Source organism: Penicillium manginii (assembly GCF_028828005.1).
Source record: "Penicillium manginii strain IBT 31320 chromosome Unknown utg000002l:1.0-5564898.0:1.0-5567710.0, whole genome shotgun sequence".
NCBI classification, from domain to species: domain Eukaryota; kingdom Fungi; phylum Ascomycota; class Eurotiomycetes; order Eurotiales; family Aspergillaceae; genus Penicillium; species Penicillium manginii.
In genome coordinates, this window is record NW_026643103.1 from 9,968 (window position 1) to 253,760 (window position 243,793).

At 47.1% G+C, this 243,793-nt stretch overlaps 94 protein-coding genes across 94 annotated transcripts; 46 read left to right on the forward strand and 48 right to left on the reverse strand.

The window, feature by feature from the left end:
* Window positions 1-6,744: 6,744 nt before the first annotated feature.
* N7533_001287 (uncharacterized protein) lies at window positions 6,745-7,250 on the forward strand (the record flags this gene model as incomplete). The annotated part of the gene is made up of 2 exons (XM_057097937.1): window positions 6,745-6,942; window positions 6,996-7,250. 2 exons carry the CDS (start codon window positions 6,745-6,747, stop codon window positions 7,248-7,250), a joined length of 453 nt encoding a protein of 150 aa, XP_056963073.1.
* Window positions 7,251-17,110: 9,860 nt separating this feature from the next.
* Window positions 17,111-19,153, forward strand: N7533_001288 (ankyrin repeat domain-containing protein; the record flags this gene model as incomplete). Its single annotated transcript, XM_057097938.1, has 1 exon — window positions 17,111-19,153. One exon carries the CDS (start codon window positions 17,111-17,113, stop codon window positions 19,151-19,153), a length of 2,043 nt encoding a protein of 680 aa, XP_056963074.1.
* A 3,784-nt stretch (window positions 19,154-22,937) lies between these two features.
* N7533_001289 (uncharacterized protein) lies at window positions 22,938-23,636 on the reverse strand (the record flags this gene model as incomplete). The annotated part of the gene is made up of 2 exons (XM_057097939.1): window positions 22,938-23,039; window positions 23,124-23,636. The coding sequence occupies 2 exons, from the start codon at window positions 23,634-23,636 to the stop codon at window positions 22,938-22,940; spliced, it is 615 nt and encodes a 204-aa protein (XP_056963075.1).
* A 1,480-nt stretch (window positions 23,637-25,116) lies between these two features.
* Window positions 25,117-25,877, forward strand: N7533_001290 (uncharacterized protein; the record flags this gene model as incomplete). The annotated part of the gene is made up of 2 exons (XM_057097940.1): window positions 25,117-25,412; window positions 25,463-25,877. 2 exons carry the CDS (start codon window positions 25,117-25,119, stop codon window positions 25,875-25,877), a joined length of 711 nt encoding a protein of 236 aa, XP_056963076.1.
* A 447-nt stretch (window positions 25,878-26,324) lies between these two features.
* On the reverse strand, window positions 26,325-26,968 carry N7533_001291 (uncharacterized protein; the record flags this gene model as incomplete). The annotated part of the gene is made up of 2 exons (XM_057097941.1): window positions 26,325-26,633; window positions 26,711-26,968. 2 exons carry the CDS (start codon window positions 26,966-26,968, stop codon window positions 26,325-26,327), a joined length of 567 nt encoding a protein of 188 aa, XP_056963077.1.
* Window positions 26,969-27,860: 892 nt separating this feature from the next.
* Window positions 27,861-29,234, reverse strand: N7533_001292 (tyrosinase family protein; the record flags this gene model as incomplete). The annotated part of the gene is made up of 3 exons (XM_057097942.1): window positions 27,861-28,590; window positions 28,664-28,749; window positions 28,809-29,234. 3 exons carry the CDS (start codon window positions 29,232-29,234, stop codon window positions 27,861-27,863), a joined length of 1,242 nt encoding a protein of 413 aa, XP_056963078.1.
* A 10,522-nt stretch (window positions 29,235-39,756) lies between these two features.
* N7533_001293 (uncharacterized protein) lies at window positions 39,757-40,054 on the forward strand (the record flags this gene model as incomplete). Its single annotated transcript, XM_057097943.1, has 2 exons — window positions 39,757-39,880; window positions 39,963-40,054. 2 exons carry the CDS (start codon window positions 39,757-39,759, stop codon window positions 40,052-40,054), a joined length of 216 nt encoding a protein of 71 aa, XP_056963079.1.
* Window positions 40,055-41,208: 1,154 nt separating this feature from the next.
* On the forward strand, window positions 41,209-41,475 carry N7533_001294 (Peptidase M20; the record flags this gene model as incomplete). Its single annotated transcript, XM_057097944.1, has 1 exon — window positions 41,209-41,475. The coding sequence occupies one exon, from the start codon at window positions 41,209-41,211 to the stop codon at window positions 41,473-41,475; it is 267 nt and encodes an 88-aa protein (XP_056963080.1).
* Window positions 41,476-43,543: 2,068 nt separating this feature from the next.
* N7533_001295 (uncharacterized protein) lies at window positions 43,544-45,782 on the forward strand (the record flags this gene model as incomplete). The annotated part of the gene is made up of 12 exons (XM_057097945.1): window positions 43,544-43,632; window positions 43,685-43,718; window positions 43,777-44,145; window positions 44,198-44,312; window positions 44,370-44,448; window positions 44,521-44,645; window positions 44,708-44,909; window positions 44,965-45,042; window positions 45,115-45,243; window positions 45,304-45,451; window positions 45,518-45,596; window positions 45,673-45,782. 12 exons carry the CDS (start codon window positions 43,544-43,546, stop codon window positions 45,780-45,782), a joined length of 1,557 nt encoding a protein of 518 aa, XP_056963081.1.
* A 256-nt stretch (window positions 45,783-46,038) lies between these two features.
* Window positions 46,039-46,594, forward strand: N7533_001296 (uncharacterized protein; the record flags this gene model as incomplete). The annotated part of the gene is made up of 3 exons (XM_057097946.1): window positions 46,039-46,094; window positions 46,152-46,233; window positions 46,361-46,594. 3 exons carry the CDS (start codon window positions 46,039-46,041, stop codon window positions 46,592-46,594), a joined length of 372 nt encoding a protein of 123 aa, XP_056963082.1.
* Window positions 46,595-47,173: 579 nt separating this feature from the next.
* On the forward strand, window positions 47,174-47,980 carry N7533_001297 (2-deoxyribose-5-phosphate aldolase; the record flags this gene model as incomplete). The annotated part of the gene is made up of 1 exon (XM_057097947.1): window positions 47,174-47,980. The coding sequence occupies one exon, from the start codon at window positions 47,174-47,176 to the stop codon at window positions 47,978-47,980; it is 807 nt and encodes a 268-aa protein (XP_056963083.1).
* Window positions 47,981-48,215: 235 nt separating this feature from the next.
* Window positions 48,216-49,907, reverse strand: N7533_001298 (trehalose-6-phosphate synthase; the record flags this gene model as incomplete). The annotated part of the gene is made up of 5 exons (XM_057097948.1): window positions 48,216-48,285; window positions 48,344-48,686; window positions 48,747-49,120; window positions 49,198-49,567; window positions 49,616-49,907. 5 exons carry the CDS (start codon window positions 49,905-49,907, stop codon window positions 48,216-48,218), a joined length of 1,449 nt encoding a protein of 482 aa, XP_056963084.1.
* A 1,116-nt stretch (window positions 49,908-51,023) lies between these two features.
* Window positions 51,024-52,618, forward strand: N7533_001299 (acyltransferase family protein; the record flags this gene model as incomplete). The annotated part of the gene is made up of 2 exons (XM_057097949.1): window positions 51,024-51,287; window positions 51,311-52,618. 2 exons carry the CDS (start codon window positions 51,024-51,026, stop codon window positions 52,616-52,618), a joined length of 1,572 nt encoding a protein of 523 aa, XP_056963085.1.
* A 397-nt stretch (window positions 52,619-53,015) lies between these two features.
* N7533_001300 (SDR family oxidoreductase) lies at window positions 53,016-54,107 on the reverse strand (the record flags this gene model as incomplete). Its single annotated transcript, XM_057097950.1, has 1 exon — window positions 53,016-54,107. The coding sequence occupies one exon, from the start codon at window positions 54,105-54,107 to the stop codon at window positions 53,016-53,018; it is 1,092 nt and encodes a 363-aa protein (XP_056963086.1).
* A 353-nt stretch (window positions 54,108-54,460) lies between these two features.
* On the reverse strand, window positions 54,461-56,993 carry N7533_001301 (anoctamin family protein; the record flags this gene model as incomplete). The annotated part of the gene is made up of 5 exons (XM_057097951.1): window positions 54,461-55,720; window positions 55,783-56,214; window positions 56,278-56,566; window positions 56,668-56,821; window positions 56,912-56,993. The coding sequence occupies 5 exons, from the start codon at window positions 56,991-56,993 to the stop codon at window positions 54,461-54,463; spliced, it is 2,217 nt and encodes a 738-aa protein (XP_056963087.1).
* Window positions 56,994-57,335: 342 nt separating this feature from the next.
* On the reverse strand, window positions 57,336-58,205 carry N7533_001302 (putative short-chain dehydrogenase/oxidoreductase; the record flags this gene model as incomplete). Its single annotated transcript, XM_057097952.1, has 3 exons — window positions 57,336-57,566; window positions 57,598-57,945; window positions 58,008-58,205. 3 exons carry the CDS (start codon window positions 58,203-58,205, stop codon window positions 57,336-57,338), a joined length of 777 nt encoding a protein of 258 aa, XP_056963088.1.
* A 619-nt stretch (window positions 58,206-58,824) lies between these two features.
* On the reverse strand, window positions 58,825-59,871 carry N7533_001303 (zinc-binding alcohol dehydrogenase family protein; the record flags this gene model as incomplete). Its single annotated transcript, XM_057097953.1, has 1 exon — window positions 58,825-59,871. One exon carries the CDS (start codon window positions 59,869-59,871, stop codon window positions 58,825-58,827), a length of 1,047 nt encoding a protein of 348 aa, XP_056963089.1.
* A 1,368-nt stretch (window positions 59,872-61,239) lies between these two features.
* On the forward strand, window positions 61,240-62,069 carry N7533_001304 (putative EF-hand calcium-binding domain protein; the record flags this gene model as incomplete). Its single annotated transcript, XM_057097954.1, has 2 exons — window positions 61,240-61,300; window positions 61,357-62,069. 2 exons carry the CDS (start codon window positions 61,240-61,242, stop codon window positions 62,067-62,069), a joined length of 774 nt encoding a protein of 257 aa, XP_056963090.1.
* A 544-nt stretch (window positions 62,070-62,613) lies between these two features.
* Window positions 62,614-63,501, forward strand: N7533_001305 (DUF1115 domain protein; the record flags this gene model as incomplete). The annotated part of the gene is made up of 1 exon (XM_057097955.1): window positions 62,614-63,501. The coding sequence occupies one exon, from the start codon at window positions 62,614-62,616 to the stop codon at window positions 63,499-63,501; it is 888 nt and encodes a 295-aa protein (XP_056963091.1).
* Window positions 63,502-63,739: 238 nt separating this feature from the next.
* N7533_001306 (M28 family metallopeptidase) lies at window positions 63,740-65,282 on the reverse strand (the record flags this gene model as incomplete). The annotated part of the gene is made up of 2 exons (XM_057097956.1): window positions 63,740-65,131; window positions 65,211-65,282. The coding sequence occupies 2 exons, from the start codon at window positions 65,280-65,282 to the stop codon at window positions 63,740-63,742; spliced, it is 1,464 nt and encodes a 487-aa protein (XP_056963092.1).
* A 1,984-nt stretch (window positions 65,283-67,266) lies between these two features.
* Window positions 67,267-68,690, forward strand: N7533_001307 (NAD(P)/FAD-dependent oxidoreductase; the record flags this gene model as incomplete). The annotated part of the gene is made up of 3 exons (XM_057097957.1): window positions 67,267-68,074; window positions 68,128-68,371; window positions 68,426-68,690. The coding sequence occupies 3 exons, from the start codon at window positions 67,267-67,269 to the stop codon at window positions 68,688-68,690; spliced, it is 1,317 nt and encodes a 438-aa protein (XP_056963093.1).
* A 268-nt stretch (window positions 68,691-68,958) lies between these two features.
* On the reverse strand, window positions 68,959-70,281 carry N7533_001308 (uncharacterized protein; the record flags this gene model as incomplete). Its single annotated transcript, XM_057097958.1, has 1 exon — window positions 68,959-70,281. One exon carries the CDS (start codon window positions 70,279-70,281, stop codon window positions 68,959-68,961), a length of 1,323 nt encoding a protein of 440 aa, XP_056963094.1.
* A 598-nt stretch (window positions 70,282-70,879) lies between these two features.
* N7533_001309 (uncharacterized protein) lies at window positions 70,880-71,449 on the reverse strand (the record flags this gene model as incomplete). Its single annotated transcript, XM_057097959.1, has 1 exon — window positions 70,880-71,449. The coding sequence occupies one exon, from the start codon at window positions 71,447-71,449 to the stop codon at window positions 70,880-70,882; it is 570 nt and encodes a 189-aa protein (XP_056963095.1).
* Window positions 71,450-71,919: 470 nt separating this feature from the next.
* Window positions 71,920-72,767, reverse strand: N7533_001310 (peroxiredoxin family protein; the record flags this gene model as incomplete). The annotated part of the gene is made up of 5 exons (XM_057097960.1): window positions 71,920-71,955; window positions 72,023-72,169; window positions 72,267-72,430; window positions 72,501-72,613; window positions 72,718-72,767. The coding sequence occupies 5 exons, from the start codon at window positions 72,765-72,767 to the stop codon at window positions 71,920-71,922; spliced, it is 510 nt and encodes a 169-aa protein (XP_056963096.1).
* A 456-nt stretch (window positions 72,768-73,223) lies between these two features.
* On the forward strand, window positions 73,224-75,177 carry N7533_001311 (rhomboid protease PCP1; the record flags this gene model as incomplete). Its single annotated transcript, XM_057097961.1, has 5 exons — window positions 73,224-74,049; window positions 74,109-74,212; window positions 74,274-74,607; window positions 74,659-74,833; window positions 74,889-75,177. 5 exons carry the CDS (start codon window positions 73,224-73,226, stop codon window positions 75,175-75,177), a joined length of 1,728 nt encoding a protein of 575 aa, XP_056963097.1.
* Window positions 75,178-75,682: 505 nt separating this feature from the next.
* On the reverse strand, window positions 75,683-77,017 carry N7533_001312 (putative clock controled protein (Ccg-8); the record flags this gene model as incomplete). The annotated part of the gene is made up of 1 exon (XM_057097962.1): window positions 75,683-77,017. The coding sequence occupies one exon, from the start codon at window positions 77,015-77,017 to the stop codon at window positions 75,683-75,685; it is 1,335 nt and encodes a 444-aa protein (XP_056963098.1).
* A 1,868-nt stretch (window positions 77,018-78,885) lies between these two features.
* Window positions 78,886-80,476, reverse strand: N7533_001313 (GNAT family N-acetyltransferase; the record flags this gene model as incomplete). The annotated part of the gene is made up of 2 exons (XM_057097963.1): window positions 78,886-79,645; window positions 79,872-80,476. 2 exons carry the CDS (start codon window positions 80,474-80,476, stop codon window positions 78,886-78,888), a joined length of 1,365 nt encoding a protein of 454 aa, XP_056963099.1.
* Window positions 80,477-80,877: 401 nt separating this feature from the next.
* On the reverse strand, window positions 80,878-82,096 carry N7533_001314 (S-methyl-5-thioadenosine phosphorylase; the record flags this gene model as incomplete). Its single annotated transcript, XM_057097964.1, has 3 exons — window positions 80,878-81,269; window positions 81,378-81,887; window positions 81,988-82,096. 3 exons carry the CDS (start codon window positions 82,094-82,096, stop codon window positions 80,878-80,880), a joined length of 1,011 nt encoding a protein of 336 aa, XP_056963100.1.
* A 173-nt stretch (window positions 82,097-82,269) lies between these two features.
* N7533_001315 (Nif3-like dinuclear metal center hexameric protein) lies at window positions 82,270-83,623 on the reverse strand (the record flags this gene model as incomplete). The annotated part of the gene is made up of 4 exons (XM_057097965.1): window positions 82,270-83,150; window positions 83,227-83,352; window positions 83,454-83,497; window positions 83,559-83,623. 4 exons carry the CDS (start codon window positions 83,621-83,623, stop codon window positions 82,270-82,272), a joined length of 1,116 nt encoding a protein of 371 aa, XP_056963101.1.
* A 389-nt stretch (window positions 83,624-84,012) lies between these two features.
* N7533_001316 (uncharacterized protein) lies at window positions 84,013-84,972 on the forward strand (the record flags this gene model as incomplete). The annotated part of the gene is made up of 2 exons (XM_057097966.1): window positions 84,013-84,515; window positions 84,597-84,972. The coding sequence occupies 2 exons, from the start codon at window positions 84,013-84,015 to the stop codon at window positions 84,970-84,972; spliced, it is 879 nt and encodes a 292-aa protein (XP_056963102.1).
* A 125-nt stretch (window positions 84,973-85,097) lies between these two features.
* N7533_001317 (uncharacterized protein) lies at window positions 85,098-86,303 on the reverse strand (the record flags this gene model as incomplete). The annotated part of the gene is made up of 3 exons (XM_057097967.1): window positions 85,098-85,880; window positions 85,965-86,119; window positions 86,195-86,303. The coding sequence occupies 3 exons, from the start codon at window positions 86,301-86,303 to the stop codon at window positions 85,098-85,100; spliced, it is 1,047 nt and encodes a 348-aa protein (XP_056963103.1).
* Window positions 86,304-86,961: 658 nt separating this feature from the next.
* Window positions 86,962-88,572, reverse strand: N7533_001318 (HesA/MoeB/ThiF family protein; the record flags this gene model as incomplete). The annotated part of the gene is made up of 4 exons (XM_057097968.1): window positions 86,962-87,072; window positions 87,113-87,962; window positions 88,046-88,259; window positions 88,323-88,572. The coding sequence occupies 4 exons, from the start codon at window positions 88,570-88,572 to the stop codon at window positions 86,962-86,964; spliced, it is 1,425 nt and encodes a 474-aa protein (XP_056963104.1).
* Window positions 88,573-89,571: 999 nt separating this feature from the next.
* On the forward strand, window positions 89,572-90,346 carry N7533_001319 (uncharacterized protein; the record flags this gene model as incomplete). The annotated part of the gene is made up of 2 exons (XM_057097969.1): window positions 89,572-90,222; window positions 90,293-90,346. The coding sequence occupies 2 exons, from the start codon at window positions 89,572-89,574 to the stop codon at window positions 90,344-90,346; spliced, it is 705 nt and encodes a 234-aa protein (XP_056963105.1).
* Window positions 90,347-92,494: 2,148 nt separating this feature from the next.
* Window positions 92,495-93,172, forward strand: N7533_001320 (uncharacterized protein; the record flags this gene model as incomplete). Its single annotated transcript, XM_057097970.1, has 1 exon — window positions 92,495-93,172. One exon carries the CDS (start codon window positions 92,495-92,497, stop codon window positions 93,170-93,172), a length of 678 nt encoding a protein of 225 aa, XP_056963106.1.
* Window positions 93,173-94,117: 945 nt separating this feature from the next.
* On the forward strand, window positions 94,118-96,430 carry N7533_001321 (transketolase family protein; the record flags this gene model as incomplete). The annotated part of the gene is made up of 4 exons (XM_057097971.1): window positions 94,118-94,263; window positions 94,325-94,434; window positions 94,508-95,505; window positions 95,561-96,430. 4 exons carry the CDS (start codon window positions 94,118-94,120, stop codon window positions 96,428-96,430), a joined length of 2,124 nt encoding a protein of 707 aa, XP_056963107.1.
* Window positions 96,431-96,813: 383 nt separating this feature from the next.
* N7533_001322 (Major facilitator superfamily domain general substrate transporter) lies at window positions 96,814-98,665 on the reverse strand (the record flags this gene model as incomplete). The annotated part of the gene is made up of 5 exons (XM_057097972.1): window positions 96,814-97,008; window positions 97,077-97,901; window positions 97,952-98,080; window positions 98,135-98,324; window positions 98,391-98,665. The coding sequence occupies 5 exons, from the start codon at window positions 98,663-98,665 to the stop codon at window positions 96,814-96,816; spliced, it is 1,614 nt and encodes a 537-aa protein (XP_056963108.1).
* Window positions 98,666-100,552: 1,887 nt separating this feature from the next.
* N7533_001323 (cofactor FMO1 FAD enzyme) lies at window positions 100,553-102,164 on the forward strand (the record flags this gene model as incomplete). The annotated part of the gene is made up of 4 exons (XM_057097973.1): window positions 100,553-100,586; window positions 100,646-101,008; window positions 101,105-101,510; window positions 101,573-102,164. The coding sequence occupies 4 exons, from the start codon at window positions 100,553-100,555 to the stop codon at window positions 102,162-102,164; spliced, it is 1,395 nt and encodes a 464-aa protein (XP_056963109.1).
* Window positions 102,165-102,730: 566 nt separating this feature from the next.
* N7533_001324 (MDR family MFS transporter) lies at window positions 102,731-104,987 on the forward strand (the record flags this gene model as incomplete). Its single annotated transcript, XM_057097974.1, has 10 exons — window positions 102,731-102,841; window positions 102,902-102,964; window positions 103,046-103,411; window positions 103,487-103,528; window positions 103,589-103,969; window positions 104,030-104,071; window positions 104,132-104,291; window positions 104,371-104,526; window positions 104,606-104,874; window positions 104,943-104,987. The coding sequence occupies 10 exons, from the start codon at window positions 102,731-102,733 to the stop codon at window positions 104,985-104,987; spliced, it is 1,635 nt and encodes a 544-aa protein (XP_056963110.1).
* A 565-nt stretch (window positions 104,988-105,552) lies between these two features.
* On the reverse strand, window positions 105,553-106,749 carry N7533_001325 (uncharacterized protein; the record flags this gene model as incomplete). The annotated part of the gene is made up of 2 exons (XM_057097975.1): window positions 105,553-106,432; window positions 106,493-106,749. The coding sequence occupies 2 exons, from the start codon at window positions 106,747-106,749 to the stop codon at window positions 105,553-105,555; spliced, it is 1,137 nt and encodes a 378-aa protein (XP_056963111.1).
* Window positions 106,750-107,265: 516 nt separating this feature from the next.
* Window positions 107,266-108,947, forward strand: N7533_001326 (FAD-dependent oxidoreductase; the record flags this gene model as incomplete). The annotated part of the gene is made up of 3 exons (XM_057097976.1): window positions 107,266-107,594; window positions 107,660-107,931; window positions 107,986-108,947. The coding sequence occupies 3 exons, from the start codon at window positions 107,266-107,268 to the stop codon at window positions 108,945-108,947; spliced, it is 1,563 nt and encodes a 520-aa protein (XP_056963112.1).
* A 329-nt stretch (window positions 108,948-109,276) lies between these two features.
* Window positions 109,277-111,076, reverse strand: N7533_001327 (fungal specific transcription factor domain-containing protein; the record flags this gene model as incomplete). Its single annotated transcript, XM_057097977.1, has 3 exons — window positions 109,277-109,525; window positions 109,590-110,625; window positions 110,688-111,076. The coding sequence occupies 3 exons, from the start codon at window positions 111,074-111,076 to the stop codon at window positions 109,277-109,279; spliced, it is 1,674 nt and encodes a 557-aa protein (XP_056963113.1).
* A 64-nt stretch (window positions 111,077-111,140) lies between these two features.
* On the reverse strand, window positions 111,141-111,507 carry N7533_001328 (uncharacterized protein; the record flags this gene model as incomplete). The annotated part of the gene is made up of 2 exons (XM_057097978.1): window positions 111,141-111,284; window positions 111,313-111,507. 2 exons carry the CDS (start codon window positions 111,505-111,507, stop codon window positions 111,141-111,143), a joined length of 339 nt encoding a protein of 112 aa, XP_056963114.1.
* An 8,306-nt stretch (window positions 111,508-119,813) lies between these two features.
* N7533_001329 (uncharacterized protein) lies at window positions 119,814-120,354 on the reverse strand (the record flags this gene model as incomplete). Its single annotated transcript, XM_057097979.1, has 2 exons — window positions 119,814-120,164; window positions 120,214-120,354. 2 exons carry the CDS (start codon window positions 120,352-120,354, stop codon window positions 119,814-119,816), a joined length of 492 nt encoding a protein of 163 aa, XP_056963115.1.
* Window positions 120,355-121,145: 791 nt separating this feature from the next.
* On the forward strand, window positions 121,146-121,534 carry N7533_001330 (uncharacterized protein; the record flags this gene model as incomplete). Its single annotated transcript, XM_057097980.1, has 2 exons — window positions 121,146-121,253; window positions 121,433-121,534. 2 exons carry the CDS (start codon window positions 121,146-121,148, stop codon window positions 121,532-121,534), a joined length of 210 nt encoding a protein of 69 aa, XP_056963116.1.
* A 1,930-nt stretch (window positions 121,535-123,464) lies between these two features.
* N7533_001331 (uncharacterized protein) lies at window positions 123,465-126,014 on the reverse strand (the record flags this gene model as incomplete). Its single annotated transcript, XM_057097981.1, has 7 exons — window positions 123,465-123,765; window positions 123,829-123,955; window positions 124,094-124,259; window positions 124,307-124,489; window positions 124,549-124,995; window positions 125,048-125,190; window positions 125,246-126,014. The coding sequence occupies 7 exons, from the start codon at window positions 126,012-126,014 to the stop codon at window positions 123,465-123,467; spliced, it is 2,136 nt and encodes a 711-aa protein (XP_056963117.1).
* A 1,570-nt stretch (window positions 126,015-127,584) lies between these two features.
* N7533_001332 (Male sterility NAD-binding) lies at window positions 127,585-130,618 on the forward strand (the record flags this gene model as incomplete). The annotated part of the gene is made up of 2 exons (XM_057097982.1): window positions 127,585-129,275; window positions 129,352-130,618. The coding sequence occupies 2 exons, from the start codon at window positions 127,585-127,587 to the stop codon at window positions 130,616-130,618; spliced, it is 2,958 nt and encodes a 985-aa protein (XP_056963118.1).
* Window positions 130,619-132,347: 1,729 nt separating this feature from the next.
* N7533_001333 (FAD-binding oxidoreductase) lies at window positions 132,348-133,883 on the forward strand (the record flags this gene model as incomplete). Its single annotated transcript, XM_057097983.1, has 4 exons — window positions 132,348-132,479; window positions 132,537-132,846; window positions 132,900-133,691; window positions 133,750-133,883. The coding sequence occupies 4 exons, from the start codon at window positions 132,348-132,350 to the stop codon at window positions 133,881-133,883; spliced, it is 1,368 nt and encodes a 455-aa protein (XP_056963119.1).
* A 1,576-nt stretch (window positions 133,884-135,459) lies between these two features.
* N7533_001334 (uncharacterized protein) lies at window positions 135,460-136,056 on the reverse strand (the record flags this gene model as incomplete). The annotated part of the gene is made up of 1 exon (XM_057097984.1): window positions 135,460-136,056. The coding sequence occupies one exon, from the start codon at window positions 136,054-136,056 to the stop codon at window positions 135,460-135,462; it is 597 nt and encodes a 198-aa protein (XP_056963120.1).
* A 618-nt stretch (window positions 136,057-136,674) lies between these two features.
* Window positions 136,675-137,779, forward strand: N7533_001335 (Lovastatin nonaketide synthase; the record flags this gene model as incomplete). The annotated part of the gene is made up of 4 exons (XM_057097985.1): window positions 136,675-136,917; window positions 136,981-137,225; window positions 137,293-137,640; window position 137,779. Coding segments are annotated over 4 exons (837 nt in total).
* Window positions 137,780-137,932: 153 nt separating this feature from the next.
* N7533_001336 (Lovastatin nonaketide synthase) lies at window positions 137,933-138,505 on the forward strand (the record flags this gene model as incomplete). Its single annotated transcript, XM_057097986.1, has 1 exon — window positions 137,933-138,505. The coding sequence occupies one exon, from the start codon at window positions 137,933-137,935 to the stop codon at window positions 138,503-138,505; it is 573 nt and encodes a 190-aa protein (XP_056963122.1).
* A 134-nt stretch (window positions 138,506-138,639) lies between these two features.
* N7533_001337 (uncharacterized protein) lies at window positions 138,640-139,304 on the forward strand (the record flags this gene model as incomplete). Its single annotated transcript, XM_057097987.1, has 2 exons — window positions 138,640-138,651; window positions 138,729-139,304. The coding sequence occupies 2 exons, from the start codon at window positions 138,640-138,642 to the stop codon at window positions 139,302-139,304; spliced, it is 588 nt and encodes a 195-aa protein (XP_056963123.1).
* Window positions 139,305-139,823: 519 nt separating this feature from the next.
* On the reverse strand, window positions 139,824-141,113 carry N7533_001338 (CaiB/BaiF CoA transferase family protein; the record flags this gene model as incomplete). Its single annotated transcript, XM_057097988.1, has 1 exon — window positions 139,824-141,113. The coding sequence occupies one exon, from the start codon at window positions 141,111-141,113 to the stop codon at window positions 139,824-139,826; it is 1,290 nt and encodes a 429-aa protein (XP_056963124.1).
* A 222-nt stretch (window positions 141,114-141,335) lies between these two features.
* On the forward strand, window positions 141,336-142,725 carry N7533_001339 (acyl-CoA dehydrogenase family protein; the record flags this gene model as incomplete). Its single annotated transcript, XM_057097989.1, has 2 exons — window positions 141,336-141,666; window positions 141,728-142,725. 2 exons carry the CDS (start codon window positions 141,336-141,338, stop codon window positions 142,723-142,725), a joined length of 1,329 nt encoding a protein of 442 aa, XP_056963125.1.
* A 540-nt stretch (window positions 142,726-143,265) lies between these two features.
* N7533_001340 (homoserine O-acetyltransferase family protein) lies at window positions 143,266-144,843 on the forward strand (the record flags this gene model as incomplete). Its single annotated transcript, XM_057097990.1, has 1 exon — window positions 143,266-144,843. One exon carries the CDS (start codon window positions 143,266-143,268, stop codon window positions 144,841-144,843), a length of 1,578 nt encoding a protein of 525 aa, XP_056963126.1.
* Window positions 144,844-146,521: 1,678 nt separating this feature from the next.
* N7533_001341 (uncharacterized protein) lies at window positions 146,522-146,830 on the forward strand (the record flags this gene model as incomplete). Its single annotated transcript, XM_057097991.1, has 1 exon — window positions 146,522-146,830. One exon carries the CDS (start codon window positions 146,522-146,524, stop codon window positions 146,828-146,830), a length of 309 nt encoding a protein of 102 aa, XP_056963127.1.
* A 493-nt stretch (window positions 146,831-147,323) lies between these two features.
* On the forward strand, window positions 147,324-149,118 carry N7533_001342 (xylulokinase; the record flags this gene model as incomplete). Its single annotated transcript, XM_057097992.1, has 2 exons — window positions 147,324-147,821; window positions 147,886-149,118. The coding sequence occupies 2 exons, from the start codon at window positions 147,324-147,326 to the stop codon at window positions 149,116-149,118; spliced, it is 1,731 nt and encodes a 576-aa protein (XP_056963128.1).
* A 130-nt stretch (window positions 149,119-149,248) lies between these two features.
* N7533_001343 (uncharacterized protein) lies at window positions 149,249-149,920 on the reverse strand (the record flags this gene model as incomplete). Its single annotated transcript, XM_057097993.1, has 2 exons — window positions 149,249-149,572; window positions 149,636-149,920. The coding sequence occupies 2 exons, from the start codon at window positions 149,918-149,920 to the stop codon at window positions 149,249-149,251; spliced, it is 609 nt and encodes a 202-aa protein (XP_056963129.1).
* A 1,301-nt stretch (window positions 149,921-151,221) lies between these two features.
* Window positions 151,222-152,073, forward strand: N7533_001344 (uncharacterized protein; the record flags this gene model as incomplete). Its single annotated transcript, XM_057097994.1, has 1 exon — window positions 151,222-152,073. The coding sequence occupies one exon, from the start codon at window positions 151,222-151,224 to the stop codon at window positions 152,071-152,073; it is 852 nt and encodes a 283-aa protein (XP_056963130.1).
* A 91-nt stretch (window positions 152,074-152,164) lies between these two features.
* N7533_001345 (uncharacterized protein) lies at window positions 152,165-154,483 on the forward strand (the record flags this gene model as incomplete). Its single annotated transcript, XM_057097995.1, has 1 exon — window positions 152,165-154,483. The coding sequence occupies one exon, from the start codon at window positions 152,165-152,167 to the stop codon at window positions 154,481-154,483; it is 2,319 nt and encodes a 772-aa protein (XP_056963131.1).
* A 383-nt stretch (window positions 154,484-154,866) lies between these two features.
* N7533_001346 (DNA/RNA non-specific endonuclease) lies at window positions 154,867-155,853 on the reverse strand (the record flags this gene model as incomplete). Its single annotated transcript, XM_057097996.1, has 1 exon — window positions 154,867-155,853. The coding sequence occupies one exon, from the start codon at window positions 155,851-155,853 to the stop codon at window positions 154,867-154,869; it is 987 nt and encodes a 328-aa protein (XP_056963132.1).
* A 904-nt stretch (window positions 155,854-156,757) lies between these two features.
* Window positions 156,758-157,569, reverse strand: N7533_001347 (GPI anchored serine-threonine rich family protein; the record flags this gene model as incomplete). The annotated part of the gene is made up of 4 exons (XM_057097997.1): window positions 156,758-157,145; window positions 157,201-157,332; window positions 157,383-157,461; window positions 157,521-157,569. 4 exons carry the CDS (start codon window positions 157,567-157,569, stop codon window positions 156,758-156,760), a joined length of 648 nt encoding a protein of 215 aa, XP_056963133.1.
* A 1,608-nt stretch (window positions 157,570-159,177) lies between these two features.
* N7533_001348 (alpha-amylase) lies at window positions 159,178-161,050 on the reverse strand (the record flags this gene model as incomplete). The annotated part of the gene is made up of 6 exons (XM_057097998.1): window positions 159,178-159,440; window positions 159,494-159,710; window positions 159,785-159,805; window positions 159,870-159,893; window positions 159,961-160,556; window positions 160,609-161,050. Coding segments are annotated over 6 exons (1,563 nt in total), but the record flags the coding sequence as incomplete, so codon positions are not given.
* An 889-nt stretch (window positions 161,051-161,939) lies between these two features.
* On the reverse strand, window positions 161,940-163,661 carry N7533_001349 (alpha-amylase; the record flags this gene model as incomplete). The annotated part of the gene is made up of 2 exons (XM_057097999.1): window positions 161,940-162,587; window positions 162,651-163,661. The coding sequence occupies 2 exons, from the start codon at window positions 163,659-163,661 to the stop codon at window positions 161,940-161,942; spliced, it is 1,659 nt and encodes a 552-aa protein (XP_056963135.1).
* A 2,686-nt stretch (window positions 163,662-166,347) lies between these two features.
* On the forward strand, window positions 166,348-173,748 carry N7533_001350 (uncharacterized protein; the record flags this gene model as incomplete). Its single annotated transcript, XM_057098000.1, has 3 exons — window positions 166,348-166,704; window positions 166,758-166,933; window positions 166,992-173,748. 3 exons carry the CDS (start codon window positions 166,348-166,350, stop codon window positions 173,746-173,748), a joined length of 7,290 nt encoding a protein of 2,429 aa, XP_056963136.1.
* A 576-nt stretch (window positions 173,749-174,324) lies between these two features.
* On the forward strand, window positions 174,325-174,789 carry N7533_001351 (uncharacterized protein; the record flags this gene model as incomplete). The annotated part of the gene is made up of 1 exon (XM_057098001.1): window positions 174,325-174,789. One exon carries the CDS (start codon window positions 174,325-174,327, stop codon window positions 174,787-174,789), a length of 465 nt encoding a protein of 154 aa, XP_056963137.1.
* A 54-nt stretch (window positions 174,790-174,843) lies between these two features.
* Window positions 174,844-175,092, forward strand: N7533_001352 (Bicupin oxalate decarboxylase/oxidase; the record flags this gene model as incomplete). Its single annotated transcript, XM_057098002.1, has 1 exon — window positions 174,844-175,092. One exon carries the CDS (start codon window positions 174,844-174,846, stop codon window positions 175,090-175,092), a length of 249 nt encoding a protein of 82 aa, XP_056963138.1.
* Window positions 175,093-175,741: 649 nt separating this feature from the next.
* Window positions 175,742-176,806, reverse strand: N7533_001353 (uncharacterized protein; the record flags this gene model as incomplete). The annotated part of the gene is made up of 2 exons (XM_057098003.1): window positions 175,742-176,015; window positions 176,085-176,806. 2 exons carry the CDS (start codon window positions 176,804-176,806, stop codon window positions 175,742-175,744), a joined length of 996 nt encoding a protein of 331 aa, XP_056963139.1.
* Window positions 176,807-178,078: 1,272 nt separating this feature from the next.
* Window positions 178,079-179,899, reverse strand: N7533_001354 (uncharacterized protein; the record flags this gene model as incomplete). Its single annotated transcript, XM_057098004.1, has 5 exons — window positions 178,079-178,442; window positions 178,511-179,052; window positions 179,108-179,179; window positions 179,232-179,574; window positions 179,643-179,899. 5 exons carry the CDS (start codon window positions 179,897-179,899, stop codon window positions 178,079-178,081), a joined length of 1,578 nt encoding a protein of 525 aa, XP_056963140.1.
* An 850-nt stretch (window positions 179,900-180,749) lies between these two features.
* N7533_001355 (nuclear transport factor 2 family protein) lies at window positions 180,750-181,226 on the reverse strand (the record flags this gene model as incomplete). The annotated part of the gene is made up of 1 exon (XM_057098005.1): window positions 180,750-181,226. One exon carries the CDS (start codon window positions 181,224-181,226, stop codon window positions 180,750-180,752), a length of 477 nt encoding a protein of 158 aa, XP_056963141.1.
* Window positions 181,227-181,663: 437 nt separating this feature from the next.
* Window positions 181,664-184,368, forward strand: N7533_001356 (glycoside hydrolase family 78 protein; the record flags this gene model as incomplete). Its single annotated transcript, XM_057098006.1, has 2 exons — window positions 181,664-181,926; window positions 181,977-184,368. 2 exons carry the CDS (start codon window positions 181,664-181,666, stop codon window positions 184,366-184,368), a joined length of 2,655 nt encoding a protein of 884 aa, XP_056963142.1.
* Window positions 184,369-184,908: 540 nt separating this feature from the next.
* N7533_001357 (uncharacterized protein) lies at window positions 184,909-187,364 on the forward strand (the record flags this gene model as incomplete). The annotated part of the gene is made up of 2 exons (XM_057098007.1): window positions 184,909-185,277; window positions 185,340-187,364. The coding sequence occupies 2 exons, from the start codon at window positions 184,909-184,911 to the stop codon at window positions 187,362-187,364; spliced, it is 2,394 nt and encodes a 797-aa protein (XP_056963143.1).
* Window positions 187,365-187,727: 363 nt separating this feature from the next.
* Window positions 187,728-188,435, forward strand: N7533_001358 (uncharacterized protein; the record flags this gene model as incomplete). The annotated part of the gene is made up of 1 exon (XM_057098008.1): window positions 187,728-188,435. The coding sequence occupies one exon, from the start codon at window positions 187,728-187,730 to the stop codon at window positions 188,433-188,435; it is 708 nt and encodes a 235-aa protein (XP_056963144.1).
* Window positions 188,436-188,792: 357 nt separating this feature from the next.
* Window positions 188,793-191,112, reverse strand: N7533_001359 (uncharacterized protein; the record flags this gene model as incomplete). Its single annotated transcript, XM_057098009.1, has 5 exons — window positions 188,793-189,980; window positions 190,033-190,103; window positions 190,160-190,749; window positions 190,805-190,967; window positions 191,022-191,112. 5 exons carry the CDS (start codon window positions 191,110-191,112, stop codon window positions 188,793-188,795), a joined length of 2,103 nt encoding a protein of 700 aa, XP_056963145.1.
* Window positions 191,113-191,687: 575 nt separating this feature from the next.
* Window positions 191,688-194,069, reverse strand: N7533_001360 (uncharacterized protein; the record flags this gene model as incomplete). The annotated part of the gene is made up of 3 exons (XM_057098010.1): window positions 191,688-192,972; window positions 193,025-193,127; window positions 193,184-194,069. The coding sequence occupies 3 exons, from the start codon at window positions 194,067-194,069 to the stop codon at window positions 191,688-191,690; spliced, it is 2,274 nt and encodes a 757-aa protein (XP_056963146.1).
* Window positions 194,070-194,996: 927 nt separating this feature from the next.
* N7533_001361 (GH92 family glycosyl hydrolase) lies at window positions 194,997-197,781 on the reverse strand (the record flags this gene model as incomplete). The annotated part of the gene is made up of 2 exons (XM_057098011.1): window positions 194,997-196,889; window positions 196,951-197,781. The coding sequence occupies 2 exons, from the start codon at window positions 197,779-197,781 to the stop codon at window positions 194,997-194,999; spliced, it is 2,724 nt and encodes a 907-aa protein (XP_056963147.1).
* A 1,054-nt stretch (window positions 197,782-198,835) lies between these two features.
* N7533_001362 (M50 family metallopeptidase) lies at window positions 198,836-199,946 on the forward strand (the record flags this gene model as incomplete). Its single annotated transcript, XM_057098012.1, has 4 exons — window positions 198,836-199,018; window positions 199,088-199,450; window positions 199,517-199,561; window positions 199,623-199,946. The coding sequence occupies 4 exons, from the start codon at window positions 198,836-198,838 to the stop codon at window positions 199,944-199,946; spliced, it is 915 nt and encodes a 304-aa protein (XP_056963148.1).
* A 657-nt stretch (window positions 199,947-200,603) lies between these two features.
* N7533_001363 (transcription factor domain-containing protein) lies at window positions 200,604-203,227 on the forward strand (the record flags this gene model as incomplete). Its single annotated transcript, XM_057098013.1, has 6 exons — window positions 200,604-200,997; window positions 201,140-201,363; window positions 201,429-201,863; window positions 201,920-202,155; window positions 202,214-202,600; window positions 202,921-203,227. The coding sequence occupies 6 exons, from the start codon at window positions 200,604-200,606 to the stop codon at window positions 203,225-203,227; spliced, it is 1,983 nt and encodes a 660-aa protein (XP_056963149.1).
* A 105-nt stretch (window positions 203,228-203,332) lies between these two features.
* On the reverse strand, window positions 203,333-204,499 carry N7533_001364 (DUF4419 domain-containing protein; the record flags this gene model as incomplete). Its single annotated transcript, XM_057098014.1, has 1 exon — window positions 203,333-204,499. The coding sequence occupies one exon, from the start codon at window positions 204,497-204,499 to the stop codon at window positions 203,333-203,335; it is 1,167 nt and encodes a 388-aa protein (XP_056963150.1).
* Window positions 204,500-206,311: 1,812 nt separating this feature from the next.
* N7533_001365 (putative neutral amino acid permease) lies at window positions 206,312-208,330 on the forward strand (the record flags this gene model as incomplete). Its single annotated transcript, XM_057098015.1, has 11 exons — window positions 206,312-206,478; window positions 206,552-206,565; window positions 206,655-206,727; window positions 206,787-207,133; window positions 207,198-207,216; window positions 207,275-207,399; window positions 207,454-207,668; window positions 207,723-207,920; window positions 207,990-208,017; window positions 208,080-208,195; window positions 208,247-208,330. 11 exons carry the CDS (start codon window positions 206,312-206,314, stop codon window positions 208,328-208,330), a joined length of 1,386 nt encoding a protein of 461 aa, XP_056963151.1.
* Window positions 208,331-208,816: 486 nt separating this feature from the next.
* Window positions 208,817-209,779, forward strand: N7533_001366 (glycoside hydrolase family 131 protein; the record flags this gene model as incomplete). Its single annotated transcript, XM_057098016.1, has 4 exons — window positions 208,817-208,922; window positions 208,985-209,121; window positions 209,179-209,343; window positions 209,402-209,779. The coding sequence occupies 4 exons, from the start codon at window positions 208,817-208,819 to the stop codon at window positions 209,777-209,779; spliced, it is 786 nt and encodes a 261-aa protein (XP_056963152.1).
* A 327-nt stretch (window positions 209,780-210,106) lies between these two features.
* N7533_001367 (SDR family oxidoreductase) lies at window positions 210,107-210,907 on the reverse strand (the record flags this gene model as incomplete). The annotated part of the gene is made up of 1 exon (XM_057098017.1): window positions 210,107-210,907. One exon carries the CDS (start codon window positions 210,905-210,907, stop codon window positions 210,107-210,109), a length of 801 nt encoding a protein of 266 aa, XP_056963153.1.
* A 1,197-nt stretch (window positions 210,908-212,104) lies between these two features.
* N7533_001368 (uncharacterized protein) lies at window positions 212,105-214,103 on the forward strand (the record flags this gene model as incomplete). Its single annotated transcript, XM_057098018.1, has 5 exons — window positions 212,105-212,280; window positions 212,348-212,464; window positions 212,521-212,574; window positions 212,643-213,104; window positions 213,155-214,103. 5 exons carry the CDS (start codon window positions 212,105-212,107, stop codon window positions 214,101-214,103), a joined length of 1,758 nt encoding a protein of 585 aa, XP_056963154.1.
* A 2,037-nt stretch (window positions 214,104-216,140) lies between these two features.
* Window positions 216,141-216,627, reverse strand: N7533_001369 (EthD domain-containing protein; the record flags this gene model as incomplete). The annotated part of the gene is made up of 2 exons (XM_057098019.1): window positions 216,141-216,404; window positions 216,469-216,627. 2 exons carry the CDS (start codon window positions 216,625-216,627, stop codon window positions 216,141-216,143), a joined length of 423 nt encoding a protein of 140 aa, XP_056963155.1.
* Window positions 216,628-218,333: 1,706 nt separating this feature from the next.
* Window positions 218,334-219,583, forward strand: N7533_001370 (intradiol ring-cleavage dioxygenase; the record flags this gene model as incomplete). Its single annotated transcript, XM_057098020.1, has 2 exons — window positions 218,334-218,589; window positions 218,649-219,583. The coding sequence occupies 2 exons, from the start codon at window positions 218,334-218,336 to the stop codon at window positions 219,581-219,583; spliced, it is 1,191 nt and encodes a 396-aa protein (XP_056963156.1).
* A 2,482-nt stretch (window positions 219,584-222,065) lies between these two features.
* N7533_001371 (putative integral membrane protein) lies at window positions 222,066-223,501 on the forward strand (the record flags this gene model as incomplete). The annotated part of the gene is made up of 5 exons (XM_057098021.1): window positions 222,066-222,266; window positions 222,365-222,475; window positions 222,536-222,921; window positions 222,975-223,039; window positions 223,128-223,501. The coding sequence occupies 5 exons, from the start codon at window positions 222,066-222,068 to the stop codon at window positions 223,499-223,501; spliced, it is 1,137 nt and encodes a 378-aa protein (XP_056963157.1).
* Window positions 223,502-225,520: 2,019 nt separating this feature from the next.
* N7533_001372 (uncharacterized protein) lies at window positions 225,521-227,238 on the reverse strand (the record flags this gene model as incomplete). Its single annotated transcript, XM_057098022.1, has 2 exons — window positions 225,521-226,824; window positions 226,881-227,238. The coding sequence occupies 2 exons, from the start codon at window positions 227,236-227,238 to the stop codon at window positions 225,521-225,523; spliced, it is 1,662 nt and encodes a 553-aa protein (XP_056963158.1).
* Window positions 227,239-228,454: 1,216 nt separating this feature from the next.
* On the reverse strand, window positions 228,455-229,240 carry N7533_001373 (uncharacterized protein; the record flags this gene model as incomplete). Its single annotated transcript, XM_057098023.1, has 2 exons — window positions 228,455-228,856; window positions 228,971-229,240. The coding sequence occupies 2 exons, from the start codon at window positions 229,238-229,240 to the stop codon at window positions 228,455-228,457; spliced, it is 672 nt and encodes a 223-aa protein (XP_056963159.1).
* A 766-nt stretch (window positions 229,241-230,006) lies between these two features.
* On the reverse strand, window positions 230,007-232,150 carry N7533_001374 (uncharacterized protein; the record flags this gene model as incomplete). The annotated part of the gene is given in 4 exon segments (XM_057098024.1): window positions 230,007-230,418; window positions 230,429-231,461; window positions 231,554-231,793; window positions 231,973-232,150. 4 exon segments carry the CDS (start codon window positions 232,148-232,150, stop codon window positions 230,007-230,009), a joined length of 1,863 nt encoding a protein of 620 aa, XP_056963160.1.
* An 822-nt stretch (window positions 232,151-232,972) lies between these two features.
* N7533_001375 (YbhB/YbcL family Raf kinase inhibitor-like protein) lies at window positions 232,973-233,659 on the forward strand (the record flags this gene model as incomplete). Its single annotated transcript, XM_057098025.1, has 1 exon — window positions 232,973-233,659. The coding sequence occupies one exon, from the start codon at window positions 232,973-232,975 to the stop codon at window positions 233,657-233,659; it is 687 nt and encodes a 228-aa protein (XP_056963161.1).
* A 198-nt stretch (window positions 233,660-233,857) lies between these two features.
* On the reverse strand, window positions 233,858-234,463 carry N7533_001376 (uncharacterized protein; the record flags this gene model as incomplete). The annotated part of the gene is made up of 1 exon (XM_057098026.1): window positions 233,858-234,463. The coding sequence occupies one exon, from the start codon at window positions 234,461-234,463 to the stop codon at window positions 233,858-233,860; it is 606 nt and encodes a 201-aa protein (XP_056963162.1).
* Window positions 234,464-235,067: 604 nt separating this feature from the next.
* N7533_001377 (Zn(II)2Cys6 transcription factor domain-containing protein) lies at window positions 235,068-236,635 on the reverse strand (the record flags this gene model as incomplete). The annotated part of the gene is made up of 2 exons (XM_057098027.1): window positions 235,068-236,158; window positions 236,218-236,635. 2 exons carry the CDS (start codon window positions 236,633-236,635, stop codon window positions 235,068-235,070), a joined length of 1,509 nt encoding a protein of 502 aa, XP_056963163.1.
* A 1,049-nt stretch (window positions 236,636-237,684) lies between these two features.
* N7533_001378 (YbhB/YbcL family Raf kinase inhibitor-like protein) lies at window positions 237,685-238,164 on the reverse strand (the record flags this gene model as incomplete). The annotated part of the gene is made up of 1 exon (XM_057098028.1): window positions 237,685-238,164. The coding sequence occupies one exon, from the start codon at window positions 238,162-238,164 to the stop codon at window positions 237,685-237,687; it is 480 nt and encodes a 159-aa protein (XP_056963164.1).
* Window positions 238,165-238,548: 384 nt separating this feature from the next.
* N7533_001379 (uncharacterized protein) lies at window positions 238,549-241,928 on the reverse strand (the record flags this gene model as incomplete). Its single annotated transcript, XM_057098029.1, has 5 exons — window positions 238,549-238,914; window positions 238,975-239,865; window positions 239,930-240,048; window positions 240,554-241,421; window positions 241,743-241,928. 5 exons carry the CDS (start codon window positions 241,926-241,928, stop codon window positions 238,549-238,551), a joined length of 2,430 nt encoding a protein of 809 aa, XP_056963165.1.
* A 478-nt stretch (window positions 241,929-242,406) lies between these two features.
* On the reverse strand, window positions 242,407-242,898 carry N7533_001380 (GFA family protein; the record flags this gene model as incomplete). The annotated part of the gene is made up of 2 exons (XM_057098030.1): window positions 242,407-242,696; window positions 242,778-242,898. 2 exons carry the CDS (start codon window positions 242,896-242,898, stop codon window positions 242,407-242,409), a joined length of 411 nt encoding a protein of 136 aa, XP_056963166.1.
* Between the last annotated feature and the right edge of the window lie 895 nt (window positions 242,899-243,793).

Here is a 243,793-nt window from a genome sequence, read left to right on the forward strand (position 1 = left end):
ATAAATAGAACAGCCAATAATACTAGTCATATTACTAATAGTGATAATACTATTCGCTATAAGGCTAGATGGGTTATACAAGGTTTTAACCAAAAACTAGGAATAGACTTCCTAGAAACCTTTTCAACAACATGCAGAACAGAGTCATGGCATATGCTATTATTAATAGCTGTTAATAAAGGCTTATATATATGGCAATATGATGTAAAAAATGCATTCTGTCATGCTGATATTGATGCTGAGATATATACTATATTACCAATAGGTCTATATAACCAAGATATATATCAAAACAAATGTGCAAAACTAAACAAAGCACTATATGAATTAAAACAATCTCCTAGACTATGGTATCAATACCTAAAATCAGTACTAGAAGTGCTAGATTTTGAGGTATTTCCATATGATGAAGGAATATATATAAATAAAAAAGATAGTTGTATACTAATATGTCATGTTTAGACTTCGGCAGAACCCATATTTTGGACCCATTCTTGGCATTTCTTGGCATGCCAAGCACCCATAAAACCCATCAAAAACCCATCCTGCATAAAATCTGTATAAAACCTGTATAAGGAGGCCTAATTAGGCAAGTCTTGGCATTTTTATGCTTAAACTCTAAATGATGGGTTCTTGGCGATGGGTTATGGGTCCAACCCTTCAACCCATAACCCATTTTGCCGAAGTCTAGTCATGTTGATGATATACTAGTATTACATAAAGATCTAACCTATATCAAAGCCCTAAAAGATAAAATAAATATATCTATCGAATTAGATGAAATAGGGCAAATTACTACCTTCCTAGGTAATGATATAACCATTGACTATAAAGCAAAAAAGCTATATATATCTCAAATAAAATATATTGATAAATTATTAACTAAATTCAATATATATAATAATAATACCTATAAAAATAAGGATATACCTGGTGAACCAGGCATAAAATTATCAAAAAATACTACTACAGCTAGTAATACAGATATAAAACAATACCAAAAGGAAATAGGCTCTTTATTATATTTAGCCTTAAAAACAAGGCCAGATATAGCCTTTTCTGTGATAAATTGTGCTCGGTTTATGTCAAATCCTAGCCAAGAGCACTTCAAAGCTATATACTATATATGGTGCTATATACTAAAATATAATAATCAAGGCCTAATATATAATTGCTCTGGTAATAACCTATATATAAAAGGTTATTGTGATAGTGATTGGGCAAATGATATTAATAATAGAAGATCTACTACTGGCTATATATTTAGCCTAAGTAATGATCTAGGCCTGACAAACCCAATATCTTGGAATAGCCAGCTACAAAAGACAGTAGCCTTATCTAGCTGTGAAGCTGAATATATGGCACTAAAAGAAGCTACGAAAGAAGCTATATATCTAAATAATATGCTAAATTATATTAATAATCACCTAAAACTAGGTTATACTGATACAATACCTATAATATTAATAGATAATGAAGGAGCAAAAAAGCTTGCTGAAAACCCTGAATTTCATAAAAGATCAAAGCATATTGATATCATATATCATTTTACTAGGAATGCTATACAAAAGAATCAAATAAAACTAGTACCAATACCATCAAAAGATAATATTGCTGATATATTCACCAAAAATGTGATAAAACCTATATTTATAAATCATATACCTAATATAATAACTAATATTCAGAGCTAATCTCTATATAAAAAGATATATATAAAGATTAAGGGGGAATATGAATATTATACTATAAAACCCTATAACAAAATACGCCAAAGCTCCGGCTATAACAACCGATAGGTGACACCTAAGTGGCACCCGTGCCGACAGCTAAGCAGCACCCATACCGATGGCCGAGCGGCACCCATACCGATGGCCGAGCGGCACCCATACCGATGGCCGAGCGGCACCCATACCGACGGCTGAATAGCACCCGTGCTGACGGCTGAGTGGCACCCGTGCTGACAGCTGAGTGGCACCCGTGCTGACGGCTGAGTGGCACCCATACCGACGGCTGAGTGACACCTATGCTGACGCCTGAGTGGCACTTATGCTGATGCCTAAATGGCGCCCATATTGGCACCTCAGCTCACCGATACCCCGCTTATGGCGCCCGTATTGGCACCTCAGCTCACCAAGATCCCGCTTATGGCGCCCGTACGGGCACCTCAGCTCACCGATACCCCGCTTATGGCGCCCGTATTGGCACCTCAGCTCACCGATACCCTGCCTACGGTGTCTATACATCGCCTAAACCTACCTATAACGAATAGGGTGGTTATAACAATAAAAACTAGGTGTAGCTATAATACTTGATATACATATAGGACCTTCTTGCCTATAGAATAACATACAGAACAAGACAAGTAAGACAATCAATACAACATCAGCAAACATTGCAAACACCAATCTTCTTCCTTATTGAACAAACCCTAATACCTTCTTCTTTATCCAATCTTCCCTAAGCCTATTGAGACATACAAAGTCTTAGATTATATATACTTAGAACTTCTAAAATTTTAAGGTTAATCGTACGAGAAAATTACTTACAGTCTACTCAAGAAAAATAACTTACAGTCTACTTAGTAGGGAAACTCTTCGGACTGACCTACTTGGCGTACTACCTAGTGCCTCCTTCAAAGTTACTCTATAGGACCCGAGTCCGTGTAAGACTTAACATAGCAACGGTACGGTTGCGAGTTCAGACTTAAGGAGTACGAGTGATAGATATTACAGACGTCCAACGACACAGAGAACAACTAGTAAGTTGTTTACCCAGATCTAACCACTCACCGTGACCAGTTAGCAAAGCGTGTAACACTTACGAGTAAAGGAATATATATCTTTTAACTTACAATCTATTTGGTGAATGGTAATCTATTTGGTAATTTGCCATAGTTAAAGCTGTATAATTAGAACACTATCAAATACCACTGGTAATATTGAATATCTTGCATATAATTTGTGCAAATTTGGGGGCCAAATGGGCCAAATGGGCCAGCCCATGGGCCGCCAAGAAAACCCATGGGCTGGCCCATGTACAGGTCTAACCTGGGCCATAGATCGGGACCTGGCCCGTTACAACTACTATGAATTTGACGTTTTGGTTGAGGTTTTTAGCTGGCAGAATAACCGGCAGAATATTATATAAAAAAGTGGAGAAGAGCAAGTTTTTTTGAGCACCCACTGTACTCGGTTGGTTCGCGGTATAATTCTGAGGACGTTGCTAACTACTCACAAATTCGGTCGCCTCTGGCAGTGTGCAGCGCGTACCGCTGTCAAGTCACCTGATATGAGGCTGAGATGCCCCTCACCTGGCTACGTGGCCCGGTTCCTGCTTACCCCTTTCCTGAAAATACTCATTGCACCCTATGAGTTGCTTCAATCATGGCGTTGACCTCATTTGGCAGCGGAAACTCTGGGCTCCAGATTGGAACTAACAATGGCACTATCAACAACCCCCAGTTTTACCTACCCCTACGTAAGTATCGCGAAACGCATGAATTTGGTTCAGCCAAGTTGACTAATTGCTGTCTGACCCAGAGCGACCGGAAACCCCACCGAGCCCTTCATCAAACGTCCCGTTTCGCCGTGACCCGGACTTTGTCGACTGTGGAACCCTACTTGATCATATACATGCAAAGGCCTCTGCACCAGGGTCTAGGATAGCGCTTATCGGACTAGGTGGCGTCGGGTGCGACTAGAAAAGGCCCGCTCGTTGTTCACTACTGATAATTTAGAAGGAAATCCCAACTTGCTATTGAATACTCGCACCGGGTTCGAGACCAATCACCCGGGACGTGGATTTTTTGGATTCACGCGAGTAATGCAACCCGTTTCGAGCAGAGTTGTCAAGATATTGCCGACCTGGTCAAGATACCCGGCCGGCAGAATCCCAAGACGATCGCATTCAAACTCCTTCACGATTGGTTACTGGATGAGAAGAACGGGAAATGGGTGCTCATTCTTGATAATCTCGACGATGATCAATTCCTCCACGAAACTCCAATGGTAGAGCGGAACTGCCTTGAAGGTGACCAAATTAGCACTCCAGGACGATCAATCTGGTCCTATTTCCCTCAGAGCTTGAAAGGCGTAATCCTTATGACAAGTCGGAGCAGGCACGTGGTATCAAGAATGGTAGATGATGGCGATATTATTACAGTTGAACCTATGGACGAAACCCATGCAATAATGCTCTTTGAGAAGAAGCTCGGAGCGCAAGCTAACATGGAAGTCGTCATTCAGCTGGCCGCAGCTCTGGAGTTCATGCCGCTTGCGATTGTGCAAGCAGTGGCCTACATCAAGCAAAGAGCGCCTCGACTTTCAGTCACACAATATCTCGGAGAGTTCCAGAGGAGCGACCACAAGAAAATAAAATTCCTTGGTTATGAAAGTGGACATCTTCGCCGAGACCAAGAAGCCAAAAATGCCATCCTTCTTACCTGGCAATTGTCGTTTGATCATATAAGGCAAATAAGACCATCAGCAGCGGATTTATTGTCTCTCATGAGCTTCTTCGATAGACAAGGAATTCCTGATATTCTTCTTCAAGTGGGTAAAGAGACGAGAGATAATACTGGAAACCTATCGCCTCAGGACATGGATAAAACAAGCGGTGGCGACCACGGGGAGGAGAGCGAAAGTGAATCCAGCGTGACCGACAGTTTTGAGGACGATATATTGGTGTTGAGAGACTACTCGTTAATATTCATCAGTGCGGCTGCAACGAACTTTGAAATGCATCGTCTGGTCCAACTGGCTATGCAGGAGTGGCTGAAGGCTCACAAGCGGCTTGAAAGGTGGAAGGAGCACTTTATCCGAAAACTTTACAGCAATTTTCCAACAGGGAAATTTGAGAACTGGCCAAAATGCCAATTGCTATTTGCTCATGTGCAATGCGCAGTTGCACAGAAGCCCGAAGCCGAAGCATCGCTAAGGGAATGGGCTTCACTCCTTCACGAAGCCGCATCGTTTGCATGGACCCGACGCAATTTTGTCGATTGTAAAAGAATGGCTGAAAGAGCAACAAAGGCGAGAACTGAATTATTCGGCCTGGAGAATGAGAAGACACTCGATAGTTTTGAGATGCTTGGGTTGGCATGCAGCCTGGGGGGGCCGATGGGAAAAGGCAGAAAGGCTGAACGTGCAAGTTATTGAGACCCGGAAGCGAGTGTTAGGGCCGGACCATCCCTACACTTTGAACAGCATGAGCAACCTGGCATTGACATACTGGGATCAGGGACGATGGAAAGAAGCAGAAGGCCTTCATGTACAGGTTATGGAGACCAGGAAGCAGGTGCTAGGGCCAGAGCATCCCGATACTCTGAATAGCATGAGCAACTTGGCATTAACATACCGTGATCAAGGACGATGGAAGGAGGCGGAAGACCTGCAGGTACAGGTGATGGAGACCTGTAAGCGGGTGCTAGGGTCAGACCATCCCAACACTATAACCATCATAAATAACCTAGCGTCGACATACTGGGATCTGGGACGATGGACAAAAGCGGAGGAACTGCAGCTGCAGGTGATGAAGATATGTAAGAAGTTACTAGAGCAAGAGCATCCTCATACTCTGACTATCATGAGCAACCTGGCATCAACATACCGGAATCAGAGACGATGGAAAGAGGCGGAAGAGCTGCAGGTACAGGTCGTCGAGACCCGCAAGCGGATATTGGGACCAGACCATCCCGATACCCTGAATAGCATGGCAAACCTGTCATCGATATACCAGGATCAAAGGCGGTTGAAGGAGGCGGAAGAAGTAATGGTGCAGGTGATGGAGACCCGGAAGCAGTTGCTAGGGCCAGAGCATCCCGTCACTCTGAATAGCATGAGCAACCTAGCGTCAATATACCGGGATCGAGAAAGGTGGAAAGAGGCCATCATGAATTGCCTGCCGTCTTTCTATCAAAAAAAGGGACGATACAAGGAGGCGGAAGAGCTGCGGGTGCAAGTGATGGAGACCTGGAAGCAGCTGCTAGGGCCGGGCCATCCAGACACACTGAATAGCATGAGCGACTTAGCATCGATATATCAGGACCAATGGCGTTGGGAGGAGGCAGAGGAGCTGCAGGTGCAGGTAATAAAGTCCAGGAAGCGCCTATTAGGACCAGACCATCCCGACACTCTGAACAGTATGAGCAACCTGGCATCGATATACCGGAATCAGAGACGATGGAAAGAGGCGGAAGAGCTGCAGGTACAGGTCGTCGAGACCCGCAAGCGGGTGTTGGGACCAGACTATCCCGATACCCTGAATAGCATGGCGAACCTGTCATCGATGTACCAGGATCAAAGGCGGTGGAAGGAGGCGGAAGAGGTAATGGTGCAGGTGATGGAGACCCGGAAGCAGTTATTAGGGCCAGAGCATCCCGACACTCTGGAGAGCATGCGAGACCTAGCATTTATACAGCGGGATCAAGGGCGATGGAAGGAAGCAGAGGGCTCGAGGTAAGGTACAGGTGATGAGACTCGCACGATAAATCTCGGTGAAAACCATCCTGATCAAGTTGGCGTAAGCTGCAATACCTTGGACTCGGGGGGCGCAGCGAGCGAGAGGCTGTGTATTCCGCGAGACGTGTAATTCAAGTACCTAGGCCATATCTGCTGCCTTTTTAGATAAGTCATATTTCTATTCTTAGGGACAGGGATTATATGCACGCTGGCTGCGCCTATCCTAGATAGGCATTATTATGGTCTTGGTGTTAGGGTTTGAGATACTTTCTTTGTGTAAAATATGGAAGTCAATTTCGAATTCGAGTGTACTCGGTTTGCGACGCAGATCATATTTCGGAGAGACCCTAGCTTGAAAATGCGGAAACTCACCGGGTCCATCATCTCAACAACCCACGAAGATGGAAAGGAGAATGCTAGTTGGACTATATCCGACATTGAGACACTGAATGAGACGGAGTTCGAGAACATGATGACTGAGGTTGGTCTATTCGTCTGGACCTAGCAATGAATACAAAAGCTAAGCTGCCCAAGGTTCATCTAGCGATGGGACTATCAACGGCCATGGAATATAACCTGCCCACATTTTCCTCGGATGTCCTTCGGTTGGAGATTCATGGACCTCACGAAAGTCATCTCGGTGTGATTGATGTTCCGGGAATTTTTAAAACTACGACACCTGGTTTGACTTCAAAATCAGACATCACCCTCGTGAGGGACATGGTACTCAATTACATGCGAAATCCGCGGTCAATTATGCTTGTCGTTATACCAGAAAATGGGTTTTAGGGTCTATACCCTAGTGGAAAAGAAAGTCGGCCCCATTGCATTTCTTCGCGTCCTGATTCGCCGATTCTGCATCTAACGGACAATTCATGACTTAGACCAGAGCCACCCCGGCATCGCAGGGGGGTTAAGATTATAGATAGGGGTTAAAGAAGATCTGATTAATCGGAAACCGTCATCAAAACCCCTGTGCCGGCTCTGTTTAAGCCAGAGAAAGGTAGAGAAGTTAAGGGCTTTTAAGGATTTCAGATTCTCAACAGACAGCTTGATTTTCGGCGACTTCGATAGATTTTCAGCGATAGCTAAACTGCTTTTGGGATAGTACCAAGCTATACTTCTTTTAGCAGCCAGTAAACTAACTAAATTTAATTAGAAATTATATTTCTAATCTATCTAATCTGCCACCGTACTCTTAACTAAATAACTCGTGCTAGCTATAGCCCCTATTCCTATCTACTCCTAGATCATTTCTTGTATAAATAGGTTTTATATTTCTTACCTCTATAATTAGCTACTGAAGAACCAGCTTCAATATAATATCCAAAGCCCCAGGCCCCAAGATTCGAAAGTGAGGCCGACCACAGAAATACTTCTCCGCGCAGCAGAGGCGCAAGGCTCGTACAATCCAACGATGGCATCAGCGATAGCGATAGACTACCAGAACTACTTAGGCCACAGACCATACAGCTAAGATCAGTCAATACAGTGCTAATTCTACACCTATACCCGATAAACCTGTTCTGGGGTCTATCCTTCCTACCAGTCCTTCCTTTTCCCAAGAGGAGCCTAAACTACCTAGAGAAAATTAGCCACCTTTATCTCTAAACCCTACACCTACTACAATCCTAGAACTTAAAGGTACTACTCTTTCTTAATTCCTACTAAGTAACCTAACCTATATATCACTAGACAGTTTACCTATAAACACAAATACCAATCGTTATTTACCAGAACCCTTACGTACCAGCAAAGTATCATCCATAGTACTAGCCAGAGATAATATTACAGAGTCTCTGATCAGATCCCCTAACAGTTCAACTATAATAATATAAATATTTCAAGCCATACCACCAACCTATAGCAAACTATAGACATACCAGATCCAGACATAACCCTAGATTCTGATATCAAGCTGGATACTAAAAATCCAGACTAAGACAAACGATACACTGGTGTACTACTAGCAAAGTAACTTCTTCACTCCCCTGAGTACTGCAATGACTGCCATACACGATATAACCATAAGAAGAACCCAGCCGGACCACCAAGGCATAGTCTGAATAAGGTCCTGTCTTGGCCCTGTCCGGAGGTCCTCAGTATTACCAGACTGGCCAGATCGGATAACCAGTATATCGAGAACTGACCACCAGAACAGCATGAAAGAGTCTTCTACGGGACCAGTTCAAGACAATCCCGCCGCGCACCCGCTATCTACCTGGACCGGGCAGAATAGAAGCTAGGGCCAGCAGCTGTCCACTTTAATATTGACAGTGTCTTGGCCCATATAACTAGCCCCGCTGCCAGTTCCCAAGGCCTATACTGGTATCCTATTCAGCGGCCGATCTCGGACCTCCAGTCAGGTCTTCACCTGGATCCACTCCCAGTCCAGTTCACGGATTGCCACGGACATCTACATTCCATATCGGTACCGCTACACCACGTTGAGCACTACACGCTGGCCCAGGTGCCAGGATTCGAAGAGGCATCAATATACGCCCTGTTTCCCGGACTATATCAGCCTCAGCAACGGTCTAGCCGACTATCAGACGACCAGTTCCAGATCTGGATAGACGATATCTTCCTCCCAGCGGTTTATCAATACTACTCAGGTGCCCGGCTGCAGCACCTCCCTTCCAATTCTAGCCATAGTAATTTGAACTCATGGGCGGCATGGGCGTAGGGCCGCTCTATCCAGACACAGTCTCGTCAGCAGCTAATCAGCTACTTTCTTCCCCCTGAACACCTAGATCGGATCTGGCACGCTGTTCACCATACATCCGGTTATGACCAAGAAAAACTCGCATTGATAAATATTCCCGACAAGAACGTTATTCCAACCTTCTTGACTGTAGCGGCGGAAGGGATAGAACCCTTCGAACCAAAGTCCCTTCGACAGGCCAAAAATGATCCACGCTGGCTCAAGTAGGAAAAGGGAATGATCGAAGAGATACAATCACTCAAACAAAACAAAACCTGGGAAGTGGTTGACCCTCCCAGGGATCGCTGAATCCTAAGTGGTAAATAGATCTTTAAACTCAAACAAGGATCCGGCGGAGAAATCGTCCGCCACAAGTGTAGATAGGTAGTCAGAGGTTTCACCCAGGAAGAAGGTATAAATTATAATCAGATATTTACTTCCTTAGTCAAACCAATAAGCTATAAAGCCCTGTTCGCAATTACTACTGCTCTAGATCTCGAGATCAAATAAATAGACATTAAAATAGTATTCTTATACAGCGTGATAGACTATAAGATCTATATTAAATAACCTCATCACACTACAGACGGCATATCAAGGATTTATAAGCTTTGCAAGATACTCTACAGCCTAAAGCAAGTACCTCATATCTGGTATCAAACGCTGACTAATTTCCTTTGAGATCTTAACTTTAAGCCTATTAACACTAATCTCAGCATCTTTAAAGGTTTAGAGCAATATATATATTATAGTATATCTCAATAACCTCTTAATCATCGGACTAAGTATTACAGAGATAAAGAAGATCAGTAGAACAGAATCCTCTATCTTAGTTAAGAGACCTATATACGTAAAGTCCTTCAGTAATTTAGGATACTAGATTGTACCCCTATCAGTATACCTATTAATACCTTACCACTACCAGAAAATAACCCTAAATATATATACTGTAGTGGGGGTTTCGATCTCAACATCGGAGTCAGGTGACTGGGGCCTTAGCAACAAGGCTGCCATTTAGTTTCGAGGGAATAAGTAGCGTTCGTTCCATAGTATCAAAATCAACATGCGATTTTCCCCTTATGAAATGTTCTACTGAGGCTGCTGAGCTTGCGGTATCGGTATACTGCTTGCGAAAGGTTCGATTATACGTTCCGTCAATTCTCAATAGCATCACACTTTGCCTATCTCCCTACTGCACTCTGCGAGTGTGGTGGTTTTGTCTTTTGTGATCGACCCGTCTGCTTGACAGACTGCCAGCGAGCATTGCATCTTTCAATACCTATTAAGTGTAAAAAATAAGTACTAGTATATAATCAGATCGCTGATATATATTATACTTGGAATTAGAGGCAATATTGTATATACTGTCTTAGTGATAAGTAGATACTTAATAAATCCTGGCCTATAATATATGAAGCTTATATATCGAATTCTTCAATACCTTAAGGGTACCAAATCTCTCAGTCTTATATATAAAGGCTAGCTCTAGATACTCTATAGCTTTACGGATATAGATTAGGCCAGCTATCACTAGATAAGATACTTAATAGTAGGATATCTTTTTAGCATCAGAAGTAGAGTAATTAGCTAGTAACCAAAGTACCGGAATATCGTTGCCTTATCAACCTACGAGACTAAATTTATAGGCCAGATATAAGTAATCAAGGAAGCTATCTAGTTAAGAAGACTCCTTTATAAGCTAAACATAGGCCAGGGACAACGTGTAACGATTATTTGCAGCGACGACCAGGGAGCTATTGCACTAGCCTTGAACCCTCAATATCATTTACGTACCAAGTATATAGAAATTCAGCGAAAGTGAAAGTGGCAAGGAGAAGTCCAAGACGCCGGAACAGTGGAACTCAAGTATATCCCAACGTCAGAACAGATAGCGGATGGCTTCACGAAGCCCCTTGTATGAGATAGATTTGAATGGTTTCGGGAAGGCCTTAGCATTGAATAATAGCCCGGTCAGATATAAACCTTCAAGAACCTGAAAACAAAGAAACGGGCATACAGGCACCCTTTCCTTTCTTTTCACTATTGGTTTTAGAAGGTTTTAATGGGGCTTTGGAACCATGATGAAAGATCGCCGATATCCTTCTGACGAAGGTGTTTCGCGAGTGGGAGTGTTGGAATATCCAGTCGCTAAGATAATAATGAGGCTCGGATCACGTGTATATATTTACCTACCTCTCACTTCACTTGTATCTTAGATATGTAATACAATACATAATCAACTCCCCTAAATAACATGAACACTGAAGCATCACTTAATAAACCAACAGGGCAGGGGGAACCCGCCCACCGCCCGCCCATGGGCGGGCTCGGGCTGAGCCTATTTAGGGTGGCCCAGGGCTATGTCAAGGTCTACGTAGGGCTGTTCATAATTACTAAAAAGGTTAGTAACTAATACCTTTAAGGTTAGATTACCAGAGAATATGAAGAGACTATATCTAGTTTTCTTGCCCGATAAGCTTCAAAAAGCTTCTAATTCAACGCTATTAACCGGTCAAATCCCAGATACCTCTTACATGACAGAGATCCTTGGTGAAATAGAAGAAGATGTGGATAAAATACTAGACTTACAGATCTATTATCGTAAGCTATAATACAAAGCATGCTGGATAGGTACAGTTGACGATAATTGGTACACTGCAAAATCTTTCAAAAACGTGCTATTGAAACTCATGGACTAACGTGTTTCACCACCGAACCGCCACCACCACCGAGCCGCCACCACCTCAAAAAAATCGCGTCGCGTGTAGCACCCCCATCTTTAAACCACCACTATGCCACCAATTCGTACCGGACGAACGCGCAAACTCATTGAGCAAGAAGGCAGGATCGAACTTGCTATACAGGCGCTAAGAAACAAGAAAATAGCTTCTATTACTGAAGCTGCGCGTGTTTATGAGGTACCTCGTACAACATTACGCGACCGCGTCAAGGGGATCGGTTATCGTAACACCACTCGCGCAAATTGCTCAAAATTGGATAAAATCGAAGAGGATTCGCTTGAGCGATGGATATTGGATCTAGATATGCGTGGCAAGGCCCCTACCTTAGCTATGGCAAAAGAGATGGCCAATATTCTACTTGCTCAGCGCTCTGTCAATACCCCTCCCTTACCACTCGGCAAAAACTGGATATCTCGGTTTGTTGCACGCCGTGAGAAGCTAAAAACCCGGTTTTCACGTCGTTACGCCGCTCAGCGTGCATTATGTGAAGATCCGGAGCTTATTCGCGAGTGGTTCGATCAGTATCGCAACATCATTGCTGAATATGGCATCCTTGACAACGACATCTATAACTTTGATGAAACTGGCTTCGCAATGGGGATCACTAGTACTTCAAAAGTGATCACTAGTCGGGAGTGGCAGGGAAAAAGAAAAGTCGTGCAGCCTGGTAACCGGGAGTGGGTTACTGCAATTGAGTGTATCCATTTGGATGGTGTTCTACCTCCAACGATCATTTTTAAAGCTAAGGTTTTTATATCTGCTTGGTGCAGTATTGTCCCAGACAACTGGCGCTTCGAGGTCAGTAATAATGGATGGACTACTGATCAAATTGGTATTTCATGGCTCGAAAATTCTTTCATCCCATACGTTAAGAAGCGTCAACATGGTGCCTGGTCTCTCCTAGTCATGGATGGCCATGGGAGTCATCTTACCCCTCAATTTGATACTCTATGCATGGAAAACAATATTGTGCCAATCTGCATGCCATCTCATTCATCGCATCTATTACAACCTCTTGATGTAGGTTGTTTTGGTGTATTGAAGCACTTCTATGGTCAGGCTGTGCAAGATCTTGCCCGCATAGGCTCTACAGATATTAAAAAGCTCGATTTCCTTCATCTGTACCCTACAACACGTGCAGCAACATACACAACCTCTACAATTGCTAGCAGTTTTATGGCATCAGGTATCATTCCATATGCGCCTGAGGTAGTACTTTCAAAACTTGAGGTTCATCCCCCGTCACCTACACTACCACCATCACGTGGTAGTGCTAGTAGTCATGAATTTATACCTCATACACCATCAAAAGCTATCAATTTCCGACGCCAGGCAGCATCAATCAAGCGATTACTAGAATATCGAGATATTTCACCCAATAGCGATATATATCAGCAATTGGAGCAGACTACCAAAGGTGCACAATTACTTGCTAATCAGCTTGTAATGCTGACGACTACATATGAGCGTGTAATGGCAGAGAATGGACGAAAGCAGCGAAAAAAGGCCTTACCTAATAAGCAATTGGTATACGAAGGTGGAATGACTGCCGAAGAGATGCAATTACGTCTACAAATTGAGCATGAGCACCAAATGGCAATACCCCCGGTGCCACGGCGTGCTCCGGCAGCTACAGAGACGACGATTAGGAGGCCTGTACAGCGCTGTACTAATTGCAGAGAGCCAGGGCACAAGCGGAATAGGTGCCCGGTTGTGAATAGTGCTTAGTTTTTGCAATATATTATATGGTGGTTGTGTAATATTCAATATATATCGTTGTAATGTAGGTGGGGTGGCGGCTCGGTGGTGGTGGCGGTTCGGTGGTGAAACACGTTACTATGCTCGATATCCTGGAAAGCCAGGCCTCTCGATACACTTAACGGACTGGGTGGTCGTAGCAGTGAATGATATATGTTTAGAGGATTATATAGATGACAATAAACGTTCAATCGATTTAACGAGGCTGAATCGCGTTTTGTGCGGGGGTAATATAATACTCTACAACCAGGCCCTACTTCCCCTTTTGGCTTAGCTCCATTTTCAGCTCTATAGCTTATCCATAAGCCTCACTTTCCGTAGTTTCTCTCTTCTTCACACTCAGTATCCCGTATTCAATGCACTTGAATCTCTTTAACCAGGCCTCCATTACAGTGGAGATCAGATTGGATAGTTGGTATAAAGACTGATTCTTAAAGAGATCAAGAATCATAGCTATCCTTGTATATTCTAATAATACTAGGGCTAGGGCAGACCTGTATAAGCGGGTGTATTGAAGTAGATTTATCCGCCAGACGACCGTGAATTGTACTCAGGGGAATTTAGGAATCCCGTAACAATCTATCCTCCCCTTTCAGAGACAGTCGACCCGACTATCAAACTAGTTATAATATGGTCAAGCTTATATGTAATAATATAGACAAAGGAAGTCTCTTGGAGTAGGTGCTGGGGGGTGTTGTTTGCGATATTAAATAAAGATAGTGTCTTTTTTTGATCTTAATAATTTTACGATGTATAGAGGTTGTTTTGCTATCAATATCTTTACTTTCCCTACTTTTCCTAAGTTACCTTAGTATCTTTTATTATTCTTTCCCTATCTTCCTTTAATATCTCTAGACTGAATACCTCTATAGCTAATAATAGCGATAGGAGTAATAGTGGTTTATATAACGGGCCAGGGCCCGGCTGATATTACGTGATGGTACGTAACCTTTTTCCTACCAGAATTCTAGTTACCCACAGCATTAAATTGGAGGCCTGAAGGGCTATGGCTCCTATTTTTGAACACCCCCTAATATCCTTATAGTAAAAGATCTACGGGTTGTGTATCTTGTATCCTATCTCTAAATATCTTAGCTTGTATAAAGAATTATAAAAGTGATACTAGTACTCACCTTTTCTTTTGAGTCGATTCACACCCTATATAATAGTCTGCCTTGGAGCCCTTGTATAATATATTGTATATAGTTGTTAGAAGGTATTGTAGGAAATAAATTATTATAGTACTTAATAAATTTAAGGATACTGATATAGCTTAGTAGAGTTGCTATAATAGTAATAAGGAGTAACGAAATCACCAGCACAAAAAAGAATTATTTCCAAATACAGATATATCTTAAGAATCGTATTTCTCCTATATAGTCAAATTGAAATATAGATTATCTTACTCAATATGTAGATTGATAGGAGGGTATAACTTATAATTTTTGAGAATAGTCTATAATAATAGTCTATAAGCTAGTAACAATATATTAAGCGGTAAATTACTTAATCTAGAATACTTTAGGTATTTTATACTTTATAAGAATGAATGGTTATACTAGAGCTTTCCTTTACTGAACGGTAATATATATTAGACTAATACTTTTCCCGTGCTACTTACTATTATACCATCTTTCTATAGTATTAGTTTATAATCTACTATAAGCCAAAATAAGGGTTTATTTCAATAATAACGAAAAATTCCAGACTAACTACATTTAATATACAGACTATAGAGGGTAAAAAGATATAATACAGAAAAGAATATCATATAATAAAACATTACTACCGGTATATGTATACCCTAAAATAACTTATATAACGTTATCACCAATCCTTTTTGTGAACCCAGATAATCTACACCTAGGCACACGTACTAGGTAATTTAGGCTGGATATAGCTGAGAAACATATAGAAATAAGACGAAAAAATAACGACAGTCACTTAAAGTGCATTGGTGAATGCGATTTAGGCCACCTCCTGTCCTTCAGCAATCCCCTAAGTTGTCTAGACAATCAGTACACGGATTTGACCAAATGGTTCACGTATCTTCGGGTCGCCTGGCTCTCATATTTTTTACAGAACCACAGATTGTATACCTTATTTATTAGCCTGTGCCACTAACTACGCGTCGCAGTCATTTTACCGGCCTCTGTAGATCTAGATCGGTGCTTTCCTCTTCCTTTTCCTTTTCATCCTCCGCATGAAACACAATATTGTATTTTTCTTTGGTCTGTCCGTTCCATTCCTCACACTCCCTACGTCCTTACTACGTGGGTTTTCTTGTTTCCTTGTTCTCTTGCCTGTCTCCTCTGAGTCTGACCTCGCCACTGCTTCGGCGCCGACTCGGATAGCTCTTGTAACCTACTGTGCAAAATTTCCGTCGTCCCAGAATTTGACTAATTTTATAGGGACTGCTGTAATTGAAATGATAAGACTAAAAGGGACCCACCACCAAGGATATAGTAAAAGGCCGATCGTTGGTACTCGCGGTGTCTCAAATGGACCTTTACTTTACAGCTAAATTTGTATTAATTATGCAATCACGATATTTTTGGTAGTTTGCCCTGTTTACACCAATATGGGTACCCATGGGTAACCGTGGGTCGTGCCGAAGTCTGGCCGTATCTTTTGAAGTTGGACTTTTGGTGAGCGACGGTCGGGAGGTGTTCCTTGGGGTTTTTTGACCATTCTATCCAAGGACAAGGAATTTCTTATTGTCACCCCCACTCACACTTTGATAGGGGTGGAATCGAATAGGGATTTTTCCTATTCGTATTCGAAAAGATCTTTATATGGTCTTATTCGAATCCGAAACTATTTGTTGAGTATCACGGTGGCTGAACCGTATGGCAGGGATTGGGAACTGATATATATGAGGTATCCCGCCTCTGTAACAGACATAATTAACCAAAATCAACATATCTATTTCAACAATTACTATTATTTTCGAACATTAGACTATTCGATATTCGATTCCACCCCTAAACTCCTTCATCCGCATCCGGTTTTTCCATTGTAGATGTTCGGGTTTTATCAATCTTTTTTTTTTCGCGATACTGAGAAGCTATTTGGTTTCACGTCAGTAGGTTTTGGCGATGACGTCATCTAGAATTATAATTCAGGCTCAAGGACAATCTGTGTCGGAAAGCACAGTCTATTTTGGAAGCGGTCTGGATAGCGTGTACTTACAAATATGTTTAAATTACCAAAAATATGCATTATAACTACGTGAAATAAGATCTACCATTGCTCTTCAAATCAATTGGATAAAAGGACATTCAGAGAAAAAAAAATCAAGATTTTACAGCCGATTTTAGGTTAATTTTGGCACACACTGACTTCCGCACGTGATGGGTCTAAATCTCGTATTCTCCTAAGATAGGATAGGGCCACTTGGAGTCAACTTGTCCTTACTTTCGCACTCACTGAAAACGACACTCAATATGAACCGCTGGTGGGGACTCCCGCTTCCCCCGGAGATTGTTTTAGAACTATTTGAGTATTTGAAACCCTCAGATGTCGTGGCTCTCGCGCAAGCCGCGGAGGGGTTCGCCCAGCTCGCTGTCTCAGCGTATTCGTCTGGTCTCCGCGAACATGGACGAACGATATTGTTCTCTGCAGTTACATGTGGGCATATAAGCATTGTCCAGCATTATCTGGAGGGAGGGGCCGATCCCTGCGCCGCTGATGACCAAGGAAACACGCCATTGCACCTTGCCGCTGGTTTCGGTCACTCCAACGTAGCGTCGTTACTCATTGAGGTTGGAGCCGATATCAATGCACTCCATAATAATGGACTAAGTCCAATGGACTATGCCATTATAATGGGACGTGAACGCGTTGTGGAGGTTCTTTTGAATAAAGGAGCCACCATTACGGATGTTAGGATCGGCCAGGTTCAAAGAACGACTCTACATGCCACTGCTATCAAGGGTTATAGCTATATTGCAGAGATGTTACTAAGCCATGGAGCTCCTATTGATGTCAAGGATAGCCATGGTCATACGCCTCTTCATTTAGCTGTTTCGGAAGGGAATCTTGAGATAGTTCGGGCGCTGCTTCTTGCTGGAGCAACCGTCGGCATTCAAGATAACATAGGCGACTCATCACTGCATCTCGCCGCCAGCAACGGATACACTGTTATCGTACAGGAACTTCTGAATAAAGGAGCAGACCCTTCTATGAAAGGTCACGAAAATGCTACGCCATTGCACCAAGCATCGTTACTGGGTTTTGTTGACGTTGTCCAGCTTCTCCTAGAATCCGGGGCAAACATGTCCGCTCAGCGTTTAGATGGGGAAACTCCTCTTCTTCAAGCCTGTGGTGCTGGTCATGTTGCAATCGTGCGGCTGCTACTAGCTGCCGGAAGCTGTCCTTCAATTCCAGATGAGGATGGGTCCACACCACTACACTTCGCTGTCCTTTCAGAGAAAGCAGTAATCGCCGATATGCTAATCGAGGCTGGAGCACATGTTGACAGCATGAACGATAAGAAACATACCCCCTTACACTGGGCAGCAAAAGACCATGAAGAGATGGTTCCTACTTTGCTGAAGCATAAGGCCGACCTAAATGCTCTCAGTCATACAGGGTGGACTCCGCTACATTGGGCAGCTAATGAGGGCCATGTTGGTATAGCGACAGCTTTATTGGAAAGCGGCGCCCTCGACCAAACTCAAAATCAACAAGGGCAATTAGCGCTGCACTTGGCTGCTCAAAAAGGCCATAAAGATGCTGTTGAATTGCTTATCCAATGGGGCAGCAATCCACATCTCACCGACAATAAATTTCAAACACCTCTGCATTATGCAGCTGAGGAAGGATATGAAGATATGGTAAAAATACTGCTGAGCAACAAAGTCAGATCAGATGTCAGAGATCTTGATGGTCGGACTCCGTTATACTATGCGGTAATTGATGGGAATTTGAGGATCACAAGGTTGCTTCTTGACCTCGCTCCCACCCTTGATAAGACCGTCCAGGAAGCCTTTCTAGAGGCCGCGGAAGCTGGGCACGAATTGGTGATTCAACTTCTCATCGAACATGGTATTGACCTGTCTTTCAAAGATTCAGAGGGATATACCGCATTGCATCGAGCCGTTCTGGGGAGCCAAATTGAAATCCTGGAACTTCTTATCAATACAGATGTTGATTGGTCTGCCCGAGACAACCAGGGGAAAACGGCATTGCATCTTGCTGCCCGGGAGGGCGAGGATGCGATCGCCAAGGTTCTTTTGGGAATCAGTGAGATAAGGAATCTTCAGGATTATGATGGCTGGACGGCTTTGCATTGGGCAGTTGAGAACGAACAAGACAACACCGTCCAGACTCTATTGGACGCTGGTGTCGATCCCAATATTAAGTCATTCAACGAATTCACGCCACTTGATTTAGCAGAATCTGGGGCTTTAGAAACAATGGAGCAGTTGTTACGAGAGGCATTAGCAGCGAGAGATAGACTCACCGTCGGCGACACGCTCCCATGAGAATATCAGTGCATTCTATCAAGTCGAGAACCGGAGAATTACTGCTAGGAGCGCCATGACTAAAAACTGGAGATCAAAATAATTCGTTAAGATCACCACATATTCACAACTTATTCTTGCCTAACAACCGCATATTCTCATTTAAAACTTCTCATTGCCTTTGCGGAGAAAGGAGGAACCATGCAGTCCCATGACGACGTTCCAGGCAATATTCGGGAAGACTTATATATGGAAGAGCAACAACTTATATATGGAAGAGCAACACAGACTGGAGAATCAATAATCCAAGAATAACAAGATAACTGGTACCTCGGGAAGCTGTTCTCCTATAAATTTCAACTTTAATGGGGTACAGCCGCCCCCTCAACTAGAAGCGCCTAATTTGATTACAAGGCTAGCAATGCTTCTGTCACCAAATCGTCTATCCAGTGAGGACTTCAATATTCCTGGACTTCGAGATGAGGCTGTTAGAGAGTACACCGCTTGGCATAAAATAAATGTCGGTGATGATAATTTGAAAGCCCAATTTCGAGAAGCCCGCGATATTGCTCTGGCAAATAGTCTAGATCTTTAAATTATATATAAGGACTAAGACCTGTTGTTTTTTATCGATAAAGGGATCGTGGTAGGTATTGCCCACTAGTTCGTAAGAGATATTATTAAATAGTTTCAGAGTGTTAAGAATATTTTATTGTTTGAGGAGAGTGCGCAGCCAGCTTTCTGAGGGTGTGTAGTGGCACTAGTGTTGACGTTATATTAGTTATTGAACTGTTCATTTTACACTATATAGTATAACTATCCCTCTTATGAATTTCTGAAGTAAAGTATTAGGCGTGAGGTATAATGTAAGATAGAATAATTAAGGTATTAAGTAGATTTAGTAAGCTTATAATATAACTTTAACACTATGCTTTTTTAAATCTAAGGACTAATTATCTTTAATATCCACACTAGTATGTCTGAAATAGCCTAAGGCGCTTTGCTTTCGTGATCCAACAACTTCGATATACTATTTGAGGAAAGTCTGAAACCCTTATTCTGAGTCTTCTTCATACCACACCCAGTTCTGTCTAATAAATACTTTTAATTCTAAGAAGAACTCCTCGATCGGATTTAAGTCAGGAAAGTAAGGTAGTAAATATACTAGCTTTACTCCTGTATCAGTGCATATCTCTTTTATACGATTAAACTGATAGAAAGATACATTATCTATAATTAGGACGGATTTTAGCTCGGGCTACCTTCCACAATACCTCAGTAGCTAGTTACTAAAGTCCTCAAATAGTGTAGTATTAGTAGAGCCCTAAAACACCCAAGATAGCACGATTCTATCCTGGGAGTATACGGGCAGTATCTGGTAACACTAATCACTCTGGAAGTTGGCCACCTATATTAGTGCTATACCTAATAGAGACTAGCCTATCTGTCTGAACCCAATTTACTTATTGTATCCAGACTTATCCATATAAACAAAGTAATACAACTGGAAATCAGACAGATCATATAGGTAGAAATCTCTTTGGTCAGCGTTCTACGTCTTTGCTCTCTATTAAGCCACCTTCTTTGACTAACTAACTAAAGCGAGAGCCTACTTAAGACTTGAATTTGTCACCTGGACACGGAACTTATCCTAAAGAAAGATTGCCATCTCATCTACATACAGCCCAGGTTTTTCGGTCAGATAATCACACAAAGCCTCTAGTATCGGAGGTTTTACGCTTTATCGTCAACCGACATAAGTTGGGGGTGCTCTGATATTTCCGAACCAGCGAAGGTTGTTGCTGATGTTAATGACTGAACGCTTGCTACATTCAGTAGCTTTGGCTATTTGTGAGGTAGTTAGTGATTTGCTCAATATTATATCCTGAATTATCTCAAGCTTTGAGAGGGGGAGTCTAGGCGCTATATCGTCCAAAGACAGCGTAAGGATTGGGATGTTAGGGGAGGTAGGATTTGGCGGAAGAAATGGGCAGGCGACCACCGAATATAAAGAAGAACCGATCCATTTGCTCAACCCTGCTCACCCCTCTGCTTAGGGAGCAGGTGGAAAATTTTTGGGCGGAATGTCTGGGGGATTCCATCTATTAGGAAATACACGTGACTTGATGACCTCCCCGTTACTGGGAGCTTGGTGGCCATTTTAAAACTGCGGACTCCAAAAAAATAGTGGTGCGAGGACTGGACCATCATGTAATAGGCCGACCGTAGCATAAAATTGGCTGCAAGTGCTTATACTTGATTTTTATAGCTGTCAGCACTAGGTATCAAAATTTTAATTCAATACGTGCTTTCAGCTAGAGGAAGCTTGCTGGCTATCCGTGCTGTGCTTGATCTGGGTTACTGGCTCGGGTTGATCCGCTTCCAAGGAAGGTGCTGATCCTACCTCACAGGGCCTGCCAATCTTAGTTTGGTCCCCTGTCTTGGCGCCGTAAGGTCACCTGATCGTTAAGGTCACAACACGCCCCCTTCTTGAGCTGGGGCGAAGCCTATGGCGCTTCGAATCGACTAAACACCGTAAATCGACTTGATGATGGTATCGACATCATTCTGTGACAATAACCATAGGCTTCAGGTCAGAGAAAACCGTGGCTCGATCAACACGGAGTTCCATCTCCCGCCGGGTAAGTCAGGAACCGGACATAATTGAAAGGTGGATTTATTAATGACCACTTCCCACCCCAGAGCGACCAGAAACCCCGCCTAGTCCTCTATCGACTATCCCATTCCCGTGCGATGCAGACTTTGTCAGTCGTAAAATTCTACTTCATCAGATTCACGAAAAAAGTTCAGTGCCGGGGTTAAGAATAGCACTGGTTGGCCTCGGCGGTGTTGGGTGAGTGTTAAAGCGACAATAACGTGGATTTTTGCTCATGTCCAGAAGAAAATTATAGCTTACCCTCGAATATTCTTACTGGGTCCGATTAGAATCACTGGAAGCATGGGTTTTCTGGGTCCATGCAAGTAACAAAGCTAGGTTCAAGCAAAGTTTCTGGGATATCGTAGATCAGGTTAAAATCCCCGGTTGCCAGGATCCTAAACCTAGGAAGTCAATATATATAAACTAGTCGAGAACTGGCTCTGTGGTGAGAAGAAAGGAAAATAGGTTTTTATCCTTGATAATGCTGATGACGACAAGTTCCTCTGTTCTATTCTGGCTAATAGAAAGGGCACTCTAGCAAGAGAGCTACCAAATATCTTAATAAAGCCACTGCTAGAGTATATTCCTAGAAGCCGAAGCAGATCTATCATAATCACAAGTCGAAGCAGAGAGGTCACGTTAAAGATAGTCTATTACCAAAATCTTATAAAAATTAAACTAATAGAAAGGTCTAAAGTAATAGAGCTGCTTCAAAAACATCTTAGTCAACCCAGAGAGAATCAAGAGAGTCATCTGTTTGTGGAAGTACTTGAGTCTATGTGACGAACCTGGCCGCTGTTGCCTGAGTCACCTGATAGATACGTCACGTGCCCAGACACCAGTTCATGTACGATAGTTGCGATGATAGCTTTCTCTCTTCTTTTCTTCTCTAGTTTTATTACCTTTCGTCAAAATACTACAATATTTCAATATTTGAGTCCTCACAAGCTCCACATTGGACGCTGGACATATCGAGTCTGAATAATTACAGCGAGTCCATGCAATCTACGGCGACGGAGAACTACCAAACTACAGAGCAAGGATATTATATGGTTGGCCCTCTTCAATGATTATAACTCATTACCCAATATTGAGTTGGATGCTAGAATCAAATGTTAAATCAAAACAAATTGTCGTAAAAATACATCATTCCAAATAATCCAGGTCTCGATGTGGCGTATGGTGAGCCACCCACCGATGGGAACAGTAGTTGGGAGTCCAGTGACCTCCATGGCCCAGGTCTTTCATCTGAAAAAAAAAAAAACAGGAGACAAAATATGAGAAACTGATCACAATTGGATCTTGATATAACGTAGCAATTATTCATCATACCTTTTCACTTATAATATCCCATTTTAGATCTACCCAATGTGAATAAGCCTGAAATAAGGCAGACACATCATCGTCAATACTCAAACGTAGGCGTTTTTGCAGTCGCACATATCTCATCTGCAGAGCTGGAGCACGGTATCTTCTTCCAAACACATTTTCGAATGTAGCGCTGATCTCTCTCCATGTTTTACTTCTCTCATCTCTTAAAGTAAGAAGAAGCTCCTCTTCAAAACTCAATTGGGTGTCGCGTTTGCTTGTTTTATTCTCGGATGTGGAAGGGCTGGAAGAGGGCGAGAGTTCCATGGACTGAGGAAGACAAGTTGGAATATTATCCATGCAGGGAAAGGCAACTGGGTCGAGAGAAAAGGACTCGGAGTTTTCGCTGAGTGTGGGTGTATCTCCTGGCCATAGGTGAGTATTCGAAAGATCCTTGAGTGCCCATTGCTGGAGGATATTTTCGCATGGCACGGAGAGATTACTAAGAATGTCCGGTGCCTGATTGCCATGAGACATGGTTATAGAAAGGGGTATGGAACAAGGTTGAGATCTTGATACAGACAATCCGGCGAAGTAGAGTGATTAGACACTCATATAGAAATTTCTTCCCTTGAAATTAAACCATAGCTTAAGGTATCAAGCATCCCGGGCCCTTTAGTTTCAGCCCACATTATAGTACCACAAGCAGGATTGAATATGTTATTCTCTTTCGCTGTTGGTCCTACTCAATTGGTAGTTGCAGCGCCACATCCATCATTAGTCTGTAAACTATTCTGAGACCGGTCCTCTCAATCCTGGTCACATTTTTGTATTGTTATGACGCTCAGAGAAAGCTCTAATGCCTTCTCATATCCCCTGATTTAGTGAATTGGATCGGATCAATGGTAAAGCTATCCATGAAGAATGAACCAACGTCAATCCACTGCCTTTTGATTGAACTTCTGAGCATAGTGATCCTGATATTCAGAAAGTGATTCCAGAACCCGGAGGAATGAAACAGTCTATTTCGCATTCGTATTTCATTAATCTGGCTTGGCTCCTCACAGGAGGAATTTGGACCATGCCAAGGAGATTGATTTACAAGCGTTTGTCCAAAGTATCCTGTAGCGATCCTTCGTCTGAGCGTGTAACAGCTGCAGGGGGCGGTTTCATCTGCTAGATGGGGCCAAATTGCTATTCGAGTAAAGTCTGCCTCGGCCAGGATTAAATTCTTCCAATAGAAAGTGACAAAATATGTACATGCCCCTCAAAGCGCCCTTGGCGGCTGTCAAGCTCACTTGGTTAAATCTTGTCTTTTTTTGATTTCTGTTGGAAGGTCACGATAGATCTCAGATTTTATTGGCTAAATCTGAGTAAGCGCTGTACTCCTTTTATCAATTTGGATGTTACATGAGACATTTCGTTGTATGATACCATCGATCCTTCACCAGGAAGAAAAACGTGTTTGTATTCAACTTAAGCGAGTTGTGATTACCCAAACCGCCGTCGAAGCAATCAAAGTCCATCATGAAGCGTTTCATGAAAATGGTAATTTCATACGGAAATAAAACATAGATGATTCCTTTGACCGGGATGATAGCTAACAGGCATATATAGATCAAGGCTTCAGGTATAGATTACGACTTAATCAATGATAACGGACACGGAGTGACCTTGCATGGGTTGCCCCGTTGGTTCTGGACAATGCAAAATTTAGTTTTCGTCGGCGTTGGATTGAACACCGGCCCGGGGTGACCTAGGAGGCTGAGCGGAACCGCCTCATTGATGTGCATCATCACCCTGCATGTACCCCTCCTCGTGACAAATAAATACATCATCCAAGTTCGGGGCCCGCACTGTGCACAGCCTGAACAACTATCTTCTAGGTCGATGTCATATCTTCTCCAAGATCCGGACCAGCCACTCTGATTCTCGAAGATCGCAACTGATTTAATTCTCGCTTTCTCCCATTTCCTCTCATTCTTTTTCTCAATATCTCACAACAAGAGATAACAACATGGCTGCCACAGATGCACAGAACCTCGAGAACCTAGTGAAAAGAGAGCTAGCCTCTCCACCGAGCATATCGCTGCAGATTCTCGGAGTACACATGAATGGGGAACAAAGTGAAATCGACTTTGATCTGCGGATCGAATACCCAAATGAAGCGAAAATAAAGTGTGGAAAGCTTTTTACCAGAGATCAAAATGAATTCCACTCCTGGAGCCAGCAGCAAGACCCCGAAGGTGATTTTCTGGCAATTTCACGTGGCTGGATTGAGGCATGGTTAGGTGATGGTGATGAGAGAAAAAGGTACACAGTCTAAATCTATCGTTAGGGAAATTCGACTAACATAAGAAAAGCTGGATCATCCAAAATTCATGCTATGTCCAAGAGAAAGATCTCACTGCTATTAAAGGTCATCTCGAAGCACTTGCACGCAGAACTGGATATGGCGGAGATGTAACCTCTATGGTCCACACTCCGCTCTTTGAGAAAATTATCCCCGAGAGCACTGCAGTACTTCAAGTGGAATGGACACCTGATAATCTTTTCATTCCTATGGACAATGATTGGAACTCTAAGGTAATGAATGCAATGGTCGACAAACGGAAAGGATCCATATCCTTCGATGAGCCAAAGCCATCTCATGGCCGTTCGCCATTCCGCAGAGCCATGAAATTGAATGATACAGCCAAGCTTGTGTCTCGTGATCAAAACAAGGATGGCGCAGAGTATACAGTGCTGAAGTATTCGAAGTGGGGATCTAGTACCTGAGAAGAGAAGCAGGAACTTGGAGTTCCCGTGTTTCAACGTCAATTTATCCTATCAATGTGCAATTTCTGTATGAGCTTTTAGCTCTCTGAAGATGAATTATCTCTTTTAGTAACAAATAACAGTTTTGGATTTATCTTTAAGCGCAGCAACGATGACTTTTACGATCTACTGTTGCACAATGCCGTTGCATTGCACTTATCTTTTATCTTTCTGAACCATAACTGCTTGCAAAGTTGCCTACTTTCAGTCTCACCTGATTTGATCTATTAAATTGCCGTTCAAGCTCTCACAAAATGTAATAAATGCTAACTCGACTGAATTACCTGGGAAATAGATACTTAAATGATGATTTTATCTCATTTCATCCCCTTGTGTACATTCACAAAACAGCAACGAAACATTCAAAGCAAAAGAGAAACAAGCGCAGAGATCCAGTGAATCCCTTAATCAACACTGGTAGGGAGGCAACTCATCTCCGGAGTGCTCAATCCCAACTTCAAAATTGTCCGCGGATGGATCGAAGGCATACCCACACTCGCCGTTACCAACGCACTGTTCAATAAGGGCATGATGAACCCGAGCCCAATCGTCTGAGTCTATGGTAATCTGCTCGCACTTAGCGCAAACATAGGCGAGGCAGGTTCCAAACCTTGCCTCGTGGCAATAGCCAGGGTCCACCAAAACATTAGATTTGTAGTTTTTAAGCTGGTCTGCCAGTCGCTTGCAGTCGTCCCAAATAGGAGGGCTTCCGGGGTGCTGTTATGAGTGTTAGTCAAACTTGACTTGAATTGAACTCTAGGATCTGGGACGGTATTTTGCTATTTAGCACTCACTCCCGAGCAATCTATGGTCACAGCTCGCTTTTGAAAACCGTTGGATCGAGAATTCAATGTCGTTGAAGACGTTTTAGTTCTTTTATCATCGCCCTTGGGTCGGTTTTTGATGTCCCAGGTAAAACCCTCTGGAAGCTTGGGAATATCTTCAAGGGTGGATATCTGGGGGCGTCCGCTAGAGCGAGTGGTTGGATTTGAGACAGCACTGCCAACACCAAGTAGGGTTGCGAAAATGACGGAGTTAACAAGTAGTCTCATAATGAGATGTTTAAGATAGTCTTGAATAGTGAAGTTCAATGTTGCTCTTTGTGAAGATTTGATCATTCAATTTTTTGGACTTATATACATCTTGCAGCAGTTATTACCTTCGTATATTGCTACGAGCTATGCCGCAGGTAGTAATTATGTTGCTTATAATACAGGTTATACTGTGGGTTATACTGTGGGTTATACTGTGGGTTATACTGTGGGTTATACTGTGGGTTATACTGTGGGTTATATGGATGGTTGTATGAATGGTTATTCTGCGAGTTGTACCCCTTGTTATATTAAAGGTTATACTGCGGCATACACTCCTAGTAACCTATCATGATATAAGACTTCTCGAGCCTAATATAAGAAGTTCCTATTTTCCTCATAATCTGAGTATCATCATTCTCAGATCCTTACTATAAGAAGCCTTTTGAACCTTTCTTCAACCAACGGAAATAGGTATCAACTCTTCCACAATGCGTCTTGCCCTGAACCTATCCGTCTTCCTCCTCATTTCCGGAATTGTAGCAGCTTCTGAGAAAAACCACTGTCACAACACGTGAGTCCTATCGGGAAGGAGTGTATGGAATCTACCACTAACATCGATATAGGGCCGATCCCCATGAAGGCCTCCCCAAGAACATTTGCATGTGCCCGGATGGTAAGTACTATCTCACAGTCTTATTCAATTTTTGGTATTTCTAGACTTTACCATGATTCTCATGATCTCTGTAGGTCGTTGCTACAACGATATAGATGGTGGAGTTTGCGAGGATTTGAGTGAGGAGACTGTTTGTATCACGTAACTTCGCCAGACCTATCTTTCTTTTTGAATTTACATACTATTGTACTTTGCTCCATCTTGACTGTGAGGTCACCAATAAAATATAGCATAGAATCATACATAGACATAACAAAATGCGCTATCAATTGTGCTCATTAGATCCCCCATGGCAACAGGACCACCGTTTGCATAGCCTATGTTGATAAAAGTATCCAGAGTAGTGTTAGCAGAGACGGGCTGATTCAAGAAAGTTTCGGTTCCCGAGATGGCATTTTGACGAGATTTCAAATCCAAATTCTGCCAGATCCACCAAATGCGATCGATCATGCCATGGTGCTGCCAGAATGCTGGGTCGCCGGGACTTACAAAGCCGTCGCGCCCTGGATCGCCGCCTATCGCATAATGGCCACCACCATGGACACCAATGGATCCAGAACCTGGCATTCCCTGCATGGCCATCTGAAAGCTCCATATGTCATTGTTATTGAGAATTAGCTCTACAATTGCGGTGTAGTTGTTCCATTTTTGCAATATTGCAGATGTCAGATCCCGTTTCAAACAACGCGGATTGTGATTGAGAGGATTGGCCGTTGTACTCACGTTGCCGCCTGGAACAAGCAATGAAGCCGGGCCTAAATTGAGCTGGTAGTTTTTGAATGGACCAGTAGTTACACAGCCACCTCCGCTGCCCCTAGGAAGATAAATTGGCGCATAACCCTTCAAGGGCAACATCACACCCGGTTGATTTGGAATGTACGCTCCATTGCCGGACATTGACGTATCACTCCCATCGAATATTGGGGAAGTTTCCATGGCATTGACATCAGCGCCCCAGTCCCAAAATCTGAGATGAGAAGCTGGGGTGTGAGTGTGAAACAGGATTAATCTATCATGGCTCGGGAATCTATCAGACTTACGGATAATCGCCAGTGTAGCCACACTCCGTTCGCAGAGCTTCCTCAAAATTGTATATAAAGTATCGATGCCAGGCTAAAAAGGTACCCTTTATAGAAATACTTAGTTATGGTTCCAAATGTTTCTAGAATGTGCATTAGACTATACTGAGTAGTGGATTTGTCCTGTCTGGTTGATGTGGGTAGCCACAAAGTCATCATATCTTGTTTTCGCCCCAAGCGCAAGCCTAGGAGGCGTGCGGGACGGGATTTTCTGCAAACATAATACAGATTTTATAAAGTCTTTCTTCTCCTTAGAAGAAAACGCTCTCCAATCCCGACGAAGTCTCAGGGTTCGCGAAGTACATCCGTCTCTGTTCGGGGGTCTATAGGCGAGGCTCTCACAAGCAACAGAAAGGGCAATCCTAGCCAGCTGTTCTAACTGGATCTGAGCCTTCGCCATCGAAGGTAATGCCGCTGTCGGCTTTGGAGGAAGTGGTAGATTCGCCGCTTTGAAATCGCAAAATGGAGCTGGAATTCCCCATGTCTGCAGGATAAAGAGACCCAAAATAGCGTGAATGACAATCATGACCATGTTGATATACTTGTAGATGAAGGCAAAGGGGAATCCCGACGATCTATGCAGCCTCCTAGATATATGCGCTGGTTATTCGATTGCACCAAAGTCAATCAATGCTTATCTATCTGCCATGACTAATACAGCAATAAATATACTGCGATGCTAAAATAAATTATTCCAGCTTGTTTCAAACGAACTTTCGCAATATGGTGGATCCGAACTTATTTTTTATTATCATTGGCGAGGACGGCTATCCATAATGATGCATTGATTTTTCTCTCTACTTCCATCTCCCATGCTGTAGAACTAGGAGATGGGAGTCATACAGTACAACTACCTGAGCATCATCCGTACAGGAAAGTCAACAGCAACAAGCAGGATAGTTTTAATTCCAGATAGTCCAAGATGGCTTTGGCTATTTCAAACTCTTCACTTTTGTTGATACGAAGGATGGTAAAATACCATTAGGCACGGGATTATTCAGCATCTACTCCATACACCCCCTTGCATATGTTTTTCGTATGGTAAAGAGAATCAATTAGGAATATCGATGTCGTAACACGCCAATACCAGCCCTTCGGGACATGTAGGGCAGTCCCAGCAGCGACATCAAGATAGTTCGTACCAGTACCCATAAATCTAATAAGGCCAATGATGATTAATAACTCTTCTTCTCAAATACCCACTCCCAGAAGTCGGCCGAGTCACATCATCCGCCAACGCTGCTTACGATGCAGTGTCATCTGTCACACTATACCCGGAATCGAGTGTTCCTCAATGGACTTTCACATGCTAGGACAACGTTACCGACAGGCTTTCTAGCCGACGTGTCATACACTCTTTGTATTATCGGTGTTAGTTTTGTGAAATGCAAACTGCCCAATGGACCTGATCTAGACATCTATGGACCTACCCTGAGCCTATAGTTTGTCTCCTTCTTATATTCGTATTGAATTTATGGAATCACCTGGGTTAAATATCACATCTAGAAAATTCTTCCACTAATATCACTCACTTCTTTTCTACTCCAAAACGCTGACAGATAATCGCAATCTCCACGGTCAAAGCTCATACAGCAATAGCTGTTTCTGTCGCTGGCACTGCGTACGTAGTCGACCGGCTAGTCAAATCTTCGAAAATATTGGCCACTAAGCATACTACTGAAAGCTGGTGTCTGAGCTACCGCCAGAATTAGGTTCCTTGTGCTACCAAACCAAGATAATACGGACAATGGAAAGTAACCAAAATTATTCAAAAGAAATCCCGCCACCATCACTTAGAGGCGATCTCCATCACAGAATATACACTCGTTCAACAGCTAATCATATTGATGACAAGCACTTAACACAGTATTATGTACAGATCAGGAACCATGGCACGCTGTGTTATGTAAGCTATGCAGCTGGGGTCGCGCATGACTAAAACTGCATGATGAAATTCAATATGCTCTCGAAGCTCTGTCATAATCCGGCACACATCAGCAGCCCGGTGGAGACTTTACGCAGCATACTACATGTTGTGCGGAGAGGGCTATAGAACAAGCTTTCCGAACTGAAAACTCCTGGTGATCCTGCCCTCGCACGGTTTGAATTGCACAGGGAACATATTTTTTATGCTGCGAGCTTTAACTTCTTAGCCATCGGACTGTCTAGCAATTCACCGCCAAGTAAGATCCTTCGGAGCCTGATTCCAATTTTTACAGCATTGAAGAATGGGCAATTGCAGCTACGCTACCCGCTTTCCGCGAGACAAAGGGCACCACAAACATCGCAGAACACTAATTTTTCGGGCAGCACAAATTTAATTGAAGCTCGAGTACGAGTTAATATGACGTGGAAGTTACTTCACATATTATTATATAAGGAGAAAGTCAGGTTTCCTTTCACTCTGGCCACACAATTGGTCCTCCGCACACCGTGACATGTAACTTCAAGGATACTATTGACATGAAGTCAGTATGGCTATGAACAGGGAGATAAAAACTCGAAAAGCGTCATGAAGGAAGTAAAGTGAAGCATACGCAGCACATCAGACGCAGTGCATGAGGCCTCCAAGCATTTGTTGAGAGCCTTCACATATGCCTGACTCGGACAGGTGCATGAAGTCTGGAGATAAGAGCTACATCCTGCCGCAACAGCGGCCTGTTCATTGCATTCCCGCTGATTTTCAACTCTTTTGTAAGCCTTTTTCTGTATGCTTCACTACATTAGGAACACTCACCAAGCAAGTAGTCATATTCTGAGGGTTAGTTTGGTCTTGTCCCACTGCAAATGAAGACAAGACAGCGAGGGGGGAAATGGCTGAGAGCCTCATTTCATAGAAGAGTTGAAAATTAGTATTATGGGACAAATTGAAGTGAACCGGAAGGTAACATTGGCATTGACACCTCCGAGTGGGCGGGCTAGGTCTCTTAAATATTCGCTACTACGACTTGAGTGCTTTTCTGACATTGCAATACTAATAGCAAAACTTATTGGTCAGAGGCTTTTCTCAAGAATAGAGTTTCTCGTGGGATACTGATGGGGTTCCTTGTTCCGGAATCATGGGGAATTGCGTCGATGGAGGTGTAATTTTAAAGAGGGCTGAAGGAGGGATTACGGATCGGATATCTGTACTTGAACTTCCAATCCAATACCTTAGCCTGCGAATCACTAAACCGAATGATGATAAGAGCGACGGGGTATAATTTGATTACGACATAATCGTTGCTTAACAACAGTAAAGCATAAAAATATGAATATCATGAACATGCTAAGGCTTGTGACCTTGAAGAGTGCACAGATTATACAGTTTTCTTGGTATGGATATGCATGTGTCAACTCTAAGATGGTAAAATAGTTACTGGCAAATAACTGACTAAAAGCAGTTATGATATATCGACTTATATTGATAGATCCTGACAACCTGGCATCTACCCCAAATCCACCAGTTACGACGTACCCCATGAAAAATAATTCACCAATTTCAACTATGCCAAGATAATATTTCTACACATTCAACTACCTGTTACACACTTCGCTAACTGGTCACGGTGAGTGGTTAGATCTTGGGTAAACAACTTACCAGTTGTCCTCTGTGTTGTTGGTCGTCTGTGATATCTATCACTCATACTCCTTAAGTATCAACTCGTAATCGTACCGTTGCTATGCTAAGCCTTATACGGACTCGGATCCTATTGAGTAACTTCGAAGGAGGTGTTAGGTAGTACACTAAGTAGTTTAGTTCGAAGAGCTCCCCTACTTGTCGTGTGTTTGTCATAAGAGATGAAACTATATAAAGAGTAATCCAAAAGGTATACTACAGTAACTTAGATTAATTGATCGCGAAGAACTAAATACATATATGGTTAAGTATTTGTATATTATAGTGGGGATTTCGATCTCAACATCGGAGTCAGGTGACTGGGGCCTTAGCAACAAGGCTGCCATTTGGTTTCGAGGGAATAAGTGGCCTGCACTCTGTGAATGTGGTGGTTTTGTCTCTTCGTGATCGACCCGTCAGCTTGACAGACTGCCAGCGAGTATTCCCATCCTTCAATAGTTATTCTATCTAAGGATAGCTACTTACTATATAGACTTAGTAGTGTAGTGTTGGTGACGGTAGAAAGAACGCCTGTTCTCGCGTCACGCTAGCCGTTTCATGGTCTAATGCAGTATTAGTTGGCACGGGGAGTCAGAGGCTGATTCCGGCCGCTCGTCGCGTGATCTGATCCCTTCGTTCCTTCCCTAGGAACGGTTGGCTCTCGGTGGCCCATCTGTAGGCTGCGGGGGCCATCTTTTCAAGTTGGACTTTTCGTGAGCGACGGTCGGGAGGTGTTCCGTGGGGTTTTTGACCATTCTTTCCATGGACAAGGAATTTCTTATTGTCACCCACACTCACACTTTGAACCCGTAATTTTACCCGTGTCTTACAAATTTATGCTAACACAATGAAGTCGAGTAATGGAGAACCGTCCCAAAACTGCTCCGCCCACGGTGGCGTTGCTTGGCGTTAAGCTCCGGTGTGTAAGAACAATACAGTCACGTGTCAATGGTAAAGGAATAATTTCCAACAGCGATGGGTCTAAGTGGGCAAGGTTAGAGAAACAATCAAAGAGTGAAGATGGTGACAAGTTTCAGGACGCACTGTACACTATCCATAGATTCGATACTGCACAGTCCCGACTCGGATCCTGTCAAGGAGAAGACCCCCGACGATTAACCGGCCTGAATCAGGACCCAGTTGAGTTTGTACCATACGACGCTAGTCAAGCTAGTTTCACTAGCCTGAGATGATCGGTAAGATCGCCATCCAGGGTTCCTTAAAATGTATGTCTATGAGACAATGGATTACTCGGATTCAAGTTGAAGACCCCTGCAGCCGCAGAGTACTGCTGCTGGGAACCTTGCAGTCAGGTACCATTTACTTATATTTGAGTAACTTAATGGGAGCCCTCTCTTTATGACGTCCTCAGTTCCTAGATTTTGAGCTGAGCACTGTTGTTGCAGATACTTGGGATTATTGATCAGCGTGTTTAGTGGGGCCGTATGCAGGCGTCAACAATGTCCGAGATCGTGCGTGAACCGCATATTAAATCATGCCTCGTTTAGGATTGGTCCTGTGAGGTGGAATAAGGAGTTACGACTGTTGATTGCCGGCCAATCCACTCCCTATGAAGATCATAGACTACATTAGGCCTTTTGCATATGGAGAACTGCCAACGCAGCTGATATCTTGCCAACTCTCGTAATTCTCCACTCAAGAGTTTGGACCTATCCTAATGGTGCCAGCCAGGTATAAGATGCGGAACTACCAATTTATTTCCGGCTGATCCTTGAAACACACTCTTTCTCTTTACCTCTAAAGACAGAACGTTCGACCTTTTCTCAACTGAGCCCAAAAAATGCAGCCATTTTATTTTCTGATGACCCTCTTGTCTGCCACAGCAATGGCACTACCTGCCGAAGAGCACCGCTCTAATGGTTTAGCTGAGCGTCAGGTAAGAATATCAATCTTTCGACGATGTCAGGGCTAACAAAGTGACCGACAGGTTGTAAGTGATGGTGCCTTCTGCCGACGAATGATAACCACGTGACCAGGGCTAACAGAGTGGTCAACAGGATGTAAGTGATGGTATCTCCTGCTGAAGAACGATGACGGTGCGACCAGGGTTAACAGGGCAACTGAAAGGCTGTAAGTGATAGTATTTCCTGCTGAAGAATAATAGGTGTGAGACTAGTGCTAACAGAACGATATATAGACTGTAAGTGATTGTACTCCTGCTGGAGAAGGATAACACACGACCAGGGCTAACAGAAAACGACCGAAAGCTTGTAAGTGATGGTGCCTCTTGCCGAAGAATGAATATTACGTGACCAGGGCTAACAGAGAGTGACTGATAGCCTGTAAGTAATGACACCTCCTGCTGAAGAACGATATCTACGCAACCAGGTTAACAGAACAACCGAAAGTCTGTAAGTGATAGTACCTCCTGCTGAGGAATGTTAATTGTGAGACTGAAGCTAACAGAGATGATCAACAGATTGTAAGTGATGGTACCTCCTGCTGAAGAATGATAATTTTGAGACTAGGGCTAAAAAGGCGATATATAGCAAGTAAGTGATTGTACCTCTGCTGGAGAAGAATAACACGCGAATAGGGCTAACAGAGAGCGACCAACAGGTTGTAAGTCATAGTATCTCCTGCTGAGAATGATAACACATGACCGCGGCTAACAGAGCGATCAACAGAATGTAAGTGCTGGTATCCGCTAGAGGAATGATAATTATGCGACCAGGGCTAACAGAGCAACCGACAGCTTGTAAGTAATGGTACTTCCTGCTGAAGGACGATGACATATGGCCGAGGCTAACAGAGTGCTCAACAGGATGTAAGTGATGATACCTCCCGGCTGAAGAAAGATGACTGCGCGACCAGGGTTAACATAACAACCGAAAGGCTGTAAGTAATAGTATCTCCTGCTGAAGAATGATTATTGTGTGACTATGGCTAATAATGCAATCTACAGGGTGTAGGTAATTCCTATCAAAGAACAATAACCACATAATCAGGGCTAACAGAGAGCAACCAATAGGTTGTAAGTTATGGTACCTCCCGCTGAAGAATAATAATCGCGTGAACACGGTAGGGCTAATAGAGCGATTTACAGAGTGTAAGTATTATTACCTCCTACTGAAGAACGATAATCGCACGACCAAGGCTAACAGAGAGCGAGATAGGTTGTAAGTGATAGGACCTTCTGCGGAGGAATGATAACACGCGGCCAAGGCTAACAGAGCGATCAACAGAATGTAAGGGTTGGCCTGCTGACAAAAAATAGCCGTGTGGCTAGTGCTGAAGCTAACAGTTCAACCAACTAGTAAATTCGAACGACTTTGGGCGCTTTGGGTTACCAACGATCAAGGTCTTCTCGTTTCCTGTCACGTCAGATCTTCGGGCGTCTTTTGTCGTTTGGCCTTAATGTGGGTTTTCTCCTTCGGTTTTAGGTTTCCCTACATTTTTCTGCAAATGCAAAGGCTGTGAACATAGTTCTCGGATTATTCTTGTAACCTAAGAGCTCCCCAAAGTATGCTGAAACCTGGAATAGCAAAAATATGTTTTATGAAGAGCCAAATTAAGTAAAGCATCTATGGATTGATGAATTTAGCTTTTCATGATGCTCTAGTCCCACTTGAGACTAATACCCAAACTCAGCCCTAGTCACATTCTATGCCTCCTTCAAGAGAGACCCTCGGGGCCAGCCCATTACAATTTTGAAGCCCCTGGTATATAAATTAGGATATAAATTAGAATTATAGCGTGGCCTAGGACATCTGTTAAACTAGCGATCTTGATTGTATTGCGACTAGAGTAGATAATCTGATTCTCCCACACTTGACCAATGGTCAAGCCATGTACGAGCTACCAGCCAGCAGTTTCCAAAATGCCCTAGACTAGGAAGACTGGCATCTGTGGGCAATATTTGTCGAGCCAGAGGCTGAAAACGCCTACTCAGACCTTGTAGAGAATATGCTTGGGGTCGTGCTTGTTGTCTCCTGAATCACAGCTTGAAATCACCTTTCAAATGGCATCAAAATTCAAAGTAATTATACTCCTCGATGAGATTTTAGTGTTTTTGACGAGTCGAATCGAGCTCCACGATACAGTACACAAACACAATCGCCAAGTCACCTTTTTTCCCCGAAGGTCGAGTATTTTGGGGAACTACGTTTCATGAGCTGAAGCCAGGATATTCACTCACCCTCCGGCGGTGGACTAGAGCAAGACTTGCTGACACATAGGCTCTTCGGCAAGATCAATCCCCCCCCCTTCGTCCACCTTCCCCTCAGTTCACTCTCAGTCCCTCACTCTAGTATAAAGATAAAATGTAACTATCGGAAATTGATAGAATATATGAAATGGGTGGTCCAGCCAAGGAAAGATGCAACGACTACTCTAATCCTATCCATATGCTGTGGGACGAAATTGAAGCTGCTCGTCTTTGCTGATAGAAGACGAGGCTATGTGAATGGAATTCATATTTTCACAGGAGCCTCCCCAGTGGAGCTCTTTCATTAAATGTATTGCCACTAAGAAAAGACTATCATTATCTGCAATATCTAGCACCATAAGCCAGCGCCCACTTCGTGCAGATCATGGTGCGACACTCGTATCGGGGTTTAATTGAATGGGACCGGTTGTGGTCTCGACTGTGAGCCGTTTGCCCCGCCCAGCCCCTCGCGAAAGATCGACAAGCCCTGTCTCGTCATCGTAAGTCCAAAAGTTAGAGGGATCGTTGCCAATTCGTTCAATCATCACAGTATTTTAATTTTGATTCCAGGTGACGGATACTTGCAGGGGAGAAAAGGTACGGGGTCACTATCGAGGCTAAACAAACAAGCCCGTTTGCCGAGGGATTGAGGAGGGCCGTGCAAGGAAAAAGTCCACTCCAACTATTTCGACTTACAATACTCCCGATGTTAGCAGGCAATGCCAGTTCTACTTGGATTTTTCACGAGACTTATCATTTGTATCCATGAAAAATCCGCAGCACACTAATATGCATTTGAACAAATCTTGCTATTGTAAGCTTAAAGTCCCCATTCACTATTATGTGTCGAAATTGCTTTTTTGAACCCACAATACTATATCTTGACCTTAGGATATATAATTTCAGTGTAGTTCACTTTAAGTAGTAAGGAAGTTTCAAGATTCTCTCATAGGGCACCTAATCTTGAAAGTTCAAGTTTGACCCCTAACTCCGAGTCGTTCAGGAATTATTAGAGGTAGTATCAACCTTGGAATCAGGTGCGAACACGAGGCTCAATGTCTAATTTAGGAGCGCCTAACTTCATTGAGGTGCCCCCACCAATTGCCAAGCCAGCCGGAGGAGTGCGAATTTCCCTTGGTGGCTATTGTTAAGGTAGCATCCCTCCGGCATATACGAATGCCTCGCCGATGACCATATTGACGAGGGTCCATCGCCAGAATTGTAACACTTGGTAGATCCTTTCATAAGAAGTCACGGAGCCATATGGGACCGAGATTTCCTCTTCCTTTCAACGCGTGTCCGTACAGTCCTGCAATCGCAATGATACTACCATGCGTTATCAATTAGTGTCGACATCTAGATATCGATAAAGGCACATATTCTTGTCAGTTCTGTACTTTTCAATTTTCGAATTGAATTTTCCAAGAAGTGCACGAATGTCGTCGTAAAACTCGAGATTGCATTCAAAAGTATCACCCCATTCTTCAATAGTTTTAATGGGTGCTTCGCGATCTTCAATCAAAGTGTCCAATCCTTTTCGGTATGCTGTAGATATCTTCCAGATCCATGGCGTCTTAGAGAATTGTCTAGCTGGGGCACGGCTATGAAAAAAAAAAGTCTTCTTTGATCTGTGGGCCAGAAATGCGCCGGTTGAAATACGATTCCAATAGAACCTATGAAGATGGGGTGGGGGGTGGCGGAGGGGGCGGAGTCGGAGCACAAATAAACGAAACTTGATTGTGGTGCGATTACAGAGCCTATTCATTGAGAACACTGCTTAGAATCCAGGAGGGTAATTCCTGGGAGGTATGCCTTGTCTAATTTCAGGGATGAGTTCCTAAATGTTAAATATCCTTGCTCTTACATCTCTTGAATTTTCTTTTCCTTTATCAGTACTTTCTCTGTTTAAGCTTATAGAGAGATTTCAAATTGAGGATCACCGTGGGCCGAATCTCGGTCCGCTGTGTTGGCCAGTCCAGCATCGATCGGAAGAATAAATCTACACGCTGCTCGCACAAAAGTTGACACGACGTATCTCACTAGCCAATATGTAAAGGGGAACGTGGATGTAGATCATGCATTCCAAAAAGGTAAAATGGAAGGATGTCTCGCGAAGTCTCGCCCGCGCTGCGAGGCAGCTGACCTAAAATCGAAGCCTGTGGCCTGAAGCTGTGGTAGTGGATGACAACCAGGAAATGGTGCATGCATACTGATATCTGGCAAGGCGAGATGTTATTGCCTGGTCTGGTGCCTGAGGCTCCAGGCCTGAACAGCATTGAGAAATGGTGCTTACTAACTAGTAGAGAATCGAATAGACCAGTTTCCTACTAGGTACTAGTAGATTGAATGAAGTGGAATCATCTGATCGGATCTGTTTTAGGTCAGCTGGCTTATTTAGTTAGGTGGCTTATGTAGTTAGGTGGCTTATGTAGTCAGCTTGGAGATGTTGTCAGCACGACTTGGCGCAAAACTATCATGTCAAGCAATCAGTATCCCTGATGGTATTTTACCTACTGGATTCTGTTAAGTCTATTAATTCTAAAATCTCTAGAAACCAAGGTATCGAAGGCAAGATCTCTTTGCAGCAATAGTTATATTTTAATACTAGGTAGTTTACAAAATGTCAACATTCGCCCAAGCCTAGTGTCCCCAAGTCTAGAAATTTACGTTGATACACCCATCCTCTCATAACCCGACATCTAGTTATTAAAAATTCAAAAGGATAGGAATCATAGGAAGTACATTCTTTCAGCTCACCCGCTTCGAGATTACGTAAGGTTGGCAATCCCTACTGTGTGCTGATTTCATAGATTCCTACTGATCAGCCAGGAAACTTACATCGGCAGACTTTCCAGCTCCCCGGAATATCCAAGAGGGAAATTGGTCAAAATCAAACATGTTTGTGAAATTGCACTAGCAAGGGGGGGACCTTCATACTGCAAAGAGTAAATGGTTCTCTGCCTAGATCTGATCTTTCTAGGCATGGGGATGCTATGCGCTGAACGCTGGCAAATGATACAAGCTCAGCTCATAAGGCCGGTAATCTAGCTCGTCCTTGGCACATCTGGGCATCTTTTGAGAAAATCTATTTGATGAATTCTATTTGTAGAGTCACCGCAAGAGCATGGATAGGACTCATAATAAGGCATCCCACTTGATTCACCTGTTTGAAGTATAAGTATCAGTACCATCTATCCCTATTTCTTTTAGACCAAGCAATTCATTCCAAAAATCCTCTCTAAAACACAGTCACCGGCCCAACAAGAATTTCAGAACTACCTAGTAAATATGCTCATCAAAACCATTATCGGTCTTTCCCTTCTTGGCTATGTCAACGCCGACATCCAGGTATCTTTGATCAGTACCGGCGGAGTCAGTATTCCATACAATGTGGACTCTACTGGAAGTTGCTGTAAGCCAAATCTATCAATATATTTTCCCTCCCAATTACCAATCTACACTCATAGAAGAAGATAGCTGAAGAGTTCTAATAGTTAGCCTTAACGGCGGTACTCTCGCCCAGTTCAACGACAATCTCCAACAAATGGTGATTCCGAGTGGCTACGAATGCACAATCTGGGAGTAGGTCTACATTTCTGCTACTTAGCCAGCCTATCGGGGTGGAATCTAGATTGGGGCTAATAGTAGCTAGGAACTTCAATTGCAATGGAAAGCACACCAACTCTATTAAGGGATCTCAGCATATTTCTGACGTCTGCGCATCGTCTTCTCGGAACTGGTCTAAATTAGCATCATCCTTCAAGTGCTGCAAGTCTACTTCCACTGGAAGTTGGTGCGCAGGAAATGTCCCAACCTGTACTTAAGACATCTCCAGTGCTCCAGTGGTGACAATCAGGCTTCCAGCTTCTAAGCTACTGAATCGGCTCGGTAATATAAGCTTTTCAACAGTATAGGATCTCTCTCAACAGATTTCCCCCACTTGACTCTTTTGAAATATCAAGCAACTCCTTCCAGGCTGTTTTGTTATGATACGAGGCTGCCACAGGCCAAGAAGAAAGCCGCAACATGGGAGATAGCTACGGATTGTGAAGTATATAAAGAAAAATCAAGTGAAGTGCAGATAAACTTTTGTGGTGACTTGGGATGATTGGAATATTGTGTAGTAACAAACAAAAAGTAGTAAAAGTGAGGGGAAAGAAGAGAGGGATACTCTTATTATAACCATACGATCTTAGATAAAACTGAAGTGTAAATGGAGTATTGACAAAAGCAATCAGCTAAGGATAGAAAGCTTCACGCAGGTGTTTTTAGTTCTTTTTTTCGGTTGTGTTCTGTCAGATATTGATTCGAAGGTTGTGGATACTTACGGAAATGCTTGTCGTGATGTTCCTGGAAGGCGCCCGGTCTCGGTGAAATGCCTGGGTGCCCAGGTGTGTAGTTCTGGATCGAACCTCACGAGAAAAATCAGAAAGATAGTATCACCCTCTCCCAGCGCGAAAGAAATTATACATTCAGCATGCCTGACAAATCTCCTCAACCTTCTGCTTTATTCAATGTGACAGTTGTCGAAGACTGCGTTGCGTTGACACAGATTCTGAAGAGAATCGACTCCTCAAATGTCACGCTATCGGCGACGCCGGACGCCGGCGAGAGCGGAATCGTCGACTACATATCTGCATGGCTTCAGCATCGCGGTATTGAGCAACATAGGATTGAAACTGTGCCTCGTGGTCATCTATTGTTGGTGTGGTCAGAGGAACGGGCGGCGGAAAGTCGCTCATGATCAATACCCATATCGACACCGTGAGTTTGAATAGCTATGAGTTCGAGAGTCTCTTTGGACACACGATGGAAAAGGATGGAAGCCTTGTTATCTTTGGCAGGGGCGCATTGGACATGAAATCCGGTCTCGCTGCGGAAATGGCAGATGTCGCGGCGATCAAGAAAAATCAGGTAACTCCCTTGCACGGAGATGTCATACTCGCAGCGGTCTCGGATGAAGAAGACGCGTCTCAAGGAACTCAAGATCTTATCGCTGCCGGCTGACGCGCAAACGGGGCTATCATTCCAGAACTACCAACCGCGTGCTCATTACCGCCCATAAAGGCTTCGTCTGGGTTGAAGTCGATATTCTGGGGACTGCGGCCCATGGGTCAGATCCGGCGTCTGGTGTAGATGCAATTCTTCGGCCTGGTTGGGTTCTCACTGCGCTAGAGGAGTATCAAAGACGGCTCCCAATCGATGAATTTATCGGACCGTCATCCTTGCATTGCAGTTTGATCAATGGCGGCGAAGAGCCCTCTTCCTATCCAGCGAAATGCACTGTTACCACCAAAGTACGCAAAATTCATGTCCAAGCTGATGACTCTATCCTTCGTGACATAAGCTTTTTGCTTCATGAAATTGCTACAAGTAAGCCTACCTTTCGCATTGAAAAACCGCGGATCACTTTGTCGCGTCCGTCACAGAAACTTCCATTCGATCATCCCTTTGTTCAATAGGTCGTAGAAGCGGCTCATAACGTCTACGGGAGCTACCAATCCATGAGAAGTATGGCTATCTGGTGTGATGCTGTCCTTTTGGGTGCTGTTGGGATTCCGACTCTTGTGCCAGGGCCAGCAGGTCAGGGATTACATGCAAAGGAGGAATGGGTCGATGTAAAAAGTATACGGGAAACTGCGAGTAATTTGGTGCAGCTCATCGCTGACTTTTGTATATAGAGGTTGCTTAATATGTCCACACTGGTTCAAGTTCCAACTTGAACTTGAAGGTTAAAGCAACAATCAGGTTCACTGTTATTCGGCCAATTATAGATACCCACTGGTAGTGTGTATTCAATTGGAACTTGAAGTAGGCCCAGGTCCTTTTTTTACATCTCTCTTATCTTCTTAAAACAGCAAGTACCTGACTTCACATGCTACTATTCCAATCGCTTGAACAAAATCGGACTACAGTATCGAAGCTACTGCTTTGATAGTCTCAGGCACAACTGGCATGGTACCTAGTATAGTAAGATAGGTAGCGTACAAGCTTCTTTCCAACTATATTAGGCAACTTAAAGTTGCCACCTGGCACCACACATAATGTTAGTACCATAATACCAAAAGAAAGCAAATGAGTCGCCAAAAGAACCCCTTGGCCAGTACAAATCTAACAGAAATATAAAGTACTAGTTGGCATCATGGATTAGTTGGTATAGTGCTCACGTAGTAGGGCTTTCTGGACAGCTTAGACACTCATTAAGAAGGTACTCAATTGAGGAAGCTTGTTTAGCAACCTGCTCTGCTTTATATGGTATCTAAGGTGTGAAAAGAACACTACATCTGCTGCCCAGTCTACTCACTAATGGTTTTACTATTCGAGCTTGAAGTGAGATAGTATTCAACTGAGATAACACACAGACAGTTTCAATTCAAATTAGATTCAAAGATTTAGGGGCCTGAATTAATTGTATCATATCGATCAATACAAATCACTATTCTCCATATTATCAGTTATATCTTGGGCTTTGCCAGTTGGGGAATGTCCATGCGAGCATTAGCGCTTGTGATTTTCTGCGAGCCAATTACCACTCAATAAAGTCGACATCCTGTTTTCTGGGCTACCTTGATCTTCAATTGCCATTATATGAGTTACCTAATTGGTCAATTCCAATTATAGTGGACTGCGGACATTAGTCCGTTGAGAGTGAGATACGTACCCCACAAATGGCTACCCCACGGGGAATTAAGCCAATACATTCAATTTGACCCCCTAGGTACAACTATATCAACTGAATGTAGGAAATGGATTTGGAATTTGGTTAATTATTCAACTTCCATAGGTGATTTCACTATTCATTTCACTTCAATCATATCCTTTTATCATTATCCGTGACAGTACCTCGACTTTGGCGACCCTTACTTCCATTGGAGAGTGCTCGTTGATGAATGTGAAGTCATATCTCAACCCGTTGCAGCCAGTCATTGAATCAGAGTGCTCTCTCCTCATTCCACTATTTTCGATATTCCGTCTTCTCTTTTTGCACTCCTTTCTGCGCTCTTGATTTCTTTGTCTACCCCTACCCCCTCTTCTGCTCCATACATTACAATCCTGAACAGAACAGAGGGACAAAATGTCAATACATCACAAGTCAGGCAATGGCGATGACAAGCTAAATCACATAGGTCACAGCGGGGAGCTTAAGCAACAGTTTTCCTTCCTGTATATTTCCCCTCGGTCCCCAAAAGTAACACTATATGGCTGACAGGAACAGATCAATGTTAGGTTTAGCATTTGCCATCTTGAATGTAAGACACACCAAACATACCATCAAGTCTATCATGATTCTCGGTTAACAGTACGAAGTCCTGGACCGCATTATCAACAAGTCTATCCATTAGTTTACCCTCAGGCGGAAGTTCCAGTGTTGTCTGGGGTGAGCAACGTTTCAAAGTCCAACGCAAGAATGATATGCTCATAATCTGGAATCTAGGGCTTATCACAGCTGGAACCTGTAGCCTATGTATGGCTACTTCGCTTGCGGAGTTTCTTTCTGCATATCCGACAGCTGGAGGGCAATATCACTGGGTTGCACTTATATCCTGGGAGAGCTGGATGCCAATTATATCATGGATAACTGGGTGGGTAAACTGCTCTGGCTGGGTTGCCTTGGCAGCTACTGGCGGCGTCCTTGGAAGCCAACTGATCCTGGGCATTGTTTCCTTGGTGAATCCAGTAAGTCTCAACCCTGTCTTTTTGGTCTACCTGAACTCAGAATTGATTTTAGGCATACCAATTCCAGAACTGGCATCAGTTCCTGATATACCTTGGTTACACTTTTGCTGCTTTTACCATGAACGCCATCGGTAACAGTCTTTTGCCCCATTTGACCAGAGCTGCGTGTAGGAAAGACGCTCCTTCCTTTGAATTATGGTCAACTGGTGCTGATAAATGTCTAGTTATTTGGTCGTTGAGTGGATTTGCCATAATCTGTATTGTGGTACTTTCTTGCTCGGCTCCAGATTACAACTCGGCAGAGTGAGTTGGGTTCCCCTTTGTCCTTTTTTTCTGGCTAGAGCTGCACACTAAGATATTCACCAAATTTTGAAGATTTGTCTTTCGCGATTTTGTCAATCAAACCGGGTGGCCCGATGGGGTTGCCTGGTTGCTGGGACTTTTGCAAGGAGGCCTCGGTGTCACTGGGTTTGATGCAGTGGCTCATATGATAGAAGGTGGTTAACTCTCTCTCTCAGTTAAGATTGGAGTAATTTATTCTCGCTGTTCTGACGCCTCACAGAAATCCCTTACCCATCCGAAACAGGGCCTCAAATCATGATCGCTTGTGTAGGAATTGGGACGATAACCGGGTCTATCTTTCTTGTCGTTCTTCTCTTTGTGGCTGGTAATATCTCGGAAATCACCGGTTCTGCGGCAACGCCGTTGCTGGCAATATTAAGCCGTGCGACTGGGAATACCCCAGGGGCCATTTGTCTGTTGATGTGAGAAACTCTCCCTGAATCTCACATATTATCGTTTTTTCTAACAGGATACAAGGTTCCCTATCATTTGTGTCCTTTTTGCGGCAACGGCTATCATGACAACGAGTAGTCGCATGATATATGCATTTGCTAGGTGAGAGAACCGTGAAACTTCAGTACTACTTGTACTGCTAGTACTAGTATTAATCCAACGCATTCCTCACAGAGATGGTGGACTTCCCGCCTCATTCTTTTTCTCTCGGATTCACCCCAAACTTCAAGTCCCTCTCAATGCACTTTATCTCAACCTGGTTCTTGTTGTCATCTTCGGAGTCATTCTTCTCGGATCTACCAGGTGTGTACTACTTTCCCTCCATTCTGTCCTTCGATTGAAACTCATTCATTTCTCCTATAGTGCTTTCAACGCGATCATATCAGCCTCGGTGGTGTTACTAGATCTCTCATATGGGATCCCAATTGCAGTCCACTGCCTCCGAGGACGCAACATGCTCCCTGAGAGGCATTTCGTGCTTCCCAATCTTCTTGGTTGGGTATTGAACATCGTATGTTTGAACTTTATGGAATTTACTTTTTTTCTTGTCAGTAAAATGCTAAATACTCTCTGGTAGGTTTCTTTATTATACATCAGCTTAACAACAGTTCTTTTCCTCTTCCCGCCCGAGCTACCTGTTACTGGCAGTAATATGAGTGAGTCACAACATTTTCTCAATATTCCTATCAACTTTTACTCTCTAGTACTAACCGTGAGCCACTATTATTGTAGATTACTGCGTCGTGGCATTCGGTATCATCTTGAGTATCTCGACCATCCAGTGGTTTGTGGATGGGCGAAAGAACTACTCAGGACCCCGAGTGGAGGTGATTCCGAGGTAGAAATATTGGATCGGATCGAGGTATTAAATGGATGTATCTATTTAATTCTGTTGTTCCCCAGGAACTTCCCCTACGTTTATATATTTTATATGCTTTTTATACACTTTTATAGTTGCCCTGGCGGCTTTCCCAAAGCGGTCCGGTCCGCTCATGTCAGCCGCCCCCAAATTCAACTTGAACTTCCAACTCAACTTCTTCTTCATCTTCAACTTCAACTTCAACTTCAACAACCTTGGAATACATCACCTTCACACAAATGTCTACCCCCAAGCCGCAAACAACATACTTTTCGAACGGCCAAGCGCTCGAACGGTGACTCCTCTCTGGCCTTTTATCTTCTTTGATCTCCCACTAACGCGTGCTCCACAGACCCCCGCTCACCGTCCGCGTCTCCCGTTTCTTCAACGATGCCTACAGTTTGCTTGGCTTGTATACCGTGAGCCTCTTCTCGGTGAGTGAAGCTGCTTCCTTCTGCGACCGATCTTGTTCTTTTCCGACCGGCCCTCTCCCCTCTAGCGTCGCGTAGTACGCGTTTTCCAAGCTTGTCTTTCGCCGATCGCTAATACTCGATCTCGCAGCTCGACCCATACGGCGCTGCCCAAAACTCCCAGTTCAACATTCATCGATCAAGCACTGTTTCCGGTCGACGTGGTCGCGGCCCCAGCTCTTACTTCGGTGGGGGAGGAGGTGGTGGTGGTGGCGGGGGTGACTCTGGCCCTGGTTACGATTATGGTTCAGGCTGTGGTGGTGGTAGTCGGCGCATTGGACGGGTGGACGATGTACGAGGACCAGAGTGTGGCAGTTGTCGTTAGACTTCTGATCACCTCGGATCATCTCTGATCATCTTCGGCATAAAAAAGGCAGCTGCGTCAGTCTCCGCTATGCCATGCTATGCCATGTCACCACCATTTTACTACGATACCCGAAATGTACTTGTTTACTCCGAGAGGTGGAAGTGGGATACGAGGTTTACCTGTACCTGTTCAATACCTTCGCATGCAGCCTTGTTCTTTTTCCAATCTCTGTGATACCATTATCCACCATACACTCACTACCACTATCTTCTTCCTCATCCATGGATCAACCCTTCCACCGGTTACCATATACAGTATACTAGTCTATAACAGCACCTTGGTATACTCATTCCCGGTTCATTTCTGTCTCCAAGACCATGATTATTCTAGTAATAATGAGATATAATGAGCTAGCATAAACCTCACGTGATATCCCCCTCTTTCCCCTCTCTTTGGTTACAATTGACGTTGACATGGACATTCGCTTTGACATGGACATTGGCGACCCAGGGAGCTTCTGATTCCTTCAAGTCATCCTTGAAGATTTTAACAACCATCCACCTCGCCTGTTCAATATTGCTCCGCGAAGATACCATCATGTCGTCCGTACCCTCCACCGACGCCGAGTGGGCGGCATTAATCTCCAACGTGCGCGAGAAGGTCCCCGAGAGATGTTTATCCCAACCAATTATTCCATTACAAGTCCCTCGCATGATCGATCACACCCTTCTCAAAAAGCCCATTCAACCGGAAGATATCGATACTCTATGCCAGGAAGCCATCGACCATGACTTTGCCACCGTCTGCATATGGCCCGAATACGTCAACCGCGCCGCAACCTATCTCCGCAACGCCCCTAAAACTGGTATCGCTTGCGTTGTGGGCTTCCCAGAAGGTACTCACGACACCGCCGACAAGGTACAAGAAGCCCAGGAGGCTATTTTACAGGGAGCGACCGAGCTGGATATGGTTATCAACTGGCCAAAGCTAAAAAACGGCGATTATACCTCTGTCTTTGACGACATTTCGGCAATACGCAAGGCCGCGCCTCCCCCGACCATTATCAAGTGTATTTTGGAAGCCTCTCAGCTTACGAAGGATGAGTTGATCGCTGGAACCGTCATATGTTGCATAGCCGATGTGGAGTTTGTGAAGACCAGCACAGGTTTCAAAGGGGCGGGCGCCGATGTGAATCAAGTCAATGTCATGCAGCTCACCGCGGAGGCCTGTGGGAATAATGATATCAGAATTAAGGCCAGTGGAGGGATTCGCACGGCGGCGGACTGTATGCGCATGATCAAATCCGGTGCTACGCGTATTGGTACCAGTGCGGGTGTTCAAATCGCGAAGAAATTGGATGAGGGTGAAATTCTCGAACAAGGAGCAAGCCATACCGTCGCCTAAAATCAGATATTCCAGAAGTCTTCCTCGACTACCTAGCTCAGAAATAGGACTCGGTCCCAAGATACCTCTGGGGAAAGGGGGAAAGAAGACTAAGTTGGAGGGTCGTGTATGAATTTTAACCGCATCACCTCTTTCCCCAATTATCTTTTCAGTAACTCTTAGAAACTCTAGCCTTCATGTACGAACAAGTATTATCCTTGATCCACACTACCCACCGCGGTGTATCAGACAGCGCTCAACAAGGCCTATCAGGTCGTTTACCTCGTTGGGAAAGCCTCCCAATAAAAGTCTCTCCCCATTTGGCACTAGATGGACCCGGTTAGTACAATTTATGCAGTCTTGAGAACATATTCGAGGTCTAACCTGGTATTTTTGTTCACAAAGTCCCGCAGATATTCATACTTTCGCTTCCGCTCAGCAGGGTCCAAATTCAAAGCCTTAGCAATCGATTCTGACATTTCAGTCGTGTTGGCTGGATGGAATGGAATGCTTCCATCACGCATGAAAGTGGCCGCTCCCGCAAACTCGGACAGGACGAGAACCCCGTGTCTCTCTGCCTGGCACGCTACATATTCAAATGACACGAGGTTCATTCCATCACGGGTCGAAGCGAGAAGGCAAACATCCGCAATGGAGTACAGAGCAACAAGTTCTGTAAATGGGACCGAACGATGCATGTATAGAAGCGGAGTTCCTTCGGGGGTTGCTGGTCAAGTTAACATTGGCATAATTTTGCACTTCGGACTTCTAGTTGGTACCAACGAACCATATTTCCCGTTAATCTTGCCCGCGATGGTGCTGAGCTCAGTTTCCAACTCTTGATATTCCTTCACATCTTCTCGGCTTGGAACCGCAACCTGTATTAGAACCACTTTGTTCCGCAAGTCAGGATTGTCTTCCAGGAAGGCGTCAAATCCCTTCAGCTTCTGTGTAAGCCCTTTGATATGGTCAAGTCGGTCCACGCCAACAATGACTTTCACCCCTGTGTATCTCTCTTCAAGCGATTTGATGCGAGCCTTCACTTCGGGCTTCTGCAGGGTATCGGTGAATTTCTGCGGATCAATTCCTACAATAAACTTGTCAGTGCACACCAGTCGATTTCGGTATTGAATCTGATTTGGAATTTCGGTTCGTGCACCACTAAGAGCGTGAGGAGAAGCAAGGATCAATAAATCGCAATTGTCTCAGGTGGTACACCTGGACTAATCAGTACTCACAGCAAGCTAGCACAAGTTTCGATAAAGTTCTGCTTGTACTCGTCCGTGTGGAACCCTATGAGGTCACTTGATAGTAACCCCTCGATAAGATATTTTCGAACGGGAAGATTTCTCCAAAAGTCACCAACAGGGAAAGGAGTGTGCAGAGAAAATCCAATGGCGCAGTGTTTGTCCTTTTCGTGGAGTCGGTTGCGGAGTAGCTCCGGCAAGAGCATCAGATGGTAATCATGCACCCAGATCAGAGTACCAGTCTCGGCGACATCGGCAATCGAATCAGCAAAGAGCTCGTTCACACGTCGGTAGGCTTGCCAGGGTCCATCGTCGAATATCACACCGGATTGGTAGTGTAGAATGGGCCACAGGATACGATCTGCATTTTGTTAAGGGGAGACAGTCTGAATTTTCTGCACCAACTTACTAGAGAAACCATTATAATGCTCATGAGCGAGATCACTGTCGAGAAAAATGGGAACTGCATGGTGTTCACTCAGGCTTTTTTCCACGTCGGCTCTATCCTGGCTATCTTTCACCTCCAAACCGGGCCATCCAAACCACTGGAATTGAGTCGATTTGCAGAGACCTGATAGAGAGGTAACGAGACCCCCGCTGGAAAGGGAAGATTGAAAGGTTCCATCGACTCGTTTGATAGAGAGTGGTAGTCGGTTGGACACGATGATAAGGTTCCGTTTGGAATCACTGGTGGACCTCATGCTGGAAAGTTGAAGTTTGGTTGAAAGGGGATGGATACAAGTAGCAGAACACAAGAATCCTATACCCAGGTGGTCAAGTTGGATAGTTTAACCTTAGTTATATTAGTATTTGCTTGGAAGTTCATCGGAGATACTAGGGATTGGGTACTACTAATAATGCCATCCCATATCTACGGACCGATAATTGCCTCTCGCCGCGGATATGGCGAAGTATACGTCAGCATGATCACAGGAGGTTCCAGACTTTGTTGAGCACATTTGATCTTATCTGGGCGTTTTAGATGTCATCATAATATTACTGCTATTATCAACCATGGATATTAATAGCAATTAGGGGAATCGGGGTAGTATTTATGGTCTCCCAGGTTCGGAATGTATTGTGTTTCTACTTTCCCTATATTCCCACCACCTTTGCCGGAAGTATATATCGGGTATACTGGGCAACTCCAAGGTCCCAAGGTTGAAGCTAGCTAGGTAGCAGCCGTCAGAACCAGACGTTAACTTGAAATGTATCACCTAGAAATAACTAAGAGCTCCATGGTATGCCACTGGCAGTATAACTACAAACCTTGGAATACTACTACTGTTGTAGGGAGTACTGAATATGAAAACTGTTGTATGACCACGTGACCTGCCGCATTCGTGACTTCCCAAGTTCAACGTCAGCTTCACCTTCACCTTCAACTTCACCTCTACTTGGTAGTGTTCATTAATCTTCGTTTTCCACTCATATAGCTGGGTGACTCCCGAGGTCTGCCAGTGCTACCAGTAACATTGGGACTCGTCTCTGCATCTTCATCGACACCCTTCTCTCCGCTCCTCCAATCACAATCCACTGCCGCAGCGCCTCTCCCGCACTGACGTATCTCCACTGCCGCGCAATCTCTCAATCTCCCGTTCTGGACACGGCATCAGTTTCTCTCTGATCGCTGATCTCAGATACAGCCTTGGAAACACACCGTTGAATGCTCCTTGTTGTCATTCTCCCCGCTTGACCCGCGTCAATGCGCCCCGCTGTTCGATATCTCTGGTCTGGTTCCTGATCGGACATGCCCCCTTTGTGCTTTCACAGCTCCCAAACGTCGCGAGAGCCACCTGTCCCCCCTCCCCCCGGTCATGGCATCATCCCATGTTACCCAACGTGCCTCGACATCGGCCTCCGATATTCCCCTCGCCGACCTCGAGAAGGGATCGCACACGACTTCCAGTCCAGATAATTCCCGCTGGAATGGTTTCTCTCAATTTCATCCCTCCAACATCCTAGCGAACACCGACAATGGGCTGGCCCCGAAAGGATCGCAGGACGATTGGATCGCCCAAGCGGAAGACGCCTTTCATTCCTTGACAATTGCATTGACCCCAAGTTTCTTACAACGTTATGTCGGTGCCAACCCCCCCCACAGCCGGCCAAACTGCACGCCATCGCCGCGCTGGACGGGCTTCGTGGTTGGGCTTGTCTGCTCGTCTTCAATTTCCACTTCCTCTTCACATATACCTGGAAAGTCGCGGTCGGATGGGGTTTCGCCAATGAGAACTTTGGCATTCATCAATTGCCCATTGTCCACATGCTGATCTCGGGCCATATCATGGTGGCCATCTTTTTCGTCATCTCCGGCTACGTCCTCTCCTACAAACCTCTCAAGACCATCCGCTCCCGCTCCTTCGAACAAACTTTCACTGTTTTGGCCTCGTCAACTTTCCGCCGAGCATTGCGACTCTATATTCCTTCAATTGTCGGACTGGCCTGTGTCTTTGTAGCGGTCCGTCTGGGGCTGTACAATTACTCTTGGGGCGTCATTAAGGAAGGCCATACCATTCTTGGGACCAATGAGCAACATCCTCCAGTGTACAAATCTCTTTACAAGCAGTCCTGGGATTTTTACTACACCGTTGCGCACCTCATGAATCCATTCGACTGGGGTCTTTATTACAACAACTACAACCCACATTTATGGACCATTCCTGTGGAATTGCGGAGTTCGATGGTGCTCTTCCTGGTAACCCTCGGAACCTCCCGTCTCACCGCGCAGTTGCGCATGCCTATCGTTGCGATCTTGATTTGGTCCTGTATGCGCTACGGTCGCTGGGATGTAGTACTCTTTTTGACTGGGATGTTGATGGCCGAGATTGACCAGATCAACAAAACATGGGAGAAGCCTCCCAACGCGGTCGACGACAAGCCCGATATTCGTCTCATTTGTGGAGGGAGTGTCCTCGCCAGCATATCTCGCCGCCGCTTCTGGATATTTGTCTTTTTTGTTGGCCTCTATTTTGGATCGACGCCCAACATCGGATACAAATGGACGCCCTTCTACCGATGGATGTGGGACGCCACACCATGGACTTATCCCGAACCCCATCGCTTCCCCCAGACAATCGGCGCCGCGCTCATCGTGTTCAGTATTAATCATTCGCCCGATATCCAAAAATTATTCACCAATCCCCTCTCGCAGTACCTGGGCAAGATTTCGTTTGCCTTTTACATCGTGCATGGACCAATCCTGCATTGCTTGGGATACGCGATCATGCCTAGTATATGGGCGATGACCGGCAAGGAAACCAACTTTCAATACTGTTTCGGGTTCTTGATCGGCTGGCTGGTCTGCTTACCCCTTTCCATATGGGCTGGTGACGTCTACTGGCGCGCAGTCGACGTCCCCAGTGTCAAATTCGCTCGCTGGCTCGAGGATCGAGTAGTCACCAAAGGATAGTGAACTTGTATTATCATGGCCTCAGTCTCGTTTGTATATAGATGAATAGAGCCAACTCTTTTCTGTTTCAAATACTCCTTGTGTCGTAGACTGCTCTTCTAGGCAGAACATACAAGCTTGAGGCAACTAGGACCATATGAGTAGGCTGGGATCTTACTTTCGTAGCGTGGCACCTATTGTAGTTTCTACGTGAAATGACGTTATTTCAGAATTGAATTGCTATTTCTTCATTCAAGTACATCTGCATGCTTGCTTCGGGCAGGAGTATATAGGGTATCGGATTCTCATAATATCATTAGTAGTGCTAGTTTATAATAATTTGGTCGTCCCTAGTATTGCTGGACGATCTTGAGAAGATGGAGCTAGCTAGCCAGCATATGGTTGAATTGTACATCCATCATGTGGCAGGATCCTCGCCTTCGTTCCCCTCCCCAAGCCGGTCTCGAGACCCTGAGGCGGGCTGTGTTTCACCGAGAGGAAAGCTGAGATGTTTCCAATCTTCAATCTCCTCAATGATACACTTGAGTCGATCACGAATACTCTCGACCGCGTATGTGCCAAGGATCAGACGAAGTGGCGGGTACGAGCAGTGACCCAGCTCCCACACTAGGTGGGCCGCCTTGACTGCCGAGGCCGGCTGCTTGTCTGCGAGCCACATGAGCATGCGGCGAGCATGGGCTGCCGGAGAAGTTGTGGTATTGTATGGTTCACTAGGCGGCTTCACCAGGAAGTGGCCATATAGTGGGAGTGGGGACGAAAGATTGTGTTCGGAGGGGTTGGCAGCCATGACGGAAGGGGATACCAAATCGCCAATATCGTCGCGGCGCATATGGCCAGGCTCAACGAGTGTGCCCTTGATATTGAAGCTATCCACTTCATAAAGCATGCTTTCCATCAGGCCCTCGACCGCATATTTGGATGCGCAATATGGTCCGAGGCCGGGCACTCCGAGGGCCCCCGAAGTTGAACTGAAGATCAGATATCGACCAGCTCGCCGCTCACGGAAATGTGGCAATGATAATTGAATCATGTTGAGGGTCCCAGTGAAGTTTGTCTCGAATTGATTGCGAATATCGAACTCGTCCTGGTCCTCACAGGCCCCGATAACGCCGTAGCCAGAGCAATTGGCAATCACATCAATGCGACCAAAGCGAGCGATGGTCTGTTCAATAACTCGTTTGACAGTTTCGCGCGCCCGTACATCACACAGTAGTCCCAAGCAGTTTTCATGTTCGTCCTCGAGCTCTTTCATACATTCTGGGCTGTTTTCGTAGGTCCGACCGACTGCGCTGACCAGGTCGTTGCGGGAGAGGGCGTTTTTGACGAGTGATCGGCCCATATGGCCGGTTGCACCGAAAACCAGCCATACAAGAGGCTTAGGAGGATTCTGGGGGCCAGGAGGGTCGGTGGTCGACGGAAGGTGGAGTCGAGGCTCACGAGAGGCTGTTGGAGATGAAGGACCTCCCCTTGAGGGTGAAGTCTGCTCCATTGTGGAGAGGGAGAGGGGGAACAGAGGAAAGTCCAATCGATTTAGGGGTGACCTAGTCACTATTCATATTGTGGAAGTAGTCCTGAGAAGACAAAGAGAGTGGTATTGGATTAGCTTTGCAGATGCGAGGAAGACTCCCCGCAAAGATCAGCGACACCGCCTGAAGCTTCTGCCGTATAAATGTGCGGGCGGAGAACGGTAGTTTGTGCCCGAGGCATGAGTATATTACATAATGTAATTTGATGCTTCTACTAGTACTAGTGAAATCAGGGACAAATTGGCACGATGCTAGTATTCACAGTAAAACCAACTGCCACGATAGAGACAATGGCTGCGTAGTTATAGAAATTTATTTACTGTTCCTTCTTTCCATCTTCATAATCACCCTGGCCTTCAATGATGCCCGCTCCGATCTGGGCAGACTCCTCCCAGCCTCGTTGACGCATCCAGAATCGCTCGGCGGGATCGGTTTCATGAGAGGACGATCGACGAGCATCATCTTCAAGGCTGTGACGTGAGATTTCGGGAGGACCTGAGATAGGAACAGCATCGTCTTCATCATGGTCATCCGATACATCGGCACGGAGCGTCGAGTCCAAGTATCTCTTGCGCACCAGGTATCGCTCGGCTCGTTCCTTGCGTGAGAATGGAGGCTCCAGCTTAGCCATAGCGGTTTCGACTGCATATCGGATGAGAAGGTACAGATGCTCCGAGAAGAAAATTGTGAGCAGAAGGGCCCAGCCCGCAATGTCGGTTGGTTCTCCATTAGGTCCATGCTGCGAGTTGCCACTGAACATGTATATTAAGGAGGCACTCGTGATGCTGCCGACCCATGAGAGGAAGCCCAGAGTATCTAGCCAAGGGCCGATAGTGTCTGCTCGCAACGGCGTGGGTCGGCGAAATTCCATGCAGATCTTGAAGAAGTCGGAGCGTAGTTCAACCCAGTTGTTGACAAAGAAGGAGACTGGGACCAGCGGCCAGACTGGTGAGAATAGTGCCAGATATCCAAACTGAATGCACATCTCACGCAAGTCATCTGTGACTTCGTACTCGGATAGCTCAACCTCATCCCGGACACGTTTTAGGAACTCCTTTTCTTCGATAGGATCATCGTAGGCAACAATAGGTTTCCGTTCCGGGGACTCCTTATCACCATTCTGGCCCGGTCTTCCATTGCGCTTCTTGTTGAAGGCTTTGTATTTTCGGAATGCACCCTGCTTGAGGTATGGCACAATAGTTTCCATGGCGAATCCAACAATCTGCGCAGTAACGGTAAAGTAGATAACCTGATTCCTAAGACGGGCGGGATCGATTTGGAAATGCGACCGCTTGGCAGATGCGTGTTCCTTGGAGACGAACGGCCGGACTGTCAAATGGAAAACATCAAGGTAGGGCACGATGCGGCTGGCAAATGGAACGTAAACAAAGGCTGTCAAGAAGACCGGGAGGTAGGAAGTAATGAAATTGATGACGAAGACTTTCTGGGTGAGGGCCACATCGTAGCCGTCGTTGGTCTCGTGGTTCTCGTAATCATTAAGCTTGGTGGCAATGGACATCAAAACTGCACTCATGGTAGGGACAAGGGCCGAGACCAGGATGGTAGGAATAAAAATCTTGGACAGTCAGTATCAGACCACGAAGTATTTGGGAAACAGCAGGGCAATTTCAGACATACCAGATATGTTTTGAACGGGCCATTATACAATTCCGAGATAAAGATCTCAATCGCGAAGCAAGTCGCAATGATGGCTCCAAGGGCAATTGCGGCAAGTAGAGCAAATGGAATCTGGAGTAATTGCCGCTGCATGCGCTTTGTTGCGGAGAAGACACCTCGCATTTCACCGGTGCTATCGTCGCGGACCTCCTTTTCAGGCTTGAACTCGCGTCGGTTGGTTCGCACCGCCGAAACACCCTTGGTCTGCCATCGGCAGCTCAGATCCTGCTCTTGACGCTTCCAGTATTCCACAAATATGATACACCACAGGCTGTTGACAATGGTGTAGACAACGGAATAACCACCCAGGAAAAACCAGCATGAGAACCCGAAGATGGCAGGGAAGGCGAGGAATCGGAAGTAGGATTGCAAGAAGGAGAAGTAGAAGCCGACCTAAAGTAAAGTAATCAATCAGCGGGGGGAATTGCCATCTAGTAGAAACCGGTGGATACGTACGCTTTCTCCGAACTTGTTGCGAATTTGATCCAGATCATCATCAGAGAGGAAGGTCTTCTTGCTCCATTCCTTCATCCACTTTCTGTTTGTTTCGACATCGTGTAGAGGGAAAATGGCGGTGACCTTCTCCCATTCGCCATGGTTTGGGGTAATTCCAGCGCCCCCCTCCTCAATGGGAAGGGTAATCATGTGGCTGATCATTCGAAGTCGCTCGGCTTCGGTTTGGGGCTCGATCGCGCTGGCCGGTTCGGGTTCGGCATTACGAATTCCATAGAGCCAATCTCGGACTCTAGAAGTAATGGGTAAAGAGTTAGATTGGATTGCACGAGGAAGACTGGGCGCAGGTACCTGCACAGGAGGAAGAAATGGGGAGGGGTCGAGGGAATTTACCGCGACCGGTAGACAGCTCTCCTTAGTCGCTTCTTAGAGGCGCGCACGAAGATGAGCAAAGACGATTCATCACCTTGGCGGATCTCCGTCTGCAGACCAGCGTCGGAGAGCGCCCGAAGGAGCTTTTCTAGCTGTTGCACAGCTTGCGATCGGCCTGCCGAGACATTAGTCCGCGGTCAAGAAGTACAGCTCAGCTCAGCTCAGCTCAGCTCAGCTCAGCTCAGCCCCTAAGCTCGGCACTCACCGACATTGGCAAAACTATAACAAACCACGTAGTCCACCTTGAGGTTGTAGCCCAGGGCATTTGCCTCTGAGTTGGTGGCCATGGTGGGAGTTGAGCTGGAGTTGACGAGAAGAAGAGAAGTGAAGAAGTGAAGCGATGAGGTCAAAAGTTGAAGTTGGCCAAGCTTAAATGGCCGACGTCATCGAAGCTTGGCGGGGAACAGCACTGCCACATACTTCTGCATGATAACACAGCAGGTTTTATGATAATTTAATATATTAGAGTTCAAAGGGAATTGGAGAGACGGGGTTTTATCTTCATGATTTTATTTGATTATGCCTTTGATTCGCTGACTGCATTCGAATGAGGTCCTGTGCTACTAGAGGTATACTCCAAGTATATAAAAGACACCACCTTTCAATTTTGAACTAAATGGAGAGTCTATTTAGCGCAAGAATTGCTTCAACAATCCAGATAGCATCTCGGTCATCTGCTGATACAGCTCCTGTCTCTTGATCTCAAATGCATCGAAAATCTCTGTAGCAGAGCCAACCAGAATCTGATCTTCCCGGGCAACCAACTTCTCCCAAACCTCATCGGTGAATTGCTGAAGAGGCATGCCGATAAGATGACCATCCTTCAAATCCGGTTGGTGCTTTGTATCGTGAAGCTCAGTCTGAACCGCAGGGGGGGTAGATTTCAATCACTTGAACATCCCCCGGTCCATCGGACAATTGGGTACGAAGGGCAAGAATAAAATGATGCAAGGCGGCCTTCGAGGCACCATAGTTCGGACAGCGCATCATCGGGACCAAGGCCATTTGAGAGGTTGTGAAGATAAGAGCAGTTTTTTTGGTCTGTTGTTGAAGATGCGGAGTGAACGCTTTAGCGAGTCGTACGGCCGAGGTATAGTTGGTCGTCAACTCCTGGTCAAAAATGTCCATGTCGACCATATCAGGGTTGGCAAAATCGAAAGCGCGCTGAATGCCAGAGTTGACAAAAATACAATCGAGATCGGGGTGATCAGAAATCACTTCGGAGGCAAATTTTGCGATCTGAACCGTTTATTAGACGCCAAATCGTCTAACAAGAAAGGACTCCTCTATCTTCAACTTACTTGGCCAATGTCCATGACATCCAAAGCCTTAGAAGCGACTTTTTCTTCGCCATGCTTCTCGACAAATTTATCCAAATTTTCCTGGCGTCGCCCAGCAATGACAACTTTGGTCCCATTCTCGACAAGCTTTGTGGCCAGTGCCTCCCCAATGCCAGAGGTGGCACCAATGAGTAGGACTTTCTGGTAAGGAAATGACATGTTGCAAGATATCCAAGGTTGCGAAAGGTACAGAATTTAGTATTGGGGACTCGGGATCTCAGGCTCTGGGAATGTCTGGCTTTGATCATGATGACTTCTGAATGAACGTATACTCCTTTATATACAAATACTTCGGGAACCTGGAAAACCCATAATCGCCTGAATTGTCATCAAGGATCTTATTACTTGCAGCTGCGGGGACTAAACCTAATCCGATTAAAATGGAGCTTTGCCTTCGACCTGGGTCGCTGTGGGAATCGAAGACTTCCGCGAAAGCCGAGGCCGCCGCCACCAGTGGAGTTTAAACCGGATTCGGAATGCAGGGCCATGCTACGACTCAGTCTTGGAATTTGGCCGAAATTCTAGAGAATTTGATACTTCAATAAAGCAGCAGAGGCAGTATGAAGGATCTGATCTATCTCCTGATTGTTCAATATTCTGTCTACCAAGCTGCATTGAATCTCTCGCTAGTGCCAACTTTCGGGTGTTTCGGCCAAATATGACAGATAATTCCAGTGAGGAAGATGTAGACTCGCTGTTCGTAATTTTCAACAATTATAAAGTAGCTTGGATTGCAGAACTAATTTTGAGAAATTATATGGAACATTGCCCCCCCAGATCAAGGAGTCTCGGAAACATTATAGACAAGCTTTTCGCCACTGACTTGGTCAGTCTTCAACAGCTGCAGTCCCTCTAGGACACCCTTCAAGCCATCCTTGCCAACCTTGGGGGGATGGACCTTGACCTTGCCCTGCTCGAGCAAAGACTGAGCAATATCAACGAATTTCTCGCCATGCGCTTTGTCCTCCGGCTTCGCCTCGAAGGGGATGTCACCAAATTTGAATGCTTCACCAACAGTGGTATAGGCGAGAGTAAAACGGTCATTGACGTTCGCACGTGCGATCTTGACGCTCAAAAGGGCGCTGTACTCGCCGCCGGTGGTAGAGATGGCATTGTCGCAGAACGCAGCACTGGACTCGAGAGAAATACAGTCGAAAACGAGCTTGAGGTTGTCGTTGGTAAATTTGCGGATCTCGGCGGCCGAATTGGGATCCTTGTAGTCATAGACTGCATCAGCACCGAGCGAACGGACCAGGTCAAAATTCCTTGGAGAGCAGGTTGTGATGACGGTGTATCCAGAGAGCTTCGCAAATTGGATGGCGAGAGTGCCGGTGGCGGTTGAACCTCCATAAATCAGGATAGGCGTAGCATCCTTGACGGGGTCTGATGGGAGCTGGAGCTTAAGACTCTGGTAGAGGCCCTGTCCCACGGTAACGATGCCAACACCCAGAGTAGCAGCTTCTTGGAAACTGAGATTGTCAGGGATTTTCATTTGCAGGTCTCCCTTGACCACAATGTACTCTGCAAAGGTTCCATCCTCGGGCTGAACGGAGTTACAGCCATGGGCAAATCCACAGATACGATCTCCCTTTTTGAATGGCTTCTTGACATCCTTTCCAACAGCCTCCACGACACCGGCGTAATCGCATCCCACGAGGACTCCAGGGGGAGCAAGATAAGCCACATGCTTCCAATCAGTAGGGTTGAGACCAACCGCCACATTCTTCACGAGGATATAATCATCACGGAGGGTGGGGATGGGTCGATCCGAGACCAGACCATCGGTCTTAGGTTCGGTAATAATAACGGCCTTTTGGGTGGACATATTGGTATTCGACTCGGAGTGACAAGGTGTGGGACCAGAAAGAAACGTGGGTTAGAAAATGAGTTCGGTGGCAGGGTCCTCCGTTTATATATCGCAAAGATTACAAATCCCATTGTTTCGTCGAGATGTTAAGCAGAATCATGACGAATACTATGGCGAGAGAATGGTGGATCCCATTCCCGTCCCATAAACCCGGCCTGCCGAACTACCGAACTCTGTGCCAGGGATCTCTGGTGCTGGTGGAGATAGTGTAAATTTACTAGTATCATTATCTAGTGAGAATTGAAGTTTTATTACTATGCCAGATCTGATTTAATACTAACTATCCGTGAATAAGAATAGATCATGGGCTTATTGGCCGCCTGACGTCATAATTTTCCGGAATTGTGTCGCCGCAAAGAGCATGAATTTATACTTACCCCTTTTCGCACTGTCAATATTTGTGTGACCAATGTAGTGGGGATCCGGATTGATTTTAAATCGATTGATAATCCTCAAGAATGGACCTCGGGAAGTCAGAATTGCGGTGTTGTGTTGTCTACACTCGAAGAATAATTATGGAGTCACTTCGGAGGAATATCCCGCCGGCGGGCAGATATTGCTAACCGAGGACTATACGTAGATAATAATCAAAAAAGGTCAGTAGATATGTCTTTTACAGATCGTCTTAAATATAGTTATTATCTGTCCATTGCGTTCAAGTTGTATTCTAGACTGCGCGGTGGTCTGTGACTCTAATTCGATCTTATAAACGCGACCGGTCTGTGGCGTTTTGTCAAAATCTATTGCCTACTAATTTTATGCCATCATGCAACTTACATTACTTCTAAGAAGAGTGGCCAATTACTAGGTCGGGAATACTTTGATCGAGATGTCGCTTTTGACTGCATGCTGTTCTTGGGGGTCAATTCTAGTACTACTACTACTAGTACCTATACTAGTACTAGTTAATTAGTATCATGCAAGTACAGGCGAACCCCGCGATGGACATGAGAAACAAAAATAAAACAAAAAGACCCCCACTTTTGCCCGGTGGCGGTCTACGCCTAGCACATTAGTAGGCGGAATTGACTCGAACCTTGATCAAATAAAGTATTGCTCTCAATATGGATTTGAGAGATGCTGCTGTAACTGATACAGTAAGGTTCTGATCCAGCCCACAAACTAACATTGGAGTGACTAGCGTCCTCTAAGTGCGACCGCAGGGATGCAGGGGTTGCAATCGGGAATTAGTACTAGTACGACCAGGATCACCTCGTGCTTATTGTTTTCTCATCATCTCCCCCGCCATCACTCCCTTGCTCTTCTTCTTAGCCTTTTCACCGACCACCTGAAGATTCCCAGGAAACAATATTCCCTAGATCAGCGATGAAAGTTCTTTGCCTTCACGGAAAAGGAACGAGCGGTGGGATTTTCCGCTCCCAAACAGGTACAAACATTCCAATGGACAAAGCAGATACTTACGACTAACGCGACCGCACTCAGCCTCATTCCGGGCCCGCCTGTCCGATAAAAACATCGAATTTGATTTCCTGGATGGTCCATTCAAAAGCGACCCGGCTGCTGGTGTTGATCTCTTCTACGAACCCCCTTACTATGCCTGGTGGGACTCTGGCGACGTTGAATCAGTTCGCGCGGCATGTATGTGGCTGAACGAGTACATCGCAAAAAATGGGCCTTATGATGCTGCCCTTATGTTCTCGCAAGGGTGCGTTCTTGGGTCAAGTGCTCTGCTCTTGCACCAAGAAGAAACACCGCATCTCCCTCCTCTATTCAAGAGTGCCATCTTTGTCTGCGGTGGAGTTTCCATGAATATGCTTCAAGAGCTAGGATTTCATGTTTCTGCGGAGGCCCATGAGCGTGACTTGGCATCACGAATAGCATTAGAAAAACAGGCCGGCGTGTCGGCTGTCTTGGCGCAAGGAGTGAATCGTTGGACAGGTATCGCCGGAGATCTATCGGAAGATGAACTGCGCAACGAAATCAAAAGTCCATACCGCGTTGATATTCCTACAGTACATATCTATGGATCGAAAGATCCCAGGTATGCTGCTGGGGTGCATCTATCGAGCGTATGCAATCCCGAAGTGCGACGGACTTACAACCACGGCGGTGGTCATGAAATCCCTCGCACAACTGAAGTTAGCACTTCGATTGCAGAGCTAACTGAATGGGCTCTTGCCTCGATTGATGTCTAGATGGGGGTTTACATTGTCTACTCCTGTGGGATCCATAGGGCCCTGGAGCGGGAAGGAAATAAGACATAGAATAACATACTAGGAGCATCCTATATCAGGGTGATCAAGCGGAGGATCTGATAGTTAGATAGACGACGATTTGAGATTTTATATGGGAATTTTACCTAGGTATACGATTGTTCTGCATAAGTATACCTGAAGAGTTTTGTCTTGCGTTGATTCTCCCATTTCTGGCTAGCTGACATAAGCGCACTTATTTGCGCGCCGCAAATCGTTGGGGATTTTTAAAGAAAGATTTAGCCATGTGGATGACAGATGACAAGTTGCAGGAGTAAGAGCCATTGCCACACTGTCATCAAGTATACAACCTCCCTGACTCGTTTCGAGTCTTGCCACATTCCGATATCCTCATAGTCGAAGTCCGACAATCACAGCGTGGAAAAGCCCCCCACGCACGGTTCTCGGAATCACCCAAGGCCGCAAATTTATTTTTACTGGACATATGCAAGTTTGCGATCCAAACATTTTCTTTTTTTTAAAAAAAATGGCGGCAAAAGAGCTTTCTGTCCTACCCCCGGACGTGATGGAGGCCCAACTATCAACAATTGATCTCCTGGCCGCAATGTTCCCCTCACCCGGAGAGATGGAGATCCCTGAATCCACAACCGAATGCGTGGAGAAACTTCGAGATTGGTGTCAGAACCCGACAAATACACCAAAGATTCCTACCAGTCTATTTCTCACGGTCTGTTTACCAATTTCGGATGGGGAGAAAACCATCCAGGTCAACATGTCTGTCCCTTTACACTGCGAGAACCCCGATACAATTGATCAACCACCGCCAGCCAGCTTTTCACTTCGTCAACCAGACTGGATGTCTAAAGCAGAAGTCTCTGGCATTGCATCCTCCATTCCACAAGGAGATGCATTAGAGGTCTTTGACTATATTCAAGCGCAAGTCAACGACTTCCTTCAAAATAAGCAAAACCAAGCGACTGCTATGGAAAATACAAGTTCCAATACCAAATCCGATGGCCCGATCGTCAGAGTCTGGTTTTATTTCCCGTCTCTCTCAACGCGGAAGAAGAGAGATGATATGGTAAATCTTGCACCGGGGTATTCCCTGACCGGGTTTGTGCTAGCAGGAAAGCCAGGTGTGCTATGCCTTGAGGGTTTATCGACAAACATTGATTCATATATGAGCTTTATTAAAACACATTCATGGGGAGATATTCCTAGTCACCAAAAGAAGGTCAGTGAGAGGTTTCGTGAGACAGAGGCTATTCGAAGAGTATTTTCCGGGATGGAAGAGATTACCGACTCGCTTGGTGAGCGAGGTGGCCAACGAGCGAATCGAGGTGATATGCAAGCCCTGGAGGCATGGCTAGGATCAAAAGGATTGCAAGAGGCCTTTGAAAAGGTCATATTTTAGCCTCCAACATCCCAAAGTTCATGTGAATACTAAATAGAAGCATATTTCTTCGTGATGGTATATCATGGTGTTCCAGGCTTACCGAGGCTACAATGAGGTACTATCCTCGGGCCTTTGCATGTGTCTACTTTAATACCTATGTATACTACCACCTGAAAATGTTGAAGATGCGAGCTATAAGACACATTTATTGTATTCCATCCGACGTTAGGTAGCTTGCGAAATCTATTGAAGACTTTCACTGCTCGACTAGAGAATGGAAGCAGCCCGTGTTCTTGGTGTGTGCATGTGTACGGGGTGCCCTCTTCGTGTTTCGCTTCGTGACCGTACCGTTGTGGACAGGGATCGATGAAAGATCATTGGCATAGGTCGCGACTGCAAAGGCCGTGGCCTTGGAGTTAATCAAGAATGCCTTGTGGTTCAGGTTGGTATAGTCATCCCCAGCAGCGTGATAATTCTCGTCGTATGACACATTTGCTTGGCCTCCAAACAACTTGGCTTCCTCTGCCGTTTTGAGACCTTCAGCGCCAGTGAAAAGACCGCCAGCGGGAATTCCACGCGATATAAAGCCGTCGTAATCAGATCGGCCATCAAAAGCCGTTGGAATGTACGGCAGTTTTTTGGACTTGTAGTAGTTCTCGAACAATGCCTCGATCTCGGCGGAGCCTGCCGGGCCAGTTTGGTTGAAAGCATCTCCATCGCCATCATAGATCATGAGCGCGTAATTAGGTGAAGCGATCATATCAAAGTTGAGATAAAGCCGGATCTTAGCCAATTCACTGGAATCCAGATGGGAGGTGTAGTATTCGCTACCCAATAGACCAAACTCTTCTGCAGTCCAGAAGAGAAATCTGACCGCATTCTTGACGGAGAAACGTGTCAGGGCTTTTGCGACAACTAGGTTGCTGATGATTCCAGAACCATCATCATTGATTCCTGGGCCAGCTTCAACAGAGTCGGTATGGCCACCGAGAGATACGACATTGTTGTGATCACCACCCTTAGTCTCGGCAATGACATTGAATGTGGTGCGGTTTTCAACTCTGCTATCAATCTCGAGCGACAAAGTAACGGCACCCTTCTCTGCGGCACTAAGAATGGTCGCACCATCGGCCTGTGAAATACCGGCAATGGCAGCATAATCGCTAGACACACCACCCAAAGTTCCACTCAGAGACCCATCGGCATTGTTATAGACAATGACCGCGGCTGCATTCGCTGTGCCTGCCAGAATGGACTTTTCAGCAAAAGTACATTCACCACGTTTGACAAGAGCAATCTTTCCAGTCACATCACTTGGATAATCAGATGCAGTGCATCCGAGATTTGAGACGACGGATATCTCCGCAGTTACATCAACACTGGGGCTATAGGTCATCGTGGTCACCTCAATGGTATCGCCATTGAAAGTCAACGATGACTCCGCAGTAGTCCATGTGTGCACCTGGGGCTGCTTCCAGACATTGTAATAGCCAGTCTTCTTCAGCTCGCGATAGAGGAAATCCACCGTATCATTATGGGCTGCACTGCCAAAAACGCGGTTGCGCTCTGGGTACGCGTAGGCGAAATCCTCAAGCTGCCGCGAGCCCTTCAAAAGGTCGTCCAAGTGGACCAAAGAAGACAATTTGTCCTATTTACCCAGTCAGTTTATCTAAAACGTGATGTAGAGATATCGTAGCATATAGTAGTATGAATTATTCGAAACGTACTGGTGAAACAAGGGGCTTGGGCCGACCGGCCAGAACCAATGTTAACTGGGAGATTAAGATAAGTAACTTCATCTTTGGCGCTTAATTATCATGCTGGCTCTTTGCAGTATGCAGGCTGGCCTTTTATACATTTTGGAAGAAAATGAAGCACGCGATGATAAAGAGCAATGGTGCGTGATTGGCATAGACCCCGCGGAAGAGCCAAGAAAGTGGCTGTACTTGGCAGAGGGGGAAGCAACTTATGGTTGAAGGGGAGTGTGTTGAGAAGACAGAATGCAGGCGGAAACCCGACGGCACTTGGCATTTCAGAGGCTGAGGTTACAGTGCCAAGGGACGGTAAAACATATTCAGAGACCTAATAAGTGAGTGGTTGGGAGAGGAGTCAGTGGTAATTGGAAATCAAGCCCTTGTCTGTGATCATAAACACAGAAATGATTCAAATTAATAGTGCCCCAGGCGGCCAGATCACTAGCCAATAAAAGGGGACAATGCTAAGATGGCAGAGCTAGATTTTCGTATGTAAGGGAGAAGACTTAAATGCACTTTCTTACCGATTTTTCGAAGCTTCGAAGCCCTTTGGGAAGATAGGAGTGGCTTGGCCAATCATCAAATCCGGGGACCACCGACGGCTTTCATTTTGACAAAGAAATACCTACGAAAGGCTTACCTTAAAAACAGGTAAATTACAAATATCCTGGAATCTTGGCAATACTGCAACTAGAGCACCTTGCGAGAATCAAGACATGGAAATGAAATATGCTCGTGGATACTCTATGTGTGGTGCGATGGATGACTACGCTATTGGTGCCTGAACTCTCAGGCCCAAACACAACAGTTCGATGAGGTTCATTACTATGGTTCTGTCTTATTAGAACAACAGGCTTAGTCGTCTAGTCATTGATGATTTCCCCAATCAAAGGCCCGAAAATGAAATATGCTCAACTTTCGAACCCACAGCAACCAAAGTATCTTTTGACACTACTACTAGTAGAACAGCTTCGAATACAAAAACTTGAAGCATTGATAGAAACGCTGTGGAGATAATCCACAAGACGCTTCGAGAGAGAATAGCTGCCAGTGAGGGTATAAAAAGAGAAGAGATCACCAAGTAGATAGCTAGCTACGTAGTTAGGGTACAGTAGTCACATGGGAAAGGCTTTGTAAGCTGTGGGTGGTGACTGCCTTGTTTGTTGTATACGTGCCTTCCCTTTCCAGATGGACAACATCCTTCAACTCTCTCAATCTCATCCCACCTCGATTGTTTTGATCTTCTCTTCCTACACACCACACCAGCTTTATTGTTTCCTAATAAAAAAGACCTAGCCAAGTCCTTCCGATGAGATCACTTCAGCTGACTGAACTGGATAAAGACAATCCGTCTCCGGGAATCGCAACGAGCAACCCCAGGAAGAAACAGAGCGCAAGCTGATTTTGATGCGACGTAACTTCGCCTTTATAATAAAGCAAATCTTTCTTCAAGTTCAAGTTCTCTGTGAGTAGACCCGGACAGCCATGAGCCGGCCCGGCGGAGAATGAGTGAAGCCCCCCGCCTGCGGGGGAGCTTCCCATGGCGATTAGGGTTAACCCGCTGAGGGGCACAACCAATCATCAAATTAGTCAACTTTCCTTGGAGCATGAAGCTTCCCCTCGGAATCCCCGCTAATTAGAAATTCCAAAAAGAGCCATGCCAAATTCACCGATAGAGTCTCCTCCACGTGATCGGCTCGGATCGGGAACCCGCCCGATGCGGCGGAATCGAAGACCTCTTTCAAGCATTCTAATCAGGCCTGTTATATTGATGGGATTCGTTTTAGTCGCATAGATAAACTGGCCACTCGCTCTCCCTCCCGAGAGACTGGGAAATATAATTTATTGGAGGTAGTCCGGTTGGTCTTCATCGTATCACCACACGGTCCGCCCGGCCCGTATCGCTTTTAGTACAAATCAGCAGGAGATCTGTTTCTCGCCTTCACATTTCTCCACGGTCCGTCCGGCCCGTATACATACTACAAAAGACACATCGAATTTCTATCATATGATTCATACCTGCACAGCCATGACTTCAAGCAATCCATCTTACCTGATTGTCGGCGCCGGCGTCTTCGGCGTGTCGACCGCCTACCATCTTATCCAGAAATATCCCAACGCCAGTGTGACTTTAATTGATCGAGATGCGTACGATGCCGAGTCTCGTGTGGCTGCATCATGGGATTGGAATAAGGTAGTTCGCGCAGACTATGACGATAAAATCTACTGCCGACTAGCCCTTGAGGCCCAGGAAATCTTCAAGTCGGATCCTCTTTGGCAGCCGTTTTTCCACCAGACGGGTGTTTACTGGACATGTCGGAGTGACTATGCACAGAATGTCATTAACCACCACAAAGAGCTGGGACGCAATGACGATATTATTGCCCTGCCGGTCGCCGAGGCCCGAAAGCTCTACGGCGGAATTTTCGACAATGCCGATTACACCGGCGTCAAGGAGGTGTTGGTGAACAGAGCCAGTGGATGGGCAGCTGCTGGTGATTCTCTCCGAGCAATCACCGAACGGTGTGTTGAATTGGGTGTCAAGTACATTACGGCTGATGTTGCGACCTTGGAATTTGATGGTCGCGGCTCATGCACTGGTGTCAGGACGAAATCAGGGGAGTCAGTGTCTGCTACACATGTTATTGTGGCTGCCGGAGCCTTCACACCCACCTTGTTAGAATGGAGTGCTGCGAAGAGCGGAAATGCAGGTCTACGAGCTGGAGAGCGAATCCTCGCTGCTGGTATAACGACAGGAATGGCACAGCTGAACGAGGAGCAATATACGAAGTACAAGGATATGCCGGTTGGCTTCCAAGGATACACACCAAATGAGGGTAAGAACACAATGTTTCATGACCGTAATTGCAAATTTCTAATATAATCACAGGGAAGCCTTTTATTGGCAGCATTCCGCCTACCAAGGACGGAGAGATGAAATGGTGGGGATCGAAGATTTTCACCAACACCCGTGAAGTTTTACCAGGTCGTCACATTTCGTCTCCTCCACCCACACACGATTACAACCAGTGGAAGGTCCCCGGACCTTTGAAGCAGGACATTGTCGAGTCTCGAAACTTGTGGTACGGACCGCAGAGTGCGGATTGGAATATGACCAAGCACCGGATCTGCTGGTGAGTACCTCGTTGATCGCTCCAGCCATCGTGAACAAAGCTTAACATTAATAGGGATGCTTTCACCACCACTTCTGATTTCATCATTTCACCCCACTCTGCTTCCAAGGGTCTTTTTGTCGCCACTTGTGGCTCTTTCCACGGATATAAGTTCTTCCCTGTGCTTGGAAAGTACATCACACAGATGATCGAGGGAGAACTAGAGTCCGAATTGGTAGAAAAGTGGGCTTGGGATAGACAGCGCCCTGATTCTTCCCAGAACGTTGAATATCCGAACGCCGAGATGAAGCATTTGTTGCAGCCAGCGGCGAAGCTCTAAAAGATCATTGTTACATTTCAGTGTGATCCTATAGAGTTGCTGCACGAGCCTAGTTCAATTAGCGCATGTTTGATTTAATGAAATGCCCACCGTTATGAGATTTTCCCGCTAGACCTTCGATGATTTCCCAAGTGTTTTTTATGTAATTGGCAGTTGCTATGATATCTCTACGGCGCGGAAAGTCGAAAATGGTTTTTGAATATCTACTGGTAAGAGACTTGATTTATGATTTAACGATTCATTCTCCAAAGCAAAAGACTTTTGACTACTAGAAAGTAAGCGCTTGGACGCCGGAATGACAATCAACTTGCAAAGGATGAGCCTCCTGCACCTCCACAATAATCCCGACCTCAGTCCCCCAACCCATTGAATCCGAGTCGGTAGTCTCATCAGGAAGAGCGGCATCTTGTAGGGTGCCAACAGTGGCCCGTTCGGACAGGAATTCACTCTCGCGCTCAAGATATCTCATTGTTATCTTTTGTTTTTTCATGGCAGCTTCTAGCCTCTGCCCCTCTTCAATCGACAAGGCCGGCTCTCCAGGCTGCCTAGAGAAGATATTAATATGACGCGTTCTTGGCCCCGATAGTCCTATGGGGTAACAACGAAATGTGAATTTCCTCCGCCTTGCTTCAAGTATAGGGAAATTCATATTTGTCGTACGCGTGTGAGGTTTTCTGTCCTCGACGGCAGCTGTGGTCTCATCTGTAGAGATATTAATCGATACATATGGCTCTTGTTTTCGATTAGTGTCAAGGTCGTCAGTGTTCCGTATCATCCACACTACCTTGCGTGCTGGGGATGGATGTTGGGTCATTTTTAGGTTTAGCGAGCGCCTATGGCATGAACTAGAAAGTTTGGCTGGACAAAGAGCGACTGTGATATCGCGTAGCTCTCGCTTGCGCTTTCGGGGATTCTGGTGTCGACGAGCCCATGGGCTGTTCGGAAATACTTCGTCTTCGCCATTGATATACTTGTTCGTCACAGACTGGCTGTATTCGCGCAAGAGCTGAGTCCTATACTCGGTGCTCATACCTGGAGTGCAAAGCATCAGATAGAAATCCACATTCTCTGCTTCGGATGACACTCGACCATTGAGATCTGGCTTTGCGTCGTGAAAATATGAGTAAGCCTTGCCAAATCTTCCTCGTTGGAGAGCGATTCGACCGAGCCAGTAGTTACATCTCGCAATGCTATGTTTATCGTCCACGGCGTGAGCAAGATTCACGGCACGTTGGATTTCCATTTTCGCTCTTGCGTAGTGATTGTGCTGTAGATATTCGATGATGAAGACAAATGACCATGAAAGGTCCACATTAGTCCTCAATTTGTCCAAATCACGAGCTGGGAAAGGGATCGATGTAAACTGCATATGGTCCTCGAATAGAACTTTGGTATCTTTGTGGATAACGTCAAGCTCCTGCTTCAAACTTGAAAGTGACATGCTGCTGGACGGATCATCATCGGGGATTGTTGGCCGTGAGGTCTCGAGATGATCCGCAACCTCATTTTCCACGGGCTTGTTAGTGCATAACGGAGTAGTAGTATCCATGGTCTTAAGTTCTGATGCCAGTGTCTTGCGCTCGGTCGTCATCTTTTTGGGCTGACTGAGATGCGTTGGGGGGTACTTGGGTTTCGAGAAACCACCTGGGCACCCGAGATGGACAATATGTGCACGGATCGAGATTGAGCGATTTGTTTTCGTTTAACTTCAAATTGAAGTTTGCCATTGAATTACGTGGTATATATAGTACTATGATATCAGAATAATTCAACGATCTCCGAGTTGCCACTAGCATATACAAGTACAAGTCTTTTCAAAGCCCTACCTACCCTTTGTCCGTTGAAAGAATTGAGAAGATCATGGAGAAAGAATTCTTATTGTTAGGTCTTTCTGTCTGGTATCGAAGATTCATTTTCAGTATATACAATGGCTCCTTTGTGGTAGATCGGAGAGAAATTATCTTTCCCTTTGCGCCTCTTACTCGTTGGTTGCCCCCTTTCACTCTACCTCGGCTCAGCTCAGAAAAGTTGGGAGATCGAGTAATTGGAGGGCAGTGGATAGGTACGCCGTGGGGCGATACGCATGATGTTGGCAAATATGCTTATATGATTAGGTTATAGCTGGGTATCTATGAGAAGGATTGTATGGATACAGCGCATATACAGGCAGAAGTAGGTCGGTGGTTCTATCATAATTCTTCATGTTCTGGGGGACTGAGCTTATCGCAAACACTGGCATAATCCCGCATATTCTGGGGAATGGTTTCTTCCCAGAGCTCATCCTGTTGGAGGAACTTGTGTTGCTCACGACAAGCCTGCTCCGACGCCATGGGGAGCAGAACCGGAAGGTGTTTGATCGATGCCTGCAGAAAGTTGCGCTTGAAGCAGTTTCCAAAGTCTGCGAGAGTGCTCGGGTCCGAGCAAATATGGCGTCCATGAAGCAGCGGTTCACAACGACGTTTAATGATGACAGCCACGTCGTCGCCCATCTTCAGCAGAGCCTCTTCCTGGTGAGGGACATTCATGCGCTTCATCAGGCTTTGGACGGCGGGGACAAAGGAGTTATTGCGGGTCCAAAGGTCCCAGTGAGGGATTGTTGGCTGACATCCCCGGTCACAAATCTCAGTCTGGAACTTATTGAAGATGTGGCTTGGTCGGCCGACGAGTGCGGTGACGACTTTGAGACAAGACGCGCCGACGGCGAGGACAGGGGAGAGGAGGCAGAGGAGGAGGAAGAGGTGGTGGAAAGCCGGACGCATCACGGCGGGCGAGTCTGAGAGAATCGGATCGACGAGAATCGGAGGGGTGGGGGAGTCGAATCGGAATGGAATGTAAATTGGCGGAGGAGAAGCAAGGGGTTTCAACCTTGGAAGGTTGGTGATTCCCCGCGACGACAAAATGCGGAGGCGGAGAAAGTCAGGTGACCCGTATACAAAAAGGTGAATATTTACAGAATTTAGTATTGATAGAGTACAGTATAATACGGATTTAATTTAGTATAAGCAATAATTATACCTTTTTAATATTCACTTCTCCATACTACAGTCTACACTATAGTCTACACTACAGTCTACTAGTACACTGCACTACAGTAACTACCGTACGCTGCCGTACAAGCCAGTACAGTTTATGCGATGTACCTCGGCTGCAGGGTGCAGCACGCAATTCGGTCTGTATTCTATTGGGCAGATTGCATTCTGAAATTAAACACTGGTTCTCACCGCAATTCCTACAGGGACGCCAGAACGGTGTCGGCGCTCGATTTCTGGGATCCAGGTTAGCAGCCCATCCTCTGTAGTAGAGTAGAATACAGTAGAGTTGGGGTAACATACCTTGACAGCACCCTTCTCGGTCTCGATATCCGCATATCGGACCTTTCCGTGGTCGATAACAATGGCGTAGCGACCGGTGCGACCGGAAGCATTGTCGGCCCAGCCAATGCTCTTGGAGAACTTGGCATCGGGGTCCGACAGGAAGAGCTATGCGGGGAGCTCGAGTCAGTATATATCGGACATGGCGGATAGATGAAGAGGAAGACCAAGAGCCGGAAATGAATTCAACACAATTGATACTCACAATCTCGTTGTTCTGGACCTGGTTGGCCTTGCCCCAGGCGCTCATGACAAAGGGATCGTTGAAGGCGAGCACAGCGACAATATCGACTCCCTTCTCGCGGAGCTTCGGGAGGTTCTGGATGTAGCCCGGCACGTGGTTCACGGAGCAAGTGGGGGTAAAAGCGCCTTGATTGATGGGTTGATTATATTAGCTGTGAAACATTTGAGCTGGATGTTTGTTGTATTCATGGCATACCAGGCACGGAGAAGAGAACAACCTTCTTGTCGGCCCACTCCTTGGATGCATTGTAGTTGATGGGAATACCGCAGGCAGTGATATTGTCACTATCCTCGGTCCAGGGGATGTAGCTGTGACAATCATTAGCATGTCATTGAAATAGAAATGAATTGAATTGAATAGCGCGGGGAAGCCATAGACTCCGGAGCTTCTTCATATCGGAGCTCGAGCTTACTTGAACACCACGTCAGCGGGGAAAGCGTCGCCAGCCTTGAGAGTAGTCATTGTGTATGGAGGTATGATAGGAAGGGATTGGAATGGAAGAAAAAGAAAGGATGTTCCAATTCAATCGGGGGGGGAAGAAGGAGACTCGGAGGGAAGTGAGGATGCCCCGCATTGATTACCGTATTACAATTACCTGGTAATACTGGCGGAGTCCGCCGATGCTCTCATTACTAGCAGAAACTACGCAATTGTTGAATTTATGTGTACTAGTTCTAGTATTGCGTAGTTATTCATTAGTTAACCAATATATTATATGGTTTTGATTATGATATTATACTAGCATCTTGTATTCTACACGATATCTCAATAGATTATCAACTGTAATCCTTGTAAGTATAGCTGTGACAGTCAGGTGATCCCTCCGCTTCAACCGCGAAGGTCCTCAACTTCGCATCGCATCATTGACAACACACACTCCCACCTGCATTCCCCCCAACCAACCACCGATCGCTCAATATGAGCTATGCGGTTCCGGTCGCATGGCGGATCCCCTGCTCGGGGCTCCGTCATTCCAATGCTTTGTCCGTCCAAACCTCACAGGCGGCCTTTCGCCATCTCCGCATCTCAACCTTCCCTCGATCTACCTCCTCCTTCCACCGTTCATTGAGCTCGTTCAATCCCTCGTCGCGAGCTGAATATCAACCACACTCCGCTTCCAAATCTCCTCTCAACCCCGTCACACCCATCTTCACCCGGTCAAAGAGGACCATCGCTGCCGCAAAACACCCGCAAAAAAAGTCCGGAGGTCTGCCGGGTGGCCGCAATCTGACCGAGGCTGATATCAACTGGATCTTTGGCCCGGGGATTTCCGTGAAGCTTGGAAACAAGGCTCTTGGAGCTCTACAGACCCAACGTCTTGAAGGCACTCTGGACTTGGACCTCCCCGCCGACATTGTCCGTACCGTCAACGAATCTCAACTCAACAGTGCCCTCCAATGGCTCCGCGAGAACCACCCCATGGACGAGGATGCCGCCATCCTCGCCCGGATTGAAAGGGAAGAACGCCAAGCGGAAGAGAAGCTTGTTCGCCGCGCCGAGAGGCTTGGTCTCTACAAGCCACAAAGCGGTTCCTACGAGAATGAGCTAGGCGAGGAGAATTCGGTCTACGGCAAGAGTGTACTCAAAGAGGCACGCGAGATGAATGAAAAGCGATTGCTGGCGGAGAAGGAACGCAAGCGTCAGGAATGGTTACAGGGAGAGAACGAAGAGCAGGAGCGCCTTCGCCGTCAATTCAAAGGGGACACGGCCTTGCAACAGTACCAAGAGGCCGCTCTAACAGAGGGTGCGTACGATCTTCCCATCTCACTATATCAAACATGCCATCGTTAACCCCTGTCATAGCTCGTCCTCGTGCGGATCCTAATGAACGGCCGTATCTGGCTTGGATTCAAAAGCATCACATCGCCGGAACCCATGAAGCGCCAGATGCAGTGGACCTAACTACTGTATGTAATCTATAAGGGTGACTGAAGATCTATCACTAACAGTGGGATTCCTTCTTCATAGACCCAACGTCTTCTCGCACCCGCTCTCTTCACTCTGCTCGCAGTTGGTCTATGCTACTACTTCGCTCAGAACTACGAGTCCCCTGCGCGCAAGGATCGCCTTTGGCCTACTATTCCCCCTGCTGCTGCAACTGTCGGAGCTATCATTGGCGCCAATGTGGCGGTCACATTGATGTGGAAGTTCATCCCACCATCATGGCGACTCCTGAACCGCTATTTCGTCATCGTTCCTTTCTACCCAAGCGCGCCGAGTATGCTTGGTAGCACCTTCAGCCACCAGACATGGAGGCATCTTGCGACCAACATGATGGTTCTGGGCCTCATGGGCACTAGGGGTATGTTATTTGCTCCGCCTTGAATTTCCAACACTGCTAACAGTTCTTCAGTGCATGATGAGCTCGGTCGAGGAAACTTTTTGGCGATCTACTTCGGCTCTGGTGTTGTTGGCTCCCTGGTCTCGCTGTCCCGCAATGTCCTGCTCGGCACTTTGGGCCTCACCTCTCTAGGTGCGAGTGCCGCCACTAGCGGTATTGTTGCCGCGTGGTGTCTGTATCACTACGAGTATGTTCCCGAGATCCCAAAGATCATACTCGGACTATACTAATACATCGAATAGTGACAAAATCACCATGTGGATCCTTCCCCACGATCTCCGAGAGAACCTCTACACCCAGGGCTGGATCTTACTGGCCTGCCTAATCGGAACAGAAGTCCTGAGTATGTTAGCGCCAGCTCGTTTCTTGACGGTCTGGCCCCTTTCCCGACTCACCAAGATGGATCATGCTGCCCATTTGGGTGGATATCTCGCTGGTGCCGGCTGTGGATGGACCCTCGGCCAAAAGCGTAGGGCTGAGCGGGCACAAAGAGCTCGTGATTCAAGGTGGCTGAAGAACCTGAGCCGCTGAGAGCAAAGACCAGGCCATTTGTACAATTTATTAGCGCTTTGCATGCTTTGGTTGGTTAGCTTTTGGCGCGCCGCCTGTTCCATACATCCCAAGATCCTAAAGGATATGTAACAATACACTGCATTAAAAATACCCCTCTGAACTCTGCATGTTGTTTCACCAGCTGTCTACCTTGTACTACTAGTGTTAGAGCCGCCCAGGTTGAGAGCATTACATCGCTGCCAGTGCGTGCGACCCCCCCTTGGGAACTTTGCACTCGTCGTGCCTCTGTTACCATCGACATCCGAGTCGCCGACCTGGGTTACTTTAAAATTCAGTTGGTACTCAGGCTCCGTGACTCTTCGAACATATCCAGATCGATTGCGATTTTCCGGGGCTAAAAAAAGAGTGAAGAACAAGTAGTGGATATCAATCATAAAAAAAACATCACAGGCCGAATATCAAGAAATAAAAAATGAAATGAAACATATAAAGAAAGACAGAGTTTTCGGAGACGGAGAAGCCCTTACATCTTCTCGGTTCCACTGATCGGTACATCGTTTTGGGGAACAGCCTCGGAGATGATGGGCTGTTTAATGTCCATCCCATATTGTTGAGAGTTTGGGGTGGGAGCCTGGCTCTGGTTTTCCACATCCGGTGCGGGTTTATGTTCAGGTCGTTTCCGTCCAAGACGATCACACCAGTGCTCAGCACTGACGAGTGTATCGTTGACTACACCGCTGACTTGGCCTAGAATATCAAGTCCTTCGTTTGCCAATACCAAAATGCGATGAGCACCAACAGTGGCTTCGGACGAGGCGGCTGGCGAGTCAGCCGGGGGCTGCGATGTGCTGGCCATCTGGAATCGGCGAGGCAGAGAGGTCAGGTGTCGTCGGACGAGGTGTCGCGCATTCTCAGGCAGAGCACCTCCGGCATACTTGGAGACAACATCCACTACTTGCTTGAGGGTTGAAAGAACGTCTTCCCTGACGGCCTGGATGCGCTGCTTGAGGAGAGAAGTGTTCTCGGGGCTATTGGCACGGCCAGCATCAGCCTCCTCCTTCAACCTTGCCTTATGAGCCTCCCACTCCGTCATCGCATTCTGAAGAGCGACGATAGAGCGACCGAGTCGACCGTTCGCCCAGCGAAGCCATGTCAAGCAATACTGCAAGCTGCGGAGGGATTCCTCACTCATTGCCACACCCAGGCCAGAAGTCGAAATGACCAGCCGACTCTGCCAGGTGGGGTTCTGCCGTCCGGATTTCTCTTCGTAGCGGGGAGATTTCATCTCGTCGTAGGGCGGAAGGGTATCAGCCATGGAGATATCGGAGGAGCTTCGCGTCCGCGACTGAATCTCCACTTCGTCCAGTCCCTTTTCTATATCCATGGTTGTCGGCGCGGCTTCGCCATTCACTTTGCGCCGCTTGCTGGTGTGGTTGGACTCGTTTCCAGAATCCCGTCGTTGTAGCGCCCAGCGCAAACCACTTTCTACACCAGTCTTTCGACCAACAGTTCCAACAGTATTTGCGACGGGAGAACCAATGTTGCGCTCGATAAACTCGGCGCTGGACTTGAATCGCGCGGAATAGGACTTGGAGGAGGTGTAGGCCGATACAGACCCGTTGATGGCGGAGGAGATGAGAGGGTGAGAGGAAGTGAGGAGAGAAAGAAGCGGTTCGGCTGATGGAGGGTCGGGAGATGTGGGAAGAGGTTGTCGGGGAACTCTGGGTGAGTGAGAGTTGCCAAAGTCGGCGCGAAGGCCTTCTAAGGCTTGGGCAGCCTCGAGGTCGTCCATAGACAGTACGCTGGTAGCTCGGTGCGACCGATCGCGATCCTCGGAGGACTGCTTTTCGAGGTCCATCACGGCGGGGGCATGCTGGGGTGGAGATGGTAGGATATAAGTGGGCGCCAGGCTTAGGGTGAGTTGAGGCTTTCGGGTTGGGGAATGAAGATCGCAGCGGCTAGTGGGAATCGAAATCGGAGTGGAGGGGGCCGGAGAAGAATACAAGCGTAATGCCGACGAACGAATACGCAGTGTCAGAAAGCAGTGGGAGCCAGTCACGATTGAAGAAGAAGAACGCGAAGAAGGTGAAGCCGAGTTGCACGTGAAAAAAGATGACTAATCGGGCATCACATGCATCCCCAACAAACCTTGCCGGATTCACACCTCCACACCTACACTGTAGATACCTCGAATAGATACCTCTAGAGTAGAGGTATCTCTTCACTGACCCCTGTCGAACTTCCTGCATACCGAGTTTAGCAGGGATGTGCATTCACATTCACATCCATTCCCCGTGCCACCACCCAGTACCCCTAGTACCTGGCATGTGTTAACTAACGATACTCCTTCTACATCTGCTCAGTACCCATGACTTTGAAATTGACGTATGTACGGAGTACCCTAATGTACTTCGTATTCTCTCAAATAAATTGCAATCTCGACGGCCAATACCATGTTCTTGGCCACTACAAACTCCGAACCGGCTGTGACTTGACTTGACTCCGGCGTTGGGCGAACCCAATAACCAGTCGGCCCCGGCCACCAGTCAAGTCGCAATCACAGTCGTAATTGTGGAATCACCTTCCCCTTTAAGGCATCGCTGGGTACAAGTGCCGGCATGTGAAGTGGGGGTCTCCTTCTCCAGCTCTAATCCCAGCGCCAATTGCGGACGACTTCCGGTTAGCATTTAGCCTATACTCGGCCTATTCGGTATATACTCTGCCGTCAACACCTGCATTAACCAGCTAATCTGACATGCACTAAGCCTTTCGAAATCATGAAATTAAGACAATGCTACGGGGTGGTTTCATCGCGAGGGAATTCTAGAGTCTGAAAATTTAACTAGTATACCCTGCCAGTGTGGGACCTTGAGAGGGGAGTTCTCCGAGTTCAAGTTAATGTAAGGAACCTGGAGTCCATCAGTTGGTTATCAGTACTAGTACAAGATATTTTTAGCTGGGAACTTCCTGTTGTTAATACCAGCCAACCTTGGAACACTACCCATAGAAACTCTAGACCATGGCCGGGCGCTAGCGGTACTTTCTTACTTTATCCCCGGATTTCATTCCCAAAAGGGTCAACCTGAATCATGCATACATAGTAATGTTTTCGCTTGGCTTACCTACTTGATATTCCTGGAAATCCTTCTATCCTATGAATCGAGAGTAAGCTTCAATTATGGCTTGTCGAACTTTTTAGAGCCCGAGTTCGGGAAAATGACATCGTCCTACCTAGGTAGTCAAAGAAGCGACGTGCCCAGGTGCCCAGGTGGGAAGCAAAACTCCCATGTACCTTGAGAAAACAAAGGACATGATACCCCTTCGAGACAATGCTATTCCTCAATTTCTACTAGCTAGGTACTGTTGGCTGCCTTTTGAGGATGCGATGCAATCTCCAGCGCTCTGTCATACCGAGACAGAGCTTATGTGGACCATAAGCACTTACGATCATGAAATGGCTATTGATATGCAGGGGCTGCTGATAAAGACTAGGTATGAAGCTGGTATATCGACTTATTATTGAGAGGTTGGAGGACTATTCTCAGGTCAAGCAACCGAGAGAGATCTCAGAAAAAGATTTAGAAAACGGCCACAATGCAACATTTCGAGCAAGGAAAAGATAAACGATGGAACACGCAGAACAATGGAAAGTCAAATATGCATATACTTCATTCATCAATCATGAGTCGTCATAATCTCGTAGATTGGGCGGTGTTTCCCAGGCCCTCAAATGGCGGGCGCATCCCAGTATTCGCGCTTGATCTTCATAACAGCAGACTGCTTGTGCGGGAAGCTAACTTCTCCCTCTTTATAAAACCCAACTTGTAGCAAATAATTAATCAGTTTGAGATTATCAACGCGCGGTTCAAGAACGACCGCCTCAGTGCGCATATCAGCCAAGAAGCAGTGATGCACCAAAGCAGTGAGCCAGAGGATGACGCGGTGGGGCCCGCGGAATTCTTGTTCGCCAACAAGAACATGAATGCCCCGGTCGTAGTTATCAACTCGATCAAGCAGTCGACCAAGGGGATCTTCCTTGACCCAGTAAATTTCAAAATAGCCGAATGGCTTTCCGTCCCAGCATCCAATGACAGGGAAGCTGTGCCGGCTAGATAGGTTGTCTAGCAAAAACTTTTCTTGGACGGGCTTTGGTCCGCCCACCCCCCACATGGCTTCTACGCGGGGGTCGTTCATCCACCGGTGCAGGGTATCGAGATCTGATGATAAGCTTTGGGAGAGGTGTTGTTTCACGCTCGTGACATGAGAACTGACGGGTCTCGTTGGTGTTGTGGGCCGACTGTCACTTTGAGCCGGCTTGGTGGCTGGGAGGAAAGGAATGCGGAATGAGAGATACTGTCCCACACTAGGAACGTGGCGAACATAGAAGACCTCTCCTTGATGGGGTGGCTTGGGACGAATAGGATGGCGCAACCCATTCGTGAAGGTATATTGAGTAGGCGCCGGTGGGTAGTAAGTCGGCAAGTGACTAGCGGATGTAAAAGGACCAGCCGATGTGAAAACCTCGGCGTTGCCGGTACCGAATGCGGTTTCAGCGGGGGGGTAATGAGGTCGGAGGTAGAGAATCCCGCATTGGAGAAGAAGGTCGTGATTGGAAGGGTGTCAAAGAAGGGGATGGTGGGAATCCCCGAGGAGTAAGGGTGAATAAGAAGAGTCGCGGATCAAGTTGCCAGAATGTGCGTTGGCTAACGAACATCTTCGACCAGCTAGCTGAGTCGCGTGTCTCGACGGGCTGCAATCCGACGGAAGAGTCTTCATTTGAAACTATCCCCATGCGCTCCAGCTTCTGCAAGAGGTTCCGGCCCTTGAAAATGCCCTCGCGTCGAATATTGACGCGCCACTCGCCCTTAGGTTGCCCCGCATGAGGGGTCGAACTTGAGGCAACAGTTTGAAGATGAGGATCGGGCTTGGGCTCATGGAAATACCACAATAATGTAGCCCAGAGCATCATTGCAATCTGACGAGTAGGTGAAGTGACTGGTTTGAACTCGCTGGAGGGTGGGTTGACAATATAAGAGATGTAGATACAATCGCGATTCAAAGTGGGGGTCGTGAATCGGACAGTCTTGTCGTCGTCATTATTCTTATCGTCGGCGGGATGTCCGTTCACCGAGCCCTCTCGTCCTCTCTGTTCAGGAGAAATGCCCGAGACTTTTTCACTGTGAATAATGACTGTCCAACCGGGTGGAAAAGTGGGATTGGTAGTTGCCATATCATTCGACTTGAAGGTGACCCCGCCAAAGACTGGCGTGACGGTGAAGGAGAGGCCATTTGGAAGATGGCAGATATTGTTCCGCATATTGTGTGTCAATTGTATTCCCTGGATAGTGGAGATTAATGGAATAAAATATAGTCAGGGCAGGAAAGGTAAATGAAAAGAACTTGAAGAAATGACGGAATGATGGAATGATGTAGAGGCGATCATCCAAGAGAAAGTGGGGAGACCGCCCGACTTTAACGCCCGCGCGGGTTTGTCTTGTTTGCACGACAGCTTCAAATAGAAAGACACTCATTGGTTGGGAGATACAGTTGGGGTTTATGTTTATGATCTAGAATAGAAAGGAACTACAGAAAAAGAGGAGAAAGAGAAAGAGGAGACTCTTTCCACTCACCGGTCCAAGCGTAGAGTCTTAGAGTTTGTCTGATTCTATTCCGTAATATCTACTCTGCTCTGTCCGAGTCTATCCATCCTGTGGGTATCTAAAAGTAACCAGGGAACAACCAGTCCAGCTTCTCCTTGGCCTCGGCGTTCCAGTGCGGCTGTGGAGTAGTGACTCCGAACTTGATCGATCCAGCAAGGTGCTTGGCCTGGATCAGCTCACTGTGCTCCTCTCCAGCGAGAGCATCCAGGACTGCGGTAACAAAGCGACGAGCATTCTCAGAGTTCGCCTTCATGTGGCCCATCACCATCTCCACGGTGACATCCGCCGAGTCGTGCCAGCAGTCATAATCCGTCGACATACAGATCATCTGGTAAGCGATCTCCGCCTCGCGGGCCAGCTTGGCCTCGGGGAGAACGGACATGTTGATCACGCTACCGCCCCAGGCGCGGTACATGTTGCTCTCAGCACGAGTGGAGAACTGCGGGCCCTCTGATCAGGCAAACGCGGCAAGGTCAGCATATTGCATTTCAAGTTGTGGCATGGGATGGCTCCATGCCAGTCGTATGATGGTGGCGGGGTCAAAAGGTCAAAACTTACCCATGCAGACGATGGTGCCACGGTCGTGCAGGACAACCCCATCTCCCTCCAGACTGTGTCCACACTCACGCACAACCTTGGCAATACCCTCGTCAAAGGGGTCACCAAAGGGGACGTGAGCAACAATACCCTTCTCGAAGTAGGTCCAGGGACGGACACCCTTGGTACGGTCGATGATCTGGTCGGGGATGACAAAGTCGCGGGGCTTGATGGCCTCTTGCAGACTGCCGACGGCGGAGAAGGCAATGATGCTGCGGACACCAATGGAGCGCAGAGCGGCGATGTTGGCACGAGCGGGGACTTCGTGAGGGGCGATCTGGTGGTGAGCACCGTGACGGCTCAGGAAGGCCACGGCGACAGTCTTGTCATTGTGCTTGCACTGGTGGTGCAGGATGGTGATGGGCGAGGAGGTTTCACCCCAGGGAGTGTTGATGGACAGAGAGGCTACTTGGGTGAAACCAGGCAGCTCACGCAGTCCAGTACCGCCAATGACAGCAATCGGGACAGGCCCTGAAGGAGTCGCGCGTCCGGTCAGCTTTGACATTCACATCTGGCAGGGTGAGGGAAGAGAGAGGGAGGGGCAATGCCATAGATTGAGGGAAAGACAAACCGTCGTAGGTAGAAGGAAGAGCAGCCATTCTGCGCGCGTATTGTTTCGGCGACTCGATGCGACGAAAGGGTTTGGAGATGGAAGAGAAAAACGAGGGCGACCAACGCATAAAGTCGAGTTGGAGTGATCAAAAATCTGCCCCGCGATGGCGTTGCGGCCCCACGTGAAATCCTGACGGGATCCTCAACCACGATAGTTGCACCGTTCAGAGAATCGGGGCTGCTTAATATGTAGAGTGTCCAAGTATATTTGAAGTATTCTAGTATTCTTCCTTTATTTCCCCTATCCTCGCCAGACCATGATTCCATAAGGATCACGGTCGGCTTCACTAACTGATACCTCTACGCCGCCATCTTGGTAGATCTCAGCGCAAGAGGACAAAGCTGATCCACCCTGCTTCGCGCTATCGTGAAGGGCCTGCAGAGCACTCTCCCGGTCGGCCTTCCACTGTCGCGAGAGTTCCTGCAGCAATTGGGTTTGCATGACAGCCCGAAGGTATCCGCGCTCGGAGTTGGAGTGGGCCAAAGAGATGACCACCGAACCACGTTCCGTAGCAGCCAGCGTCTCATGATGGCTCATCTCGCCCGTAAATAGCAGATCGGGGATTTCGTTCCCGCGCATGAGTACTCCCGATCCCGAACCGGGGCACATGCCGACCGTACGAATGCGAATGTTGTCAATTGACTGCGATTGCGGAATCGCAATGGGGATACCGCCGGGGAGACCAACACCACGACCAATGTGGTCAATCAGAGTTGTAAGAGGTTGATCCTCGTTGAATGTGACCAGACGGCCCGCACCGGCCGACTCGAATCCTTCCGGAATTGACGCCGCAGGAGATGGGTGGATGGTGGATCGGGTATGGGGGATTTGCTGGGATGCGTCTGCCGATGCTCCAGTGGGAACAGCTTGAGCCTGAGGGTAGGTCGGAACCGAGTATAACTTGGAATTACAGCTCTGAGAAGCAGGATGTGTCTGAGTCGCGACGGGTTGGAAGGTACCCGTTACCACGTCACAAAGCCAATCGGCCATTCCTCCAGGGACGGTATCAACTGCGGTATGCGGGGAGTAGACACTAATTCCATGTTGGACTAATCGCAGGAGTGATCGTTGTTGTGTATCATCGAGGGTGATAGCCTTCAGGCCGCGGAAGATGATCGGATCTAGATGAGGCTTGCTGCATTAGTGACTGGAACCGCTTTGCTTTGAGGATTCGGAGGCAGGGAGGGATGGTCTCACGGTAGGCCACGATGGCTGAATCCCGACGTTTGATAGCCTCATCGGCAACGGCGGTTGTCAAGTCGATGGCGAGGAGAACCGAGTTCTTCTGTCGTCGTGATGGGTCAAAGGGAGCCTCAAGAAGCACTGTTCAAGTAGCATGTTAGCAAGGAAGGTAATATGGACCGAGATAGGCCCTGGAGGCTACTAGTACAGCTTCCCACTGCAAGTATACTAGGATGACTGACATCCAGTGTTGTCAAAGCTCTTGTCTGCTAGCGCTTCAGGGTAGCTGTGAGGGTTGAATGTTAGACCGAAGCTTCACGTAGAGCTCGAGCTAGCCGGCGACGTACATCTTCCTCATAGATTCCACGACTGAGCGGGTAAAGGGCGAGGATGATGAAATTGGAGATGCCATGGTGGATAAGCAGCGAGCTGTTGTCCGCAAGCAATTCATGAGATTTCCAGCATATGCAAGGATCAAGTTGAAGTTGTGCGATTTGAAGTTGAAGTCTGGGGACTGGGTGACGTGAAGTCATGTGACTGTCTCTCTTAACAGATTGAGTAACCAACTTGGTTTTTTATATTATGAGTGTTACAATTAATATTTGAGATGAGTAGCCTGGAGTATTAATAAGTTATCTCACTACCAGCTATTATTAAAAATAGTAACTGGAAAGTGGGTGGTGACCATTGGCTAACTACCACTAGTTAGTAGTAATAACTAGATGCCAAGGCAAGCACCAACTACTTGTGAATGAACTTCAACTTCAACTTCAAGATTACTACACCTACCTCATTCTGACCATGTCTTTCTACCCAGAAGGCTGGACTCATGAAAGACTTCTCGATGCCAGCAGCGAAGACATGATGGCCCTCTCAGAAACCCAACGCACTACGCTCTTCGACGGCTTGAAATCCACTCACGGCGAAGATGGTTTCCGTGAAATCTTGCAGGAAATGAGTCGCCGCTACCAGGCTCGAGCTGACGCTGTCGAGTCTGAGGAAACTAAACAGAAGAGGCTGGAGCTTCTTGCACCTTTCGTCCAGACTCTGGATCGTGTCTTCCGATTTACAGAGTCTAAGGACTGGGGGAAATGGGGATTGGTGGTGTTCCGCACCACTCCCTATGGGGGCGAGCATGAGAGGCAGTGGGTAGAATTTCGGAGAAAGTGGGATACGGTGATCGAGGATCAATTGGGCCCGCATCGGGGCTCGTTGCCCAAGGTAGACCGAGCGATTGATTTGTTGGAGTTCCAGTGGGTGGAAGACCCTGAATTGGAGGGCGTAGATGCGGCGGATGTGGCCAGGTATGTCTCTTTTACGTTGGTTCCAGGGGTTTTGATACATTCATATACATCAGTGATACTTTACTGATATACCATGCGAAGACGCTTTGATGAAATGGCCTTAAACTTACCACGAGGACTCATGACCTCCGCTTGTCTGATGGTAACCCCAGCTTCTATGGAGTCGGTTCTCTCCTCCCCACTACCCTCTTCCGCCCCACGCCGTGAGCGCCAAAGGATTCCTTTTGTTGTTGCCGTATCCCAAGGAGCTCCCCTTGCCCTATGGGGTGAGGACGTGGCCGGCGCAGATTTCAAGGGACATCTTAATGTGGCCCTAGAGGGCATCCTGGAAGAGTTTTACCCGATTGTCGCATTGCAGATGATGGATTTACATACACTAACTGTGAAATTCCGTCATGATAATGATATCTGGTGTTCGAGTGATCGGTGGGGGATACACCATTACGAGGAATTGTAAATTCTGCTAGTAGTTCCAAGGTTCGCAGATATTGAAATTCTAGACAGTAATTTTCTTGCAGATTTGATTTCTCGTTCATCATACATCATGCATCATGCATCATAGTAATTAACCAGCACCTGTATCTAAAACCGTCTGACCTCAACAGCCGGCTGACTTTGCACCGCCTTCTCAATCTTCTCAATAACCTCATCAGTCAGTCTGTCCACTAACGCCAGAGCACGAACATTATCCAGCACTTGTTCCGGGCGCGAAGCACCAGTAATCATAGACGAGATATTAGGATTCTTCAGAATCCACGCCAATGACAGCTGAGCCGTCGACACACCCAGCTCATCAGCGACAGGCTTTAGCGCAGCCACCTGCTTCAACTGGCGGGTCCAGGTATCATCACCAACAGTCGTGCGCAGGTTCTTCACATATCCATCCTCCGACTCCGCCAGTCTCGTACCAGCCGGAGGCGCAGAGGTATCATTGTACTTGCCCGTCAACACACCACCCTTGAGAGGCGAGAAAGTAGTCAGACCCAGCCCATGAGCCTCATACAGCCAGCGGTACTCCTTCTCTACGCGCTCGCGAACAAGAAGGTTATACTGCGGCTGCTCGACAACGGGGCCAATGAGACCCAGTCTATCAGCGATGCGCCAGGCATCGGAGATCTCACTGGCAGACCACTCCGATGTACCCCAGTAGAAAGCCTTGCCGTTGTTGATGAGGTAGTTGAATCCACGAACGATCTCCTCCATGGGGGTGTCGCGGTCTGGACGATGCGCGTAGACAATATCCACATAGGGCAGATCCAATCGCTGCAGAGACAGGTTCATGCCCTCGATGATGTGCTTTCGGGACAGACCGTTGTTATTGAGGGGCTTATTGGGGTTGGCGGCGTTTGCCCTGCCCCAGTAGATCTAGGAATGTTAGTGAGTTGCCGAACCCTCCGCCAGAGATCAGGGATCAACCAATGGCTCGAAAGAACTTGGAGGGTGCCCTACCTTGGTGGAAATGACCAGGTCATTCTGCTTCCAACCAAACTTCTTAATGGCCTCTCCTAGAACGACCTCGGACTGTCCGCCGGAGTAGACCTCGGCTGTGTCGAAGAAGTTGACGCCGGCATCGTAGGCGGCTTTAACGCAGGCGAAGGCGGTTTCTTATGAAAAGTTAGCAGTGAACAAGGATAGTTTGGTATTAATTGGTGGAAATAGCCCTGTATATTCGCACATACCATTGCCAACATGACCACCGTATGTGAGCCAGCTACCAAGTGAAATGACCGAGACCTTCAAGCCGGTGCGGCCGAGGAAGCGGTACTGCATTTCAGGGAGGTCTGTCATTCTGAATGGGAGAGGGTATATGGGATTGATGTTTGGGAATTGAGGAGAGAAAGGAGTGAGGAGAATGAGGGAAATCAAATAAATAGGAACGAAATGAGTTGACGAATGATGCGATGTAATCACGCCAGCACAAAATACTAGTAATGTACTAACTAATCTTGGGGACGGTGGGGGTCTTAGGTAAGGCCTGCGGGGAAAGAGATGAAGTATAAAATATACAATTCATCCGATCATCCAATGGTAAAGCATGGTATAGCATGGTGTTCCAGGTTGTTCGGAGACTCGGGTAATCGGAATATTCGGCTTGGACCTCGTCTCAGCCACCTTGGACCATCCTCACCACCTCAACCATCTTAACGCCGTTGACCCCGCCGGTGTCGGTAACCCCGTTTGCCCGATCGGGTCTCCGAAAGGGTCCCGAGAAGGTCGAAGCGCTGACAGAGCGGGACAGCATGGAATAAAGTGGAAAAGAGTGACGGAGAGTGGATCTCTACCACAATTACCACATTTACCCGGGGCTGGAAATGCTACCATGCTTTGCACAGTTCCCACATGGCCGATTTCTGGACTGCCAAATGACTCATGTCGTGGGGTGCTGGCAGATCTGTCCTCGATCTAGATAATGTGAAGATACATACAATCTGTTCCATCTTCTGCTTCAGTACTCCGGCCAGTCGGGGTCGACCTGCTCCCGCCATGCCCGGAATCCACCTTGAATATCTCCAATGTACCGTTGTCCATTCTGGTCCAGTCCCAACTCTTTCAACTTCTGAACGGCAATTTGGGAAGTCATTTCCGAGCCGACACACCACATAGATGGGATCTTTCGACTCGGACGAGGCCAGCTCGGCGGGGACCCAGGGGGGCAGTTCAGCCTGGGAAGGATTGGCCCTCGAAGCAAGAATATTGCTGATGGGGACATTGATGCTATTTTCCAGATTGCAAATGCCAAATTGTGCCTTGTCACGCACATCAATCATGATGGATTTTTCTAAGTTGGTGGGTTGGGAGTGTTTTTCGCGGTAGGCCTTCGGCGAAATACGTTCCCTAGGCGCCAGCAAGGAGGGAAGGGTCGCCGAACCACAGAAGAAAACATAATCGGTAGATCCGGACCTGATCGTGTCCAATGTAACTGAGGCATCACCGGAACAGACAGCACAGTTAGCCCGGCGGGCACGCAAGCGGATAGAGCGGAATTGGGGATTCGAGTATGCGGAGAAGATCAGGAGGGACGGTGACTCGCGTTTTGGCGTCGAGCTCGAGTTATCCGGGGACGGCGTTGTGATCACCTTGATGGCTTCCAACGCTTGTAGAACTCCCATTGTGCCAACCACCGGTCCCAAAATTCCCCCATCGGCACAACTGACAACACTGTCCGCTGGCGGTGGCTTGGGGAAGACACATCGATAGCATGGACCTCCCTCTGGATCTCCGGGGGGTCGAGGCGGGTTGTTCAGGACCATCAGCTGGCCCTCGGTTCGTAATGCAGATGCGGAAACCAAAGTCTTGCCGAGTAGAACAGCCGTGTCGGAGATCAGGTATCGCGTCGCGGGATTGTCGGTGCAATCGAGGATGAAGTCGTAGTTGGCGAAGATCGCGGGGGCGTCTTCGGGGGTAAGATGTGTTCGATGGGGGATATACGTCGGATGGGGGTTGAGTCTGCATGGCAGAGTAAAACCGTTAGAAGAACGATCTCATATGTGGTATGGTATATGCGGCCAGGAGAACTGTTATCCACTCACTCCCTCAATGCCTCAATGGCGCTGTCCACCTTGTATTTCCCGACATTCTTCGTGCGGTGCAGCACCTGGCGATGCAGATTCGAGCTCTCGACGGTGTCGCCGTCAATCAGCCCGATAGTGCCCACGCCTGCACCGGCGAGATACTGGGCAGCCGGGCATCCCAAGCCACCAGCTCCTACGAGAAGAACTCTTGCGGATCGTAGTTTGAGTTGACCTGTTCAATGGCGCGCAATGTCAGTCACCTGTCAAAATCCATTGGCGCGCCTCCGTTTCTCACCTTCTAGACCAAGCTGAGATACAATCATCTGCCGACCATATCGCTTATATTCCTCCTTTAGCAGTGGCCACCGACCGGTGCCAGTCTCAGTGTCAGTGCAATTGGGCGCATTCTCATAATCGTTGGTGGGGCGCGCGCTGTGCGCGACTTTCTCGGCTTCGGCGAGGTCGCGTTTGAGCCCGGCGAGGTGGGCTTCTGTGGCGGAGATCTGCGCCCGCAAGGAGGCGCAGGTATCCTCGACGGGGGCCATCGAGTTGGAGGAGTGCAGCAGGGGTGGAGGAGTAGATGAAGAGGAGAGAAGTTGGAGTGGAAAGGAATCCGCTTGGCGGGGCAGAAGTTCCGCGGAGGTGGCCGAAAAGTGCAGCATTACTAGGCATATAGTAGGGTATGTGCATCCGAATCATGCTATTATTTAATTTTATGTTATATTATATTATATTATATTATAATATATTGGACCTTCTTTCTTGCAAAAAGTTTGCAGCGTACTAGTACTAGTAGCAAGGAACTTAATGTCGGTGATTTAAAGGCTCTACTACTCTGTATGATAAATCTGAGTATACACTCCAGGGCTAACTTAACAGGCCTTTCAAGTTTGGAACTTGAATTCTTCTATCTCCGATTCACCTATACTAAAGTAGTCGATCCAGGTATCTTTTATGAATTCCAAGTCAAGTTGCTTTTCGATTCTAATAAAATTCGAGGCTCTTCAAGTTAATACATATCGCTACTACTAGTTATTACTCCTTGGGTACAAACTTGGACTTGAGCAGAGCCTCGATCCAGACCTGCCCAGCTTCAAGTTCCAAGGTTGTCGGCTACTACTAGTATCAGAAACCTGGGAAACCACCTGTCATGGGTACTAATAGTAGTAGTAATCTGTGAAAGCTTCATTATTGTTCGATCTGATCATTCCAAGGTTTTGTATACTTCGAGTTCGTTCTCGCGTTGTTACTGACGTCACTACTAGTAACGACCAGTTAACTTTCCCACCAAAATGTATTAAATAGAGGTGAACTTAAACCTGATTTGACAGATCTTCAATGTGGGTCTTTTCTTGAGTCTCGTGGCCTAACTTATCTAATTTATTCCATCTGGCCCCCGACCTTGATATAAACTAGTCCTAATAGTGTTCAGACCTCTCCCTGTGAACTTCGCCCCCATCCCAGCCTCGAAATTATTTTAGTCCCAGAATGTGTAGCCCAATCCCACCAACCTCGATAATACCACCTGTGACTTCAAATTGATTATGAGTTTCAATCGGAATATCGAACCCGCCCCCTTCAATATAGCATTGCGACCGGAGCACATCAGCGAGTTCGAGCGCCGGCTATATCTTCAACCCCGCTACGACACCAAGGCCATCGATGAATATGCTGTCAAGTTTGATAGCGATGACACAACTCTCCTTACAGCCAGTGGTCCCAGCTACCATAGAAAAGGCGTGAGAGATATCCGTGACTCTTCAGGTCTTCCATTATTCGAATGTGAAAAGATTTGGACACCCGCGTGGCGCAAGCGAGGCCCCTGGTTGGTTCGACTACCAGGTAGTAGTGGTAGTAGCAAAGCCGCAAACAAAGATTCAGAGATCGCAAGTACCCATAGAACAAGTGCCTATTGGGTCAATCGATTTGACATGACATTTCGAAATGCTGCGGCCCAAGACGTGAAGGGAGATGCGGACAGAATGGTCACACTGCATATTCGGTCTACGAATGCATTATATTGTAACTGGATAGTCTCACTCGGTGATAGGACTCTTGTGCATATCCGAGAGAGCGTCGACAGAGTCGAACATCAGCCCCCAGTTGGTAAATATACCACAAGCGTACCGGACCGGGAGCTGTCCAAACGATTGACGCTGGATGTGATCGTCGCTGAAAATTTTGATCTATCTTTGGTGAGTTCCTTTGCCACCGGTATGCCTTTACTCTGCTCTTTGCAAACAGGTTAATAAATATACATCATAGGCTGCCCTGATCTCCGTCATGGTGTCAGACATGGCATTCTCTATGCATAAATAGGCACCAGAAGAAGCTTCAACAGGTTATAATTACATAGTCGTGATACCCAGGTACATGTATAAAAAGAACCAGGGGCCAATTTATTGCTTGCTCGATCATGTTGTTTTCCAGCCCTCACTTCTCAATTCCATCTCTTCGACAGACTTTAAAAAACGCTTCAGTCCTTCTTCCAATGCATCTTGTCCCACGGTGAACGTGATTCGAAACCAACCATATTCTTCCGCCATATATACGTGGCCCGGAGCGATCATGACCCCGTTTTCCATACAAATATCTGCTATCTTCAGCTCGAGTTCGAGGCTGTAGGAGGCACCTGGGGATGTGGTTTTTAATGCGCCGTAGTCCGAATGCCGAACTGAAGATTTCGACACGAGTGGATGCCGAAGATCAACCCAGAGAAATAAATCTGCATTCCCAATGAAGGATCAGCTCGTGCCACAAGTGTGATTTCACATCTGCTGCGTACATATCAAAATACGGAATACCGTGCCGAGAAAGAATATTCGTGATCGTCTGGTATCTATCTAGCACGAAAGCCGTTTTTTGCGCCATGGATATGTCCAACCACTGCTGGTCTTCTAACATCCCAGCCCAGGTATCCTGTAGGATATGAGGCGACCAAGAAAATATACTAAACGCGGCCCAAGTTAGCAAGTAGCCATAATTGATAAACTGGGAGCACCTGCCCAATACTAGAAATTGATTCCATAATACCCTCGTTGTTTGTGCAGACGAATCCCATTCGTAAACTATTCGCACAGAAATCTTTGCTCGCGCCATAGAGAACATGCATGCGGGTCGGGTCGACGAGATTTTGCAGGTCCAGATTGAGAATAGAAGTGAATCAAGTCGCTTCTGGAATTGTAGGGTTCGGGAAAACCGAGAAAGCATATATCCCATCCGAAATGAAGTGCAAGTCGTTCTCACCACAAAAAGCAGCGAATTCCTTGAGATTTTTGGGAGGCTACATATAGCTCTGTAGAACTGATATATTTAAATAATCTATAGATACTACTATCAAGTAAGTTATATATAGTATTTAATTTTTTATAGTCAAATAGTATAAAATTATATTTCTCCAAAATGTTGCTTTCTTCTAGGGCCTTAAGTATTTACTTAACTATATAGTTTTTTTTACCTTGAATAACTATATTTATAGGAATTAGTTTATCTATCCTAGCATTTTATATTATAGTATAGCTTACTAGAGTAAAGGTATTTTAACTTTCTACTATCTCAAAATCAGATATTACAATATATCCTTATTGTAAAAGGTTTAAGATATTGACTGGGCAAGGCAAGGATAGCACGACCGAGATGGACAGTATATTCCGGATTGAAACAAAACTAATTCCTGAAGATCCTCAAGAACTCTATATTACAAGGTTTTTATATCTCTTTCAAGTCTTATTCCTATCCCTCACGAAGCGATGTAATCGGAATAGTGTACTCCGTGATCGACACCGCCAATTCATGTCATCTATCTCAACATGATCCAAGGTTTTCCCGTTATATTAACCTAATCTGAAAAATTTTGCCTCCTTATATAAAAGACAAGGAGGTGGAGATTTGTTGAACTCTCCTAACGGATTCAAATCCACATGTATCCGCGACTGTCCAGGCTTCCTAAAATCTTGTGTGATGTATTAGAACTGGAGCCGCCGTTATATCTTAGCAACCCCTGATCGACGCTATAGGATTGGCCTGGTGTTTTGGATGCTTCGCTCTGATAATATTATCCGCAGGTCCACTTCTCCTGTTACCCAGACAGACACAGGTTTACACAGGTTTACAGCTGGACTGGGGGCATGCGGGCCCGATTGGATCCCCACTTTTAAACCTTGCAACCCTGGAACGTTCCTGCTTGCCCCTAAGCCATGCCCAGCTCCCTAAACGATCCAACCTTTCTTTCTTACCCCCCCCGTCATTTCATAACAAAAACACCAAGGAGAGACTTTCACACCCATGATTGGAAGGAGACTTCTTCCAAATGTCTGCTCTCCACGTTTTCACGGCCAATCTGCCCTTTCCGCCCGTCGAAGATTTGTTCTCGCCCTTGCTCCCATTACCTGCCGCCCTTCACATCTCGCGCAGCCCGCGCATAAACCATCACATTTCCGGAATACCATTACCACACCCTCAGCAATAATGATCCCCTCAAAACGTACTCCCGCGATGAGTGCCGGTCTGAATGAGGCGGATATTATCGAGGCGCTGCTCAAGAAGGACGGATTCAAAAAATGGGGCTTTGTGATCTATCGATGCACATACCAAAACAACTCTGACTGGGAGAAGTTCATGGCTCGCTTCCTGAACGAAGTCACAAATCACCTTGAGTCTTACAACGGCCTTGATCTCCTTGACACATATATGCCAACAGTCCTGGAAAACCCCTCTTTTGAGGGCGCGACAGCTGCTACTTTACGTGAGCACTTTAATCAATGGGCAAAGACTTCATTGAAAGAGGAACAGGATGTTCCTGAAAATTATCGTGCAGCCAATGGCCGTTACAGATTTTTTATCGCAGTGGACCAGGAAGCTATGGAATCAGTCTTAAATGTCCCTGAGGATTCTGACATGGATGAGACAGGATTTGTTCGCATGATTTATGGTGAATGGGAGCCTGAGGTACTTGATGAAGAGGACATTGCTAATGGCCATGAGACTGAGGCAGAGGAGCCTATTGAGGGGTGTACCCTGCACAATGTCGGCTGGATGAAAATGTCCTGGCGTTGGGTAGTACTGCCAGGATTTCACAAGATGCGGAGTTGTGATGATTGGGAAACTTATTATGCTCGTCCCCCAGAGATTGGAGACATTGATTGATCGATTATTGTATTACAATCTGCGTATCAGCTACATGCAAGCACATTCACTAGCAGTATGTATAGCTAAAGGCTTTGCCTTGAGATTGAGGTCGTAGGAGTAGTTGGGTCATTTCCAAGGTTGGAGGGAGAGACAACTTAAAGAGCCCTGGACCTCGGGATATAGTAAAGTCAATTCTTAGTAAAACTAATTCCAAGATCTCGTGCCTGGGTACATCTTATTTTCAAGTCTTATGGTCACCGCGAGGACTCGGCTGGGAACTATTATTGTTATCTGAGAGAGAAATGCCAAATCCTCGAAGATCTATGCCGGGATACCGTAGAAAATGATGCATTTTAGCCACCATAGGGCGACATGCTTAAATGGCTGTCTCAGACAATTCTGACCAGCTAAATTCTGGAAGTGCAGGAGTAAATTCATTATGTTACAAGATCTAGACGATGTACGATAGCTTCATAATGGGCACTTGCAGTAGGTAATGACTTTGATTTTGTGCAAGATGTTAGTGCTTGGATATGAATATGACCAAATTGATACCCGCCTAATTGTGTGGAACTGATTTGAATGTGGGGGGGGGGGGGGTAAAAGGTACCAGAAATGGTAGAAATAGCCCCGACTCCGAAGACATTCGGCAGTCGATTATCGGGCCGAGCGAGGGGCGATTGCGGGTGACTGTGGGTGGTTGCCACTTCCTAATTGGGATGCGGGGGAACTGGAACTGATTACATCAGCGGTGGGTGCGGCTGCCTCTTTTATGGGGAACTTAGCATTCTTTCCTAATCGGGCTATGTTTGTCGACGCAGCCCAGTTGGGAAGGTGCGACCTTCCGAGCTCCCCAGGTTTTAAAAGGAACGAGGAAGGAGCGAGGCGGGGAAATCTCCATCTTTTTCGTCTCTTCTCTTCTTCTCATCCTTTCTTTCTCCTCCGCACTTCCTTCACTCCATCATGACACAAACAAACGGAGTCCAGAAGGCTGCGCCCTCTGCCCTTCCATTGGTGCAGAAGCTGTCCGGTGATCATGACTTGGTCCTCAAGACATTCCGTTTGCTCATCGCCGATCTATGCCAACAGTTCAGCGGCGGTCACCCTGGGTATGTTCATACTCATATTATCAATGCGCAAACGGACTGCGTTCTAACCTTTCCACTACAGTGGTGCCATCGGCATGGCTGCAATTGGTGTCTCGCTGTGGAAGTACGTGATGCGCTACGCTCCACACTCCCCGGATTTCTTCAACCGTGATCGTTTTGTTCTCTCCAATGGTACGTGGAAGCGCCCTATTTCTCGATCTTGGTCGCCTCGCAAAACTCAGTGTACTGACAATCGCATCCGAAGGCCACACATGTCTCTTCCAGTACAGCTTCCTCCACTTGACCGGCTACAAGGCCATGACTTTTGACCAACTCAAGTCTTACCACTCCGACCGAGTGGACGCTCTCTGCCCCGGTCACCCCGAGATTGAACACGAGGGTGTGGAGGTGACCACTGGTCCATTGGGTCAGGGTATCGCGAATGCGGTGGGTATGGCCATGGCCACCAAGAACTTGGCTGCCACCTACAACCGCCCTGGATTCGACGTTGTTAACAACCACACCTGGTGCATGATCGGAGATGCCTGTCTGCAGGAGGGCGTCGGTCTCGAGGCCATCTCTCTCGCCGGTCATTTCCGACTTAATAACCTGACCGTCATTTACGACAATAACCAGATTACTTGCGATGGATCTGTGGACCTCACTAACACCGAGGATGTCAATGCGAAGATGCGTGCATGTGGATGGGACGTCATTGATGTCGAGGATGGTTGCTTCGATATCGAGGCAATTGTCCGTGCCTTAGAGCAAGCTCGCGCCTCCAAGGAGAAGCCCACTTTCATTAATGTTCGCACTGTTATTGGCCTTGACAGCGCAGTCGCCGGTACTGCCACTGCCCACGGTGCCGCCTTTGGCATCAACAATGTCGCTGAAATGAAGAAGCTTTACGGTTTCAACCCCGAGCAGCACTTCGTCATTGGGGATGTTGTTCGTCAATTCTTCCAGGATATCCCTGCTCGCGGAGAGCAACATGTGCAGGAGTGGAACCAGCTTGTGAGCAACTACACAGCTCAGAACCCAGAGCTCGGAGCGGAATTCCAGGCTCGTGTGCGAGGTGAGCTGCCGGCCGACTGGAAGCAGCACATCCCCAGCTCTTTCCCTGAGAAGCCAACTGCTTCTCGCGCCTCCAGCGGTTTGGTCTTCAACCCTATCGCCAAGGAATGCAAGAACTTCATGGTCGGTACTGCCGATCTGTCCCCATCTGTCAACATGATCTGGCCCGGCAAGGTTGACTTCCAACACGTAAGTTTGAACCGTGACTTCACAATGATTTTGCATAGGACTGACAAGAGGATAGCCCGACCTGCGTACCACCTGCGGCATTAACGGTAACTATTCCGGTCGCTATATTCACTATGGTGTCCGTGAGCATGCCATGGCTGCCATTTCCAACGGCCTGGCCGCATTCGCCCCGAATACAATTATCCCGGTCACTTCTTCATTCTTCATGTTCTACCTCTACGCCGCCCCCGCCGTCCGGATGGGCGCTCTCCAGCACCTGCAGATCATCCATGTCGCAACCCACGACTCCATTGGCATGGGCGAGGATGGACCCACTCACCAGCCTATTGAGCTTGCTGCTCTGTACCGCGCCATGCCCAACCTCTTATACATCCGTCCCGGCGATAGCGAGGAAACCGCCGGTGCTTGGACTGCCGCTATTGAAGCGAAGAAGACCCCAACTATCATCTCCACCTCCCGCCAGACTCTCCCTCAACTATCTCAAACCCGACGCGATGGAGTGGCCCGCGGTGCGTATGTTCTCACCGAGGATGAGTCGGCCGTTGTCACTCTGATTGGTGTTGGAGCCGAGCTTTCATTCGCTCTTGAAGTGGCTGAGAAGCTAAAGGCCCAGGGTATCGCCAGCCGCGTTGTCAGTTTCCCCTGCCAGCGTCTGTTCGAGAAGCAGCCACTCGAGTACAAGCGTGATGTTCTCCGACGTCACCGCGGAATCCCGGCCGTTGTGATCGAGCCTTACGCACCTAACGGATGGGAGCGCTACGCAGATGCCGGTATCTGTGTGAAGCGTTTCGGTCACAGTCTCCCTGGAAAGGCAGCCTATAAGTACTTTGGCTATGAGATTGATACCTTGACCACTAAGGTTTCCGGCTATTTGGGTCAGCTTAAGACTGATGAGCTTCTTCGTCATGAGTTTGTTGAGCTCTGAAGTTAGTTCTATTTCACTATTCGTTTTGGTTACTTCATTATCAGCCCTGTTTTTGGTGTTAAGATTGGATTTCATATAGATCGGTTGGGAAATTTTGATGTATATAGCCGCATTTTATTTGCATGTGAATGAATTATGGAAATCATTTATGATGGCCTAAATTAAAGACATCGTTTCATTTGTAACTACTGAACTGTTCGTTAAGCCATAAATAGCTACTCCAAAGACAAAACAAACTCGAAGTCCTCAAGGAGACACCACCACCAGTTCTCAGCAGTACCTACCTAGGTAGGTATCTTGGGATGGAAAATTATGTCCCGAGGTCCATTCTCGCCCGGCCTCGAGTCGACGATGAGCAATCAAGGACGACACTGGTCAATTGATCACACGCGGCTTGAAGGATCGACTTTATCGACTCGCTCGGAATGTTCAGCTGTTCCTTGGGATTGAGCAACCATTTCCATCTTGTCTTCAACAAATTGATCACGCTCATCGGCATCTTTATTTCCATATCTTCCGATCTTGTACCACGGCAACGCAAAGAGACGATCCATACTCTCCAAAGAGCGACCAGCCGTCTCGGGGATGCTAAACCAAACCCAAACGCCACCAATGATAGTGATAGCAGCAAAACACCAGAAAGTACCCTTGGGGTCAATTCCTCCTGGGAGGTAGGCAAAAGCATATTAGGCACGGCGCGCGCGTTGCCATATTGATTCGCAAAATGCAAAGTCATCGCCATAGAAGTGCAAAGGGCACGAATCCGCAGTGGGAACAATTCTGCAGTCAAAAGATACTGCATAGAGTTCCATCCCAGGGCCCATCCAAAGCCCGAGAGATAGATCATTGCAATCGCACCTTCACTGGCACCCTTTTTGTTTGCTGGTAGCTCAAAGCCATCGACGACACCCATTTCAGGAACAGCACTCAAAAAGCCAGCAATGTATACCATTGAGATGGCTTGGAGTGTAATGCCGATGAGAAGAGCACGTTTACGTCCGATAACATCGACCAGAAACAGGGTACAAGCAATCGCTGCGACCAATTTAACAATTCCGAAAATCGCACTGACGAGCAGACTCTCGTTACTGCCTGTAATACCGAGCAATTTGAATAAGTCCGGTGCGTAGACAGTAATACTACCAGCACCAGACCACTGGGACAGGATTTGCGCCATAAATGTCAAATAGACACGGTAAAGGTTCGATGGGACGCAGAAAGCCTCTTTGATCACACCGATCGGGCCGGATCCCATAGTGGCTTCGAGCTCGGCTTCGTGTGTTGCTTGGATGGCAGTGAATTCGCTAACAACGTACTCATGCTCTGGATTAAGACCACGGAGCTTTGAGAGATTTTCGATCGCCTTTTCGTGTTGGCCTCGCTTCACAAGATAACGAGGAGATTCGTATTGGAAGAATGAGAGGATGAAGATGATTCCTGCGAACATTATGTGAATACTGGTCGGTACAAGCTAGGTACTGTCAGTAATAAGTCGATATGCTGGATCTTCTTGTCACATACCCATCGGTTATGAGTTGTATCGCCGATATTGAGCTCACAGCCATAATTTGCAAAGTAGGCCAGCACGATACCAAGGTAGACGAAGCCAGTGAACACACAGGTGCAAAGACCTCGGACGGAAGCAGGTGCCTGTAAATAACGTCAGCTAGTGTCTAAGAGATCAAAGGAAGGAAAATAACATACGATCTCAGCGAGATAAACAGGGGCCACCACAACAGTTTGACCAACACCCAGTCCAGCAATAAACCGCCCGGCGTAAACAGCACCCAAACTACCACCATTTCCCATGAAGATAGCGATTCCAATAATCCAAAGAACGCAAAGCTGGCGAGTAGCCCAGATACGGCCAATACGGTCACAAACTAAGAATGCACTGCATGGTTACATTGAATTAGAAAATTCCCAAAATCTGATTCGATGGCGATGAGGGAGAACATACAAAAGAGCCCCACCGACAGAACCGATCTGCACCATGGCGGTAACATCTCCTTTGATGTTCGTCTTTTCCACTTCACTGTAAGAGTCGTAGTTGATGTATTTCTGAAAATCCTTCGAGTTGAACGCGCCCGATATCAAGCCTTCATCGACACCTCGGGCGGCACCCATAAGACCAAATGAAATGACAGCGAACCATAGTCTCCAGTTGAAAATTTGGCTCGGCTCGCCAGTATTTTTCAGTCGAAAGATATTGACTGGTTTCTTAGCCCCGGCCATAATGGGCGTGTCAAAGGGGGAAAAAGCAGGTCTTCGTACAGAGGGTCGAAATTGGTAGGAGGAGTGTTGATCGAGTTGGCTATAGCTTTAAGTCTCCGGGGAAAATCTGGGGAATATTTATACTAGCAGTAAGGACCTCGGGACCAAATCCGGGGGCGGGGCCAGGAACAGTATCCGGGGTGCGTGTCATCCACATGGACATCCATGGGTCTCCAAGTTCATGATACACACCCCCTGTCATGCCAGTTCAACCCCGTGCACCACAGTCAAAGACATACGGAAGTTGACCGATAAATCCCGCAAAGGCATGTCCAAAAGAAATTTAGCTTCGGCCAAGAGCTGTCGGAGCTTGGTTACAGCAACAAGAAGAGACTGCCGAGAGACGCTTTGACGTTGAAAGGAAGGATTTGGCGCTTGGCGGGCGGGGACGGCTGAACTTCCAAGACTATCGCGGCTGCGTGGCTGTTGTTCCATTGGGTACAACCGCCATATCGGTCGGCTTCACTTATTCAAGCCCAGATGCCAATTCTTGCGACAACGGAAATGAGAGATCTCGACTCGTATGATTTTCTTTATTTTTAACGTGCCATCTGCCGGTTTTCGGTCGTTGGGAGGTGTTGTGATGTGGGTTTATAGTAAATTGGTGCGATATCATTGGGGATTTTCGGCGAAATAAGGACTAGGATCCGATCACTGCGCAATACATGAGCCCCTATTGGTGTTGCAAACTCCGATTTCAGCATTTGATTAAGCGCCAATCTACCAGTTTGACTTGCCAATAATGATCTGATCACGAAGAGTGGCATTGAAGGATCGTTGAGTGGCCATCGGGTCGTTGGGAAAAGTACAGCTCGGGATTTCTTCGGTTATACATTCTGACCCCCATTGCCTACATTCAATTTAAGTCTCTTTACGACTATTTCTTTTCAGGAGGTGAAATAATCTCTTCCAGGTTACTACCCGTGGACTTGATCATAGACATCTCGGGGATATATGAATCGAAGGGGTCATGTACTTTCATTTTCTGTCCTCGGTCAACTTCCGAAAGGATATAGTGATAAATACGAGCTGCTTCCTAATATTTCCAGCATATCGCCACCCTTGGCATTTGACAGGCAAGACATCAATAGGCAGGTCTAGGTGCTGTATACTAGTCATGGTCAATCGACCTTCTGGTCCTATCCACCACGCGAGATAGGAATTCGCCCACAAATGAGTCTAAATCTGATACTGGTAACACTCAAATTACTCAAACCAACCTACATGGCCATTGGATAGCCTATGCCCCCAGCACCAATCGGCTTCGTGCCGCTTCAATGGTATTAATATCGCGGGGCGATCGAGTCATTCGGGACAGAAGTGCTATTCCGTGCGGCGGGGACCCGTAGTACCCACGGGAGCATGCCGTGGCTAGGTGCTCTGGGGATGCCCCGTCCACATATTATTGGCAGGGATAAATCGATCATATTTCGTTTGTGAGACCAAGGGTGTTACCTCCTAAAATTTCACAGACAGAGAGCTTCCTGTCGTAGGTACAGACCGGTGCTGATATTGACATTCACCCTGTGGTTACTCCATTACCTAGGTGTTCTTGTCGGGAAAGGTGACACACTTGTTGATCAGGAAATCAGCTTTCTCGTTTTGTGACTCAGATGATTTTGATTTTCAACGAGTAGTAAGACTTAGAGTGCCTCAGATAAAAGCAAATTCAAAATAGCAGAAATCCTGGCTAAAGAGCCAAAATAGGAAGACTACTAGTAGCCTTGATTATTTATTCCAGATCGAGAGCAATCGGGTCGGAATTTCTTCGCCAACTTTGCGATTTTTAACAGGCCACATTCCATCCTCCGACGTGTCACCATTCCAATAACCTACCCAGCAGAAATCATGGAGCAGGTTGACGTCCTTGTTGTGGGTGCTGGTGAGTGTTTTGGCGACTCCCTTCGTACGTTTGTCCAGGCTTTCCACTCACTTCGCTAGGTTGGTATGGGTTGGTGGCAGCGCAGACGTACCTGAAGCTTGCCCCGGAGACCAATCTTGTTGTACTGGATGACGGAGAAACTATCGGTGGGATCTGGAGCCAGGAGCGTATCTATCCCAGTCTCTACGCGCAGATTAGCTACCCGCTCTTTGAGTACTCGTTCTATCCAATGAAGAATGAGGGTATCTCGCCCGATGGTTTTATATCCGGACAAGCAATCCACAACTATCTGGCCAGCTTTGCCAAAGATAATGACCTGATGCGGTACATTCGTCTTCAGACTCGAGTGTCTCACGTGCGTCGCAATGCCGATCACAAAGGCTGGATAGTGGAAACACATTCTGGGGCTCGCCAGATCGAATGTAAGAAGTTGATCTATGCCACGGGCGCCAATTCAAGTCCCATCAGACCAGAATGACCACGAGAGAGCTTCCACAAACCTGTCATCCATTCGCTAGACATCGCCTCTAACTTGTCCTTGATTGAGAGCGACGCGATCCAGCGAGCGACTGTAGTCGGGGCCTCGAAATCATCCTATGACACCGTCTACCAACTACTCAAAGCAGGAAAGAAGGTAGACTGGGTTATCCGACCGAGTGCCTCTGGGGCATTTTCCATATTCGCCCCGACGTTCATGGGACTGTGGCATATATCGGATCACATCTCCACTCGATTCGCATCCAGCTTTAGCCCCAGCATCATGAGCTGTAATGGACTCTGGGATGGGTTTTTGCAGCGAAGCGTGATTGGAAGATCACTTATGCGTGTCTATTGGCAATTTGCCACAGCTCTGGCAGGTAGATATGCGCGCTTCGGCGATGATGAGCATACTGAGCATCTGCGGCCCTGGCCTCACACAGACGGGTACGGCTTTCTTTTGTATACCTCGCTCAAATTTCCCACAGCTAATCAGTCACTGAATATAGGCTTTTCTGGGGCAGTGGAGGTGTCGGAATAGCGACCGTACCGGACTTTTGGCAAGTCGTCCACGAGGGAGATGTCACGGTGCACCGCACGGAGATAGAATCGCTCTCGCATCTGGACGTTGTCAACTTCAAGAACGGCTTTTCCGTGCCAACAGACATTGTGATTCACTGCACCGGATTTGAGAAGGGATATGATACGTTCAGCCCCTCGTTGCAGGAAGAACTAGGCCTCCATTACGACTCCTCGTTATTCTCCAAGTGGACGGTACTGGACGCACAGGCCGAGCAGAAGGTGAACAACCAGCTACCCATCCTGAAGAACTCGCCTTTCGAGGCACTTGAGGAGAGAAAGCACACACAGGGGCCAAATCGGCACTACCGTCGTCTCATTGTTCCTGAATTGGCGGCCAAAGGGGACAGATCCATCGTTTTCCCGGGTCACATTCACTCTGCCTTCACACCACTGGCAGTGGAACTTCAAGCATTGTGGGGGGTTTGCATTCCTAAACGACTGGATGGACATCCCTTGCCAGGAGGAAATGGAGCTAGAGGCAGCGACCTTCAATGCGTGGACTCGAAAGCGATATATTGAACAGGGGAAGAAGCACTCATATTTCATTTATGACTATATTTCGGTAAGCCGGCCACCCATCGCCCCTTAAGTCATTATATACTACCGGTTCCAAATTCTGACAGGGGTTTGTTGCATGGATTAGTACTTGGACATTCTCATGAGAGATCTTGGCCTCAATCCCCGTCGGAAGAAGACTATTTTTGAGGAGTGGTTCGTCCCGTACCGACCGCAGGACTATCGGGGGCTGCTCCAGGAGTATATGAATACTCATTCACGACGAGTTCCCGAGGAATTGACAGCTCACAGGGAAGAGGTAAAGACGGTGGCATCGAAAAAGGCGAATGGACTCCACAACGAGGAGTGACGAGTGAGGATGAGCTTACACGGACTTGGGGCGGCTGGTGGGGCGCCAAGACACGGAGTTGGAGCGGCCGCTCGGAGCCCTAACTCTTCCTTTGAGGGATTCTATATAAACTTGATATCAACCCATAGAGGCAGCATCGCTCCATTTATGATTCTTTGGTGATTTTTCGTAACTTCCATAAGCTCTGCAACCTTTATTATTTCTTTAAAGTGTGCCTGGTATGGATGTGGACTCAGAAAAACAGGGTAGCAATGGTATGCTTGCTAGCACCGACTCTAGCGAGAATGGTATCCCTAAAGAAACATCGCCTCGTCCAATTCATGGGTGGAAGGTAGCTAATCCCTCCAAAATCATATGTGGTAATTAAAAAGAGAAGCTGACAGGCGTGCAGTGGGCAATTGCATACGCATCCATGATCTCGACAACATTTCTCTTCGCGTTGGACAACACTATCGTGAGTGCTCATGCCCCTCTCACTAACTTTTCATATAAGACCTGTCCGCGAGAAATTATCTCACTTTATATATTGGCATAGGTTGCTGACATTCAGCCCGTGATTCTCGACCTATTCGGCGAAGTCTCCCTCCTCCCATGGATCGGAGTCGGCTTTGCTCTCGGTACCATGTGCGTTTTGCCGTGGGGTAAGGTCTACGGAGTGTTCAACGCCAAATATGTCTATCTTTTCAATATCTTACTGTTTGAAATCGGAAGCGCTGTGTGTGGTGCAGCACCGAATATGACCGCCCTCGTGCTTGGTCGTGTCATCGCTGGCGTGGGAGGATCAGGGATGTACTCAGGGACGCTGAGCTTTGTGGCGATGTTGACAACACTCAAAGAGCGACCGATTTATATGGCTGGCAGCACTGTTATCTGGGGAATCGGAAGTGTTTTAGGTCCGGTGGTAGGTCCAGTCTTGGCTTGTTTCTTTTTTACGTACTAGTCCAGAGCACGACTCACCGTGGCGGTCGATTGATAGGTCGGCGGCGCTTTTGCAGATAGTTCTGCAACCTGGCGATGGGTGAGTCTTCACGTCCTTTGACGCGTTTTTGTACTTATAGTTAACATATCACTATCCTAGGCCTTTTACATAAACCTCCCGATTGGAGCCTTCTTCGCTCCCGCCTACCTCTTCCTTGTCCCAAGTGTGGACCCCCAGCCGCTCAAAAGCTGGTCAGAAAAATGCCGTATGATAGATTGGGTCATGACAACCACTTTTCTTGCAGGGGCTGCCTGCCTGGTCATGGCGATCACTTTTGGTGGTACATTGTATCCTTGGAGCTCTGGGAATGAAATTGCCCTGTGGGTTGTCGCTGGAGTGCTTCTACTCGTCTGTATTGCCGTGGCAAAGTTTCATCCAGGCGTGGAGAAGGACAACCGTCTTTATCCAGCCCATTTCCTCCGACGACCTATTTTGGTAAATCTGCAGGTGCAGATGTTCTTGGTGTCGGGTGTCGTGCTGGTTTGTCGTTCTATGTCAGACAAAAAACAAAATTATCTGATACTGACAATGGTGCCATAGGCAATGACCTACTATATTCCATTGTTCTTTCAGTTCTCACGGGTATGTGGTGTACCATTACTACAGTGGGTAAGAATTAGCTAACAGTTTGCTCGCGGATAGGGAGACGGTCCCTTAGATGCAGGAGTTCGCCTGCTTCCCTTCATCATCTCCATGGTCGTCTTCGCCATGGCCAATGGGACATTCATGCCGAAGCTGCCTTATATTCTGCCATGGCATATCTTCGGCAGTGCTCTCGTCGTTGTTGGAACGGCATTAATGTGTTCGTTTCTACTCTTTGTTTCTCGCTTTCACCATAACGCGCAAAAGAAATTCCTGCTAATAAGAAGCGTGAAATCTAGACACTGCAGATATTCACACACCCAATGCCAAAATATATGGCTACTCAATCCTCATCGGCTCTGGGGCAGGCTGTTACGTTGTCGCTGGGTTCCCCGTTGTACAATCTCTCGTTGCCCCAAAAGACATCGCGAATGCCGTGGGCGCAATGGCTATTTGTAAGAGAATTTCAGACACCAGTTTGGGCCTACTCAATCCAAGAATGAGACAAACTAACCGTGAAATCTATTTATATAGCCCAAGACCTTGGTATGGTCATCTTCCTTGCAATCTGTGGATCAATTTATCAGAATATTGCAATTCAAAAAGTGTCACACGCGATGCCCAAGCTGAATGCAACCGACATTTCTAACCTTGTTGCCGGCACGAGTAGCCGGACCTACAAGGCACTGTCGGAGTCGGAGCGAGCACTGGTCGCACCTCAAATTACCAGTGCGATGAGCAATGTGTGGTTGTTCTTTTTGGTGGCTGGTATATTGAGTTTTGTTCTAACGCCGCCTTTGGGGGTAAGCTTCATTCTTGTCGGTATTACTTGAAACCCAATTATATAAACTAACCGATTGGCTCTATTCAGAAAACAAAGATGAAGGGAGCGGGCTCCGGCGACGAAGAGGCTTAAAATCTACGAATACTGGCGATCTGTGATTGTTGAGACCTGGCACCAATAATATAGATGGAGGTGCTTTTTGCATTTCAAGGAAGCCTCCAAGTCAAATTTTTCACTTCTCTCTTATCTAGCTCATAATTTCTACGGCTTTTATTTTAATATTCAAAGATTCAAGTTTTATTCCAAGGTTTATGATCTGAAGTTTTTGATCTGATCATAACGCGGAACTCGCTGTCATGCGTAGTGTTACTTTAAAATTCAAATATATTCCAACAATCCAAATCTTACGCTGGGAAAGTTCAAGTTGAAACTTGGAAGTCAACCAGAGGTACTAGTATTGGACTAAATATCAACCCACAACATAAATTGGAGGCTCGCCGCAAATTAAGAATAAACTTCAATAAACTTTGGAACAAAACCTTCCACTCTAAAAAAATCTCTCGTTGAATTTATATCTCTCGGCTTCAAGACCAGAAAGTCAAGGCAAGGTCACTGAAGTCTTTCTATACTGCCTGAAGTCCCAATACGTCTCTGATCCCCCCTGAGAGCCACAGCCCCAATACGCATCCGATCTCATTTACTTCATTTTCCTAGCCCGATTCCACTGCTGCCGCAACTTTGTCTCTCGCACCGCCAGCCCGAACGATCCAGCCGCTCCAGGGCCCAACAACACCGCCCCAGCAAGCAAAAGACCCAAGTCTCTATTTTCAACATCCGACATTTTGGAGATCAGGGTATCGATACTTCCTCCAACTGACCTGCTCCTCCTAGCTCGAGACAATAGGAGATAAGCAAACACGACACAAGCCAGCGAGACCACAATCCAATCAAATTGGCTAAAAAGGTGGAACTGCTCGAGGACCTCGGCGGTCTTATCTCTTTGCGCAGTAGACATATTCAGTGCGATGGATGTATTAACCCCTTGTCCAGTCCATGACAATGGCAATGTATTTGCCGTCTCAAGTCGTTTCCAGGTTGGAATGAGGAGCCGGGAAAGGGTTGCGTCTGGGTCACGCGTCTTAAAACCCGTGATCATGGTGAATAGATGCACTGCCCCTGATGCCATGCCTGCGATGATATAAGACCCTACTAGCCAGGGCTGATCGGGGTGGATCTTCGGGTCGGTTACAGTTCGAGATCTGGTCAGACATCGACCGACTGGAGAGCCTAAGACTTGCATGCTGAGATAGAAAATCATAGCAAGCAGTATGGGAGTGGCATGGAAAACGGCAATTAGTCCATGATGGGCCCAGGAGCTTACTCCCAGCAAGGCTGGGGCAAAGATGAGAGATGGACAAAGGATAGCGAAGATAGTCGTGAGAAAAAGTGCGATGGCTTCGTGTCGGGGCATCGTAGGGTCTCGCTGCGTAAGGTTGTTTTGGACAATGAAGTAGAGATAATGAGGTTGGATCAGAGCAGCGCCAATAAAGTTCCATATGACCATGAAGGCAAACGGGCTATGTATGCGCAGTTAGCCAGCGACCATTGGCAACAGCTCAGCTGTACACAACACGTACTATTTCAAAAGATTGCTCTGCACACCATGTCGGCGACTCTCAATCATGACCCAGACATTGGTACAGACGACAACAAAATTGATGTCGAAAAAGAGAAGACGGGGACCTAAGGATAATGCATTACTGAGGACTTCGTAGAATGCTATCACTGGTGTCATTTGATGATCCAATGCGTCAATCCCGGTGTAGCTCATTCGCATGACACGCCCATCGGGTAGATGTCCTGTGGCCACTATTGTATCAAAATTATCAAACATGTGGCCCCAGTACCCGATGAACCCCCCAGATAGAGGATACACCAAGGATGCCGAGGGCAAGAAGATGGTATGGGGATGGTCGAATCATCTGGACCAAATGGCTCACTGTACAATGCGGCATTTTTTTCTCTCACATACCTGTTGAATCTGCGTGGCAGGGATCATAATATAGAAGTATACTAGTAGAGTCGAAAGATCGTGAAGGGGAATGACGGGAATGACGGGAGCCCTAATTGATCCTTGTTCATGGACGGCCGCCCCAACTCCGTCTCCGACCTATGTACATGCCGCAGGGGGCCGTTTCTCGACCACGGTTTCAACACGGGCAGCGCGGACTTTCTGAAAACACAGTGTCGGCCGTATCAATCCCCGTGGGTATAGACCGACTGTATCTGTCGCAATATACCGTTTCGATGGGAGGTATTGTCCCTCCTCATAAGGTGCATTCCCGCCGTCTCAAGCAACAATGACGAAGGAGCAAGGTTAGAGAGACATTACAAGCGAAGGGACCGAGAAATGATTGCCCGTACTACAGAATCCCCGCCTCCCTCTCAATATGGGCCTCCGTTCCAGGTCATTATTGTCGGAGCTGGCGTGGCTGGCTTGACCTTAGCCCACTGCCTCGACAAAGCCGGAATCGACTATCTTGTGTTGGATAAAGGCGTCGTTGCACCACCATTCGGAACAACTATTACTATTCAACCTCACGGATGTCGGATTCTGCATCAACTCGGTATTCAGGATGATGTGCTGGATAGTTGCTCGACCATGGGTAGATGTTACTACCGCACTCCAGACGGACGATGCTTCTTAGAAAACGACTTCTTCCCTATGGTCAAGAAATAGTAAGTAAATGCTGGAATTAAGGCCTATAGATGGGGATTTGCACGTACTAACATTCGTTGTCCAGTGCAGGATACGATACGCGCACGTTGAACCGACAGCTGTTCCTACAGATCCTCTACAATCGCCTTCCTGATAAGTCAAAAGTCTTCGAGCGCCATCGTGTCGTCGATATCATCGAAGAAGCAGAATCAACCCAGGTAATCCTGTCAGATGGGACCAAGCTTGTCGGAGATCTGGTCGTGGGAGCCGATGGGGTGCACAGCAAGGTGCGTGAGATTATGTGGGAAAAAGCCAACAAAACAATTCCACATTTCATCACCGCCGCCGAAAAGCGATGTACGACATTCCAGTCCGAACATCTAGTTCAAGGCTAACCCTTCTTTCCTTCAGCGATGGTCACCACTTATAATGCCATCGTAGCCCAATGTCCCCCGATCCCCGGATTAGGCCCACACGACATGCACTCGATTTCAAATGACCGCTTCTCATTCCTCCTTCTCTGTCAGCCAACCTTTATTTCGTACATCGCACATTGCAAGCTCCCTCAGGATCAGCAGTGCACATGGCCAAATCGAGCGCGCTTCACCGAAGAAGACATGGAGGCCCTGGCCCGCAAGCTGGCCGACTATCCAATCTGCGAGTCCGTCGTCTTCGGCGAACTATGGCGCACCCGAACAAAAGCCCAGCTGATCTCACTAGAAGAAGGCGTTCTAGACCACTGGTTCTTTGGCCGGACGGTAATGACCGGCGACGCGATTCACAAGGTGACGCCGAACTCCGCACTAGGCGGATGCACGGCGATGGAAGACAGCGTCGCAATTGCCAATCAACTGCATGCACTCTTGCACCGACACCCGAATAAGAAACCGTCAACGGTAGAGATCAGCGCCGCGATGCAGGAGTATCAGGATTCGCGAATTGAGCGCGTCAAGGCTATCGTCAAGGTCGGTGGGGATCTTACGCGCCTGCAGGCATTTGACGGGTGGTACTTTTACATCAAGCAGCGCTGGGTCACCCCGTGGATTGGTCTGGATCAGCTGGCCATTAATATTGCTAGTCTGTGCAGCACGGGCAATAAATTGAGTTTTGTTGATTTTCCTGAGCAGAAGGGTCTTCTCGGATGGCAGGATACTATCGCCGCAGAGGCGAAGAAGCAGGGACTGGCTAAGCGCAAGCAACAATCGAAGCGAGTGCAGCCATGGTGGGCTTGGAATGGAGAGCTACAGCAGATTTGGCCATTCCTGATGGGACTGTTTCTGTGCCTGGGTTCGACGCTGTTGTGGCTTTTGCCTAGTGATTCCCAGCATTTGTGGTCTGGGGTCCAGACATCTCATTTGAGTATATACAAATGAAAAGGAGGCAAGATTACCCTATGGAGAACCGAGAAGAATATCTTCTGAAATTTTTCACAAGAGACGTCTGCGGGTGCGAGCAAATTATGGAATTGGAATTGGCTCCTACTATCAACCCAATAGCATGTCACAACTTCAACACAAAGTGAGTAGGCGTATCACATCCTTCCGCTGGCTCAAACCTTTAGTTATAAAATTGTCGATACAATTTCTCCGTGAGCCCTGATATCATCTACTTTGAGATATCATATGACCTAGATTAGCCTATTCCCGGATAAATTCAAGGATTACTGTTCATATCCGCTCAAGGTATGTCCAGTAACTTCAAATCACTCAACGGAGCGAGACTCGCGCTGTTGCTCGTCCCATTTCGCCAAGGCAGTCACTGCAGCACCGCTGGCTTGGTGCCAATACCCATCAGGTTCCTCTACTTGATCGAGAGCAGCACGTAGCAAGCGCAGAGAGTCAACTATGCCGATCGGAGTGGTATCACCATTGGCTAGACTGCGGCTAAGGGCAATGAGGCTCATGGAAATGGGCCATCCGATGAACGTCGCTTGGAGAGTGAAGTGGTCGCGCTACAATGAGTCAGACTGGACACGAAGCTGACATTACATAAAGCACTGGGAAACAAAAACTTACCTCCGACCGTTGCACAGGCCAATTCATGCGAATGGCTCCAAGAATCTTAAATGCCGCGGCAGCACTACACTTTCGACTTTCGGCTGCAACAAGCTTCGGCAGGTCTTGATCTTCAACCTTGCGTATCGCTGCCTCGTGAAGGTTAATATGTGTTGCACACAGATTGAGGTGTAGAGAAAATGCCAATGGATCTTCCCGGACAGCCTTCGCAGTCAGGTATCGTTGGAAGATGGCAGTATAGTCATTTATCGTCTTCACCAGGCGGTAGTGCCGATCCCAGAAGCCAGAGTCACTGGCACTGCGAGAGACAATACTCACGTGCTCGAAGCAAATGCGGGCTAGCTTGACCATGATGGTCACCGCAGCGAAGGAGGTCAGATATCCAACCCCAGTCAATTTCGTTGGTTCGCTGATAAAAGGCATCGGGCTAGGCAGAAAGTTCTGTTTGAGCTCACCCGGAGATGGGAGAAAGATACTCAGGCTTTCTTCTTCTAGGGTGCAAGGTCTATCGGTACGAACGCTCCCATAACTCTCAAAGATGTATAAAGACCAGAAGGAACGTCGAATTTCCTCCATCGTGGCTGGATCACGCAAATTGCTAATATATCCTGTCTCTATGGGGCATTTATGGGATCCAGCGCGTTGATGTCGATCCGCGGGCGCGCCATCGATGTTGCTCAGGTCGAGTATTTGAGCAAGGGTAACAGCACGGCCGAGGGTCATCCACGCGCGAACAAAGTGCTTTTTCGTTAGCTCGTAACGAATGATGAATATTAACGCTTGAAAGGCATTCAAGCACATCATGTTTGTCTCATCATCATCGCGCTCGCAGAGCTCGATATATTTGCGGGCATTGTTGTAACAAGGAGACTGGAGGTGGGCGTACTCTGGGGCAATCATCGAGCCGATCAGGGCCACGGCATAACTTAGTCCCCGAATTCGGGGGGAAACTGGATCCTGGGTCCATTCTTGACGAAATCGTGATTGGTTTAGAATGGGCAGAACGGGATAAAAAACATCAAAGTACTTTTGGTGCCTGGGCAAAAGTCGATTATTAGTCTCCTGTTCTCGTCAGAGAGGATATGAGAAATACAGTACAAGGCAGCGAGTTCGGGTGGCGAAATCGGCTCTTCTAGTTCATGCGTCGAAAAGAGAGAGGGTTCGAAAGTAGAGCTCATGGAATGACTGTCCGCAGTATGGAGATAACCTGTGTCAAATGGGGTGGGTAGCCGAGGCGTATCACCGGATAGCAGTGGAAGAGCGTCGGGAGTCAGGCCCAGCGCCGGATCTATTACTCCCCAGAAATCGGGAATGTCCTCGGTCAAATTCGCTAACATGTCCAGGCCCTCAAAGGCACGATCCATTGGAGGTGTTACATGGCTCTGGAGCCAGCATAAGTCGACGTGGGACGGAGTCTGGCGAATAGTAGTGGGGGTGGGAGTAAATGATGTTGTGGGGGGGAGTTGTGCGCAGGAGCGCCTCTGCATTTGCTAAGACCATCGGACCAGGATCAGCAAGGTTGCAATTCATTCGAGATTTGGGGCCATTTACCTAATCGATTCTGGAGTTCCGATAATTGGCGTGGCATATCCGCTTGAACTGCACGGTATCTCTTTCGTCCCTGGTAGCTGCAGTCGTAGCCAAGCCGCGCGCAACGACCACATTTCGGGTCACTCCGGTCACAACGGACCTTGCCTGTAGATCGGAATCAGCATATAGGTACTTTGTTCACTCTCGGAGAGGCTTCGCGTAATTTACGTTCTCGGCAAATGTCACAGGCCAGCTTTCCTGTGGATTGCGACTGCGACACGCGTTCTTTGTTGGCGATGGCGGAAGAAAGCCCTTTCCGATGGTTGTCACTTTGGTCTTCTAACGAGGCTGCACTGCAGTCTGATCCATCAGATGCATGGCGCAGCATGACTGTAGATGAGGTAGCGGGCGGCTCTCTCCAAAATGAAAAACAAAAACCCCCCCCAAAAAGAGGCCGAGGGTTTTTATGACTGAAGTTCCTTTCAGAGGATTCGGGAGTAGGGATAACGTTAGATATTCACGAGGGATGCAACCACTGCAGGTGTTCAAGGGACAAGTCGTAAAAAGGATTCAAGTTCAAGTTCAATTTGAGTCCTCTGGGGATTCCCATGCACATTCCACATTATATATGCCGACGGTCGCGGGCGTTTGCAGGAGGGAAGTGTGAGGCTCGAGGTGGGAAGTTATGATGCACGGTCCAATCAGGCCTCCCTACAGGCACTGGCACACCTAAAGCGCACCTTTCGAGCAATGGAGAAGATGTGTGGATCTTGGGATCGCCACGCCTTCCGCTATCTTTAGTTTCCTTTTTCCTTTTCTAACTCTCTACTTCTCACCAGGGTCAATTTTCCTCTAGACTCCTCAGCCCCCTGTTGGTAAGAGGGGCAATCATGAGCTACATGGAGCTACATGGCCCCTACATGTCTTGGCGGGTCGATCAGATCCAGTTGCCTTGGAGGAGTTCCCTAGGGTGCCTACACCATCTGTCTAATCAGCTTGGAGTCAGTAGTGGAACAAATCCCCTGGAAATATTTAAAGAACTATTTTACAGCATAGACTCAATTGACTAGTCGATGTGCTTTTACCCGCGACTTCAAAGAATCCATATGCTTTCCAAGGGTCCAAGGTCTCGACTCGAAGGTTATATCAATTTCGTCATATCTGCGAGATAGTAGGCTATTCACTTAGTGTCTATGTAGTCCCCATATAGCTCAATACAACACCAACACGTGTACGTCGGAGAGAGGCCCATTGTCAGAAATGGTGAAAGCCTAGTGTAACGCGCGCGCAGAATAGTGGAGAAATCTGTTTTGTTTTCATGTATCTTTCCACCTATTTTGTATGGAATGTTACCTAAACTAAGCTAACCGTTCTTGTCTAGTCCTTCGGTATTCTGCCATCCCCAACATCCTGACGAAGGCTTCGTGCTTTTGTCGTGGCAACGGTTTGGTGAGGCCATCGGCCACCATACTCGCTGTAGGCACCCATTCGACACGTATACGTCCTGCTTCCACTTCCTGACGCACCTAGCTACCGTGTATATCGACGTGGCGAAGCTTCGTATGGAGCTTTCCGCTAGGGTTGTTCGCTAGATCGACCGTTTGCTGGTTATCACATTTCAAGGTGATGGAATGATCTAGTTTGAAACCGATTCGTGTAAATAGGCGCTCCCAGTAGTGTATAGATCTCGCAGCATCGGATAGCGCAAGAAATTTGGCTTCGGTTGTAGATGTTGTCACAGTCGCTTGCTTTGAGGCTTTCCAATCAACAGGACCTCCGTATACCTGGCAAATGTAACCTGCGGAGCTTTTGCGACCTGTATTATCACCGAATGAGGCATCTGAGGCGTATTAGACGGATGGACGTCCGCTATTGATGCCATATTCGATAGCAAGGTGACGACTGTGGTAGAGATAGGTGATTACTCGATCGATTGCTTGGAGATGTATTGGTCCAGGGTTCTTCATGAATTGCGCAAGTTTGGCTGTCGCTTTGGCGGCATCAACGCGTGTAATCGTGGTCGAATATTGAGCAGATCCAATCTTTTGCGCGAATATATCGATACTTCCTTGTTGTGCAGTGCCATCAAACTGTTTCAATTCTTCCAACATCATTGGTGTCGAAACTGGTGGTCGGTTTGTAAGGTTATACTTAGCTGCCATGTTTGAGATGTATGTGTCCTGGCAAAGCCAAAGCTTCTTATGCTGTCGATCCCTAAGTATGCGAATCCCTAAGAACCAGCCTGCGTCACCATGATCGGTAAGCTCCCAATGTTGGTGAAGTTCCTTCTCGATAGAGGCAGCTTTATCCCTCGCAGACTGGTGTGAAGCAACAAGGATATCGTCAACGTAGAAGAAGACAATAATTCCAGCTCCGACAAACACACAGGGGTCTTCAGGTACTAGTACCAGGCCTAGCTTCGTCAATACTGCCGATGCTTCTTGCTGCCATAGCTTCGGCGAGATGCGGAGTCCATATAGCGCTTTTCTAAGTCTCCAACATCGTCCTTGTGTAGCGAAACCCTGTGGCATGTAGGTGTATACAGGCGTAGGCAGATCGCTATTCAGAAAGGCGGCAACTGCATCTAGTTGATGAAGATCGAGGTCGAATGCCGCAACCAGATTGCGAATCAAGAGCTACGAAATAGTAATACTCAGCTTTGCCAGGAAGGCCACCGTCGTAGGCTGCAGCAAGAAGACCAGCTTGCTCAGCTATATGCCTTCGATCAGTCGCTAGATAGCTCTCGGCGCAGACTCCTTGACATCCTTTCCGAGTGGAACACTCGCCCAGTGGGCAATATAGCTAACCCGCCAGAAGCACTTGAGGAGCTTCCATGAAGCCGGGATGGATATGAAGTTTGGAAAAATCGAAAGATTCCGGGTATTTACGTCTGAGTCTGGCATGAAAGGATCGGCTTGAGGCGCCGGTGGTATCACTACAATGTCAATTTTGGCCTTGAACAGGGTGACTTACGTTTATAGCAACAATATATAGCAATCTTCTATAGTCTCTTTCTCTAAATTTATTAACTGCCTCATCGTTTCTCTTGATAAAACTATCCAGACGAACCCCCCATACGGTCTTCTGCGGCAACATCTCTCCGATGATTGTCTATAGCGACATAATAAGAACCAGCATTAAGACCTTAGGCTATGTATGTCAGCAATCTATTATAAGGACCCTCACTAAGTGGATTCAAAGATATGCCTGTTATAGAACTAGCCAAGTGCCCAGAAACGCTGCTAAACTCACAATCATAAGCTACACTACAGTTATAGCCGAAATATAGTATAAGATTGACTGAATATGAGTCTGTACCCGTGAATCTAGTGGATTGTGCTTGGTCTGCCACTAATACTAATATACAGCACTAAGGTAATCTGTAAAGAGAAGAAATAGTACTGCTAAATGGAGCTATAGAGCAAGAAAGGTGCTAGTGACTGTAGCGGTAAATTTAGCCAAGCCTGAGTATATAGCGAGTAGAGTATAGAGAGTAATAATTTGCTATAGTATACTGTAGATACAACACTAGAAGAAATGTATATAAAGATACTACTAAGTATAAGTTGGGCTCTGTGATTATTGAACAGTATAAAGCTTTAGGGTAGATTCTATTTCTTAACTTACTATCTATACTAGAGGGAATACTACTACTATATCAGATAGAATTAGTATCTAATATATACCTGCTTTGCTCTACCTTAGTAATATAAGAATAGTGAGTGTGATACACAGAGATATGGATAAGGCTAAGTTAGCCCTTTAATATACTTTGTACTGGGAGTAAGTATAGTAGGATTGGATAACCTGAATAAGACTTATAAGGAATATATAGGTGGCGGGAATAGTATCTATAATAACTAAAAAATCTATTATAAATAGGAAGTAGAATAAAATAGAGAAGTGAGCAGTATCTATTATATAGGTAAAAGTTGAATTATATTTATTTTAATTAGGTAATATAATCTCTAAGTTGATGTAACTATACTGTACTACTAAGCTTAGTTCCTAGGAGTAAAGTACTGGCTACTAGGAACTATAGGGTCTACCGAGAATACAATAAATACTTACGAAAGATTCGCGATATGATGTGGATAAAAACGTTAATTAAAAGTAAGGCGGAGAGTAACGAACTGGTGATGTATATAAGTATCTAGCTACTACTCTCCTGTATACTATATCTACAAAATATTTTATATCTTTGTATCTCAGATAGCTACTGATAGATTTACTTAAGCCTAAAGTGTTAGTATAGTACTTTAATACACCCTTGGAATCTACTAAGAGAAATCAGTACTAACTATAACGAATAATACTATAAGCTGCCTATACCTTAAACTAGCCTTCTAATATAACCCTTTCTGGAGGCTTTAGATATTCTCTGGTATAATTAAATTGTCTCTGTTAAAGTAATAAGTATTATAGCCCCTGAGTCCAGTATATTTATGTTACCCTATTGAAATACGATAATATTAAACTGATTGTGATTTAGGAGCTAAATTTTGGAGATTGGTTATCAGATTGGGTGATGGAAGATGTTAACTAGTAGTGAAGATAGATAAGAGACATAATTATTAGGGGTGATTCTTTAGTATTATCTCGAGAGTATAGTGCCTCTATAATGATATTAAACTAAAGGTTTTGTAAGGAGAAATTTAGTACTAGTTCTGAAAGAATTAGGTGTAGTAAACTAGTAATACTAGATATCTTTTTTAGATAGATTGTAAGGGTAAAAAGCTAATTGTGTAGTCTCTTATAGAATATAGTAGTATTATATTCCTAGAGTGAAGGAGCTACTTCCTAGAAGTAAAAAGATATAGGAGGATTCTATATAAAACTTCTATCTCCTAGGTCCAAAAATACCCCTAGGAGATATTCTATAGCTCCTAGGGGCTATTAGAAGTCTTCCTAGGAGTCTATACTATAGTCCTAGGAATAGCCTATAATGCTCCTAGGACTAGTTTGTCCCTAGGAACTAATATAATAGGTCCTAGGAACGGTATTCAATAGCCCTAGGAACTGTAGTAAGAGCTTCTAGGGGTATAAATTCTACTATAAATATTATATGGTACTTAGTAGGTCTATATAGATTAATATAATTAAGGTTATAAATAGCTAGTAGATATTCTTTAGAAACTATACTACTTAATTATCAAATTCTATTTCTTTAAGTTTGTCTTTTATATTAATTTTATTATCTAAAACTATTAAGCTTTAAGACTCTCTAACTTAGATTTCTATAATAGTCCTAAAGTAAAATAAGCTAAAGATAAAACTAAAGAATTTACTATCTATTAGTATAGATATAAGTCTATTACTAAAGTAAGTTATTATTCTGCTAGCCTGAGTAACTAATTACTAATATTCGAATATCTGAAGTTTTATTATAAACTAAGTTGGATATTAATTCTATCTTTAATTAAGCCTATCTCGAGATCTCTTAACTTTATTTTAATACTAATATATTTAAGATTTACCTATAGTAGTAAAATAGTGAGCTAAAAGAGTAAATACAAAGAATATAGGAATATATTTGGGTGCTTAAAGGATAAAATCAAACTCTAAGAGAGTAAATTAGCTCTGGTGATTATATAAATAGTATTTAGTCTGGTGACTATCAAAATATAGAATCCTAGTAAGATCTTAAGGATAATTATAGAATTAGCTTAAGTTAGGGAACCAATTCTATAAGGTAGATTAATACAGGATAATTATAAATACTGAATAGTTGGTATACTAACTGAAAGAGCAAATAATTATAGTCTATAATTATAATATAAGAAGCTAAAAGATTATAGTACCTATACGATAGTATTCAAATTATTAATACGTTAAGTAAATATATAGTTTTAAAGATATAACAATAATATTGGGCTATAATAAGGATTCTTTAAGTATAGATAACCTAAACTACTCTTCTAGGTATATAAATCTCTTTTATCATATCTATGACTTTATTAGTGGTATATAGTTAGCTTTTCTATTACTTAAAATCTAAGCTTTATACAGTATATAGTATACTACTAATTTCTATCTGGCTATTATATACTATTAGTAGATATATCTGGCTATAGATATAAAGTAAATATAATAGAAATCTGTGGTACTTACTTTACATCTACCTACCCTAACAATAGAAGTATTTTTTATTTATCTCCATACTATACATGTTTAACTAGCTAGACATAGTAATATTTTATCAGGCTATTATAGTCTCTATCTTATTTACCACAAATATTATAGTATTAACCTTAGGAGCTAATTCTTTGGTAATTATATAGTAAAGAGCTAGTAGCCTTACTATAATCTATATAATACTATTATATACTAGGTTTAACTTTAGCTTTCCTGCTAATCTAATACTCTTAGATTAATAGGCTCTTATATAGATTTATTAATAGATTAGCTATCTGTTTCTGATACACTCAATTATCTATAGGTCACTTATAGCCTTATCTTATAGGTTATCTCTCCTAGCTACTCTATAGTATATTCTTCTACTTATTATAAGTTTCTATCTATAATAATCTACTATACCCTAAACTAATATTCTAGGCTGTAGGTACACTTATTCTAATAGTATTTATAACCTAGGCACTAATCTGATAATACTACCTATAAGTAATCTTATCTATCTACTATCTCCTGATAGTAATTATAGTTGGTACTATTATATATTACTTAGCTAAGAGAAAAGGTTCTAGCTATTAGTATCTACTTAGGGCTATCCTTCTATAGTCAGTATTTAGTCTTATAGCCTGTATTAGCTTCTTTCTTATATAGAGACCTTAGAAAGGCAATCAGTATGAAGTTATCTTGAGTACTTCTAATAGTTTACTTTTACTTAATATCCTAGTCTTACCTGACTAGTCTATTAGCTCTGGTTAATACCTATAGCTCTAGATACCCTATAACAATACTCAGGTGTTCTTCTAACTCCCTATATTCTATATAGCTATTTATGACTAGGAAGATAAGTACCCTAAGAAGATAATCTGTATACTAGTCTGTCTATAGTCTAGTTTAACGACAGTACTTTATTGTACTATTTCGAGCAGTCTAGTATACTAACTAGTAATAATCCTTAGCCCCTATGGCCAACTAACCTATCTGAACTAGTATAGTATAGTATTATTTATAGTAGAAGATATTAGTCTCCTCTGTGTTTTGTCCCTAATTGAAATACTAGTAAACGCCAGTGTTCGGCGGGAAGTAATAGTATAAAAACTATATATTTTGTAGGAGTACGAAAGCGTATTTAGTAAGCTTACCGCTCTCTTATAACTAGTAGTACTATTACTCGTCCTATATTATAAAACTGATGATATCCTAGAGTATCCTGAGTAGTGGAAGAGCTGGAGATAATAGCTTTTAGATAAGGATTATCCTTGGTTTGGTAGATATGATATAAGTGTTTCGTGAAGATAATATAAGCTGCCCACTAATTGAAGAGCAGATTTTGAGTTTCCGTATTTTTCGAGGATACGGTGAGGCGGGCGAAGTTGGAATGTGCGTTCGTTACTACTAGGGATCGCTCAATATTAAAGAGGAGATACTCTAGTATCTTGATTACCGGCTGGGTACTATAGCCGTGGTAAGTGTATTGTCTTTGCTCTTGGATCTTGTGTCTTTCTCACTTGGTAGGCAATTTAAATCTAATTCTCTGCTGGATAGTGTGTACGAGTCCCAACATGTGTTGAACGGTGAGGAAAATGGTTCGACTCCACTTTGGCTACGGCCCACGACTTCTAGATTTGGACCTCGGACCCTACTATTCCTGGTCGTACGGTGGCCATCGGAACCAAGTAGCTAGAGCTGAGATGAGGGTATAAACTAGCGAGGTCTACTTGTATGATGCTCATATAGTGCATTTTTTTTTCGAGGTTACCTTAAAAAGAGAGGCACAGGCGGGATCTCATTTGGCATGCTATAGAAATGGCCTATTACCTCATTTTATTGTGAAAAATTGTTTACCATGAATAAAAGTTGGCATAGGCCTACCTGACAGCGGAATCTTTATTGATGACAGAGCTTCACTTTATTGTATAATGGACACTTGAATCTGTTGTCAAACTAACAGTTGGAGTTACTAAAATCTCGGTTCCGTTGAGACGTGAGAGAGTGAATGTATGGTTTTGCATATCATACCTTCGAAGTGATACATAATAAGATTCAATTTCAATTCACCCAATGTATAAGCTGGGTAAAGGGGTTGAAAAGAGAGGTTGGAGGTGTTTTCATTAACGTATTGTGTTTGTGACTGCCAATAGTATGGAGAAATCAAATATTCGAACAAACAATCGAAATTGGGTGTGGAAGTATTTTTGGTGAGTAGCATACAGTATGAGAAAGTTCCAATGATATCGTCCCTGAGCGATCTCAAGTCCGCCTTGGAAGCTTGGAGATGACACAACGTAAAGGGGCAAAACTATCTAGTTGAATGGCTGTGATTGTGCTCGCAGCCGCTTCTTAAACCTACGCAAGTCTTGATACAAAGATGCCTTTGATTTAGCTTCGATTGGCATGCCTTATCTTAAGAGTCTTTGGCTAGTAGGGAGTATGTTTATGGGCGACAGAAGCGTGCATCAAAATTGTCGAAGATTGTATAAACTCAACAATCACTAAGTTAAATATGAATCACTAGATAATCTGCGACCAAAAATAAGAAAAGGCTGCCGCTATCGTCGCTGTGTTTTACGGTAGATCTCCTGGCTGATAAGGACTTCGTTCACTTCCACGAATAATTGCGGCCAGACCCTCATGCATATTTCGAAAGGCCTGTTGACGATCCCAAAGCAATAGAGCTTGGCAATTGCAGTTTTTAACCAGTTGTTCATTCTGGCGCAGTAGCCAGTCTTTGGAGTCTTGCAACAGGCGATGCTCATCTTCCAGACGGATCCTCTGGGCGGAGTCTATTACATAAAACTCCCATAGACAGAGGTAGAGATCAAGCATGCTAAGGGCCATCAGAGCGTTTTGAGGAGTGCTTTGTAGGATCTGTTTCAATTCCCCTGTGAGAGAGTAGTTCTTGCAGATTCCAATTGTCTGAAGAAAGTGTAAGCTAAAGTACTGTAAAAGCTGAGAATGGCTTCACCTTTTGCTTGCATCGTGTCAAGAAATTAAGTTTACTCATATCACATTGAAAGTCCGGTTGGGTATCTTGCTCTCTCAGTGAAGATTGACGCTTTCGCTTTGCCGGCCGGCTCGAGCAGTCTAATTTACCGGGGGATTCCATTGCGAAATCGGCAAATGGTGTTTGGCTCTGAACATTTAAAGAATCTCCTTGACATTTTTGTAAGTATATATATGTATATTGATGTATATATATCCCGAGATTAAAACTAACAGCTCGATACTATCAGGGCTGGGGACCTGGAACTCTTGGTCAAGTGGAAATATCAAATACCTGAGGTTTACTGCCAGCTGGGCTTTCAGCAGCAGAACATTCTCGTTATTAGGCACGCAAAGCCCTATTGGTATACGAGTAAGTGAAGTGGCTAAAATCCAGCTAGGCTCGTCTGTTTCAGGGGATTTCAGTCACCACAAAGCACAATAAAGAGGGTAATTGGGAGGGACAACAGATATACATTGTGACGGCCAACTTGCAGTTACATTTTGTATCAAACTTGAGCCAATCCTAACCAAAAACGAGACAATAACCCCCGGAGTAGCAGATCATTTCACCACCCACAGTACTAAGAATGAGGTAGAGTGTAGGCTAGCCACCAGCAGCAATAGGTCCTCATTTAAAATAATTCCTGACATCAAGCCCGTGTCGAAATCAGATAGTATTTTTTGGAATTTGAACACGTATAGTAGAGAAATAAACAAATGTACCCACAAAATGCGTTTAGAAAAGCTAATTCAATAGCAGTGCGTGATACTACACGTATTAGGCTTTCACCAAGGGTAATACCCCGAAGTAAGTAGTTGAAAAACGGGAAACTCTTCGTGCTAGTAGCCTCGCGTGAGTTGGCAAATTGTATAGAGCCAGTAAACTTGAATAATGAGCTTTAAATTTCCAGAATGGACAAGATCAGCCCGGCAAATCCAGACAAGGGAAATTCAGGCGAGGGTGATGGTGGTGGCGGAGAGGGCGGTGGCCTCAAAAATCACCAGGGCGGTGATGAAGAGGTGTCGCAACTCTACACCCAATTATAAGGCAGGGTTCGCTTTGTAGAAAGCTATTGTAGATTGAAGTTCACTTCAGATCTATAAGGGCGCGAGCAGGTTGCCCACAATATATGTCAGGAGTACTTATAAGTCAGCTATCACAGCAGAACCAAAAAAACCAACCCATCATGGATAGCCAGTTTAGACCTCTCGAGGATGAAGAGCCTAGCGACTTTGAAGCTTCCGAGACATCAACATCCGAAGACGAGAGCACAGAAATGTCGAACACCGCTGATGAATAATATTCTGCCTAAGGCCTAATCAGGTCTAGTCTACTGTGGCTTACCGCCCAGGAAATTTAACATAAAAAGGGCCTGCACCCCCCAGCAGACCTATCTTGATCATCATTCTTATTGATCTCTTTCATCTCATCTTGTGATTACTAAGCTCAAGACCAATATTCCAATATAACTTCCTCTTTTGGCAATCGGTGAAGCTATTCAGACATCCCCTGATGCTTGTAGGACTCACAGATTAAGCTAAAGAATTATCCTCTAATATCTAGTAGAACTCTAAGAGTATTAAGAAAATTAAGATACTATATAACTTATAGACTTTATTTTATATAGTAGAAATACTAGTAGAGAAGGAGAATAATAATAAACTAGTTTAATATCTTATAAATGATAAGTCTAATTATCTATCTACCTATCTTAGATATTAATTTTATCTAGGTCTTATTTTATAATAGTCCTATTTATTCTAGAAGAAATATTAAAAAAAGTTTCTAGTACTAACTATACTAGTCTAGGATATTCTTTTAAATCCTATAAGTAGTATAGATATTAAGTATCTTTTTAACTATACTTAAGATACTTATTACTATAGATAGGGTTACCATAATAATAATACTATCAAGGAGTTAATACTATAATTATATACTATAAAGTTTAAGGTTAAAAAGAGAGAGATTAACTTTATAAAAAAGGTTATACTAGAAGGTAAGACAGTAATAATTAACTAAAATAGAGGATTAATAACCCCTCTTCTAGTATGAGATCTAATTAGTAATATTAAAGAGAAGAAAGGAGAGAAGGAGAAAAAGAAAGGAGAAGAAGAAGGAGGAGAAAGATAGATAGAAACTATCAGAAGAGACACAAAAATAAACATATTCTAGAAGTACTAGCTTATAGGATAATTAAATAGAATATAAAGATACACAGCAAGTAATACAGATTTATAAGAAGTCTAAAATACCAGAGGGGTTCCAACTAGCACCTTTATAGCTTAAATATTATTAGATTATATTTCTTAATTTGTTCTTCTATCTAATTTCTTTATTCTGTAGTTTCTGTATTCCGTATATCCTAGAGATAACTCTTCGTCTAAAAATTAGTCAGAGCTCTTATATATAACTAAAACAACAAAATTATCAAAAAAACTATATAAAAATCTATCTACCCAGCAGGTCACGAGGCTAAGCATGTTTATATAGTTTACAAGACCACGGTTTACCGCAAAACTGCAGCGGTTTTCATTTGAAGACCAAGACCAAACCGGAAAAATTTTGCGGTTTTGGTTAGGTTTTAGGTTAACCGCGGTCTTTGCGGTTAGTGCCGCAGTCTAGGCCTAGTTATGACTGTCAGGATGAGGAATTGAGATACTGGCTAGTACTGAACATGTCCAATATAATCAGATGATCGATTGAAGGTGAATGAGAGCTGTTGAACGCTCTCGAGAGTCTGTATCATGCCGATGCGGTGTGTTACGACACCATAACTCCGAGTCTATCCCGAATATGTATGTTGTTTATATAGTATCCCTGAGTCCCAAGTACCTCTTCAAGTAGACCTTTTATATCTCGCAAAGTCTCTCGTGGCTCTCAAGTTATCATAAGGTAAATTTTATATTTTGATTCTTCATGCATTAACAGATTGTCAATATAATAAATATAAATGCGAAATAGTCAAAACGGGGATTCATCAGTCGAGAAAATTAATGTTCCTGTTGGATCTCGAGTTCCGATCTCTAGCCATCATTCAATTCTCTTTGCTTTGCTGAAGATTCTGAAGTAGAGTAAATAGAAATAAATGTACGAAGAGGACCGCTTTGAAAATCATGGAAACCAATATTGATGTGTGTACTGTATGTATAAGAGTGGCTTATCGACTCCTTGAATAACCTGAGAGGGCCGGAGTGAAGTTCCGCCAGAGGCATCATAGAGCAGGTTGCCTACTGCGGATCTTGCTTCTCTTCTTCGTAACTATAAAATCCGCTGCGGGATTTCACCCCAAGTTTTCCAGATAAGACCATGCGGTGAAGAAGATCTCTAGGACCCACCGGTAGCTGTGTTTTAACGGCCGTATAGTGATCTTCAACATCATATATGACGTCCAACCCGGCAATATCCATTTGCTCGAAGGGTCCTTTACGACATCCGGTTATTGCTTTGTAAATGGAATCAATTTCCTCAACAGAAGCCACATCTTCCTGCAATACAGCAAGTGATTCGCGCTTGATTGCTGCCCAGATTCTGATTTCTGATTAGCTCTGCATGATTGCAAACGATTTATTTGGCGCTAAAATCGATACTAACCTGTTGAAAATAAACCCAGTAGATTGGTGACGAACATGAAAAGGGTCGAAGCCGTGGGCTCTCGTTTCCTGAATGAGCTTGGTTATTATCTCAGGATGAGTGTTTTCCGATCCCATAATCTCGACCACTGCTGAATTTTAGTGATGAACAATTTGATTTCTCATTAAGCACCAACCTCTTGTTTCTGGAGGCCAGTCTATTAAACGGCCCCTGTTAATAAACGGAATTATGCAGTGGATTCTATGTGATGGTTCTCATAACTTACATGAATGAAGATTAGCAAACCGACCTCTGTCAACAATTTCCGAGTCATTTAGTATATCGGCGATGGTGAAGCTACTTGAGTTAGAGGTTATAATGGTTTCGAGGCTTGCATGGCTATCGAGCTCTTGCAGTACCGCTCGCTTCTTCTCGAGATTTTCAGGAACACACTTAAAAAGTTAGCAGCACTCAATGTAGGGAATACACAAGTTCCTACTTCAATGACCAACCACGAAGACTCTAAAGCCGTCTTAATCATGTCAAAGGAGCCAGTTAGTATAGTTCCCCACTTCTCCGATGACAAACTTTTAAATCGAAGCTCGACGACATCATTGAGCGCTTTTTTTGGTTTGTCCGATTTCTCATCGAGTAGATAGACGGTTGTTCCAAGCTTTGACCACTGAAGAGAAACCTATATCAGTTGCTGTTGAAGAAACATCAATGAGCAAAGGGACAAACCATATAAGCTAGTCGAGTACCCTGAGTTCCTGCACCGACCAATGTAACAGCCTGTTTTGACCTTTGCTGGCTCCACGAGAGGCTCGAAGGCGGCTGATGCTGATGCTGAGACTTAGCCCACTCCAGGATTTTTCGTGTCAAGCCTTTGATCTCTTTAACTGAGTTGTGAGCGTGTATGCAGATTCTGACCCGCTCCAGTGCTTTGGGCACAATTGGATGCTGCGCGACGTTGATCCAGAATTTAGCTTGTCGGACATATTCTGCCAGGTCATTCGCCTTGCCTGGCAGTGTCACAAGGGCTATAATTGGTGACTGGACGGCCTTATGCTTTTGGGTTCTCTCCGTGGGCAGAGTAATAATTTCCTCACGCTTGATTTTTGCCCATTCAGAATCACCTACTAGGTTATCATAAAATAGACGGATGTTTTTCTGGAGCTGTTGGCGACGCTTTGATTTTCATTAGATAAAATATGTGGCAATGGGAAATGGAAGCACGCACCTTTTCGCCTTCTTCACTTGTAATCAGGTTATATCCTGCTCTTACAGCTGCCAATGTCACAAATGAAGGAGCTGTAGAGAATATCAAGTTCCGTGCGTAGCTGAGGAGGGCTGATCTAACAACCGAGCTGGCCAATATGACCGCTATGCAGAAAGTCAGATACAATGAAAATGAAGGTCTGGGGAAAGGCTGAGTTACCTCCTGTGGAACTCAGAGCTTTGCCACAGGTGTGTACACGGATATGAAAGTCTTCTTCGAGCCCCAGCTGTGTCACAAATCCAGCTCCTCTTGGACCCAGGAGGCCGCTGGAATGCGCTTCATCAATCACAAAAACGGCATTTTGGTGAGGGAGTACTCCCTTGGCAATGCTAAGAAGTTCTTCAACCGGAGCAGCATCGCCATCCATGCTATACCAAGACTCCAGAGCCACAAAAACAAATACCTTGCCTTCAGCCACGTCTTGATGTTCATCGACCAAGCTTTGGAGGCGGCGGCGAAAGCCATAACAGTCGTTATGGGGAAACGAATATGTAGTTGCTTTCCCTCGTCGCATACCATCGTGAATGCTTGCGTGCACGTACTTGTCGTGGAGTATGAAGTCTCCTTCCCGTGGAATTGTCGACCAAAGCGCAACATTGGCGTCGAATCCAGAGCCGAAAAATAGGGCTGATTCAGCCCTATGAATCTGAGCCAGGTCTTTCTCTAGATCATCCAAATATTTACTCCCGCCTTCAAAGATACGGCTGGACGTGCTCCCAACCTTGAAACCGGGGTTTTTCTTCAGTTCGCTCAAGAAGGCTTCTGTTAGAGCTCCAGAAGTTGTGAGAGAAAGCGTGTCGTTAGACCCAAAATCAACCATTCCCTCGAATTGGCTCGGTTTGGGTGGAGAAATAATATTCCCCTTGCTCTGTTTCAGGTTCCTCATGCTGGCCAGCAGACGCTGAGAAAGAAGTTGTCCTTGGTGCATTTTTGGGTTGCGTAGCTGTAAAGGATAAATGGGAAGCAATGGCTTATGTAGAGAAAACTGTTTTAGAAGAATGAATCTAGTTTAATCAGTATAATCAGTATCAAAATGTATAAATGCACGGCAGATGGAAAGAGTATTTGTGAAACGTACAATCACTTCTGAAAGACGAAGTTATATTCAGAGCAAAGCTTTAATCCTGAATACCTTGCCCGTCCTGATGGTAATCCAGAACGCCTTTTATAACGCGAATGAGGATGTTTTCATTATTCATAAGCTTTTAGTGATGCATCATCGTAAATAAAAACGCGTCATAATATTCACATTAGGTAAAGTCCTAGTATGTAGAGTCATTTCTCCGGTTACCAGTTACCGGCTACCATCCGATGTGAGGTTGTATCATAATACCGAAGCATGAATTGAGGTACTGTTCAGGAAATCTAAACGAGAAATCCTTGATTCTGAGAAATTTTCAGGGTAAATAGAACCCTAAAAATCATCATGATGACATTTTCAAGAAACTAGAAGTAATAATAGGTGGCTTCATAGGCCGATAAAGGACTAGAAACAGGTCGAGGATATGATCGACGTTGAACTTCGAACCTTCTGGCTCATCCCTTACTACCAAGTACGAAGAGCAAAGCTTTATCCTACGTCAACCTCTCAAGGAAGAATCCACCTGGATTCCGGTAAAGGATTAGAAACAGGTCGAGGGTATGATCGACGTTGAAGGTAGAAGGTGATAAGACAGCTTGGGGATCGCAATATCATTCACGCAATTTAGTTAGCAATTCTAGGAATGCATCTCTATTGGGACTTAAAACGAATAGTATCTTGGAAATATAATTACCTAACCTTGGAAAGAGTCTATTTATACCATCTTGATAAGTGAATGTTACACCCGTGGATGGATATCCTGCTAGAAGTCGTACCTAGAAGCCTCGCACTTCCTGCAAGTTTTCCGGGTACAATATCCCCGGGATATTGTACCCGAAAGTGACACAGAAATTTAAAGCACGAAATGTAATGGCATGTGGGTGTGCTGATTCAAGGTTCTCCTCCCAGTTAGAGGATGCAATATGTTAAGGCTAATGCATTGCATTCTCTAACTGGTAATCGCCACGCTATTGAGTGCTTCCCACGAGCTCTCAGATCGATTCTAGGAAGAGCGGTGTGCAAGCACTACTCTTCTTGCTGAACCTGATGTAATACAAGATTACGCGTCGTCTTGTTGATGGATCAAGTATTTCTTTCTCAAGGAAAAGTTTTTGCCTTCCAAGGTAGCGATGGCAATATGATGTTCTACAGACGCTTGGGGCTGCGAAATGACGGCATATCCCTCAAAATCATGCACAGAAGAATACAGTGCGTAGTATGAAGTAGAAAACGTACGAAATACCAGATTTATAGAGCTTGGCTCATAATAATATGTTCGAATATAAATAACAATCATCAATATCATCCAAGTTCTCTACAACGAAAGATATCAATCTATTACTATTGAGCTCGATATTATCAAAACTCTTTTTACCTCAAATACTTTAGTATTATAAACTACCTCCTTTCTTACAAAATGGAGAGTATCCTAGTGCAAGTTGCCAATGAGGCTCCTCAGTCAATCGCTGTGATTGAAGATGATCGTGAAATCAGCTACGAAAACCTTATCAAAAAAGCGGATCTCCTAGTCCAGGCTCTTAAAGCGCAGGATTTCGCAAATGAAGAGCCTGTTTGTGTTTTCCTTCATCCGGGAATACAGCAGAGTATTTCACAAGTCGCCATCTTGCGAGCTGGAGGAACCGTCGTGCCTATTCATCCGGACATGCCCGCAAAGCGTGTCTCGGATATGCTTCGTGATATTGACCTTCATCTTGTGGTCACTAATCGAGACCTCGCCAAGCAATTTACGGATTCCAAGGTCCTGACCGTGGAAGAAATCCTGGAGCAGGAGGGCAATATAGGGAAGTGTAAAGAAATACACGTGCAGGCTGGGTGTCCAGAAGGACATCGCAGCCATATTCTTTTCACGTCTGGGTCAACAGGGAAGCCAAAGCCGATCGAGATTCGCGCCGCTAGTATTCTCCATGCAATCAACTACTTTCCTGGACCGACTCTCAATGACACAGATCGAATGACCGCATTCATTAACCCTGGATTTGACCTATCGCTCCTAGAAGTTTGGATGCCTCTTCTTCGCGGGGCCGCAGTGGTAAAAGTTCCCAAACTCATTGCTACCGACCCACTCGCCCTCAAAGGTTTCCTGGACAAGAATAAAGTAACAGCGATGGTCGTTCCGGCTGCTATTTTCAATGTTATTGCACATGTCATGCCAGACACGTTTTCGGGCCAGCGAAACGTTTTTCTAGGGGGCGAGCGAGCGAATGCCGCGGCTGTAAAGAAAGTCCTTGAAGGGGGTTCGCCAGAGCATTTGTGGAATATATACGGACCCACAGAAGCGACCATCTATGTCACGATTCATCTCATTGATTTGGAGGAGTGTGAATTTGATGATATTAGCATTGGCAGGCCAGTTGGACACACCAAAATACATCTTTTGGACGAAGAAATGAAGCCTGTCACCGCCATAAAAGAGCTAGGAGAAATATGTGTCTCCGGGCCTCAGCTTTCAAGTGGCTATTTAAATATGCCTGATGAGTCAAACGAAAAATTCATCTACTTAGATAGCGGCGACCTGGGCGGGGAACCTGGTGAATCATTTCGTGTTTATCGAACAGGTGACCTTGGCCAGTGGAGAGATTCCACCGGCCTTCTGGATTATATTGGCCGAACAGACAATCAGATCAAACGAGATGGAAATCGAATTGAGCTCGGGGATATTGAAAGTACCCTAGAGAAACACCCACAGGTTTTCTCATGCACCGTCATCCAAAGCACGTCTGAGACTTCTGATCTTTTGACTGCATACGTGATTCCTGAGGATGCCAGTCGTGGATGCGAAAAGAACCAAATCATTCAATGGGCCAAAGAGCAACTCCCGCCCTATATGATTCCTGATACTATCGATATCCGGAAGGAATTTCCCCTTACGCCGGCTGGCAAAGTTGATCGAAAGGCATTGGCAGAGGGAGGGCAGACTCAAAATCACAACGTGGAGACACGTTCTAGCGAAGAATCCCAGACCGAACCAACCGGTGGAGATAACGTAAAATGGTTGCAATCAAAAATCAAAAGCTATCTTGGTGTCTCGCATATCCGTCCCGACGACAATGTGTTCTCTCTTGGGTTGAGTTCCCTCCAGGCTGCTCGGTTCCTTGGAGAAATCTTGCACCACACGGGTGTTTCGATAACAATGGCTCAACTCCATGAAAAACCTTTACTCAAGAACCTTCCAGCTTTACTCAATGTTTCTCCTCGAGACTCCCGATTCTCACTCGCAGGTGCTGAAGTGGGAGCGTGATTCCCATTTGGCTGACGAGATTGCAGCTCCTGCTGATTGGATATCGGAAGGGGAGGGTCGTATTTTTCTGACTGGAGCAACTGGTTTCCTGGGTGCTTACTTGTTGAGTTCCCTTTTGGCGATGCCCTGTGTGAAACAAGTTGCTTGCCTTGCCAGACATCGTGGGAGCATGACTGCGAAGGACCGTATTCGACAGACTCTCGAAAAGTATGAATTGTGGGAAAATTGTTCAGAAATGATGGAGAAGGTCATTGTTCTCGATGGCGAGCTTGCAGATGATGATCTGGGAATTGGAAGGGACAATTTCTACTGGCTCGCTAATTGGGCAAGTGTTGTGTTTCATGTTGGGGCTCGTGTCAATTGGTGTGAACCATACGAAGCCCATTATGAGCCCAACGTCATCGGAACAAAGAACATAATACGACTTGCGGTACAGGGTCGACGAAAGTCCCTCCAGTACGTCTCATCTATTGATGTGTGGAACGTCACTGGCTTCATCAACAAGACTGAACGCGTTTTTGAAGATGAACCACTATCAAGACACGCTGGATCATTGCCTTACGACATGGGTTATTCTCAAAGTCAGTGGGTAGTGGAAGAGATGATTCAAAGATCCAGGGCGCGTGGGCTTCCAGTTGTCATTCATCGGCCAGGGTTTATCATTGGGGATCGCTCTCGAGCTATCGGCAATCCTGACGATTTCTTTGCTCGCATGATTGTGGGTTGCATTCGATGTGGAAACTTTCCATATCTCCCTAGCCAGCGCCTGGAGTGGGTCACAGTGGACTATGTATGTTCTGCCATACTGCACATAGCATCCAAGATGGATAACCTAGGCCGATCTTACCATTTGGTTTCGACAGACCCTACACAGTCGGTAAGCATGGAACGAACATGCGAAATTATCAATGAGGCTGGGTTCTCGGTGGAGCAAGTACCTTACAATGACTGGGTCGAGAAGATAAAGTCTTCCCCAGGAAATCCTTTGGAGTCTATGGTGCCACTTCTACAGGAATCGGTCCTGGGAAATAATAGTCGCATTCAAACCGGCACGTACAATCCTATCTACGATGCAAAAAATACTACTCGGGCCTTGAGCGACCGCCCCGACATCAGGTATAAGACACTTGATGCAGACCTCTTACGGAGATTTGTGGATTATTGGATAAACAGAGGTGACTTTAGTCTTTAAATTGTATTATTTCCATGTCAAACTGAGTCTGGAGGTGAAATTATGAGGTTACTGAGAGTTTTAAGCCCTGAAGTTGAACGAACACGCAAATTTTGATTTTTACATTACCGATTTTCTAGAATTTTAAGATATTTCCAAATCTGTAATTACAATAAAGAAGGCCTAAATATGAATATAGAAATTCTCTCAATTGCCATAAAGCCATTTCTTTTGTCAGAAGAGACTATTTCGACAGTCGAATGCAAGGGAAAGTTTAGCACCTTTGGGGACTATAATAGCTTTAGGGTTTTTAGGGTTTCGCAGTCAAAAGCAAAAAGGGAAAATAACTTGCCTCGACGCATTGCTACTCAACGGAGACTGTGCATAACAGGGTTTTGGATATCACGTAAAACAAGGAAACATGCAGAAAATGATGAAATGATGAAAGGTAAGTGCATTGATATAAGGTTTCTTTGGGCTGCAAATTGCTGATCAAAGGCAGCCAGCTTCTTTTGTCAGAATATAGATATTTTCGGTTGCCTTTTGATAAATCGTATTTTCCACCTAATTTATGAATATTAATACATGATCTAACTAGTTAAGGAATTTAGTAAACTGGTTACCAAATGTCGGTACGAACTGGGATAGTTCTCTATTACATAGATATCGCGGAAAGTACACCAAATTGCCTGAAATAGTAGATGATTAAGTAATTTGTCAAGTGCCAATATGAGTTATGTGTAAGTGGCAAATATTACTCCAGACTTGATTATATCTCCTATTTGCTCTCCATCTCCAACAAAATTACCATTGCTAGGAAAATCACGCTTTGATGCATTCTGTGGGTGCCAAGGGTCAAAACGTGGTCCCGGCAACTTGGTTGCAAATCGTCGGCAAGCTGGATATGCGTGCAGCTTAATTCAGTATACATATACTTGCTGCATGCAGCCGTACACTAGGCCGCGAAGCGCATGAAGAATCAATCAAATTAAATCTGACGAGTCAAAGCGCAGTCCTGCCGTGTCAAACCCGCACGTGACGAGGCATACTTGCTGTCAACGCTGTCCGAGTCTCACCTACATAGTACATACACCACACACCGCCCCCTAAAGATACGCAGCCAAGAATCAACAGTGCTTCTCACCGTCCCATGCACATAGTATATAGAGACCAACATTACAATACACAGGCATATTGCCTCTCTGCAAGGGAGCGCGGACGGGCCTTTTCTGATGCTACGGTGTACAGGCATATTGCCTTTCTGCAAGGGAGCGCGGACAGGTCTTTTCTGATTCTACGGTGTAATGATGCGTTCAAGTACAAAGTCGTAGCGACAGGTGACCCATTACAGCCATATCAAGCATTTTATTATTTCTATTTTGGCTGCGAGAGGTCATCAATACAATTTAAATGACGTTTATAGCATCATAAACACGTAACCGAGTTAAAAATTGAACCTGATAGTAGGCGTTTCTTGTTGTCGATTGAGCTCAAAGCGGCCTATTGCGTTCATACAACCTTGTATGAAACTTGGAACCTTCCAACTTGAAGTTGTAGGGATTACACAGTCTCTGTCATGGGATTGGTCCCAGACTCGGAGTGCACCAAGTTATTGTATAACTCAGCCATACACATCAATATGTTTATATAGCTTCAGGACGATGTACTTCGGAGTACGAACAGGCACAATCATTAATCCTTGAGTTTCAGTAGAAGCTGCGCAAAACAATTTTTCTACTTAACTGAAAAAATGCAGTCAAAGATCTCTTTCGCTCAGATCCAGGAGCTAGAACTGCAGCTCGGATCAAACGTTTTTAAACAGGGCTCTTGTGAATTTAGCACGAGCACCAAGAGGTGGTCCAGTGTTGGAAATCAAACACCGGTATTTTCAGACTTTCTTTGGAGTACCCTCGCTTGTGGTTGCTAATTCTTGTGCAAGGGAGTGGTTATCATACCAGAGACGGCAGATCACATAGCAAGAACTGTGATTTTCGTAAAGAAAAACCAAATCGACTTTGCCGTCAAAGGTGGCGGTCATTCAACAGACACCTCCGCGTCGACTGACGGGGGTATTTTACTTGATCTCTGCCGCCTCAACCGAGTGACCGTGTTCCCTGAAACAAAGACGTTGGCTGTAGAGGGAGGGGCATTGTGGAATGATGCAAACGAGGCAGCTGCTATACATGATCTAGCTGTAGTTGGAGGAACAGTCAGCCAAACTGGAGTAGGAGGGCTTACGCTTCGGGGGGGTATGGGTATCTTACTCCGCAGTATGGACTTGCAACCGACAATCTTCTTAAAGCGAAAGTAATCACATCCGATGGATCTATACTGAATGTTTCCGCGACAGAAAATCCAGACCTCTTCTGGGCTCTTCGCGGAGCTGGTCAAAACTTTGCCATCGTGGTCGAATTTGTATTCCAAGGATATTCGCAACATAACGAGGTGTGGAATGGTACCATAACTTACCATCCAAATCAACTTGTAGAAGTTGTTCAGGCCCTCAATTCTGCTCTTTTCCATGTGGATGGAAAAGCTGCAGCACAATGCGTTTTCTCACTGTCACCTGATAATCAAGAACCTCTCATCACAACTGTATTATTCTTCAACGGTTCCGAAAAAGAAGGCAGGCACCATTTCCAGATGCTGCTCAGCATAGCTTGCATCGAAGAAAGTATGCAGGCGAAGCCTTACTTGGAAGCAAATACGCTACTTAACGCGTTGGTGCCTCCCGGAGGTCCAAAAAAATTGCTAGGGGTCCAGTTGTCTACACCACTCAGAGCTGAGTTTGCCTCCTCGCTCTTAGAGGCCATTACAACGAAATTAAAAAATGAACCTGATCTACGTCAAAGTTGTCTCGAGCTTGATTTCTTCGATCCTACGCGAATTTGCAAGACCTCTGTGACAGACACCGCATTCCCTAGACGTGATGACTGTTTGAACGGAGCATTGATTCTGCAGTGGAAAAATTCCGCCAACGATTCTGAATACATTTCCTGGGGCGAGACTATTCAAATGATGTGCGTGGATGAAATGGAGAGAACAAAAAACGAATATCCATCATTCGTGTCGAACTTCGTTGGATATACGAAAGGTAATTTTTATAAAAAGTCGACAGAATTGCGTAAATGTATGCTAATCTGGTCATTTAGATGACGGTAAGACGCCTAAAGAAATGTTTGGTGTCAATGCCGATCGACTACTTTCCATTAAAAGAAAGTTTGACCCGGATAACCTCTTTTGCAATCTGAATCCGCTGATATTATCTTTGAGGGAATCTGAGTAGAATTGCACTTGGGGTCTACGATTGCAGAGAAGGGCACACACTGTTCTATCCATTTAGGACAAAAAACGGCTTCCTTCAGGGAGCAATGAGTGATTTTACTTTTTATTCGAACAAATTGCCGACTCTATGTTAAATACTTTTACATATTTATATCGAATATCTATCTGTCCATGGTATTCCGCCGAGTAGATTGCGGTTAGATTTTGGTTAGAATCTCAAGACTGCACACCAAATCGATTCGGTTTTGGTTAGCATCTCAAGACCAAATCCAAAACTGTGCCACAGTCTACTGCTAGCATCAAAATAGCTCCCCATCTAAGTTTTTAGCAAACTTAATGTTATTATTTTTGAGATTCATGGCAATGTCGCGGTTGTGCAATCCACTTATATTGTAACGATCGAAGCCCTCGGTGCCCGAGGCACGTGACTAAGTACGTGACTCAGGCAGCCGCTCATGTAGATAGTTACGATGGGAGCTTCTCTCCTTCCTCTCTTCTCTCTCTCTCAGCTTAATACCTTCGTTCAATACTACAGCTATCCTTCTGAGCATCTGAGTCCTTACATAGTATTAAGCTCACCCCATTTTCATTCTCATTCCCATTTTCCCTGAATACCTGAGGTTGTACAGACGCGCGCTTGCTTTGCTTACGCAACGCTTCAGCTACTTAGGACTGTTCTATCTAATTAAAACCCCGAACCGAATCCGATCGATACGCTAAGATAGTCTGTGATTATTCTACGAAGTCTAAGAGTAGCGGCTCGAAGTTACAAACTAAAGAACCTTGTTATCACGGGGCTTGTGTCAAAGAGGGTGAGCTTCGGTGAGAAGTAACTAACTCTCTTTGTATTCCCTGTAGTGACCCGATCTTGTCTTAGCTACGCTAGGGGTTCGTGCCCGATTCGATACCGATTTATGCCTGATTTATGTGATAGCTAGGTTAAATAACTTAATATAGTGTTTCCTTTATTCTTAAAGTTTCTTTAAGAATTAGTCTCTGTTACTATTTATATATACTATTAGTTAATTTTCCTATTCTTCGATTACTATCTAAAGTCTTACCTAGTTATAAGTCTTTAGCCTATTTCTTAGATTATTATTATAATTCTAATTCTTCTCTTTTAACTATCTAAGACTAAGAATACTCTCCTCTACCTACTGAAACTCTACTTCTAAATCTAATAAACCCTACTCTAAGTATATAGACCTAACTTACCCTATTTTTAATATTAATTTAGGATAGATTTAAATTAAAGAAGTAATTAAAAAAAACTTAGCCTCCGAGAACAATATCATCATATACACACATTCTACATACTGTTTCACGATTACCCTTCCTCGCTCAAGCAAGCAACTAAGCTGACTCTGAGTAGAGTAAAGATAAACGCTAACCGCTTTAGGTACGTAGCTAAGTCAGTATAATGCCTAAAATGTAAGGCCGAGAATGGACTAACACCAAGCCAATCATATACTAGTAATCTGTAGTGTATTCGAAGAAGCCTACTACCACGTGTGATCTAGGTAGGTACTTAGTAGTATCCAATGCAATTATGATACAAAGCATTATGACATAATCGATCATCCGCAAAAAACGCCCTCAGTGGGAGAGTCATCGATACTATCGTATAACCGTCTCATTTCATCACCATCTCCCATATTCTCCCAAAGAAACCACAGTGCATGTGTCCAGCATTTCATCCATCCAGGGAAGGTATCTAACGAGTCCATAATCGGAAACGCCTCCAAAGCGATGACAATTCGCAATTCTTCATCATCATCTCCAACATTTTCCACCGGTGCATTTTTCAGTGTTTGGAGACTTTCTTCGTCAACAATTAGACACACTCGATATTTGTTGAACCTATCCCGTTTTCCTTGGCTATCGACCCAGGTCTCAAAATGAGCGCGAACTGTCTCAAGAGAAACTCCATCAAATTGTGTCGGATCTTCAATAATTGTTGACTGGTATTTAGACCAGACTTGGCGAAGGCTAGTATTATCGTATCCTGGTTGAGCCTTTTGTGGGCCTGGATAGAAGAGCTCGTCTTTTACACACGCCTCGATATATCTTATAGCGTGAGGGAAAGTAGTGTTGGATTCAGCAGTGTAGGTAGTGCGATAGATAACATATCCCCAATCAGGAAAACTAAGAAGTTTGATCTGAAGCTCATTCATATTTGTGTGCGTTGGCTGTAGTTGTCGCTTGTCACTGTTTGGTTGCAAGAGCTTTATATCGACACATATGCGGGAAAAAGAAATAAGCAGATGAAAAAAAATTGTCGGCCCCCCGCGGGTGCTGCCAAGCCTGTCTTAAGTCCACTCGAATTTGCCAAGACAGTCCAGTTCTATTCGGTAAATTTCCACGAAGTCAGCAACTCAATAGTTTCTGCTGAGAGGTCAGATACCGAAGTTTGGAAGGAGAGAATAAGTAGAGTATAGTGAGTATTAAACTGCCTGAAAATTATCTATATTAAGCCCGGGAATAGCTTGACTCAGCGGGTCATGTGCCCTGCCAGTGAGCAAACGCTGCGATGGCTGGCATGTAAACCGGGTAGGCACAGCCTTAGGTACGGTACCTTCTTAGCAGTTTCTGATAAACCTTAGATCGAGCTAAATTTGCTTGAGGGTAAACGTAGTAAATTCTGTAGAACTACTAGCTTAATCGAAGCGATATTACACTAGTATCATGTGGTAATTCCACCCATCACTCCGCTCCCGCATACTCCTTGAGCCTTTGGTCAGTTTCCTGGCTGGTGGCTAAGTGTTGTGAAAAATCGCAAATTGGGGCCCATGATGTTAGCTTCTGAATGGAGCAGTGCTTTGCAAGACTCGGAATTTTCAGGAGTCGATATTGAATTTCCCAGTTTCCCCCAGCCTGTTTTGACTTTGCAGAGTATCCTAGTTGCCACTGCTATGGAAGAGCCGAAGGATACGAAAAACATCATCAAGTCCATTGTGACGCCTGGTTTTCCACACTCCGAGCTGCTTTTCACTTTACAAGGCGTGTTTGAGAATCAAGGATTCGAGTCATCTTCTGTCACTTTTGGGGAGCCATTATACCCTGAAACAACTTATATTGCCCTCCTTGAGATCTAACAGCCACTCATCGCAGATGTCCAAGAGTATCAGTACTTCGATTTGAGATCCCTCCTTTCCACCTGCAAAACCCTTGTCTGGGTGACTGGAGATCCTGCCAAGGAGCCGCGAATGAACGCAATCGATGGTCGTCTACGGACTGTAAGACTGGAGCGAGAGGCTGATAATGTGAACCTCGTCAGCCTCGCTCTTGCCGATGAAATGCGCTCCGAAAAAAATCTAGCAGATTCTATCTCAGGCCAGTTGCGGTAATCCACAGAGTCACAGAGCCAACTTGGAGTACATGCTGCGCGAAGACATATTCTATACAAACAGGTTATTGAAGGCAGATGGCTATGATAGGTTCTTGTGCGTTCGCATCAGTAGCCCCGATCCTGTTTTGATACCGTTCGGGAAAACAGGTCGACCAGTGAAACTTTCCATCTCAGATCCTGGTCTCTTGCAGACTTTGGAATGGGTCACAGATGATTTACATACTGAGCCACTAACGGAAACATTCATCAAGGTCGAACTCAAATCAATCGGCCTGAACTTCTGTGATGTTATGATTGCAATGGGGGAATATGCTGCATGCGATTTTGGTGGTGAAGCTGCGGGCGTTGTGAGCCAAGTAGGTGGCAAAGTGAGCAGATTTAAGCCCGGTGACCGAGTTGTTTTATCTTGGTGGGCCTGGGTCTGGCTGTTTCTTGACATATGGGCGAGTATATGATGCATTCGCCGTTCATCTGCCGGGAGACTTGGACTTCAGCATCGCTGCTGGAATACCCTGTGTCTGGATAACAGTGCTTTATGCTCTTCAAGAGATCGCTCGTCTCTCGGAGGGAGAAACGATCTTGGAGCCAGGATCTACGCCACAGTTTACACGCCCGAAAAGCGTCAGGCTCCTTATTCTCAATATGGAATTCCCGAGACTCACATATTTTCCAGCAGAGACATTACATTCGCTTATGGCTTAATGAGAGTCACCGACGGGGGAGGCGTCGATGTGATTCTTAATTCTCTATCAGGAGATGCATTGAAAAAATCTTGGGAATACATCGCTCCTCTGAAACGATTTATTGAGTTGGGGAGAAAGGATACCCAGGGTTTCGGCCACATGGAATTGACACCATTTTTGCACAATATGACACCGGCGAGTGTTCAGATTCCAATTGTGATGACCCACCAGCCTTCTTTAATTGGAAAGCTTCTCCAAGACGCCATGCGTCTCCTCATTCAAAGCAGTATACGTGAAGCACAACCGACAACAGTTATGAAATACTCGCAAATCGAAAAAGCACTTCGACAATTGCAAAGTGGGAGTGGAATGGGGAAAGTTATTCTGAGTTCCGAAGAAGACGACCCCATTCCTATTGTTTCGGAGCTACTTCCATCTTACCAATTTAATTCTGACGCATCATACATTCTGGCGGGAGGACTGGATGGAATATGCTGGGGCATCGCACGATGGATGGCTGTCCATGGAGCGAAGCATCTTGTTTTCTTGTCCCGATCGGACCATTCTGAAAGCGAGAACATCTGGGGTTGATCAAGGATCTCCAAGAATCCGGCTGTGAGGCTACCATGATTTCCTGCGACATATCCAACAAGAATTCCTTGGAAGAGGCATTCCTGTTACATCTCAACTCCTGCCCGCCAATCAAAGGATGTATTCAATGTGCGATGGTACTGAAGGTATGTTTGCAGCTTTTAGATATACAAATCATGTGGAATTGTGAGTTTATAACTTACTGCCTATGGTTAATACCTAGGATTCGATGTTTGGAAAGATGTTACACGATGCCTGGCAGGCGGCCTTGAGACCCAAAATCCAAGGATCTTGGAATCTTCATGAAATCTTGCCTGCAGAACTTGGATTTTTCATCATGCTCTCTTCGCTCAACGGGGTCATGGGAGTAAATAGTCAAGCAAACTATGCAACAGGGGGTACCCTCCAGGACGCACCAGCCCAATACCTTGTTTCAATTGGGCTACCTGCAACAAGTCTCGATCTTGGAGCCGTCAATTCTATTGGGTTTGTAGCCGAGGGTTCGGAATATGCACGACACACCACAGCCGGACTGGAACAGCTGCAGGAAAATGAAATCCATTATCTTTTGGATTACATTTTACATATGCAAGCGCGAGGTAGCTCCGGAATTGCTGAACAGGCCTGTCAGTTCACTGCCGGGTTCAGTTCGGAGGCCATGTACCTCGACGAGGGCGTTCCAGTCCCCGCATTCCTGCAATTTCCATTGTTCACTCATCTCCGTCTCCCCACCACTGCTCAGAATAATCGAGTGTTTGATGTTCGGAAATTAATCCAAGCAAGCAAGTCGCTAGAATAAGGTGTTGCTGCCATTTCAGAAGACATAAGAAACAAATTGTCCTCGTTGCTTGCAGCTCCGGTGGACAACATTGAGGTTACCAAGTCGACCAGCTCAAATGGGGTAGACTCCCTTGTTGCGACCGAGTTCAGAACATGGCTAGTGAAGAACATATATACCGATATACCTCTTTTAGATATCACGGGGACCGTATCTGTCCTAACACCAAGTGACAAGATTGCCCACGTTACCACACTCGCAAATTTCTCCGCCTTAGAAAACTGAGTTTCGGATGTCACAGGCCGATCTGAACTGCTTACAGGAATCTTTGATATGTCGTCTTCCAAGATTATTCAATTTGAGCTTGCTGCAACCTCGATATTTCAAAGTTTCTCCACAATATCCGTAAAGGCATTGGGTCAGCCATCAGGATTACTCGTAGTATATGGTAGAATAGTATATCAAATTTATGTATGTAGTATGTACACCTGGGCAGTTTCGTAGCATGTCCTTTTCGGGACGAAATCTTGACATTGGCAATTATTCTAGCCCCAGCTCGGCCAAAATAGCTTGGTTATGCTCCCCCACCTTCGGAACTGATGCGATCTGAGCACCAAATCCTCCTTTGTTAGCCGCATTGGTTGATCCCGGCGGCAGAAGGGTTGGGACAACACCAGCTGGTGTTTGGACTTGGGTCCATCGCTCACGGGCCTTGAGTTGAGCATGATTCCAAACACCCTGCATGTCATTGACGTTCGCGTTAGCGATTGAAGCCTTATCAAGTCGCTCGGTAGTTTCTTCTGCTGTGAGTTTTGAAAAGCTATCACAGATAATTTCTCTGAGAGCATCGCGGTTCTGTGTCCGTAGTGAGTTACTAGCGAACCGCTCGTCTGACGCGATTTCGGGCTGGGAAAGAACTTCGGTACAGAAGTTGGCCCACTCCCGTTCGTTCTGTATACCGAGCATGACTGTTTGCCCGTCTCCTGTCTCGAATGGACCATATGGATAAATGGAGGCATGAGATGCACCCGCGGGGACTGGACCAGCAGCACCTTCAAAGGCGTAGTACATAGGGAAGCCCATCCACTCGATCATACTCTCGAGCATGGATATATCAATTTTGCAGCCTTGACCGTCTTTGCCGCGCTGAATCAGGGCTGAAAGAATGTTGGTGTAGGCGTACATTCCCGCGGCGATGTCAGCAATGGAGATCCCCACCTTGGCGGGCTCCTTGCCAGTGCCAGTCACGGATAGCATACCAGCCTCACTCTGAATGAGAAGGTCGTATGCCTTCTTGTCACGATACGGGCCATCTTGGCCGTACCCGGAGATATCGCAAACAATCAGTGAAGGATGTTTGCCCTTGAGTAACTTGTGAGAAAGACCTAATCGCGCAGCAGCACCGGGAGCCAAGTTCTGGACGAGCACATCTGCCTTCTCCAACAGTTTCATCAACGTGGAATGGTCTTTTTTGTTCTTCAAATCGAGCGCCAAACTCTCTTTAGATCGGTTGGTCCAGATGAAGTGGGAGGCTTCTCCATTCACTCGCGTGTCATATTGCCTGGCAAAATCACCAACTCCAGGTCGCTCAACTTTGATGACACGAGCGCCGAGATCGGCCAATTGTCGTGTGCAGAATGGCGCAGCAATGGCCTGCTCCAAACTAACCACTGTAACTCCCTCTAGAGGCGCCGCACGGTGACCACTTGAAGTTGTGGTTGAGTATTGCAAATGGAAATGTTGACGTGGAAGAGGAAGAAGAGAAGAATTGGCGGGACGAAGAGACGCCCTCAAGGGATGCGCCCCACGAAGAAGTGGCAGTCCCCTCATATTACGAAAATCGGGAAATCAGAATATAAAATTGATAGAGCAAGTATCGACAGTTTGCTTCTTCTTGTTCTATTTGACTCTCTCGCCCTGCCTCGTTTATTAAGCGCCATGCGCCCGAACAGCCGAGTCGGCTATATGCTCGGTTACATGCATTTCGACGACATCATTTAAGACGAGCATGCAGACCGGCGAATAAACAACAACCATCAATATTCATACATCATGTCTCGTCCACAATGGCAAAGATTAGTCCGATCAGGATGGGCGGCAGCCTCGCCATCCCTGCAAGCCTCCAACACTGTACGGAATCGTCTGCCAATGCGCTCGGCCTTTTCGACCTCGGCTCGTCGTGAATTGATGGAAATGACAGGTTTCACAGAGGAACAATTGACCGTTCGCGAGGCCATCTCCCACATTTGCTCCAAATTTCCCAACACTTACTGGCAAGAACGCGATCAACTTGAAAAGGATCCCAAAGAATTCCACGCCGCTTTGGCCAAGGATGGATGGCTTGGAATTGCCCTGCCCGAGTCGCACGGAGGAGCTGGATTAGGTATATTTCCTGCGAAAATAATCGAAATAGCCAGGGCCTGAAATGCTGATATTCGTTGTAGGAATTTCTGAGGCTACAATGATGATGCAAACCATCACCCAGTCTGGCGCAGGAATGGCTGGAGCGCAGGCCATTCACGCCAATGTATATGCCACTCAACCACTGGCCAAGTTTGGAACTAAGGAGCAGTTGGAGACAACTATCCCCAACATCATCAATGGCACTTGGAGAACCTGCTTTGGTGTCACCGAGCCCAACACCGGTCTTGAGACTCTGAAGTTATCGACCCTGGCTAGCAAGAACGCCGATGGGTATTCCGTCACCGGTCAAAAGATTTGGATTACTTGCGCGCAGGTCGCATCTAAGATGATCCTTCTTGCACGAACCACTCCGCTGGAGGAAGTGAAGAAGTCCAGCGAAGGTCTCTCCCTCTTCTGTATCGATCTCAACCGCGACCAGCCGGGTCTGGACATGCGCAAGATCAAGAAAATGGGCGGTCGCGCCGTCGATGCCAATGAAGTCTTCTTCGACAACTACCAAATCCCCGCCGACACGCTCATCGGTGAAGAAAATCAGGGATTCAAGATCATTCTTCATGGCATGAATGCCGAGCGATGCCTGTTGGCTGGTGAAGCTCTGGGTCTGGGATACGCTGCTCTAGAGAAGGCATCACAGTACGCCCAAGAACGAGTTGTCTTTGGCAGACCCATTGGCCAGAACCAAGGTGTGGCTCATCCCCTTGCCGATGCCTACATGAAGCTGGAAGCCGCCAAGCTGGCGACCTACCACGCTGCTCGCCTATACGATACCAACGACGGCTCGGTGCCCTTCCACTCTGTCGGTGTTGCCTGTAACAGCGCCAAGTATCTGGCAGCAGAAGCGGCTTTCACAGCTTGTGAGCGGGCTGTGCTGGCGCATGGTGGTATGGGTTATGCTATGGAGTATGATGTTGAGCGGTACCTGCGTGAATGCTTCGTGCCTCGGATCGCTCCAGTCAGCCGGGAGATGATTCTCAACTATGTGAGTGAGAAGGTTCTCCAATTACCTCGCAGCTACTAGAGGTCTGCCACTACGGAGGTAGTAGAACATGTATTTTAGCGAATCATATAGTTTCAGACACATCGATATGAATGAAAAGAATGAAAAGAATGAAAGAATGAAAATAGATACATAATTCTCTTTTGAACATCATCATGATGATCACAATCGGTATTTCACTGAGGTTGCGCACTGGCATTTTGCTTCACGTTTCAGCAATCGTGAAATTCCGAATCCAAATCGCAAATGAGCAATCTGCACCGGAATTCCCTGTCCTATTGTTGAAGTACACCAAAGTACTCCGTGGGCGGGGAAGTATAAGAATTCCCAATCGGGAAAGGCGAACCCGAAGTCGGGGGAGGTCACGGGGAGCTCCGACCAATCAGAAGCCAGATCAATGACGCCATGTTGGATAGTGCCACCGCTTCCCTCTTTGGGCTGTTTTGTAGCCTAATTTTATAGGCGGCCACTTGCTTGATAACCATCTCGTCCTCCGACTGCTGTTGTACCTCTACCATTGTTATTCTCCTCTCGAATATCACCCGATATCAATATCCCACAATGCGTTCGCTCCACGGAGCTATCCGGAATGCATCTCGCTCTGTGCGAGTACCACAATGGCGACCTAGCGACTCCTCCATCCTCGCCGCAGCCCGTCGTCCGTTGACGCAGTCGCAGTCGCAGTCGCAGTCACAGCTGAAATATACCAGCTCCTCGCGCCTTTCCTCGACTAATGCCGCGCCCAAGGACTCGTCTAACCCGGCTATGTCCTTCCCTTGTCTCGATGCGCAAGAAGCACGATCTGCACTACTCTCCGCTCGCTCGCTCGAATCCGGTCCCGAACCCTCATACACCGCCGGAGAACATGAACGATTTCACAGCAACAAGCCAATTCTCTTGGATTGGGGTGGAGTCCTGCCAGAATTCGACATCGCATACGAATCATGGGGTGAACTCAATAGCGACAAGAGCAATGCGATCCTTCTACACACTGGCTTGTCCGCCTCGAGCCATGCTCACAGCACCCCCTCCAACCCAAACCCCGGATGGTGGGAGAAGTTCATTGGGCCTGGACTACCTCTCGATACCGATAAGTACCATATCATCTGCACCAACGTTCTCGGTGGCTGCTTCGGGTCTACTGGACCTTCTTCCACCGACCCCTCCGACGGGGAACGGTATGCGACACGATTCCCGATCCTAACCGTGGATGACATGGTCCGCGCTCAATTCCGCTTGCTCGATGCGCTTGGTATTGAGAAGCTCGCTGCCTCCGTGGGCTCGAGTATGGGAGGTATGCAAAGCTTGGCTGCTGGCGTCCTCTTCCCGGAGCGCGTGGGGAAGATCGCCAGCATCAGCGGTTGTGCACGCAGCCATCCTTACAGCATCGCGATGCGACACACCCAGCGCCAGGTTCTTATGATGGATCCTAACTGGGCACGTGGATTCTATTACGATTCCATTCCTCCTCACTCCGGCATGAAGCTTGCCCGAGAGATCGCAACGGTCACCTACCGCAGTGGTCCCGAGTGGGAGAATCGATTCGGACGCCACCGTGCCGATCCCAGCAAGCAACCGGCACTGTGCCCAGACTTCTTGATTGAGACCTACCTTGACCATGCTGGCGAGAAGTGGTGCCTAGAGTTTGACCCGAACAGTCTTCTCTATGTATCCAAGGCCATGGACCTGTTCGATCTCGGTCACGCTCATGAATCAGAGACCCGTCGCCGCCGTGCTGAATCAGAATCCCGCATTGCCAAGGGAGGCATCTCACCTAAAGTCTCTGATCCCACTTGCACTCTCACTCTCCCAGACCAGCCCTACGAGGAACAGCCCGATGTAACCGCCTCTATCCCACCCGCAGACCAAGCTGTCTCTGGCAGCCCTGATGGACCCCCGCGGGACCTCGTCGCCGGTCTGGCCGGCCTTAAGAACCACGAGGTTCTCGTGATGGGAGTGGCCAGTGATATCCTCTTCCCCGCGTGGCAGCAGCGTGAAATTGCCGAGACCCTCCGCGCAGGCGGCAATAAAACCGTGGAGCACATCGAGCTGGGCGAAGATGTCTCGATGTTTGGACATGATACATTCCTTTTGGACTTGAAGAATGTCGGCGGTCCGCTGGGTCGGTTCCTGCAGTAAAAGCGATAGCAATGGTTTATCGCTGTAATTTGTCTATGTTCAAGTTGTATATACCTCGTACTTACGATGAAAATTTGCATAAGCGGGCGTTTCTGTGATTTATGCACGCCACTCCAATCTATTTGAGACTATGGGCAAGGCCAGAGCCTCATTTCGCACAGGCAAAGCCAGTCTAAGCTGCTATGTCTATATAAGTCCCAAGTTTACGATTGGATAGTCCGAGTCTTCCAATCCTACACATCTTTCCCTCTGTACTGGTGTCTCTCTGTACTACAACGAGTATTGGTATTTTATCAGTACCTAGGTAGTTAGTACTAGTAGGGCCTGTGTATATCGTCCGTCGTTCCTTCCTCGCTCCGAAAGCCCCCACCACCGGCACCTTCCCCCTTCCAATGGGATTCATTTGGCAGATTCTTTCAAGTTGTTTACTTTCATTCCAACACTCCAGAGTCTCCCTACAATCAATAAATTTTCATTCTCCATGGAGCCATGACAATTCCAAGTTGAAACCCTTCTCCAGATCGATGAACTCTTGGAGCCGCAGCAACATCGGCCAGTTACGCCACATGGAGACATGGACCTGACTTGTAGTGCATGAGAATCACACTGTTGCTCCAAGCTGGGTGACCTTCAATGCCGACAACAAGGAACAGAAGCCTCCGCCTTGGTGGGGCAATCATCCTGGTTATCATTGCCAGCGCTAGTCTTATCCGGTCAAGATGGCAAACGAGAGCTACATCCACATGGACTGCACTGCCTCCAGTGAGCATGAAAAACAGGGAAAGTAGTTTGACACTGCGAGACCTTCTACGTGGGTTGGAGAAATCGTCCACAAGTCGATTATTCTCCTGTTGGTTTTCGGGTGTATGGCTATATGGGTTGGAGCCAGTGTTATGATAAACCCACGATCAATGATCCTCCATTTTCGGAGCCAGTTACAGCAACAAGCCTTCAGCCTGCTGCAGACCAGATGTTCGTTTGAATCCAACCGCCCATTTGGATCCAAAATCTTTGATACGGAAAAGCAGATTACGGATAGGAACCAGCTTTGCCGCCGCTATCATTTACCCGCTTGACGAATGACCAAGTGTATCATATCGCGAAGACAGTCCCAGTCAGACAACCTCGCGTCCTATTCCCAGCCTATTTCGACACCAATGGAGCCGTGCACCTGATCGAGGCCCAGGGCCAATTATCCGGGCGTTCAGGATACCTTGAATCCCTGTCTACAAAGCCGTAGCTCTTGTCGGCGACGATGGTCTTTGAAGAAGTATAACTATGAGACTTAGCATGGTAAAAATCGGCTAAGCGGAGGGTCCCAGAACTGGAAATGGAAATCGGCGAGCAATTGAGCCATGAAGTTACGTCTTTCTATTGGATTCCAAAGGTCCGGCTATACAAAAGATGAAACCACGATACGGACATTGGTTGACGGCGAGGATCGTTTACATCTATACAAAGATAAATCGATTGAATCTCAAGAATACAAAGATTCTACACAGCCTGAAAACTCCGAGATTGGGCGGCAAAGCGAAGGGCAAAGGAATACCTAGACAACTCTGTCTCTCCCCTGGGTTTTCCGTCTCATACCTGCCCGCTCTGGCATCCCAAAGGAAGCTCGCTGAACTCTCGTCTCAATTTCTCTCTCTATCTACCCCGAAAGACCCTTTTCGAAGCAATGGCGGCGATTGAGCCGAGTACCAAAGCCTGTTACGTCAACCCCTCCCGAATCTCAATTTCGGAAGGTCTCAAGCCAAAAGCTCAGCTCTACACAGGATCAAGTTCACCGAAGAACTCGATCCGTGGCCATGTTTCAACGTTCTCATTTTCGTCGCCCTGTATCCTAGCTGTTCGTGCAATCGTGCTCGGGGCCATTTTTTACGGTTTCAAGCTCCTTGATATTGGTGGCTGTGTTCTACGGATCGCAAAAGAGCGTAAGGCTCCAACTTATACCGCTGAGGTACTGGTCAATGATAAGCAAATGTGATATACTAATCATTTTTTCCTTGTTCCCATTCCCCATCCCCCCCCACCCATATCTTGTGTGGGGTAGAGTTAACTAGTAGAGTATTCAACCGAGAATTAGCAGAGCAATTTAGCCGGACAGAACTCCGATGCCCCGCTAGAACAGAGCAAACCTAAAACGGAAAAATAAGAAGGATCCACAATATGAAGAGAACACGCTTACTCTACGATATAGTAAAAATAACTAGTGTTCGGAGTGGTTAACTAACTAAACTAGTACGGAGCAGTGACACCCGTGACTCCCATTGGCGGCTAAAAGAGCAAGTTCAACCCGAAGTGGTGTGGACCTTTTGACATCATCCCGACTCAACTTTCCCCCGCGATTGACTTGCCTTTATTCAAATCACTCCCCACTCCCATTCTTACACTTATTCTTACTCTTACATTTACTCTGACACCTCCCCCTGTCTCCTCCATTTGCAATTGTCCAACTGTGAGCTCCCATACCAGTCGACATGTCGCAATCCCCCCTCTACATCGGGTTCGACCTGTCAACCCAGCAGCTCAAGGGCCTGGTCGTCAATTCCGATCTTAAAGTCGTCTACATCGCCAAATTCGATTTCGATGCCGATTCCACTGGTTTCCCCATCAAGAAGGGTGTGATGACAAACGAAGCTGAACATGAAGTCTTTGCTCCTGTTGCTTTGTGGCTACAGGCTATGGATACCGTCCTCGACAGTTTGCGCAAGCAAGGGTTAGACTTCAGTCGGGTCAAGGGTATCAGCGGCGCAGGTCAACAGCATGGAAGTGTTTACTGGGGCAACGAAGCAGAGAATATCCTTCGCAACCTGGATGCCTCCAAGTCTCTTCAAGATCAACTCCCCGCCGCCCTCTCTCATCCCTACAGTCCCAACTGGCAGGACTCGAGCACCCAGAAAGAATGCGACGAATTCGATGCTGCCCTTGGAGGTCAAGAGCAACTGGCCCAGGCGACTGGAAGCAAGGCCCACCATGTGAGAACCGCGTGATCTATAGCACTGATTCCAAAACCAAGCTAATAGAATTTGCCTCTTCTAGCGATTCACAGGTCCCCAGATTCTCCGCTTCACGAGGAAGCATCCCGAAGTCTATAGCAAGACAGCTCGAATCTCCCTGGTGTCCTCATTCATTGCCTCGCTCTTCCTCGGACACATTGCACCTTTTGACATCTCGGATGTATGCGGTATGAACTTGTGGAATATTAAGAAGGGTTCCTACGATGAACAGATCCTCAAGCTGTGCTCCGGCAAGTTCGAACTCAATGATCTGAAGCAAAAGCTGGGCGAGGTGCCCGAGGACGGAGGACTACACCTGGGCTCTGTTCACCCATATTATACACAACGCTACGGCTTCAGCCCCGACTGCACAGTGATCCCAGCTACCGGCGACAACCCAGCCACCATCCTCGCACTCCCTCTCCGACCTTCCGACGCGATGGTATCTCTCGGAACCTCAACAACCTTCCTCATGTCTACCCCAAGCTACATGCCCGACCCCGCCACCCACTTCTTCAACCACCCCACGACAGCCGGTCTCTACATGTTCATGCTGTGTTATAAAAACGGCGGTCTGGCCCGCGAATATGTACGAGACGCGATTAATGATTCCCTCAAGGATACCCCCACCCAGCCCTGGGCCAATTTCGACAAGATCGCTCTGGAGAGCAAGCCATTGGGACAAAAGAGCTCAACCGACCCGATGAAAATGGGTCTCTTCTTCCCGCGACCGGAGATCGTCCCGAACCTCCCATCCGGCCAATGGCGCTTCACTTACAACGCCGAGACAGGGGAGCTACAAGAAACCACCTCCGGATGGACCGCCCCACACGACGAAGCCCGCGCCATTGTCGAGAGTCAATTCCTTTCCCTCCGCCTGCGCTCCCGCGGTCTAACTTCCAGTCCCGGGAACGGTCTCCCCGCCCAACCACGCCGAGTGTACTTGGTCGGAGGTGGATCCAAGAACGAAGCCATCGCCAAGATCGCGGGCGAGATTCTCGGCGGCGTGGAAGGTGTTTACAAGTTGGATATTGGAGATAATGCCTGTGCCCTTGGTGCTGCGTATAAGGCTGTCTGGGGAATGGAACGAGCGCCCGGTCAGACTTTCGAGAACCTTATTGGCCAACGGTGGCAGGAGGAGCAGTTCGTTGAGAAGATTGCGGATGGTTACCAGAAGGGTGTCTTTGAACAGTATGGCAAGGCTGTTGAAGGATTCGAAAAGATGGAGGATTATGTTGTGCAGCAAGTGCTGGATAAGGGGATTGAGACGGTATAGAGGGGATGATATCAATAATTTCCATGTACTTATGGTAATTCTCGACTTTGGTCAAGGCACATAGATAGCCTGTTTATAAAAGCGTTGTTATTCAATTTCTCAGTACGCTCAAGAGAACCCCAACTACCCTTCACGCCCAGTCCTCTAGTCGCACATGCTTAACCTCCGTTTTCTTGATAAACGATTTCGTCTTCGCAAACTCCTTCGATAACTCAGACTTGTAAAACTCTTCATGATGCTCCACCGAACTCCATCCAGTCAACAGGACAAACTCTTCATCCTCACCCTCTTTGTCAATTCTCCATCCCCCAAAGCAGGGATAGTTCGGCGTGAACTTTTCCAAATCGGACAAGCCAGCTTTAAAAAGACGATCGAAGTCCCCCTTCTTCTCTTTCTCAACGAAGCAGCGGGCTACCCCGATGACTGGTGCTGATACCGGAATGGGAGTAGAGGGCTGGAGGGAGATTAGTCTAAGACTTAGTCTTACTTCGATTCCAGCTTTATGCAATCAACTCACATCAACATCCAAATGAAACATGTACCCAATATCTACTTCGTCCTTCAGCTTCGCAAGTAACCGCTGATTAATCTCCGTTGCTATCCATTCACCACAGTGCAGCTCTACCGACTCCCAACCACCAAGCAGGAAGAAGTCCCTCCGGTCATCAAGCGAGCGCAGGAAACTGACTCGGTGGCCTGAATACAGTGATTGTTCCCGTTGTGCTTCGAGAAGAGTAGCCTTGAGGGGTGTTGATGGTATTGAGGTCTTGAGATGGAGGAAGGCAATCTCCGTAACCGGCATGGTTGGAGGTGATGGATGAGGAGATGATCAATGAGGTTCGACGGATGAGATTATTCTTCGAGGCTTCTCTGTGTCAAGTCAAATTGTTATAGATACAGGATATGCCAGGTCATTTATACCTCTCTGGCTTGAGATGTTCGGCCCCCAACTTGGCAACAGGCAGCATCGGTGGTACGTATCCCGCCAATATTCCGCTAGATTGCGTGTGGAAACTTACTTTTTAAGTATTGAAGTGACAAATCAGTGATCTACTATTTTACTGGTTAAACTACAACTCCCAAAGTGAATCACTATGGGGAAAATACATTAGACTGCATTTGCTATACTTGCAAGACTAATCTCACAGAGGACCCTTAACTCCGTACTTCCGCTTCGACATTAGAGCCCATTCGATATCCAATTCCTCTGGACTTTCCAATCACTCGGGTTTATCTTTCGAGTAAGAGGGGGACCCACTTCAACATGGCTACCCAGGTCATTCCATGGTGTTTCTAGTCGGGGCATTTTGTATCCAAAGGGCTTCACTATACCATTGATGTAGGTAACTCGAATATTGCAGTGTGGTACGTCTTTTTGGAATATAGTTTCAAGTGAACTTGAGATCGTCCTGTACGAAATTGTGTGTTGTTGACAAGTAGTGATCCTTTATACTTTGATAGGGTCAATATAAGCCTCGGCCTATTTCATGATTCTGTTCCGGGTCTTTCAAGTTGGACAGAGGGTAGAGACTTCACGGAATGGCAGGAACGTTTAATAACAGTACATGTGCAATACATACCTAGCTAGGTATTGAGAGCTTCTTTTCAGTTCAATAAAAGCATACTGGAGATCATAGTAGTATGAACTAAATAGTATATGCCTTCCACCTATTTCATCCGAACTTCCGAAGCCTTTATCTACCTCTATAACCTCGACACTTGAATAAAACAAGGCAAAGATCAGCCTATCGAAGGAGGATCAAGTCACCAGTATCAGACTATTTATAATTAATGTCTACTATTCCATTATCAATAAATAAATAACTATCTAAGTATAGCCAAGTATAGTGTTTGTTATGTTTCTGCCTGAGGCCACCGCTCTCTAACTGCTTTCGACTTCAAGCTTCAACTTCGACCAGCTGCAAGTATTGTTTGTTCAATACCCAAGTTCGCCCTCTTGACTACTTCTCGTCAACCGGCGCGTGGTTCTCCCTCTCTTCGCGATATGGTATAATTCTCCTCCGCCTCCATACGCGCTTCCTGCTACTCACACAGTTGCGCTAATCCCGATCGCCATCCTTAGTCGTGAACTTCAACATCACCATGTCCGACGCGTCCTCTTTGTATCGATGTCGCGTTTTGCCACCGAAGAAACCGAGAAATATCCCCCTCGAGGCCGAACAGCTGCTATATCAGTTTACTGCGGGATCCAGTAATCCCCCTAAAGGTCAATCAGACTGCTTCTTCGCCACCAATCTTTGGGATAGTACTAGCAGTACACCTCCGATATCAACACTCGCGCCATGGAGAGAAGTTCCCAATACTCAGATAACGGAAATCCCGCGCACTACCAGCACTGCCAAATGGAATACTAGCCTTAGCAGTATTCAATCTTATACGTCAAGTTCGACTTCAACTGTTCCACACGAGGCCCCATCCACACCCCCCATCGCAACTGTCAACACCAACTCTCCAGCACCGCACCAATCTCTCCCCTCTACTACTCCCACCCCTACCTCCACTCCGATCAATTCATCAGCACGACTACCTAGCAATGAAACTCCACGCCAGGCTCCCAGAGACCAACTTCGAAAGACTGTTACCGTCAGCAACGCTAATCAGATGACCCCCGTCAACATAATACAATACCAACCCCAACGACCAGGCAGTTCTCGGCATAAAAAGCGATCCCCTCGACCGACCATAACTCCCCAGTCGATTCCCTCTCGGCTGATTGACCCTCGGCCTACAGGCGAACGAGGCTCCTCCTCGGAATCGGGTAGTGCTCGGCAGAAAAGGTCATCGGCGACAATCACCCCCCCAGCGTACTCGAGGACGAGAATCCTCCCCAGAATACCAGTCGTCCAGAGCCTCCTCGGACTCTCCCGCCCCGCTCACAAAAGATTCACCTCCTCGGCGCTCCAGCCGCGCCAGGAGAGAGCCGATCACCTATAATGTTCGCGCACTCGTCGGGTTGGAATTGGAACCAGCAGAAGCCGCGGACAGGAGGAATGGTAATGGTGACAATAATGGGGCATCCTCTCCCATGCCATCAAATACCCCCGAGATCCCCATAGAGTCCCAGACTCCGCAAAGTATAGGCAGCGGGGCTTTGCGTGACCGACCAAACATTGGAAATCTCCTCCGTAGTCGACAGCAAGGTCGATTCATAAGCAATTCCTACTACAAGTATGCCTGTAATGACAGGCTCTCGGAGCTAAGCCCTTGGCGAAGCTGGAAGGGAGCTTCAGGCGGTATTACCAGCATGGCATGGTCACCGGATGGCACTCGGTTTTCCGCAGGAGCAACGACACATGGCGGTGACTATAATCGAGGCAATAATTTGGTTTTGGGAGATTTGGCGCGGAACTCACTAACGGAACTTCCCGATCACTGGGTACAGTGTGAAAATCCACACAGCACACAGGACTCACGTCTTTTCGCAACCGTCTCTAGCACACAGTGGGTCGGGGAACAGCTATATTCTGGGAGCTTCGACAAGACGGTCAAAATGTGGGATATTGGGCATGGGGCTTCCTGTGTCCAAACTCTCACTCATGACGCTCAAGTCGAGGTTATGGCTGCTTCAAAATATTCGCCGCGTCTACTTGCCACGGGTACCAAGAGCGGCTTCCGCCTCTGGGATTTGGGCCCATTTGTCTCCTATCAAAACCTACCTATTTCTCGTTCCGGTCAGAAGAACGTGGAATTATCCCCCACGAACCTCATCTGGGGGAATACACCCGTGACGAAGAACCTTGTCGTCGGTGGTATGGTACAACGGACGGATGACGTAGAGGATATTCACGTCGCTCGTTATGGACATTTGGCCATGTGGAAGCTTGAAGAGTCATCGGTGACCACAACCACAATCAAGCTTAGTCCAGACTCACAAAACATTTTCGACATCAAGTGGCACCCCTCGATGCCCATATTTGCGACAGCGAGTTCGATGAGAGACCACAAGTCCTATGATCCTAGATCTCAATCGCTCGTCAACCTCTACGCATACGTGCCCTCAGCAACCAAGGCCGTCCACACCTTTTCTTTTGGATGTCCGGCTGTGGATATCAATGAGACTACCTTCTCTCCATTTGGATCCTACCATGTGACTGCTAGCTGCACAGATGGAATCACCTACGTGTGGGATATTCGCAATCAGCGTGAAATACTTCACGAATTACGGCATGGTCAGCCCGATTACCCAATTAATCACGAAATTCGCCGGGAATATGCCGACGTGGGTGTTTCTGCTGCTTTATGGGGCACATCGATCGACCAGTTCTACACAGGTGCATCTGATGGCTTCATCAAACAATGGGACATTCGACGCGCCACTGAAGACGCCTTGGTTTCCAATGTTGCAGAATTCAATGATGGAATCACGCGTGCAGTCTTTTCGCCCGACAATGCTCATCTCCTTGTGGGTGATACTGCAGGAGGGGTTCATGTTTTGTCATCCGGTCCCTGTGCGGACCCTGAGCCAAGGCTCTTCAATTTCGAGTACGCACCTGTTCAAGACGAAGCTTGCGACAACCAAGCGGAACAGTCACCTGAATTGACAGGAGTAGAAGTTGCGCGTCATCTGTTGGACACACGCCAACTCACCATGAATCCGCTCTATGGCCCAGTGCAAGGCCCCAACTACTCCGGTCCATTTGCGCGGTGGCCACGAGGCATTGATGCCGATGCACCTGCGGAAAGCGTAGCGCAGGCGCCTCTTCTAGAAGAGCACCAACTCCGCCAGTTCCAAGGCCCGTCAGTGAAGGACCGCAATGGCCTCGATGAACATTCCAGACAGGAGTTACAGCGGGTATTCAACCTTGCTCACGCTTGCAACGGTCCGAAAAATGCCCGGTCGAAAGCTCCTCTGCCAGCACTGTCTCAGCCAGCCGCACCTCAACGGACAGCCGGACTGTCCGCAGGCCCCCAAGAAAGCTTGCAAAAGCGGAAGCGCGAGAGGTCTCATACATCTATCAGCAGTGGCGATGAAGTGACCCGTGCTCCTGCTCCCAAGAGGGCCAAGAGGGCAAAACAGCTCACCCCGAGCAAAAATAAAGACAAACCTGCCGCGGAGCCTATAGTGGCCAATGTCATAGACTTGACACTTTCAGACGATGATGAGGACGGACCGGTTACACCAAGCCGTGTAGAACCGCCTCCAGGGCCCAGTCCAACTAAACTCAAAGTGGAAGCCTCTGGGGAGGTTCCTCAGAGTATCCCTGATGATGTTCCCAATGATGTTCCCAACGATACCCCCGCTGGCAAATTGGTGGAAACACCGGATGAAGCGCTGGAAGAAGACTACTGGTGGCCAGACAACCAGCACGTAGATGCAAATATCCCGCGCGGAACTGATGGCTAGTACGAGGACCCATTGGCCTTGGATGATTTCTTTTTGGCATTTTCTTTGGCCATTGCTTTTGTTTTATTTTGTGCTTATTCTGCACCACCTTAACTGCGAATACCCCCATCGATGCAGCGCTTTTAAATTTAACGGCAATCATTTTAATGCTAATGATCTTGGAATTCAATTGAAGAATCAGAACTACCTGGTCCTGACCCATATCAGTGGATTTGAGACGATTTGGATAAACCTGTGAGGGTTAAACGCCCCAGCTATGCAAGACTGAAGTCCTAAATATACAAGGCCATTGGGCCCAAAAGAAGTATTGATACACTTGAAATGGCAAAAAGACATAATATAGTCTCGCCCCTAACTACCCACCAAACCCACCAGCGCAACTCTTAGCGCTTCTTCTGGGCATTGTTGAACTCACGAACCGTGATTTCACACTTGACCTCCTGACACAACCTCTTCCTCCGACCAAGATCCAACTTGGACGCAAACTCCAGACCAGACGCGCGTTCCACCGCCTCAAGAGGAACCTCGAAATCCGAAAGACTCTTATCATTCGGGATACGAGCATTCGGCAACACAAACGCACCAAGAGCAACCTTACTCGTCGGCGAATTGGACCCATCCTCGGCAAAGATAACCTTATAGAAATGAGTCGGAACAGCAACATTAGGCGGCGTACCAATAACCTCATAGTTAACGCGCCATTTCCCATCGGGGTCACGATGGGGCAGGTAAAGCGGCCCCGTCACGATACGAACAGAAGGATACCGACCCGTCAACTTGCGGCCAAAGTCCTCAAAATGCGCCCAGTAGTCGCGGTTAAACCCCTCGCCGACCTGGGGACACATGTTGCTTAGCATGAAAGTGCCGTCCATGGCATCCTGGGACCATTTCGCGTCAGCGGCAGGAACCTGGTGGCCGCGATCGTAGCCGGAGCGGAAATAGTCGGACAGTTTGGCACGAAAGATGGCTGGGATGGAGGTGTCTTCTGCGAAGGCGCTGTGTTTGCGGTCTGCGTTCTTCATGGCCAGAGATTCGGGCGTGATGTGTTCGGCGACCCAGGATGGGTTGCGGGTTCGTCGGTCATAAGCGCCGTGTAAGGGGAGGGTGTTGAGTTCGTCGGCGATTGGGCCGGGGAAGCCATATTGGAGGATACCGGCAGGATCAACGGGGCCGGTGGCCTTGGTTGCGAGGGTGGGAGTAGGGATTGTGGACGGTACTTTGGCAGTGCTGGTAGGAGTGGGAGGGAGTTGCTGTTGTTGTTGTTGTTGTTGTTGTTGAGGCCGAGTTGGTTTGGAGTACAACAGTGCTGTGACTCCGGCGCCAGTGGCGGCACTTGCCGCAGCGATGACGGCAAAAGTGGCCTTGGACATTATGCAGAGATCTGAAGTAGATCTCGCAAATGGGTAGGAGGTGGAAAGGTGTGGAGAGGTGAGGAGAGAGCAGAAGAGAAGATATCAAGTCGAAGTCGGAGAAAAAAGAAATGCGGAGAGTCACGGGCCAATCAGCGGGTCACATGCGGCCATCACCAGACAAACTCACTTGACTACATTTCTACTAGTACCCTAGGTAGTTCCAAGGTTATTAATATTAGTAAATATTAGTAATGGGTATGATTTGCATGAGTAACTTGAAATTCCAAGGTTATTGAGTCATCTGAGCTGAAACTTGAAGTTGAAGAATCCCCAGGTACTAGGACGACTCTGAGTCGGACGATATATAACCATGGGTGTGGTACTACTGGGTACCTGGTTCAATTTCAGGCCCAGGACAGGCACCGCCCACACCATCATGCCCACTGGCAGGTGATATCCTAAATAGGTAGTAGTATGTGAATTCCATGATAGTCACGAAGAGCTTGAAGTCTACCGCCGAATGAAAAAGGGAGAAATCTAGAAGAGAGCCGCGGAGACTTCGGGATACTAGGTACGGCAGTGGGAGCCTTGAAACACGATCTTGGATGCCTGAGGCACATGGTACATATTACTAGTAATAAGTATCAACAGGGTGTAGATTCAGATTATTATTCGTCTACTAACTAGGTATAAAATTAAATTAAGAAGAGCATGTTGAATCTTGAAGACAGCCTTGGAAGCGAGGATGTTGGAAAGGGCAACATTCGCCTTTCAGTATGTTAGAAGAACAAGAGCAAAAAAACAAGAAACAAAAGAAATCTATGAAAGATACAAAAGCCTCCAACTTATCGCGTACTTTATATGCACGACCATGTTAATTGAAGAGATGAGTTCGGCCCCTCTGTATCCGGCTGAACACCCTTTACAGAGCGAAAGCCAGAGCACCGGCGAAGACTCCAGCGATGGCCATGGGGTGAGCGACAAGGGAAGCACCACCATTGGGGGCGGCAGTAGCAGTAGCCGAGGAGGTTCCAGTCACAGAGCCGGAAGCAGAGCCACTGGAGGTAGTGCTAGAGCCAGCGGAAGTGGCAGTGGTGATAGCAGTACCATCGGAAGTGGTCTTGACGAGAGTTCCACTGAGGGTAGTATCCTTGGTCGAAGTACCAGTGGTGGTAGAAGAGGAGGAGGATGATGTGACAGTGGTGGAAGAGGAGCTGTGGGAGTCACCGGTCACGTTGAATTGCTGGGACTGTGCGAGGATTCCGGTGTTGAGCTTGGAGTCGGAGAGGAGGTTGATCTGGTAGCCATGGCTGTTGCTAAGTTAGATTTGAGTCATCATTGATCGAGGAGTCTGGAGCACTATACCCAGCGGAGATGTCGATGTTGTCAACAGTGTAGGATCCCTTGGAGGTATCGATGCCAGTCGCAATCTTCTTGTCGACACTGGGGTAGATGGCGTTGTTCACGAGGTAGATATCGAAGCTCGAAGGGTCGGACCTTTTGATAGTTTAGTCGTTTATCCCCAAGTCAAATAGAAAGAAACATACTCAACAGTAGACCACTTCACAACAAAGGACTTGGAGGAATCAATCTCAGCTCCCTTCTTGGGCTCATCCACGGAAAGAGCTGAAAGAGTAAGTTAGTATTCCTACACCATACTTCAATCGCAGTCATGCTTCACTTACCAGCAACGGAGACGGCCAGAGGGGCCAGGGCAACAATAGACCAACGCATGGTGATGGATATTATAGTGAAAATAAAGAGGGATTTTGAGTAGAATCAAACAATGTGTAAGTTTTGTGAATTGGAAGATGATGTCTTGAACAGCGTTAGGGAGACCAAAGTTATAAGCACGAACCAAAACCAGTCAAAATGTACAAAAATGCTTAAAATAGTTTCGGCAAAATTTTAGTTAATCCCATAACCTGTTCTACCATTCTAATTCTGTGAATCACAATGCAGGATCCTCTAATCGATATTTTTTTTGGTACCTGATCATGATGTCTCTGAGATGTCTCTGAAGCAAACTGGACCCTGGATGGGGAACCGAGTCGCCCCAGTGGAAAAATACGGGACTCGCCCCCGCCGGGCAGCATTGAGTCTTACTCACCCCCGAAAGGAAATTCCTCTAGAGACTCAATACTTCCTACATACGCCTTCTGATGATAGGATACATGCATACATGCGTTGTCGAGATGGTACCTCACTTCATCGCAGAACCCCACCACTTGGGGCTTAGTAGTAGTTCGACGGCATGGCCGAGAAAGACCCTGTGTCAGACGTCGTAATCGCGTGTTTCCGACGTGAGTGGCGTGAGTCGGTGAAAGGAGGTGTCACTGCAGTTCCAGTGTGTATGTATCACCATGACTTTGCCTCAACGCCCCTCAGTACTCCGTACCTGGTATCAATTTAGCCGCTTGGTGTATTGTTGTATACCTAGGTATCACTGAAACAAAATACCATACGAATTATTTAAATATATATTTATTTAAATGTGTGGAATAAATCCAAAAAAGGAAAAAGATTGGTTTTGATAGACTCCACCGAATCTCGCACTGCCAAGCCAAGATCCGCTGTTGATAAAAATAGTCGGCCAAACTCGGGCGCCGGTCGCGATCGCAGAAGGAAATACTTTTTCTTGTAAGATATCCTGGCAGGGCCATTTCAAGTATAAAAAATGGCAGTAATTTGAATAAATCGTGAATTCTGAGGCCAAGCTAGGTAATAAATAGACTTTGGACCCTAATCAAATCTAGAGATAATCTTGCCGAGCCAAGCCCGCGAGATCTGCGTGCTATAAGGCGCCATCTCGATTGGCCAATTACCGCCCAAAGCCACACGGATTCTCTAGTGGCAGTCCTGATACACCAAAATAAGTTACGGGCGCCACATGTGGCTATCAGTAGTGAGAACTCTGTTTTTATTGGGTCATACTGAGACATGCGTAAATGGTATAAATGCACTGCAGTTTCGGATCACCGGCGGTCAAGCCACGCGCAGAATTTTCCCGAACTTGGACCGGCTAAGTTTCAAGTGGACGAAATGTCTTACTCTGCACACGGCCGTACGGCCGTATATGCGGGTTAATTATGCGGTATTCTGCATCTGTCCCAAGTTACGTGATCGATCTTGAGTTGGCTTTTTATTACCCATGATTTGAACTCCGTACGGTTCTTGAAGTAAAGAAGAATTATTTCTGTGATGCTACATTACCCTTCCACCCCCATACTACATTAGATCGGGTCCGACGTCCAACATTAGATGTCATAAATATTCAAAGTCCTAAGAAACCAGAATTAGCGTAAATAATACCGCAGAATGAGCGCTCAGCTGGAGTGAGGGTCACTTAGCGTACAATTTCTTTTCCAAGAGATCTCGTCGCACAGCAGTAGCTTCCACCCAAACCCCAACGGATGAGGCGTTAATGGGGAAATTGCCATAGCCTCGTTTGTCGATAACAACTTGCATGTCGTGGTGGCCTAGTATATCTATCCATTGTGTGTTCGTATACCGCCTACCAATGAACATGCGTTTCCTGCTTCGGCCGCCGTTGCTGATAAGACAGGCCAGGCCGGAGTGATTGGCGTTTCCGTAGCGCACGAACCCTGCCACATCATTAGAGACCATGATAAGAACACGAGGGCTGAGCAACACGAACCAACACAATTTGGTTCATCGAAATAACTTTCTTGCTCCCCATAGGCGTACTGCTTGCGTGCTTGCGCCAAAAGTGGGAGCTTTCCGTCGCATGCCGGCGCCTTTGAACCTTCGACGTTCAGCCCATACATATCACCGTAAAATATACAGGGGTGACCTTCCTTTCGGAGGAGTATTAGAGCATAGGCCGCTAGTTTAAATGACGAGGCGACGGGCGTCTAGGCGAATATTAGCTTTTTCCAACACCGCGACCGTACCAGGTCCGATGTGACAAGTGAGTGATCCGGCTTACCTCGAGCATTTGCCCAGGTTGCTTTTGACTGTCAGCTAGTTTCTTGGAACAATAGAAACAATTTCTGGTTAGATAAGGTACATACCGTGTCATGGTTGGCAACAAAGGTCTGTTTTTAAGAAAACAAATTATTAGCTGTTGCAATTAAAAAACGGCTTGTCTCGTCGGTATCTTACCACAGCATGGCCAGGTCTTGATTGCACCAGAGTATCATTGAAGATAGTACGTAAATCGGCGTATGGAGTTTCTGAAATAGTGGAAAATTTTTTCAGAAGAGGCACGTCGTATGCCATAGCCTGGTAGTCAAGGTTCTCCAGATAGTCTTGAATGTCAGACACATTGGGAGTCCAGTATTCTCCTATCACAAAAAACTTTGGATTGGAGTTCTCTCGAACGTGTTGAATGAACTTCTTTTGAAACCGGGTTGAGAAATGTTTCGCAGCATCGAGCCTCATCCCACCGATGGACAAAAGGTTCGTGATCCACGAACCCCAGTGAAGAAGATCGGCGCAGACCTCGGGGTTCGAGTGTTCAAGATCGGCAAACATGAGGTAGTCGTAATTTCCATTCTCTGTCGAAACATCTGATGCCCAATCCTTTTCAGGCCCAAGTATTTTATAAATGTCGTTTGTTTCCAGCTTCTGGTCCCAATCGACACCAGTAAAATGTTGCCAGTGATATTTCATGCTACTATATCTGTCTCCGCGACCGGCGAAATCAAACCCAGTCCAGCCATGAATCTCCTGCGGACTGGCGATATCTTTGTTTCTTTCTGTGATTTTATGATTAGTCTGCTCGAATAGTCCTTAATATGAGGATCGTACCTTTCGGGTCGACGGCAATGGCTTGGAAACTTTCAGAATAGTCTGCCCCAGCTTTATGGTTCAGAACAGCATCCCAAATCACTTTGACTCCAAGAGACTGCGCTTCGCGAATCATGTCCTTCAATTCTATAAAGTTCCCCCATTTGGTCGAAATGGCACCCTTTTGATCAAATTCTCCAAGATCGAAGAGATCGTAAATATCATACCCATTGCCATTGGGATCCATACCTTTACAGCCGGGCGGGATCCATATGTGATCAATCCCCATAGCTTGCCATTCTGGGAGTAGGCATTTCAAGCGATACCAATGACGCTTATCCGAGGGGACATGCCACTCGAATGCTTGCAAAATGAGTGAATTATCTGATGTATTCCATGAAGGTAGTCGGTCAAGAAATCTTGCTGCGTCTTTCGATATGTCAAATTCAAAGATCAAGCTGTGCTGTGCTTGAGAAAAGTCTCACCTTCTTTTTGTTTCAGCACTCTTTTTTCATGTCGGCGCCTCGGACTGAAACACGAAAGAAACAACGACATTTCGGTGTTGTAACTAACAACGCATGAGATTCAATCCTCGATATGGGGAGACAATCACAATCCAGCAAATATCTGGTTATACTGGATAGCAATGTGGATATGCCAAGTGGTCCATTAGAATTAGTCTCAGGCTAATTTCAAAAATTCCCAAATAGATCACCGTTAATGTTTTTTATTCTAGGGTCCATGAAGTGGGCGGCCCCGGGGGTAGGCGTTGTGGGGCGTGGAAAATTCGACCAGTGGAGCGCTCCATCAAGAATCCCATAAGGACCGAGATTATTGTATTTTACATGTCTCGGATGTTTCCCTTACTGTCACAATACATGTCCGATCGCCAGCAAAGCAGCAGGAGCCCTCAAGTTGGTGCCTATCTTCGGGTCAACAGAAATTGGCAACAAAAATTTGGGGGTAGTCGAACAGTTCCCAAGTCGGTTTCCGCCACAAATACGCATATAAGCATATTCTTAGCGAATATACGTTTTGGAATGGTAGCCGACGGCGCAAAATTTGCTGATTCGAGAGCCAGGTAGAGAGTGAGATTCCAGACCTTGTGGTCAGGAATTAACCTTCCAGATTACAAAATGAAATGCGAATGCTTCAGCGGGTTTGAATTTTTATAAACCTTGCAGTGCGTTTAAGAAGATTTTATTCAGAACTGGTACTCGTACTGGTACTAGTACAAGGAATTATTGAGATTGGGGGGATAGTAATACATCAAGCACGAGAAGTAGGTATTTACATGAAGCTTGGAAAAGGAAACGCAGCGAAACGAGACATGAGACGTGTTCGTACATAACTCAAAAGAGCTTTTCAATACTAAGAAGCAGCAACAGAGCAAGTGAAACCAAAATTGTACCGGTCGGGCTTACACGTGTAGGATTCGCGAGAGACTTGGTCGATGAATAGCTCAACTTGAGTTCCGCAAGAGTGACGTTAGAGAATGAATGTCCGCAAAGACCACTGCCTCCCATGTACTTGGTGGGATAGAAAACTCGAGGTTCGCCTGCATCCATATCGAGCTTCAGTTCACCTTGATTGTCAACAGTGTAATTTTTGCAATTAAGCACTTCGGTGACTTGTGTGCCAGCATTGAAGCCGAATGGCAAACTGAGAGCATAGGGCTTGCCGGCTTTGCCTTGATTGGAGAGGACCATGAGAGTTTGAAGCCCCTCGATGCCTTTCACAAAGGCAAGCTCACTTCCACCTTCAAAAACGGCACGCGATTGGGTGTCAATGTAGTCGTTGCTTATCTTTGAGGCGTGGCTCCTGATAGCATTGAGCTTGGAAATAAGCTTATATAGAACAGAATCGGTATCATATTCGGATAGCCAAAGAGCCTGCCGATTTAATGGAGTGCCAGAGCCCTTGAGATGTTGTTCTTGGCCTTGGTAGATCATTGGGATACCATCGAAAAGAATGGTGAAGGTAATGATGTTTTTCGCGAGCTGATAGAGAAATTAGGAGTAAGACAAGATGCTTCGAAGGTGGTTGTGATAGTCATAACATACCGAGATATCATCGTTGAAGCTAGCGATACGCTCAACGTCGTGGTTCTCTGAAAATGAAACAAGGCCTGTCACGTCGGGACACATTGCCTTCATCTCGATTACCTCGTTTGCCAGACGGGTGATATTGCCTCTTGTGAAAGCCTCCAGCATCGCGTAGTAAACTGGATAGTTTGGGAGACTTTGGATGTAATTGTGCTGGTAATTACAAATAATATCTCTGCTCATCTCAAGGACCTCTCCTGTCATGAATGCGCTCGTTGACTTGTCGAAGTTGCGTAAAAATCCCGAGCTGACGTGCTTGGCGGCATCGATTCGAAGTCCATCGATTGAATACGTTTGCATCGTATCTTGTGCCCAATTCTCGAGCAGAGTTTGAACATCCTGATGCTCTGTGAAAAGGTCGGGAAGAGGTACGATCTTATCTCCGGTTTGACAATCTTGTGCATTGGTGTAGTTGGTCCAGTCCGTAATTTTGCAGTATGGGTGAAAGTAATCGGAATTATTGAAGGGTGTGAAGGTCGAGTAGTCAATATGGGTGGCTGGATTGCTCCCATTAGTGATATAGGCCATGTTATTAATGACAGTATCCATCATGAGATACATTCCTCGGGTATGGAGAGCATCGCTGAGATCCAGCAAGTCTTGTCGAGTTCCAAAATGTGAATTCAGTGAATATAGATCCACCGGCCAGTATCCGTGATAGGCTTCACCATAGGAAACTCGACCCTCAACGTTCTCGATAATAGGGGATATCATGACAGCATCGAATCCCATCCCTTGGATATAATCGAGCTTGTCGATTGTGCCCTTCCATGTCCCTCCACAATAGAGACCTGCTGTGGTGTTGCATGGTGAAACCGTTGATCCGTCTGTGCGCGCGAAACGGTCGGTCATTGTCTGGTAAACCGATCTAGACTTCCACTCAGCAATGCCTGCAGCGGCCGAGAGCTGAATCATCCAACCAAGGGCAAATATCCTCGTTAACTGGAACATATCTGCTTTCGGTCGCATTGTGGCTCATCAGGGGTATCTGGGTCGGTCAAATGTTTCAAGGGGAAAAGAGTGTGTCAAACGACCCAGAAGGATGGTTGAATTAGATTGATAATGAGTGACATGAGATCAAAAAAATGAATGTGCAAGTGCGTTGTGTGCCAAATGAGTGTGAAGAGGGTTACCCCGGAGTGGACTTGTAGAGTTGATCTCGTGGAGGTGAAGAATTAGGGAGGGGCCAGGAAAAGACCGAAGACCTACTAGGGCTCCGCACAATCGTGACGATCCATAGTACACTAGGGTCGGACAAGACTCGCTATTAGCAATAGTGAGTTCCTTGATTTCGGCGTTGAACCCTGGAACTTGGCCTATTATGGATCTCGTGCAGGGTTGGTACTAGCACTGAGGAGCCGAGGCCAATTTTTGGGATCGTGATAGCATCATTCATAATTTGGAAGTTTCAAATAGTGTAGAGTTATGATGGGAAATTATCATTACCGCTGAGATCCTCCAGTATGGCCCCTTTCAGTTATCCTACAGAATCGACGCGAAAAATATAATTAATTTGCTTTCCGTGACTACTTTTTTCCCATCTATTTTAGGTCGGAAATCTGGAGGTCCGGGATCTCGGATAACAGCAAAGAGAAGGATCCATTCGTTCCATTCTATGATTCCGCAAGAGTCTTTCGTGCCCCATCTAGAATAGTCGAGGGCCCGAGACAACTTGCCATAGTTTGGGTAGGGGGGTGTCTTATTTTCATTTCCACAAACCTCGATAGCGAAGCTAAACATGGGCGGCCAAGAGAGCTTAGGATAACAAGAGAGCGAAGATTTTGCTTTTATCCGGCGGGTACCTGGCAATGGCTAGTCTATTGTCTCATATCAGAGACATTGACAGTTACCGTGTGGGTGGAATTAACTACGGTTCGCATTAAAAAGCCAAGCACATTTTGCCAGGTACAGACCTTATCAACAGCTGCAGTACTGCCAATTTGGCCAATTGAGAAAAGATACCAAATTGGACGATGCAACAGTGGCATGAACGCCCTGACTGTGTGATTGTTAAGACCAGAGTGCAGCCCGAGTGTATCTAATCCAATGAGGGTGGACACCCCGGCAGCCATAGGATTACCTGGATTACCAGGTAACGTTTTGAGCTTGTTACGCATACAGTGTACATACATACTTTACACAACGGCCAATGATACAGGGCCCCACAATATCTCAGTGGCTGTCGCTATCAAGCTTATCTCAAGCCTCAAGGATCGGCCAAATACGCCACGTTGTATGTAATTGAATTTCATCACGATCTGCTTGAAAGTTTTAGGCAAAAAACAGCCCGATCAAGAATTCACATCAATTTGCACATTATTCATATTTACAAATCTTGTAAAAATACATATTTAAATCTCTGACAATCAGAAAATTTGACTAGAACCGCGGTTTCGAACCTTGATGCCTCTCCAATAGTGGATATTTTTCTTGTACCTTTTCTTCAGGGTTTTCGTTCTCCACCGTTGTGAATCAGATGTTACCACCCCGAATGGGGAATGCCAGAAATGGAACGAAAAGCGAATCTGTATTCAAATACGTAAATCGGTGAAACATTGTGACCCACCTATTACCGCAGCCTCCGGGCCCCGTAGGGCTCTCGGTCCGTTTCCTTGTTATCGGTCCAACAGCCACGCGGGAGGATTCTTCCGGGTCGAGCTAACACGCTTTCGGCACTCCGAGAATACGAGATATACCGACAACCTTGGAACTTCAATGTAATCATTTTGTTGCTTTTTGCAATAGATTAGATTGAAATATTTCTTAATTAGTTTGAATGGAATATTCCATTAATATCGTCAGATCGGATTCATTTCCAACGATCTGACATTGCACAAAAGGATTTCGGGGTGGATTTCGTGTGACAGCGTCAACTTCAGGCTGAGTTGATCGTTGTAACGGGCCAAGTCCGAATCTATTCTTGCTGGGGCAATAAAGAGACCCTGTATATCCATTTGTAAGCTCTTCTATTACCCTCTGCGGGTAATGCCGACGTGAGACAGCCACCCCGACATGTTCGGTACTCATCCAGAATTCCACCCTGCATGGACCCGGTGGGTTCCTGGCTCATCGAGTCCAATAGGCTTGCGAGAAATGAGTATCTCCTCTACATTGAGGCGGATCTAAACGGGGTTGTACTCCCAAACCACTTGTAAATCTCGTATTATGGCGTGAAATACATTTACATGCCATTTTTAGCCAGCTGATGGGTATTGATGCTGCGAACTACATTTATTCTCAAATTTAAATCTCGAAATGTCTCAACTCGCGTAAAAATGCCAATAGTTCCAGGCTTTGCTTTCTTAATGTAAAATTAGAAGCCAATAATCTGTCAGATCGGTTAGTTCCTGTCTCATTATCTGCTTTGGACTTATCTTGTCGCACCCTCGCTTTCTTCTTTTGAATATATTTTTATTTCTCACGGATTGGTGGTGTTATCGAGTCTCGTATCCCTGCACAATCAGCTTGAACCTTCTTTCAGGTGCTCACAGTCCAGTACGCTGGGTCGTCAGGCACAGTGAGGCGAAATACTTGCAGTTGACCCCAGAGGCTGAGATCCCCCATCTTCTCCGCAGAGTGAGATTTCTCACTTTTACACATCTCATCTTTTGTTTCGTTTCAGAGAAAGGAGCCCTCTTGGTTCCTACCATATAACATGCGGTGGTCAATATCAGGTGGCTTATTGGCGCTGCTAGCCACAACAGTTTCATGCTGGCCCTACGATGAGTCCTTTCTTGAATATAACCTCAACACGAACAAGGATGCGACAAATCCCGTTGAATACTGGGGTGAATGGCCAGATCATAAAGGGAAATACCATGCTTCTCCAGATAACTGGCGGTTCCCATTCTACACACTCTTTCTTGATCGCTTTGTCAACGGCGACCCCACAAACGATAACATCAACGGCACACAATTTGAGCACGATATTAGCTCTAATCAAATGCGCCATGGAGGAGACGTTGCTGGACTCGTTGACACGCTCGACTATCTGCAAGGAATGGGTATCAAGGTTTGTGTTATCTCCGATAGCTAATGTCGGGTCTCATTCTAACTTGATGATAGGCTCTTTACCTTGCCGGCACTTCCCTAATGAATCAACCTTGGGGCTTCGATGGTTACTCTGCCTTGGACACAACGTTGCTAGACCAACATTACGGCACGCTTCAGGTCTGGCGCGATGCTATCACCGAAATTCACAAGCGCGGCATGTATGTCGTGTTCGACAATACGATCGCAACGTGAGTCCCCTCCAAACACCGGTTGTTTCTGTCCCAATTGCTAATTAACCTAAAATAGTATGGGTGACTTGATCGGTTTCGACGGACATCTCAACACAACAACCCCCTTCAACGAAAAGGAATACAAGACCCAATGGAAATCAGAGCGTCGCTACGTCGACTTCGACATTGGTAACTCCTATAACGACTCCTGCAACTACCCTCGCTTCTGGTTCGAAAACGGATACCCTGTCAACGAATCTCAGACCGCTGCTCTCGTCGGCTGCTACGATAGTGACTTTGATCAATATGGTGACATCGAAGCCTTTGGTGTGTACCCTGATTGGAAACGTCAACTTGCCAAATTCGCGTCGGTGCAGGATCGCCTTCGTGAGTGGGAACCGACAGTGCGAGAGAGACTAATTCAGCACTCGTGCATGATCATTGCTTCTCTGGATATCGACGGCTTCCGATACGATAAGGCAACCCAAGCTACCGTCGAAGCGCTTGGTGAAATGTCAGCGGCTTACCGCGAGTGTGCACGCGCTGTGGGAAAGAAGAATTTCTTCATCTCCGGTGAAATCACTGGTGGTAACACCTTCGGTTCCATTTATCTTGGCCGTGGCAGACAGCCAAACCAAGTGCCAGACAATGCGATCGACGCTATGAAATTGACCAATGAGTCTGATTCGCAATACTTTCTCCGCGAAATCGGCCACGAAGCAATTGACGGAGCTGCATTTCACTACTCAATCTACCGTATGCTGACACGATTCTTGGGAATGGACGGTCAGTTAGCCGCTGGTTTCGATCTTCCTGTGGACTGGGTGGAAGCCTGGAACACAATGATGACAACGAACGACCTCATCAACCCAAACACTGGAAAGTTTGACCCGCGACACATGTTTGGGGCAACTAACCAGGATGTTTTCCGATGGCCCTCAATCAAGGATGGTGTCCAGAGACAACTGCTTGGATCCTTCATCACGACATTGCTTCTTCCCGGAATCCCTCTGGCACTTTGGGGCGAGGAGCAAGCTTTCTATGTTCTCGATGCGACTGCGGAGAATTATATCTATGGACGACAGGCTATGTCTCCTGCCACAGCCTGGAGATCACATGGATGCTTTGCCCTGGACTCCGGCCAGTACTACCAGTGGCCTATCGAATCTGCTCGCTATGGATGCCACAATGAATCTGTTGCATATGATCATCGTGACCCAAGTCACCCTGTGCGCAACATCATGAAGCACATGTATCAACTTCGCGAGCTGTTTCCTGTTTTGAACGATGGTTACACACTCACCACTCTTTCAAAGTCCACCGAAGACGTTCAATACCCCGGTTCGAACGGCACGGTAACCGAGACTGGTATCTGGTCGATTGTTCGAGATGTCAACATTAACCTCCAAGACCTTGGTTCGGACACAGATAACCAGCCAGTGTGGCTTGTTTATCAGAACACCAATCGCACAATCGATTGGAAGTTCGATTGCTCCGACAATGACACTGCATTGATTGCCCCATTCGATGAAGGAACCACAGTGAAGAACCTCTTCTACCCCCACGACGAGATCAAGCTTGAGGCTAGTCCGAAGAAGCTTGGACTGAATGGCTCATCGGAGTACAATGGATGTGCTCCCAAGATGTCCTTGACTAGATACGAGTTCCGTGCCTATGTCCCCAAAAGCCAATTCAAGACACCTCGTTCGATGGTCACTGGGTTCACTCCTGGTCACGATGCACCTGTCCTCTCCACTGTCGCTCCGAATATGTCAGAGGACCTGCCCATAGCGCTGTACTTCTCCGAGAAGATGGACTGCGATTCCATTACTAAGAGTCTCTCGTTGAACTCCTCCACCGAGTCAGGAAACACTGCCAAGGTTGACAAGGCGACCGTGAATTGCACAACCATCGATGCCACCCAAACTTCTTGGACTGGTCAAATTCCTAGCCAATTTGTTTGGTCTGCCAACCTCACTGGTGTGTATAACGGTATTCACCGGGTGACTCTGAAAAATGCGAGCAATGCGGATGGAGATTCATTCACAGGGGCTGTGGACCATTTTCTATTCCGTATTGGCCAAATCGATAACCCCATGGTGTTCACCACTGCCAACTACTCGACCAGTTTGTTGCATCAGCACGAGAACAACGACACCCTGTTCATTCAGCATCACGCTGCTGGAGCCGAAAAGTACCGCTATTCCACCAACTGGGGTACGACGTTCTCTTCTTGGAGAAAATACACTGGTGGTAATGACAGTGCCCAAGCTCTCCCATGGTCTGGTACCAGCAAGCAAGCTTGGAAGGGTAACCACGTCCGTGTTGAATACTGGAGCAGTTTGACTGGAAGCAGTGATTACGTCCAAGAAGGTGATTCAAACTGGAAATCTGATGTTCCACGTCGCTTTCCTCACGCCTTCTTCAATGGACCGTACAATCAGTACGGCTATGACGGTGGCCTTGACAACAGCATTCAGCTTGACACTGAAGATGGATATTGGAAGTATCACTTTACTTCAGAATGGCCGGCTGTTGGTCAGATCAACGTCTGGGGTGTCAACCCTGATGGAAAGCCTGATCAAAGCTGGGTCCTTGGTGATGCAGACGGCGATAACATTTTGGATCGCATGCCCCCGTCTTCCCTGTCAAGTACCTTACTCAACATCACCAAGCCTCCGCCATCACCATATCTGTCATGGAAGCTGTATGTCAACGACGCCACTCAGCGCTATGATCTCATCCCCGCTGGCAAACAGACTCCTCAAATCGTCATGTTCGTCCTTTTCTGGATCATTCCGGTACTTACTGGTATTGGATGTGTATACATCTTCATGAAGTCCTTCTACAAAGTCAAGTTCAATGAGAACGGTGTAACCGAGAAGTCGCGCCTTGGCCCTATGGTCTTCTTGAAGAAGCTGAAGCCCTCTGGATCAAGCGACCGAGGTAATTATGTGAACCCTCTTATGCGTCTGGCAAACAAATCTGGTTTCATGCAGAGTACCACTGCTCTTGGAGCCGCTGCGGCTTCAGGCAAGCGACGTATGGTTTTGATCGCCACCATGGAGTACGATATCGAGGATTGGGCAATCAAGATCAAGATCGGTGGTCTCGGTGTCATGGCCCAACTCATGGGAAAGACTCTTGGTCACCAGGATTTGATTTGGGTTGTTCCCTGTGTCGGTGGTGTTGATTACCCCGTCGATCGGGTCGCAGATCCAATGACTGTCAAGATCCTCGGCAGTGAATACCAGGTGCAGGTTCAATATCACACCTTGAAGAATATCACATACGTGCTCTTGGACGCCCCCGTCTTCCGCCAGCAATCGAAGTCCGAGCCCTACCCGGCACGTATGGATGACCTGGACAGCGCAGTATACTATTCCGCCTGGAACCAGTGTATTGCTCAGGCGATCAAACGTTTCCCTATCGATCTCTACCATATCAACGATTACCACGGTTCAGTCGCACCTCTTTATCTGCTTCCCGAGACCATCCCGGCCTGCTTGTCGCTTCACAACGCTGAATTTCAAGGTCTCTGGCCGATGCGTACCCAAAAGGAAAGACGTGAGGTCTGCGATGTTTTCAATCTCGAAGAAGATGTTGCCCGGCGTTACGTTCAATTCGGTGAGGTTTTCAACCTGCTTCACGCAGGCGCTAGTTATCTCAGAGTCCAGCAACAAGGTTTCGGCGCTGTTGGTGTGTCCAAGAAGTACGGAAAGCGATCGTATGCTCGTTACCCTATCTTCTGGGGTCTCCGCAAAGTGGGAAATCTCCCTAACCCTGATCCATCGGATGTTGGAGAGTGGACCCGCCAGCCCATCAAGAACAAGGATGAAGACATTCTTGTTGATGCCGAGTATGAAGCCGGCCGCGGAGAGCTCAAGCGTCAAGCACAGGAGTGGGCTGGACTTGAGCAAAACCCCGACGCTGACCTTATGGTGTTCGTTGGTCGTTGGTCCATGCAGAAGGGTGTTGATCTCATTGCAGACGCCATGCCTGCAGTCCTGGAGGCTCGTCCTAACGTGCAGGTTATCTGTATCGGACCCGTGATTGATCTTTATGGAAAATTCGCCGCTCTCAAGCTTGCTCGAATGATGGAGGTTTACCCCGGCCGTGTCTTCTCTAAGCCTGAATTCACTGCCCTTCCACCCTTCATCTTCTCCGGTGCCGAATTCGCTCTTATTCCTTCTCGTGATGAGCCATTCGGCTTGGTTGCAGTGGAATTCGGAAGAAAGGGAGCCCTCGGTATTGGAGCCCGCGTTGGTGGTTTGGGTCAGATGCCTGGTTGGTGGTATAACGTGGAATCGACCTCGACATCTCACTTGTTGGTTCAATTCAAGCTTGCAATCGATGCTGCACTCAGCTCAAAGGAAGACACCCGCGCTATGATGAGAGCCAGGTCTGCTAAGCAACGTTTCCCCGTCGCTCAGTGGGTGGAGGATCTTGAGATTCTGCAGACCACGGCCATCGCAGTCCACGATCGAGAGGTCGCCAAGGGACATGGACGTCCTCTGACTTCTTCTGGAATCAGTACACCGAATGGAGCATCCATCCAGCAGGATGCACTCTCAATGAGCCCGCTTCCTTCCCCTGGCATGCCGGGGATGCATTCCCGCGAAGCCAGTTACTCCACTCTTAACCAGATCACTGGCTTGGATTCAAGGGTCGTGAGCTATAGCAGAGATCTTAGCCCGCACGAGACTGAGAAGCCCCAGTCTAGCCTGAACCGCTCCCTCTCCCTGGGTGTCCGTTCTGGTCCTGGTCACCGCAGTCGCCGTGGTCGTCGCAATCCAGTTGAGGGCGTCGTTGATGAGCACGAGAATGAAAACTCCAACACACCTAGTGATACCAGTGATGACGAGATGACACACAGCATTTATGGTGATGATGAATACACCATGACTCCAGCTGAGGTTGAAGAGGGACGTCGTCGCCAAGCGGCCGAGAGACAAACACCAGCGTTTGCTTTGCCTTCACCTTCACTGACTCGTCGCAACAGCCAAGAGTCTACGCATGCCAGATTCCTCATTCCCCCTGGCAGCCCTGGCTCCCCTAGACCCGATCAGCTTCTACTTCCCCCCTCCAAACCTTTCTCCGAGTCCAACCGATACAGCAATGCCTCTGTTCTCTCACTTGATTCCGTTGTGGGTAACAAGAAGGACTTCAAGCTGCAGAAGGTTGATCCATTCTTCACTGATGGCACGGGTGAATATTACCACAACTTCGAGGCAAAGCTTCAGGATCTGAATGGATCCAACTCAGAGGCCGACCTCTGTATTGAAGAGTTCTTGATCAAGAGTGAACAGGAATGGTTTGATCGATTCCGTAATGCCAAACTTGGTCGCAACAATCCCAAATCGCCAACTCCGTCCGTCTTCCGTGGAAGAAACAATGCATCGCCAGCCGCAGAGTCTTACAACGATGAGGGTCTTTCTCATATCGCTCTCAGTGAGAGTCACGATAGCTACGATGATGAGTTCCTGCTTGGAAAGGACTACGTTCCTCCCACTGGCCTCAGAAAGTGGATGCAAATCAAGATTGGAGATTGGCCAGTCTACTCAATCTTCCTCGCTCTTGGTCAAATCATCGCAGCCAATTCTTACCAGATCACACTGCTGACTGGCGAGGTTGGTGAAAGTGCCGAGAAGCTGTACGGTATCGCTACTACCTATGCCATTACCTCTGTCTGCTGGTGGCTGGTGTTCCGTTACTTCAAATGCGTCGTTTGTCTGTCTGTTCCCTGGTTCTTCTATGGTCTTGCCTTCCTCCTTATCGGCTCTGCTCACTGGCAAGCCGATGAGTTCGCTCGTGGATGGATTCAGAACATCGGAAGTGGATGCTACGCCGCTGCTTCTTCCAGTGGATCCATCTTTTTCGCATCGAACTTCGGTGATGAAGGTGGTGCCCCAGTGGAGACTTGGATCTTCCGCGCCTGTGTTATTCAGGGAATTCAACAAGCCTATGTTATTGGTCTTTGGTACTGGGGTTCAACCCTTACCAAGGCCTCTAGTGAAGGTATTCTGAACTCCGACACCATGCTTTCAAACACCTGGAAGATGTCTGCCATTTGCTACCCAATTGCCATTTTCCTCTGGGCAATGGGTCTACTTCTTGTCTTTGGACTGCCAAACTACTACCGTCAGAAGCCTGGTAAGGTTCCTTCTTTCTACAAGTCGCTTTTCCGTCGCAAGATCGTTCTCTGGAATTTCGTCGCGGTTATCCTGCAAAACTTCTTCATGAGTGCACCATACGGTCGTAACTGGAGTTTCTTGTGGAGCTCCGAACACACCCACGCCTGGGAGATTGTGATTTTGTGCATCGTCTTCTTCGGAGTCGTATGGTGTGCATTCCTTTTCATTGTCAGCAAGTTCTCCAAGAGGCACAGTTGGTTCCTCCCCGTCTTCGCCTGCGGTCTCGGTGCACCTCGCTTCATCCAGATCTGGTGGGGAATTTCGGGCATTGGTTACTACTTGCCTTGGGTTGGCGGAGGATATACCGCTGGTGCTCTGGCATCTCGCAGTATCTGGCTCTGGCTCGGAGTCCTCGATTCCATCCAGGGTCTCGGCTTCGGTGTCATCCTTCTGCAAACACTCACTCGTGTCCACATGTGCTTTGCTCTCATCGCCTCCCAAGTCCTTGGTTCCATCGCCACCATCTGTGCTCGTGCATTTGGCCCCAATAGGGTGGGCCCTGGCCCCATCAGTCCAGACATGACCAAGGGCGCTGGTGAACTTGCCAATGCCTGGTTCTGGATTGCCTTGTCGTGCCAGCTTCTTATTTGCGCCGGCTTCCTACTCTTCTTCCGCAAGGAGCAACTCTCCAAGCCATAATCTCTTCATTATGCGCGTCTGACCTCACGAGCGATACTTCTCTCTCTACGATACCACTTTCCCTTTCTTTTTCCTTGTCACATTTATTCCATTGCGGGACGGCGTTGCTTGGGCATACTCTACCTAATTCTGGGTTTGCATAACTACGATCTATATACGCCCGGTCGGCGAAAATGCTCGACCGATAATATCCTGTCATTTAGTTCCTATCTCTGTCCATACCTATTTCATTTTCTCTGTATAGAATATCTGACTTTATTGTTCCAATTTCTCAAATGAGTGCGCTTCATGCATTGTACGAAGTTCCTGATAGTTACTAGTACTATTAGTTGTAAGTTAGACCAAGTCCTGCGACTATTAGTGGGCAGGACAGGTCACTAAATTGTGAGCTGCTAATTGATCCATGGATGACTTCAAATTCAAGTTACCTCCGCCAAAACCTAGGTACAAAGACCGGTTGGGCATACTAGGCTGAGTATATCGCGCAGAAGGCTCGGAATGGTTCAAGTTATCTCTCTACTCTTGGCTAGTGCATCTTTATTCTGACCTCTTGCGAGTCTAGAGGATATGTTCACAATGGCTTCAGGGCTCTCTTCACAATTAAGGGATCCCGAAATTCTAACCAGCACACTGCATCCCCATCTATTCCTTGTTCCAGAAGATCCAAGCAACAATGATCAACCCCTTCAAAAACGCCGCCGTCCACAGCGCCCCCATCATACCAACATCACTATGAGCCCAGAAACCACCAAGAATAACCCCAATAAGCAAGAAAACCACAGCGCCAACCCTGCGCATCTGCTCGGCATTCCTCACCAACTTCGGCGACAGGAAATCCGGGTGCGAGAAGAGATCACAATAAACACTCGTCAACACAACACTAGTGAGAGCATTATACTTCAACACACGACTAGTCACAGCCTGCCCACTACTCTGAAACGCAACCAGAACAATCGGAACCAGAACCAACCAACTCAACGGCTGATTACGCGACGAGTGGAAGATCGTCACAATCAGCGCCGCGACAACGATACAAAGTAACTGGATTGTGAAGGAAGCAATCAGCACCCAGCGCTGCCTCGGCGCAAACACGCGATGAAAAGCCGCAAAGCACAGCGAGCCCAGACAGAATCCTGCAATCGATACGCCGGATTTAATCCAGCGGTCGTCGTCGGTGCCGACAAGGCCGAGGCCGAAGTAGACTGTGTTGCCGGTCTGCATGCTCACGAAGGAGCCCCAGATGAAGACGGCGGAACTGTCGAGAAGACCAGTGATTATGTAGCAGAAGAGGAGGAGGAGATCGCCATGGCGAGGATCGAGGGGTTGTTTGAGGTATGTCGATAGTGAGCGATGCGACCGTGGTGAACGCGACGGGGGGAGCGGTCGCCATTCTCGAGGAGGGGGGATGTTTCTGAGGGCATTTTGACGGTAGGGTAAAACTATGAAGGAGAAAAGAGGGGACTAGGAGACCTTGAACCTCTCGAGAGGAGTTAAGCTTGTCTGGGGTTTAAGTTGCAGTTGCAGTGCGGAGTGCGGAGTTGCGCGTCGGAGAAATGCAAATTTGCCGTGCGGAGACCGGCAAAGATGAACTTGCGTCATCGAATACCCTCGGACTCATCAGCTATTAGTTAAGAGTGAGTTTTTAGTACCTAAGTAGGGGTGACTGCCAAATACTAACTAACTAGTACTCGTCAAAAGTACCCAATGAACATGTGGACAGTGCACATTATAGTCAGACTCGATTCAGCCGCGCGGGAATCTCGCGTAACACTGCATTACACACCTTGACAGTAATATACTAGAGGTAATAGTAATAGACTACTACTACCTAGGTAGTAGTACACTGGTAATGCATATAAATCGCAGAATGGTATATTCGTATCAATACAAAAGAGCAGAACATGTCTCATCGGGTGCGAAACCCGGCTATATACAACTCGCCAATTGTCACCTGGCACAACCCTGGTAGACCCCTCGCAACTTCAACTTGAATTTATTTCTCATAAGGCTGCACATTGCGCATACGACGCAGTGACCCCGAGGCAAAAGTTCGGATTCCCTCCTGGATCCAGGTAGGCATGGCACGTACCAAACTGGCGGCGGATTGGCTGGCCGGCAGGATAATCTGCCCACTGGTTTGGGTGAGAATCTGCTTGCAGATGGCATCGGAGACAAACTGCACGGTCATGATAGGCTGGCGGAATTGGGATTCGTGATCGGTGAGCATCTTGATCATCGGAGTCCGAACCCACATGGGGTGGATGACACTGGTAAGAATTGGATTAGCTGGGGATCACTCAAACAATACTGGGGGTAGTAGTAGCAGCTAAACTCACCTGGTGCGCACATTAGGCGCCTTGTACCAGTATCGCAGCTCCTGGCGAAGGGACTCGTGAAATGCGAGTGCACTGGCCTTGGAGCAGCAGTAGTCGGCCATCTCTCCAAGAGCGACGAAGCTGGCCATAGATGCAATCGTGATGACATGGCCGTGGTTGGCTTTGACCATGGCGGGGAGGAACTCCTTCACCATGAGGAAATGCGAGATGGTGTTGACCTCAAAGGTTTGACGGATCTTAGCCTCGGGCTCCTCGAGAATAGTTCCATCGTGACCGACACCAGCGTTGTTCACCAAGACAGTTGGCTCGCCGTGGTCGCTGCGAATGGCCTTGGCGACCTCGGCAATGTTGGCGGAGGAGGTGATATTGGCCTTGTAGAAGAAAACATTGGATGGTAGAGTGAAATTAGGCTCGTTGATATCCAGAATGATGACGCGCACGCCGGTCTTCGCCAGATCTTCCATGACTTGCTTCCCAATACCACTGCATCCTCCAGTCAAGAGGATGAGTTCACGGGAAGAGACCCATTTCTCATTGCGTGTCCAGTTCTGCAGTGTCCAACCAGAGAGAGTCTTGTTGACATGGCGCACCAGGCCCAACGCGACGATGGCGGCCAGCGCCTTTTGTGTGACGGGCTTGAGCAGCAATTGTTGAGCCGGTTGGGGGAGGGCCGCCAGGGCGGTTTGGGAATATTGCTGGATGAGATCGAGGTAGGCGGCCATGATGGGATATTTCGAGGATGTTCTGTTCACGTCGAGATCATGATCTACTCAGGATCCGGGGTAGGGGGTGATCTCTCTTTTAAAAAGATGAAGCACATCTTGCACGCCCAGGCGAGCCGAGGTCAACGCCAATCATACCGCAATCGGAAACCTTTGCGACTATTTTTTGAATAACATGGAGATCCACATGAAGTCCGCTTTAAATCATAGTTGGACCAATCAGATTCTACCCCGGCCAGGCACAAGCCTAACCAAAGCCTCTAGGAGTTTAGCTTCTTCACATGCTCTCCCCCGCATGCTTCCTTTCTGAGTAGTATGGGGCCGGCAGCAAAGCACAGAGCAAACCAGAGCAGATCATCCTCGGTGGTCCATCGTTCACACCGTTGTGCTCATTGCGCCTTTCCTTGGCAACCCGAACTTCGCCCTTTACTCCACCTGGGCAGTCTTTATGAAAACCACCCCTCCATACCGGACCCCCAATATACTATAGGGTCAACCTCGGTTCAAAATACCGGCCCCTTAAAGCAACCTTCGAGGTACTGTAGTCCACTCCAATAGAACTAGTACTGCCAACAAGATGGGCACCTGGGCAGGTTAGTGTTCGCATTCAAGTAACACAATCACAGTGGAGTTAAATTACAGTTACCTTTCGCCCTATAACCAAGTTACACGCGAAACAATTGTCTGATTGAGTAACCAGTGCGCCACGGTTATAGTTAGCAATCCTCCTCCTGATCGGAAAGTGGGTTTCGATTATGCAAACAATCTCGAAATACTAGAGGTCTTCAAAGACCTGAACTCTGATGGAGTAATCTAATGCGATATCAGTGGATTGGTTAGATTGGTATTTTAGCATCGTCATGCTAGAATCAAAAATCATCCACTAGTATTTACATATCGCCACCCCGGGGGCCTGGACTGGTACCAGGCGAAACATTTGCCTAGTTGAGTACCTAGGTAACCAGTGATCCACCTACCGACGACACATCGTTTATAGTCCTGTGCGTTCATGCCGGCAATTCCAAATACAGGCAGATGAATACATGCAATGTCGAATTGTTGACCAGTCATTATCCAGGATATTGGAGCGCATGCAATGCCCAGGTGGACCAAGTAATCAGATAAGACGCCGAGGCAAGGAACTTGGGACCTTCTCATAAATATTGACACCGGGATTGAGCCAGATGGTCATGTAACTGGATTCATCGGTTTTTGCATTCTTGGAGTACAAAAATTGGCACCTTCTTCCAAACTATCAAGTACTTGTCAAATTCAGGGTTCGCGCTGGTAGCCAGTGAAGCGCCAGGCTGGCACATTCATCTCAAACATCTCATCCAGCTCTTCGTAGGTTCTATCCTTCGTTTCCGGGAACTCATAATAGACAATGATAAAACTAAGCACGCTGGTAGCAAGAAAGATCCACCCCATTTTCCCTCCAAGATTTCCCTCTTCCGCATTGAACATATATGGAACGACGACGTTCCAGACAGTGGAAAAGAAGTAATTGAACGCAAACCCAATGGATTGCGATTGGGCACGAAGTCTGATCTGAGACACCTCTCCCGCAATGGCCATGGCGGGACCAGTTGTTGGTCCCATTGTCCACCAGGTAAGTTCGAGAGCGATTCCGATAGCCCTTGAATGAGTGTCAGCAGTATTCTAGTGAAGCCGTCCTTTATCAAGATCTATTTGAGATATACTCACCAAAGTGCTTTAGGGCTAGAAGGAAAGCAACTTGAAATGCCCATAAGAAGAAAAAACAAAGCTGAAAGTGCGATACCAAAAAGTATAATGGTACGACGGCCAGCCTTTCCAAGAAAAAACCAAGTTAAGATCGAACTCATGATCGCAAATGCTAGTCCAATCTCGACCATCATACCGACGTTAGACGAGCTCATTCCAGCCATGATGAGAAAATATGGGCCATTGGACAAAAAGGTTGCGCCGGTCATCTGCGACAGCCCATTGCAATAGAGAATAATTCTTGTGCGTCGCCAGTTGCCCCCTTTGAAGCAATCGACGAATCCACTGTTACTCGATTCTCCTGCAATCAGCTTCTCATGGTTGTGTACATTTACCATTTCATTTAAGAGAGGAACAGCCCTCGTCTCGTTGAATATCCTCTCCAGTGCTCTCTGGGCCTTTTCGTTCTCGCCTTTTCGAACAAGGTAATTCGGCGATTCGGGTATAAGCCAAGCGAAAACAATCAAAATTGCAGGCCATATCCAACCGATAGAAAAGAGTACCTGCAAAAAGTATTAGCCGCCTATATGCAAGGAAATGGAAGTCGAGGTTGTATACTTGATACGAGGATGAATCGGTGATATTAAGCCTACTGTAGGCGATGGAAGCGGCCATAAGCAGACCGAGGTTCTGTGCGATTTTAGTCTACATCGATAAAGATTATTTGTTGACATTTCCTCACCATGCTGAAGGTGTATGCTGAGAGCATTATACCTCGAAGGCGGAGCGGTGCGACTTCAGACACGTAACTTCCACCAGTAGCCAACGCCATACCAAGAGCCAGGCCTGTAACAATCTTACCGATGAGAAATACCGGGCTAGTGGAAGAAATGTATAGGACGGCGATTCCGGCCACCGAGACTAGACCAGCCAGGAAGAAACATAGGCGGCGACCGAAGGCATCTGAGATCTGACCAATGCCCCAAGCCCCGATCATGCAAGCGACCTGCCCCAAGGCATTCCACAAAGACTGCCAATATGCGGGAATAACTTTGCCAGATGATGTGATTTGTCCGAAATTGTCCCTGGCAAAAGGTGTTCCATGAGATCGTGAAGTCAATTGAATTCGGGAGATTGGGGTATCAGTACTCACTGGAATGCTGGCATGGATAAACAAAGTGACAAGGACATCGTGTCAAATCCATACATCATAGCACCAACGTTGGCAAAGACACATATCGCTATGATCTTAGGATTTAATGAGAGTTCTTCCCATATACTGAGATTGATAGGTTCCTGCCAGTTCTGCTTGCTTGGCGAGGAGGTGTCTCCCATTTGAACGTTCTCGATGTGAACTGATTCATCTTGCTTCCCATGAACCTGGGGCTCGGTAGAGGAAGCTTGTGTCATTTCTGGAGTTTATTGAGGGATCTTGCGAATGGTAAAGTAGAAGGGATAGATTCTCAGAGTAAGAGAGAAAACAAGTGAGCCAGTTAGCAGGAATCACTTACTATAAAAGCTTAAAAAATGATGAAACCCTAAAGGGTCAATGACTTTGAACTTCCCCAGAGCTCTGCTCCCGAGGTCCACATTTACCCCGGATTCAGAAGATCGCGAGGGCCCTTGAGATTGCGGTTTCCCTAATCAACGGAGTGAGATAGCCCGAGTCCGGCCATTGTAGTTTAAAAGGAGCCGTGTAGCTTTGTCCCTCCACTTCCCGAATCCCTGCAGATCAAAGTTTAGTTTTGCGATAGAGAAACGGGGAACCGTAGATAGAACCCTAGAGCATAGTCTTTGAAAGATAGACTTTCCATAAAAAACAAAATGTTAGTCAATATCAGAATTATGAACTAGTGATGCATGCGAATATGTGTGTGGATGATAAGCTATCAAAGGAAGGCAAGCAAAGCAGAAGTCCTGCTGCCTCAGGCATCAAGGACCCAACGAAAGGTTTTCTCAAAATGCCATCGAGAGGATGATGGTAATTTCCTACTTTCTACTGACTAGAGAATTCTGACGATTGTATTAATTGCTACTATATCACTAATACTAAAGGTCACTTCATAAAACCGTTAAATCGCAAGAATTTGTCGAACGGGTAGTTAAAATACTAGGCATCCATATTGCCTTCCATGTAGATATCCTAGTCATTCGCATATACAGCGCTTGATAAGTACACATGGATGTGCCACTTTCGGAGATCTGATCTTCTGTGGAATTTGAGAATTGGAGAAATTACCCGCTACCTAGTATGTGGGAGCTAATAATTGAAAATCTTCAAATCAGGCTCGGCGCGACTTTCGCTCTCCCGAATCAACTCTTGAATATCCCCTTTCCCAAGAAACCACTTTTGAAAAAGATTGCAGACGATTCGCTGCATTTTCCCATTTTCAATCTCATAGTAAGCCCAGACGCGAATTTTTATTATGTCCCCCTCCTCCACCGCATAGCCGAAGACGCCCTCCAGCTTTGAATTGTACACAAAGTACGATTCCATGATCAAAAGGACTTTGTGAGAATCATTCATCACAACCATCGGAACGACGTATTCGTCACATACGTCGAAAAGTGGAAGATAGTGTCCGCGAATACCGTCTTTGCCGTAGAGCATTCCCGTTTTGGGATCCGGGATGTGTAGTGTCACGTCCTCCGCGTAGAATGAATATTGTTTTTCAAAGTCGTGAGCGTTGAAAGCACGCATGTACTCAAGAAAGTTGGCACGAGTTATGGCTGCCATTGTGAGAAGGATAAGGTAGGAATGATCGTATTTGGTGTTTCGTGATGAGATATTCGTGGATAATATTTCCAACGTTCAATTTACTAATCACTATGGCTCAGGTCAGCCTTATTTGAAAGTATATTATGAATCTAATTCCGGTCCAATCCTGGTCAAAATTGTTGATATCCCTGTACAATAGCTCGTGGAGCCGATTTTGAATCCCGGCATATTTCATGGTGGGGGAGATAAAACTAGGTCTGCGCTACGTTGCTCGCTTTATACCCAGTCCGAAAGCCCGAGCCTCCTGTAAGGGATGTTTCGGTGAAATGCATACCGAATTTTTGGACAAGGAGAGTTAGAACTGTTGGAGAGACTTCGTGCCTCCTAAAAGCTGTGAATTACGAAAATACTGCAGTCCGCCTTGAGCTGGAACAACCAAGAAACCCTTCAACATCATGGCGCTACAAGCAATGAATCTTCGAGTCAATCTTCTGTCCGAACCTCTTGGTATCGACTCTCCTGAACCCGAATTCTCATGGCAACTTCTCTCCGATCGAAACTCAGTTTTGCAGTCTGCATATGAGATTCAGGTTTCTTCCGAGCAATTTACCGCCACGACTAAACTGATATGGAACAGTGGAGTCATAATCTCTGCTTCCCTTGGTCTACTCAATATACTGGATCTCCATTGGCCTCGTGCTCACGTTATTTCTGGAGAGTACGTTTATATAACCACTCCGGAAATTACGGGTCATGGAGCCAAAATAGCTGGTTCGAGACTGCATTTTTGATCGGATCATCTGAGCTAAGCGCCCACTGGGTCACGCGTAAACCGATTCCGAAACAAAGCGAAGACCGAGACGTCCTTTACTTCCGACATAAGGTGGATGTACCGGATAAAATACTTCGAGCGAGGCTATATGCGACAAGCTTGGGCTGGTACAAGTTTTTCATTAATGGGGTGAATATTGTTGGCCGACAACAAGTCCCTAGGTGGACACCATTCCATCACAGCATTGAATATCAAGTATACGATGTCACTGTTTCCATGCGTGAAGGCCACAATATACTGGGCGCCATTGTCGCTGATGGCCATTTCCGTGGAGAGAACGGCGGACTTGGCCATCGAAACTGTTACGGGAACCAATTAGCATTCTTTTGTTTACTGGTGATCGAACTACAAACAGGCGAGCATATTTCGTGTTCAACAGACGAAAGCTGGACCGTGAGTACGGGTCATATAGTTCGTTCCGATCCTAAGGCAGGAGAGGTTGCGGATTTTACGATTTCAAGCGACTGGGAGCATGTTGGGGATAATGCTTCAAAGAAAAGGTCCTGGGAGGCTATTGAAGTGTTGCAACAACCGACTATGAATCTCATAGCAGAGGAGACAGGGAGAGTAGATGAAATTCGTCGCTTGCCGGCGAAAAAGTCCTGGTGGTCTTCAAGTGGCAAGAATTTAATCGACTTTGGTCAAAACTTCTCAGGATACGTCAGGATCAAGCTTCATGGAAAACGAGGCAATAAGGCTATTCTTACCTATAGCGAAGTCTTGACACCAGATGGCGAGCTTGATATCGACTATATCGAGCCTGTCGGCAAAGGCCAGCCTCAACGTGACGAGGTAATTTTGTCAGGGTCCGATTGTGATTTTTTTGAACCAATGTTTAGTACTCATGGATTCCGATACCTGGAGATCATTGGAATCGAGGAACTCGTTCCGCTGTCGGACGTGGAAGGAGTGGTTGTCTCGTCGCAGTTAGGCTCAATTACTGAGTTCAAGTGCTCAGATTCTCGATTAGAGAGGCTCTACAAGAACACGGTTTGGAGCTTTTTATCGAACTTTACAGACACTCCTACTGATTGCCCGACCCGTGAGAGATCCGGTTGGACAGGAGATCTGCAAATATTTTCGGCAACCGCTGTACTAATGGCGAGTGACGTACAGAGCTTCCTTCGTCGGTACTTGCGAAATTTATCGACGGAACAGTGGGCAGACGGTCGCATTCCTCCATTTATCCCATCTGGCGACTCGGAATTTTCAGGTGTCACATTTCTCTCCAAACTCACGGCAAGCTCTGTTGGCTGGGGCGATGTGTCTGTACTTCTTCCCTGGCTTATGTACGAGCATTTTGGGGATACTGCGATTTTAGAACGACAATATACCAGCATGAAACTTTGGGTGAGATTTCTCGAAGATACAGCGAAGAAAAATCGCAGCTGGACTCGGTGGCTATGGGGTTGCTCAAAAGACATAGAACAATACATCGTTGACACAAGGTTCCATTGGGGTGAATGGCTACGGCCTGGCGAGACTGGCCTCTTACCGATGCTAGGGAACCTCTTCTTGTGGCCGAATGCTGCTGTTCCAACTGCCTATTTTGCAGAGTCCAGTCGAATATTATCCAAAGCTGCGGAGTTGTTGGGGTATATAGAAGACGCTCGATACTTCAAAGATCTGGCTTTGAGTGCTAGGGCTGCCTGGGGCACAGCATTCGTACGTGAAGGAGGGTCACGGATCGGCTATGATAAACAAGATGACTACGTGAGAGCGATTAAATTTGGTATGCTGTCCGAAAGAGAGAAACAAGCAGCCGTAGATCGTTTGGTCGAGCTTGTTGAAAAAGCCAATCATCATCTGGGAACAGGATTCTTAAGCACGGGTGATCTTGTTCCTATCCTCTGTGAAGCTGGACGTGTGGACACGGCATTTAGTTTGCTCCTTCAAAATAGCTCACCGTCCTGGTTGCACGCAGTCGACCGTGGAGCAACCACGATATGGGAATCATGGGAAGGATACACCCCGGATGGAAAGGCCTCGCTCTCACATAATCATTACGCACTTGGAGCCATTTCTGGTTGGTTTATCAGTGGCTTGGTTGGCCTTCGAGCGGAAACACCTGGCTGGCGACATATTCTTATCGCACCTCAAACTGGAGGGAGTATCGTTCATGCGCAGGGAGCTATTGAAATACCCTTTGGCAAGTTAGCCTGCTCTTGGAGACACGAAACGGGTGGAAGCACGGTGAAAATTGACCTACAAATTCCGCCGGGGACTTCGGCAACATTAAGAATGGGGCCTTGCAGTATACCGGACATTGGGTCCGGACATCACAGATTTTTATACTGTGACCAAGAAAATAAACTAGAAAGGACCTAACCATAAGTCAATATTTTGGTACTATAAGAGCCACCATCTTCTTTAAATTACACATTCAAGTCGTTAGATTCCTCGCTAGTGAATCATCTACAACTCCGTATTTCCTGAAATTGCGAGTCTCCTTGATATTCACTAGGATGATCCTTTATACGGTTCCCCATGTTGTCACGCGGAAGCTTTGGTTTAGGCTGATGTGCCTCAGGCATCAATGATCACATTGTTGTCCGACTTCTTCCTATCTATTTTTAGTAATCTCACATACCATTATCACTCTAATATTGGAGGCTATATGAACTGACAGACTCAATGGAAAATGAGCCGACAGGTTCAACCACATGCACAGATGGTTCGGCATGTGGACTGGTCGGGCTTCGGGTTGGTCAAGACCGGAGCCCCAGACGTTGAATGCCTCAGGCGACAGTTTTTGCGTGACATAACAGAGGAATAACTCCATTCCAAAGGCAGGTTTACCATTCTATTCATTCGCACAGAACATTTCCTGCAAAGTGAAGACCTAATTCCAGGCTTTGAATCAAAGACATGGCACGCCATTGGAGTGAAGAAACCAGCTGGATATGGATTCCCGATTGGGATGAGAAAGATGAAGTGGCCCGAATAGTAAAATTTCGACTATGCTTTGAACTTGAGGAAGTTCCTGACAATATCGCCATCAATGTCTCTGCAGATACACGCTATCGGCTATTTGTCAACGGGAAAAGCGTATCCTTCGGGCCGGCCAAAAGTCATCTGGGTGAATGGAACTACGAAACAGTGGATATCGCACCATATTGTAGAATCGGAAAGAATGTTATCGCTGCACAAGTATTACGGTACTCTGTAATCTACCCAGGCAATATGTCTCTCACCCGAGGGATTATTCCGGGATTCATTCTACATGCTGCGACCCTGGTCAGTACCACATTGACATTCAACCTCCTTGCCATGCAATGCAAATTAACAAATAAATACAGCCCATGATTTCAAGTGATAAGGTATGGCGCTGCAAAGCCGACGAGGCTGTTCGCATTTCCTTCCAGGAAGCATGGAACCCTGCGCTAGGTCCATCTTTCATAGCTACCAACGAGAGGGTTGACGGATCAAGAGCTGATCTCGGGTGGTTGGATGCTGAGTTCGATGATTGTACTTGGATATGTGCCATCAAGTTCTCCATGAAAGCTCCTATGCTTCCAATAATGGAGCCCCGACGACTCGTGGAAAGATCTATTCCCCATTTCCCAGAGGTTCTCATGCAGTTCAAATCAACCATTGAACGTGGTAAAACCTCCGAAGATGAGGCACAACAGTGGAACAGGTTGCTTTTCCACGACCAACCGCGCCTAATTGATGCGAATAGCCGTGTTATCGTGACTTTTGATTCCGCAGCGCTTACTACTGGTTCCCTACACCTTCGGTTCCGGGGAGGCGCAGCAGGAAAGATTCGTGTCCGGTGTGCTGAGTGTTTCGAAGAGCCTCCAGACATAAAATCTGCCGATCCCTTCTCACGGAGGAAGAAAAATCGCTCCGACCACTCTGGAGATCTCATAGGACCTGACGATTATTATAATATCAATCCGGAAGGCCCCTCGGATATGGAAATGATCTATGAACCTTTCTGGTTTCGTACTTTCCGCTATGTGGAACTCGAAATCGAAACCTCCACAGCACCGATTGAAATATTAAGTTTCAACTTTCGAACGTTCCATTATCCTCTCCAGATTGAGACTTATTTTTCGAAGTTCCCCTCTCAGGAGATGTCGAAGATATGGGATATCAGCTTGAATACTTTGAAAAATTGTATGCACGAGACCTACGAAGACTGTCCATTCTACGAGCAGAATCAGTTCGCGATGGACGCACGACTGCAGATTTTCTTCACTTATCAAATATCTCACGATGATCTTTTAGCAAGAAAGTGTATGCAGGAGTTCTATTCAAGTCGACGGGCGGATGGACTCATCGAGACACATTTCCCTGCACCATTTCCAGTCGTCAACATTCCTTACTTTTCGCTCTACTGGATTCTCATTATATACGACCATATGATGTATGTCGGAGACGAACACCTCGTCCGGAAATACTTAGGCACAGTCGATGGCATACTGGACCATTTCCACCAGCGAATCAATAGTGATGGCTTAGTTGGTCGCTTTGAATGGGATGTTTGGCCATTTGTCGATTGGACCAAAGAGTGGTCTTCAGCTGCCAATGGTGACTTCCGCAATCTGGCTGTTCCACCCGCGTATCGCCGCTCTGGTGTTCTCACCTACAGCAGTTTGATATATGCCTATGCGCTGCAAAGAGCTGCTTCTCTGTGCGACTTTCTATCTCGTCATGACACGGCCGCTGAATATCGTGAGCGAGCCTCACAGTTAAATCAAGCAGTTATACAGCATTGTTTCAGAGGTAAATTCCTGGTAGATGCACCAGATAGCCCTGTTGAAGAGCGCAGTCAACACGCGCAAGTGTTTGCTGTTTTATCTGGCGCCCTCACCGGAGACTCAGCACAAGAAATTCTTCTTCGAGCTCTGTATGATCCAAGCTTCGCTCGCTGTTCATATGCAATGTCGTTTTATGTCTTCGAAGCATGTAAAATGACGGGGCTTTATGATCGACTCCATGACTCCCTGCTGCAGCCGTGGCGCGAGATGATTGACATGAATCTCACAACATGGGCCGAGTCCGAGGCCATGCCACGCAGCGATTGTCACGGATGGAGTGCAGTCCCCATTCATGACTTCGTGGCGAATGTGGTAGGTATCACGCCAGCGGCGCCAGGATATGAGACGATCCGGTTTGAGCCTCGTAGGAAACACTGGCAGACACTTTCTGGTACTTTTGCCGTTCGTATGGGGCAGCTGCATATCTCTTGGGCAGTTGGAGACGCAGTAGAACTGACCTCGACCTTCGACGCCAAGATCGAAGTATGCGATGCAAATGGTACAACACGAGTGTATGAAGTTCCAAGAAACAGCAAGATCATACTGGATATTGATTAAGTGGATGCTTGTGAAGTCTTAAAGAGATACTTATGTATACAACCTAATTGTATACATTTTATACTAGTACTATACAGTAGTAGTACTAAGCTAGAAACGGCAGCTTTGGTCCACTCTGAGTCCCAATTAGGCAGCTTCACATCGCTCCTTCCTCTTCACCTTCACTCGTGACTTCTCCAAACATCAACAGATAAACAAAGATTCCTTGGAAGGATCCAAGCTTCAACCTTTCCTTCTTCAACCTCCTCCCTCCAGTTTGAATCTCTCACCTTCAACTTCCCCGGTTTCCACTTCCAAAAGTTGCCCTACTTCGAGCTCAGTCCTCCTTCCTTCTACCTTCCAAGAACTCTACTGTTGTCCACAATGACATCCAGTGTGTCAAAAGACGCATCCACCACCCAGGCAACAAAACTTCCAGAGATCAGACAAGTCAACATTCCCAGTCTTTCAAAACTCGAAAAAGACGGCTACTTCTCCTCCTGGTCTGCCCAAGTACACGCAACTCTCAAAGCCCTTGATATCGACAGCGTCATATCTAACTTGTCCCGCCCATCAACCGAGAATGCAAGTTACGCGAAATGGAGAGCTTGGTCACTTAACGTCCGCTCATGGCTTTTCGGTCAGATGGCCAACGATATGGTCGACTACGTTCTCGTTTTCTACCGCAAACAAGGAGAAAAAGGCCCCCTCCCTCGATACGCGGACGAGATGTTCAAGTTAATCAAGCTTGCTGCCCATGCCTCCACGGGACTTCTCCCCCAGGCAATCAAGTCGTTGTGGTTGAATCGCCGCACTCAATTTTCGTCTCCCGAGCAGTACATCAATCGGTGGAATTCTGCAGTGGAACACGCTCGGTCACTCGGTCATTCACTTACCACCTACATGGCTGCGGAATTCATGTGCCTCGAGCTCGAAGATGAGATGCCCATGGAGGTCGCGAATATTCGAGCTAAAATGCAAGGAAACGAGTCGGAATTAGAAGCCTCGGCTTTATCCGAGCTTTGCCAGGACCTTCTTAATGCGATCAACGGGAAGAAGAGTGCCCTGCTGGATGACGCCTTTGGCTTGTGAAGGCCCTCGGAGGACAGATCGGAACACCCGAGTTGAAAATGGAATAGTGAATGAAATTTGCTGCGTCTATCGATCATCCTATGTAACTGAGTACCTGTATTTCTATCTTTATCTTGCCCTATGCTATACTTTCCTAGGATTTTATGCGGCGCGCCATCAATTCTATTTCAATTTCATGGTTATTACAAAATGATTTCCTTGGTAACCAGGGTACTCCTAGTAATATCCCCAGCAACAGCGCTCCTAACTTTATCCTACCTATGCACAATTCAGGGTACCTACTCAGTCAACATTTAGGTAGATTACCGTGATAATGTTCATCACTAATACCATCTATCGATGCTGGATAAATCGCTGCTATAAGTCCCCATAAACCAGCACGATCTTCTCACTTCCCCGAAAGATCAATCGTCGGTAAATCAGACATATGCAGCTTCGCACTCCCATACGGACGAAGAGTAGCCTCAAAGGTATCCCCAAGACAAGACCGCTCACTCTTGGGAATAGGCGAATCCGGCACACCCTGAAAATCGGCCAATCGATCAAACAAGCCTTGGCAGTGATGTACATTGGCAGCTGGCCATCCTCAAATGTAGGCGAGGGTAGTGACCCGCCCGACCCGGGGTGATATTCTAGCGTCGATGGATCGATGGCCACGTTCCAGTCGGTCGAGTTCAAAAGAACATAATCTTGTGCATCGCTGGGGTAAGTTCCTGCGGGGTATTCCTTCTGGGTATCATAGAACTTGGGAGGTCCGGAAGTGCTAGTGTGAGGAACGTGCAGTGCGTAGAGGAGGGCTCCACGGTAGACAGCGACAGTATCATTGGCCCGATCGGCGGTGACAAGGTCCATTCCTAGTTCGTAGGTGAACTTGGTTGTTCCGGATGGAATGTTGACTTTGATAAGGTCTGTCTTTGGGTCCTTGGATGCGCCGTCATCATTTGGCGATCCTTGGATCTTGGCTTGGGTGGCCCATTCTGGAACGCGAAGATATAGTTCGAAGTCGATATCGCTGTCAACAGTATAGGATAAGGTATTGCCAAAAGGATAATCGGTTTGACAGTCCACCGAGACCTTTTTCCCTTGGATTTGTGTTTGAACTTGGCCCGGGCTGAGCAAGGAATGGACAATTCCAGTATCTCCATTCTTGAGGAAGCTGTACATTGTAAACTTCGGATATCCTTGCGGATGATTTACGGTGCAGCAGGGATAGTCAGGCTCAACTCCAAAGGTCTGACTAAGGGAATTAGTATTCCAGAACGGCTCGTCTGTGAGGTTCTTGGAATATGGCTGGTTGGGCTGGGTCACGTATTGATGGGCCCACCAATCTCCAGAGAGAGCGGCCGGAAGAGCATTGAATGCGGCCAGCTCGGCCCGATCTGCGTACGAGGAGTCTCCGAGAGCGAAGTAGTTGTAGGCGAGCGAGTAGATGGTTTCAACGTTTGTGCATAACTCGGAGCCATAGTAGGGATTGAGGCCGTCTAGACGCTCATCAGCAAGGATAGTACCGGATGCCGCGCCGTGATATTTGAATGTCCAATCCACCTGAGAATGGTCAGTCAGTTACATTTCGCCAATCATAATTTTGAGCACCTACCCCGTTCTTTGCAGTTGTGACAAGACTCTCGTTTGCATTCGAACGCCGGTAAACAGCTGCGAACTTCAGGCCTGGGAAATAATATTTAGCATCAAGACAGTGACAATCTCCCAGACATCCCACTTACTCTCAGCAACGGTGACACCATGCAGGAACTGCCATTGATCTGTAGTCACCGACTGCGGAAGGTCGTTCAGATCTTCTGTAATGTAACTACCCTCGGAGTACCATCCCTCCCATTTCGAAGCCCAATGATGAATCATCTCAATATTCTCCTTCAACATCTCAGTCTGGTTACCGGGGTGATAATCCAGCATCCACTGCAAACTGACAATCATATCTTCAGTCCGAGCCTGGAACCAAACATAATCATCAGCAGACACCTTATCACCCTCATGATAGATCATGCCAGTTCCATTGTTCTTGAGCATAGAATTCATAAGGCCGTTAAACCGATAAAGCGCGTCAACAATGGGCTGTTCGTATTTCGGATCCGCATCAGCGAGATTGGTCAATCCGAGGAAAACGAGAGTTCGCGCCCAGATCATTCGCTCGCCGCTAGCGAGAGTCTCGGGTCCAATCCATCCATCTGGCTGGATACGGTCCAGGATAGAGTCGACAACGGTGGAAACCTGGCCTATCAGACGATCATCTTGCAGCGTATAGGCGAGTGGCACTAATCCATTGACCCAATATGGAAGTGCCTCGTTCAATGAACTGTATGCCCAAGAATCAGTCCGCTGTTCAAAGTCGCCATGCACGTCGCATTTACCTGTACTCCTGATCACCGCCGATCCAGGAAGAGTTCTTCACATATCGGAAGAAGTCAAAGAGATGACCTGCAAGACCATCCGCGGATGCCTGGAGCTCGGTTCGTAACCATCCGTTCGGGGTGATGCTGCCGAGTGGGAATGGTTCGTATGTCAGGGGGAGCACTAGACAAACCGATTAAAATGATTTGCTCGTGGCAAATATTGGTTCGTACTCACATCCAGAAGATGTCTCACTCTTGCTTGCAAGACCAACGCTCACCAGCGGGAGCATAGCAAGCACAGAGGCGCCGCGGAGCCGCATCTTCATAACTAGCGACTGTTTTGTTGAAGTAAATTATCGACGGGATGAATGACTCAAACATGATAAATTCATGGACACCTTATAAAGCTCTGCGCTTTGAGCTAAAGAAATTTCCTAATGGAGATTCTTAGAAGGGGTCTGATGGTGAGGGGAAATGTAACATTGAGGCGAGGCCGTGCGGTAATTGCCGATATCGTCAGGCATTTGGTGTGCAGATCAGTGGAGTGGACGCTGAGCACAGATCGAATAACCTCGTGCCATCGGTATTTTGCCTAAAGAAATTCTCCGAAAGAACGTTAGGTTGGATTTATGCGGAGCGGAGCGACGGGGCCGAGGAAGTTAAATTTGTCAATACATAGTTGACTCCGAAGTTTGGATGCTGACCAGGTGGAATGAGACAACTTCCATGGCAATTCCGTATTCCTCGTCTAAATCATTCAGGTAAGCGTGAATATTCTTCTTCCTCTAGGCGTTGTAATGTCAAAAAAAAAAAATGCATTGCTATAATTATAGTAAAGTTTTCAAATCATACACATAGCCGACCAAAACCGGCATTCTTAATATCATAAATTCCATATCAATTAAACATGAATGACAGTGCCATTCTCCTTGCGAGCAAATTCAAGGAAGTCCTTGAGATCATTGTGCTGGGGCTTGCCAACCACAAAGACCGCAGGCTTACCATATGGAGCAGCGACACGAATAGTCTGGCCACCCTCATACTTCGCCCCACTCCAAACGTGAGTGAAAGTCTCCTTACCGGGCAGGTAGACCTCAACGCTAGTGCGACCGGAGTCAACAACAGGAGCAACATACAGATCGGCACCGAGGTAGAAGCTCTCGTAGCTAATGCTCTTCGCCTTGACGTCATTGGGGTGATAGATGACGGGCATACGAAGCAAAGGCCAGCCAAGGTTCTTGCTCTCGGTATCCAAGATTCTGCGACGGTACTTCGCCAGACTGCGGAACATGCGAGCGTTGTACGCATAGTAAGCGTAGGTTGTGGAGTTGGAGTAGAACTGAGCGTTCAGCTGAGGGACATTTCCTTCGTGCGAGCGGAAGACAGCGCTAGAAACGGCGGAGAGCTCTCCCCAGCGACCCAGGAGTTCGGCGGTACGGTTGACAACACCGCTCTCGAGCCAAGTGGTAGTGTATCCACCGATCTCGACGTGACCATGGGCAAAACCGGAAAGACCCATGTGGCCCATGACGGTGATGGAGGACTTGATTCCGTCGTTCAGACCCCAGTTGGTGTTCTGGTCACCGGCCCAGTAGAGGTTCATGTAGCGCTGAGATCCCAGGGCGGACGATCGCTGGAACAGGATGGACTCCTTGAAGCTGGAGACACTCTTCGTGAGCGAGTGGTGCAGCTTGGGCCAGTCGCGGGGGTACTGGTTGTGGTAGAACATCGGGTCGATGCTCTTGTTGTAGAAGCGGGTATCCTTGGTAACGGGGGTGTATTCACCAAAGTCACACATGTAGCCTGAGACGTTCGCGCTGAAGACCTGATCGATCAGAACATCGCGGAACCAGCTGCGAGCGGCGGGGTTGGTGAGATCAACGATTCCGGCATCGATGCCGGGACCGCTGGAGACGATAGAAGTAGAGTTGGTGGTGGCGTTCTGGATCATGTATCCCTTCTCGCTGGCCTCGAGGAAGAGGTCACGGCGGTAGCCGTCGGGCTTTGAGCTCACGTTGGCAAGGAAGGGGTTGATGTAAGACAGGGTGCGGACGTTGTGCTGGTCACGGAGCTCTTGAACGAACTTCTTCCAGGTGGGGTAGAGCTTCTCGTCAGACTCCCAGTTCCACCACAGGCGGGAGACAGTGAGCGACATGTAGGAGACGCTCTGAGAGTGAGTACCAGACCTATTTGTTATTAGTACGAAGATATTATCAAACCAAGTTAGAAGTATCTCACCAATCCTGGAGCCAAACGGCTGCGATAGGGCAGTCCTGCTTGAGACCCTGGTCGACAATTCTGTTCACCTTGGTCTGGCCACCCTGAATACCGAGGACGGCACCTATTACATGATTAGAATTTCTTCAAACAATTGTAAGGAATCGGGAGGGGACCCACCAGTGTCCACCCAGCGGGGAAGCTCGGCCATTCTTCCAGTGTACTCAGTCAACTTGGTGATACCGTCCAGCATGTTTTCAGCTTGGATAATGTAACCGTCGACAGTCGGGGCAGCATAACGCACGGTGACGGCCTCAAGATCCTTGAAGTCGAACTTGGTGTACGCAGTGCTCTCCTCGGCAAGGTGGAAGACACGGGCGAGGGAAGAGATGTACTGAGGAACAGCAGAATAGGTGGTGAACTGGTCACCACCAGAGAAGTAGCTATCCGCATTCTCAAGATCAGTGGTAGGCTGGTCACCACGGCCAACACCCTGCTCACGCGAGAAAATCGGAACGGACTGGTTCTTCATGGAGGCAAAGGACCCCTGGCCACCCAGTCCGTAGAAGTCCTCGGACTTTGAGGAGGCGTAAGTCAGGAACAGCTTGGTTGCAGCATCCTTGGAGGAACCGGGCTTGACATCGACATGGAAGGCAACACGGTCTGAGAGCTCAGCAGGCACCCAGACAGCAAATTTGAAGTCGACAGACTCGTCGCCACAGCCGGAAAGAGTTCCCTCGACGACGGCAGCCTTGTCGTTGACACTGCCACCCCAGGCAGACTGAGTAACATGACGGATGTGCTGGTCGGTACACTTGTCGTTATCAACATCGGTGATGTTGAATGCACCACTTGCCCCGACGACGACGTCGTCGCCAGAGGAGGCACTCAGGAAAGGCTTCCCAGCAACAGTCTCCCAAATGGAACTATTTCCACGGGCAATAGACAGGTGGTTGGAGTCTTTGTCGACAGTCAAATCAAACCCATTACCCAAGTGCAATGAGGCCTTTGCCGCTAGGGCGGGCACGGCGATAGTCGCCCAGATCAAAGCCTTTGGTCCAAACATCTTGCAACGGCAGTTTTGGCTGAAGAACAATAAGCAGCGCGACCCTCGTCGTAGTATTTAACTGAAGCTGACTGCATCGCGCTACTTTCCAAAGTTGCTCCGAAACTGCCGAGATCCCAATTGCAGGCCGCTCCACTATGGAGAACTCCCCGTCAACGGCGTTCACTAATCTCGATGACGGAGAAGCAGAGATGATTTCGGGAGGTCTGCAATGACGATCGTCTGCAGGCCCTGGTATCGTTGGTTGTTTCTCCAGACTTAACCCCACTGCTTCGGATCCACTCGGGTCGTATCGAGCAACCGCTCGGTAAAAGTCCGGCTCGTCGTCTAAATGCATTGCCGCACCCCACGTTCTTCAAAGAATATCGGAGTATGCGATCAGGGTGCAGAGGTTTCCGTGAAGAACCTGATCTTGAAAAATACACCCACTCGGATCGATTCCTAGCCACGACTTTGCGGAGGAAAGGGTCGAGGGAATCGGCATCTCTCCTGGTTCCCGCGCCGCCCGAAAAACTGTGGGGACTCCACGTTGTTGGATTGGCGGGGCCAAAGTGACGCAGGAGGCACGCTATGAGCGCTAAAATGGCAAAGTAAAGACCTGACGAATGAGTTTGACTAAATTGTCACGGGCGAGGAATTGACTTTGCGGCGAGATATTCCGTCTGCAGGTGTTGGCTCATTCTTGCACGGGATGCCGACATCGATGCTTAAATTGAATCACACCATCAGGTCGGCCCATTACCTTAAAATGGAGAAGCGCTCCGGCCATATGTTAAAAATGACTTCTATAAGAATGTACAGCTGGGTATCTATCTGGGGTATTCAATCAAACTTCCAAAATTGTTGCTTATGGTCCTTCTTTGTTCGGACTAGCGCCAGGTCCAGTTTGCATCGAACATTTCCTCTGCCTGGAAACTGATAAAACGATCATCCGCTGTTTAACCAGACAGGGCGCGTGCCCCAGGTTGTTGGGTCCCCGCTCATCTCAAAGTCGATTCGGGTCGCGCCGACAATGTCGCTGTGCTTGATGATAGGCGAGTCAATACGTTTCCCATCGATCTTGAGGCTGTTGATATACGGTTTGCTGGGGGCCCCGGGCGCACTGATAACCAGAACCCTTTCCGATTGTTTGGTCGCCCTTCCACCATTTGCGGCACCAGCTGGTAGGCGGATCGATACCTTCTCGAAAAATGGGGTACCGATGACATACTCGTCGCTAGCGGGGTTGACGGGGTAGAAGCCAAGCGCAGTAAACAAATACCAAGCGCTCATCTGACCCAAATCTTCATTTCCGCCAAGTCCTCCGCTAGTGGCATTGTAATTTGACCAAGCAATTTCGCGAATTGTGTCTGCGGCTTTTTCGGGGTAGCCGAGCATGGAGTAAAGATAGGGGACGTGGTGACTTGGCTCGTTTGTTTGATCATTATGCCCGCCTTGGAAGTATGTATCCATCTTCTTGGCCATGGCTTCGGGCCCACCAAATAGCTCGGCTAGGCCCTGGACATCATGCATGACGTCGAATGTGTAGACCCAGTCATCTCCTTCTGTCCAACCCCAAGTGTTATTGGCCCAGCTACCGTTCGCATTGCGAGCCTGCATGAATTGCGTCTCGTTGTTCCAGATATGCTTGTAGTTACTACTGCGGGTGCGTAGGGCATCAATTGCGCTCTGCTCAACGCCTGCATGCTGAGCAACAACAGAGCATGCGAAATCGTCGAAGGAATAATCTAAAGTGCGACTTCCGGCTTCGGACCACCCGTCATTTGATACCCATCCTTGTTTCATATACGCGGTCAGGCCAGCGCGGGCCTCGACGGGGGTAAAAGGCTCGCGATCGTAGTATAGTAGCTCGGTATCATGCTCGGGCGGAGTGTAGGCGTCTTTTCTCACGGCTTCCCATGCTTTGGAGATGTTGAAGTCACGGAACCCTCGCTCGAGTGCGTTGGCAAGCACTGCATCTGCATTGGTTGCGATCATAATGTTCGTTTCGACGACATTGGCCCACATAGGTAGCCAGCCTGACCAGTCGAAGATACGAAGTAGAGATCGCATCATGCTGTTCACTCTCTCGGGGGCAAATAGTGTCAAGACGGAATGCTCGGCCCGATAAGTATCCCATATTGACCATGACTGATAGTATGAGTCGTCGCTGGTGTGTACGCTATCGGTGTAGCCGGAGTAAAAAATTCGCGAAGAATTATCAGTATCGGAAAGCGGCTCTGAATAGTCACTGGGGTATTGCAAAGAATGGAACAAGCCAGTATACCAAATTGTGCGAGGGTCTTGGTCGGAGTTAGTCCTGTTGACACCTTCGATCATCACACGACCAAGCTTTTCGAGCCAAACTTGCTTGACGTCCTTCACAGTATCCTCAATTGTCGAACTAGTCGGGGTCTCAATTTCCAGGTTTCTGCGGGCCTGCTCGATACTGACAAAGGAAACACCGGTGCGAACTTCGACTCGGGTCGTATCTTTCTGGAATTTGACGTAGGCGCCGGTAAAATTGCCAGTTCTTTCCAGTTCCCCTTCGGTTTCATTTCCGTTCGTGACACCCTGGGCGGCAAATGGTTCCGAGAATTGGGAAACAAAAAATCCTTTGAAAGATGGGGCATGATCGGGTCCCAGTAGATAATCTTGGCGCTCTGTGTTGTACCCATAGATTTCCTTTCGTTCAGGATCAATATGCACTTCTCCGGTCCAATTTCTGCGAGAAACTTGAACAAAGACCCAAGGAGAGACTTTTTCGTCATTCGGTGTATTTTTTTCACTCTGAAAGTCGAATCGGAGATGGCTAGCGTGAGACTTTGCGGATAAAGTAACCTATAACAGAGCGGTTAGAACTTCCAGTCCGAAGGAGAAAATTCACAGCAGGACATCTCACCTGAATTGACCGCCGGTACTGTTCTGCTTGTTCGTTTCTGCTGTCTAAAATACCCTGCTCCTCGTGACGCTTCCGTATCCGGCCATTGCTCCCTTCCTGTACATCACTTGGCACTGTGCCAGCACCACCAGGGTCAGGTCCATCACCCGCAGCTTCCGCCGTAGCATTCCAGTCGCGATTCATCAATTGGGCCGCGTCGAGAAGAACCTCATAGACATATGGAGTACTCCGCTCGTCACTTTTCCGGAAAGCAAGTCCTCGGTTCTGAAATAATGGCTGCACATCACCCATTCCCGGAGTTATCACCACTTGGCCGGACTCACCCATCCAGATCGCAGGCTGATGAGTCGCCTGGAAACCGTGCATCAAGCGATCACTCGCACCGTAGGGGACCTGTGAAATGAAATTCTCGCGTGTTTGTGGGGTCCAGCGCGTCATGCCGAATGGTGTTGATATCGATGGGATCATGCCTCCGTTTCCATTGGGGGTTGTCCCATAAGTGCCGATCATGGGGTTGACATGTTTTAGGACTCCAGTATCGTCGTGGTAGTTAGGTTTGTCTTGGTTTATCGGCTGGGCTGCGACACTCCCCAGCAAGGAGAGCAAAGGCAGTAGGACGACCATGGTGGTGGCGCGACCGCGTAGTCGGTGATGGTCGAGGTTGAACGATATGTTTAGCGTCAGAGTCTTCCATTCTTTGGGTGTTGCTTTGGGCCTTCGGGCTTTTAAAGCAAGACGGCATTTGATGGGGGGCGCGTGGGGGTGGAGAAGGGAAATGGGAGTGAAAGGGGAGCGTGGGTTTTGCGGGGTCGCGGCAATGCAAGGTTGCATTTGGCGGGCCATCGCGATCGAATGGACCGAATGGGAACGGATATATTGCGGACTTGAACTTCATTTGAGTTGCCAGTTTTAATCTCCAATTTGTGAAAATGGTAATATTCAATTGCCGGATCACCATCACTGTAATTACGCCTTGAACGATACTAGTCAAGCACACCCTGATAGTACACCTAGGCAAGTATCTAATACAACCTCCAGGGGAGTCTACCTAGTCCACGGTTTCCAGCATGAAGGTTTAAGTTTGAAGTGACATCTTCTCATGCTACCAACAAGTACTAGTAGTAACTTTTGAAATACTTACCTACCTACCTAGATAGATAGGTAACCTCCGGGGCTTCGATTTCAAAAAGACGATAAAAATGCTTGGATGTTGACACAGCCTAGGTAAAATATATATTGCCTTTTTTCGGGGCTACTTCGGCCGGGATTCGGAGTCTTGCGTGAATCTTCCACCTGAAGCGTGCCAGTGGTTTAGTAATGTGTTGAGTCCAAGGTCGGAGGGAGAACTACAAGTAGAATTGCGACAATATCATCTTCCTCCAGAGCTGGCTCTTAACATGTAGTTTACTAACTAGTACTGACATCGGTGTGGGTTACCTCGGTGACCCGCCTTATACTTCGCAAGTAAACAGTAGTCACGTGCTGCTTTGTTTACTCATAAACTCTTAGTCTACAGTCCTGGTATCTGGAACATCCAAGGTTGAACCTGAGATTGACGAATGTGAATACCGTAAATGTCAAGTTGAAGACTGCTTGTATTCTGCTGCCTGCGATCGACATTGGCAACAGGGCTGAAACAAAAGTTGAACAAAATGGCAAAAAGCGAACTAAAATTAGGCTTGAGCCACACGCTAGCCTCCATTGGACCATGCCAAGCCACAGACGGGGCTGCGCGTCTTCGCCATTCCGCGCGTCCTTGATCTTTTTCATCTTTCATCCCTCGTTAAATTTGGCTCCGGCTGTCTCTTGCGACTACTTCATTTTCTTTTCACTCCCGATTTTTGAGCGCTTATACCCCAAATCACCACAGCACATATCATTCATCATGCCAGCCTTATACCAGGCGCTCGGGCAACGAGCGGTTGAGGCGGCCCCGCATTTAGCGAAACGGGGTTTATCCGTCAACCATACCCAAAGTATCACTCTGGGTATTATGGCCGTCTATGTCGTGGTCATCGCCTTGCTATGGAATCTTCCCTATGTTCGCTGGGTTCTATGGCCCTTCAAGGTAGGTCTCTTGCTTCTCTCCTTTCTCCGCCCTTGAAAAATGGCTGCCTGATCTGACCATTTCGTGTAGATGCTGGTTATCGCCTTCCATGAGTTCGGCCATGCTATCACCGCCTGCTGCACCGGTGGCAGAGTCAAATCAATCAGTCTGGACCCCCACGAGGGTGGTGTTACCCATATGCAAGGAGGAATGAGTGCCGTCACCCTCCCTGCTGGCTATCTCGGTTCATCCATTATCGGCGCCCTCCTGATTTTCGCTGGCTTTGATATTGTCGCCTCGAAAATAGCCAGCATCGTCCTCGGTGTTTGCTTCCTGTTGACTTTGTGGTGGGCCCGACGAGACTGGCTGACCATCATGACCGTTCTTTTGGCTGTGGGATTGCTTGTGGCTTGTTGGTTCATTGCTCATGGCGAGGCTCTGCGATGGGTCGTGGTACGTTTAAACAACCCCGAGAATTCATCCTCTTTTGCCGAACCCGCACTAATCAAACCTGAATAGCTCTTTATTGGTGTCATGTCCGCCCTTTATAGTGTCTGGGATATTGTATGAACCCGACCCCGCTACCCAACCATTGATCCAAAAAGCTAACATAAACACCTTCTAGTGCGACGATCTCATCCTGCGCAAAGTAAACAGCTCTGACGCCAGCGTTTTTGCTAAGAAGTACGGAGGATCCTCTCAGTGCTGGGGTGTCATTTGGTCTATCATCAGCTTGTGCTTCATGGCGATCGGCATTATTGGCGGAATCGCAGCCTTTCCCGGAGAGCTTTGCTCAACAGGAGAAGGACTCGCAGCATTTCATTCCAACCTAGAGAGAAAGCAAGGGGAACCTACAATGACGAAACGAGCCCACGATTTATTTTTATTTACTTATTTTTGGTATGATCGGTGTTGGCTTGGATTAGCAATTCGTTGTCTCACTTATTAGCTACTAGTACTTGCGGAATATACCCAGATAGGAAACGAAGCGAATTTGAACCTTTCGGTACTTACAACATATCCCAAGCAAGTAGATCTGAGGATGGTCATGAACTGTACGGAGAGTAGATGTTGTTCCTCCTTCAATGTTGACCCGATATGATTGGCTGGAGTTGTGGGGCCAGCCTCGGCAACGCGGAATGCGCGGGCGCGTGGACTCCGCCGTTTCTTCCTCTACAACTCTTGCACTTGCAATATACCAGCGGCTGCCACTCAGCAGACATGGACACCTCTCGATCGGAGACGATTCAGAGTCGAAGAAAACGACTCGCCTTGATCCCCAAAGCAGTGAGTGGTGGTGGTCGTTGAAGGGACGAAAAGCTGACCAGGAATTGTCTCCATAGTGTGAAGGATGTCGGACTCGCAAGGTATACTCCTTCCAATCCTAACTTGATCCCCCATACTTATAATGGGAAATGACTGATCGGATTTATAGATCCGCTGTGATCGCACATTTCCATGCTCGAACTGCCTCACAACTGGCATTTCTTGTCAGAAATCCGACCGCAAAGAAGCACCGAGGTCCGATCGGATGCTGCACATGTAAGAGAAGAATCGAACTCCTGCTGCGCTATTTGAGCTCACAGGGTATCCCAGGGAAGAACGAATGCAATTCTTGGAAAGTCGTCTCCGAACCGTTGAAGCTGAGCTGTCCCAAAGGCCCTCGCCGGGAAATCTGCCCAGTCATGCACCAAACAATGTCATTGACAAGACCAGTCCCGGGGACACGGTCATCGAGAGTGTCCCAACCCCACTCTACGAAGGCGAGTCTTCGTTTGCAAGTCAATCAGCCCAGGCAAAGGAGATTGTTGAGAGATTCGCACATCCTAGTTGCGGACCTGATGCTTTAAGTCTGAGTGCAACTCTGGATTCCATCAATAACCTCCTTGGTTCCAATCCGCAAAATAAACCACTTATCCACGACACTAATACCCATTCGAAAGCAAATTATCTACCGTTACCTGCGGAAATGATCGTCACAATGCTCCGTAGATTCCAAGGTATGGTCCTCAAAAATACCACAATTCTCCCAATTTCGCTTCGAAGCCATCGACAGGCTGACATTACCAGTACAAAAACCTTTGTTCTTAACCTCCTACCCCATCAATAATCCCTTGCTGCTAGAACAGCTTTGCCAAACAGTCTATTTCCCCACGCGGAAAGTATCTGTTGGTGACATCGCGGCCATGCATGGGGTTCTCTACTTCGTCTTGAAGGAGTGTATCTGCACTAAGGATACCCTGTGCGAGCAATTTGACCTCGAAGCACATCTAAAAACGTGCAAGGAGAGCTTCGAAGTGAGCCTGATGACGGCCGAAGTTCTCGCGGTGCCTAGCTTTGAGAACCTCCTGGCATTGGCCATGGGAGTAAGTTGAGGAACCCAATCAGAAGCTGGAGCTTGAAATGGAGCTTGCTAACGCACCGAGTGTAGGCGATCAAGGCTCAGGACGAGGCAAACCCAGTACTGGGGAGTAACTTGGTTGCAAGCGCCGCACAGCATTGCCAGATGCTAGGCCTCCATCGTGAATCCACCTACCAAAGGGACAACACCGGCAATGCAGATGATAAGCGTCGCTTGTTCTGGACAATTTATATGATGGATCACACCGCATCCTTGTTCCTAGGTCGAGCATCGTATATCCCCGATTTTGACATTGACTGTCGCTACCCTCCGCTATCGGAGAATCTAGCTTTCCGCCCATGGGACTCGGCTTTCATATTTATCGTTAAGCTCAGCGAAATACAGGCTGAGATATATAATCAGCTATATTCGGCACAAGGTCTCAGAAAAGGGCAATCAGAACGCATTCGGTGCATCAATGACCTTGAATTAGCTCTGCGGGAGTGCAACAGGGGCCGAAAAGAGGTAAGCCAAATTCTTTATGTGCAAATTTCAGCTTTTCTGACCACCGTCTACGATAGATAACTCCAGATCATGTTGACAACAAGGAACTATTCTATATGTGCGATCGGATCTGGGATCTATCATTTTACTCTACACTCACCACAATGCTCCGTGCATCATTTACGGCAAGAATCGGTGGGGAAATCGAGACGCGATGCCTCGAGGCCGCACGCTTGAGCCTAAACAGCCATTTACGATGCTTTTCCGACTACCAGCAGTCAAGCCGGTTTTCAGTCGCAGATTATGCCAATTGGTTTGTTTTCTCATTTCCTATCTCTATTGTTACTCACTAATGCCTGCTCACGTCGCAGGGTCCTGCTCTACTCGTCATTTACCCCTTTCATCGTGATATTCCTCCATATCGTCGCAGCGAAGAGTCGAGTCGACCTCGACCTATTGGAAACCGTGGTCAATACTCTACACCCCATACAAGCTATCTCGGATGCCTCGGCGCGACTTTATAAAATCTGCTTTGCCTTCTCTCGGGTAGCTCGCGGCTTAGTTGACAATCAAAGCCCATATGGCGGGAAGCCGACCGCAGAAAAGGACTCTTTACAGTTACCAAATGGCCCACGTCAAGAGATAATGCCATCCCTCGAGTCATCCCAGGGATTCCCCGTCGATATGATGGACTACTTGACCCACCCGGAGGCACAAGACATTAATGCTATCCTGGATACCTGGGACAATGGCCAGCCGTCTGTGATGGATTTGTTCGGATTTGAACTGACCAGGCCTTGAGATTTTCATCACCAATCTTAAAAATCAAATGTCAGCACGAAATTGTCTATCATTTTCTACGCCAAAGTGAAGTACCACAGACTGGTTCCGCCCCATCGAATGACTTCATCGGGTGGGGCGGAGCAGGCGCAATCTGACGCACCCCCAATCTGACTGTCGATGGTTTCTTATAAGAGCACGCGAGATTGCATGGGCCTTTGCCAGATAGTGCTATGATTCTTCAAAACATAAAAAGGCATATCTTTGATTCCACCTAGCCTAGTGTGATCATGCCCAGCAACCAAAGCGAGACATCAGTGTCCGAAGCACCAAGCCATACCAGACAAAGCAGATCACAGGAAGAACAAGCTGCTGCTGCCGCCGCGATGAAATGGGGCATTACCCCCTCGAAACCCTACGATCCAAACGAGAAGCCGGGACCAGATCACCCAGTGCACAAAATCCCACTTGAGAAGCAAGAGAAGATGAAGAAGAAGGGGATTAATCCTGTTCTTCGCGCTGAGATGGACGAGTCAAGGAAAGGGCAAGGTGGTTTCTGGGGAAAGGTGGCTCAGACTTCGATGGGAGGAGGGTGGATTAAATGAAATGGTTCACTGGTATCTCATGTTCATTTCATGTCACTCAAACTCGCCAGGCTATTTCATACTAGACTCGTCTCCTATCAGATGAGTTGCAGGGTCTGCAGCTATTTAGGCTTCACTGGCCTGTTGGTCATCTTCATCCACTGGCCTTTTTTCATACATCCACCATCCTGACAAGGGCTGAATCGAATCGATTTCACCTCCTTCAGCTGAAACTTCACCACTTGATTTAGCTTGGATGCCGATTAGTCCAGCTAACATCGTAGTGTGATGAGTGACCCCATTGTCATCGACAGTAACTGGCACGGAGGAGAACCCAGATGGGATATCATCAATATCAACACGACGTGATAAAGCGTCATCCAGCCCCATTTCAGTGTTTCGCTTCTCGAATTCTGGCGTAGTCTTTGCATAGATTGATTCATCATAGATCATCTTCCCATTCTCATCCCAGAAGCAGAAGACTGAAATCCACCCTGACAAGTAACTTGGTCCACTGCCCATAGACTCTTTGTCGGCACATTTACTCCAAAAGTCCCGCACGCTGAGTGACTCCGGAGACTCAAAGGACGCAACGAAATGATTCAAAACCGGACGAAGAAGCTGAGCAAAGCGTGCTGGTTCATCGCCTAGCTCTTGTAACTTATCAAGTTTCTTCACAAGCGCCGTCCAGTCCTTTTTCTCACCTAGCAGCGTAACAGATGGAATCCCACACAAAAGCATCATTTTATACGAGAAGTACTTTTGCAAAGCGCCCATCATCAAGATAGCCGCAACCACATTGTCCGACTCAGTCGTAGTCGTAAAATCCGGCATAATCCAGGCTCGCAACTCCTCATCAACAACATTCTCCTCAATCAACTTCGTCATATGCAAGGCCAGGGCACCAAAGTCGGTATTCTCAATCGTCCCAAGACCCGTTACTGTAAGCTCCTTTTGACCCTCATGCGCGACAAACAAAGATCGCAGATCCTCCGCATGCGCATTGATGAATAAACTGAGTTGCGTGAGAATGGAGAACCAGACGTCTTCAGGCCGTATCGTCAAGTGGTGATGATAGCTATAGGCGTGAAATACAGCCCAGACAAATCCATGCTCAGATGAAGATACATGAGAAGTGTCAAAAAGCCCGTTTGAAAAGGAATGTTGTATCAATTTCTGGCAGCGGCGATGTTCTTCTGGGCATGAGCGCTCGAGCAGCTGTTCGGCCGTCTTTACTTTCGGGTATTTCCATTTCGTAGCGGAGTGGTTGGCTGTGGTGAGAGTGACAGGCATTATTGTGAAGGATTGCCAAAAGGGATAGTTGCAGTTGATGGTTTGTTTGGAAAAGAAGGGTAAATCCCGAAGGGAGCTGGTCTTGAAGTGGGGGTGGTTCAGGTACAAGCCACAACGCCATCTGCAAGCGATCGGGTCGAACCTACCCCACCTCACGCACAAACATGATTTATCATGGTGAAATATCCCGGAACTGGGTCTTATTAGTGGGTCTTGATCCCTTCAGCCTCCGACTCATCGGTATACTTATGCACGGTGCCGAAGGGATTGGAATGGCATCTGGGGAATGAGAGATGTATCCCTTTTCTGTTGGTTTGATCCGGGATCGGTACCTAGGTAGCTACCTTACTAGCAACTATAGTATATATCTAGTAGTAGTTAGTATTCGAGAACGTGAAATTACAAGGCTGAAAGCAAAGGCTGCAACCTTCACGTTGGAATATTGCGGCTATTGAAACTTGAATAGTGACATGTGAGGTCAGACCGTCACATTTGCTGTTCAAGCTGTATACCACATGCCCTTCTTTTTTCAAGTTGACGTAGGGATAAATACCAACCTTTCGCATTTCTTATTATATTAAAAATGAACATGTTAGTGACTGAGTACAAATAATAGCATAGAAAGATAGTTGAATAAATTACTTACCACCGCTGGCGTTAAAATGGGTGAGAGTATGGCCTAGTAGATCAAAATTTCAAGTTGAAATTTAATCGACCTACACTCCATTTGCAAGCTGACCATAGATCAAAAGTACTAGTAATACTAGTCAGTCTACCCCATTTCCCAAGGTTAACCCATGCGCAAATATGTGCCTGTATTTCATTGAGGTTATAAAGTTAGATCGCCAGTTTCACGTAAAGCGAACCGAGAACCAACTTTGAATTATTTCTCTCAGATCTACTCAAACCAAGAATTGAGAGAAAATCCGTGGATTGAGAAATGCTATCTCCAAATTTCCCCAGGTTCTTCCAAGGCTGTTCCGCGGAGATCCTGAAGATGCACAAACATCCGCCCCCAGCCGAAGTAACCAAGTGCACTTCCCCTCCCTGTACCCTTCCTTCAATATTCCAATGAAACATCACTCTAGTGGCGACTAGCGACGCAACCATGGCCTGCTTTTGAATCTTGGCACGTTGGGGCCAAAAATATTCAAACATGCTCCCAGGTCATGGCCAGTTTATCAAGTCATTTTCATCCCGCCCGATTACTGGATGTTCCTCGTTTGCGGCCACACACGTTCCTAAAGGTCCAAGTCAGTTCTGGAATAGTATCCAATACTAACTACTTAGGTACCTACATATTTCTCGGTTTGTTTGGCTTCAGAACTGGACGCCTTGTATAATCGGAGAACCGGATTTCCGACCTTTGTCTTGCAAGAGCCAATGACAAGGACCTCAGGAGTTCGGATGGCGCATTCAAGCCTTTGGCTGAGATCAGCCCATGGCGTCCTTAGCGTCACAAATGACTTTTTTATGACTAGTGGTAGTTTTCATTCCTAATATTTTCCCTTGAGTTAAGGAAGTAGCTTCATTCTGGTTGGGCCCCCCTCACCATGCTTGATTTGGGGTTTCCCCGCAATGTGACATAGGCCGGGTGGAGACGAGTTCTTTGAGTAAATGTGCCACTGGCAGGATGGCTTCTGACTGCAGTGTTGAATGATGACTGGGAATTGGAGTCTGAGCTTTTGCTTGTTCATTTCTCCCTCTTCTTCCCTTCACATTTACCCCGTCACCTCTCAACTGTTATCCGTCGCTATTCTGTTTTCGCAGACGTACTAGAGGCTCGATTTACTCTACATGCAATCCACGACAATGTCACAGACATATCGCGCTCCGGTCCAAAGCGACCAGTCCAAAAAATATGACGATACTCCCGGTGCAGCCGAAAAGCAGCATATTGAGCGAGTTCCCGCAGAACATGACAACCCTTTCGGAGATGAGGAATATGCAGAAGTCAGATATCGCACTCTACACTGGTGGTTCGTAGCTCAGTCTTGACCAATTAATTATCCCAAAATATCTACCTAGTATCTAACAGATTTCTCGATACAGGCAATGCGGAATGAGTACGTATCTCGAATCCGGCCGAGACCCAACTTTCTCCAAGTCCTCTCTTCGCAGACTTTCCATTTCTAAAGCCAATGCTCTTCAATAGTTATGATCGCAGAGACCATTTCCCTTGGAATTCTCTCTCTTCCATCGGCAGTCGCTACGCTGGGTCTTGCTCCGTGGGTGATTCCCTCTGATTTAACAAAATCACCCTAAACGCCTTCTGACATAATAATAGCGCTATTATTTTGATCGTAGGATTAGGTCTATTGGCCACATACACAGGCTATACTTTGGGCCAATTCAAGCTCCGCTACCCACATGTACACTCGATGGGAGATGCTGGGGAAGTTCTTTTCGGAAGAATCGGTCTCCCCCGATTCGGCCGTGAATTCCTCGGCACTGCACAGCTGCTTTTTCTCATTTTCATCATGGGAAGTCATATCTTAACATTTACGGTGATGATGAATACACTCACAGGACACGGTACTTGTTCAATTGTTTTTGGTGTGGTCGGCATGATCATTTCATTTATCTTTGCCGTCCCAAGAACACTGCGCAAAGTGTCTTGGTTCTCATTTGCGTGTTAGCCAACCCCAAAGATTCCGAGTCTTCCAAGGTTTAACAACCCATTCTAACAATCTTTTAGCGTTCGCAAGTATCATTTCGTAAGAAAAATTTACTCCCGAGGCCGGAGCCACTTCGCATACTGACGCCACTTGACAGCGCCGTCCTTATCACAATGATTGCTATCTCTATCCAACGCCCTGGGGATGGAAAGGTTGAAGCAACCACGAAGATCGATGTCGCGACTGGATTCCTCGCAGTGACAAATATTGTGTTCGCATATGGTATGTTATACCGTCCATACTTTCCAATCTAAGATTAATACGAAAGGAACATAGCTGGCCATGTGGCTTTCTTCGGCTTCATCTCAGAGATGCAAATCCCGACAGACTATCCCAAAACATTATATTTACTCCAGGCGACAGACACGACCATGTATACGGTTGCCGCAATCGTAATCTACTATTATGGCGGAAAAGATGTGAAATCTCCCGCGCTCAGTTCTACCAGTCCGATCACGGCCAAAATCGCCTATGGAATCGCCATCCCGACCGTAAGTGACAGCCGCCCAGTTTTTCCTCCCTGGTCATACTAATCGTCGCGTCAGATTGTTATCGCTGGTGTAATCAATGGCCATGTTGCAGCTAAGTATCTCTACGTTCGCGTCTTCCGGGGAACAGATCATATGCAAAAGCGAAGCTTTCGTTCGATTGGTTCATGGGTCGGAATCAGTCTCGTACTTTGGATTATCGCATGGATTATTGCGGAAGCTATACCTGTTTTCAACGACCTTCTCAGTCTCATAGTAAGTGCTCTTCTAGCAAGGAGCAAAAAATATTCGACTCAGCAATACTAACTTGCGTTCTCCCCCCAGACGGCACTTTTCGCGAGTTGGTTTACTTGTGAGTCGTGCTGCAAATATCATGATCATGATAAAGGTTTAACTTAACTAACATAATGATAGATGGTCTGAGTGGCATATTCTGGCTCTTCCTCAATTTCGGTCGGTATCGCGAAAGTTGGAAGAAGATGTTCCTAACTTGTCTCAACTTGGTGATCGTGGCGATTGGCGGTTGTCTCGTAAGTGCTCGGTATGAAAAATGCCGTGATACCTATCTAACAAATATCTAGTGTGGAATGGGCCTCTGGGTCTCTGGAAAGGCTATTCATGCGGATTCTAACAATGCTAGTTTCTCATGCGCGGACTCTAGCTAATCCTTTGCCGATTACACTTAGTTTCGATGGATGGGATTGTTTTTGGCTATTTTCATGTCGAACTAGGAAATAGACCCTGTTTATTTTTCAAATTATTCACTTTCACGTCTATTAAGTTCGGTCTGCCGAAATATCTGTTTGGCATATTCTTGGCGCTGTTTCAACACGCCAAATGTTTCAGGGTCGGAGACATGAGACTTCCTCGGCCCGTGCCCCTTTAGGGAGACTGGCCGGCGATCACAAAAGGGGGGAGTAATTAAACTTGTCAACACTAAGTTGTCGATGAATCTATATAAGACCTCAAATTGTTTCGCTATGCGCCAAGTACCCCACTACGGCTTGCTGTCAGAGCCACTCCCCCCGTTTCATATTCGGAATGCCGCTTGAAGAAAGATGGATATAAGGAGGGGGTCGAAGGAAGGACACATAGGAAGTGAATTCCATCGTATTTTCTATTACCGCTTTTTCGAAAAGTCAGTCGTCAACATGAAGTACTTCCTTTGGGCTGTCATGCCTATTGCGGCAGAGTGTGGGGAGGTATTATGGAGTGGCTTCTTTAATTCTTCATCCACAGTGAAAGAATTCGACGAATGTAAGAAAATCAATATGGCAAATTCAAGTTGGCAAGCCCCATTCTAACTCAAAGTTGAACAGGGTCCTGGTCCAACCAAATCGGTGATTATCAGTGGTATATTCACGGCAATGGACAAACCAGCGATTACCTTGGGCTGTCAGAAGGGTTCAAGAACCCAGCAGATAAAAGTGACGATCAAGGAATCAGAATCACAATTGTACGATTTCCAACTTGAAAGTTCCATTAGACAAAAGCGACCTGCTAACCTTGATAGGATGGAACATCATCCTGGAATGGGCAACCCATGATGCGCAGCGAGCTGATCCCTCAAACAAAAGCCGACCTCGGGAGTGGCCATTTGTTTTACCATTTCTCGCTTTCGACGAACGAAACTAACGCCCCAAATCCGAAATTCGAACACCAGATCGCATTTTTCGAGGTTGGTCACAGTCACAGTCGGAAGGGATCAACAATGCACGCACTAATGTCCTCCACAGAGCCATTTCACGGAACTCAAATACGGTTTATTGAGCGGCGACTCGGCTACAAAAGACAACACGCTTCGCTGGTGCGTGAGCAGTGAAACGCACTGGTCAACTGAATTGCAGGCCGACCACTGGTACAACTTCGCCTACGACATTGACTTCGACGCGAAGACGGTCGGCCTGTGGGCCTCCAACGGGACCAACGCCCTCACGCAGGTCGTGAAGGGGGTTAGCGCTTCAACGTCCACAAACTCGGCGGACTTCCACATTGGACAACTGCGACTTGACAACGGCGGTACTGACACGGCTGCGGAGGATTGGTTCTGGTCTGGAATCTTTGTGGAGAAGGCTCCGATCACCACGAGCGTTGCGGGTCCGCTGGCGGGGTAGGGTCTCGATCATCTGCGAGCATGGTGGCAGCGCCCCTGTGAAGAATAAATTTAGCGTAGTCAAATCCTACCGTGCGTTCCAAGGCTTCCAAGGTTTCATGTCATCAGACTTGTCTACAGGCTCGGCTTGCCGAAGTTTTTCTAGTCACACTGGGCGGCAACCCGGTGTGACGATTAGGATTAAGCACTGTGGGGCATCTTCGGGGAAATAAACAAGATAAGTTAATTCAGTATGATATCATTCTGCAACGGGAAGCTAGTTGGGTTCGAAGAACCTGCTTCGACCCAGCGAAGTCAGGTTTTTGTTTTTATTATGTACATGAGCCATTTACCGGACGGTGTATCCTCCGTCGATGACCATATCGTGGCCGGTTGTGTAAGTGCTGGCGTCGCTGACGAGGTAAACATAGGCACCCTTGAGCTCCTTAGCCTGACCGTTGCGACCCATAGGGATCATCGAGTTCCACAGGTCCTGGATCTTCTGGTCCACAAAGTCGGACAGACCAGTGTCGATGTATCCGGGGGAGATGCTGTTAACGCGAGCGAAGTCACGCCACTCGTTGGCCAGAGAGCGAGCCATGTGAATGCAGCCGGCCTTGGCGACGTTGTATGAGGTCTGTTCCTGAGGGAAGTTGGCGATGTGACCGGACATGGAAGAGGTAATGACGAAGGAGCCGGTGCCGCGCTCCTTGAAGTGAGCACCAACGGCCTTGGCGCAGTGGAAAGTGCCGTTCAGATCGGTCTGGATAACTTCCTCCCAGTCACTGACGGAGCCATCGAGGACACCAGAGTTGGCGGTGCGGCCAGCGTTGGCGATAAAAGCATCGATCTTGCCGAAGTCCTTGATGACCGACTTGACGAAGCCATCCACGCTGTCCCAGTTACCGACGTCGCACTTGTAGGCCTTAACCTTGACACCGAACTTTTCAGACAATTCCTTTGCGTTCTTCTCGCCGCCATCAGGTCGCGAGGCGTAGGTGATAGCCAGGTCGGCACCCATCTCGGCGCAACCGCGGGCGGCTTCGATACCCATGCCTCGAGGGCCGGAAGCACCGGTCACAACGACGACCTTGCCCTTCAGGCTGAAAAGGTCCTTGATACTGTCGGCTTGGGGGACTGGGATAGGCATTTTGGTTGGTGGAGGGTTGTGTAGTGAATAAGAAAAGAATTGAGTAGGATGGGAGGATTGATTCTGTAAAAATTTACGACGGAAAGGGGGCGGTTGAGGTCAATAAATACCAACAAGCAAAGCTCAGGCTCGAAGCTCCCAAGGTTCGTCGGTTATCTATGCCTTGTTCTCCCCTCATCTGCCCCTCCAAATCCTTGGCTGACCATGACGGCATAAGTGCCAGATCCTGGTTGCCATGCTTTGTTGTGATACGCTCTCCACTGTAGAACCTGCTGCGCTCGGGGCCGAGCTAGGCCTGTCGTGTTGCCCCTCACCTGCATTAACTCTCGATTCGTGGGAAGCCCCCCCATTTCAATTTTCAACCTTTCCCAGAAGTACGTGGAATGTTGGGGGATTTGCTTTGTTTGACCAGTTCGGATGACATCGGACCGTGATGTCATGACTACTGAACAACTGTCGGCCCACTCGTTGACGTAAAACTGGTTCTCGACAAAGTATCGGCATGCCGGAGATGATCAATTTTACAAAAAGACGCAGTAATGAGACCACACTCGGCTCAATGCCGAAGATTCAATAGTGTGACAGCCAAGTAAGAACAATGACAGAAGTCCTACTACTTACTACTCCATAATTGTCCTATCGCGCGGTGCGGGCGATCGCCCCACTACAATCCAACAAAAGATGGGGTAACGGACTATGAAAAGATTGAATCCGGCGGTGAACGCCAAGGGGGAATGCAGCAATCTCCAGACTAAATCGCAGTCAGGGATAAATTTAGCTTTAGCCGAACGGAATCCCAGTGAGCATCTCCCCGTCTACCTATCATCGAAAGGGGTGGCTGAAAGGCGGTGATCTAGGCCTAGTATAACAAGTCAAACGACCTGGCTGGCATGAACTTATTTCAAATGGGACTCGAATACACACCGCTCAACCTTGTAACATTCTCTCGGGGTTGGTAAAATGGATTTGAGGATGATGGATAATGAATGATGGAATAAAGGAGAATTTCATTTCTGGTCTCCATCATTAATTACCAAAGCTCGTCCCAAAAGGATCCACATTTCCGGCCATGACGCTTAGACAGAGACAAAAGGCATACTCGTCAAGTCAGCCATTCTCAGGGTTTTCGAAATATGACCTGCCGTTTCCCGGGGTACAGACTAGTTGCATTATACAATGCGCTAGTGCGGTCTCGATATGATGGATGAATCAAATTCCCAACTGCCCCCTCAAGTGCCTCCCCAAGTGCCAGCAGAGGTGCCAACACAGAGAATCCGTCATTCTCGCGTTGGTTCTACTGGTCAGGTTCTACACAGATCGTCTACTGCCAGCACGCTACATCACAATTCATTCAAAGATTCTTTCTTTTCAAGGTATGGATTATTTCCATGAAAGTTTCCGATCGAAAAGCAAGCCTCTAACGTATAATTTTATTACCAGACTTCACTCTTTCTTTCATCGGGATTCACACATTGGCAATGTCGGGCAGCATCCCTTGCGAGACAAGGAACATGTCGAAATCCATACTTGGGATGGTCCCAATGACCCCGACAACCCGTCAGTTCTTTCCGTTGCTAGTACCGGCTTATTTCCGTCGAAACTGACAGTCACAGTTTCAATTGGAGCAAAACATATAAATGGGTGCTGACAATTACAATCTGTTTTATGTACGTAACTCACCATAACTGAAGAGGGGTCGATGGATGCAATTGTCCCTTTGACTGACCGTTCCTAGCTCCATTTTGACAGGTTTACCAGCTGGATCATATGGTGCCGGAAATAACTATATGGCAGAGAAGTTCCATGTACAGAATGAGCCCTTCCCCAATTTAGCCTGGGCTACTACATCTTGGAACATGGGGGCGGCGTTTTGGCCACTGATCTTCGTCCCGCTCACGGAGTCATCAGGGCGCATGCCAGGGTACTTTGTATCCTACTTTCTCCTAGTGGTCTCGCTATTTCCATCGGCATTTGCGCAGAACTTTGCAACGCTCGTTGTGACTCGCTTTTTCGGGGGTGGGGCTTCATCCGTGTCGATTAATATCGTGGGTGGGAGCATCAGCGATGTTTGGTATGGCGATAAGGCTCGGAGTTTGCCCATGTCGTTGTTCGGCTTTACGAGTGTGGTTGGAATCGCTCTCGGGCCATTTGTTGGTTCGGCTATCCAGCAAATCCATAAAGATGATCCTTGGAGATGGTAAGGCAAACAAAATGACTCTGCAATTGGATCCCTCTGACCATGTATAGGATATTCTATATTCAAATCATCTACAATGCAGCGTTGATACCGGTCTTTTACCTTATCCTCCGAGAAACCCGAGCTGATGTCATTCTCCGGAAACGCGCCAAGAAACTTCGCTGGGAGACTGGCCGACCAATCTACTCAGAATCCGAACTCAATACAACTAGTCTGTTAAAGCTAGTGCAAGTTTCATTTGAAAGACCCACACGGATGCTTTTAACCGAGCCTGTTGTTATATTTTTCACACTATGGGTCAGCTTTGCATGGGGAATTCTGTTCCTCTTCTTCTCTAGCGTCAGTCAGACATTCAGTCATAATTATGGATGGGGCACGTTTACTACCGGCCTCGTCCAACTTGCAATTTCTGCGGGGGCCGTGATTGGTACCGTGGTAAATCCCCTTCAAGATTGGATCTATCTCAACTCTGCGAAGCGCAACCGCGACAATCCCGGCAGGCCAATCCCAGAGGCTCGGCTGTACACGTCGATCCCAGGAAGTCTTCTTTTTGCAGGGGGATTGTTTTGGTACGGCTGGGGTAGCGTCGGAAACGGTTCGATTCATTGGATTGTTCCAACTCTTGGTATCGGCTGTACGGGAGTGGGAATTTATTCGATCTATATGGCTGTGGTCAACTACCTGACGGACGCGTACGAAAAATACGCAGCCTCGGCATTATCGGCCGCCTCATTGGGTCGCAACACTTTCGGCGCCTTCCTTCCACTTGCCTCCTATCAGCTTTTCGAGACCCTTGGTTATGGATGGGCGGGCTCGCTATTAGGTTTCGTGGGCGTGGCTCTCTCGGTTGTTCCGGTAGTCCTCGTTCTCAAGGGTCCGGAAATCAGACGTCGCAGTCCATTCATGAGGGAGTCCATGTTTGACCCAGAACATTTGGAGGACAGTAGTACCCCGACCAGCTCGGAGGTGGATCAGAAACCAGAGGAGGCGGAAGTGTGATAGACTTCAATGCTGTTGTCTACTGCAGACTGAAGCCATAATACCTAGGTAGTAGCCCTTTTGTCATTTTCTTAATTTGTGGTTTTATATGCGGATATAGAGTCAACATAAATGAAGCCGACTACATTATCGAATTTCTCTTTATCTTCGTAACCGCAAGACATCATTTGGAAGCTCACAGGCTTTCTTCTAGTCACAATAAATAGCCTTTCCGTTGAATGGAGAATCGAATACCATAGGGATGACATCCAAGTTCGACTTAGAATCACCAGTGCATTTATCGTTGCTAATCCAATGTGAGTAAACCCCGTTTTAATCACGGACGGTTACTCACCTATACATCCGGCAACTATCCCAAGCGGCGACCCAGCGGACATTTCCACTAGATTCTTAGATATTAACTAATCCATGCAAACGCGAAACTTTCTTCAGGGGTCCAGTCAACTCACGGATGGCTTAGCTTAGTGCACTGTCTTTCATGGACTTTCTGATAATGGCAGTTCGAAGGGTAATGATCGTTACAATATTGAATCTTTCATTTCATATCCTGTATTCAGCCTTCTATAGTTACTTTTCATGTGGGTTCGGTGCTGTACTTACCCTTGAGTGATCGCCGAATGGGAAGAGGGGGCTTGCCAGGCCATTACTGGCAAAGATGCCAAGACTTGTAATCAGCGGGATTTTATAGAACATTTTCGGCTTCTTTTTTGCTCAGTATCTTCAAGATTGAGTGTGCCTAGGTCGGTCTGTAGCCTTTATGCCGCAGAAATTCAAGGGTGGTGTAATCTGATTATATGAAATTTTCTGGAAATCGTGAATTAAGGACAAACCGTGGGATATTTATATTGGTACTACCTGATACTACTTAGTCATAGGTTTTAAGCTACTATTACTAGCATAATGCCAACTTGAATCTTCCTTGTAATTTCAAGGATCCAAGGCTCAAGTCTTCGATCCAACAAGTCACTAACTGGCAACGATCCATGGATATCCAGAGAAAAAAACGATAGCATTCGGGCGCTTACAGTGCAATGTATTCTCGTGATTCATGTCGATTTACATATGCTCCAGACACGATCCGGGGTGGCACCAGATCCATCTGTAAAGCCGGACAGATGAAGCGGCATTTACGGTGAACAGGGCCCGCAGAGGGAAATATGAGACGCCACCAGGTAGTACTGACAAAATTGGTGAAACTTCCCAATTATGATGTGTCTTTGCTGGCCAAAGACTATCGGGGCAGCAGTCAAGATTTCAATTCCGTGATCTCCGGCGGGCTGACCAGTAGCACATATAGACGTGGCGCTGAAAGGCCGTGAAAAAACGGGTTCCAGGAGTATTCTTGATGATTTCAGTTTCAGGCATGTTCTTCCTTAGGGCAGGGACAGCGATACAGGAATTTGCGGTGCCTCATTCCAAGGCTACTACATCACAGAGACGGTTAGGCAACAGCCATTGTCAACTTGAATGTCAATGATCACCGCTCCTAGGTATTTGCGTTAATAAGATTACCTATGTACAATCGAGCCAAGCAACTTGAACAGGGCTATAATGTATTTTTAACTCAATTTCCAGTTGACGAGGGCAAGTGGCAAGCTTATTAACACTCGCCGAATTCTGCACATTTGCATTTCTACACATGGACTCACCACCATTCTATTCTAATTGGTTATCACGTCAAATCTACCCGGCATCATCATATCTGGTACTTGATTTGACAAATTCCCTTTTGGGGTGATGATAGCAATGCATGTCATCATATGCGCGATCTTGGCTCTCTCAAAAATGGTCATCTTATGACCCGTAATATTATCTGCTGATTGCTGGCAAGCCATAAATATTTTACCGAAATTCCAGACCTATTCCGTAATCGATGGCAAGCAGCTCGCGGAGGATCTATAGAATTAAAACCACTACATTCAGATATCTCAAGGTTTTAATGCTCAACTGCCGATTGTGGTATGTTTGCTTTATGGACATGAAGTATGATCAATCTGTATGTCACTTAACTCGATTCTTTGCATACCAGGCTTTGGACTATTTAGATATGCTAAGAGCCTTCCCATGCCGGAAGTACGTGGTAGGGTATCCCAGAGATACCAAGGCCCTCGGGACATCAACCCATTGATCCTGGTCTTTAACCGCAACCTGCCATTCTGGATCCGACATGATATTTTTGATGGTTTCCACACTGGGAAGTGTATATTCAATAAAACAGTCACACTCAGCGAAGTCCCAGGTCGGTCTAAGACCTCCGATCTCTTGCTTCAAGCCATCATTCAGAGGCGGCGGCGTAACGAACTAGATAGAATATTTAGTTATAGCTAGTAGATGATTTCGCGAGGGGGTAGGAAAATCTACGCACAAGAGAATAATCAATGACCCCATATTTCTCAAACACTGGAATCGCAAGAGGCAAATGCTCATTCACTATCCAATCGATAAATGCCTCGTGGGTATGTTGCGGTTGACGGTGGTGGGTGATTGTGAATTTGACAGGCGGGGTCCCGGTAGTTTCAGACATCTTGATGGTTATGTGTTACAACAAAAGATGTTTTCGGACGGAACAGGCCGGAATTAGTTTAAATATCAAGCCTGAGTGATTTAAGATTGAACGCTGATCTGACGTCAGCTCGGTCTTTGAGGTTACCGATTTAACAGATTTAGGCCCCCTGTTTTAGCCTGTTCCATTCGGTCTTTTTCGTTCGAGTTTGGGGGCCAAAGCGTAGATTTCGCTCGCATGGTGCTAAAAGCAATACCTGAGTAATAGTAGTCAACTAGTTAAATATTACGTAAAGTAGCCAATTATGTGCAACTAGCTATAGGGTATTATCGAAAATCCGCCTTCTCCTCAAATATAAACCGCCGATGCCTAAAATATCACATCGTCTCTTTTCAGGATGCCCATTCCCGAGGTCTAGAATTTTGAGATCTTTTCGAGATTTTACCTAGAGAACGCCTCAAGCTCACCGTCGTCTCATATAAGGAGAGTTCCGGTAGATTATTTTCGAGGCAGACATAACACTTCATATGACTCCAGCTCGTTTCTGATTTCTAGGGAATGAAAATGGATATTCTGCAGTGGATATGTCAATAGAGACTCAGAGCAATTCCATGTACCTGTAGACTAGGTTGAGTCATACAGATTGTTAACTCTACGTCCGCCGGCTTGTAACGATGGGAGCTAACACAGAGGTGCAAGCAATGTACAGTATACGACCGGAATCGTGGCCTGTTAGATGGCTACGACGGTGCTTTACATCCAGTAAATTTACCACGAGCACTAAAAGGAAGCCACATATCCAATGAAACCCCAGGATATTTTGATTGATAATAGAGGTGTATGAGATATGAGACGCCCCGCTGGAAAGTGTGAGCCCCAGTTTCATAATAGCTTGTGGCGTCGGTATTGATTGTTCTATTCCAAGGTTAATATAGAGAAAGTTTTCCCGGATATATTAGTACCAATGAGAAGACATTGAGTTAAGGGGAAAGATAACTTTGAACTTCTTGAGATGCGACTTCGACGAACCTTGGAGTTGATCAATATTAGTTAGCACACCAGAGCGACTTTGACATCTGAGGAAACAGCTTTCAGTGGCCAACCAATCACTACCTAGGCATTAGCTACTAACGAATTTATTAGAACCTTGGAAGTCCAGGTCCAGTCCGGATGGACCATTGCTCGCTGGGTGCTTCGAGTTTATATCGACTGTGGCTGACGCGTTTAAGCTTCGTCACTCCACCTCCCGCCGTCAACGTGCCAAGCACTTCCCCTTCTTATTCCTCTTCTTCAACTCTGTATAAATTCCGCCGGAGCAGAATTTCCGCTGACAAAGACCGTGGTGGAGCAGCTTCTTTGCAAATGAGGATTGATTCATTCGTCAGCCAGGGATGATCATGCCGCAAGGGTAAAAGGCTGTGGGGCTCATCTACTCGAGCCGTTGTCAAAATGTCCTTAACGCGTGGCGCCAAGAGCACCAATATCTACGGAGTGAGGAATTCACCCTGACCTAACAATTAACCGGTTTCATCACGGCCAAACGAGCGCATTCTCAATCAAATGCTGTCTTCAACGGATCGATCTAGTCTTCAGAATGACGCGTCAAGGAAACTACGGATTGATGGTTGTGCCGTATAAATCACGGCTGCTATGGCCTCCTCGAGAATGAGAATTAACTCACGACTCAAGCTTTCTATCGGCATTCCATTGAAATACCCAATTTCACCATGGTTCAACTAGCCAAGGTCCTGGCCATTGCAGCAGCCTGCCTCGCCGCCCCCGTTGTCGCTCACCCCGGCGAGAAGCACGACCCACATGTACTGAAGCGCGAGCTCCATGTTCGCGATGCGATGGCTGCCGCTGGAAAGCGATCGCTGGGTGGTTGTGAGAGCACCCTGCACGCGCGTGAGCTGGCAAAGCGCAACGTTGCCCGTCGTGCTCACACCGTTCAAAAGCTACGCCAAAAGCGCGGCATCACCTCGAGTACGATCTTTCCATAGACACCAATCCGACCCAGTGATCGAGTCGCTAATATTCTACAGCCCCCCAGAAGTATCGCCGCAACCTAGCCGCCCTTGAGAAGTGGGAGGCAATCGACCACAACCGAACCGACGCCTACCACCAGGGGCTGATCAACCAGGAATCCGTTTTCGGCGCCAACACCTCGTGCATTCTGACACCCACCGTCACCGACGGCCCTTACTACGTCTGGGGTGAAGTCGTTCGCGAGAACGTGAAGGAAGAAGAGTACTCGGACGGCGTCGATGTCCATCTGGAAGTGCAGTACATCGACATCAATACCTGTCGCCCAGTCCCCGGCGCTCTGGTCGATATCTGGCAAGCCAATGCTACTGGCGTGTACAGCGGTATCTCAACTAGCGGTAACTATGCCGCCGATGGCTTGAACAGCACCTACCTCCGCGGTATCCAACAGACCGACCAGGAGGGCGTGGTCAATTTCGACAGTATCTTCCCGGGACACTATGATGGCCGCGCCACTCACACTCACCTGCTCACCCATCTGAATGCGACCATGTTCCCCAACAAGACTCTAGAGGTGGGCACCGGCAGCGTCGCTCATATCGGACAACTGTTCTGGAACGAGGTCCTCCGCAGCGCTGTCGAGGAGACATCCCCCTACACCAGCAACACGCAAGCCGTCACCACCAATGCCGATGATATGTGGAGTGTCCTCCAGGCCGATGCTTCCTACGACCCTTTCCCCGAATATATGTACCTGGGCGAGGACCTTGACGATGGCCTTTTCGCGTGGATCCAGATTGGTATCAACTCGACTGCCGATTACACCGATAACTCGTACTACAGTATTGCGGCCTATTACGATGCCAATGGCGGTCACGAGAATTCAGACAGCTCGTTTGTTGGCGGCGGCGGTGGTGATAGCGGCGGTGGTGCTCCCAGTGGATCGATGTCTGGTATGCCATCATCGTCTGCCACTGCGTCTGCTTCCTCATAAATGAGCTCAGCTTTAACTTGAAGTGTTTACGGGGTAGGGATAGAGAGTAGCTTTAGCTATATATAGAGTACAGTGTACTAACTAGTTCCAGCCATTAAATATGAATAGACTTTATAACTATCCTGATTTCTGCTTGACCGTTTGATGTTCCCCTAATTTTGTGCTGTCGACTCGAGTTTTACTGTTCGGTCTCATTAATTGGCCATCGAAATTGGATAGTTTGCAAATTTAAGGTTGACCAATGGAGCCAAGGCCAGAGCCCACGTCATGAAGTGTCCTAATAATGGGTTCAAAATTTGCCTATAATGCGATTGTATTTGTACTATGTTGACAAGTAATAGGGCGCAGTACGAAGTAGGAAGATCTCCAAAATATCAGTATCGATACCCCTGTCCATCCGTTGAATAATTGTTGGGGTCAAAATCTACGATTCTAGAGCGCACTCACTCCGGCCTACTAGTAGCATTTCCCACTCACTCCCACTTCCGCGTAGCAAGGTCGAAACACGTGTAATGACCAAACAACAAGTGCTTCGCTAGCTACTTCGCTTCTGTTTCAGAACCTTGGTTCAGAAGTTCTAGAAACCCACGAGCCTCTAACGAGCTTGCGACGTCTTTGGAACGGGCCCTTGATTTTATTCACGGTGCGGACCTCGCGTGGACATCGCGTGGACAAGTTCTCCGGAAGGGGCTGAGTGGGTCGAATAGGTCGAATGGGCAGCAGCGTCTGCTTCCTTACTCCATTATCCGAAGTAGATAAAGTCTGCATAGAACCGGCGAAGCGTTAAGCGCGGACTCCGCAAAGATGGCGGCCTGGCCCCCAGAGCCACGGATCCGATGAATGATGGCTTGACGGAACCGGTCGAAGTAAAGCCATGGGAAGGGACATGCCAACAACTCCTTACCTCATGGAAAGTTCGGCATGAACATGTGGCATGCAATGGTGACGATCAACTCATGCAGGGTTTCAATAAACTCCCCCGCTCCTCCCTGGTACCACTATCAAAACTGGATGCAACTTGAATAAAGTTTCCCAGCAGTTTGGCAAGACCCCGAAGATCTCCAAATCCCCTCAATTGAGCACATTTGTTATTTAGCCAAACTGTTAGCCGGCTGTAGGGGGTATTTTAGGCCGTCGATCGGATCTCCGCGGGCGGGGATACAATTGCACATGCCTAGAAATAAGCCTCCTCCATAGCATAGATAGCGTGTCAATAGTCGATATGCACGGACGGATTTGCAATAGTGGAAGATCTGGTTCTCGGCAAAAGTGGATGAAAGAGAGAATGAACGGTAGAGACAATGGACCATGGTGCATTGCATACTATATTATTCACGAGATATACTAACAATGTACAACGCAACATGACAAGAACCATGTATGAACGGAGTATGAAGATATGCATAATGCATCTGGCATTGCCCGATGGGGAAGGTGCACGAGGTGAGGGTTAGCCCTGACACTAGTCCTCTTTAGGCTCTGGTACGTACCTTTGATGTCTTCCTTTCTACGCGTTCTCCAGGCCATAAAATGATCATTCGGATTTCAATGGTTTAATGGTTTACGTCCATCGTTGATGATTATGCTTGGCGCCATACTATCATGTGAAATCTCCAATCCAATTCTCTTGCAAACTCTCCCCTCCTTCATCAATAGGACATGGCATATGTCACCTTCTCCAAGAATCTATACCATTGGCTATTCGGTAACCCTCCACTTTTCATCCCTGGTTCTTCTCACCACATTCGGGCAGACCTCCACCCAACCGGAGAAATCTCCTAGGTCGGAACGCCATCTGCGCGGCGGGCTTGGGAATGGGGGAAAGTCATTGTGTTGGGTGGAGGGGGGGGGTGCGGCTCCCTTCTGAAACCCATCGCCACTAGTCGCGATCACCAGTTCTCCTGCTCTTTGGGCAAAAAGTGTCCGCCCACACGGCACATCAACCCTGCAACTAGACTCCATCCACCATCCCTCCTAGTCTGATTCTCTGACGGTTCGTGCATTGATGATATGTATCGTGCCCTTACTTCATTCCCCACTTGGCACTTGGGATAGAAACGGAGTTCGGAGTATCGAGCACCAAGTCTTCCATCAACCATTGGAATGCTACACCTTCGGCTCTCCGCCCTCTCAAACTACCGCGGGATGGAGTTCTCTTTCGAGACCGTGCCGATCGATGGAATTTAGACTCGGCCCTAGGGGGGGGCAATACTACCCCACCCGAACCGAAAGATGCGTGCCACTTCACGCAGGGGCTCCGCTGTGCATGTCGGCACCGCGTGCCCAGTTTACCAGAGCCAAGTTTGTCTAGAATCTGGAGCTCCAGTCTTTTTTTCGTCCCAGATTTGTCGGAGATCCTTAGGAGAATAAAACCACGAGGACCCCATCTCTGTCCCCCCTCCCCTTCCCCTCCCGCCTCCATTCCTCGATCACTCTTATCTCCCACCTCGCTCCTCTATGCGGATGGCTCCATACTGTCGTCATGGATGCTGAAAGTCGCAAGGAGGCCGCCGAGGCCGCCATTCTGGCTGCTGTCAATGACGATTCCCGAAGTAATGCCATTCTCATCGTCACCTCGGTCTTCTTCGCCATCTCGCTCGTCAGCGTCTGTCTACGAATCTTCGTTCGAACCCGGGTTGTGCGAGCTTTCGGGTGGGATGATATCACTATGGTGATTGCGATGGTAAGTCTTCCTTCGAGCCGCGAGGGCGATATCTTATATCGGCGCGCCGGTCCTGGAAAGTCCACTGGGAAACTCAAGCTCACACTGTCCATCTCTAGGCCTTGAATTTGGGGTTTGCAGTCTGTGGTATCGTTGGAGCGAAGAACGGAATTGGCCGGAAGCTGGCATATTTTGAAGCCTATCCCGATCATTTCAATCGCGCGCTGCTGGTACGTTTTTTTTCAATACCATGCGACATGGTGCAAACATAGATCTTAACGTCTTTTTAGTGTTGGTGGCTCGGGCAGATCTTCTACGTAATCACCTGTGTTGTCGCTAAGATCTCAATCATCATCACCCTCCTGCGAATCACCGTTGATCGGATTCACGCCTATATCCTTTACGCCGCAATCTCGCTAGCCACCGTGGTTGGTTTGATCTTCCTCTTCTTCACGATATTCCAATGCACTCCGGTCGACCACTTCTGGCACCAACTCTCCCCAACCGGACACTGCGTCGCGAAGAATGTCCTCATCGGCATCGCATATCTGTATAGTATCGGAGCCGCCATCACCGATCTTACGATTGGATTGCTTCCAGTCGCCCTGATCTGGAATTTGCGCATGAATTCCCGCACCAAGACCGCCATCGTCGGCATTTTGGGCATTGGTTGCATGTTCGTCATTACTCCGCCTCTTGCGCCTAGACCCACCGCTAATCTATTTCCAGTGCTTCCGCAGCGGTCATTATTCGCATTCCATTTGTCCACCACTACCAAGACACGGAATTTCTATGTAAGTTGACGGCAGCTTCCGAAAAGGAAGAGCAAAAAAAACATTCAATTTAACCTACCAAGAACCCCCACTAACCTGGTTCTCTCAGACAATACCTATCAAATCTCCATCTGGTCGAACGTCGAAGCCGGTCTTGGCATCACCGCCGGCTGTCTCACCACCCTCCGCCCCCTCATCCGATTCCTCCGCGATGGCTCCTCCGCCTCACGCAGTCGCCCCCGCCCCGGCTCATTTCCCTTGTCGAGCCACGTAGCGCAGAACAAATCCTCGCGGTCTCGCCACGGCGACGGCGCAGACCAGCTTTGGACCGGCACCGACGCCGACGACTACCATGGCGTGACAACGACAATCATGGGGACGCAGCGACCGAATCCAAGAAGCAGTAGCGAGGAAGATCTCAATCCGAATCAAGGATGGAAAGTCGAGCGATCGGTGCGGGTGTCTGTGCGCGATGATTCATGACGACCGTCCAGATGCACATGCATGCACAGACACAGGCTGGCACATGGCATGAGGATGAATCGAACATCCCTAAACGACACATTCTAATACCCCATAATCCCTATCCATGTATAATTATTCTACTAAGATACCAATTGACGAGTTACTATTTCCATGCCAAACCGCCTCCATCACCCAGACATCTGAATAATGTCAGTACTTTCTAGCAATCTCCCGACCATTCTCCGTAAACACCACTCTTTCGTACTTTGTCAACAAATCCACACAACACCACCCATTGAAACCATTTCCTGCAGGGGTTCGCTAGTCACCACCAGGATCAAATCTAGCGTCCACTCTCTGCACCCAGAATAGCCACATACAGTGGGTCAATCAATCGGCCGGCCCCATCCCTTTCCCAGCCTAAGCGAGATAATTCCCCGAAAGCCACGGGTCTGGCCTCGGTTTCACACTCGTCGGCAGTTTTTCTTCTTCTCCACTTTACAGCCTTGTCGGATCCGTACTCTAGTATACCTCAAGTGTACTCCCGTGCAAAATAAACAGTTACTACTACGTAATTGCCTTCCCGGTGGGATGGATGAAGTATGTCCCGTGATGATTTCTGCACTTTATTCGCAGGCGAACCCTCCCCGTTTTTAATTAATAGTCCCGATATTCTGGATCGGTAGATACTAGTCTAGTAAGTAGAACTCCGTCTATGGAACTTAGATCTCTGTGGGGAGTCCTCCGCTCATATTGCAGGGCTCTGCAACCTGAACTATTCCGAGTCCGGGCCATGTCTACGTATACATACTCTATACTCACCCCTGTAGAAATGAAGTTAGGATATCTTCAAGTTGAAATGCACGTCATTCCGTGTGGACTATTAGTAGCGGATGCCAACTAATCTCTATTTACAAATTCTACCTACGAAGTAGATAATCGCATCTATAGGCGCACCACGGGCTTGGATGGTGGAATCCCGAAATACCCAGCTGGGCGCATAGGTGCTGGGGATCAACCGCTGTGGATGGAACTTCTATCAATTGGATGCCGCATGTGGAGGACGGACTGGACCCAAATCAAGTGGGACTGAAATTTCAGGTGCCGGCAGTAATGGGGCTACTATGCTCTTGCAGAAGGATGCCTCCCATAAATCTTTCTGTTTCATGGCCGATATTAACAGATACTCGGAATCCATTGACATAATTTACCCCGAAAACACTCTGAAGTTTTCGTCAAACCCGCACAATTGCAGATTTCAAAGCTACAATTTTGCCGCAATGTCTTCATAAGATACGATCTCTTCATTTAGATTGCTTAGTAGAGGCTTTGTGGGAAACCAACAGACATTCCCAAGAGAAAGAACATCTCGGTGACCCAGCATGGTATCCTGGAGATGTGTGTTTCTATTAGGCGCCCGCTTAGGATGTTATAAGGGGTATGGAAGGGCTTCAGAATCTACAACTATCCCCTTGGCAATTCGAGAGGACCAACAGCGCACATTTATTGCTCACCGATGGTAAGTTGATTGGGCTTTTCCGGAATATTGTCGGGCTTGAGGTGCCAAACTTCCACGTCGAATTCTTTTGGCCTGTCGACGTGCAGCAGCTACAGCACACGTTCGATGGAAAATTTCTGTGTTCCTTTGAAGTGAAGGAGAAAATGGTTCCACCCGATATGTTCCGTCCAATACGCTAAGCAATGAGTTATTACCCCACATATACCTAGGTACTATTTCCTGTCCACTGGTAGGGACGTGGGCAATATTCACATGTACCTATGAATGTCGTGGTGCCTCATTAGTTTTAAGCAAACGTCGTTCTCAAGGTTTGCCAGAGCCGCAATCTACAAGTCCACAGCTACCGAGGAGCCTAAGTTATACTAGGGCAGCCGTTGCCTGCAGATTTGGCGTTGGAAGGTGTGTGGTACTAGTATGAACTTTGAAAGGGTCGACTCTTAGTAGAATCTATCCATGTGGACATCGGGATCATCTCATTAAGATTGTATATAACATATAAACCATTACTAGTACTCAGCTTACTGCGTAACTGTGACCTCGGATTTCTGCTCCTTAGTCACAAGACCCTCCTGCGAAGGCGACACGCCAACCGCATAAGCATCAACATGCGTAGAAGCAAACTTCCTCGCGGACACTTTGGTAGCGAATAGAATATCCAGCTCGGCATACGTACGCCCCTTAGGCTCTGGCAGACGGAAGTACGACCATGTAAAGGCGATGAGTGCGGTGCCGCCCCAGAAGAAACCCGTCTTACCCGAGGCATTCCACGCGGTCGGGTTCATGAAATATGGTTCTAGGACCTGGGAAACGACATTTGTGATCTGGTAGGCCGTACGCGCCAGGCAAACGGTGAGAGGGCGGAGTCGGATCGAGGAGGTTTCTGAGATGATGGAGTAGGCAATTGGGCCGACTGTGAGAGAGTATGTGAAAAGCCAAAGGAAGCAGAATGAGGCCTGTGCCCACATGGCGGATTGGGATGTTGTAGAAGCGTTCAGAATTCCAATGAGGAAGAGCAGCGTGCATAGGATTGCTTGGCCCCAGACATACAGTGTGCGTCGTCCGAAGTAGGTAATCAACCACCATGACAGTGCAGTCCCGACAAAGGCCACTCCGGTACATCCAACTCCCAGTTGAAAGGCCTTGCTGGGATCCATGCCAGCTTGTGTAAAGAAATAAGTGGGCGAGTAGGCAAATGTACTACCTGACAAAATCTGACCCATAAAGGTAAGGCAGCAGATCTCTGTGCGGCGGCGGTCGACTCCCTTGAAGCAGTCCCAATACGTGGTGCCGGCCTCGATCTCTGCTTCGATTTTAATGGTGTGTACCATCATCGCCAGTTGCCCATTGATCTGATCTTCGGTTTTAGATCCACCAAGGCGACGAATGCTGCGTTTGGCGTCTTCAAAGCGGTCCTTCCGAACCAAATACCAGGGAGACTCCGGGGCCAACCAGCACACTGCCATCAGAGGCACTGGCCAAATCCACTGCAGGGCGAAGGGAATGCGATAGCCCCATTGATCGGGACGGTCAACCAGCCCATAGAGCACGCCACTGGCAATAAGTTGACCAATGGCCCAGCACATGTTGACATAGATGGTGAGGTAGCCACGTAAGTTGGTTGGGCACACCTCGGAGGCATACGCAGGTCCGATTGTCGCAAACACGCCCCAAGAAAAACCACAGAAAATCTGACCGACAAGAAGGACGGCGGCGGAGTTGGCGAAGACGGTGATGAAGATGAATGCAGTCAAGAAAAAAAGGGCCACAACCATAACAATTCGGTATCCGTATCTCGATGCCGCCCATCCGTTTAGAATACCACCTGCAGGGTAGGTTAGCACAATCCGACAAACAGGGGAGGGGGGGTTTGGAGCTCACCAAAAATACAACCAACAGTACTAGCCATGCTTAGACCCGTCTGCCAGGGCGCGGAGACCTGCCAGCCGATCTCCTCGCCATAATATTGACCATACTTCTCTTGAAATCTTGGATAAGCGAAGAAGTTACCCATCAAGATAGTATCGTAGCCCTCCATCACAATGGACATGGAGACAGCGACAGACCAGAGCACAGCCTTGCGATTCTCCCGCAAGGCCTGCCAAAGGGTCTGCGAATGTTCCTCGTCGGTGGCATGCTTTGCCTCGACGATGGCGCCGTGGCCTAGTGTATCCTCGACATGATTGGCGGCCGACTTCTCAAGAGCTATCTCCGTCTGGGTCTGGGGATTGTTCGACATGTCGAAGGGTGTTACGTCGCACAACCAAGAACGCGGAGCTGGGCAGACAGGCGACCAGGGCCAGCGCTATATATGCATGGGTCGATCCGGGCATTGTCTGGCCACGGCGATCCACATGCCATGCCGGGGTGTAAAGATCGCGTGGAGAAATATCAACATAGGCAAAGACCCAACAGGGACTGTATTCAGGCTAATTGAACCAGGGATGGCGCCGAGAGAGTATAAGGTGTAACCAGTAGAAGGACGGGGAGGATTGTGGCTAGACCAGCTCCGGAATGCGAAGGTTGAGGACGAGCACCTGAGACTCTCAATTTCGCACCTATCACAGGTGAGAATGAGAGTGAGATAGCTGCTGCTAGGATCGTTTGGGTCAAGTGCTTCCCCGCGACCGTGATTAAGTCTTCTTTTGATTCTGGGGAATGGAAAGTGGGAGAGATGCGGCATTATGATTGGACCCCAAGGGGGCGGGAGGCGACGCCATGGAGAGGAAGCGAGAGCCTAAGCCCATCAAGGTACGGAGGATGTGCCGTGAAATCGGTGAGCTCCCAATTCTTTCCGAAGTCAAGTCATATTTAATCAATTGAGAGCGTTGAACGTGGCACGTCGGGCCGGATATGCAGTCACTCCTTGGCTGATCGGGAGGTGGAAGCAGTGAGCCGGGTAAAATGGGGATCAGATGATCAGATTAATATCGGGAATCAATCAACCAATCAGTTCATGTGTGGTGATGATCGAAATCGTAGTCTGTAGTACCAGTATGCAGGTAACAGTTAGTGCCCCTGGCGATCTGGGGAAGATCATCTGAGTGAGGAGTAGCGTAGATGGAGAAGATGAGAGGAGGTAAGGAGTGAAGAGAGGAAGTATGGAGGTGACCTTCAGGGAGGCACATGACTTTATCTCCATCGTACTTGCCTCAAATGCAAGTGTTGTTCTATTTCCTGTTTTGGGGATGACGTGGAAGTGGGAGTGTCTTCCGGGAAGGTGCTCCCCTTGCACCTTCCATACATAACATACTGACTAAGACAAGGGAATGATATCAACTTTTACTTCTACTTCTTCTACTACTTCTTCTTCTTGTTCTTCCATCTCCTTCATTACCTATGGGTATACTTCTATATGCAAATGGGTATCCGACCAAATATAACATGACAAAAACTCCGGCCTTGAACGGCAAGGCAATGCAATGCGATGCGATGCGATGACAACCCTCGCCCAATTAACTCCCATCAATCCGAATCCGTGTCTCCATCTCTTCAGCCCACTTCTCCGTCTCCGTCTCCGTCTTCGAATCCAACAATCGCAGGAACCAGAATGGTTGATGATTGACCGCACTCAGTCCAGACCCAGAATCGAGTACCGCCCAGCTCGTCCGTCCCTCTGAGCCCAAGAAAATCCCCTCAATCGGTGTCCCGCCCACATACTGTCGGTAAGCCTGCACAGGCTTAGTGTGCTCTGCTCCAAACCCCCATTCCATTTGCGCCGTGTCGGTACCCTCCGCGATGCCAATCGCATGCCAATCTGGTGCGCCCGCTCCGGAAGGGACGTATGCTTCGAAGGTTTTGAGTGCGCCGTTGCAGCGGAGGAGTGTATTTGCGTCATTGTTGTCGACAATGGTGATCTGTAGAGGGGTAGCGTTAGCGGGATTGTCGTAAGTTGACCTGGGCATTCCGGTGCCATCCGGAAATTAGGGGCCAGCCTGCTGCTGCTAGCTGCAAGGAACAGAAATACTTACTGCACCCTTTTCGATCCCTTTCTCATCGGCCGACCGCGTCACGTCGCAGCCAGCAGCGAATCCCTCTATGCGACAGCCCTGTGAACTGCCATTGTTGCACCCATCCACGCGGATCTTCCAAGGACCGGCGGTGTTGGTCGCGTTGTTGTAATTCGGTAGTGCGGAGCAGTTGTCGATTGGGACAACGGAAGCGGCGCGTGGTTGGACCGGTTGAACGGGTTGCGCGTGAGCTCCGAGCAAACAAAGTGCGACTAATGAAGTGCGAAGCATTGCGAGCACTTGGAGGTACAAGCTTTGGGATGGGAATACAAGACAAAACAAGCCTGGACCATGAAAAAAGAAAGAACAGGGTCCAGTCCTGTCGAGGCTAAGCAAAATGTGTTACTAAAAAAGCTGGGCGAGGCGGCCGGAGTTCCGGGGATCCGCCAGGATTATATCCACACTACGGAGTGACTACGGAGTGGAAGGGTAAGGCCACCGTTTGGCGGCGCATTGAAATTACTGATTCCAGCAAGGATTTTCGTCCTTGGGGCGCCAGTTTGGGGGCAGTTTAGGGGCAATCCCAAGGTCATCGCCCTTTCGACCTGCGCCATACCAATGAGATAGGCAATTGGGCCGGAGAAACCGAACAGCCTCAATGACCCTGCCGATCATGACGCTCCACTTTGACCATTTTCTCATTCCTGAGGGCGACCAGCCAGTGAGCAAGGCTGACTGCTGACTCGACTGCACGCACTGCCCAGCTTGCATCTCGTATCCTACCCCAATTACGGAGTACAGTCAGACCAGCACGGACAACTTGGCAAGTCTTCTCTTCTTCTTTACATAAATGCCGACACAACCCCGCCCGAGGCAACATCGTGATCACTTTCCGAATACGACGTCAGAGTTTGGGGGCCAATCTAGTCCAATGCGCTGGCATCAAACCAACGGATTACTACTCTCGTAACTTGATCATCAATCATCATATTCACTATAGAGTATACTAGTAATATCATATAGTCATAAATCTACATTCTAATCTATACCATCCAATTTAACTATTCCTAGAAAGTAAACCCTCCTCCTCCTGGGCATCACCATCACCATTCCCATCCTCCGCAAACTTCAACTTCTCCGCCATCGCCAAAGCATCCCGCCGGCCCTTCTCCGCATTAACGATCCAAACCAAAGGCAACGGCAACACAATCAAAACCGCAATAACAAAGAACCCCGACCGCACTTGTCCCGTCGCATCAACAAGCACCCCCACAATTGCCGGCCCAATAAACGAACTCCCTTTATCCGTCGCCGCATAAAGCGCATAAAACGCCGCCTCACTCCCAGGAGGAATCAGCAATCCAAAGAAAGACCGACAATAAGACGCAAGTCCACCACCAACAACACCATGCACAATCGCCAAGGGGAAAATCTCCCACGGCTGCTGTAACCCAATAACCCCCCCACCTCTTCACAAACGGAATATACCCCAGCATCCCATAAAGCGGAATCAATTCAAACAGCGCAATACACACCATTATAGTCTGGTTAGACTTAAGACCAAATCGCGCCGAAACCTTCGGCCACATGAACGCGCCGCCCATTCCAGAAACAATCACCGTGATGGATAAAAGGCCAATACCAGTCGTGCTCATATTGAGCTCCGTGCGCGCGAATAGGATTGCCGTCCCGGAAACCGTCGCCAGTGCATCCGAGAGCATAAACCACGCGATTAGGAAAATCATGACTTCGCGTAATTGGACCGCTATCCGCACAGTTCGCCATAAGGATTTCCACGAGAATCCGACTAGGCGTAACCAGACGCGCCATTTTGCCGAACCGCTGGCGCCAGTGCCGGACGAATTAATACTGTCGAGCGGAGGACCGGGTCTAGGTCGAAGAAGACGACCAGTTAGATAAGTGAACGCGCACCACCATATACCAACAAGGAGCAGGACGAAACGCATTGGCCACGTCCCCGACGCTTTCGCGAGAGACGTCTTGGATACAGTGATGAGGATGACGATGCTGAGAATCTGCACGATGATGGCGGCTAGATAGCCCAGTCCGACGCCCTTGGAGGAGATCTGGGTTGAGAGCTGGAGTTCCGGGGATGCTGATTTGGGCTTTCCGTCTTCTTTCAGTCCGGACTCCGAGTCGGGGGAGTATGAATGTGATTCGGGATTGGCGCTTCGTTGTTGGTGGTGGTCATGGACTCCATCCACGCTGTCTTGATCACTCCATTCGTTCCAGTCAAAATCGTCCTCGCGGCGATTGAAACTTGATAGTTCTTCGCTGTTACGGTGCTCGGGGTTTTGCACGGAGGGGTCGTTTGCGACGAGGATGGGGAGAAACGAGTTCAATACCACGAATGAGGAACCGAGACAAGTCACCCCGATAACGACTAGTATGGCGCCGAGTATATATATTGAGGGCCAAATGAGGACGAATAGCATGCTAGTCACGGAACCGATGAAGCCAAAGGCCAGGAGAAGCGATTTGCGATTATGCTCTGGTACAAGAGGATTAGTTCAAGTTGAAAGTTTGGAGTGGAGAGTGTAATGGTAAATAAGTAAACAAACGAACTGGAGGACTCGGACTTACCATAGTCAGCCAGAGCGCTGAACGAGATCAAAGTCAGCGCCTGGATCAGCACAGCCAGCGAGAAGGTATACATCGCGAAGCTGGCGGTATTGATTTGCAGGCCCATGAGTCCGATGACACACTGTTCGCCATTCCGCGCGTTCTCGTCGGGTGCATTGTCGCCCCAACACGGTCGGTGAGTATCTTGTAAAGAGCCATGTTCGCGAGCGAGTTGTTCCAGCATTAAAGGGAGGAATGATCCTGCGCGAATCGTATCAATTAGCTTTTATCCCGAGGTCCATTCCGTATGGTCGCAGCAAAGAACTTTAATGTATATTATATTTGCTATAGTGGGGCAAATAGGAAAGTATAGTGTAACGCAGTATACCACATAAGTAGTAGAATGGCAAGTCAATTTGGAAAGGGAATTAAGTTCATACCAACGCCCGAAACAGCAAAGACCTCAGCGGCGATACCATAGGCGTACCAACCGAGGATCTCCCTGCGGGTGGTCGGTGTGGTATCTTCACCGGCATATCGGGGAGGTCGCTGTTGAACCTGGGCCCGGGCCTCCTCAGCGGGATCGGTCTTGAGGGCAGCGAGTGTGGACCAGATCATGGAGAGGGTTCAGGAACAAGGGGAAGCGAAGAAAGAAGAAAAAAAGAAGAAAGAAGAGTCAACCTTGGAAAGATTGGAGATTCGTGAGGATTGAGGACTCGGAAGCCGGATGCGGGCGGAAACACGGCAGGCGGGGCCATGCGGTCATTGTGCAGATCGAGTATACAAAGTAGTTAACATTAACTTGAAGCTAGGTAAATGCATATAGCTACCTACCTATATATTGCTCTAATTATAAGTTGTAGCTCTTCAATTTTGCCACAGAAGAGGCTGGGAAGAAGTGTAAGTATAAGTATAAGTATAGTGACTAGTGAACTATAAACTAGCATTGTTTATACTGCATACGCTATTATAAGATACGCAGCAACATCATACCTCCAATCAGTTACATAATCGTCTTTCTGGTAGCGTGGCCGAGTGGTCTAAGGCGCACGACTCAAGCTATAAGCTTCCGTTCCCCAGGACCGGAGTATTCGTGTATCGAGAGGTGCAGGGGTTCGAATCCCCTCGCTACCATTTCTTTTTTATTTTATTTTATTTTTCAATGGTCATTGTGTACTCCCATCCCATACTCTGATTTATTTGGATAATAATTAATAGTCAGTTTTTATCTTTGAGATGCTGCCAGATTATATATGCTTTGGCCATGCCGGTTCCGGACCGGTTTCGGGCCGCTGTATTGTATTCTACCCTTCAAATGCTTGGACTTTTCTTTTATTCTGATGCAAAATACCCGGGCTGCTACACAAAGAACTTATTCCTAGCAATAATATTGCGTGTACGACAGTTTATTTGGCAGAAAAACACAAAAACTGCGCAGCAATGCCAATCCTTCACTACCTACAGTATGGCCTTGGCCGGCTGCTCTACCCTTTCCGAGACCACGAATCGCGCCAAATCATCCACCATCCGGCCTTCCTAAATATCCCCAATCCAAATATGACCCTTGAAGCACCCGAATGTGGTCCTTCGGGCTCTACAATGCTTCTCAAACACTCCGGGTATGCGGAGGATGGCGTCGGCTGTCATCCAGAGCTACGCTGGTCAATGCCCGAAGGCACCTCGCCAGCCAAAGAATATGTCTTAATCTGCGAAGATATCGACATCCCGATTCCATTCCTTGTCATACATCACGGCCTGTTTTGGGATATTCCTCCATCTGCAACGACTGCGGTTCCGGCCTGCGTGGAAGTCAGCCCGGAGAACGCAAAACACCGCCGGACCGATGCCGGCTGGCGGTTTGTGCCAAACCCCCTGGGAACATCTTATGGTGGACCTGCTCCTCCCTTTGGCCATGGTTCTCATCGTTACGTTTTTACTATTGTCGCTCTCGACGCTCCTCTTGATTTTGACAATCCCGAAAAGGTCAGCAAGAACGATATCAAGGAGGCCATGGTCGGCAAGGTCATCGGCTGGGGCCAGTGGGTGGGTGTCTATGAGCGAGTTTGGGGGGGCATAAAGACGGCGAACTTTTGGCTAAAGGAGAGGATCTTCTGGACATCGGGATAATAGTATAGATTGGTGTGCATGACTGGTTCACAGGGGAGTTGCCTTTTCCTTGCCATACTCAGGAAAGCCACGTTATGCAACATATGTTAAACTATCTAATAACTATACAAAGCATACCCATACCCAAACCCTTCACATCCCGATGTTTTCATTTCTCCAATAATCCTTCCAACTCCGTACGCCACCGCATGGGTACCTTCAACAAATATCAAGACCCCCCTGATGACGTCCCGGCATCGCAGTCCCCTCGACAACTTGCATCAGGACAGCTAATCGACTGATAGTAGATTCAACCGACGACCCACAGGCTCTAAGCGTGGCCATTGAATTCCGATTAACGTGACTATTCTCCAATAGAATATTTAAAACCTCCCTCAGAGCCTCCATCAACTCCACAAAACGAATCAAGTCGCGCGCAAGCAACGTACGAACCAACAACCGAGCTTCATAATCATCCAGTTCAGTCCGTCCCAGGAATGCCTGACTACGAATGCAGATAATTGAAGAAGCTGGCTGGTCAAAAGCTAACATAGCCGAGTCGAAGAATCCGGGATGAGTCGAGATATCGTATGCCGCACACAATGCTTCGAGAAGCGGTAGGCACCCTTCCGAGAGTGCGGGAAGAGTAAATATGGATGATTGCGCCGTCTTGATACAGTTCTCGCATTGAATCATAGTTTTGCCATGCAACCACACCCGCTGCGTGAGGTTCAAAATCGTCTCCACGTCGACAACTGCATGGACGTTTTGCAGATCTGCCATTATCTTCAGGGCTTCCAAGGAGCATTTGCATGGGTTTTCCATTGTCAGGATTTTCGAAAGGAAGCGGTTGATTGAATCGATTCCAACTACTTGGTGCGTCTCTGGGTGAATGGACTCTTAATGGAAACGCCTCGCACTCTCATTCAGCGATCGCAAGGGGTGGACGCTGCAGGGGTAATTTTTGTTACGCGACGGTAGAAGATTACCAGGCAGTACTCCGTACTGTGAAGCGTAAGCCCGGGACGTCCCTCACAGAATATTGGCTTAGATTGTCAAATTCGACACGGTGGTCTTTATTCTGGAAAAAATAATCGACTTTTCGAACCAAAGCAGTCACTCAAAGGTCGAAATGGAATACTGCAGCTCCACCAAGCCCGGATTCACAATCACGATCTCTATAGTTGAGCCGAGGTATCTTTCGAGATACACAACAAATGTGCTCATTCTCCGTGAGACCATCTACTAGATGGTTACGCCTAGCCTATGCAGAAACCCCTCAACAAATAGGCAACTCTATCGAACAAGGAACCCGTCTATTGGTGGGCACTGGGGTGCTCCGATTCGAAAATGATTCAATTATCTACCCCCCGCGGAAGTGATGCGACACTATGCAACGCAATTGACAGCGACATTTACGTCCCAACGCTCATCCAACGGTCATCTTTATCTTCATCATGATCAACTGTAATCTCCTATCCGTCTCCATAATCATTAGAAGTCGACCCCGCGAAAACGCCGCCGCAAGCTGCTGCTGCATGCACATCCGAATCCGTCTCACCGTTAACAAAAGCATAGACAGCCTCGCCTGTAACACCTGCCGAATGAAACATGATTTCTCCTCCACAGGCACCTGAAATCCACCGACTAGCAACGGACACGTATCGATATGAGATTTGAGACAATTTCCGACGTCCTTCTGTCTGCGACCCACTTGTGCATTTGGATCTGGAAGGGCCTCCAAGATGACAGGTTTGCCGGGTGTAGCAGATGCATCGAGCGTGGTTAGCAGACTGTCAATGATCACGATAATAACCATGAGCGCATTAGCCTGAGCCTCGGACTGAAAGCACAGTTTACATTGTAAAATCGACTCAGTTTGTAATAATAGTTCCTTTTGACATGCGAGAATGCTGTCGATGCTGGAAAGACCGTTGGGTCCGGTTTTGAGCTCGAATCTGACCAATTCGCTGATAACCTGCTTGTAGCAGCCGCAGTTGAAGTTCGCCGGAGCCTCCAGTAGAACTGGGAAATCGGTGTCCTGGGGCGAATAGGCCTCGTTCTGATTGAAGCCCGAGGACTGTAAACCGTTGCTGTTATCCGCTGTTTCGACTAGGATACTTGTAGGTACCATTTTGTCTTCGGACCAAGGGTCTGTGAAGGGTAGCGGGTTCGCTCTGAGGGTAGAATCGTAGGGCCACTGTATCGAGGTTGGGTTTTCTAGAGTCAGGGCTTCGATGCGCTCTGTAGTGGGAGTATTCTGGAACTCATTAAATTCGCTTTCGAGTTGCATAGGAGGTGAAGTGAAGTCAAAGCCAGTTGGTATTGAGAGTTGACCATCTGCCGCTCCGCTAAAGGCAAGTGGATCTGAATGCATGAGACATCCTGCAATGGAGTCGAATTCTTCGAAGCCAAACTCGTCATATCTATAATCTGTAAAAGCGTTGTCCGCATTCCCGTTTACTCGGTTGGTCATCAACTCTTGGAGCCAGCCATCAGACGTAATACCAAGTTCGAAGCCTGAGTAAATGAGCCAATGCTTGTATCTACGCGGGAAAGATCTTAACCATTGAACGCACCGGAATACTCATCTACGCTGCTCTCTGCTAGGGTCTGCTCGTCGGCTGGGCCGGTCTCTGCAGGGCTGCCCGCCCGAGATCGCGTCGTAGCGATTGACTGTTGAGAACGAATCTTTCTCTTGGCGGGCTTTCGAGTCTTCTTTTCACGATCCTGCTCGAGGATGACATGCGTCGAACTGCTATCCATCTCGTCCATGACCATACGTTCCTTCTTTTTCGCCGGGCGGCCCAGTCGCCGCGAAACGCTGTATATGCAGTCAATCTTGTGCTTCTGACACCGACGACAAGAAGGCTTCTCATGGCTACATCGAATCTTAGCCTGTTGGCAAGCATTACACGTTGATCGAACCTTGACGCTTTTGGGCAACTGCCCTGCGTTGGATCGTGAAGGTTTCGGTAGGCTCATATCGGTCGCCATGCAGATATAACACAGAAAGGCTATGTCAAAGTTATTCCGGTTCCTTTTTGTTCAAGCCGAATAACCCCGAGTTTTGTATTCAAAAAGTCAGTCTACATCACGCCCACCATCGAAGAGCATTCAAGTTTATCTACCAGATCTCTTACCCCGCAAACAGGCATCTTTATCGTTCACTCGTGTTCAATATACTTCTCAGCAGGTCATACATGATTCTGAGCACCACTCACAAGGGACCTGTAGAAACAGAAAGTTACATCCGTAGGCCCCTCGCATGACAAATAGCTTTGTGGTACCCGACCACTCAGGATACCACGCGTGCTCCCCGTTTTTGTGCTCTTGATCGGGGTCTATGACTGCGAATCGCCGTCTAGGTGACCCTGAGCTGTCAAGATCACGTTATTCAACGGGGAACAGAATGGGGCTCGGTCATGAGGACCCTGAGGCTAAACCGTGGGATTTTCGGGATTACCCTTGCGATTCGCCGGAAGGCGTGAGGGGGGGCAAAGTTTAGATGGAGTGGAGCCCGAAAGCCCTTGCAGGGCTCGTCTAACAGCGTTCGAATGACCTCAAGTTCACTGATGATATTCAAACACCCATGTGGTCGGTTGTCTGGATAGCACTAGTTGAAACCCAACCGTCACGCCTGGAAGGTTATGTGTTGGTTGATGGAGTCTGGCGTGTATAATCTCAGCGATATTTCAGGACATGTATCAGATATGAAAAGCTACACATTCATAGTATATCATAAAATTGCTGGGCATGATATTGAACTTCCAAGGTTGGCTGTGCAATTTCAAAGGGGAAATTGAAGACCTAAGCAAGCTATAATGACTAGACCCGCTAGCCCTTCGAGAAGGAAAGCCAACGTCATACGAGATCAAAGTTTTCTCAACTCGTGGTCCGAGCCGTGCGAATAAAATCTCATCCATTCTCAGATCATTTGCTCGATCCCTGTCAGTCATCGTCAGACACGCACAGAGTAAAAGGCCCCAAGATAGTACACGATTGTCAAACATCTTCATACTATCTCCGCGTCTTCACATCTGCCCTCAGACCCCAGTCCGACGAGTCGTACAGGTCACCGATCGGAATGAAGTAGTGGTCACACTTGAAGAAGGCGGCGGACAGTTATGATCCGAAGCGTGATTCCGGCCGTAGAAGTAATTGATAGCAACGGGCGGATCTAACGCGGCGGCATGCATGAACTGGCGGAGGTCGAAGCCTGTACGTGCCTCGGGTGTCTTGGGAGGAATATGCGAGAAACACTTCGGAAACTCGTAGTTTGGTGGCTGTGCGAAGAGCAGGAAGACGTAGCGATGGTGCGTGTTTGGCGGAGGCCGGGGTCCAATATACGGCGCGGGATAGTCCGTTGTATGGTTCAAATTATTGTCAGGAATGAGGCGACTACTAGTCTGCTCATGATGATTTCCATCTGTACAGTTGAAGGTAAGATGCGGTTGATACCAGTGCAGTACTATCGTCTGAGTCCCAGTATTGGGCATGATAACGTCCGTATCCAGCGAAAGCATAATGTAATGATTTTGGCAGCACAGGCCGTGGGTGCCTATTTCTGGCATTGATTTCGTTCCTGGAAGGTTTAACTTAAATTGACTCATTTTCGGCAACTCCACCCTTACCCCTTATGTCAAGGTTCGATCCTGGAACAATCCATTCCCCATCAGGGTATCGCAAAGACAGCCGTTGGCCCTGGAGAGGAAGGGGGGACAATCTCATGTGTGCAAGGAGCACAAGAAAGCTGAAGGCTGTATTGACAGAGAGCATGTTGCTAGCAAGAGGCTGAGCCACTAATTATTTGAAACTAACAGGGCGAAAGGGCTAGATCATATAGTCTAGGGTGTTCATCATAAATTTCCCCTTTTCGGTGCAAAATTGGCCGCATAACTGCCTAGATGTCAGATCTGCATCCCTGCTTTCACTCGGCGCCAGCGCCAGCCCTTAGCATAGACAAGGATAAGTAACGGGGTTACGGCTAGCAAACTTCCCGCGACAATTCCATACGTCCATTGCACGCCTAGCTTTTTAATGAACGGATTAACAACAGCAGCCGCGCTCGCGCCCAGTGAGCAACGAACAAGGTTATTTGCTGCCATTGCAGTCGCCGGGGTGGAGTAGTACAGGTCCACGATTAGTACATTCATGACATTGTACGAGGCCGTAATACAGAAGCAGATTGCAAATACCATCAGCAATGATACCCACAGGGGATATTCACGAGCAATCAGTATCCCGTACACTGCAATGCAGGCTGCCGCGAGGATCTAAATAACAGGAACAGCTCAACATTTCAAATTCTTGCAAGGATGATGGGCAAAACTTACAGTCATAGGCAAGCAAATTTGCAATCTTGCTCGTTCCACTGGGAACAATAGAATATCCTGTTTAATGCCATTATTCGCAGTCTCTCCTGGCACCCTGCTCATTCGACGGTAATTCCAATCCACGACGAAGCCATTCAGAACGGCAGAGAACAACGAACCAAGACCAGCGGGTAAAAAGCAAAGCCCAATTGCGAAATCGTCGAGTTGATAAACTTTCTGAAATTCAGCTGGGATCCCAGCTGTCATGGCATAATAGCTCCCGAAAACAACCCCATTAGCGAAGAGCAACAACCCGACCGGACGAGCGAAGAGTAATCGGAGCGAAGACCACGGATTCGGAACTTTCCAACCCATTTCCGAACCATCTAGAGGCGGCGACGGCAGAACTGAGCCATCGCTCTCTAAATCTCTCCTCGAGAATAAGCAACTCCAAAGCGGTCGATTCCACGCGGAAGGAGGACACACAGAGCCATCACCAACAACACCCCAACATGTCTCGGGAAAGAAAAGCACGAAAGGTAAAAAGAAACAACTGGATAGAATTGCTAAAAACCAGAATATCGCCGACCACCCCCAGTATTGACTCAAGAGGCCCCCAAGAACCGGACCAATCGAGGGGGCGAGAATGTTCCCTAGCGAGGCTATGCCCATATACGCACCGCGCTCAGCCGGTGTGATTATATCGGCCGCGACGGCGGAAGCAAGGGCCACTGTTCCGCTACTGCCGCAGCTTTGGACTGCGCGTAGAAGAAGTAGAGCGGGATACCAGTGTTGGATTGCTAGGGCGATGTTGCCTGCGATGTAGACGATGAAGCAGTAGATGTATGCGGGTCGACGACCGGCTTGGTCGGCTAGAGAGCCGGTAAATGTGGGTGCGAGACCTTGGCATACCTAGATTATTTATAAATTTTTGTACACTTCGAGTGGATTATGAATGATGTTGTGCTTAACTTACCATGTATGTGGTGATGGTCAGGTTGATTTGAGATGGGGTGACATGCAAATCCTTTGCGATGGAGTTGAGAGCTGGAAAATAGATGTTTGCAGACAAGGGAGAGAATGCAGAGGCTAGTGCTGCTGCGAGAATAATTAGTCGCTTTTGGCTTTTAGTGAAAACGATATACTGTCGGGTAGTAGTTGAAGCAGATAGCAGAGGTGTCGACTCCGAGGCAGTAGTATGTAGTAGCCTGTCATTTTCACAGCAGGCTTGAGGGTTCTCTAGATTGTTCATCCCGTCAAATGAGAGAAATTGAATATATTCAAGTTTTCACTAGTGTGGTTTTTCAATCACCTGGGCAAACTTCCAATGAAGTTTATGTGGAATACCTCGAGAAAGAAAAGGTACAGTCCTCTCAAAGAACGGCGGCTACCAATGCGGGCCAAATCACAAATCCATGATGACACCCCACCTTTTCCATCCTGAAAAGATTTACATTTTGGCGGAAAGTGTTTCATTGGCCACCATATTACCAGAATAGACATGCGACGGTCGAAGAAGTTTACCACGTGTCACTATCATGGTCAATAGCTTGAAGAGACAAAATGCACCGAGGACCGGTGACTTTAGGCGAACGCATACCCATGTACTCTCTCCAATGCGCCATAATTCCCATAATGCGATGGCTCAGCATAGCCGCGGGAATCATCTCTGTCTCAATGCCGATAGCCGTGAAGACAAAGTTGCCATAAAAGTCTGCATTGGGATAGAGATGGCGTGATCGAAAATATTCGTCCTTGTTGGCTGCCGCTTCGATCGACTCGGCGATTTCAAAGAGCGGGTTCGTTCTTACGGGGAGGTCTTTCAAGATACGCTGGATAAAGGCGACGCGTGGGTCGACCCCTTTATACTCTCGATGGCCGTATCCGAATAGTTTTCGTTTTCCTGCTTTCACTTCGTCCAGAAATGTGGATACGTTCCCTGGGCTCCCGATTTCTTTCAGTGCCCGTTGCGCGGACTCGGTAGCACCGAAATGCAGCGGGCCGTGAGCAGCCGTGATGGCTGAGATCAAGCAGGATATTGGATCTGTGAGGGCCGAGGCGGTTGCTAGAGCAGAGAACACTGAAAGCGCCATTCCATGATCTGCATTGAGAAGGGAGAATCGACGATAGCACGACAGCTTAACTGGATCGGGCTGTTGCGTAGTCGAATCGGTTAGTCCAGACATGATAAAGAGATTCTCGTAGTATGTTCGGTCACTTGAGGGAGGTTGGTATTGGATGTCATTACGATGGCATCTGACTAAGGAGAATATGACGGCGTAACAGCCAACAGTTTGGAGTATAATATGGTCACCATGCTCCAGGTTCTCTTGGTAGATGGTCGCGTTAGTTGAGACAGGCATAACGTCGGGTATAGAAGCTATGTATGCTGAGAGGCCGGCAAGAATCAGCGGCAGCGGTAAAGTGGACTTGCTATTCAGGACCAGTGGGTTAGAACGAGTCACGGTCTTGCTCAGTTAGAAGAAAGAGTATGTAAACGTGGTCATACGGGAGTAGATGAATGGCTTCATGGACGGCGTTTGGTACCAGCTTCATATGTTGCGCCAGCTTCCGACTCAGGTCTACTCGTTGGATTTCCGAAGGATATGTGCCCCACATCAAAAGATGAAACATGTCTTCGAAGTCTGCATCCCATAGCTGCTCCAGGGTGTACCCCCGAAATATTAAAGAATTTTGCTCATGGTCCCTGGATATTCTATTAGTAGTGAGTGGTATGACATCAGGAAGCATGGAGGTGCGAACGAGAAGCTAATAGCCGATTCCATTACAGCAGTGTTTTGTAACCCCGGGTCAAACAGACGAAGACCACGCGATATCTGGTCTGCTGGATGAGCTGCAAAGTCGGGCGCTCGGATGCGCTGTAGATCAAGCGCGCGAACTGCATTCCGATGGATGGGAATGTCGTACTTGAAGCCGGTGCGCGAGTCGAGGACAAACAGAGTGCCACTTGACATGGTGAATTATACTCTATCCGTCATCGAAGGCATGTATTGATAGAAATGAAAAGACAGGCTTGACCTGGCCATAGTAGCTACTATATTATGAGATTGTTGAACGATGGCGGATAGCCTGTGCATCTGTGGCACAATTACCCGGCTGGTCCGACGTGAATACTGCCGCTGTTCGAGCCTACTTGGAATGGAATGTTCCGATACCCGCGAGAGCAGAAAGAAAACTTTCGGAGAAAGAGTGAAGAAAATCCGGAATTAGAGCATTGTCATATTGAGACTATTTCGTGTATCATCATCAATCATTGGCAGCCATTCTATTTAGCTGTTCGTGGGTTATGTTGTTATGTTTCATCCATGGATGTTGTTTGTTTGTTTTCGGCTTTTGGTTGCACTCCGGTGTCGCATGTGACAAGACCGAGTGGATTGAAGAGAGCATGTCATCAAAAATGGCGAATTGATTTGTATGGTCGAGCTGTATGATTTACTCGGGCATGTGCTTGAATGGCTTCTCGAGGTGCTCCTGGCAGAAGGGGAGCTTGCTGACGGTCCAGATCTCGGTGTCGGGCTTGAGGGTCTGCTTGATCTCGGTAGACAGGGTACCCGCCTTCAGAGCGATGATTTCGGGGGCGGCATCCGGGTCGTGGGCGATGGGAGAACCACAGTCGGAGCAGAAGAGGCGGTGCACATCATTGCCGGAGCTACCCTTGCCAGTCCACTTCTTGATCGGGCCGTTGATGGTCAGCTTATCCTTGAGGACGACTGCAACCAGGGCTGTTTAGAGTGAGTTAGTAACTTCGATACTAGTGCTCCAATTGGAGGATATGCAGAAGGTATCAAGACTGAACTACTTACAGTAGGTGGAGCCAGACTGGCGCTGGCAGTCATCGCAGTGATCGTAGGCGGTAATCAGAGGAGCATCCTGATCAACGGTATAGGTAACCGCCTTGCAGAGACAATGACCGGAGAGAGGCATGATTGGTTGATTATGGTTGAGTGGAGGGTGGTTTGATTCTCACAAGGTGCTCAATGAGGAGTAGAAGAGTGGAAGTTGAGACGAAGATGGAAACCTTGGGATTGATTGGGACCAGCCAGGGTATTTAAAGGGAAGAGACGCCTCTGGTTTGTTGCTGATTGCTATTACATCATTGACAATTCCAAATCTCCTAGTTCTTACGGAATTCTTACGGAGGGGCACTCTGTTTTTCTTCTTCTAGCTTCTTCCACTGCCCACTTACACTTACACTCACACTTCCCACTCTCACTCGCACTCGCTCTTCCACTCACGCAGCTCCCCATCATGACAAATACCTTGCCAGCCACTAAACTCAACAGGAAAAAGGCACAGCTCAATCAATGCGGGACCAGCCCCGCAATCCTGCTCAACCATCGTGTCTCAACCGTCTGACTCGCCGGGCCCGGACCCTCGCTCCTTTGCTTATTCATATCTTGACAATCTCCATTCCGATCATGTTCTCGACCCCTGCATCCTTCTTCTGTCCAGACCTTTTCCTGTCGATACTGTACCATTGACCCTCGTGGCTCAAAGAATATGTGGATTTGGAGTCAATGTGGGGTCTGCGGGGCATCACAGAACTCTCCCAAACAGTTCTGGAACTGGAACGGGACCACTTATCCTTTCGAGCTTTGTGAGATTAAAAAAAAATGCGGTCGGCTTAGAAGAGCTAGAGTGGATTCTGATAAATCATTGCCCCTCGTCGGTCATGGTGGGGTGTCTGATACATGCTACGCATACTAGTATATCGGAGTCCAACCCGGAGTTCCAGGATGACAATTTCTCGTGCATAAGGAGCTGCAGCTGCATATGCATTGAAACTATTGAATTTGAATTTCTATTTCTATTCCAACGA